The sequence below is a fragment of the Pristis pectinata genome, chromosome 2, assembly GCF_009764475.1.
Source record: "Pristis pectinata isolate sPriPec2 chromosome 2, sPriPec2.1.pri, whole genome shotgun sequence".
NCBI lineage: Eukaryota > Metazoa > Chordata > Chondrichthyes > Rhinopristiformes > Pristidae > Pristis > Pristis pectinata.
This window is the reverse complement of record NC_067406.1, coordinates 64876477-65162523: the sequence shown is the minus strand read 5'-3', so window position 1 is coordinate 65162523 and position 286047 is coordinate 64876477. Positions and strand designations below refer to the sequence as shown.

General features: G+C 40.5%; 1 protein-coding gene across 2 annotated transcripts; it reads right to left on the bottom strand.

Moving 5' to 3' along the window:
* Positions 1-74117: 74117 nt before the first annotated feature.
* Positions 74118-226195, bottom strand: gabra2a (gamma-aminobutyric acid type A receptor subunit alpha2a). 2 transcript variants are annotated; one of them, XM_052032074.1, is made up of 10 exons: positions 225962-226195; positions 225233-225322; positions 165049-165164; positions 135406-135473; positions 116909-117129; positions 114910-114992; positions 105700-105843; positions 101526-101678; positions 79965-80167; positions 74118-75587 (listed from the first exon to the last, which is right to left on the bottom strand). In XM_052032074.1, the coding sequence occupies exons 2-10, from the start codon at positions 225310-225312 to the stop codon at positions 75276-75278; spliced, it is 1380 nt and encodes a 459-aa protein (XP_051888034.1). In that variant the 5' UTR covers positions 225313-225322; positions 225962-226195; the 3' UTR covers positions 74118-75275. The 2 variants fall into 2 exon arrangements, with proteins under 2 accessions (XP_051888034.1, XP_051888041.1); XM_052032081.1 differs by lacking the exon at positions 225962-226195 and adding an exon at positions 225621-225875.
* Positions 226196-286047: the final 59852 nt, after the last annotated feature.

Sequence of the window (286047 nt, the reverse complement as noted above, 5' to 3'; positions counted from 1 at the left end):
TTTTGGATTGGTTATTAGTACCTAATGGAGTGCCACAGGAATTAGTAATGAGGCCTCACCTATTTACAACCTATGTTAACAATTTGGATGAAGCTGGATTTGCTGATGATACAAAGAAAGGTGGGTTAGTAAGTTATGAGGAGGACACAAAGTGCCTGCAAAGGGATATCCATATGTTAAATGAGTGGGTGAGAAGTTGCAGATGGAGAATAATGTGGAAAAAGGTGTGGTTATCCACTCTGGAAGGAAGAATGAAAAATATTAATTTAAATGGTGTGAGACTACATAATCTTTTAGTACAAAGGGATCTAAGGGTTGTTTTACATGAAACCATGATATGCTGGCATGCAGGTATGCAGGTACAGCAAGTAATTATAAAGGCAAATAGAATGCTGGCCTTTATAGGAATGAGTATGCAGTTTAAAAGTAAAGAGTTTCTGATGCATCTTTGCAGAGTGCTGCTGTGACCACACCTGGAGTATTGCATAAAATGTTCATTTGGTTGATTCCAAGGATGGCAGGCTTGACTTATGAAAATGCTGAGCAGATTGCGCCATACAACCTGAGGGCTTCTCGGTTCACCAGATGGACCGTATGGTGTCCTCGGGCAAAGTCAAAGGTGTAAGGGCCTGCTTCCTAATCAGCACCTCGTGGTGCTCAGACATGATGGTTCTGGCGAGTTCCTGCTCACCCAGCCTGGAATATCTAATGGTGAAGTGTTGCCCATAATATCTGCCACAGGAGTTCTCTTCAGCTATCCTGACAGCAGTCTACATCCCACCCCAGACAGATGTGAAGCCTGCACTCAATGAACTATACCATGTGATCAAAAGCCTTGAAATGGGATACCCTGAGGCCCTCTTCATCATTGCTGGTGACTTCAACCAGGCCAACTTCAAGAGTGTTTTACCAGAGTACTACCAGCATGTCTCCTGTCCAACTAGGGGCCCTAACACCCTTGACCATTTCTATACAACCATCAAAGGTGCCTTCCGAGCCACCCCTCCCCCTCTCTTTGGGAAATCAGACCACCAGGTTGTACTCCTTCCCCCTGCATACAAACAGAAGCTGAAACAGGAGGATCCAGTACAGAAAGTCATGCAGTGCTGGGCTGAGGAAATTGATGAGATTCCACAAAACTGCTTTGAACTAGTAGACTGGTTCATGTTCAAAGACTCAGCTGCCAGCCTAGATGAGTATGTCATCACCATCACGGACTTTGTCCACAAGTGTATTGAGGACTGTGTACTAAAGAGGACAATCAGGGTGTTCCCAAACCGGAAACCATGAATGAACTGGGAGATCCACTTCTGCTTGAAGTCTAGGACTGCAGCATTCCAATCAGGTGACCCTGACCTATGCAAGAGACTGTGATACAACCTCTGTAAAGCTATCAGAGATGCCAAGAGACAATCCCAGTCCAAAATCGAGTCCCAGACCAGCCACCAGTTGTGGCAGGGCTTACGTGTTATAACGGGCTACAAAACGAAGTCAGACAGCATCGCCAACAACAGTGCATCCCTTCCCAATGAGCTTAACACATTCTATGCACATTTTGAATAGAAGGGGATTGGAATGTTACCACCCACCACCACAGCCTCCAATGCACCTGAATCTAAGATCAGTCTTCCGGAGATGAACCCATGGAAAGCATCTGGCCCGGTGGTGTCCCTGTGCTTGTCCTCAGATCCTGCGCAGTTCACCTGGTGGAGGTATTTGTAGACATTTTTAACCTTTCTCTGAGGTTTAACCAACCTGAGGTTCCAACCTGCTTTAAGAAAACCACTATCATCCTGGTACCTAAGAAAAACAAAGTATCATGCCTTAATGACTACCGACCAGTAGCTCTGACATCCACCATCATGAAGTGCTTCGAGAGGCTGGTCATGACACGCATTAACTCCAGCCTGCCAGACAACCTCAACCCACTGCAATTGGCCTACTTCTGAAACAGGTCTACAGCAGATGCCATGGCATCTCCCTGGCCCTATACTCATCTCTCAAGTAGCTGGACGATAAAGACACCAATGTTAGACTATTGTTTATTGAGTAAAGCTCCACCTTCAATACTATAATTTCAAGCAAGCTCAACACCAAACTCTGGGAACAGGGACTCAACACCTCCCTTTGCAATGGATCCTTGACTTCCTGACCAACGGACCACAATCAGTAAGGATAGGCAGCTCTGACACGATTATTCTCAATACTGGTGCCTCACAAGACTGTATCCTCAGCCCCCTAATCTGCTCCCAATACACTCACAACTGTGTGGCCAGATTCTGCTCTAACTCCATCTACAAGTTTGCAGATGATACCACTATAGTGGGCTGAATCTCAGATAAAGATGGGTCAGAGTACAGGAAGCAGATAGAAAGCTGAGTGACATGGTGTCATGGCAACAACCTTTCTTTCAATGTCTGCAAAACAAAAGAGTTGGTCATTGACTTCAGGAAGGGAGGTGGTGCACATTCTTCTGTTTACATCAACGGTGCTGAGGTTGAGAGGGTTGAGAGCTTCAAGTTCCCAGGAGTGAACATCACAAATAGCCTGTCCTGGTCCAACCACGGGGACCACACCACAGCTAAGAAAGATCGCCAGCACCTCTACTTCTTCAGGAGGCTGAAGAAATTTAGCATGTTCCAATCAACCCTCACCAGTTTTTTTTGATGCATCATAGAAAGCATCCTATCCGGATGCATCATGGCTAGGTATGGCAACTGCTCAGCCCGTGACTGCAAGAAACTGCAGAGAGTTCTGGACACAGCTCAGCACATCAAGGAAACCAGCCTCCCCTCCATGGTCTATACTTCTCACTGCTTCAGTAAAGCAGCCAGCATAATCAAAGACCCCACTCACCCTGGACATTCTCTCTTCTCCCCCTCCAATCAGGCAGAAGATATAAAAGCCTGAAAGCACATACCTGCTGAAAGGACAGCTTCTATCCCTATCTCGTTGTTATAAGACTACTGAATGGTTCCCAAGTACGATAAGATGGACTCTTGACCTCACAATCTACCTCGTTATGACCTTGCACATTATTGTCTACCTGTACTGCACTTTCTCTGCAGCTATTTCACTTTATTCTGCATTCTGTTATTGTTTTACCTTGTACTACCCCGATGCACTGTGTAATGAATTGATCTGTTTGAAGGGTATACAAGATAAGTTTTTGACCGTACCTCGATAAATGTGACAATAACAAACCAACTACATTTCCAAGATTGGGCCTATAGTCATTGAAGTGTGGAAGAATAAGCAGTGATCTTATTGAAACATGTAATGTTCTGAGGTGGACTGACAGGGTGGATGCTGAGAGGTTGTTTCCCCCAGTATCCAGAATGAGGTGGCATTGTTTCAGAAGAATGGTCGCCCATTTAAGATGGAGATGAGAAGGAATTTCTTCTCTCAGAGGTCATGATTCTTTGGAATTTTCTATCTCAGAGGGTAAAGTCATTGAATACATCCAAGGTGCAGATTGACAGACATTTGAACTATAAGAGTTCAGTGGTGTGGGAAGAGAGAGGGAGAGTAGTGTTGAAGCCAGGATTGGATCAGCCTTGCTCCTACTGAATGGCAGAGCAGGACTGAGGAACTAATTGGTCCATTCCTCCTCCTGCTTCTTATGTTATGTCATAAACTAGAGAAATTAGTCCGAGATCGTCACCAGAAATTTAAAGAGCAAGGCTTGGAGATTTGTTTTTAAACACACAAACATTTTTTTGGAAAATGTGATGTTCTGAGTGAAGTAAGAGAAGGAGGATCTCTAAACAAATGGATAAATATTGGACAAAGAAATATTAAAGGGCTTTGGGTGAAGAACAGGGTATAGGCATAAATTTTCAAACAATTAGTACTGGGGGCTTGGCTGAATGACTTCTTTTTGTTCTATTAGATTTTGTGATTCCTTGTGCCATTTCTGTCAATGTTTCCTAAGCCTCAATGACCAGAATGAGCACATTTGTAGCTTATGCAGAGCAATATAGAATTTATGCCTGAATGCCATTGACTTGTCATACAGTATATTGTTGAGCATCTATTTGTTTTGTTGATTGTTGTGCCATTATGATTGGGCATGATAAATACATAACACATCAAAACTGCTCTCACTTTCACTCTTAGCTATTTGAATATCTTCAGTGGAATACTTTTATGGACAGGCTGCTTTCCTTCCCTGATGTACAGTACTTATAGTTGCCTGTGTTAATTTACTCCTGCCATTGTTCTGCCTGCAAAGCAATTTTATCCATTTCACCTTGTAATCTTCAAGTCATCTCTGTGAGCCATTTGTGTCTTGCAGTTTAGTACTTTCTGCAAATGAAGCCAATTTTCCACCAAGTTTGAACCAGCATTTTAAATTTGAAATAGACGTCTCTTGGGTACCCAATCCATTGCTCTTGACATAATTTCTCTTATACATTACTATTGGACTTCAGGAAATTTCTAATCCATTCATAGCTTTTAGCCAGACTTCTCACAGTTATGCACTATGCACCTAAATAGTGTCTTTCCCTTGTGAAGTAACCTTTAGAATTCCAGGTCATCTTGCCTAGAAATTGAATAGCACCTTACAAGCAGTAACTGTTGATGCACAGTTGGTCAACAGGCACGATGTTGGTCTTTAAGTATCAGTTCCTCATGTATTTCTTTCTTTCATTACTCTGGGATATCAGTGAATAGGAATGGGATCTTTCTGAAGTACTCATACTCGTCAAAGATGCCAACAAGTTTAATCATGAGAATCTGCCTACAATTATGCCAAGAATAAGAAGCGTAAGTGGCTGGAGTGGGGAATGCAAGAGCATTGACTGAAACCCAGAAAAGGAAAAGTGTCTGGACAAGCAATATTCAGGTTACAATCTGGCAAGAAAATTAATTGAGGATTCTGGTTCTGAATTCAAAGGCCAGCTAGATAGACTGAAATGCATTTGATCTTATAGATTGCCATGTCCTAATTGTCATTCTTCATAAAACTTTTCAAACTTGCTTCAAAATTTGATTTCTTATCAAGCTCTCTACTACATTGCCTGCTGTGATTTTGAATCAAGACACTGAGCTTAAGTTCCATATCGGGGATCTGATCTGAGTACAAAGATCCAGGCTGATACTCTAGTACAGGACTAAAGGATTGCTACACTGTCACAAGTGCTGTCTTTTGAATATTACATTAAACTGAGACCCAAGGTATTCTTTCAGGCAGACACTGGTATTTGTTAATGTGCATTTACTGCAGGTTTGTCAGTAAACCCACCCACTTTAGAAATATGTCAATTGTTTGATAATTGGAAATATATGAATCCATACAGCTTAGAGTAAATAGTGTATGACTTAAGCAAGCGGGCTTTGTGATCTAGGACAAAAAGAAATCAGTCTGGTTTATGGATAGATGAGGCTGTGGAAAAGATAAAACTGTGACTACAGGGAGAAGGTTTGATGAACTAATTCCTGGAGCTGAATTTGAATTCATAACATACACAGTTAAGTAAAAGAAGATTTAAGATTCTACCAGTTGGCAAAGACTACAGAGAAGCATGCTGGAAAGACCATTTAATCTAGTGTGTGCCAAAGGTTGCTTCAAGTCTCTTCCCACATAGCAATGCAAACTGAGCAAAACCAAACCAGAAATGATTTGTTTCCTTATTAATTCATTCTATTGCAAAGTTAAGTCAAGTATGACAAAGTTTATGTATTGTATGTATCATCTACAAGCATACGGGCAAGGAACAGCATCCACCCCACCCCTCTCCACCGTGAATGCAATCATAAGGTTTATTAGAACTTCATTTATCTTTTCTGTTATGCAAAAATACTGAGAGAAGAATTGCTCTCATGGTAACTGTGATATTCACAAGAAATTCAATGACTACATTGACAAGGCTATTTGATTTGCATCATTCATGAGTAATTCACTCTGATGTTTATTCTTCTACTGATGGGGCTCTCGTGCTTTATTTATTTCAGACTCCCCATTGGTAGATGGTGTAATTCACAGTCAGGTGTTTTCTAACCAGTTCTAGTGATTTAGAATCCTGATATACCTAATTATTATTTCGAGTGTGCCTATCTCTTTAAACTATATTTAAATATGGATAATACTAAAATATTGCAAAGCTGTATTTTGATATTGTGATGTTAGGTCTTCAGATACATGATAGAGTATTTGGTGTCTCATTTACATATGCAACGAGCCTACAGAAATAAGAAAAACAGTCCCACAGGAAGAAATTTTGGAACCTGAGTGAACCATATCACTGACTTCGGTTAGCGTAACGCTATTACAGCACCAGCAACCCAGGTTCAATTCCTGCCACTGTCCGTAAGGAGTTTATACGTTCTTGCTGTGTCTGCATGGGTGTCCTCCGGGGGCTCTGGTTTCCTCCCACATTCCAAAGGTGTACGAGTTAGGAAGTTGTAGGCATGCTATGTTGGTGGCAGAAGCGTGATGACACTTGTGGGCTGCTCCCAGAACACTCTATGCAAAAGATGCATTTCACTATGTGTTTCGATGTACATGTGACTAATAAAGAAATCTCATATCCTTGTATGTGTAGCCATCTGAGAAGCAGTTGCTAGAACGCATGTAAATCCTAATGATTATACTTTACAGCTGGCCTAAAGATCAATGCAAGATTCCTTTTGGTGAAAAATTCCTTAGACTTCATTAAGAGTGTCCACAGCTTCAACAAAGTTCATAGCGTGACTGGCAAATACAAAATAGGATATATGTAGTAAATACGCAGGCTAATCTCACATCTACTTCTTTACTTGACTGCCACCTGCCTCACAGAACATATCTGTTCAAAACTAGAGCCCAATACCAGTATTTAAGGAATTTGACCTCCAGGGAGTTTGTCTGCTCAGGATCAAGGATGAACTACTCCACGCTAGTTCTGTGGGTTCCAGGGCCAAGGTGTGTCCCCTGGACTCTGCTACATGTGGGACTGGATACACTTGATGAGACAGGCATGTAGGTAGTTTGAGACACAGGACATTCCTTTTATACAGGGTCTCCGTATGCTCCCAGCAAGTGGACTTGACGTTCTCAAGATCATCCTGAATGTTCCTCCTCCATATCAAACAGTCATTGGTCAAGGATCCTCATGAATCTGTGGGTATGCTGTGCATTTTCAGGAAGGCTCGGAGAACATCCTTCAATCTATTCCCCTATCCTTCTGGTTATGGCTCGTTGTAGTGGAGGTTGTGTCTAGAGTCTGAGGTTGAGCATGCAAATGATGTGGCCTGCCCAATGGAGCCAGCTGAGTGTAATCTGGCACTTAATGCTGGCAATGCTGGTTCACTTATCCACCCAGGGAATTGAAAGGATTTTGTGAGGACAACTTTGGTGATACCTTTCCAGTTTTTTTGGAATGCCTACAATAGGATTCCATATCCGAGAAGCATGCAGGAAGGCAGGGATCACTGCTGCCCAGGAGGCCATGAGCTTTGTGCTGGGTTTGAAGTCAGCGATTCAGGAACTCACACTCAGCGATTCAGGAACAGCTTCTTCCCCTATACCACCAGATTTCTGAACTGTCCATGAACTTGTTATTCCTTTTCTTTGCACTATTTACTTACTTTGTAATTTATAGTAATTTTATGCCTTTGAATTGTACTGCTGCTGCAAAACAACAAATTTCATGACATAAGTCAGTAATAAAAACCTGATTCTGATTCCAAAGTATTGGCGTTCAAACACTCTTTTCCTCAGACTGCCAGAAGTTAAACTGGTGCACTAAAAGCAAGGATGAATTTCATTATCAATATCTGCCTTTGCTGAGAGGTGGCTCCTAGGACATGGGAAATGATTTAACCAACAATCTGCTAGAGGAACTCATAGCAGGATCTGTGAGGGGAAAGGAATTGTCGACACTTCATGCTGAAACCTTACATCAGCTCCGAAACATCGACAATTCCTTTCACAGAATCATAGAACAGTACAGCACAATACAGGCCCTTTGGCCCACAATGTTGTGCCGAACTTTAAACCTCGCCTAAGACTATCTAACCCCTTCCTCCCACATATCCCTCTATTTTAAATTCCTCTATATGGCTTATCTAGCAATCTCTTGAATTTGACCAATGTACCTGCCTCCACCACCGCCTCAGGCAGTACATTCCATGCCCCAACAACTCTCTGGGTAGAAAACCTCCCTCTGATATCTCCCTTGAACTTCCCACCCATTACCTTAAAGCCATGCCCTCTTGTATTGAGCATTGATGCCCTGGGAAAGAGACGCTGGCTGTCTACTCTATCTATTCCTCTTAATATTTTGTAGGCCTCTGTCATGACTCCTCTCATCCTCCTTCTCTCCAAAGAGTAAAGCCCCAGCTCCCTTAGTCTCTCCTCTTAATGCATACTCTCTAATCCAGGCAGCATCCTGGTAAATCTCCTCTGCACCCTTTCCAACACTTCCTCATCCTTCCTATAATTAGGAGACCAGAACTGGACACAGTACTCTAAGTGTGGTCTAACCAGAGCTTTATAGAGCTGCAACAGATACTGCCTGACCCGCTGAGTTCCTCCAGCTGGTTGTTTATTGCTCCAAATTCCAGATTCTGCCATCTCTTGTGTCTCCATGGGAAATGATTCACCTTTTCTAGAGTTCTGTTGTGAATCTTTGTTGTCAAAAGAGCGGTGTTATATGGCAGGAGCAAATTGGGACAGGTCCTTTGTTTTGCAGCTGTTAATACAAGGCCCATCTTCCTGCAGGCTTCAGTGAACTAGTCAGCAATGGCTCGGAACCTGCGTCTGAATGTGTGCGTGAGCAACTGCACGGTAGGTTGATGACCGAAGTTGGGGTGGCCAAACTTCTGACATGAAGGCAAACTCAATTGAATTGGTTCTGTATATTAACTCTAGTCCAGCCAGAAGGTTGTTCAAAGCAAGGTGCTATATTGTGTGAAGAAAGATTGAAAGAAGTGTTCAGACGGTTGCTTGAATGATCACATAAAAGTCAGATTGACGGAAACAGACCTGATTATGCAAGGAAAGGTAAAACATACTGTTAGCAGCAGAGTAACTGGAACTATGGTTATAATTTTTTATACCTTCCCTTTATAAAAATGTGCAAGGATGATGCATTGTTGTCACTGATGGGAAATAGTTTAACAGAGCACGTTTGTGTAAATAAGAAGTACCAGCAATGTCTTCTTTGAGGACCGGCCTTGTTTACTCCAATCAGTGGTCTGTAGCTAGGAATGGGCCCACCAGGGGAATTCATGGTATCAGGAACACTGCAATATCAGATGGACTACCATTTCCCAGCAGAGGAAAAGAATCTCCTGGTGGTATGGGGCCTAATCTAGACTGGGGAGAGGAAATCTGATGAACAATACTGCAGAAAGATGAAGAATAATATCTTCAAGGTCTCCTTGGGCAGATCATCACTTGGTGCTGCTCAAAGAATGCAAGGCATGTGCTTCATCCAGATAAATCCGGAGGTGCCAATTGTGGGATGTACATTTATATTTATATTTTTATAGAAAGGGCCCCAATTAGCATCTTAATTGGTCCCACTGTCAATGCAGACAGATCACTTGATGACATGGGTTGGTCCCTTGAAAGCATTAGCCATGGCGACCACCACAGTTGGCAGTTGGTGGATACCCACAGATCTCAGTCTGCCATCACCTCACTTTCACCAGGCAGGAGTTCTGAAAGTTCTGTTAAATGTCTAGCGAAAGCAAATTGAGGACAAACTGTATCATCATTTGAACCAGACAAACTTATTTGTTCATTTGTCTTCCTCTTCTCCTTTCTGGTGCCAATAGTTTTTTTCAATTGGCTGTTAATTTTCCATTAACCTAACGAATTTTAATCTGCTTTAAAAGTTTCAAATGCATAAGTTTGCCAAAAGCCTTCTCAGAATTCAAGTAATGTCCACCACACGGTCACTGGATATATTCTTGATCAAGTTTTCCAATTCTGTGAGGATAATGTTCCTGACCTCTAAAGCAGTAATCAAGTACAATGAAGTACTTCAGTGCTATATCCCCCTTCCCCCCCTCCCTCCACAATTAGCTCATATCTCTTATATCTTTGCAGTGGTTTGGATTCCTATTGTGTTTTTACCCTCAGTTGGATGCCCACCACAGAACCACTTGAGTAAAGGATGCAACAAACAATCTGCTGGAGGAACTCAGCAGGTCAAGCAGCATCTGTGGGGTGGGGTGGAGTGGGGGTGAGGGGGAAGGAATTGTCAAATTGAAAGTTGAAACCCAACATCAAGAGTGAGGGGATGCTCCTGAAATAAACCAGCCATTTCACTGGGACCAAATATTAGAAGCGGTGTTCAGCACATATACTTTATTACACCAGTAACCAGAGTGTGAACTGGTACTCCAGGATATTTACCATACATTTGTGATGCTTAAACTATCAGAATAAAAAGAGTCCCACTCATCCAGAGCCATTCAGTCTCTTTGGAGAGATTTAAAATACTATACAAATAAAACACCAAACAAACAATGAAAAAAAATTTGAAAAATTCCTCTCTTCTGACCAAATAGATACTAATTTAATAAGATGACTCCCTACTCCAGACAGAAACAGGCCTGACTTTGTTTTAAGGAAATCATTGTTTAGCACAAGAGTCAGTATTCTGTTCCAAAGATCTGCTGCTTTTTGAGGGAGAGTGAGGGGGTGGGGGCCTTTAACATCCAGTCTATTTTTCTCTCTGCATAATTTGCAGTTATGACCAATGGTCTTCTCTTTACGAATCAGTGAAATGATTGGTCCATATATACACAGACAAATTCCTTCATTATTTTGTCTTCTTTGATGAAATCACCATTTTTACATGCTCTACTCTTCTAAGTGGGGGAGCTGGTTCTCTGGGCTGATCTGGATGCTTTAAACCAGGTATCAACCTTATTGTTGCTCCTTTGCACACTCTTTAATGCCCACAGTGTGAGCAGAGATTTTTTAAACTGAATCCAGACCAAGCTCTTGTCTGAGGACAAACCCAGATTTCTGCCCATCACCAAACCTGCCTACTTCCTCTTTAGCACTTCTCTGATATCCACCCTTAATTTGAATTCTTTGCCACTCAAACACTTCCAACTGTATATTTGATCATTCTCTCCAAACAATTCTTTGCTTTATCTAACCTTTCCTACATGAAACCTTTCACTGTTACGTGTCTGCATAAGCTCATTAACTTCTTATTGCACACCAGGCCAAAACCTTCTTACAACAAGAGGCTTTTCATTCCCACACTTTATTGGTATTGGTATATTATTGTCACTTGTACTGAGGTACAGTGAAAAACTTGTCTTGCATACCGATCGTACAGGTCAATTCATTACACAGTGCAGTTACATTGAGTTAGTACAGAGTGCATTGATGTAGTACAGGTAAGAACAATAACAGTACAGAGTAGTGTCACAGCTACAGAGTAAGTGCAGTGCACTAAGGTGCAAGGTCACAACAAGGTAGATCGTGAGGTCAGAGTCCATCTCATTGTATAAAGGAACCATTCAATAGTCTTATATCAGCGAGGTAGGAGCTATCCTTAAGCCTGGTGCTATGTGCCCTCAGGCTCCTGTATCTTCTGCCTGATGGGAGAGGGGAGAAGAGAGAATGTCCCAGATGGGTGGGATCTTTGATTATGCTGGCTGCTTCGCCAAGGCAGCAAGAGGTAAAGACAGAGTCCAAGGAGGGGAGGCTGGTTTCCATGACACGCTGGGCCATGTCTACAACTCTCTGCAGTTTCTTGCAGTCCTGGGCAGAGCAGTTGCTGTACCAAGCTGTGATGCATCCAGATAGGATGCTTTCTATGGTGCTCGATAAAAGTTGGTGAGTGTCAAAGGGGACATACTGAATTTCTTTAGCCTCCTGAGGGAGTAGAGGCACTAATTGTAGTGGGTCGAGATTGTCTGGGAGGCTGGAGTTGATGCGTTCCATGACCAGCCTCTCAAAGCACTTCATGATGGTGGATGTCAGAGCCACTGGTCGGTAGTCATTAAGGCACTTTAGCAGTGCAAACCAGTCAAAGGAAATTCAAGGAGTTGAGCCCAAGTATTTGCAGGGGACAAAGGACTGTGGGAGCATCAGAGGGGACTGGCTGTGAGCGCTGGGTCCTTCTAATCAGCATGGATGGAGCTGGCAATCACTGATCATGACTTGGGGTCTATGAGTGAGAGGCAGCCATCGCCTGTCAAGGTCAGGAAAGTGATGGGTTGCGAGGTGGGGTCAGATCATTCATGAACTTGGAGTCGAGTAGGGGATTGGGTTAGGCAGAATCAGGTTGGTGCATCAAAGGAACACAAGGTTGGTAATTAATTTAAAGGGGCCTCTCTGAGTTGGTTTCCCCCTAATCGGACTGGGTCCTGATACAGGAGCTTGTCGTTATGTCTTTCAGGCTCTTTGGATGTTTGCTTGTGCAGGACAGGCCTGAGACTGTCACCAGTTGCTCCAATCAAGTTGAAGTCCCAGCAGTGACATCCGGACTTGTATTACCCATCAGAGAAGTGCAAAAGAGGGAGCAGGAAGGTTTGGTAATAGGCAGAAATTTGAGTTTGTCCTCAGACAAGAACTTGGTCTGGATTCTATTAAAAAACTCTGCTCACATGCTAGGTGTGCATGTGAAGAGTGTGCAAAGGTTGAGAGCTGGTTTAAGCCATCCAGATCAGCTCAGAGAACCAGCTCTCTACTTCTTAGAAGAGTAGAGCATATAGAATGGTGATTTAATCAAAGCAGACAAAATAATGAAGGAATTAGCCTGCTTTTATGTGGACCAATCATTTCACTGGTGCTAAAGAGAGGACCATTGGTCATAACTAGGAATTATGCAGAAACAAAAGTAGACTGGATGTTAAGGGTTAATGTTTGGGCGCTACATGCATTACGTATAAAACATGGAAAACACTTGAAAAAAAACACAGACGCTGTGATCTACACAATAAATCCTTGCTTTTCATTAAGGGCTTACCTTTCACAGAAATGTTATCAATTAGCAGACAAAAATATAGTTGTATGAGACTGTGGGGTGGGGGGTTGTGTGGGAGGAAGATCGACAGGTTTGATGACAATGTCAGGGTTGGTGCAGAAGGAGTGGAGAGCAGGGTGTTCAGAAGGGGTACGGTTGGAGTGGGTGAGGGGAGCAGAAAAGTCAAGATGGCTGATGTTGTGCCGACAGTTGACTATGAATAGGTCTGGGGGAGGAGACCAGGTGGAAGAAGAGGGCTGGAGGTGGGACAACAGGTCATCAGAAGGGGGATACTTGAACGAGACAAAATTTCTAGACATAGCTATTTAAATACAAGGTGTGCAGCAACTTGTAATAGATTGTGGTCGAAAAAATGTACCACACCTGAAAACGTACAACTGCGCAAGGCCTGCCACAGCTTTTTGTGAATTCCCCTGGCAACCATTTAATTAATTTGCAATTAATTAATCCATCTTTCTCCCAATGACTCCAGTACAACTTTTGTCCAACATGTTCTTGTAATAATTCCTTCCTTCTCATTATTATTCAAAGTAACCAGCACATTTAAATTTAAATGTCAGCATCCTATCAACTACATTTCTGGTATCTTGCTGAGTCCAGTCTCCGTTTATCATATTATTGTGATTTAAACAAACCTTTCACATGGAGTTCTTACTAAGGGAAAAAAAACCCTATTGCACATAAAAACAATATTTTTCTTTTTTAAAGAATAAAAAAGGGACTATCAGCATTTTTATAGGTCATGTATTTCATTTGTATAGTTTAATCTGGACTGCTTTTGACAGAACCAGAATGGAAGAAATGGCCTCAACATCTTGTCACAGCAGATTGGAGTGACATGATCTGACAGCAAGTGTGTGGAAATCTGTTCATATGATTAGAGAGTTCAGATTTCGATTTGAAGTGGAAGGAATTGGTCTGTTTATAAGAACTAGTCTAAAGCTAAAATATTCATGGAGTTAGCATGGAACACTTCCAATTGGGAAATGCTTAAACTAGAAACAAAGTGAAGTGCAATAGTTTAACACTTGAAATAGATAGGGAAAGAACTCTGATGAATGAGGTTAAAAAATTAATTAAAATTATACGACAGGAACCAAATGTGATGGAGCCTCAGTTTGCTGCATTAGATGATATGTCCAATGCTGGATAATCAGAATTGACAGATGATGGACCTGCTGAGAATCCTGACCTGACCTTGAAGGATTCTGTGCAAAGTGTAGCTTTAGGAATACCATCACATGTGGTTATTGTACATTGGAATTCACAGGCATGCTCCCAGTGTCTTTCCGTTTATTGATTTTCCAGCATGTCCAAGTTGTGTGGGAGTCGACAGGGTGTCAGAGAATTCTTATGGCTAGTAAAAATGCTGATGGTCACCTTGTCATTGATATCAAAATTCAGAGCTCTCAAACCAGTGCTACTAGCTATTGCCAGCCTGATTTGCAGAATACTCAAATTGGAAGAGGCAGAGACTCAGAGTTCAGCGCCTGTAACCCCAAATAGAAACAATTATGACAGCATAAGCGTCAGAAATAATTTACTGGAAACTGGCTACGTTTGAGTTTGGGAAAAGGTACATACAAGTTTAAGGCCTCGGGATAGACATGAGTTTTATACAGCTGGCTTGAAATGTTTAAAATAGAATAAAGATTTGCAGTCATAAGACACTGCAGATGCTGGAATCTGGAGCAAAAAACAAGATGCTGGAGAAACTCAGTGGGTCAGGCAGCATTTGTGGGGGGTAAAAGGACAGTCCTGATGAAGGGTCTTGACCTGAAAGGTCATTGACTGTCTATTTCCCTCCACAGATGCTGCCTGACCTGTCAAGTTCCTCCAGCATTCGTTTTATTGCAAAAGATTTGCAGTGCTGTTGAAACAATCCATAAATTAAAAAGAAGATCCAAATTTCATCTCAAGTCTCACTGGAATCCTGTCATTCAGCAGTGGATTCTTGCAGAAACAGAATGAGACCAGATATACTGGGTTCCCACCAACTCCCAGTGAATCTAATTGGCTTTGTAAAAAGAAAAGCACACCCATTGCTATTACAAGACTAACAACACCAGAAGGTGGAGCCTGCACAGGGACTTGTCCTGCCAGGTTATGGAGGGGACTAGTGCAAAAGGAAGGCAGGTACACCAAGCAAGATGAATTATGTCAGCTGTTGCTTTGGCACAACTAAGAGTTGCTTGTGCATCTTAAATCAAGTAAATATCATATATCATTTTAATTCTGAATTAGCTCTCTCAAATAGAAGTCTGTACATAGATTCCAGGAGCCCTGCCCTTGGCTGCTGTAGGGTCTCAGTCCAAGGATTTGGGGGTCTTTGCAACTTGTTCATGGAAGTGACATTGTGATCAAACCACAGGTTCAAAAATATGAATGTTGGTAATAGTTCTTCTTGCTCCCTGGGCTGTTTTCGCTTGGCCTTCACATGTTCCTAGTGGAGAGGCTCGCAGAGCCCCGAGCCACGCCAGATGCTTCTCTGCCAATTGAGCAGTCACGGGCCAGGGATTCCCACGAGTTGGGGAGAATATTACAGTTTCTCAAGGAAGCTTTGAAGATCCCCTGAAGCATTTTCTCTGTCATGCTGGAAATCTCTTGCCTTGACTGAGTTTGGAGTAGAGAGCTTATTTTGTGATGTGTTTTATGAGTAAAATTTAAATATCCTACAGCCTCTATAAGTAATATCTTTGACCTATGATTGAAATATTGTTTACCTGGAAAGATGAAATGTAAAATTATTTTTTATCTTCATTTAATTACAGCTTTTTCGTGCATTTATGAAAACAAATTTATTATGTGCTCCCTCCTGTCCAATCCATTTTCTTCTATTTTGTTGTTTGACTCTTGAGTTATTCCGCTTGTGTCCCATTTCCTTTCCTCTGCCTCTCTCTGGGGTATGTATATGCAAAAGAAGGCTTTTGATTACAACGTGACAAGAGTTGATTCTCATGCAAGGACCACAAAGCTGAATTTAATTATGGAGCATCTCAGTGAAACACTCAAAACATTATTCATCGTGTTTCTTCATTAATTGCATGATTACCTCATCTATGAAATAATCGTGCTGATTTGTTTGTAAGATGTGGACCACATCTCTTAAATTTGATGCACGAGTCGGTTAATAAATTTAATGGATCATCACAGTGGTGAAAGCTGTAATATACATCCACAATTACTCTGATGATCTTGCAATTCAAACTTTATTTGTGACATTGCAATTCCTTTTCCCTTAATGGAGATATCACCATCCAGGTAAAGAGACAATTTGGAAGGGAATTGTGGAACTCTTGTTATAGGCAGTGTGTTACGAATAGATCAGGTTAAAAATACATAGGTTTCCTTCTGTTAGCTGCACTTCATATAAACATTTCATCTACTATAGTACATAAATAGAATTATGATTATCCCAGAACTGAAGAAACATTATTACAATTGTGTCATAATTGATTATTTTCCCCAAGTCTCTGTCACTGTTAAAGTCTTGTATCAATTTGATTGCAGAAAGATTGCCACCATCATCCATTTTGAACAGTGGTATGTAGATCTACTAAAACTAGTGCAAGTGCAGAAGATGAAAACGTAGCCCACAGTCCCAGGGTTATATGACTCACACCACTTCAACTGCCAGCTTTCTCGAGATGAGCTTATGAAATGGTTGTTGCCATGGAAACTGGCATTATTCAACAAGCAGTTTTATAGTGGTATTCATGGTGAATGAATTGTTATCCTGAATGAATAGAAAGAAGATACAGGCATGGAAATCTAGATATTTTAAATAAGACAGCAGGGGATGCAAATCACAACATTGTGGAATGAAAAGGCACTGAATAAACAGCAGCCTTACTTTGTTTATTGTCTATTTCCAGACTTTCCTGCTTCATATGCCAGGCATGATTCCCTGCCTAAGTCCAAGATGGCTTAGAAATAGTCAGTGCTCTGGTTTTCTGCAGCTGCAATGTAATAAATAACTGGATAAGTAGTCTCAACCTCCCACTTAACAAGGACACGGACAGTTGCAAACCATCAGCTCAATTGCCGTCATTGTCCCCTGTCCACTGTGGCATCACCTCCCCTGGCAGAATGACAAATGGCTGCACTTGAAAGCATTCAGCACAGAGCAGCTGCCCTCTTCAAGACAACATCTCATATAGTTTAATAAAGTAGATAGCAGAAAAGTTAAATATTTCATATCACCACATCAATAGTTCATATTAGTGCTGAATTCAGAATTAATTGTATTTCTAATCAAGAAAATATTGAAAAGGAAAGTTTCATTCAATGGCCTCAACATTTTCATAAGTTGGGGGCAGGAAGTCAGACATACAGACTATTGATGGACTGGAACTTTGAGAGATTGCCAAAATTCCAGGAGATCTGACTGATTTGTTCCACGTCTTCAAGGATGTTCTCACAGCCACCTTGAACATACCCCCAACTCATCAGAATTCCTTCCCTGTACCATCTCAAAGTGAAGAACCAACATACAGAATGGCATTGAGAACCCCAAGTACATTTGTCAGGAGCACACAGGTGCCCAGTGTATAACAGAGTTACCTGTCAAATACATCCTGTCCACATTGGCCTTATCAGCCACCTCAGCACTCACAGATGCAGAGTGGAAGAAAGTCATCTTCAACTTCAAAGAACTAATTAAAAAGAGAAGACATGATCAATTCTACTGGAAATATTGCCATAAAATACCTACCCCCTTATCATGGCAACCAACCCCCACTCCCTCTTTGGTAACTGCGCTCCTTCTCCCTGTGTACAAACAGAAACATGAGGATCCAGTACAGAAAGTCGTACAGTGCTGGTCTGAGGAAACAGATAAGCTTCTACGTGACTGCTTTGAGTCAGTAGCCTGGTCCATATTCAAAGACTCAGCAATCAACCTAGATGAGAATATCACCACCGACATCCCTCCCCACCATCAGTGGTATCTACAGGAGGCACTGCCTCATGCAGGCAACATCCATCAAAGATCCCACCATCTGGGCCATGCCATCTTTTCGCCGTTACCATCGGGCAGGAGATACCGAAGCCTGAAGTCCCTTGCTTGTGAGTTTCACTTGCAGGAATTTAAAAGGCAAGTCAGCTAATTGTTAGTTAATAGATGATTGGCTAATTAGCTAATTATCAGCAGCTAATAAAAAGTTAGGGTCAATTAGCATGGCTATTTTGAGAGGGGCTGCTGTTTAGTCAAAATGCTGCTGGTTGTCTGAGCATAGGCTTTGGTGAATACCAGGCTTCAGTGAGGAGGGTGAGCAACATTAAGGTAAAGGTAGGTTCTTATTTTTTTTCTTCTTCTGTCTCTTTATTTTCCCTCAAAGCTTTTTAGTCATGGCAAGTGATCTCAGACCAGTGTTATGCTCCTCCTGTGCAATGTAGGAACTTGAGGAGCTGCCCGTGCAAGAAGTGTGTCCAGCGGCAGCTCCTGAGAGACTACATGATGGCACTGAAGCTATGCATGGATTCACTTTAGAGCATCTGTGATGCTGAGAATGTTGTGGGTTGCATGTTCAGTGAGTTGGTCGCACTGCAGTTTAAAGGCCTAGGGAATGGGTGACCAACAGGCAGAGCAGTAGCAGGAAGGTAGTGCAGGAGTCCCCTGTGGTCATCTCCCTTCAAAACAAATATACTGCTTTGGATACTGTTGGGGGAGATGGCTCATCAGGGAAAGGCAGCAGTAGCCAGGATCATGGCACCATGAGTAACCCTCTGCTGCATAGGAGGGTAGGAAAAAGTGGCAGAGCTATAGTGGTAAGGGGAATAGATAAGAGCTTCTGTGGCTGCAAACAGGACTCCCAGTTGGTGTGTTGCCTACTGAGTGCAAGGGTCAAGGATGTCTTGGAGTGGTTGCAGGGCATCCTGGAAGAGGAGTATGAACAGCAAGTTGTTGTGGTGCATGTAGGTACCAATGACTTGGAAATAAAGTGGGATGAAGTCCTACAAACTGAATTTAGGGAGCTAGGAGATAAATTATAAAGTAGGACCTCAAAGGTAATCTCAGGATTACTACCTGTGCCACATGCTAGTCAATTGGAATAGCAGCAAAATTAGGATGAATGAGCCTTCCATGAAGAACCTTGTCAAACACCTTACTAAAATCCATGTACACCACATCCACTACTCTACCTTCAATGTGATTTGTCACATCCTCAAAGAATTCAATCAGGCTTGAGGTATGACCTGCACCTCTCAAAGCCATGCTGACTGTCTCTAATCAGCCTATGCTTCTCCAACTGCCCAAAAATCCTGTCTCTAAGAATCTTCTCCAGTAATTTGCCCATCACTGCAATAAGACTCTTGTCTGTAATTCCCAGATTTGTCACCACTCCCTTTCTTGAACAAAGGAACAACATGTGCCACCCTTCAATCATCTGGCACTACTCCTGTGGCCAGTGAGGACAAAGATCAAAGGTGCAGTAATCTCTTCCCTTGCTTCCCATAATAACCTTGGATATATCTTCTCCAGCCCTGGTGTCTTATCTATCCTAATGTTTTTCTAAAGTTCCAGCACATCCTCTTCCCTCATCAACATGCCCTAGTGTATCAGCCTGTTATACACCATCCTATCAAATGTCAAGTTCTCTCACTGCTGAATACTGAAGTAAAGTATTCATTAATGACCTCCCCTACCTCTTCCAACTCCAGGGACATGTTTCCTCTTATCTGATCAGTCCTACTCTCTCTAGTCATCCTCCTATTCTTCACATGTAGAATGCTTTGGTTTTCCTTAGTCCTACTAACCAAGGCCTTCTCATTGCCCCCTTGCTCTCCTAAGTCCATTCATAAGCTCCCTCCTGGCTACCTTGCAACTCTCCAGAGCCCTGTCTGATCCATGCTTTCTAAACTTTGGGTAAACTTCTTTCTTCCTCTTAACAAGATATTCTACATCTCTTGTCAACTACAGTTCCTTCACTCTACCATCCTTATCCTGCTTCAATGGGACAAACCTATCTAGAACCCCATGCAAGTACTCCCTAAACCTCCACATTTCTGTTGTGCACTTCCCCCGAGAACATCTGTTCCCAATTTATACTTCCAAGTTCCTGCCTAATAGCATCATAATTCCCCTCCCCCTCCCCCATATTAAATACTTTACCATAGCCTTGGAGACGGATAGGAGCAGATGATATGGGAAAGGTCAAGGAGTTATGGTCACTGTCTGCAAAATGCTCTCCCACTGAGATCTGAAACCTGATCAGGCTCATTGCCTAGTACCAGGTCCAGTATGGCCTCTCCTCTAGTCAGCCCGTCCACATTACTGTGTCAGGAATCTTTCCTGGACACTTAACGAACTCTGCCCCATCCATCCCACTTACACTAATGAGGTGCCAGTCAATATTAGGGAGGTTGAAATCACCCATGATGACAACCCTGTTATTTTTGGACCTCTCAAATCTGCCTCCTGATCTGCTCCTCAGCAACTCTGCTACTATTGGGGGGGGGTCTGTAGAATACTCCCAATAGAGTGATTGCTCCCTTCCTGTTTCTGACTTCCACCCACACTGACTCAGTGGATGATACCTCCAGTACACCCTCTTTCTACAACTGTGACAATGTCCCTGATCAGCAAAGCCACTCCCCCACCTCTTACCTCTGTCCCTTTTGAAACATCTAAACCCCAGAATATCCAGCAGCCATTCTTGTCCTTGTGACAGCCAAGTCTTTAATGGCCACAAATTCATAGTTCCATGTACTTACCCACACTCTAAGTTCATCACCCTTGTTCTTCATACTTCTCACATTAAAGTAGACACTTCAGCCCATCCAACTGACTGCAATTTTGCCCTTTCAACTGCCTATTCTTCTTCAGTCTTTCTACATGCTGTACCTACTTGTACACTAAATGCATCAACCTCTGACCTATCCCCCTGCCAAACTAGTTTAAACCTTCCTTAACAGGTCCAGCAAACCTGCCTACAAGAATATTAGTCCCCCTCCAGTTTGGGTGTAACCTGTCCCTTCTGTACAAGTTGTACCTTCCCCAGAAGAGATCCCAATGATCAACAAATCCTCAGCCACACATTCATCTGCCAAATCATCCTATTCTTGCCCTCACTGGCACCTGGGTAATGGATTCAGTGGTGAAAAGGTTTGAGTGCAAGGGTTGGATATTGTCTAGTTTACCAGGGGTCAACAATGCAGCCAATACATCTTGACTGCAGTGAGGTACCGGGTGGAAAGCATTGATTACAAAAGCACTTGCAGAGGCCACCTTCAGGCTGAGAAACAAACTGGCAAAACAAAGTAACCAACTGGCTAAAGAATTAGACCAGGGTGAGGTTTCCCAGAGAGAAAGACATTCAGGCAGCCCAAATGAAAGGGATCACTTGGGTAGTGGCTTTGCATTCTTATAACAATAGGACAATTCCCAAATGCCAATGGCAAACAGGTCTGAAGAAGTGCCTATAGTTTGTTTGAAAGTATGAGAACCAGTTTATAGGAGCTATGGGCCAACTACTGGGCTATTACAAGTGTGTATAAACAAGGTAAGAAGCAAAAGACACAACACAAGGTGGTGTAGAGAAATAATGTTGATTGAGTCTGATGTGCACAGTTGCTTGTTCCCAATGGCTCTATTTTCCTTTTCATGCATTTAGCCAATTTCCTTTAGAAAGGTAATACTGTGCCTGAATTCCACCAGCTCTTCAGGCATTCTGGATCATGAGAACTGTATAAAGAAGCATTTGCACATTTCATCACTAGTTTTACCAAACACTATTAGATTAACTTCTACATTCTGGTGTCTTGAGAATAACCCTTTCATCTACTGAAATATTAATGTCATCATAATTGCAAAAGTCTTAAAGTTGTCAGAAAGTGCCTTCTCCCCCCATGAAGTGCATCAGGTAGCTCACTGTTAGACTTAATAGTGGATAATCTGCTTAGTGTGAATTTGTTCACAGATAGGAAACTGAGTAGGAAAAAGATCTTTTACAGGGTGGTAGGCAGTAACTAGAGGAGCATTGCAGTGATCAGTGCATGGATCTCAGCTATTCATAACATGTCAAAGATTTGGATGAGGAAGCAAATGTTCCAAGTTTGCCAATGATGCTAAATTGGGTGGGATTATGAATTGAGGCTTCAAGGCAGCAGATATATTGACCAAATGGGGAAAACATAGACACAGCAGAACATGGATAAGTGCAAGCTTATCCACTTTGGTAAGCAAAGCAGAAAAAGGCCACATACTATTTAAATGTAGTACCTTGGAAGTGTTGATACAAAGACTTGACTGTTCTTGTACACCAGTCACTGAATGCAAAGTATAGGTGCAGCAAACCTTTAAGGTATGTGGTACGCTGACTGATTGCAAGTGGATTTGAGTACAGAAGCAAGAATATCTTGTTACACTTTATAGAGGCTTAGTCAGACCAGACCTGGGAAATAGTGTGCAGTTTTGTTCTCCTTACCCAAGACAGGATATACCTGCCATAGAGGGAATACAATGAAAATTCACCAGGCTGATTCTTGGAGTGGCGTACGAGGTGAGATCAAGTTGATTAAATTAGTATTCATTAGAGCTTAGAAGAAGAGTTTGAATTGAAACTTATAACACTCATGGGAGTAGACAAACTGAATGTAGGATGGATGGTTCCCCTGGCTGGGGTGTCTATAATGAGGGTCACAGAATCTGTGATGGGTTAAGAGATTTAGAACTGAGATGAGGAGAAATTTCTTCACTCAGAGACCATCGATCCTGTGGAAGTCAACCACAGCTGTAGAAGGCAACTCTGAGTATATATATTTTTTAAGGGATATGGGGAGTATATGGTATTGAGACAAACATCAGCCATGATCATATTGAATGGCAGAGCAGGCTCAAAGCAAAATAACCGGCTCCAGTTCCTGCTTTCTATGTTTCTACATTATCTGACCACACTTTGGCCTTAACCTTTGGAATTACTTTTAGTGCGCAATGAGTTCAGGTAATTAATGGTGGAATGTGATAATTATTGTCAAAAAATTGCTTTGGTCTTAAATATATTTTACAAATGGTGAATCTCACTTGCATGGAAGAATATTGAAAAAGAATTTAAATTAAAAAAAAAATCTTTCTCCAGATGGGATTAAGAGCAAGAGATAAAAGGACTGCAGATGCTAGAATCTAGATGAAGAAAAAAACAAGATGCTGGAGGAGGTCTGGTCAGGCAGCATCTGTGGAGAGAAGCAGACAATCAATGTGAAGGGTCAGGACTGAAGATAGGAAAAGGGGAAGCCCAATATATGGGGGGGGGGTGGAGAAAGGGAAGAGCAGTGATAGGTGAACAAAAGGGAGGTGGGGTGGGCACAAGGTGGTGATAGGTAGATGCAGGTAAAAGATGTAGGGGAGGAGGAGAGAGCAGATCCACTGGGGGATGGATCAAAAGGTATGGGGGCAGGAAAAATGAGTGAGAAGAGGTATGGGGAGGGGGGTGGTTTACTTAAAGTGGGAAAATTCAATGTTCATGCTGTTAGGCTGCAAGGTCCCAAGATGAAAAATGAGGTGCTGTTCCTCAAGTTTGCATTTCGATTTCTGGCAGTGGAGGAGGTAGAGGACTGACATAGCAGTGATGAGAGGGGGAGTTGAAGTGACTGGCAACAGGGAGATGCAGACTGTGGTTATGGACTGAGCATATAGGTGGTCTACAAAACAGTCACCTAGTGTGTTTGGTCTGGCTAATGTAGAGAAGGCCACACTTGGAACACAGTAGATGATATTAAGGGAGGTATAGGTAAATCTCTCACCTGAAAGGACTGTTTAGGTCCCTGGATAGAGGTGGTGTAGGGGCAAGTGTAACACCTATGGTGGGGGCAGTGGAAAGTCACTAGGGTGGGGGTGTGGGTGGGGAGGGAGGAGTGAACTAGTCAGTTTTCCCTGTGAAAGGCAGAAAGGGGGGTGGGGAGGGGAAGATATGCTTGGTGGAGTCCCATTGGAGATGGCAGAAGTGGTGGACAATGGACATGTAGGCTGATGGGATGAAATGTGAGGACAAAGGGGACCCTATCCCTGTTGGGTCTGGGAGGGGTGGGGTGAGCAGAGGAGTGTTTTAGCGCATCGTTTAGATAAAGTTCCCATTTCTTGCTTGTACTTCCTAGTTCACAAACTGCAATCTGTGAATATTTTAGTCTGAAAAGTTGCAGAGCCTTGCTGTCCTTGAGCAGCTCATAGCTGTCCCTGATTTCTCCTCTTTACCACCCACCCCCCCCCCCCCCCCCCCCCCCCCCCCATAGAGGGTATTACACAGGAAAATACACCAAATTCAAGAAAACAAACAAGTCCATGGAAATTTTGTGGGCATTGTCAGAGGCGAATAAGTCTTTACTGCAGCACATGTGGGGGGAAAATCAGCCAGTATTTCTTTCTCCTTCAATTCTTAGGGTTCTCTAATTGACCTGACAGCAACAATGACTGTTCCTATTTAGTGCTGATTAATGTTTTTTACTGTAGCTCTTACATGGATTGTATTCAGTGTTTAAATCCTTCATTTTTATCATTGTATTACTGTCAACAAGAACTGCCACTCCAAGGATGTACTAATTATTTTGTATTATTACTTGTCATTATCAGTTAATCAGAGCAAGAAAATAATACTTTCATTGAGGCTTTTCTTAAGATTTTCCATAAATATGAAATAGCTGCTCATCTTTCAACAGTTCATAACATTTTGCAACTTCTGAATGACACTTGTCATGAGTGCAACAATTTTACTTCCTCAGTTCACATGAGTATACATTGGTATTGGTTTATTATTGGTCATACAAAAGAAGTAAAACAGGCCTCATGTGAAAACGTTATCAAAGTTGATTTCATTCATTACCTAATTTCTCCAGTCATAGCAACCCTTTCTTAACATAGGCTTTGGAATTAAACCCTTATGCTCAGTTTTCAGTTAATTACTTCCTCTTATTTTTCATGTTCTAATGCCTAGGAGTTGGTAGGTTTATCTGAAGGAATGTTGCTCAGGCAGTCTGCTGCAGGCCAAATGTTTTATCTGAATGCCTGCTGTTGTAAAATGTGGTAGTCCAGTTCACAAGGCCCAAGGCTTGCTGAGCCACTGAACAGCACTTACACCCTGTGTGCAAAGTAAGTCCAAGGCTGGGCTAACTCTAACAGGCTATGAAAGTTAAAGGACCTGGGGCAGGTGAGTGGGCTTTTAGAATGGATCAGCAAGTAACAATGTTGGTAGTTCAGTGCAACTTAGTAGTTGGTGAGTTAGCACAGCTAGTTAGTTGGTATCTATATTAGTCAGAGACCATATAGGCTTGGCTGAGAGGGTGCTGGTAGAGCTCTAGTTGATGGATAGGATCACTAATTGGAGTGCAATTGATAGCTGCTAAACACCTGTGGTTGAAGTGATGATCAGGTTAGCAGACGGCAGTTTAGAAGTTCACAGGTTTGGGGCTGATGTCTCTCCAGAGATGGATGGTTGGGGGTTGGATGCCCAAAAGGAAAAGGCAGTGCACCAAGCTTGAAGGCTGTGATGTTCTGCCCAGGCAGGTTCCCTTCCAGTCACTCAGAAGCAGGTTTCTCAGGAGTAGTGCAAGTCTGCTTCTGCATGAGAGCTTGTGGACAGTACAGGCCACACACATTATGGAAGTGGCCTTCAGCCATACATTGCATGCCATTGGGTGCTACCATGTGCATTCAAGTCCTCCAGGCATTAATGTGCTGGATGGACCCCCAAACAAGATCAGGGACTTTGTGCAACTCGCATGGAGCCCACTAGTTTTAATGATGCTTCATTTTTTTTTAAGCTGGACTATCAACACAAATTGGAGTTACAAGATCTAATTTAAGGCTAATCTCTACCAATCCTAATGAAGCCTAAATGGCAACCAACATCTTCACTAAAACTTAACTCAGCCAAGCTACTCCCTACTCCATGATACTTGTGATCACAGGTGTGAGCAGCTGTCATCAAATATTCCATGTGATCTACCAGCAGTGGCTAACTCATTAGCAACAGCCATAGCATAATTTAGTTTAATAAAATAGACTTGAAAATGTTGAAGGTTAAATTGCTTATTCAGGGAGGATCTAATTGCAGTGATTAAATGAGAGCTAGCACAAGCTGATAGGGAAAGAACATTACAAGTGAAACTAATGTATTCAGAGCTGTGATAGTTCAGGTATAAACATTGAAGGGAAAAAGCAGAGCATCCAAAGCTAAACTTTATATCCATTTGAGGACAAAGGACAAGTGTTACAATGAAGCTGAAAATAGGTTTCTAATAAATAGCAAGGGCAAGAAAAAGTTTAAAGATTTCCTTCTGTACTCCCATAACCTTAAAGATTATGGGAAGTTCAGAAGGGAATTGAAAAGTTAAGAGACCCGAAGAAAGATGATTTTGGGGGGGTGGGGGGCAAAAGAAGTCCAGTGATCAACATTAAACTGCTTAAATTTTTTATGTACTGATAAACAAGATTCTGCAAATGCTAGCAATCTGGAGCAACAAAATGTTGGAGGAACTTAGCAGGTCAGGCAGTATCTGTGGAGGGAAATGAAGAGCTGACATTTTGAGCTGAGACCCTTCATCAGTATTGGAAAGGTAAAAAGGGCAGAAGTCAGAAAAAAGCATTATGCACTGTTGCTGTGTAAAGATAGTTAGGGAAAAGCATAGGCCTGATTAAGTATCTTGATTAAAGAAATCTTTGGAGACAGAATATGGCCAAAGTATTAGAGTGCACTTTGCATCTGTTTTTGCAAAGAAGTACTGTGAAAGTTACAATAAAGGGAAATTATGAACGAGTGAAATAGGGAAGTGCAAAGTCATGCATTTTGGGAAATTAAATCATGGCAGGACATGCAGTGAATGGCAGGGCCCTGGGGAGTTGTTGAATAGAGATTTTGGGATACAAGTACATTGTTCCCTAAAAGTGCAACACAGATGGACAGGATGATTGATGAAGGCAGTATATGGCATACTTGCCTTCATCAGCTGAGGCATGGAGTACAAGAGCTTGAAATGTTGAGTTACAGTTGTACAATCCTTTGGTTAGGCTGCATTTGGAGTGTGTGCAGTTCTAGTTGCTACAGTACAGAAAAGATGTGATCAAACTAGAGGGTGCAGAAAAGATTCACAAGGATGTTGTCTAGATTGGAGGCCTTGAGTTATAAAGAGATGCAGGAGGCTGAGATGACATGGTAAAGGTTTATAAAATTATAAAGAGACATAGATAAGATAGACACCCCTACCATGGGTTTCTGGCTAAAACTAGAGAGGTTTAAAGGGGATCTGAGGGGTTAATTTTTCAAATAGTAGTTGTTATCAAAGTGCCAGAGGAATTGTACCATCATATAAAGGGGCATCTGGGCAGATACTTGCAAGGCATAGAGGAATATAGAATTAATGCAGGCAGGTGGGATTAATATGGGTAGACATTATGGTCAGCATAGACATGGTGGGCCAAAGAGCCTGTTTCTATGCTGTACAGCTCTGTAACTGTATGTAGAAGACTAGTCTAGATTAAGTGAATCCTAACTGGATGTTGGATGCAAAAGTGGAAATATCAGACATTGGTCACTAATTTTAAACATTGTTGATATGTGAAACTCTTGGAGTGTTGACAAAAATTATACCAAAAGGAGAAGTTATTGGACAAAGTAATCTTTCAATCAGCACAAAATAAAAATAGAATACTGGAAATAGTCAGCTGGCCAGGCAGCATGTGGAGTGAAAGAGCTAATGTTTCAGATCAATGACCTGTCAGATGTGGGTTATTATTATTTTAATAGCACTGTCAACATTTCATTTGATCTAGAGTACTAAGTGACAAAATCTCTACCATATGGATTCAAGCAAGAAGCCAAATCAGCACTTTCTGAAGTACAATTACAGATGAGAATAAATGCAGTGCCTGCCAGTAATGTCCGCATCATCATGAATGATGAAAAATTGGAGAGGTTAATGGGGTTAGGCTGGTTTCCCCAACTGAAGAGGAATGATTCCACTGTCTTGGAAATGGTATAGTAAATTGACTTAAATGGTACTGAGACACATTTACACATTCTGCATACCACAACCTTGGATAAGTTTCCTACCTGAATGTCAAGAGTGGTGACCTGCAACATGAAGGCTTGTAATTTGCAAGTTGGGATATATAATGCACAGAACTCAGACTGCAACATTGAGATATAAATGGGTGGAAATGTGCTATGAATGCTGGCTCAATTGTATCACGTATTAAGCAGCCCAACCAAAGGTGATACTGGAGGCAATTAAAATCTTGGTGTTAACAGTCTTATTAGTTAGGAGGCTGCTGCCCATGTGTTAAAATACAAGGATCAGAATAGTAAAGTTTAAAAAAAAAACTACAGCTAGTAGAGCTGATGCCCTGTAGCTCAGTGACCTGGATTCAATTGTGAGCTCTAGCACAGTCTGTGTGAATACAGTCTGAATGTATGGGTTTCCTCCCACATCCTAAAGACATGCAGGTTGGTCTGTTAACTGATCACTGTAAATTGCTCCATGTAGGCAAGTTGTAGAATTGAAAGGAATGCAATAAATTGGGATTTGTGCAGGATTAGTGCAAATGGCTGCTTGATGGTCCATTTCCATGCTGTGAGTCAATGACTACATGATCTACCTTGGTGAAAACTTAACTCATCACTAAAAGCTCACATCAGACATACAAAGGGTGCATAACTTACCAGCTACAAGTTGTGGCTGAATTTCCACATGCTTCTGGCAGTGAAGGGTCCCTACTCCCAGAATGTAGTTGGAAAATTATGCCCCTCCTCCCAGTACCACCAACTATATAACAAACATTTATTTTGAAAACAGTGCTAAAATTTTTACTTCACTCTCCTGGCACTTGTACATCCAGAATTTTAGGAGTTTTCTTGTGGAACTATTTTTTTCAAATGATACACTATATAAAAAAGTGCCATCACTGACTAAAGTAATTTCTCAGTACAACAGTGCTGCAAGTGTATAGCTGTCTCAGAACTCCAGTGACCCAGATTCAATTCTAACCTCCAGTGCTGTTTTTTTGGAGCTTGCATGTTCTGTGCACCCATGCAAGTTTCCCCATTGCTCTGATTTCCTCCTGCAACCCAAGAAATGCTAGTTATTTGGTTACATTTGCTAATGTAAATTACTCCAACTACATGTGTGTGAGAGGACAAGTTATTGGGAAATGGGTGTGGGAATGGAATTGGTGAGATTTCTCAGAGCCACCATAGGTGAAGGAGGTATGGCCTCTATTTTGTTATGAAACATGGAAAATGAAAGAATGATTTGCCTAATGTTACTGGGAAATTACTGGAATCCAATTTTATGGAGGTAAGAGCAGGACATTGAGAAAATCAAAGACAAATAGTCCACAGGAAAGGGAAAGAAGGTTTGACAAATTTGCTGGCATTTGTTCAGGCTAATGATAAACAGGGTGGATAAAAGGGAACCAGTAGATGCAGGGTATTTGGATTCTCAAATGGTATTTGACAAGATACCAAAGTTATTGGGAAAGATCCATCTTATCATACTAGGAGACTGTTCAGTAGTCTTATAACTGGGATAAAGCTGTCCCTGAGCATGGTGGTACATACTCACAGGGTTTTGTATCTTCTGCCCCATGGGAGAAGGGAAAAGTGTGAAGAGAATGCCTGGGGTGGGTGGGGTCTTTGATTATGCTGGCTGCTTTAATGAGGCATTGAGAAGTGTAGACAGCCCATGGAAGGGAGGCTGGTTTCTGTGATGTGCTGAGTTGTCCACAACTCCCTGCAGTTTCTTGCAGTCACGGGCAGAGCAGTTGCCATACCAAGCTGTGGACATGCCAAATTTCTTCAGCACCATTGAGGTAAACAGGATCATGTGCACTGCCCAATTCCTGAAGTCAATGACCAGCTCTTTTGTATTTCTGACATTGAGGGAAAGGTGGTTGTCATGACACCATGTCACTAGGCTTTCTCTCCTTCCTGTACTCCTACACATTGAGGTGCAGCTCAGTACAGTGGCATCATCCGCAAATTTGTGGATGGAGTTAAAGGAGAATCTGGCCACAGTCATGAATATATGGGGAGTAGAGGGCTGGGGATGCAGCCTTGTGGGGCACCAGTGAGGATAATCATGGTGAAGGTGTTGCTGCCTATCCTCACTAATTGCAGTCTGTTGGTCAGGAAGTCAAGGATCCAATTGCAAAGAGAGGTGTTGAGTCCCAGGTCTGAGTTTGGAGGAGAGTTTGATTGGAATTATAACATTGAAGGTGGAACTGTAGTCAATAAACAATAGTCTAATATAGGTGTATTTATTGTCCAGGTGCTCCAGAGATGAGTGTAGGGCCAGGGAGATGGTGTATGCCATTGACCTGTTTGGGCAGTAGGCAAATTGCAGTTGGGAGAGTTTGTCTGGGAGGCTGGAGTTAATGTGTGCCATGACCAGCCTCAAAGCATTTCATGGTGGTGGATGTCAGAGTCACTGGGCAGGAATCATTAAGGCATGTTACCTTTTTTTCTTGGGTACTGGGATGATAGTGGTCTTCTTAAAGCAGGTGAGGACTTCAGACTGAAGCAGGGAGAGGTTAAAAATGACTAAATACCCCTACAGGCTGATCTGTGCAGGATCTAAGGCCACAAGCAGGCCAGCAAGTTGAGAAAGACAAGAGCCCACAAAAGAATATGGAGAGGCAAAGTGGTCAAGAATTTGACAGATGAAGCATAATGTAGGAAAATGTGAGGAAGAAAATTAAAAAGTAAGACTTAAGTGATTTCAGGGTCCCAGTGGATAAAACAAAAAAATGCAGGCTCAGCAAGCAATTAGAAAGGCTGATGGAACATTCTGGTACCAAAGAAAAGCAAGATAACATGTCTTAATGATGACTGACCAGTGGCTCTGACATCCATCATGAAGTGCTTTGAGAGGCTGGTCATGGCATGCATTAACTCCATCCTCCCAGACAAACTCGAACCACTGCAATTTGCCCATCACAAACAGGTCTACAGCAGATGCCATCTCCCTGGCCGTACACTCAGCTCTGGAGCACCTGGACAGTAAAGATACCCATGTTAGGCTTGTTTATTGACAACAGCTCCACCTTCAATACTATAATTCCAAGCAAACGTCACCAGACTGATACCTGGGACTCAACACCTCCCTCTGTAACTAGATCCTTGACTTACTGACCAACAATCAGTGAGGATAGGCAGCAACACCTCCAGTGCAATTCTCAACACTGGTGCCCCACAAGGCTGTGTCCTCAGCCCTCTACTCCCTATATACTCACGACTGTGTGGCCAGATTCTGCTCTAACTCCATCTACAAGTTTGCAGATGGTACCACTGTAGTGGGCTGTATCTCAAACAATAAGCTGGGGTACAGGAAGGAGAGAGCTTAGTGGCATGGTGTCATGACAACCTTTCCCTCAATGTCAACAAAAGAGCTGGTCATTGACTTCAGGAAAGGGGGTGGTGTACTTGCACCTGTCTATATCAATGGTGCTGAGGTTGAGGGTTGAGAGCTTCAAGTTCCTGGGAGTGGACATCAATAGCCTGTCCTGGTCAAATCACATTGATGCCACAGCCAAGAAAGCTCAAGTCCCTCTACTGCCTCAGGAGGCTAAAGAAATTCAGTATGTCCCCTTTGACACCCACCAACTTTTATTGATGCACCATAGAAAGCATCCTATTTGGATGCATCACAGCTTGGTATGGCAACCACTCTGATCAGGACCACAAGAAACTGCAGAGTTGTGGACACAGCCCAGTGCAACACAAACCTGCCTCCCCTCCTTGGACTCTTGAAGCAGCCAGCATAATCAGACCCCACCTACCTGGGTCATTCTCTCTTCCCTCCTCTTCTATCAGGTGGAAGATACAGGAGCCTGAGGGCATGTACCACCAGGGTTAAGGACAGCTATCCCACTGACAAGATTATTGAACGGTTCCCTTGTATGATGCAATTGACTCTGACATCATGATCCCTTGTTGTGATCTTGCACCTTATTGTCTACCTGCACTGCACTCTCTGTAGCTGTGACACTTCACTCTACTGTTATTGTTTTTGCCTGTACCACCTCAATGCATTCTGTATTAACTCAATGTAACTGCACTGTGTAATGAATTGACCTGTATGATCAGTATGCAAGACAAGTTTTTAACTGTACCTCTAAGTGACAATAATAAACCAATACATTGATCTTTATCGCAGAGTACAAAATGTGGAAGCCCTTACTGCTTCTCTACAGGGCACTGGTAAGACTACACTTGAAATGCTGCATATAGTTTGCTCTGCATACTTGTATTGGAGGCAGTGCAGAGAAGGTTCAGCAAGTTGATTTCTGGGATGGAAGAATTCACAAACTGATTAAGTGGGTTAGGTCTGTACATATTGAAGTTTAGAAGAATGAGAGAGGATCTTGTTAAAACATAATATTGAGGGGGATTAACAGGATGAATGTTGAGTGGATGTTTCCCCTAGTGGGGATATCTAGAACCAGGAGGCCCTTCTATTGGGCAGAAGATACAAAAGTTTAAACATGCACCACCAGGCTCAAGGACAGTTTCTACCCTGCTGTTATGAGTCTTGAATGGACCTCTTGAACTCTACCTCATCATGGCCCTTGCACCTTATTGCTTATCAGCACTGCACTCTGTGACACTATTCTGCATTCTGTTGTTGCTTTTCCCTGTTATACTCAATGTACTTATGATTTGAAATTATCTGCATGGATGGCATGCAAATCAAAGTTTCTCTCTCAGTACATGTAATAATAATAAACCAATTAAATTCATTTCAGAATATGGAGTCACCCATTTAAGATGGAGACGAGGAAGATTTTTTCCTCAGTGACTCTTTGGAACTCTCTACCCAAGAGGGCTCTGGAGGCAGGAACAACAAATATATTCAAAGTAGAGATTAACAGATATTTAAACTACAGAAAAGTCAAGGGGTACAAGGAGGTTCCAGTTTTGATGAAAGATCTTTCACCTGCAGTATTAATTTTGTTTCCTTTTGCATGGATGCTGCCTGATCTGAGTGTTTCCAGCATTTTCTGGTATTTTGGATTTCCAGGATCTTCAGGGTTTATATACTTTTCAGACACTAGGGATTTATTAGGATTCACATTGGCAATGAAGCACATGATGCATAGTAACAGTAAAATACTACTCACCCATTACACAAAATCTACAAAAAATAGGATAAAGACCCAAAATGTCGACTGTCCATTTCCTTCTACAGATGCTGCCTGACCTGCTGAGCTCTTACAGCAGTTTGTTTAATGCTCCAGATTCCAACATCTGCAGTCTCCTGTGTCTCCAAAAGTAATGTCCTGTTCCATCAAACAGGAAAAAAAATGCAGGTTGCTAAATACACAAATCCCAACTCCCATCTCTTATCAGTTCCCTTTTGTTTGATTTCTGGTACAGCTACTTACTATTTTGACAATGCATAATCTTAAAATTACCCCTCCATATATATACATTATGGAATGTTGGATCAACTGAGCAAATCAACTTAAAAGCCCATTCTAACACCAAACATGGTTGCAAATAGTATTTTTTGGATGTAGCTTCTCAGTTTCCAGCAAAGTTAGTGAGCTAGTATTTTATCTGCCCCACTGAATGGACTAACCAGATTGGAATTAGAATTGATTTATTGTCGTATGTATTGAGGTACAGTGTAAAACTTGTCTTGCATACCATTCATACAGATCAATTCATTACACAGTGCATTGAGGTAGTACAAAATTAAAACAATAGCAGAATGCTGAATAAAGTAACTGCTACAGAGAGTACAGAGCAGGTAGACAATAAGGTGCAAGGTCATAATGAGGTTGAGAGTCCATCTTATCGTACTAGGGAAATGTTCAATAGTCTCAATCAGTGGAATAGAAGCTGTCCTTGAGCCTCAATCACTTGAACTGGTTAGAAAAACACCTGACAATTACACTATCTACCAATGGAGAGTCTGAAATAAAGCACGAGAGCCCCATCAGTAGAAGAACAAATATTAGAGTGAATTGCTTGTGAATGATGCAAATCAAATAGCCTTGTCAATGTAGTCATCAAATTTCTTGTGACTACCACAATCACCATGAGAGCAATTCTTCTCTCTACTTTTGCATAACAAAAGATAAATGAAGTTCTAATAAACCTTATGATTGCATTCACGGCAGAGGGGTGAGGTGGATGTTGTTCCTTGCCTGTATGCTTGTAGATGATATGTACAATACAAACTTTGTCATACTTTGCAATAGAATGAATTAATAAGGAAACAAATCATTTCTGGTTTGGTTTTGCTCAGTTTGCATTGCTATGTGGGAAGAGACTTGAAGCAACCTTTGGCACATACTAGATTAAATGGTCTTTCCAGCATGCTTCTCTGTAGTCTTTGCCAACTGGTAGAATCTTAAATCTTCTTTTACTTAACTGTGTATGTTATGAATTCAAATTCAGCTCCAGGAATTAGTTCATCAAACCTTCTCCCTGTAGTCAGTTTTATCTTTTCCACAGCCTCAGCTATCCATAAACCAGACTGATTTTTGTCCTAGATCACAAAGCCCGCTTGCTTAAGTCATACACTATTTACTCTAAGCTGTATGGATTCATATTTCCAATTATCAAACAAGACATTTCTAAAGTGGGTGGGTTTACTGACAAACCTGCAGTAAATGCACATTAACAAATACCAGTGTTTGCCTGAAAGAATACCTTGGGTCTCAGTTTAATGTAATAGTCAAAAGACAGCACTTGTGACAGTGTAGCAATCCCTTAGTCCTGTACTAGAGTATCAGCCTGGATCCTTGTACTCAGATCAGATCCCTGATATGGAACTTAAATTCAGTCTCTTGATCCAAAACCACAACAAACAATGTAGTAGAGAGCTTGATAAGAAATAAAATTTTGAAGCAAGTTTGAAAAGTTCAACATAAGTTTTATGAAGAATGACAATTAGGACATGGCAATCTATAAGATCAAATGCATTTCAGTCTGTCTAGCTGACCTTTGAATTCAGAACCAGAATCCTCAATTGATCTTCTTGACAGATTGTAACCTGAATATTGTTTGTCCAGTCACTTTTCTGGGCTTCATTCAATGCTCTTGCATTCCCCACTCCAGCCACTTACACATCTTATACTTGGCATAATTGTAGGCAGATTCTCATGATTATACTTGTTCATATCTTTGAGTACGAGTACTTCAGAAGAAAAAAAAATCCCATTCCTATCCTCTGATGTATTGATACCAGTGTAATAAGAGAAAGTACGTGAGGAACTGATAGTTAGATACCAACATGGTGCCTTTAGCCTACTATGCATCAACAATTACTGCCTTTAAGAAATTGTTCAATTTCTGGGCAAGCAAACCCAGAATTCTAAAAGGTTATTTCACAAGGTAAAGATACTATTTAGGTGCATAGTGCATAACTGTGAGAAGTCTGGTTAAGACCTATTAATGGATTAGAAATTTCCTGAAGTCCAATAGTTATATACAAGAGAAATTATGTCAAGAAGAGCAATGGAATTGGGTACCCCAGAGATGCTTATTTCAAATTTACAATGCTGGTTCAAACTTGGTGGAAAATTGGTTTCATTTGCAGAAAGTACTAAACTGCAAGACACAAATCTCTCGCAGAGATGACTCGGATTGCAAAGTGAAATGGATAAAATTGCTTTGCAGGCAGAACAATGGCAGGAATAAATTAATGCAGGCAACTATAAGTACTGTACATCAGGGAAGGAAAGCAGCCTGTCCATAAAAGTATTCCACTGAAGATATTCAAATAGCTAAGAGTGAAAGTGAGAGTGGTTTTGATGTGTTATGTATTTATCATGCCCAATCATAGTGGCACAACAATCAACAAAACAAATAGATGCTCAGCAATATACTGTATGACAAGTCAGTGGCATTCAGGCATAAACTCTATATTGCTCTGTATAAACTACAAATGTGCTCATTCTGATCATTGAGGCATAAGGAACATTGACAGAAATGATGCAAGGAATCACTAAATCTAATAGAACAAAGTCATTCAGCTGAGCCCCCAACACTAATTGTTTGAAGATTTATTCCCTGTTCTTCACCCAAAGCCCTTTAATATTGCTTTGTCTGATATTTATCCATTTGTTTAGAGATCCTCCTCCTCCTACTTCACTCAGAACATCACATTTTCCAAAAAAATTGTGTTTTTAAAAAATCTCCAAGCCCTGTTCTTTAAGTTTCTAGTGATGATCCTGGACTAATTTCTCTAGTTTATGACATAACATAAGAAGCAGGAGGAGGAATGGACCAATTAGTTCCTCAGTCCTGCTCTGCCATTCAGTAGGAGCAAGGCTGATCCAATCCTGGCTTCAACACTACTCTCCCTCTCTCTTCCCACACCACTGAACTCTTATAGTTCAAATGTCTGTCAATCTGCACCTTGAATGTATTCAATGACTTTCCCTCAGATAGAAAATTCCGAAGAATCATGACCTCAGAAGAAATTCCTTCTCATCTCCATCTTAAATGGGCGACCATTCTTCTGAAACAATGCCACCTCATTCTGGATACTGGGGGAAAACAACCTCTCAGCATCCACCCTGTCAGTCCACCTCAGAACATTACATGTTTCAATAAGATCACTGCTTATTCTTCCATATTTCAATGACTGTAAGCCCAATCTTGGAATTGGTTTGTTATTGTCACATGTACCAAGATAGTCAGAAACTTGCCTTGCATACCATTCATACCGATCAATTCATTTCAGTGCATCAGGGTAGTACAAGGTAAAACAATAACAGAATGCAGAATAAAGTGAAATAGCTGCAGAGAAACTGCAGTGCAGGTAGACAATGTGCAAGGTCATAATGAGGTAGATTGTGAGGTCGAGTCCATCTTATAAAGGAACTGTTCAAATAGTCTCAACAGTAGGGTAGAAGCTGTCCTTGAGCTAGGTGGTACATGCTTTCAGGCTTTTGTATCTTCTGCCTGATTGGAGTGGGGAAAAGAGAATGTCTGGGGTAGGTGGGGTCTTTGATTATGTTGGCTGCTTTACTAAGGCAGCAAGTAGTAAGAACAGAGTCCATGGAGGGGAGGCTGGTGCCCGTGATGTGCTGAGCTGTGTCCACAACACTGCTGGTTGGACCACAAGATACTGGAGCAGAATCAGGCCATTTGACCCAGAGTCTGCTCTGCCATTCAATCATGGCTGATTTACAATTCCCCCTCAACACCTTTCTCCTGCCTTCTCGTAACTGCAAGTTTCTCCCCATAAGGTTCTTGCGATCACAGGCAGATTGCACAAAATTGTAGTAGAATGTTATTATGCATTTTTGTATTCACAGGCTGAAACATTTTTTGCTGTGCCTCAGTTAATTGAGTTCAGAAGGTGAACTTTATATGGGGTTTCTTGTTTGAGATGCATGGAAACATGAGACATCTCTCTCAGTGCAAGGAGAGAATGACCCAAGTATCAAATTCTATGTGCAAATTGTGCATTTACCAATAAATAAAAAAAGCTTTTATTGACATAGGCACAGCTCATTACAAATACTTCATCTCTAATCTTTAATCCTTGGAAGGCATTTCAAGTTAGTACCAGGAGATGGACAAAGCACACGACACAAGTAGCACACTCTTTTGCAGAACTGCCTAGGAAAGAAGAGTGTGTTGTTCTAAGGCATGATCATTGCTGGTTACTCTGAAGCAACTAAATCAATCTGGTGCTGCAGTGGACTTGGATTCCACTAAGTACTCTAGAGGACCTGATCTCTAATTTCTTTACACTATGTGAAATAAAATGAGGCAGGGCAAGTGGTTGATGTGATGGTGGAGAAGCACTTTGGGACCAATGATTGTAATTCTATTAGTCTCAAGATAATCATGGAGAAAGAGGACTGGTCCTCAAGTTAAAGTCCTAAATTTTGGGGCAGGGGTGTGGAGGGAGGGAGGAGGGGAGAAAGGCTAATAACAAATGGCATCAAAAGAGGATCATCAAAAGAGATTACAGGTGAAGGGAAAGTTTAAAAAAAAATACAACAAGAGCTCAGGGCCAGCTTGTTCCTGTTGGAGTGAAGGGCAAGGCTGGCAAGATTAAGGATTCTTGGCTGACCAGGGATATTGAGGGTCTGGTCAGGAAGAAGGAGGTGGCATGTGTCAGGTACGGGCAACTAAGAAATAAATGAGTCTTGTGAAGAATATAATGGATATAGGAGTACATAAGGTAATTAGGAGGGCAGAAAGGGGCTATGAGATATTCCTGGCAGGAAAAAAAAAATCCTAAACGGTTCTAAGTATATTAAGAGTAAAAGGGTAGCTAGGGAGAGAGTAGGTCGCATAAGGATCAACACGATAATCTGTGTGTGGAGCCATGGGAAATGGGCAAGGTCTTAAAATAATACTTTTCATCTGGACTCACCATGGAGAAGGACATGGAAGCTGGTGTTCAGGGGAGGGAACAGTGATAGCCCAGAACATATCAACATTATGAAGGAGGAGATGCTGGAGGTCCTGAAACACATAAATGTGGATATATCCCTAGGGCCTAACCAGGTCTATCCCAGAATGTTATGGGAAGCAAAGGAAGACATTGCTGGGGCCCTGGCAGAGGTTATTGTATCTTTGTTAGCCACAGGTGAGGTACCAGAAGACTGGAGGATAAATAATGTGCCTTTATTTAAGGAGGGCACCAGGGATAAGCCAGGGAACTACAGGCTAGAATGCCTTACATCAGTGATGGGAAAGTTATTGGAAATGATTCTGAGAGACAGGATTTATCTGCTTTTGGAAAGGCAAGGACTGATTAGGGATAGTCAGCATAGCTTTGTCTGTGGGAAAACAGGTCTCATGTTTGATTTTTTTTTTGAAGGGATAAAGAAGAGGATTAATGAGAGCAGAGTGATAGATGTTGCCTACATGGACTTCAGCAAGACCTTTGACAAACTCTTGCATGTAGACTGGTCCAGAAGGGTTAGAACACATGGGATCTGGGGTGGGGTGGGTCAGGGCTAGCAAATTGGATACAAGATTGGCTTGGTGGTTGAAGGGTTTTAAAAAAAGATTGGAAGCCTGTGACCAGTGGTGTGTCACAGGAATCTGTGCTGGGTCCACTGTTTGTCATCTATGTTAACAACTTAGATGAGAATGCAGGTGGCATGATTAGTCAGTTTGTAGAGGACAGTAAAAAAAAAAAAATGGTGTCTAATTCTCATGTTACAACAGGATATTGATCAACTGGGCAAAGGAATGGCAGATGGAGTTTAACTCAGACTAATATGAAGTGATGAATTTTGGGACGTTAAACCAAGGCAGGACAAACACAGTGAATGGCAGGGCCCTGGGGAGTGTTGTTGAACAGAGACCTTGGGATACAAGTGCATAATTCCTAAAAGTGACAATACAGGTAGATTAGGCGGTGAAGAAAGTGTATGGCACTCTTGCCTGGAATGAGCTGCTGGAGGTGGTGGAGGCAGGAGCAGTGACAATATTGAAGAGGCACCTGGACTGGTACTTGAATGAGCAGGGCATAGCAAGGTATGGAGTTAATGCAGGCAAATGGGACTAGTATAAGTAAAACATGATAGCATAGATGCAGTGTGCCATGGGGTCTGTTTCAATGTTGTACAACTCTTTGACTATATGTATGGTCTTGGTTGCTGGGTGCTTTAAGAATGTCATCATGGAGCCATGACCCAAGTGGTTGTTGGCTCTCCCTGCAAGGATTATATAGTGCACCTATTACAGAAAGAAGCAATTTTCCAGCCAGTATTCTTAACTGAGCAGAATCATTCTTTCTGTACAGTCACAAAAGATTTGTTTTGCTTTTAAGGCACCCGAGCTGGAATATTTAATATTGAGGTGGTGCAGGAGAAAGTGGAATGCAGGGAAATCAGTTGGCATCAGAATCAACTTGGCAAGTCACAGCAAAGGTAACTGGCAATAAAATGACAAAGGCAACTAATTCTAACTCAGATTCTGCTGTATAGACATCAGCAACATCTTCCAACTTGGGAAAGACATGGCCTGTGACTGTATCACATTTATAATGAGTGCAACATGACTTCTCAAAACCTCCGTAGTATCGTCCTTCCCTCTCACTTGTTACATTCATCACCCACTGTCAGGTTAATTTGAATGAATAGTCTCATGAGAAAATATTATGGTGGTGCTAAATGGTTATCTTATCTGTTTGGCATATCTCTGTGAGGGGCTATTGCTGGCAGTATGAATAGCAAAATACATCCTTAGCTGAAGTGGAAGCATAGGGAGTCAAAAAGTTAGTTCTCCAAAAGAGCTGGGCTCACAAGAACTGGCAGAATAGTGTGTACCTTAAGGAAAAGTGAATAATGGTTGATTCTGGATGGGAGACAAGGAATGAAACAAACCTGCACAGTCTTGGCACTTCTTGACTTGGGGGTCCTCCCAGTTCTTCTGCCACAGGTCAGCATAACCAAGATTGACAGGGCTGGAGGGTGTGGAGCACAGCAGGGAAGGGAAGTTAGAGCTCAAGCTCGGAGCTTTAGGGAGAGCTCTGTGATGCACCGAACAGTCTATGGCAATGCCATCCAACAAACCAGAATCTCAGCATTTCAGCTTGACAAGCTACCAAATAGAAAGTCAATATTCACAGCTCATGTTAAAGGAGTACAGGGTCATGTATAAGTCCACTGAGCCTGTTTCACCATTGGTTATGTACAATATAAATATTCCTGATACCCTTAATAAAAAGCTGTCAATCTCAGAATTTAGCTGTACATTCGGGAAACAGAATGGCAGACTATGTGAACACTACAGCAATAATTCTCACTGACCCTGGGGTTTAATCCATACTTACACCCCAAGACATTGTCATCTGCGCACAAATTATGCAGCTAAAACATCTCCAGAATTCTGACTGAAGTGAATGACGTGTGGAATTAAAATAAACAAGTTTCCTGTCTTTCACAGGCATACATCCACCCACAAAGCTGATAACATCCTTTATCTTAAACAACAGTCTCCAACTGCACTTACTCTGAAGTTCTTCACATTGACCCAGTGCGTTGGATGAGATATTATCCGCACTGAGACCTGCTCTGTCTTGATTATTATTAATACATTGTGCAGCATAACAATTGAAAAGCTTTTCCAATTCAACCCTACAGAAGAAATAAAGGGTGGGTTTTATGCCATCCATGGGATCTTTTTCTGCTAATTTCAGCAGTTTTCACCCATTTTCATTTAAGTGTATTAGAACTAAATTAGACAGATATCTGGCACAAGAAAATTCATGTGATTTAATTGGATTTTGAGACCAACTTTCAGGTTGTTTCTATTCTATTCCTTGAAATGTAGGAGAATGAGGGATGACCTTATGGAAGTGTTTAATTGAGAGGCATAGACAAGGTGGATGGTAAGTCTTTTCCCTAGGGGAGGGGAGTCCAAAACTAGGAGGCATAGTTTTAGGGCAAGAGGGGAAAGATTTAAAAGGGACCTGAGGGGCAACTTTTTCCCCCACACAGAGGGTGGTGAAAATATGGAACGAGCTGCCAGAGGAAGTGGTATCATTTGAGAAGCACTTGGATAGGTTTATGGAAGTGTGGGGCTTGGAGGAATAGGGGCCAATGCAGGAAATTGGGACTAGCTGGGATGCACTGCTCAGCATGGACTTGGGCTACAGGGCCTGCATCTGTGCTGTATTGCTCTATGAAGAAGCTCCAAGTCCCAGTGAGGATACCACCAACTGCTCATATCAGGAAATGGCCTGATGTTCCCTAGTAGTGCAATGAATTCAGAAAATTGGCTTTTAACTGTCATCTCTGGGACCTGGGATCAGACTGAAATGATTGATCATAAGCTCTCCTGGGTTTTTAGGTTAAAGCAGATGTCTGGGCAGTATGGAAAGATCTGCTTTTAACATACAACACCTAACTTGGAAATGTTTTGCACTTACATGGAACTTTTAAAAAAAAAAAACAACTACATTCCATTCACAGGATTCCCATCCATCTCCTGGACAAGCACGAGAAAATACCCTGCTTTTGTTCTGTAAATAACTCTTCTGCCTCTTCACCTTCTATAAATTGCTGTACCTCAAGTTTTTGATTGTGGCTGATAATAACTGCCCTAATACCCTTTTTTATATAAGCCTTGACCAGGAAAAAAAGCTGGTTAAGTCCCAAAGCATTGAGAATTTGTATTCCCCGATAGTTTAGTAAATGATCAGAAGAGAGGATTTAAATTAATATGGAAATCTGGGAGGCTCCCTTTTTAAAAATCTAATTTTGCTAAGATAGCAAAGTGGCATGCTGACATATCTTGTCATCACAGACTTCTGCTGTCAGGGATGTGGTTCAATTATTTTATTTTTCAAGTGCTGATTTGTGGGCTTTGCTCTGCCTGAGTTATTTGCTACAAATGCTTAGCATCAGAAGTTTAGATGCATCAACACAATGGAAACTACTGAAGACAGCAGTAACAGCTAACAATTACATAATCTTCAAGAAACACCGAGGTACTGACCTGTTTCTTCACTCAGTTAAGACAGTGATAGTTTCTAGAGATGCAAATCCACCAAAAAAGCCAGTGTTTGAAACATTTTATAGTGCATGTATTTACCATTATTCCATATTATAGTTGTTATTGTTAACAAAATCATTAAAATTAATTTGAGCTACTATCCACATGAAGGCTTTAGGCTAGCTATGTGTTCATCATTAATCAGACAGTAAGTTCTGGTAGTCACCCAAACATGGTTTAATGTTAAAATCAGGAAGCTTTGCCCAAGATGCCATGGAGAGTAGGCATCGAATTATGGGTTGGGCCAGATAGTATTCAATCCACTTGCCACCTTACTCTCGCACTTTCCCAAGAGCCTTGCTTCAAGGCTCTGCCATAGCAATTAACGTCAGGACCTGGCTGCCATCAGCTGTGAGCAGTGGCAGATCCTGAGGTCCTAAACCCTGGACTTTAAACACCTGATAATCAGAAGTATTTCAAAAATAGTTCAAATAGATGGAAACAATTTAAAATATCAAGAGGTATGAAAAATTAACAAATTTTCTTAAAATAGCTGAAACCACTGAAAATAAATTAAAAGCATAAAATAAAGAACAGTAAAAGAACTGATAATTGCTTCTTTGTAATCAAGGTAGTCAACCTCATTCAAGTAAATGGGGATGGGCTATTTACACCTTCCATCCCTGCTGTCATGCTGAGGCACCAGATGAGGCTGGTGATTCTTAAGGACAAGAGGGTAACTGGGAAAGTACAGGGCCCTTTGGGGACTGACCTACGAGGCAACCTGAGAGTGGAGTTGGAGGATCTAGGTCTCCTAACAAAACAAAATGTACATGTTTCTGGGATTCTTAACAACGATCATTTTATAATTAGATTTTCATTCCCCATAACACTTTTTTCTGGTGTAAAACTACCCCAAATGACATCAGCACTAGTACAACATGGAAAATATATCTGCAGTGGAATTTTCCATCTCACTAGTCTGAAAAACAGTTCTTAATCATTGATCGAGCAGGTTTCACTAAATCTGTTTCCCATGAAACTCTTATAACTAAAGAGCCAACACTCCAACTGTACTGATTTGTCTTCACTGAGTTCTGGGACCTCAAATGCAGCCTCACATCTGTGCCACAACTTCTTTGCTCTTGGAGGTCAAGATCATGAACTCTCCAACTCAGAGGATCATTCTCCATGGATCACACTGCTGAACTCTAATTCACTGGTGAGCAGCAAACTGTAATGTATCAGAGAGGCCACCCAACCACCATAAGGATGGAAAGGAGACTTCATTTGCTTTTCTTTCCATTCATAGGTGGATTGGGCCTAGTAGACTTCCCCAGAGTGTACATGTTCATATACTGCACTGATGTCATGGCTGAGACCCACCTGGAAACTTCCTGCCAGGAGCACTTGGCTGTAGCCCCAGAGAGTCTCCTTCAACAGAGGGTGTGCCTTCTTTGGGCAATATCCTTCAGCAGCCTCTCCAGATCTGACGACTCTCTCTCATTCCAGTCCAATCATTGAGTCATCCAATTACTCATTAGCAACAGTCTCCTGCAGCTGGTGGAGTGTTACTTGCATCATGATATGTTCCACTAACAGCTGACTGCTCCCTTCTGGGCTATGTGCTAACTATGAGAAGTGCAACACCTAAATAAGTTAGGTTAGTGTAATACTGCTTTATTGCGGGGAAAAAAAAAAGTATGGAGCAATTTCTAGGCCAACCTCTCTGATACTGAAAATTAACTTCTACAGTCATTAGGTATCTCATCCCTACAGATTTTACTTTATTGCAGGAGATTTAAAAAGTAATTGTTTAGATATTTGTCTCTCTTCTCTCGCTCTTAATTTCCCACTCTTTTGCCTTCTGTGCTTGATTTGACTTTGAATTAAATATTCTCATAGCCCCTTTCTCAGACTGACTATGTTGCTGGTTAACAGTTCTTCAATCTGATTGGCAAAAGAGATACATAGCTGCTGGTCCTATTGACTAGCATCCCTGAGGAGGGATGCCATGAGGTCTCTGGTTTTTATCTTCTCTCTGAAAACTCAACGTCATGAACAGCAGTGCTATTCTTTATTGCTGGTTGCAAAATTTGCATTTTCAGATATCCTTAACTTTTATTCCTTTTGGCTTGCAGGGGATTTGGTTTAAATTCTTTTGCAGCAATGCAGAGGAAAAGAAAGATGAGAAACAATATTACAGCTTAAGGATTTAACTGAAAACTTGGAATCCATTCCCAAAAATGTCTGGAAAGACAGCTTGAGTATCCCAATTACTTGTCACTGCAGATTTCAAGACAATGGGACGATCTACAAAAAGGGAAAGGGTCCTTTATTAAAAAACAGTATCAGAATTTAGATGAAGACATCTCATCAAAAGCAAGCAAACAGCATGTTTGAGAAAGATTTAAGTGAAGGGTGTTTTTGGGCTTGTGGTATATAACAAGGTGGGAGATTTACAAAAGGAAGGCCACAATTAGGTTTCTTACACTACAGACATTTTATAAAAAGTGGTAAGAAATATGGGGCAGCTCTCCCAACATTGGAACAAGTCCTCAGAGGCTTGCAAGGAGGACCTACAGGATTAAACTGAATGCTTTCACTGATGAATTTCATTCCACTTATTATTTGAAACTGTTTGATACAACGGAGTGTCATTCTAGGTCACGTACAAGGATATTTAAAAGTCTGCCTTATTTTGTAGACAATCACAACAAGATTAATGATAATGGGCATATGAGACATAATGGTTTAACATATTGTCAATGACTGAAAGAATAGATCAGGTATTACACTAACCCCAATCCTGTAAAATTCTTCCTTACCAGTAATTTGGAACTAGTGTCCAAGTTGGGAAAACTCCATCATAAGCTGGTCAAGAAACAGCAACGTAGTCATATGCAAAGTCATATTGATAAGATCCCAGACCCCTCCATGTCCAATTCCTCCAGCAGATTAAATGCACCAGAGTGGAAGATATTTTGTTGAGTTGCTTTGGCCATGGGGGATAAATACTGACTGTCTTTTGCTAACTTATCACATAACGCAATTGAAAAAAATATCCTCTGCTAGTGATCATCTGTCTTCCTCTTATAACAGATACATCAGCTCTCCTCCACGTTGAACACAGTGGCAAGCAATGTCATTGAATCCACACTGGGTGGAGGAGCTTCGATGTTCACCAGAAAGAATGCCCTGGTGATATTGCTACCAACTGAGATGAGTATATTCCTAAGAATTGTTTGACACATTTGTCCTGTGTCATTTGAAGAAACCAAAGCCTAAAAACATTCAACTTGTTTTTATCAGCTGGCCTACTGCAGCAGCTCTGGTAGGAGTCACCACGTTCTGTGCTTGTCAAGAGAAAGGTTTCACTTTCACAGCAAGGAAACCTTACATTATCTGGAGTTGCCATATCACAGGCCAACTGGGACATGTGTAAAAAGTGAGGAGCACTGAGCACACCTTGGGACATACTCATGAAGATGTAAAACCATCAAGTCAATAGCAAATTGAGCTAAGCTAGCAAATGTTGGTAATATGATCACAGCCACTACTAAATAAAGATGAGCTAGCAGTCAATTGACAGGAAGACTGTGAGAGGCCACATGAGTAAGGAGGAACGTTAAAGTGTTTCCAGACGCATTCAGTCAAGTGTCAAATGAGAAAACCACCATTGCCAGGTTATTTCACATCAGACTCAGCATTGCACTGGGCACTTCCAGGCATGAGTCACATTTGTAATCCCTTGCACAATTCCCCCATGAGCAGTATGTCATTTTTCCCACACAACAGTCCTTTTATAGCAATGGGGAAAGTTGGATGAACTAACATTAGGCATTCCTCACACAATCTAGTCTTCACAGTGCAGCTCCAGGCTGGAATGTTGCCAGGTCACCTCCTGCATCTGCCTATCTGACTCCCCCCTGCCCACACACCAACAGATAGTCATCACCAACCATACATTTACTACAGGCCAATATTTTGTGCTGTAGCCATTCCCCCCTCCAGACATCCAGTCTATCCTGGGTACAACTGTCCCTCCCACCACTGCCATGCCCCCACACTACCTCCCACTGATCCACAACCATTCATCTGTGCCAGGACACAATTTTTCCTGCACACTCAAACCCACCCGCTAGTGGCAGGATCTCATTTTTGTTCACTCCTAATCCTCTCCTGGCAGCAGCAGAGGACGATAGAACATTTGGCCAGTAGCCAACTTGACACCCTCCCTGCCCAACCCTACCCACACAGCCTTGGAACAGAGTACCAGGGTGTTGTGGTTGAGGTGTGAGCTGCAGGCGTGACTGAAGTTTGCAGTGGGAGTCAACAACAAATGGTCAGTGCTGTGTCTATCTATGAAGTGGTGACATGATTACAATGCCAATATGTTAAACTCTCAGTAGAGCTGGAGGAAAGGAATCTTATTATTCAACCATTCTTTCCTCACTCTTCCACCACCTCTGTCCTCAATATTCACAGAACTCACTGCTCTCCTTCACTCCACGTCCTCCACAGACTCACTCACTCTGCACCTCCTACTCAACTGTTCTTATTCACCCATGTCTCACATCTTCCATGCAGCATTTATTTTCTCAAAACACTGCCGACGCCTTTGCTAGTTTTCTTCTTACAGGAGGCAGCTGCTGGTTCCAAACAAGGGAGAAGGGCATCAAAGGAGCCAAAGGCCACCTGCACAACCATAGTGCACTCAATGAGGACACGTTTGCCAGAATGGATTTGGGCAAATCATGGCTGTGGCAGGTTTTTCCTCACCTTGCCCTGTTTCTTTTCTCATATGTGTTTCATCCAAGATTATGACAAAAGGTCATCAGCCTTAAACGTTAACTCTTCTCTCCATACATGCTGCCTGACCTGTTGTACTCCCAGCATTTAGTTAATTTCAGCTCTTCACTGTCTGGCCCTTTTTGGCTTTTGTCGGTTTCATCGTATATACTCTTACTGCTGTCAGCTCCCAAAAGTTAACCCTCACCCAACAGAAATGGATTGCCTGGTCATTTATTCATTGGTTGTTTGTGGCACTAACTCAGTGAGGAAATTCTTCCTGACCACTGTCCTAAATATCCAACAGCTTATCCTGAGGCTATTTCATCTTGCTCTAGACTCTCCACTCAAGACAGTCTCTCAGTATTCACCCTGACAAGTCCTTTCAGACTCTAATGTTCTAATGAAATGTCTCATTCTGCTAATCTCCAGAGGACACAGGCCACTCTACTCAATCTTTCATCATTGGATTGCACTCTTAGTCCAGAAATCAATCCAGCAAACCTTCACTGGAAAGCTTCCAAGGTTTGTCTATCCTTTGAGATAAGGAGACCAAAAGTGTACATTGCATTTCAAGTGTGATCTCACCTATACATTTGTACCAAGAATTTCTTACTCCAATGCTCTTGCAATAAAGTCCATTAAGATTGTAGATACTGTACCTGTGTTCCAAGCACTGATCCTCAAGGCACCCCACTAGTCAAGGTTTGTGTAATAATTGATTTTTCCCCTCACCACTCCAACCACCCAACCTCAATCTTTTATGAGGCACTTAGCAAATTTATTTTAAAAATATAAACATACCACATCTCCAGGTTCCTCTTCATTTTAATCTGATCACAACAGCTCAGAAATGCTCTCATAAATTTGTCATATAAACATGCTGACCTTGCCTAATAAGAATAATCTTTGCTTTGTGCCCTGTATCATTTCTTCAATAATGGATTCCAGCATTTCATTGACACTGATATCACACTAATGGGTCTATAGTTCCCTATTCCTCTGCATCTGCACATAGAGTTCCACCCCCCACCCCCCTTAAAATAGCAGTGTTACCTTTGCTGTTTTCTAATCCACTGGAACTGTTATAGAACATGGAGGATTTTGGTATCTCCAAGTTTCTTTCCAGTGATCACTTCGAACTCCAGGGTGCAGGCCATCAGGTCCAGGGATTTGTTGACAACTAGTCCTATTATTTTGGTGCTGGTTTCTCTTAATTAGTCTGAATTCCTCATTCTTATTTGCCACTTAGTTCCCAGCTTCTTTAATCCTCTTCTGTGAAGATGGATGTAAAATACATACTTAAGTTTCAGCAAATTTCATATTTCTTGTTGCATTTTTCTGTCTCTGTCTCTAAGGGGAGTACACTTCTCTTTATTCCTCCTTTCTTATAAATTTAGAGAAGTTCTTACAATCAGTGTTGCTATTTCTTGCTAAATTATTCATTCAATATTTCTTTGTCTTTATGTCATTCTTCAGTGTTTTTAAAATCCTCCTACTGTTTAAGCTCAAGTTTCTTTCCAATGATCATTTGTTTGTTTAGCCACAAATGGAATACTTATAGAGCATATACTTCTAAGTGGAATGCAACTTCATTAAGAATGTTCAGATATTTCAAATACAAATGTGTATGACTGCATATCCAGTCAGAAAATTTATGGCAAATTTCCAATCCATCTTCACCAGCTCACCACATTTACTGATGTAATCGGCTTTATACGAGTGTATGACTTCAGTTTCAGACTCAAGAATACTATCAAACTGAATGAGAAATTCTATCATATTATGAACACTCTTCCCCACTCAGCAGAGCTGATAGTAAATGTTTGCTTGTAATGAATGAGTTTGAATCCCTAGGAAACAGCAGAATATTGACCAGTATAAATGAATGATGGGTTGTGATAGTAATATATTCATTTTCTTGTCTTCTTTCTCCTTTTCTAGCCAAACACTACCAGAATTAGAAAGGGAACTACAAGAATTAATATGAGATTACCAATTAAATCATCTCTCATTACATTAAATGGGTTCTGAAATAGCCTGGCTTAACTTCATTGCATTTAATTGTTGCAAATGCGTTCTATGAACTCATCCTCTTATAAGAGAATTAAGCCCTTATTGTCATCATCATTGTGACAAGCTCTTATTTTGGATGATTAATCCTCTGTTCAATGGTATAGCTGTCATTAGAGTGCAAGCCTCCTCTGCCAATCAAGTTGATCACAATTAATCTGATATTATCCTCAGCTTTAATTTCCTAACTGATCCCCATTACTCTCTATTCCCCTGCAGCCCCAAAATATATCTATTTCCTCCTTGAATTTCCTTAATGACTTACAGCATCCATAGCTCTCTGTAGTAGAGAATTCCAAGGTTCAGAACTGAGGGAAGATTCTTCCTTGTTTCTGTATTAAATGTCTGACCCCTTAGCTTCTCACTAAACTCCCTGTTTCCTGTGATTTAGGGCATCGTTTTAATTTACTATTGACATTTTAGAATGTTCACTTTTAAATCTAATAGGTGAAATACTCAGTCACTTTATATTATATTTAGTTTAACAGGTGTCAATCTTCTCAGTAGAAGTGCTTGCAATGAATAAGTTTGAGTCCTGGGGAAAAAACAGATTATCAACCAGAATAAAAGAATCAATGGTTGCAGTGGATGATATATTCATTTTATTAATTTCTACCTCCTTTTCCTGCCAAATCTTCTATCAGAATTGTAAATGACAGTACAAGACTTCACCCTAGGACTCCATTTACTGATTATCATCTAATATCCCCCTTATTCAATGAATCAGTACAGTAAGACATTGTTATCTTGCAATTCAGAAATACTCATTGTCATCTGGCTTCCCAGATGATGTCTGCAGCTTTCCCATTCAAGTCAGCAGGACCCCAGTTCCTGAGCCCCCACACTCCCTTTCAAGTTACTAGGACTCCAGTTGCCACGCTCCCTCTGAATTCATTGGGCCCTGTTCCTGTCCTCCTTTTAAACTCACCAGGGTCCCAGTTCCCATGCTCATTTTAGACAGACCAGGGCCCCATTTCCTATGCTCCCTTGAAGCTTGCAGGATTCACTGGAAAATAACACTGTAACATCCTTAAACGTCCTCAGCCCTCTACTCCCTATACACTCATGACTGTGTGGCCAGATTCTGATTTAATTCCATCTATAAGTTTGCAGATGATACCACCGTTATAGGCTGTATCTCAAACAGCAATGAGGCAGAGTACAGGAAGGAGATAGAGAGCTTAGTGGAATGGTGTCATGACAACAACCTTTCCCTCAACATCAACAAAACAAAAGAGCTGGTCATTGACTTCAGGAAAGGGGGTGGTGTACATGCATCTGTCTACATCAATAGTGCTAGGGTTGAGAGCTTCAAGTTCCTGGGAGTGAACATCACCAACAGCCTGTCCTGGTCAAATCACGTAGATGCCACGGCCAAGAAAGCTCACCAGCGCCTCTACTTCCTCAGGGGGCTAAAGAAATTTGGTTTGTCCCCTCTGACTCTCTCCAACTTTTACCGATGCACCATAGAAAGCATCCTATCTGGATGTATCACAGCTTGGTACAGCAACTGCTCTGCCCAGGACTGCAAGAAACTGCAGAGTTGTGGACACAGCCCAGCACATCATGGACACCAGCCTCCCCTCCTTGGACTCTGATTATGCTGGCTGCTTCACCAAGACAATGAGAGGTAAAGACAAAGACCCCACACACCCAGGACATTCTCTCTTCTCTCCTCTTCCATCGGGTGGAAGATACAGGAGCCTGAGGGCATGTACCACCGGACTTAAGGACAGCTTCTACCCCACTGTGATAAGACTATTGAACAGTTCCCTTATACAATGAGATGGACTATGACCTCATGATCTACCTTGTTGTGACTTTGCACCTTATTGCACTGCACTCTGTATCTGTGACACTTTACTCTACTGTTATTGTTTTTACCTATACTATATCAATGCACTCTGTACTAACTCAATGTAACTGCACTGTGTGATGAATTGACCTGTACGATCGGTGTGCAAGACAAGTTTTTCACTGTACCTTGGTACAAGTGACAATAATAAACCAATACCAATAAAGAAAGTGAATTAAAAATTTGTTAGGGTATTAGTAAGAATAATATCCAATAATCTAATAAAATCTGCCACCTCAGCACCAGTTTGTGCTGAATGTGACAGATTATCAGAATTTTACTGTGTTACTTCATGTTAATCACTTGGAGGAGGCACTGAGGGCAGCAAAAAGGCACAAAATGTACTGTCCATGGATGACTCCAATATCTATCACCAAAATCAGCTGATAGTGCAACCACTGAGTGAGCTGCTCAAATCTTGGAGGGCATAGTTACTGGTCTAAGCTTGTGGTAGCTGGCCCAATGTGAAGGGATAGCTCACTTGAACAAAGTACTTGCCATTGATGCACATGTCCCTGCAGCATTGATAGGAATAACTACCACCCAGCTCTTGTGGAGACTAAGAGCTTCCTTGATCCACTATGGACCCATCTAATGTAAAATCTGAATGCAGGTTTACTGGTTAGAAGATCTGATTTGGTAATTCTCCATTTAAATACTTTTGAACTTTCATTATTTGTCTATATTCCTTAAAGTGAGAGACAAAGAACACTCAAGAATCTCATTGAGATTATTGGTTTATCTTACTCATTCTTGGCTGCTGTAATTTTTAATTTCAGATGCTATGCTAATATTTTTAAACCAGAAAATCCACTGTAGCTTAGGGCTAAGTTTTCTCCCTGGAGTTTCACTATTATCCCAAAGCTAGCCCATCAAAGTAGTTAAACTAGATTTTGCTTCCAGGATCTTGCTTTCCATAAAATGAGCATTGTGTTTGTCCAGCAGCTCCTCTCCAGAGTAAAATATTGAATATGAAGAGCTTTTGAATGTTCAGAGGATGTAACATATTCCATGCAAGTGCAATTCCTTTTTAACATGGCCCCTGTGGATTATATCCATTTAGCCTACAACCTCTCAAGTATTTAGACACTCTGGTCTAGATTAGATTAAAAATAAGAAAGCAATGGCGGCAATTCCTTTGATTTAACTTTGGTCAGTAATACATTTTACAGTCATGCATCCCAGAAAATAAAAATGTTTCCTTCCTTCAAAATTAGGTTTAACTTAATATGAAAAACTATAGTAATTCATGCTAATTTGAACAGAAGTAATAGAAGCTCAAAGAAAATCAGATTTTTATTTGATTTTGGGAGAATGGCAAGGCTTTTTACATAAGAAAACTGGAACAGGAGTAGGCTATTCAGCCTCCAACACCTGCCCTGCCATTTAACATGATCATGGCTGATCTCCCCCAGGCTTCATCTCCTCTTCTATGCCAGTTCCCCTTAGTCCTCAATTCCCTGATCTTTCATAAATGAATCTACTTTCTCTTTAAATATCCCCAGTAATCTAGCCTCCACAACTGTCTGGGATAGAGAATTCCAGAGATTCATGCTCTGCAAGGAAATCTTCCCACTCACTTTGGTTTTAAAGGACTGCCCCCTAACCTTTTAACCATGTCCCTTCATTCAAGATTCTCCCACTCGTGGAAACATATCTTCTATACGTTGTGTTCGGTTTAAAATTAAAAAGTAGTTACAATTAATTTTTTTTTAAAAATCACACACAAATACAAAATATTATTAAGATGGGTCCATGAAGCTTTATCAAATAGTTCAAAGTTTTTCTTTAGAATCTTATAATCATTTCAGCAAATGTTGGTGTTGAGAAGATTGCACATTTCCTAGTGCTGACAGTATTAAGTTCTCTTTCTTTCAGTATTCCACTGCAAAGAATAAACATCTCTCTTAGCCCAAAAGACATTGGTCACAATCCAGATGTCCCCGATTTCATTTTAATCCACATTGATAACAAATGAAATCATTTTAATTGTGTTGTGACACAAAGGCAATATTTCAAATGAAGCCAGCAAAATTTGCTTATATAGGTATTACTCAGAGGTTAGTTGGCCAGGATTATTTATGGAGTACAAATCTGTGCTTATTCCCTTACCTCTGTGAGAATGTATACCAGAGAAAAAGAAGTCTAGGAATACAGGCCTAATGCACTCTAATGGAATTAGTGTAGATAGGCATTATAGTTGGCATGCATGAGGTGGGCTGACGGGGCTCGTTTCTGTGCTGCGCACTTCTATGATTCTAAAAGAATTAAGTCCAGTGCAACTTTGAAATAAATAGTTTACATTTACACCATATCAGGAGGTGGGGGTGAGGCAATAAAAGCTTTGTGCCCACTGTGGAAAGCTTCAAGTAGAAATGCCACTTGTTTCACAGCTAATACCTTCTCAGTATCAGATCCTTTTAATTACAGCCAAAAGCTGAATGTTCTACTGCTGACCAAGAACAAACCTTCACATTGATAGTTCAGTAGGCATTTTCCACCCCCCCCCACCACATGTTCAAATGTCTCCAAGTGACATCTTATGTTAATGTTCCCTGCCCAAGGCATGTCATCTACCTGCTTGAGAAAGGCCCTCACTTTTCTTCCTTCCTGCAAATGCATCTATCACGTTGAATAAAGAAGGATGGATACTTACAACGGCTGCATCAGCCATGACCGGAGATTGCAAGTAATATTATTGTACTATACTGTAAGTAGTGTTCAATGTTCTCTGCATACTTTGCTAAATTTAATGTAATTGATTTACTACAATTCATTTGATATTTTTAACCCCACAAAGCCCTTGCTATCCCTTTTGTGGTATATATGCCTTTTACAAAATCCAATTTAAACCATTTAGCACAATGGAAGATGGGAAAATAAATGAAACAGTGGAAAATTTCCTGTCAGTGTAAATAGAGCAATTTCAGAACAGCAGCTTTCATTATAAAACAAACTACGTTTATTTTAAACACTACTCAGAAGTTATTTTTGTGTTGTGCACTTTATTGATTAGCCAATGATCTTTCACTGTTTTTCTATTTTAATTAAAACAATTTTTTAGGTTTCCTGCACAAAGACCACACTCAGAAATGGAGTATTTTTGGTTTTGGTAGAATTAAATGCACAAGCAAATATGGATTCAACCGAAGTTATATTTTAGTATCAGGCAAAGCATAAATAACCCATGTATCAACTGCAATATATGCACAATGTTCCTCATTAACAAAAGCACTTAGGAAAATATTGTTGCTATCTTCAATAAAGCAACAGATTTAAAGTACAATTAGTTGCTGAAGTACAAAGTAAAATAATTTTAATGCAGCACAGAATGTGTTCCAACTCTGCTTCATAACATTATTTTAAAATTTTGAAATTACATTACCTGACATATCTATTTCCTCGGCTTACAGAATTTTTTAAATCCATAGTGTAACAAGAGTACACACAGATGCAGGGCAATCTCTCATGGCAGAAAGGGTGAAACTGTGTTATGAGACAGGTCATCGCAAATGGGTATAGTTTGCATATTCACTATTCAGCTTGCTAAACAAAGACAAAATTTACTTGTTCTGAATTCCAGCTGTTATGTAGATTTCACCAAGCACATTATTCAGCCAAGGGCATAACTTACTTTGGCTGCATGCTGCGGAATGTATTCACATACAATTTTGTTGTGCATTACTTTATGACAGGCATTAAGCAATTTAAAATGAAAAAAAAATAAAGATTGTGTTAAATCATATGCTACCAGAGGAAAATTAAATCCCAAGATAACTTAAATATTTGCCTAAGGGACTTCTTTAAGGATAGCAGGTTATTTTTCAGTTGAAATTGCTTTATTTCCATACAGCTCCAGAACATAAACTACCATTTGAATTGTGCTACACTGCAGTTCAAAATGGTGTAATTTGATCTATGCTTCAAAATAAATGTTTTAAATTGTGTAACGTTATCATTCTCATCGTTTTATTAATTATGCAGCAAAGCCATTAAAAATGTTTAGTAGCTCAACATTATAGAAATAGTGGAAATGGAAACAAAAACTGGTTAGTGGTTCATGGGTGTCCCTCTAGAAGTGTTTCAACCATGAGCAAAGTAAAAGTTGAAATAATTTTGTAAATTCTCTTTTCTAGCTGAAATTAAAAGCTTTAGATGGAGCTTCAGATGGATTTCAATTCCACAATTGCTTCTCCAATCAAGTCATTTTATAGTTATTATCAACTATAGCTAGTGGATCAAAACTGAATTTTGTATATAAAAAATAACTTGTTGAATAATTCACTAATGTATATGTTCTGGCATTTTGTTTAGCTTTAATTTACTATGATGGGTTATTTAATAATATTTTCACAATGGCTTAAAAGAGCCTCAAATATTACTTCCTGCAAGCTTCAAAATGAATGGAGTTGGGTTCAATAAATCAGTAAACAGAAACAAAATATATAAAATGTTTTCCTTAAGCTGTAATGATTAGCAACATTTTTTGTGAAAGGAAACTGTTTAGTTTACGATTTTTTTTAAAATGGCATACAGATAACAAAATTTTGGAACCATTTCTCATTATTAGGCAAAGACTTAAGCTGGTGTATTTACAGTGCCATAATTGATGCATACACACAAAAAGCAAGTAAACAGCTACTGAATCAAAACCAACGGAAACCGTGCAACTGAGCTGAGGGGCCAAAGTATTCATGTTGTGTGAGCTGGTACATTTATTCCATTAGGTAAAAAATGACACAAATTCTGCTGCCTATGGCCAATGGTTTGAGTTGGAAGTGTTGGCATTTGGCCACTTTATCTGAGTAAGCCTTGGATATATGTGAACATGCTGCTAATCTGAGACTTGCTGACAAATTCAGGAGAAGGTGAGGTGGCATTGAATAGACTCATTGAACCATACAGCATAGAAAAAGGACCTTTGAACCACCAAGCTGTCATGAACTTGGTGGGAGGAATGGCCCAATTCCATGCAGACCATTAAGTATCTGCCTCCACTATTCCCATTTTATTTTCTTACTTAATATCAACTCTCCCCAGATTCTACCACTCACCTACTCTAGGGACAATTTACAGTGGCTAATAAACCTACCAACCTACACATAATTGGGCTGTAGGAGGAATCCAGAGTACTTGGAGGAAACTGATGCAGTCACCGACTGCACCAGTGGTCAGGAAAGCTCTGAGGTATCTACTAGCTGGTGGACTGCTCATGGAATCCAATGGTGGAGCCCAGACTTGGTCACATGTCAGGTCAAATCTGGCATAGAATCTGACTCCCCATTTCAATGGGGATTCTGGTCTCCAGATTAGAAGGCTAAGGCAAAGATATGTTATTTAATTGTTTTAATTTAGTGCCTTTATTTTTAGAACATTAAAACTATTTACTTCAAATGTAATTGGTTTTATACATCAGTGACAAATTTGATGCAAGTCAAAAGGTTTGCCCCCAGTTTTTGCCTTCTGATGATGCTTGCGAGTGGCATTTTTGAGATGGGGGCTTTCTATAGTTTGCTACCCCTTGGCCCAATCACTCTCTGGATCTTGCCACATGTCTCAAGGCTGTGGAGATCAACGCTCCACATCTAGCACAAGCAAGTGTGCACCTTGTCCAGCACAACTCAGCCTTCCATCCACAACTTTGACCAGATTTCTTGATTATATTATTGGCTGGAAAAGTCCTCAATGTGTAATAAGCAACCATATCATCAACATATTGCAGATTTGGGCAAAGATTTTATCTGCCCAACAATAGCAATCTGACACTGACTCATTTTCTTATCATTCACTAACAAGTGTCTTGCATACTTTGAGCAGCTCACTGATCAGTGAGGTCCTGAAATCCAATGGCTGCACCCTGATGCCCAGACTGCCTAAATAAGTTGTGAGGAAGGCAATCTATTGAGCTGTCTCTGCAGGACCAGGTGGTATCAGAGTCCATTTGGGAGAAAAGGAAATGCAGTAACATTTCTTAATGCTCTTGAAATATCATCTATAAGCCATTTTTGCAATGTGGTCTGCATCAGTTTAAGAACTGCTGGACAGGACAGATGGCAACAGGCAATTGTGATGCATTCCCAGTGAGTAGCCCTTCTTATGGGAGCAGATGCTTGTAAAATTAACTTATCATAACAATATATTATAACTGCAACTTGACTGTTGGCTAGTCTTTCACTGTTTCCCTTCCAATGGTTTAGAGTCTTTATATATGGAATTACTGAATAGTTAGGGCACACTGAGTACCTTGTAAACACCCACGTATAAATCACTAAAGTGCTGGTCCTAGTATTACTGACTGTTAATACCAAAAAAATCTCATCCATTTATTTCCAAAGGAATTTTAAAAAATAATTACATGACAAGGTAGGAAGATTGTCCCATTTCTTTGACAGTATAAAAGTGTCACCTTAAGTGACAGAAGCAAAAAATAAAAAGGGAGTGTTTCTGGGTTTGACATTTCATTTTACTTAAAGAGCTGGAAGATCTACAAGAGTTTTCCACCTACACAGATGATGCAATTATGATGATTCATGACATCAGAATTCATGCCGTACCTTAACGGTAATGAAACAGAAAAACAAAAAAGATCCCCTCTTCAAATCACTAAAATATAGAGTCATAAAGTTGTACTGTACAGAAATGGGCCCTTTGGCCCACCATATCAATGCTGCCCTTTTTGCCCCATCTTCACTAATCTCATTTGCCCGCATTAAAACCATATCCTTCTACATCTTGCATATTTATGTAACTGTTTAAATGTCTCATATCTGATTTCACTACCTCCTCTGGCGGTGCATTCCCAAATATCAGTCACTCCTTGTGCAAAATACTCACTCCTCAGATCCCCTTTAAAACTCCTATCTCTTACCTTAAACCTATGCTCTCTTGTTTTTGATATCCATACCATAGGAGAAAAGATTTTGACTATCTACCCTATCTATTGCTCTCATAATCTAATATACTTCTATCAGGTGATTCCTCAACCTCCTTCGCTCCAGGGAAAACAAGTCCGGCCTATACAATCTCTCTCCACAACTATGTCTCTCAGTCCAGATAACATCCTGGTGAATCTCCTATCCACACTCTCCAGTGCAATCTCATCCTTCCTATAGTGTGGCAACCAGAACTGCACACAATACTCCAAGTGCAGGCTAACCTGTATTTTTTTTTTCGTAAAGTTGCAACATAACATCCCAACTCTTGTATTCTATACTCAACCTATGAATGCAAGCATACCATATGGCTTCTTAACCTCCCTGTTGATCAGTGTTGCCACTTTCATTGAACCATGGGCTTGGACCCCAAGGCTTTGTCTGTTCATCAACATTCCTTAGTGCTGTACTATTTACTGTACATGTCCTACACCAATCTGACTTCACAAAATGCATCAACATCACACTTGACAGGATTAAATTCCACCTGTCAATGCTCTGCCCAGCTTTCCAAATCAAAAAGCAAAATAACAATTGAATAAGTGTTGCTGAAGGTTTTCATTTTTCTCATGCTAACTTTATCTGGTACCATTGGGCTTTCCTTGTGCTTATCTTGGTTTCTGGTTAAATGTGGCTTGAGTGGCAGACAAGCCTTCCAATTGCTCAGTTGGACATCCCCCAACTATCCAATGACTCGTGAGGCCAGTCTCTAGTTTGCTGCTGGGAGTGAGGACTCTGCTGACCTTTGCACTGCCAGGTGACACCCCTCCCCATTTGCTGATCCAGCTCCAATGAGATGTTTCAATCCAAATTGATTGTTGTGTGGTGGGATGCTTCTAACTGGTTGATATTTTTGGCCTCAGTCTGGGACTCCAGATGAGGCAAGATGGAGGGGGGAGAAAAAAAAAATTGTGTGAACAATGTGTGTGCCCAATAAATCATTTGGCCAAGCACACACAAGATAAAGCTCTTTTGGGCAAATAATTATTTGAAGACAGAAGGTAGTCCAAATACCTTATATATTATATTCAGATTTTTCCAGTTCCTACTTCCTCCCAGGATATTGATCACACAACCATCAGACCCAAGAAATGGGAACAAGAGTATGCCATTTTGCCTCGAGCCTGCACTGATCATGACCAATCCCAATTTCCTCAAATCCATGTTCCCACCCTCTCCTCTTAATTCTCAAATCCCATACTGATTAAAAATCTACCTAACTTGGCTTTGAATAAATTCAAAGATTCAGCCGCCATGGCTTTCAGTGGCAGGGAACTGCAAAGATTCATAATCCTTTGAAAGAACGTTTCTTCCTCATCTCAGTCTAAATGAGCATGCCCTCATTTTGAGACTAAATCCATGGTCCCAGACCCTTCCACGAGGGAGAACATCCTCCCTGCTTTTACATAGTCCAATCCTCTAAGGATCGGATGTTTCAATAAGATAGTATTTCATTTTTCTAAGCCTTATGAGTACAGTCCCAACTTGTCTAAGCTTTCCTTACAAGACTGCCCCTCCATACACAGGATCATCCTAATGAACATTTCTGAATTTCCTCCCATGATAAATTATCTTCTTTTAAATAAAGGAATCAAAACTGAACTAAGTAGTGTGATGTAGCCTCACAGTGCTTCATACAGGTGTGGTAAGACTTTCCCTTTTGTTATACTCCAACTCCCTTGAAGGAAAAGCCAGCCTTCCCTTAGATTTTACAATTACCTGCTGTGACTGTATGCTAGCTTTCTGTGTTTTATATACGAGGACCACTCAATCCCTTTATGCTGCAGCTTTCTGAAGACTGCCTCCAATTAGATAATAATCTGTTTTATCATTCTTCCCTTCAGAGTGAACACCTTCACATTTTCCCACAATATATGCAATTTGGCAACTTTTTACCCAGCTCATTAATCTATCAAATGTCTCTGCAAACTGTTTGCATCCTCCTCACAGCCAGCCTTCCCATTATGTATTATTTGCAGGCTCCAGGACATTTGCTCCCTTCCTTTAAATCAATAACCTATATTGCAAATGTCTGATGTCCCTGTACTGATCACCGTCAACCTGAAAATGACCCCCTTGTCCCAACTGACTTCTTCCTGCAAGCTAGTCAGTCCTCTGTCCATGCTAATATTACTTACAACATTATGTGCTCTTGTTCAGTAACCTTGTATGGCATTTTGTCAAAAGCCTTTTGAAAATCCAAATATATTATATCTATGAGTTTCCTTATATCCAATCTGACTGATAGTTTCTTCAAGAACTCTAATAAATTTTTTAGACACAATTTCCCTTTCATGAAGCCATGGCGACTCTGCTTGATCAGATTATGACTATCCAAATGTTCTGCTATTATCTCCAAATCAGTGATTCTAACATTTTTCTGATAATAGATATTAACCTAACCACCCTATAGTTACCTGCTTTTGCTTCCCACTCTTTTTGAATAAAGGTATCCAACTGGCAGATTTCCCGTCTTTTGGTATCTCTCCAGAAAGCAAGGACTTTTGGAAGATTACAACTATTGCATCCACCATTTCTTTTTGAATGCCAGGATACAGATCATCAGGTCCAGGAGACCGCCTTTAGCGCCACTGGTTTGCTTAAACCTAATTTTCCAGGTATACATAGAACAGACACTTTGGCCATGATGTCTGTGCCAACCATGATGTCATTCTAAACTAATCCCATCTGCCTGCACATGGTCCATATCCATCTATTCCCAAATGTTGTTGGTACTTAAATACTGAAGAATGCTGAGAAGGAATTACGGGATGCTCATTTTTATTCTATTGTAAAGACCGATCCAGAATATGTTTAATTCCTCGGCTATTTTCTCATTCCATATAATTATTTCCCTAGCCTCATGCTCTAAGAGGCTGATGTTCACCTCTCTTTCCTTTCATGCACTTAACAAAATGCATTGTTTTATATTTCTCACTAGTTTGCCCTCACAGGTTATTTTCTCCTTCCTGATTTGTTTTTAAATCTTCCTTTGCTGGATTCTGAATTTAATCCCAATTTTTGGGCCTACTACTTACTTCTGCCACTTTATAATGTTTTACCTTTCAACTCAATGCCCTCCTTAACTTCCTTGGTTAGCCACAATTGGCTTATTCCGCAACAGCACTGCCATCGCCCCACCACTCCACCCCAACCTTTTAAGAATCTTTCCTCCTCATGGGAAATATTTTTGCTGGGATTCATAGTTTTCCACCACTGCTCACCCATTGTCTTACCAAATAACCCATTTACGCAGTCTACTTTAACCAACTCTATCCTCATTCCTTCGTACTTCCTTTAATATTCCCCTTAAGCTTGATACCGTTATTTGAGACCCAAGTGTCTCACTCTCAAGCTGAATCCTAAATTCCCCCATGCTGTTATTTCTTCTTCTTAAGAGATCTTTTACTCAGTGATCATTTATTGAACCCACCTCATTATTTATTACTAGATTGAAAATAGCCAGCTCCCTGATTGGTTCCATGATTTATTGCTCCAGAAAACTATCCCAAATGCACTATTTTCTTGGCTATCATTTCCAATTTGATTAACCCAATCTACATGAAGATTGAAGTCACTCGTGATTAATATACTACTCATTTTACTCCATTATTTCTCAATTTACACTGTTTCCTACAGTGTGTCTATTACTTGGAGGCCTAAGCAATATTCTCCTGCTTTCTTCCTCTTGATATTTTACCTGCAACCAAATGCACCCTACATGGGACTGACATGGGAAACATTGGTGTCAATTCTCAGCTGTATCCTTTGAGATGGGAGTGGCGCGTATGAAGTCACACCCAACTTCAAAACAAGATTCAGATAGAAAATGTTACTGAGGCTTTCCGTGTCAATTATCTGTGAAGGAAAGGAAGTTATATCATCAGCCCATGCAAAGGCAAATCACATGACCTCCCCATACACTAATGATCAGCAAGTGGTGCAGAGTCCACCAAGGGGTCAGCCTATCAATTTGATTGGGAGTTTGGCCAGATTGTCAATGTTTCCCAAGTAGCACATATTGTAGTCACAACCACGAGATGAGTGGCAGGTGGATATCTGGTCAAATGATCAGGTCAATGTTTATTGGAATACTTTGAGATTTTAATGTAATTTATGAAGCCACAGAAAACAACAATGTTTTGGCTTAGATTGATCTCCTATTTGTCCAAAAATATTCACTTGAATATTATAAATATTGTCAGTACGTCTCCACCAATACCAGAAACCAATTAATCCTTGCACTGTTCTGTAATTGCATTACAACACTGTGGATGATATTTGACATATTGAATCTGCACTGGCTCTCTGCAGCAACAATCTAGCCAGTGTCACTCCTGACCCTTTCGCTACAGCCCTGTATTCTCTGTCTTAAGTTTCTATCCAATTCACTGTTGTAAACAAAGGTTGAATCTGTTTCCATCACCCAGTCAGGCAGAGAATTCCACATCACAACTACTCACAGTTTGCTCATGTCTGCCCTTGGGCTTTTAGCCAAATACCTCAAATCTGGGTTATGGTTGGGAGTGGGTTCCTCTTTATTCAATGTCCAGTCCCTTCATGATTTTGAACATTTCTATCAAATCATCTCTCAATCCTGTCAGCTCAAAGGAAAAGAATTTGAGTTTCTCCAACCTATTCTTGCAACTGAATTACCTCATTCATGAAATGATCCCACCATATCTCTCCTGCACCTCCAGGGCATTCGTATCCTTCCTATAACAGAATTGGATGTAGTACTTTATCACCTGTCCTTATCCTCCTGATGTCTATCACTACGCTCCTCACTGTTTATCATTGTTGCAAACTTTGTGCATCCTTGTACACCTAAATCCAAGTCATTGATCTCCTCATGGACTAGATTTTCCTGCACTGGCAGGGAATTTTATTTGGCATCAACTGTTACTTGGAAACTAATCTGAGTAGTAGACAGTGAAGACAGTGGTAAATCAAAGCAGCAAAGTCAATGGGCAATAAACAGATTAGGTTTTTGAGTAGATAAAATGATAAATGTCTCCTTTATTTTGAAGAAAAACAGGAATCTAAAGTTGATATTGGCAATTGAGGAACTGAGCACTGGGTTCATTGTTTTAGAGAAGCTAGCTAGGGCCATAACTTTATTATGCTGTTTCATTTTCTCATTTAGAGAGCACAATATATAAAATGGAATATTTAGTTTTTCTTGTACGGTAACTTGCGGTAAGTTTTTCATTGAGCAATTGCACACATCACTTCAGGAGTAAGGGATTCAGTCTGGTTGAATGGAACTACCAAACAAGGCAAAGTAATTAAGCCATCAAGGAAAGTGACACAGAATTAGAATGGGTTGAATAACACAAGGCATGCATGCAATGTGTAAAGGATATCAAAATAACAAGGACAATACTGAACAGCGTGGCAAAGAACATGAAGGAAAACAAATATTTTAAAGAAAAAATCCACAGGCCACTGAAAGTGGGTTGCATAAGGGTATGGCAACTGAATATTTCACACAATGAACATGTCCTAATTCAACTTTGACCAGAATTTAACTAAACAGTAGGTGAATAACTTATTAAGGGCCAGCTAAGATACACTTGAAGATTCTTAAGGGAATACACAAACTAACAGCAGGGACTCTCATGTGAATCTTCTGGAAGTTACAACATCCAGAAAAGAACAATTAATTAAACAGAAAGGAAACAAGACATATGGAGAATGAAAGAAATCTTGGGATCATGGCTGATAATAAATTGAAGCATTTCAACAATGTTCTGCAGTAGTGAGTAAAGTAAAACAGCTACTGGGATGGATTAAAAGAACTGAATAGTGAAGTATCATAAATCACCAGTGCGTCCACTCTTATAATTCTGTGTCAAGATCTGGTCACCAGCGTACACAATATTACAGGTGTTGAATGATTCCAGAAAAGAACAACCAAAATGATGGAGAGAATGGAGTTATTGGACTATGAGATATGATTAAGTGGGCATGTTCTTACAGAAAATAAATGATTAAGAAGTGCCAAAACACAAAATGCTGTCTGTAGTGGAAACCTGAAATAAAGACAGAAAATGCAGGAACTATTCAGAAAATCTGGCAGCTTCTGTAGAGGTAGAAACGGAGCTAACGTTTCAAATCAATGCCCCATTATCTGAAAGCCAGTTCTGATGAAAGTCATTGGTGTGAAATGTTAATACTGAGTATTTTCAGCAGTTTCTGTTTTTATTTCAGACTAAGAAGTGGCATAGTTACTTTATTAGCATCTAAATGGTACCGTTTGTTGGCCATAATTATCATTGTCCAACAAAGTGGAACCAAGTGACATGGCCAGTGCTTTAAAATATAAATATGTGGAGACATTGGTCTGGATCTCCTGACCATGTGTTTACTAGCTTTTCTCCTTGCAGTTTCACCTGCAGTGTGCTACGCAAAGAACCCTTGATAGTCTGGCCAAATTCCCCATGGAGCTTAGCAGTCCATTTTACTATCAAAGCCTGCATCATAGGAAACTACATGGCCAACTCTCTGTTAATGACATCAGAATCAGACTTATTATCACTGATGTTTGAAGTGATATTTATTGTTTTGCAGCAACAGTACAGTGCAAAGACAAAAAAAAATCAGTAAATTACAAAAATAAATAAATATTGCAAAAAAAGGAATAATGGGAGTGTTTATGGGTTCATGGATCGTTCAGAAATCTGAGGGTGGAGGGGAAGAAGACATTACCCTTAAAGGCACACACCTACTCACCCCTAGAGAATGAATTGGCATGATCATCACTGACTCACCTTACCTTGCTGCTGTCCTCTAACTTGATCCTGCTGCAGCACAAGCAAGTTTTATTACCACTTGCTTTCAGTTTTTAAACTTCAGGTCCCCGTACTTGCAATCTTTTACATCTTAAAACATGGGTTTCAGTAGAGAATGTATAAGGAACAGCAAGTGCTCATTGTGAGTCATGATTAATGAAGGAGAGGTGTGGAGGTAGGATCACACTGCCCACAACAGAAGGTGGTCAGGTCTGCAGCACTTATGAGGGCTACTTTGTCAGTAAACTTGTTGAATAATGGCACGAACATTCGCCCTGGTGAACATGCCAAAAGGGAGACCAGTAGCATTGGCAATTTTGTCTAGGTAGTCATGAAGTCCAACACACTACTGTGTGGACAACAGGTGGAAGAACTGAGCAGTAGGACAAGCAGTGCAGCCTGGTGAATGCAGAAGCATTCTTCCCACCTACCTGAGGGGCTTGGTTTGTTAAAATTCAATGCATAGTGTACAGGCAGTCCCCAGTGAGCACACAATCATCTCACATAGTATAACTGCGCACAAGGACTGCAGTGCCCAAACCTGACACTAAGTCCAAATCGGTGCTTGCAGTGTCTCCAGAGACCAACCAGTGATGGCTGTTGCCATGCATCCCAGAAAAAGGTGGAAGGCCAGAAGAGACTGAAGTGGCCCAAGCATGTTGACTACTACTTCTGAGGCTGTCCTGCACCTAGGTTGATGGGTTGCATGTGAATGCCTCATTGTTCAGAATGCATGGAGTGTGTACAGTTATGTGGACATGGACATTATATCAGTTCAGCAGTTTCTAAGAATGCAGTGCTGCACGGTACATCTTAATTGTTGGAAGTCTTTACTTATTCTTAGAATATAGAACAGTACAGAACAGAAACAAGACCTTCAGCCCATGATATCTGTGCCAAATTAAACTAAATTTCTTCTGCCTGCAGATGATCCATATCCCTCCATTCCCTGAATATTCATGTGTCTATCTAAAAGTCTCTTAAACACCACTATCATATCTGCTTCCAACACTGGCAGCCTGCTCCAGGCACCTAACACTCTCTGCCTTAAAAAAAAACTTACCCTGAACATCTCCTATAAATTTCCCCCTCTCACCTTACATGTATGTCCTCTAGTATTTGACATTTCTACCAGAGGAAAAATATTCTGACTATCTACCCTATCTATACCTCTCATAATCTTACAAACTTCTATCATGTCTCCCCTCAGCCTTCAGTGCTCGAGAGAAAACAACTCAAGTTTATCCAACTTCTCCTTATAGCTCATACCCTCTAATCCAGGCAGCATCCTGGTAAAGGGTAGACAAAAGATACACAAATCTGTCCACAGACTATTATCTCTTCCCAAATCAAAGTCAAGGTACTGTCAGACAGGGTGTGGGAGGGGACCGTGGTGGGCGGGGGGTGGAAATGATAGTGGAGTACATGGAAGGTACAATTGAAGGTACATTGCTGTCTCAACATGCAAGGGGGAGTGGGGTGGGGGGGCAGGTGGAGGAATGATGGTGGGTGGTAACACTAAAAGGAAAGTGGGGCTACGGAAGGTACATAGTCCCATGCCCACGAGCCAAGTCATAAGCACACAAACACTGGCTGCCAGTTGCGTGGGCTGTTGCCAACATCCTCTCAGCAGTAACCGACATATTTTCTATCAGATCTATGGGCAGAACAGGCATGACCAGCTGCCACGAGTCCACACTGGATCTTTCAACTCTCCACAAAATGTACATACAAGAAATGAAGGCCAAGCGGAAAGGATGGATGTGGCCATGGGGTGAACACTTACCTGCCCAGTACCATTTCCACTGTGATGCGGGTGATTTTGATGTCCTCTGCTTCCAGACTGTAATTCATAGCATGAGGCCCATGTTTAATGGAACATTGGTTTCTAGTAGTACCTCGGGCCAGGAAATTGTGGGCATGGTGTATGGGTGAGAATCCCTCTCTCACTGCAGTCAGCCAACACCAAGCTATCAGCAATTACTGGCAATGGCCTTGTGCTTAAATTTAGTGTTTTAAGCAAAACAAAAAAATAGGACTTATTTACTGCCTTCAACATCCATCCCCCATCCCATCCTTAGCCGCTGTTAGTTCCGACAAAGGGTCTTCGACTTGCAACATTTACTCGCTCTTGCCTACAGATGCTGGTTGACCTGCTGAGGTTTTTTTTTTAAGGGTTTTGCATTTTTATTCCAGAGTTTCAATATCTGCAGTATTTTAATTTCCACTCCAAACCACTCACTGCTTACAAAAAGATTTTCCTCATGTCAGTTTTGGTAGTTTTGCCAGTTCCCTTCATTCTATGTCCCCGGTTCCTGATTCTCCCACCATTGGGATCGGTTTCCCTCCAACTCTGCGACTACAGCGTCCCTGGCTTCAGACACTCCTATAAGATCAATGTCTGGATTACTTCTCCTTCCCTTCTGTTTGGTGAATATTAACACAGGAAAAAAAAAGTAAAAAAATTAAAAACACATTTGGAATGTAAAATAACACAATTAAGAACAGAGAATACCTGGATCAAATGCTTGCAGCCTCTAAAGTGATTGCATGCTTCACCAAAAGCTTGACCTTTGATTGGCAAGCTGAATAGCCATTAAATTTAGTTTAGCAGTGATTAGACCTAATCTCATGCCAGAATAATAGCCTTATTTTAACGGTCTTGTCTTGATAATGCATGTATTACCCAACATGCTAACACCATAGGAAATCTGTCATATGTACCTTATCTCTCTATAAATAGAATACAAGTTTATATTTAACCCATTTAACTCCAATGTCTGTCAAGCAGCAGATGTCAACAAGCTATGTGAAAAAAGTATGTGTCAAACTGAACTGAGTGGTTCATTCTCTATGTCCATAAAAGTTAATAACAATACAATAGGAAAGTATACCTATCTTTGAAAGCCAGAAGAAATTCAAAAATACAATGATTCAAAAGTAAGCAACGATCACTATTAAATGAGTCATGGACCCATAGAGAAAAGGTACACTAAATAATTCACTTTTGACAGCTTCATCCTCAAAAGGGTTTGTTTTTTTTTTTATGTTCAGTCTGTTAACTACAAACTATTGGACTTGAAAGGGCCTAAAATAAAATGTACAGTCTTTCTGGGAATTTCCTGAAATAACTCTTCTGTATATGGTAGAATTGTGACACAGTCACAGAATGGTTATAGTACAGGAGGAGGGCAAGGGCATTCAGCCCATCGAGTTTTTGCTGTATCTCTATTACAGCAATCCAACTAGTCCCATTCCCCTGCCCCCATAACCTCGCAAATTCTTTCCTTTCAAATAGTTTTTCAACTCCCTCTTCAAAACTACAATAGAATCTGCCTTGACTGGTGCAGTGATGGTACACCCCAGACCCTATATATTTGCTGTGTGAAAAAGATATTTCTTCAAGTCACTTTCCATGTGTCAATCATTTTCATTCTCATTCTTTTTCCCCTTGTTTTTGACCTGTCCGCCAGTGGGAATAGCTTCATTCTGTCTATAATACCTGTACCCATCATAATTTTAAATACATTTATCAGAACACGTCACAGCCTCCTCTGTTCCAGGGAGGAGGACCTCAGCTTCTCCAGTCTGTGCACATAACTAAAGTCTCCAGCCCTGGAATCATTTTGGTAAATCTCCTCTGCAACCTCTCTAAAGAATCCACATCCTTCCTAAAGTGTAGGCACCTTGAAAAGGACACAGTACTCCAGCTGTGGCCAAACCATTGTTTTATTAAGGTTCATTATGACTTGTCCTTGCACTCTATGCCTCTTAAAAAAAAAGCCAAGATCCCATATTTTAACTACTTTTGTAACCTGCCCTACTTTCAACAAACTAAGCACATACACCCTTGATTCTCTGCTCTTGTACCCCTTTCAGAATTGAGCCTTCCATTTTATTTTGCTCCTTCTCATTCTTCCAAACAAAATGTATGACTTCACATTTCTCACTTCAAATTTCATCTGCTTTCTACCCGTTCCACCAGCCTGTCCATATCTCCTTGTGGGCTGTCACTGTCCTCCTCACAGTTCATTGCACATCCACGCTTAGTGTTAGCTGCAACTTTAGAAATACTACCCTGTACACCCAAGTCCACCTCATTACTTTATATTAAGAAAGTTGTGTTGCCAGTACAAACCCTGGGAGACTCCACTGTACCATTCCCTCTGGTTCAAAACACAATCTTTCAATACTACTCCCTATTTTCCATTCCTGAACCATGCTTCCATCCACGGTGCCACACCTTTTATTCAATGGAATTCAATCTCGATGACAAGCTTATTATGTTGCACCTTTTCTAATTCCTTTTGGAAGTCCATACTTACTACATGAACTACATTTTTCTCATCAGCTCACTCTGTTACTTCAGTTAGTTAGGCAGGAATTAGCTTTAGCAAACCCATCCTAGTTTTCTCTAAATTCATTTATGTTTGTCAAAGTAACTGGTAATTCCATCCTTGATTATTGTTTCTGGAACTTTGCTATAACTGATTTTGAATAAAAGCATAACCTTTGCAATTTCCCAGTTGTCAGGCACTGCCCCAAAGCTATGGAAGATTATGGCTAGAGCCTCTGCAACCTTCTCTAATTACTTCCCTCAACAACCTTATATCCTCTCTAAACCAGGTGATTTAGAGTTCCAGAGAGTCCTTCAGCCCACCAAGTCCACGCCAACCATCAACCACCCATTTTAGGTACAAATAGCCTTCCTAGTAACTGCTCTTAACTAATTTTGGTCCATCCTAAGTCTCAGCTACATCTTTGTTTGCTGAAGCTCCTGCAGCATCTTCTTCTGATGGAAAGTACTCAATTGGTGCTTCAGTCATGCTCTCTGCCTCCATAACTAAACTTCAGGTTTGGTCTCTGTTGTCTCACTGCTTCTCCAACAACCTCTTTCCTATTCATGTATCTTTGGATGTCCTTTATGTTTGCTGCCTGTCTTTTCAAAGTTTCTCTTTGCCACTCTTATTTCTTTTTATTTCCTCTCTAACTTCGTTCAATCACCCTGGCATCTGTCATTTGCTTTTTTTTTCCCTGCTCTATTTTACTCCCTTTTTGGTCATATAAGGAAGTTTGATTTCTATTTCTTTATCCTCCTCACTCGTGGGAATGCATCTAAACTGTCACTGAAACATCTCCCAATTACAATTTTATCTGTCAAGCCATCACACCAATTAACCCAGGCCAAATCTCTTCCTTAATTGACTATTTTAACTTTGGGGGTCAGGGTGCTATATCCTTCTCCAAACCTTTTTATTACAATTACTGTTTCATAAATATAGTTCAGAAAGAAAGGCACTGTGGGTCTTAGTTGAGAATCATAGTCATAGAGGCTATGAATACATTCTTAATGAAGATGGAGTAAAACCACCCTCCTTAAATTCATTACAGATCACAATGTCTGGAAGGTGAAACGTTCCTGTTTCCTGATCAAATATTTCCTGAGATAGTAAGTGATTATTATTTTATTTCTCCAAGTCATTTTAAAACAAGCTACAGCATGAATTTCAGAAAGTTACTGAAGTAACCTTTGGTAAAAGAACCAATTTACAGATGCTTTCCCGCACCATCACCACATAGAGATAGAATAAAAAAGGACAGTGAAAGAATGGAGAAATAGATTAGTGAGAGTGATATCTTTATATATTATATTTTATGAATACCCGTTTTGTTATCATACTGAATTTGAAAATAATAATTGCTTGTAATATGGGGATAAATTTATTACATGATATTTTTCAACCCATGAGTAAGAGGCTAAAATAGTTACCATTCATTTTAGATCAAAATATTTGGCTTCATTATCTAGGGGCAAAATTCTGAGAATTTTTTTTGAAATTGTGTTACCTGAGTTCTACACCTATTGCCGACTTCCACATTGGAAGAATGCAAAACCGCTCCCGTACGAGCATCAAAACTAGACTCACAAAGCACAGCATAAAACCATATAGTAGCAATTGTTGCTCAGAGCCTAGTTCTCAGCCTAGAGGTTGAAAGATCTGCCCAGGTAATTAAGTACCTGAAAATTAGAATTATATTACTTCAAAAGGTAAAAGAGCAATGCAACAATTTTAATGGCCCAATATCTGGGACATACAATGTTGATGTCCCAACTAGTAAAATCTACAGGCAGGACAAAAAAGTAACTGGAAACCCTACCTTTAAGTGATGAGGAGGAACAGGAGTATTTCTCCAGGCTGGGAAGTCTAGGCTTAACTAAACTCTCCTACTAGCAGATCCCACTTTACAATTTGTGCCTGACTTGAATGTAAATGGGTCTTTGTCACCCATGCCTCTCAGTACCCATTCCAGGTTAATTTGATTGGCCATTAGAATGAGCTAAATGCTAATTTGATTTGGCCAATAGAATCAGCTAAATGTTAATTTGATTTGGCAATTAGAATCAGCTGGCATCCCACATATGTTGCAAACCCAGAGCAACTTCCTAGTTTTCTGTTTGGAAATTAAAATTGTCGAAATGAGGAACTTACATTAATAACTCTTACCTTATTAATTTTGAGATATTCAGTGTCTTACCTTGAAAATCTGTTTCAATATTTATACATGTGAACATAATTGTAAAATAATTGTAGTGAGTAGTATGTTTCTGTATTTTGTGTGAAGATTTTGCTCAATAAACAAAATCTGAAATAATCATGTAAAAATCAAGGATAGATTTTCCGTGGATGGTTGGGGGGAAACTTATTGAATCACAACCCCAGCAGAAACCTCGGGTATAAAGTTGCTTATGACATTTCTTCAGCATTTCTGCCACTTTTCCACACAAGTGATGGATGAACAGGAAACAACACCATGGAAATTTAGCTGCTTAATGTGCACTGTCAACCTTGAAGCACCAAAATCTCCTTCTCCACAATGGAAGTTCACCCTCAAGTTTGGGAATATTGAGGTTTCATTAAGATTCTGGTCAGGATTTAAGATGCAAATGTCATTTTCACAAACAGTAGGGTAAATGGTTTTACAGTCATGCCACATATGTGTAAAAACATTTTTTTTTGATTTGCTGAGATTTCAAATTCTATTAAAAGAGAAAAGCCATTTGAGACAGATATACATATCATTCGTGAACCTGAAAAAAGTCCAATTTATTTTAAGATTTGCATTACTGGAGCAGAGACGGGTTATTAAATTTCTTTTGATCAGACCAATACCAGAAGTAATTACGAAGTAATGTTGTACTTTTCATTCATTATTGCTTAGTGAGCATGCAATCTATAACATCGTTAATTGGAGCAATGCGGCCAATTCACATTCAATATTAGATACGATAGCAGGCTGTGATAAGTTCTTTGGCATTTATAGTTCATATAGGAAAAAATCTGCAATGTTTGTAAGGATTAGGTTATAGAACTTCTCCTAAGCTGTGAACTAAGGAGCTTGATTTAATCATTCAAATTACCCAAATGAAAACCTCTCCTTCATAATGGTACAATCCCAAAAGGAAAAATTTTTGAAAGGACACCACCATAATAATTGAGATATGCTGATTGTCCACTTTCCACTGCACATAGTTTTACTTTGCATAATTAAAGCTCAATTTATCTGTACTTACATGCATTATAATTAAGTAAACACTAGAAAAACATCATTTTCTCTATTTTTTTATAGATCTGTGTTCAAAGTTTTAATTTTCTTCACTTAGCATAACACCATTTTGGTCTAAAATCTCGAAGAATGACAGAGTCAGTCACTCCAACTAAATCCTCAGTAGCTTAAGTCCCCTTTCTAAATCTGATACTTTGACTGGGTGATGGGCATATGGAATTTAACTCGATGCTTTTGCAATTAAACTTCTGAAATTCTCTTAATGATTTCCCTGCACCAAAAGATCATTGCATTTCAATATTAGTTAGGTGTTCTGGGTGCATACCTAAAGTAGGCATCTTTAAAAATGCAACTCTGGATCCTGTTATCACAGCCAAATGGAAAATTGGGTTATAATAACTGTTCTTCTACTGTTAATGCTCCACCTGGTATTAACAAGCACTGAGTGGACTTACCAGTGATCTGAGTCTGCTGTAGGCACACAAAAATAGTTTGGAGAAATTTGCCAATTTATTGCAAAGACCAGTTCGAATCCTGTTGTGGAATACTAAGTTTGGAAGTTGAAGTTTCTTAGACCTCACACTCCAAGTGGCCAGACCGAGGAGGTTGCAAGGGCTTTGACAGAAACTTTCAATTCTCCTCTGGCCACGGGAGAAGTGCCAGATGACTGGAGCACAGCAAATGTGGTACTTCTATTCAAGAAAATCAGCAAGGAAAAGCCACGTAATTTCAAGCCAATGAGTCTAACATCAGTGATAAGGAAACTCTTATTGGAAAAACTTCTAAGGGTCTTACTTTGCACTTGAACAAGCAGGATTTGATCAAGGATAGTCAGCATAGGTTTATTAAAGGGAGATCCTGTCTACTGATTTTGGTGAATTTTTTGAGGCGTGTCAATGAGGATAGTACAATGATGCAGTCTAAGTTGACTTCAGTGAGACCTTTGATAAGGTTCTACATGGGGGACTAGTCCAAATGGTAAGATAGGAGGCTGGAGGTGATGTCAAGGGTTTGTTTTTGTGATTGGAATCCTGTGACCCGTAGGGTATTGCAGGGTTTGGTGCTGGGACCCTTTGTCTTTGTTAAATGCATTAACAATATGGATGTGATTGTAGGAGGAATGATTAATAAGTTTGCAGAAGACATTGAAGGTGTCTGATGGTGAGGAGAATTGTCTTTTGCTACAGAATGAAATCATTTAAACGGTAAGATGGGCAGAAAAATAGCAAATGGAAACAAATCCTGAAAAATGTGCAGTGATTAGTATTTAGGTAAGTATTTGATAATGCCATGGTATTTAAAGCTATGGGCCAATCCTGGGAAGTGGGATTAGTACAGATAGGTATTTGACGGCCAACATGGATACAGTGAGCTAAAGGGCCTGTTTCTGTGCGGTATAACTCTATGACTTTCTATGATGTGATAACATCACCTGTTTCAGCCTTGCTGTAACCGGTTCCCAGTCCCGAGTTAAAATTGGTCCATCAATCTTTCATCATCCTTAAAAGAATCCACCTCAATGATAAAGCCATCCTGTAAAAGCTGAAACCTGCCAACAATTTACTGTCATTGATCTACTTGTTAATTAATTAAAAAAAAAACACACAGAAGTAAATGGCACTCACTGTTCATACTTACAATTTGGTAGGTTGTTAACTTTTAAAAATTGCAGTCATCCCAGTGCATTTTAAAATGATTCCTGGAGAAAATTATTTTGTTACTTAAATTGCAATCCCTTGATTTTTAAAGTTTTTTTTACAAATATCTGTCACAATCTTGACTTTATGGAAGAAAATCTATCAAACACAGCTTTGGGTTCATTTTTCTTTATTGTATCCCTCAAGGTTCTGCATTGTTAAAGTTGGTTCAGAAGATAAAATGGATTTCAGATATGTTAATGTGTTTACTGAGGCAATTTTTTCTGTGCATTGTATGATGCCATTGTTGGGTTAGTCACAAAATCTGCTCTGTGACCTTGGCACCGGTATCATCATGCAAATCCCCAAATCACATGCGTCATATTCAACATTAAAACCAAAATGGTAGCACAAAACAAATGTGGAAGAAATACAATAAAGTAAACATTAAAGTTGTGTTATAAGATTCTTTTGTAGAGAAACCTAGCTTTTGTGTTTCTTTAAACGTAAAGCGTCTCTTGCACGATATAGAAACATTTTTTTTACAATTTAAAGTTTTGCACTGAAACCAATGTAAATTGTGTACTAGACACAGGAAATTAAAAACCACTAGATACTACTTTCAACCATCAACACTTTCATATAACATGTGGTATTACATTAAAAAAATCATAGGAGTGTAACCTAATTGTTTAATTCAACCAATAAGTGCTAACATATGAACTCCTTTGATTTTATGTATCTGCAATGCAAAACCTTGTAAACAGTTGTGTGGCTCAAAGCATTTTGAACTTATGATCCCAAGATTTCTCCATCACATACTATGGAAGCAGATTTCAATCTTGCATCTGGACAGTAACCTGGCAGAATGATGACACACCCAAAGTAAAAGCCTCCTGATTTGTAGTCCATTGATTACAATGGAATAAAAAACATACGCAGATTCTACAGCAAATGAGTGGTCTGCTCAGCCAGATTACTGCCCAGACCATCTATTAAAAATGATCTCTCTGTGTCTATTGTCATAACTAATCCTTAGTGTCCAATAGCTCATTCCAATTGTTCCTTCATTGACTTTGCAACTTGAATCTTTTTTATAAATTGACACATGGGTTGTATGGATTCTGCAAGTCTTCTCTGAATGAAACATGGCAAAGTAAAGGCTTATTTCTAAAAACATACCAAAGTACATAGATTAGCAATTACCGGTTGTATTTGGCATCATCATCCTTTAGAAATTCCACATGCCTTAAAATGCATCAATGATTATTTTGTGGCATCATTCCTTATCTCTTTAATAACAGGTTCTCTGTTTAAATATGTAGCCCAGTACACTAAATTGAAAGTTCCAAATAAAACTGGGAACATTATCCTGGACATTCTGTCAATTTTGCTTACGCTGTTAAATGTTTTCTTGGCCTCCTGTGGTTTGGTCTCTGGTTTAGCCTCTTTTGGCTCTGCAGTTGCACTCTTTGCAATCGTTGGCAATACTGAGTCCTTGGTGATATTAGGTGCATAATTGGCAACTGCCACTGCATACGCATTATTTTTCTTCATGATGGAAGCCTTTTTTTTCTTCTGCAAAAATAAGTGAAAGCCATTCATTAATTTCTTCATTGATTTATGGAAAATCATCAAACCATACAGCATAGAATTAGGTCATTTGGTCAATCTTGTCCATGCCAGCTCTTTCAAAGGTCTATCCCATTAGTAGACCGCAGAGTAGCATAGTGTCTATGGTAATGATAATCCTTAAATTTAGACACATTCAAATCCTATCAAAGCAGCTGAGGCTTTAAATCTAATTAATTAAATACATCTGGGATTTACAAATAAGGACTAACATCAGTAATAGTGACCAGAAACTCATGCATTGCTGCTTAAAAGCCCATTTAGTTCGCTGATGTCCTTCAGAAAAATCTGACTGAAATGTGACTCCTGTCCTCCAGCAATATGGTTGAACCTTGATGGCCTTCCATAATAGACAAAGAATCAGCTCGGTTCATGGGCAATTGGAGACAGGTAATAAATACTGGCTTGCCAGTAAAAAAAAAGAAAATCCATAGCATTGCAAATGTTTGTTAAGCAAAGGGAAAGGCCTTCCTGGATTTTCCTGCAACTTTAGTGATGAAAATACCTAAACAGGAATTAAATTATGTTAATCATTTCAAAATGCATTCATAAATTCAGAGATTTAAAGAAATAAATCTCTTGAAGAAATATTTTCTAAATCTCCCAAAGAAATATTTCTGAAACCAAAAGTCTGTTCTCAAAATTTGGCACTGTTTTCGGGAAATGTTATAGCTCTTTATCTGCACTCCAACATGCAAGATAGATGATTTATCTCAGCTGAAGTGTTACCAATCTACTTCCATGTTGGTACAAAGGTTTGACAAAGTTTGTATGATCGATAGGACTGGCAATCGTCTGTTACTTCCTTCATCAAGAGACCTTGTCTCTTCAGATAGACAATAATTTGCCTTGCAAGCATCATCAATTTGACATTAATTGGGTCAGTATTACAGAGATTTAATTTCAAGGAAATTAAGAACTGCATGTGAAGATAACTGCTACTACTCAAGATAGAAATATACTTCCATTTTTTCATAAATATGTAAGTTTGATTTAATTAAGCATTTCATTTTCATCTCCACCAAGTTCAATAAATAATGCAAAGTGCAATAAACATCAGTTTTGCGTTAACCCATCCACTCTCAAAAAGTTAAATGATGAATCATGTGTTAGCTTCCTGTGGGAGATTAGTGGAACCTCAAAGTGATATTATAAAGAATTCAACTTACTATTCATGATTTTTTTTTATCTCCTGATTTCATAGATACCGTATCAAAAATTACATCAGCAAATGAACAGAATCTTTGGGAAACTCATCTCATTAAGGAGGCGAACAGTGTTTGTTCAGGTACCTATGAAGCAAAATACAATACCTGATATAATGGGGCAGAAATTCTGCTTAGATTGTCTGCACCAAAGGGTAGGAGAATATTAGGCTATGGTTTTACTCAACTTCAAACATTTAGTCTCACTAAAGTTAATGGAACCAACATGCAGAGGGTGTTGCTAATGGGAAAATATTCTTATATACATGTGGCACCACTGACTAAAGGTGAATTTCTCCCACTCTGGTGTTCTGACTTTGGTTTGAGTCTGCATTTATCCATAGTTTAAAACCTTATTATGTTTCAAGCTATAAGAGAATTAAGAGTTCATAACTAATCTTGTCTCAGAACTTGTAAATAGTAATTATCTTCTGTTTGGGCTGCCCCCTCTAAGTTTATTTCATGAATATAATCAATTCCTGAAAAAGATGCACTTTACCGTATCAGAAGGTGCAAATATGTAATAAAATACCATATCATTATAGGATTTTGTATTTCAAGTGTATTATTGATAGTAAAGTTCCATTTTTAATAAGTAGCTTCATCTTTTTTTATCCCAGTAGGAAAATCCAACTGTACGACTAGTTGATGGCACTGAATTTACATGTTGACCAGGGGTTGGTGTGGGAGCAGACTTTACTAAAATTATATATCACTTGAAATGTTGCTTGAAAAGCTTCGATGTGAACTTTTATTTGTATGATATTTGTGCTCATCAAGATGAGGTCCATTAGTTCTAGATTGTTTTACTCAGCTTCATTAAACGAGGAATGACTGAACAGAGAACAAAATACCAATTATGTGTCTCAACCACAAACAAAAGAAGAATCCCTTGTATGTTACTGATTTCCAATAATGTTACTGAGATCCAGAAATTTTTATGCACTCGGCTACTGAATCAGATTGCAAAATTGATTGGATACTTCCTATTGCTCAGAGCACACACTGCCATGCACGTGAGCTGGAGACAGCTGGACACCCAGCAATGGCATCAATTGTGATGCAGTGTATGCTTGTTGTTGTCACTGCTGGAACATTGAAGCAAAATACACAAAATGATGAAACATTAGCTTCAATCAGGAAAACAGGACTGTGGTGTAAGATCTGATGCTTTAGGAAAGTCTATTCTTTTCAGGAGTTCTACAATGCTATTGGGAAGTCTTCCATGGAATATGAACATGGACTCTTTCCTAATGCACTGATGGATGAGCTTCTTGATGTTTTGCAAGTGAGGCCTTCTACTTTGAGGGGTTGGCGCAGGAGATGAAGGGGACCCTAACATCAACGATCATCACCCCATTGTCTAATTAAGTATTGGGAAACAGGAATGGTCAAAACCCTGAGTTTACACAAATTCTTATATCCAGCAGCAGTTCTGGTTAAGAACCACTGCATCCACAGCAACCATCTTGATGAGACATTATACAGGTAAGTCTGCACTTTGTGTGTAAGTCCTGAAATGAAAACAGGAGTCATGCTTCCAATGTATATGGTGCTTTGCAAATGGAGAGAGCATAATGGTCCCTTGCAGGATCAGATGAAGCTAGTGTGGGTCCCCTAAGTAGAGGACTATTTCTGAGCATGTTGGCATACTGATATTTCCATTATGATAAGTGACTGCTATGTATTGAAAAATTAATGAATTACTGCAAATGAGAAACACTATGATGCTAGAGCAACTCAGCAGGCCAGGCAGCATCCGTGGAGAAAAGCGGGGTCAGGACCTTTCTTCAGGACTGAAGATAGGAAAAGGGGAAGCCCAAAATATAGGAGGGAAAAATACCTATCACTGCTCTGCTTTTCCCTCCTATATATTGGGCTTCCTCTTTTCCTGAAGAAGGGTCCTGACACGAAACATTGACTGCCTGCTTTTCTCCACGGATGCTGCCTGGCCTGCTGAGCTCCTCCAGCATCATCGTGTTTCCAGCATCTGTAGTCCTTTGTTTCTCTATTGCCAATGAAAATTGGGTACAACGCAAAATCTTGGGAACAGTGTATAAGGTAGGGAGAGATGCATATCTTGATTTGCTCTCTGACATTTTACACCAATGAATTTTTGGAACATCTCTGTAATTACATTGTCTTTCATGTATAATGATCCTTGGTCTATCATTTGGGGGAGGGGCAAGAAAAAAATCTCAGTGTGACTAATGTTCAAATACATAGAACATTACAGCATACAATGTTGTGCCGACACTTTATCCTGCTCTAAGATCTATCTAATCACCCCCCCCACATAATCCTCCATTTTTCTATCTGCAAATATGCCTCCTATAACTAGCCAATACTTTTTGTATCAGATTACGATCTTCTGTAAACAATAGTAAGAAAATTAGATTGATAGCATTGTAAAATTGGGAATACTGACTTGCTGAGCCATTTGGTTTCATCATACAATGGAATGTAAATTCTTAATTATAATTCATGTTATTTGTATATATTTAGCACTAAAACGGATTAAAGAGTATGAAAATTGATCGGAGCACAAAATCGGTCTGAGTGAATTACCATTTCCGTAATGGAACAGAAAATGGGCTGTCAATTTGCATTCATCCATTTATATAGTACACTTCATACTTCAGAGGTGCCCAGACTTCACTTATTCACATTGTAATAGTGGAGGACAGATCATTCACCACTGACTATCCTCAAGCACCTCATTTGTACTCTGGTTCAGGTACCTGACATGATATAATAAACGCTAGTCAACAAAAATTGCTAAGGCCTCATAACCGAGGCTGATCTGGTGTCACCTTGTGTTCTGCTTTTCAACAAGATTCATTGGAAAATGATATAGAACCCATATCTAAGCCCTTCTTTTCACCCCCAGTACTACAATGCTAAAAATTATTATAGTTCTATTCCCCAGTGGTTTACATCAGCAAATGCAGCACTGTAAACCTGGCACCCTTCTAGCCTTTATTGCATTGTAGTGCATTATGTGCTGAATTTACCCATTAAGCTATGGAGGAGAGTATATTATGTAATATATATTACATATTATATTATTACTTTCCATATTATGATTCTATTAAAAGCAGATAAAAGAAATCCTTACCTTATCATTCACAACACTTTTGCCATCCCAAGCCCAGCCTCTTTTAGTAAAATAATTTACTGTGGCAAATTCTATTAGTGCAGAAAACACAAAGGCATAGCAGACAGCAATAAACCAGTCCATGGCAGTTGCATAAGCAACTTTAGGAAGAGAGTTTCGAGCACTGATACTCAGAGTTGTCATTGTCAGCACTGTTGTCACTCCTGGAAAAAAAACAAAAAATTAACAGAAGATTCCATCATTTTATACCCATCTGTAGAATGCAAAATATCCCCAAAAGCTCTTTTATGTTTATTTTCTTGTCCAACCAAAAAACAATGCAAAACTATTGCTAGCAACAAAGCATACACAATGGTTTTATTGACATTGTAGATGTGCTCTTCTACAGTATGTTATAACAAGCCATACCTCATTATGATTCACATTTGAATTAGCAATCTTCCCTAGTCCATTAAATATGTGGAGCTTTGATGACAAGAAGCTGGAGGTTGCTTCCACATGGTGCTTGAGGTGCGTTCCTACCATTTTAATAAATGTGAATTGCAATGACCTTTGCAAGACCAAATACTTTATTTAGATGCAAGTTGGTGCTAGTGGCACATAGCAGAACAAACGTTTTTCTCTTGCAAAGAACATATTACACACATGTGCTCTGATCAGTCCCAAAGTACCTGAATGTCCTTCCTTTTAATTAAAAATTGAATGGCTTCTTTTCTAACCGATTGGGAATGCCTTGTATATTTACCCTGTCCTGTAGTTGGCTTTCCCTTTTGACTGCTTGTTGAAATTCTAATGTACCAAAGCAAATGCACACAAGAAATATAATTAAAACAATCCCTATAAGCAACATGTTGATTTGGTGCCTTACTGAATAATGGACCTAATATCAACATGAAGGCCCCCTCTGAGCTTGGGGTGGAAGCCAAAAAGTGTCAATGTCTGCAACTGCAACAATAACTGCTAACTTCCAGATTCTAGAGAAGCAAGCTGCACATGGTACGATGACTATTCACGTGATACTATTCCGCTTAAAAAGGACAAGGTACAAATCAGAATTGGAAGAGCTGGGAGGTATTCATAATGCCAGCAGAGAAAGGGTTGCACTCAGATTTAGTAATGCATGACTGAAATTACCTTTGGGTTCAGGAGAGCTGCATTTTCCTCCAGCAGTGGGAGGGAGAAGCCTGAGGCTCTCAACGAGGTGTGTCACAGTCACAAAGAGATACTTTCATCAACAGCAAGGAAACAGGCCCTTCAGCCCATGCTGACCATCATGCACCCATTTTTATACTACTCTTACCCTAACCCATTCTGTTCTCCCCACATTCCCATCAATTCCTCTCAGTTTCTACCACTACCGATACACCAGGGGCAATTTAAAGTGGCCAATTAACCTATCAACCTACATGTTTTGGAATGTGCATAGAAACCCATGCTGCCAGAGAGAAACTGCACACTCCACACAGACAGAACCATAAATCAGGATCGAACCCAGTTTACTGGAGCTGTGAAGCAGCAACTCTATTAGCCGCGTCACTATGCCACATCGGTTGAGGATTCCTTTTGTGGCATGTAACATGTGTATTTCATCACACTTCAATCTTTCGCTCGGGGTCGAAATGTCTAATACTAGAGGGCATGCAATTAAGGTGAGAGGGGATAAGTTCCAAGGAGATGTGTGGGGCAAGTTTTTTTTTTACACAGAGCATAGCAGGTGCCTGGAATGTGCTGCCAGGGGTGGTACTGAAGGCAGATACGATAGTGGCGTTTAAGAGGGTCTTAGATAGGCACATGAATGTGCAGAGAATGGAAGGATATGGGCATTACGCAGGCAGAAGGGATTAGTTTAGTTAGGCATTTAATTACTAGTTTAAATTAGTTTGGCACAACATTGCAGGCCGAAGGGCCTGTTCCTGTGCAATACTCTTCTATGTTCTTGGTTATGATGCAGAAAGCACTTTGGTAATCCAAGTCAGGAAACCTGAGTACAGTTATTAATTTACTGAGCTGCCCCATGCTCTCACTCTGTCATGTCAAGAATTGTGCCTCAACACAATAAACTTTCAGCAACACCCAGCCTTTACTTCCTATGTATTTCATGATTCTGCCATTTATCCACTCCCATGCACTGTGATGTGCCTTTCTCACTCTCATTCAAAGCACCACGCTCATCAAGAGACTACTCACTCACAGGTTTGTTTCTTCTCTCGTTGTGGGATAACTAACAGCAAAAACACAGTGAAGGACTGGAGATGGTTTTACCGTTAATAGTCTCACTCTACGACCCAGAGGAAACAGGCCTGGTGATCTGCATCCTTCTTGGTCAAAAGACAGAGGCCTTGAAAATTCCATTGCACAGCTCAGAAAATAAAGTGCCATGCAATTGCAAATAGATTTAATATAGAGAGGAGTGATATTTTGTGCACTTCTGTGTGTCTTAGCACCCAATGTGAAAACCAAACCCTCAATTTTTTGAAGATTTTCCATTGGGATAGCACTTTCTTTTAGCAATAGGCTCCCCCAAATAATGTTAACAACTGTACAATAGATGAAATTCATCCCCAGCTTTATTTTTCAATCTCAATTGTCAGAAAATTGAGTGTTTTCATATACTCACAGAACAACTAGCTTTTATAACCCCAATAATAATAGATAATCAAGGGGTTACAGCAAGAGAACTTAAAACAATCTGCATCAATAAAAAGAAGTATCAGGCAAACTAAAGAGGCTGAAGGCTGACAAGTCCCTTGGACCTGATGGCCTGTGTCTCAGAGTCTTAAAGGAAGTTGCTGCAAAGATAGTGGATGCAGTAGATGTAATCTGCTAAAATTCCCTCGATTCTGCGGAGGTTCCAGGGGATAAGAAAACTGCATGCCTAATGCCAGTATTCAGGAAAGGTGGGAAACAGCAAGTTGTAAACTAGACGTCAGTTAACCCCGTCATTAGGAAGAAGCTGGGATCATCTCCTGTTAAAGAGATAATAATAGAATTGGGCCTATTCTCACTGCAACTTAGAGGAATCTGAGGTGATCTTATTGAAACATGTAGGTCTTTGGGGGCGGTGGGGGGGTGGGGGAAGGGATGGGATTCTGAGAATGCTGCTGATAGGATGTTTCCCCTCATGATGGTAACTTTGACTAGGGAGGATAGTTTCAGTACAAAGGGTACACCACATCAGGTGGAATTAAGGAGTGATTTCTTCTCTCAGAGGGTCATGGTTTTTTGTAATTCTGTAGTATAGAGAGCTGTGAAGATGAAATCATTTAATACCTTCAAGGCAGAGACTGACAGAAAATTGAACTACATGGGAAACTTCTTAAGACAGCTTTGTCACAAAGTCATATTATTTTATTTTATCTTCCAGGGACTTCACATAAATCAAGTGCTGTAGGATATGCATGAGAATTATTCCTCACAGGATTTAATTTCTTCTGAGGATGTACCATTACAGGTTACTTAATTGAAAGATACAAAACCCCTTAAGGGTCTTGACAGGGTGGACAAGGAAAGGATATTTTCTCTTGTGTACGAATCTAGAACTATAGGTCACTGGTTAAAAATAAGGGGTCACCCCTTTAAGACAGAAATGTGCAAAAAACATTCTCAGAGGATTATCAGTCTTTGGAACTCTCTTCCTCAAAGAGCAATGGAAGGAGATTTTTTGGAAGGATTTGAGGCACAGATATATAGATTCTAGATAAGCAAGTGGGTGAAAGATTATCAGGGTAGATGGGAATACAGAGCTAAGGTCACAATCAGATCAGTTGTGATCTCACTGAATGGAGGAGCAGGTTTGAGGGATCAAGTGGCCTACCCAAGCTCCTAATTCACATGTTTCTATATCCCCTCTCAGAGGTAAGTGATGAGCGTCTTTGTCTTCATCTGGTTACTATCATCTCTACTGTCCAGCTGATAGTCACATAGCTCCTGTTATATGTAAGGAATTGGCAGTTTAGGAGATTTTAATGAGGTCCTTCTCAAATTAATTTTATTTACCTTTAAATGTGATTCCAGTTCCTAGGAAATAAACTAGTACTACAAAAGTGTAAGTGAGCTGCAGGTCAGGTAAGTATTTAAACTTGTGATTACTCCATTTGAATAAAACCTCATTTATTACAGTTAGCTTCTCAATTCCTTCTGACAAGGTTGTGGAAGAGTGCTTTCTGGTTAGTTTCCCAGCCCAAGGAAACCTTTGCTGCACATGTTAAAATTGAAGCTAAATAAAATTTAATTGAAAATGAACTTCATTAATGCTTCCTTAGGACATTAATTGCTTGCAATCAGTATCTGCTTGACAGCTCTAATTAAGGTCCCAACTTCCTGGAGAATGGTACTTGCTGGCAGTTAAATGTGTGTCCCTAAATAGAAGAGACTAGAAATGGATATGGATTGTGGCTATCATCTCAAATTCATTTATTTTACTATCTACCCACCCTGAGAAGTTTAAATTTTCCCCAATCTGTTTGATATGGGCAATGCAATACTCAAAAACTGTGACAAATTAGTTCAGTGACATACAGGTCTAGTGACATCAGAACACTTTCCTTGCTATTATTATAGACATTTAAGTTTCACACTCAAAAATGAATGAAATAATCGATAAAATAGGATAAAAACAATACCCTGTTTACCTGGAACAATTACAAGACAATGTAGTTCAAATGTGACAGAACAACATCTTGCTCACAGAATCAGATAGGATGACAATAGAAACAGCTGTCCTTTTCTTCCCCACAACCCTCTCTGAAAACTGGTGCAACTTCTTATATTACAAGTACTTATCCAATTCTTTTTTGTCTAGAACTACTGAATCTTTATCCACTATCCTCTGGACAAGGCAATCCAGAAAACAATGAACTACATAAACAAAAGAAATCTCTGCATTTTCCCTCTCATTCTTTTGAAAATTACCTCTGATTGCCAGAATTCTGAAAATAGAAACAGTTTCTCCCTACCTAACCTTACCTAAAACACTCATAATATTGAATACCACTATTACGTCTCACCTTAATCTTCCCTGCACAGAAGAGCTCTTAATATTCCGGCAACAATTAGGTCAGCAGAATTATAAGAGGCATAATGGGCCCCATCATGCTGACAGCTGGCCAGCAGCTATGTGTAGAAGCACTAGCTGGTTGCAGTGCACATTCCAGACTTGTATACAGCATTGCAGGAGGTTGGTGCATTTGACCTGCTTGGCTGCTGAAATTATCACTGAGCCCAATGGATGTTTCATAAAGGACTGAGCTTCGAGATTGGATGCACTTCATACCTGACCTCTTAGCTTTAGGCCAGCCATGGCTGGCACATCTAGTGTGGCCCATTCACTTGAATGGAGCTGCTGACCTGCACTAAAAGGGTAAACAAAGTTAACAACTTTGATTATGTTTACTTTATTTTATTTGAAAGTAGTGTTTCAATTAATTTACATGCGTACATTGTAGTTTAAACAGATATGTTTTTTTTAATTACCTTGGGTATCAGGTTGAATGTGGGTAAGGAGCCTCCTCCTAATTCCCACCAGGTCTCTTCTTATCTCTGCTGATCAATTAGTGCTCCCTGTGTTGAAAAATACTTGAAGGAAGCACTGAAAGTAGCAAGGACACAGAATATACTGTGGTTGGTGATTTCAATGTCCACTATCAAGAGTGGTTTGGAAGCACCACCACTGACTAAGCTGGCCCAGTCCTGAAGGACATAGCTGCTGGATTATGCAGCAGATGGTGAATCATAAGCTTACTTCTCACCATTCTATGTGTGGCAGAGGTATCTCTTCATTATAACATTGATAGTTGTGATTACTGCTCTATCCTTGTGAAGAAAAAGTCCTGTCCTCACAGTCATTGTATTTGTAGCCCCTCTGTTGTATTTTGTGGCTCCACAATTGTGCTGAATGGGACAAACTTATAACAGATCTAGTAGCTCAAAACTGGGCATCCATGAGGATCACCAGCAACAGCAGAAATGTATAAAAATAATGTGCAGCCATATGACCCAGTATATCCTTCATACAATCATTATAATTAACCTTTGTTTAATGAGGAGTGAAGAACAGTGTGCCACTGGCAGCATCAAGCATACCAAAAAATGAAGTGCTAACATGGTTAAGTGGTAACAATGGATTACATGAGTGCTAAACAAGATAAACAATATGCAATTGACAAACATAAGCAATCTCACAACAAACAGATCAAATTGAAACTCCACAGTTCTGCCTCACCTAGTCATCCCCTTGAATATCCCCATCCTCAATGATGTCAAAGCTCAGTACATGAGTGCCAAAAGGTAAGGCTGAAGCATTTGCAACCATGATTGGCCAGAAGTACCACTGATGATCCATCTTGGCTTCTTCATGAAACTGTCACCATCAGATATTTCAATCTGCAATCAATTCAACTCACTCCACATGATATCAAGAAATTGCTCAGTATACTGGATAAAGCAAAGGCTGTGGGACCCAGTGACATGCTGGACTTCTGACTGAAAGTATGTCCTCCAGAACTAGCTATGCCTTAAGCCAATGTGGAAAATTGTCTAGGAATATCCAATATACCCAATATGTCACCCAACCACTCTCCCTTCAGTCTTCAGGAATGTGATGAAAGATGTCATCAACTGTGCTATTATGCGCCACTTACTCACCAATAACATGCTTATTGATGCCCAATTTGGGTTTCACTCGGACCATACCATTTCAGACCTCATTGTAGCCTTGTTCCAAGCATGGACCATACAAATGAATTCCAGAGATGAGATGAGGGTAACTGCACTGACATCAAGGTGGCATTTGTCCAAGTGTGACAACAAGGAGCTGTGGTAATACTGAAGTCAATGAGCATCAAGGGGAAAATATTCTAACAGCTGGCTCCAAACCTCACATAAGGAAAGATGGTTGTAGCTGTTGGAGACCAATCATCCCAGCCTCAGAACCTCACTGCAGGGATTCTGGAGGGTAGTCTCCTTGGCCCAATCATCTTCAGCTGCTTCATCAATAACCTTGCTTCCACCATAAGGTCAGACGTGGGAATGTCTATTAATGTTTGCACAACGTTCAATTCTATTCACAATTCCTCAGCTAAGAAGCAGTCCATACCTGTATGCAGCAAAACCGAGAAAACGCTCAATCATGGGTCGATAAGTGTTAGCTAAGGTATGACTCAGACTGTTAGAGAATGTTTCCCTTGGTGCCCATTGACTTCATGTTTATCACAGCTCCTTGATTTGGCATACGATCAAATGCTGCCTCAATGTAAAGTGGCAAGTAACATATGTGCCAAAAATGTGATCAATGATCTTTGACGTTCATTGATATTACCATCGCCAAACCCGTCTCCATCAACATCCTGGGGATCACCTTGAGAAAAAAATTCAGCGAAACCAACCAGATAAATACCACAGCTAAAAGAACAGATCAGAAACTGGGTGACTCACCTCCTGATACTCCAAAGGATTTCCACCATACATAAGGCATAAAGTCAGAGGAGTATGATGCTATACCCTCCACATGCCTTCATGAGTGCAGTTAAATCAAGACTCAAGATTCTCAAAACCATCCAGTACAAAGTAGTCAGCTTGACTGGTATTCCATCCACCAACTTAGGCATCCATTCCCTCCACCACTGGCACAGTGGCCACAGTGTGTACCTTCTACAAAATGCGCTGCAGTAACTTGGCTACGCCACTTCAACAGCACCTCCCAATGCTACAACCTCCACCACTCGGGCAAGCATTTCAGGTACATGGGAATACCACCAACTGCATGTTCCACTCCAAGCCCTGCACACTTCTGACTTCGAAACATATTATTGCTTCTTCTTTGAGGCTGGGTCTAAATCCTGAAGCTCCCTTCGAAAAGCATTGTGGGAGTACCTTGATGGGAAGGACTACACTGGTTCAAGGAGGTACCATGATCTACTCAGGGGAAATTAAGAATGGGCAATAAATTCTGGCTTTGCTAGCAGTAACCAAATCCCAAAATATGAATAAATAAAAAGGCAGTGCAGCCTATCTTACAAAGCTATCTCAGAAGTCCTCAACACAAGTTCCTAACTTCCAAGTCAATTACCACTGGACATACAGGCAGCTGATGGTGCAGCTGTATAATGTAAGGCTATGGAAAAGCTCCTCAGGAATTGCTGCAGCGATGTCCTGGTAGACTGATTTAAGGTGAGTTTCATTCAAGTCACACAATATCAAACAATCAGCATTGGTATTGGTTTATTATTGTTACTTGTACAGTGAAAAACTTGTCTTGCATACCGTTCATACAGATCAATTCATTACACAGTGCATTGAGGTAGTACAGGGTAAAAACAATAACAGAATACAGAGTAAAGTGTCACTGCTACAGGGAAGTGCATGCAGGTAGACAATAAGGTGCAAGGTCAAACACAGTAGATTGTGAGGTCAAGAGTCCATCTCATCATATAAGGGAACCGTTCAATAGTCTTATTACCATGGGATAGAAGCTGTCCTTTAGCCTGGTGGTATGTGCCCTCAGGCTCCTGTATATTCTGCCTGATGGGAGAGGAGAGAAGAGAAAATGACCCAGGTGGGTGGGGTCTTTGATTATGCTGGCTGCTACACCAAGGCAGCGAGAGGTATAAACAAAGTCCATGGAGGGGAGGGTGGTTTATGTTATTTGCTGGGCTGTGTCCACAACTCTCTGCAGTTTTTTGTGGTCCTGGGCAGAGCAGTTGCCATACCAAGCCATGACACATTTAGATAGGATGCTTTCTCTGGTTCATCGATAAAAGTTGATCAAAGGTGACATGCCAAATTTCTTTATCCTCCTGAGAAAGTAGAGGTCCTGATGAGCTTTCTTGGCTGTGTGTCTACGTAGTTGGACCAGGACAGGCTATTGGTGATGTTTACTCCTAGGAACTTGAAGCTCTGAACCCTCTCGACCTCAGCACCGTTGACGTAGACAGGTGCATGTACACTGCCCCCTTTACTGAAGTCAATGACCAGCTCTTTTATTTTGCTGACATTGAGGGAAAGGTTGTTGTCATGACACCATGTCACTAAGCTCTCTATCTCCTTCCTGTACTCCGACTCATCATTATTTGAGATACGGTCTACTACGGTGGTATCATCTGCAAACTTGTAGATGGAGTTAGAGCAGAATCTGGCCACACAGTCATGAGTATATAGGGAGTAGAGTAGAGGGCTGAGGAAGCAGCCTTGTGGGGCACCAGTGTTGAGAATAATCATGCTGGAGATGTTGTTGCCTATCCTCACTGATTGAGGTCTGTTGGTCAAAGTCAAGGATCCAGTTGCAGAGGGAGGTGTTGAGTCCCAGGTCTCGGAGTTTGGTGATGAGTTTGCTTGGGATTATAGTATTGAAGACGGAGCTGTAGTCAATATACAATAGTCTAACGTAGGTGTCTTTACTGTCCAGATGCTCCAGAGATGAGTGTAGTAATTGGCCAGCAATTTTATTGGGGCAGCAATATAAACATAGAGGCAATGAGTGAAGGTTAGAGATTTGGTATTCTACACCAAGTCCTCGATCTGTCTTCTCAGACTCATTCTACCAAAAACAAGGCATAAATCAGGAGCTCCTTACTTTCCTGGGTCAATGCATTGCCACTAACACTCAAGAAACAGGACAGCATCCAAACTAAGACAGAAGAGAGACTTCAGATGCTGGAAATCTGGAGCAACACACACAAAATGCTGATTGAACTCAGCAGGTCAAGCAGCATCCATGGAGGGAAATGAACAGTTGACATTTCAGGCCAAGTCTCGGCCCGAAACGTTGACTGTTCATTTACCTCCATAGATGCTGCCTGACCTGCTGAGTTCCTCCAGCATTTTTTGAGTAGAGCATCCAAAATAAGATAGTTTGGTTGATTGGCACCCTAAATACTCATTCCCTTCGGCACCTGTGCACTTTAGCTGGGATATGTGCCATCAACAAAGTGCACTCCAGCAATTCACAAAAAGTATCCATTTACAACTCCAAAATTCATGACATATAACACCCAGAAAAGCAAAGGCAACAACCACAGGGGTACATCACCACAGGCAGGTTCCCCTCCAAGTCGCGCACAATCCTGATGTGGACACATATCTTCCTTTCTACATTATTGCTGGAACAAAATCATGGAATTCCCAACCTTACAGCTCTGTGGAGTATCTTCTATACAACAATTGAACAGCAAATGCTAGCCTTGTTAGCAATGCCCAGATCATCTGACATCAGTTCTGCAAGCATCTTGAAGTTACATGGAGCAGTCATTTTCAATTTCATTTCAACTCTTTACCAAGTTGTCTTCAGTGATTTCATGTGGGATTTTGTCTAGCTGTGGTTAAATCAGCTGCTTAAAATGTTCCTACTGCTCAAAACTTTATTTCTTTTTCCTCTGTTTTCCTAATTTTATTTCCATGCTTAAAATATACTGGAATATGAGCCAAAGAGAAGTGTAAGCATGTGAATAGCATTCATAATTGTCATTTGAACATAATGGTAATAACTTGGAGCAGCTGTTCATTTCGGTATGCCCTTACAAAATCTTTATGCTCAATCTCATTTTTCCTACAAATACTCCATATGTTCCATCTAAAAGCCCACAGTACTAGTGTGGAGCATGAAACAAACTAAGCTTTTAAAGCGATGAAATGCTTTAATTATTAGAGACTTACAATTAATGCTATGTGATGAAAACTTCAGAAATTCCACTACCTCTTTGTACATTCAGAATCCAGAACATTCAGAACATTTCAAATTGGTGCAAAATGAAATACGCTAAAGTATGCACTAATACCATATTTCTGGTATCATCCTAAGCAAGGTGGATTATGATGATTATTCTACAATATTTGGTAAATGTTAACAAATGAACACAAATCATAATTGACCTCTGGAAGAACAAACTTCTCCGTATGAAGTACAGGATGCATTTTTGACTTGGTGACTCAGAAGACTGAGCTGCTGGAATCTAGAACAAGGAGCAATCTGCTAGAGAACCTCAGCGGGTCGAGCAGCATCTGTAGAGGGAAAGGAATTGTTGACAAATCCTTTCCTCCCACAGATGCTGCTCGGCCCGCTGAGTTCTTCCAGCAGATTGTTGTTTGCTCTACGTTTTTTACTTCATTGCCTTGGCAGGAATCTGGAATCCATCTGATTTTCTCTCCATGGAGTCTGGCAGATAACAATCCAAGTGGTGAATACAAAGATATTACTATCTTTCTAATTTAATGATGACTGGAACAATTATGATAATGTCCAATAAACTCTTTTACTATCTTTTTTTCTGTTCACAAGGGGGACTGGTATGGCATATTAAAGCACAATCTTAATGTTACTGCAGAAAGTATGACAGTAAGTAGGTTTCCCTTTGCAAACCATGCATTAATATTCACATTTGGGAAATAATTTATATTTATAACGCACCTTAGCACATCCACAGGACAACCTTAAGCATTTTACAGTTGATAGATTGCATTTGATGTGAAATTACCTGCCAAGGGATTCATTCCCAGTCAGTGGCACTAAATACACTATACAACATCATTATGTTGTACTCTGGCTCTGAAATCCATTCTACTGAAGTCAGAACATGGTGACACTTCTAAATAGTTTACTGACAATGGATGAATATCTAGATAACGGTTGTATGGTAGGGAAATATGACAGGCAATATGCATACTGCCATGTTCTAAGAACAGCAAATCAAAGATAAGACGATTTTCTTATGGTGATAATAAACATTAAAAATGCTGGAAAAACTCAGCAGGTCAAGCTACATCTGTGGAAAGAAAAACAATGTTAATGTTTCAGGCTGGAGACACCTTGTCAGAACAGGGGTTACTGGTTTGGGGATGAATCCTGACTGTGACAACTTCAAGCTCTTTGGAATGTTTATAGCCAAATTTATGCTGGAATTTGAATCTACAACTTTGTAGCCAGGCTGATGCTAGCAACTGAACAAAGTTTAGGTGGTAGAAATGACTTCAATTTCTGCTTTAGCAGAATTGTGAAAAAGGGCATTAGAGTTTCTTTACAACATAAAAGATTATAGCACAGATTAATTGGCTATGGTATGATTCCATAATCAGTCAAAATGTAGGTTGGCGATTGTACAGGTGTGCCAAATGACTAGTTGGTGAGCCATGTTTTTACATTACTCCCTGTGGGAGAAATGTCATCTCCAGTCACATTCATATTTCCACATGACATAGAAGGAGGCTATTTGGTCCATTGAATTTATGCTGGCTCTCAAAGCTAATTTCTCACCCCTATGCCCCTACTATTTCCTTGCAACTTATTATTTCTCACACATGCCCATTGTTGTTTGTCATCTATATCAACGATTTGAATGAGAACGTACAAGGCATGGTTATAATAAGTTTGCAGATGACACTAAACTAAGTGGTGCTGTAGACAGTGAAGATGGTTATAAAGAATTATAGCGGGATGTTGATCAGCTGGGTAAGTGGGCCAAGGAATGGCAAATAGAGTTTAATTCAGATAAGTGTGAGGTGTTGCATTCTGGGAAGACAAACGAGGGTACAACCTCCACAGTGAATGGTAGGGCCCTGGGAATAATTGTAACACAGAGGGACCTATCAGTACAAGTACATGGTTCCTGAGAGTGGTGTCACAGGTAGACAGGGTAGTGAAGAAGGCTTTTGGCATGCTGGCCTTCATCAGTTAGGGCACTGAATATGGAAGTCAGGATGTTATGTTGCAGTTGTACAAAATTTTGATGAGGCCACATTTGGAATATTGGTTACCCTGCTGACAGAAGGATGCCATTAAGCTGGAAAGTGTGCAGAGAAGGTTTATGAGAATGTTGCCAGGACTTGATGAATTGAGTTATGGAGAGAGGTTGAGCAAGCTAGGACTTTATTCATTGGAGTGTAGGAGAATGAGGAGTGATCTTATAGAGGTGTATAAAATTATGAGGGGCATAGATAGGGTGAATGCACACTGTCTTTTTCCCAGGGCTGGGGAATCAAGAATGAAAGGGCATAGGCCTAATATGAGAGGGGAAATTTTTAATAGGAACCTGAGGGGCAACATTTTCACCCAGAGGGTGGTCCATATTTGGAATGAGCTGCCAGAGGAAGTGGTTGAGACAGGTATTTTAACGAAATTCTAAAGACATTTGGATAGGTAGATGGATAGGAAAGGTTTAGAGGGATACAGGCCAAAGGCGGGCAAATGGGACAAGCTTAGATGAGCATCTTGGTCGGCATGGACCAATTGGGCCAAAGGGCCTGCTTTCATGTTGTATGACTCTATAACTCTATGGCCATTATAAGAAACCAGCCCACCTAGGGGAAATCAACACAGTCACAGATAGAACGTGCAAACTCCACGTAGACAGTACTCAAGGTCAGATGCAAATTTGGCGAGGCGATGGGCTGGAGAGGTTTCTGAATCTCTGAGACAGCTGTACTACCTGCAGCACCACTCTGCCACCACCTAATTTAATTCTTAGTTGTGTCCTGCAAAATCTGATGGAAAGTTTAGCTAATGTATATATTATATGAAAGAACATTAAGGAAACAGAAGGAAATAGTTATATATGAAATTACACTCTACAATTTGTGATCTGATATAATTTTGATGAACAATGTTATTATTTTTATGAATTAACAGATTTATAAAACAGATTCGGTCATGGAGAAAATAAGTACTAACTTGGGGAATCTGATATTTTAACTCAAAATACATCCAACAAACCTTTCAAATTTAGTAACGGGGCAATTCGAGCTCAGCATTTGTTGATTGTTCAGAATTTAAACATGCATGATACTACAAATATAATCTACTGTATATGTAGTAACAAGATTAAATTAATTTTCAATTAGATAATTTAAGTTTGGTCATGGTGAACTCAGAGATTGTATCATTAAAAAAGAAAAGAGATTAAGAAGTTGACTAAAGCAGCTGGCATATCATTGTGAGTTCTGATATGGTCCACATTAGCAATGTTTAATCTGTGTTTTTTAATTTATTCATATGCTTTTAGAGCATTGAATTTGTGATATCAGCAGACAAAGGTTTAATTTTTTAATCTCAAAGCAGTCAGCTGAATAAAATTCTATTCGTACATCTTTTATAATATCAGGGAGGAGGTACAGGAGCCTGAGGATCCACACTCAACGTTTCAGGAACAGCTTCTTCCTCTCCGCCATCAGATTTCTGAATGGTCGATGAACACTACCTCATTATTCCTCTTTTGCACTATTTATTTATTTTTGTAACTTATAGTAATTTTTATGCCTTTATGTCTTGCACTGTACTGCTGCCACAAAACAACAAATTTCACGACATATGTCAGTGAGAACAAACCTGATTCTGGTCTATTATACAGTAAAAAAATCCAAGGTAATTCACAATATTCCATTTCAAAATACATTTAATTACATCCGAGATGTCCAACTTCTTTTCTAACCAGGGCTTCCTCCTGACTGTGGTTGAGAGAGCTTGTACCCATAATGCTGCCATTTCCCACACCTCTGCTCTCACCTCCACCCCTCCAAGACCCAACAGGGTTCCACTTGTCCTCACCTTTCATCCTACCAGCCGACATGTCCAACACATCATTCTCCACCACTTCCGCCATCTCCAATGGGACCCCCATTGCCAAGCATATCTTACCGTCCCCACCCCCTTTCAGCCTTTCGCAGGGACCGCTCTCTCTGTGACTCCCAAGTTCACTCCTCCCTCCCCACCCATTCCACTCTCACCCTAGGAACTTTCCACTTGCCCTGGCATAGGTGCAACGCCTGCCCAGACACCAGTTCCATCATCTCCATCCAGGGACCCAAACAGTCCTTTCAGGTGAGACAGAGATTCATCTGCACCTCCCTTAATATCATCTACTGCATTCGGTGCTCCAAGTGTGGCCTCCTCTACATTGGCAAGACAAAACCCAAACTAGGTGACCAGTTTGCAGAACACCTGCGCTCTGTCTGTAACCGCGACCTGCATCTCCCCGTTGCCAGTCACTTCAACTCCCCCGCCCACACTGTCACAGATATATCAGTCCTCAGCATCCTCCACTGCCAGGAGAATTCCAAGCGCAATCTGGAGGAACAGCATCTCATTTTCCGGCTTGGAACCTTGCAGCCTAACGGCATGAACATTGAATTCTCCTGCTTTAGGTAATCCCCACCCCCTTCCCCATACATCCCCTCCAACCATGCTTCTTCTTTTCTTCCCTTTCCTAACCTCTCTCTCTTTTTTCTACCCTTTTTTTCCCAACCCAATTTTTTTCCACTTTCTCTCCTTACCTTTCACCCATCCCCCAGTGGATCTGCTCTCCCCTCCTCCCCCGCACCTGCCTATCACTATTTCTTACCTGCATCTACCTATCACCACCTTGTGTCCACCCCGCCTCCCCTCATTTGTCCACCTATCACTGCTCTGCTTTTCCCTCCAATGTATTGCATTCCCCTTTTCCAATCTTCAGTTCTGAGGAAGGGTCCTGACCCAAAACGTTGACCACCTGCTTTTCTCCACGGATGCTGCCTGGCCCACTGAGTTCCTCCAGCATCATAGTGTTTCTCATCTCGATTCCAGCATCTGCAGTCCTTTGTTATTCTACATTTAATGCAGTACTATTCATGTTTGTAAATGGCATCGAAAATGCCCATTTATTTCCATTAAACCTTTTACCATGTAGTTAGCAAGAACATGAGTGACAACTGTATTTAAAATGGGTTGGGAACAGTATGGGCTTTCATCCTTTCTGAGATCCTTCTGTTTTGATCCCTCCCTCCCCTCTTCCATCTTTTTTTTGCATTTTAAAACTTGTCCCTCTCTCCACCTTTTCCCAATTCTGATGAAAAATCTTCAACCAGAAACATTTCTTGTTTTTCTCTTTATAGTACTGCCCGATGAATTGAATAAATATTTCTAGAATTGTCTGTTTTTGTGTCAATGAGCATCCTTTCAGTGATGAAATGATACTCATGAAATGTACCCATCCAAACAGTTTTCTCTACAGAAAATGTTTCATTTTAAAATCTTTCTCAAAAATATATGGGAGAATAACGCAAGAGGCGGTATCCGTCTGCCTCAGACTACTATGCTGACCCCATCAGAATTTGAATATTCATGGTGAGATTCATTAACTTACAGACAAATGGAGAGATGCTCAGAACCACAGTGCTTGTTCAACTGCCTCCAGAAACGGGGAAATTAAATGAATTCTATTGGATCCAGAAGCTGCCTTTCCCAACCCTACCACTTCATCCTTGCATATTTCTTGCCACATCAGCTCTATTGTGAGGATAGTGAAAAAGCTCCAAGAGGGTCATTTACTTGCAGACTCCTGGTATGGACAGTTCCCTACCCTTCCCCCATTAATGGTCTCCACATGGGCTGGTGAGATCGTAAGTTTATTTTTCCATTCCCAGGTCAAGGCTACAGGAGCATTGTTGGAAATTTTTGTACTCGGCCTCATCTCATCCTCCATCAATGGCCTTTTTTGGGGTGAGCGCGGACTATGCAGAAATTCTTGTTACCATCTATGTCCCAGCATATTGAAGATCCAAACTAAATTCTGGTTCTCTTGGCACATGCCACACAGTTTCCAAGATAATATGCCAGAAAGGTTAAATAATTTTGCTCCATCAGGTTCCTAAACCTGAGCTTTCTCTAATTAAAAAAGATTTAGATTTATTATTTCAGCACCGAATTTAAACTGCTTATGCACAGCGTTTATAAACATTTCATTAAAAGGTGTAATGAAGCTTTGAATTAAACAAACAATATTTCATTGAAATGGAAACAGATAAATATAAATGGATAATGAGTAATTTAATAGTACCATGCATTATTTCATGACACTCATGGATAATAAAATGTCACCAGACTATACATCATAGTAAGACCAAGAGTTTGATATAAATAATTCCACTTTACTGCTGTGTTCACTTTACAAATTATATTTTACAATTTTAAAACTATTGTATTTAATTATATCAAATCAATAAACATAGCCTTTGCTTAGGCTTTTGGTATTTAGAGAAGTAACTCAATAATTTATTCAACTTCTGGTATTCATTCTTCACAGTTAGAACACTTCAATAGGTCGTGAACAAAGGAACTCACCTTCCCTCACTATTTTGGGGATGGAGCAAGCAAATTAAAACTAATTATTCCTCTTGTTGTCTCCATTTCAAATCCATCTTCTCATTACTCCCCAATTCAGATTAGAGATAAACATCTAGTACAAGTCCAAGGACTACCAAATCTACCTAGACTATACTCCCTCTCACACTGGCTCCTATCAGGATTCTATTCCATATGCCCTGTTCCTCCTCCTGTGTTATATTTGCTCTGATACAAAACCTTCCACACAGGTGCACCTTTCATGTCTTCTGACAGGACTTCGTCCTTAACCATGGCTTCCCCTCTACCACAGTGGACATAATCCTTGATTGCATCTCATCTATTTCCCACACCTCTATTCTCACCCCTTCTTATCATGGACAGAGCAAGGATAGAATTCCCTTGGTCCTCAGCTTCCACGAACAAGCCTCTGCATTCAAAAGTTGGCCTTTTAAAGTTTCTTCCATCTTCCACCTCCAGACACACCTTCTCCTCCCCTTTCAGCATTCTGAGGGACTGTTCTCTTTACTACTCACTTGTCCACTTTCCCATCTCCACCAGCCACTTTCTTTCTCATAACAAACCTCAGGAGATGACTCTTCTACTCTTACCTCATCCTTCCCACCATCTGGAGATCCACATAGTCCTTTTAAGGTGATTCACTTGCAGTTCTTTCATTTAGTTGAAGAAAATTCTTTTGAAAAATCTATATTCTGTAGTCATGTTTAATCTATGATTTGACTAATTGTAGAATCACATAATCAATAAAGTGTTAATAAATATAAACCAGTTCATTTTTTTTTTACATATTGTTACTTTTAATTTCAATATTCAACGTCTCCAACATCAACATTTGTTCCTTTTCAATTTTTGTACAACATGCCATTTTTAATAAAAATGTCTAAATTGTATGTCACTTCCTCTGCTGTGTGCAATGCAACATGTTTAGCTGCAATATGTTCGGAAAGATATTGATAAGGAAAGGGAATTGTGATTGAACCTGCACTGTAATGTTGATAGAGCCAAAGCCTTTAATCATCTGGGACAAGCTTTCAGTGTTAAGCAGGCTTAGGGTAAACCCATTCACTTCTTGCTCCTTAATTCGGATGCCCAGCCATCCATTCTTGATTTCCCATAGAAAAATGACATTACCAAATATCAATAATTATTGATGATTACCTATGACATAAGCCCCAGAATAAAACAGGAAGATGTTTTGTTTAAATCACTGCCCATTTTTCTAAAGACTAATTCACCAAGATCTTACTAAGATCATTACGCTGATGTGTGATAAAATGGACAGTTTTAATTAACTCCTGTAAATAGTCCTAAATTTCCAAAACAATAGCAGAACTTCTTTCCACTTTAATTAAAAAGAATAATATATTGAAATATATTTGACTTCAGGATTAATTGACTTCTGCTTTTGATTAGTGAAGAAGTTTCAATAGAATCCAGAAGAGTTTTCTTCAAACACACTGCTCCACATCGCATTTTTTTTCATCTCAGACATACCCATTTTGGATTCTATTCAACTTTTTAAATTTAGATTACTTCAATCCAATAACCAGACAATAAATGAAAGTAGTTGGAAAACCAAAATTGTTTTGTTCACTTTTGCAGAAATTCACTCACAGCTGAGCTACATTAGAGAGTACAACTTTAATTGAAAATTATATGGAATAAACGTGCACTAAACAATAACATCTTGCATTTATATGTCTTTATCTATTGTAAAACCATGTAAGGTGATGGACAGAAACATTACAGAACAAAATGATCGCATGTAGACTGTGATTTCTGGTGTTTCCTGCCATTTTTGTGCACGTACTGGAGAATTATTAAATTCTATCCCAACAGCTCCCGCAAAAAATCTTTCCTGTATATGTATTGAAACATTGCAAGGTGTTTTGTGCTAGTCAGTAGTCCCTGTGATGTACCAGCATTTAATGAACCATGCAAGTCACGAAGAGGTGGCACTCTCACCTTTCAGTCAGAACCTTGTGGGTTAAACATCACTTCACATATTGGGTACATGACCTGGGACAATTTCCCAAAGAGTTGTATCCTCTTTGTGTCCTCTCTAGCATTTATCCTTCAACTAACATCATTACAGCAGATGATCCACCCATACATCAGAACATCAAAGCATGCGTGGTGAAAATCATTATCATCACTGGGCTTTCCTCAAAAACTTCTATTATTTCTTTTTTCAGTAATCTGCCTAATAACGTTATCCATCACAAAATAATCACTGCAGTCATCACATTGCATTTCCTCTGAAATTCATATAAATTATAAGAATTATTAAGGAATCTTGGGCATTCTTTCTTGAGAGCACTCTGGACAAGAATTTCATACTCTTTAGTTAGATTACTGAAATTTCCACCTATTATTTCAGGTAAAATCCCAGAAGACAAGGCGAAGAAATTCAGTTAGATGGTGTTGCTTTTTTTTCTGCCTTGTGCACCTGAAGGTCACCTACTTCTGGAGTGGGATGTGACTGCCATTTCCAGGTTGAAATGCATCACTCCGGACATTTGACCAGCCGTTTCCAGCTAAGATCCACACTTGTGATAATGCCCTTGCACCACATCAGCCACGCATAAAATGATCAACAAACAATCTTCTGGAGGAATTCAGCGGATTGAGCAGCATCTCCGGGGGACAGGAATTGCCGACGTTTCGGGTTGAAACCCTGCATCAGGACTCAAGATGACGTCGGGGTGTTGCCTGGGAAATTAAGTCATTGTTCCAGGACCGAATGTGATCAATTACTGTTAGAATAACTGTTTTCAGAGTGTTGTTCCCTTTCTAGGAGTGCTATTTAAAGGAGACCACTCCCCAACCCAGTGCTAAGAACGTAACTTAGGTAAGTTCCCTATTATTTTTAACTTACTCGATCTCCTCGGGACAGCCCCCTCCACTTGGTTATCCACCCTCCCAAGTGTAACCGCCCTACCTGCCATTAGCCAAAGCTCTGTTCTCCAGGCACCACAAACACCTCTCACCCCATCTCCCCACACCAAGACCTCAATTTCTGGCTGCGGCCAGTCGCCTGTCTGGATCCAAGTTCTGTTTTGGTCCCTGTCTGTAAAACATCTCTCCCACCTGACTTCAACAGACCTAGCCCCAGTCCTGGACCCATATATTAATACCTGATGTCTTGGGCTTGGATGAGACTGAATTTTGCAGCATGGAGTTCACAAATGAAAATAGTTGGCATGCTGTGCAAATGATCCTTCAGCGCGCTTTTAATATCACAGATCAATCTCTGGGCCAGAATGTTTTGGAAATGACAGATTTGAATTAGATCTTGCTTTAGACAAACAACTGATGAGGTGACTGAGATAATTATGATTTAGCTGCTTCAGAATTATTGTTAAGGTGTCCTGATTGGTTGAAAATCATTCAATTCCCCCTTACAAAACTATTCAACAGCATTAGCTATGGCAAAATACTGCTTCCCTGCAATTTTCAGAGTCACTAAAATCTATGTATAAGAACAATAAAATTCTTTTAAAAAGAAAATATAGCTTTGATTAAAGTGAATTCATGAAATAAATCTAGAAGCCTTCTGTCACCCAATTCCAATCAAATAATGTGTTTCTGACAAAAAAAAGAGTCCCATGATTGAAAAACTGACTCATAGTTAGATCACAATCAGGCAGTTACACAATACTGCATGAAACCCAGTTTTGACATTAATAAATGGTATAAACACAGAATAAAGTAATTTGGCCCTTCCAGCTCAGCTGCAAGAACACTGCTGCTGGTCCACTCTCTGTGGATGAATTTGAGTTCTAAAATTTCAATGTTGACCTATTTTTTTCAATAAGATTACACAATATAACTACATCCCAAACAAATCCACACTTGGTGGTGGAGGCCGATACGATAGGGTCTTTTAAGAGACTTTTGGATAGGTACATGGAGTTTAGAAAAATAGAGGGCTATGGGTAAGCCTAGTAATTTCTAAGGTAGGGGCATGTTCGGCACAGCTTTGTAGGCCGAAGGGCCTGAATTGTGCTGTAGGTTTTCTGTTTCTAGGTTTCTACTAAACATTGTCAGGTTAGCTAATTTTCCACATGGATATTATTGCCCTCTTTATCGAAACAAAACTGGCTGGAAATGATTTTATTTTGTCCATGATGAACAAACCTTATCTCTCCTGTAGTCCACAAGCTAAATGTTGCATTTTAATGAACATTTGTCTGTTTGCCTTTGTATGAAACATTTTAAACATAGAAATGCAATATAGCAAATAATCTTCATCAATCTCAAACACATTTATGGATATAACTGTTCAAATTCAATGTGTTTAACCTCTGTATGTCACTGTCAGGGTTTAAAAGTAATGGATCAGTAACAAACATTTATCCTAATGTAAATAAAGTAACATTTATTGTAATTAGCTCAGTGATATCACCACAGGCATTTAATAGATTAGAAAAAGATTCCACTAACTGTAAAACCTTACTTACCAAAGACAGTCCTTGCAGGCACTGATTCTCTGTTCAACCAAAATGACACTTGTGAGAGTATGACAGTCATGATGCACGGCAGGTAGGTCTGGATCACAAAGTATCCAATTTTCCTTTTCAGGTGGAAATATGTTGTCATGACTTTATATTCGCCTGAAGTGAAAAGCAAATTAAGACTCCGATTGCAATAAAAGGTATAGACCAGTTCTGCTTGTTATGTTTTATTCCAATTATTTACAATATGAACAAATTATAAACATAACCTACCCCTTTTGGTTAACTTAAAATGACCAGTGAGAAAGGTTGAGTTTCATTATCAGTTGATATCCTTCTAGTTTTGTTTTTGCCTGAATTGCCATTCAGAGTAAAGAGATTCAAACTTCAGTAAATGTATCAAAAGCAAATATTAGAAAACAAGTGCCCTGTGAGATCTGTGAACATAAAGTCATTTAATTGGATCTATATGTTCCTGGTTTACAGCAGTGAAATCTAAATATTTTCCAAAGTCAACTGATTAAATTTGCTAACAATGGATAACAAGTTAAATCAATTTCATTAGAGACCTCCATAGATCTTTCCAAGCAATCTGATCAAAGCGCCTACAAAGATACTGCCCTAGACATTCAATCACATTGCACTTGCTTTTATATGCTGTGCAAATAGGGTGTAAAATCAATTGGTAAATGCAGTTGGGACATCACACCACCACAAGCCACACCTAACATTTGATTGTGAAGTTGTGTATGCCTGCATGAAACAAAGAGAATGCAAAGTGTCAATCCATTTGCTAAACCCAACTGACATCTCCTCTGCAAAACTAATTCAATACATGCAATTAGACAGGGCCACACATGGGAAAGCAAATCCATACAGCAGTTGCAATAGTTAACTGGAGGTTCATTGGAGAATTGTTTGGAGCTGAGCTCCAGTTTAGCCAATAAGACCTTTGAAGCAGGAGAAACAGTGCAAAAGAGAAGGCCATCCATTACTAACCCTGAAAAATGGAGATTTTATCATTACCCCAGTGGTCCTTCAGTATAACTAGATGGAAGAGAGAAGCCAGTGGTAAGGGTCTCCTTGCACTGAAGGTCACAGGAGAGGATGGGAAGGGCTCTGATCAGGAGGATCTCTTCCCTTGGAGTCTTCCAGGAGCCAAGCTCTTGACTCTAAACCTTATCCAGAGACTATGAATTTCAAAGCCAGTCATAACAAAGACACAGCACCTTCTAAAGGTAGTGCCTGGACTGCACTGTCTGTAGAGATGAATGTCATCGTCACTTTGATCTTCCCAGACTCAGACTATTCCAGAATATGATGGGATATTTGCCAAATTTCACATCAAAGCATATCAGAGATGTTCTCTGCAAAATGAGTAGGAAATTCATATCCTTCAGCAGGAAATGGGCTTCTTGAAGGTTCAGGGAGTAATGACTGCACCTAAATGGCACTCTGGGCTCCACTTGGAAAATAAATGCTATCACTTCCTGAACATCCAAATAGTGGTAATGCCATATGTGCATGAACCTCCTGTGCCAAGTTCATTCCGTGATAGTCCATTGTACTTTTAGATAGTGATGGGCAAATGACTCGAGGGCAAGCGCTATCCCTTCAATCCTTGGCTCCTCAGACTAGACTGGACTCTTATTCATAAGTTAGAACATAATTATATCTGCACCCAAGGGATCATGCGGAATGAAGTGGAGTGTTTCAATGGGGTACTCAGAATTGAACTGTTGTCCAGATGTCTTGCCCTGTAGTACTCTATAAAAATGACCTAACACTATGCTATCATCAGATGTATGCTGTGTAACGTAGACATCGTAAGGACACAAACCTTGTCACTTACACTGCAGCAAGACGTGGAAAAGGAGAAGGAAGTGAGAAAGGGGTTAATGGAGATGGTAATCCAGTAAGATCATATCTTAATGTCTTTAGATTCACTTGGGGACCTGAGCCTACTAATTCAGCCAATGAAGGAAGTTATTTATTTTAAGATCCCTTATATATTGAAATATTCATGAAATGGAATTAAATACATAATAAAACCTTGGGCCTTGTGCATAACAGAAAGGAACATCAAACACAAAAGTGCCATGTTTTCCCACCTGCATCCTATCTTCCTCCCACTGTCCAGTGGCATTTTAACATGCCTTATTATATAGTCCAACATGTGCAGAAATCCACAATTTTCAGTCAGTTTCACACAGTAATGACATCAAACTCCAGTGGTTTCAAAGTCATCACTGCTGCAAAAGTCAGGCCAATGACAATGTAGTTGTATAAATGTAGTTTTAAATAGATTTTAGTTGCTTTCAATCAGATCAAATTGAGGGTAGACACCCAACTGGATTCAGTCATTAATGTTAATTTAAACAAAGCTGCTGCATTACGCTTTTACATCAAATGAGCAAATAATTACTATCAGCATCACATTTCATTTTCAATTCCTGTAGTTTTTTTGAAATTGAATCTCTTTAAAAACTCCCTACACAGATCAGTTCCAGATGACATATCCTGTTATTCCAAAACTGCTAACAGTGACAAATGCCATAATAATACTAAATGCCTACTCACAATTATATACAAATTAAAAATCAGTGCCTTTCACATTACTGCCATTTGCTAATTATCAAGGAATCCTTTAAAATCTAAGTAATTATACTCCAATATGTAAATAAACAGAAATGAAGCAGTGAATCAGGTGCAAGGCCCATTTAAAAGAGTCCTTTAACATTCTTAAAATAGCATCTGCCAATTTAGGACTGTATGAGGCAGAGGTTATGGTAGATGTACTGTAATCCATACCTGCTGGTAGTCCAGGTAAAGAAGAGCTTTACTGTATATTTGGCAGCTGCAGAAACAGGGGTGTTATTCCAGATTCCGCAAAACCAAATAAATGCTGCCGACTGTCAGGTAGTGACTAGTATGCTCCACTGCTATTCAGAGTCCACTTGGAAGAGTAATCTGTCCCATCATTTATACTTCATCACTTTTTCCCCCTTCTTTGCTTAAGAAAACCAAGCTTTCTTGAGTCTGACAGTGGAACATGTAATGAACACCAAAGTATATGTAAAAACAATTGAAGTTCTCCCTAACAGAATGTGAAAGTTCATAGAAATCAATGTGTTCAAAAAATTGTATTCATTTTCCCCAATAATTATAATCATAAATAGGTATACAAATTCCTCTTATATTGTCATAGATGAAAGACAATGTAAGGCATTGGCAATGGCATTTTCCCTTGACACTGATCTGAAAAGTGCTCCTTTTTTTGCAATGAAATACAGTGTTCTTTTTTGTAAATAATCACACTCAGATAGTTGGCCATCTAATCAAGATAAAAGCAGTGTTAATATTTCACAAGTCAGGCAGCTTACTGGGAAGATTCTTTAAAAGATTAGTAGAAGTCTCGTGGTTGCAAGGGGCCTACTCTGTTATGGGAAGCACTGGGGAGAGAATTTCAAGATGTTCAAGTAATATGGTTAATAGAAGCTATGTATAACCTATAGTAATAATGTAGGTTAAATGTTAATAATTGTTGTTAACCTATATTGTTAATATAAGTGGTAGGTTCATTTGAGTAACGCATGTTGGGGCATCAGGTTTTCAGAACAATGCCATCCTATTCTGTGGGAAGTGGATGAGGTGGGGGCAGGTTGACCTTGCCTGCCTGACATGGCCAAACTTCTCACTTTACCTGAAGTGGTGGCTGTTCAATAAATAATAACTCTCCAAAAATATGGCACAATGTTGACTCTATTCGAGGAGGAGCTGGTGAGATGTCTGTGGAATTCTAGCATGGCATGACTTCTAAAGTAACCATTGAGAGATGGATTGATGTCCTGATGTGCCGTCACAATGAAGAGATGGGTGGGTGGAAGGTTTACATGTAATCTTCCATTAGAACTTAGAAACAAATCCAAAAGAGCTGGAATTCTGACAGAAACAGGCTCCACCATCAATCCCTGCCATTGTTGCCCAGACTATATTAATTACAAATTCAAAATAAGCTTCAATCTCCAGTAAGGGATGCATTGCCTGAATGATTACTGCAGGTAATGTAGATTACTGCATGTTCAGATTTTTAGTGTGATAATTTTCATGACATCTAATACACCCAAATAAAAAGATTCTGTAAATGTCAGCATTATTTTCTACAATGCTATTTACAAACCTGTACTGGACCTGATAAGCTCTTCCCCCACAGTTTGTCCTAGTAAATCATACTGGTTCAGGCGAGAGCCATCTTCTGCAACCACCACAGATTTTCCTGGTCCATCAGTCCAGTTGTAATTCACCTCTGTGCGGGTATATGCATCTGCAAACACAATGAAAGAGAGCTTGACTAGAGATTATTGCCTTTGGCTTAAATGCCACTCTGAACCTCTGCTTCTCATCCCTGGAGACCTATATGTAAATACTGTCCACCAGAAGAACCAAAAGCAGAAGGTAGATATTTTTCTTCCTTCAATAAAATTGCTGGCAATAAGTACCTGATTCTCATTAAATGTGAGTCAATACCTCAAAGCATTTATAAATAAACACATCTTTAACTTAAGAGGCATTATTACAATACTCAGATCCAAAACTGGAAACAGTGCACCAGTACTAGCTCTCACTGCAATTACATTAATAGACAGGTATAGTGGATTCATATGGTTACTTATGATTGATCTCTCCAGTCCCGGTATCTCCCAAGGATTCTCCAGGTCTCCTACCGTTCCACTTGCCTAAGAAATATGGTCTGGCGTCATCTAGACTGTAGGCCAGTCCCACTAGGACACTGCTTGCATTAAAATCATTAGAAAATACTTTGGCTGATACTTGTTCTGCAATTTTACAACAGCTTAGATTATATTGATTACTTAGATATAAAGATAACCCTCTTCCCTCTGAATGGTGTGATGTCAATATTAAGGAACGGGAGTGTATGAATATTTAGATAAAATTAGGCAAAAGGTATGAGGTATGTACTGTACAAAATTCTCAGGAATAAAGTCTCCAGTCCTGATATTCCTCAATGATTCTCTAGGTCTCCTGCACTTAACTTGCAGGAACAGATTCCCTGGAGTTTCACACACAAAATGCTGGAGGAACTCAGCAGGTCAGGCAGCATCTATGGAGGGAAATAAACAGTCGATGTTTCGGGCCAAGACCTGATGGTCTGGAAAGGAAGAGGGCAGAAGCCAGAATAAAAGGGTTGGGGGAGGGGGAGGAGCACAAGCTGGCAGGTGATAGGTGAGTCCAGGTGAGAGGATGAAGGTAGGTGGGTGGAAGACCATGGAATAAAGGGAAGGAGGTGGGTAGATTGTGAGGGTGGGGGAGGGGAAAGCGAAGGGGCCACAGGAATGAGAGAAAACAAGTTGGGGGGGGAGAGGAAAACGGAGGGGAGTGGTTACCGTAAGTTAGAGAAATCGATGTTGATGCTGTCAGGTTGGAGACTACCAAGATGGAATATGAGATGTTGCTCCTCTAACATGTGTCTGGCCTCAATATGGCAGCATGGCTGTGAACAGACATGTCAGCATGGGTATGGGAAATGGAATTAAAATGGCTGGCCACCGGGAGATCCTGGCTGTTGTGGCGCACAGAGTGAAGGTGCTCAACGAAGCAGTCCCCCAATATGCGTAGGGTCTCACCAATGTAGAGGAGGCTGCACCAGGAGCACCAGATGCAGTAAATGACACTGAGAGATTCGCAGGTGAATTGCTGCATCACCTGGAAGTACTGTCTAGGGCCCTGAATGGTGGTGAGGGTGGAGGTGTAGGGACAGGTGTAACACTTTGCACAGTTTCAGGGATAAGTGCCGGGAGGTCATCAGTGGGGAGGAACAAGCAGACATGAGAGTCGCAGAGAGAGCGATTCCTGCGGAAAGTGGAGAGGGGAGGGGAGGGGAAGATGCGCCTGGTGGTGAGATCCCATTGGAGATGGCAGAAGTTGTGGAGAATGATATGTTGGATGCGGAGGCTTGTGGGGTGGTAGGTGAGGACAAGAGGAACCCTATCCCTGTCGGGGGGGATGAGATGGCAGACGTATGGGAAATGGGGGAGATGTGGGTGAGGGCTGCATTGATAGTAGTAGAGGGGAAACTTCATTTTCTGAAAAAAACAGGACATCTCGGATGTCCTGGAATGGAAAGCTGAGAATAGATGTGGCAGAGGCAGAGGACCTGAGAGAAAGGAATAGCATCCATGCAAGTGACAGGGAGGGATAAGGTGTAGTCATGGTAACTGTGGGAGTCAATGGGTTTGTAAATGTCAGTAGATAACCTGTCTCCAGAGATGGAGACAGCGAGATCAAGAAAGGGGAGAGAGGCGTCAGAGACGGACCAAGTGAATTTGAGGGTGGGGTGGAAGTTGAAGGTGAAGTTGATGAAATTGACGAGCTCTACATGGGTGCAGGAAGTGGCACCTATGCAGTTGTCAATGTAGCAGAGAAACAGTTGGGGAGCATTAGCGGAGCATTAGCGGAGCATGGACTGTTCCACATACCGACAAAAAGGCAGCCATAGCTGGGGCCCATGCGTGCGCCCACGGCTACACCTTTGGTCTTGTGTTCCCTGGAGTTTCAACTGGTCTCTTGGAGTTACTGTAGGAGGTGGGAAAAACCCTATTATAACTTCTGACACTTTATCTTTCCACTTGTTTGTTGAACTCATTTAGTCATCCAGAATTTTTATTTATTTCATTTTGTCATTCTGCCTCAGCAATAAAGCATTTGAGGTTTGGTACAGCAAAGCAAAAGCAGAATAAAACTTCCTTTGATACATTTCACGTTAATTTCTTGGCATCATATCAAAAAAAACTGCAAAAATCTGCAGATGCTTGAAATGTTAAATAAAAACAGAAAATGCTGGAAATACTCAGCAGGTACAGTTTCAGAATGACCACAAATGTTAAATGTGTTTCTCTAAAAAAAACATCTGAACCAAGGCAATTGCTCACACCTGCCATTTTATGGCCTCCAAATTTCTATTATATTCTGGGCAGGTATGTGTTGTGGGCAGGATGTACTGAAGATTAGGGAATCAAATCTTAAGTAGAAGTGGAAAAACAAAGATAGTTCATGTACAATAATGATATGTTAACGAAGATTCAGCTTTCTTTTTTAATTTGTAAATCAGCTTGCTGGAAGTCTGGAAATTCGAGGGATTAAGAAAATCCGAAATGCGTTTTACATTGGGTAACTGGATGGCTGTTACCCTCTGGACAGTTGAGGAAATCGTAAAACATCTGGAGCATTAATATTAATGGAGAAAACACATACATCTGGACTGACTGCTGGAGGGAACGCACACGTCTGCATTGCCTGCATGCTAATGGATATGAACATACGTCAGTCAAACTCAGAGTTGGCAGTAGGCAATCACTCTTTCAAAAAAAAGTATACACAAAGGGATGCTCACATCTTCAGAATGATTGTAATACATATAGACATATATTGGAAAACTGGATACAGCCTAAAAAGTGGAAAATAGATGGACTGTCAGAAGTTTGCAGAGAAGGAATCTGACGGAATAATTTTCTAAAGTGGAAATATATTAACACAGCTATCTAGAGGAAAATGAAAAGTGACTACCATTTGTGTTCTGTTGAGCAGTAGAATGATTTATTCCCTTGTATACATCTGCTTGTCGTGCTTTTTATGCACACGAAGCACGTCTCGTAAATAACAAGCATTTTTGTGAACTGTAGTTTTATAATCAGATGGCTGCACACCACTTCTGGAAGCTGTAACATTGAGAATATTTATGAGCTTCTCTGCGTGATGGATCGTCAGTGACGACAGTAATTATAAAACTGCAAGATTCTAATACCGTTGCCGTCAAATATCTAAAAGCAACAGTTCTAAAAGGGACTTGCAAGAAAGATGGGTGAGGGGGAGGTAAATTGACAAACTCTTTCAAAATGATATGGGAAGCATAAATTATATTACAATAGTAACAGCTTAGTGATTTTCCAATACAGATTTAAAGCATTATGCCCTGCAAATATAGCTATCAAGCTCAATCTTCATTTCTACTTCAGACAACACAAAAAGTGTGCTTTTATTCTGTCTTTGTTGTGACTCATAGGATAAATCTAAAACAATAGACATTTGATTTACTGTAACATGAGGTTATGTCTTCAGACATTTTCAAGCAGCTTTCTCATACAGTGAATCCAAAAATCATTACATATGCAATAAAGTGGGAATTCTCTCTGCCACAGACCTCTATAACAAGACAGATCAGTATGTCCAGGATCACAGTGGGTTCGACCATTTAAAATGCTGCTGGCTGCAAGTTATACCGGCACAGGCACCATTTTGGCACCTGCAGTCAGTCTGGGAGACAATGCAACCAGTTACATAACATGCCGGAACCGGCTCTGTGTTCAAATCCTGCTGCAGTGTTGCAAATTCCTTCAAATTGGACAATGTCCAAGCATTTATTTCTGGGGTCTTTGCAGATGTGACCCCAGTTGCATTGGTATTGTTCCCTCTGTAGCTTCAACTCTTTTATAGCCTATGAAGTGCTGTTTATCTTAAGGGTGAATATTAGTCTGGTCCTGAATAGTATCACGTGATCTTTTACCTTCACATGAGGGAGCAGAAAAAGCATCAACTTAACACCTCACTTGTTCAAACAGAGACAGTTTACCCCTCCCTCTGTTTGCCTTGGAGTATCAGTTAGAATTTTATGCACAATTCTCTGTTCCTCTCTCTGCTCAACTCTTGCATACCTCCCCACAGAACGCGAGTTGCTACTCCTGATAACTGGGTAGCCAATAGTCCTGTTATGGTATTAGACTTCTTGCTCCAAAAGGAAAATTGGCTATGTAGAGTGACACTGATATAAGACAGCAAATGTGGGAAGAGAAACAAATAACATTTTAAGTTGAAAATCCTTCATCAAATGTAAGGTCATTAACCTGGAATGGTAACTCTATTTCTCTCTCCACTGCTGCTGCCTGACCTGCTGAGTGTCCCCAGCAGTTTCTGTTTTAATACATGGAATGCACATCTCAAAATAATTCTGTGCATCATAAAATTCAACCCAAAGTTCTATTAGAAATTAAAGAGAAGGTTCGTCAACTGTTAATCACATTGAGCTCATAAGTTCCAGTTTAACGAGTAGAGAGGCTTGTCACAAGCAATAAAAAGACATTGAACTTGGCAGTGTGAAGCCCATTCTTCTCATCTACCCAACCCTTGCCCAAAGTCAGCTTGAAGAAACACCTGATCAGCAGAGCAAAGGGGCAAATTAAGCACAGGGATCTGCTAACAGTCATGAAAGGAACAGTTCTTTGCACAAGTAAGACATGAATAGAAGGTTTTACAAGCATCTCAGGATCAAGAATGGGTGGGCGAACCTGGGGCAGAAAAGGTTTCAACTTTGTTTCGGGAGCCTGGGAAGGGAACACTGGGAGAACTATAAGGAGACTATAAAATGGGTGGCAATTTAGCACAGCTAGTGGAGCTGCTGCCTCACAATGCTAGACGTCTGGGTTCAATCCTGACCCGGGGCCCTATCTGTGTGAAGTTTGCAATGTTCTCTCTGTGACCGTGTGGGTTTCCTTTGGATGCTCCAGTTTCCTCCACATCCCAAAGATGTGGGTCAGGAAGTTAAATGGCCACTGTAAGTTGACCCTAGCGTGTAGGTAGTGGTAGAATCGGTGGGGTGAGGGAGGAGGCATTGACGGACTGGGCTGAAGGGCCTGTTTCCTTGCTGTATCTCTATGATTCTGTGAAAGTAAGAAAAAATTTGGAGGAAACCATCCACCTGGTTGTCTTCTGGCCCCAGCTGCTTTTCCTCCTAGATTCACCTGATGGAAAAGCCACATAAGCTCTTAGGACGTCTTGAAACCCAATCTGCATATTTAGAGAAAAAACTTGCCATTTTTGCATGAGTGCCTTTCTGGCATGCTCATAACAGCATGTCAAAATGAGACTGTGGGAAGACCTGTCATCTGGTAACTTTCCTGCCTTTCCAGCTATAGGAAGGGAAAATCAGATCCCTAAAAACAGACAACTGCTAACTATTAAATCACCAGCAGAGGTGAAGAACACATTTGAAAAGTAGGAAAAGTCTTCCAGTTCCTGTATCCTAACCTGTTCTTTTAAATATGGCAAGTGAAGACCAAACAGGGGTGAAAAAATCAGAAGGACAGTTACATTGGGCTACTCTCAGGTATCTCCATACTGGTGACCTTTCATAGGCAGGGGCATATCCAATTCTTAATGAGCTGAATTTTTGGCACAAAAAATAGTTGTGTTGGCAGCCTCATGTCTATCCTGTTTTACCAGTTTTACCTTGGTTGGATGAGCTTCCAAGGCCCCAGGAAATCCAGAAGCTGAAGGGCGACTTTGGAGTGAAGGAAGAGCTTTCTTACCTCCTCAACACTGCACTATCAGGTGTCTTCCATACATCCCTCTGTGTTCGAGATTGAACTCCCACAAGATGACACCACACCTACCACAGCATCAGCCAACTTATTTGTAGCTGAGGTTTCTTCTGGAATGCTCCTCACCCATATGGAAGCCAAGCTTGTCAATCAATTTGACTTCCAGGCCAGAAAGGTCTGGATCCACAAAGGGCACAACACTGGAGGAAAACACAAAATTCCAGGTTTCCCCAAAAATTCTGCAGCTTCTAAACGTGCAATCCACCCCTGTCGATATTCAGCCCAAGTGGTCAGACAAGGAGAATGCATGAGAGTGTAAAAGTGAGAGAGAAAAGGAGAGTATTAACGAGACAAAGAGAGAAACAAACAAATAGAAAAGAGAGAAAATATCAGAGTGTCTCTGTGTGTAAGTGACAGGAGGGAGTTCTCCAAAGCCTCAGCTTATTTTGTTATTACTACAATGTCAGGTTCATCAACTATTATCGAATTTAGTGCAATCAATAATTTCACTAAAACCTGTCCCATTATATAGACTACATAGAACAGTACAGCACAGGAACAGGCCCTTCAACCCACCTTGTCTATGTCAACCATGATGCCAAATTTAAACTAATCCCATCTGCCTGCACATGGCCTGTATTTGACTATTCCTTGCCTGGTTATATGCCTGTCTAAAGGGCTCTTATACATTGATCTCGTATCTGCTTCTACTACTTCCAGGCACCTACCACTCTCCGTGTTAAAAAACTTGCCTAGCAAATCTCCTTTGAACTTCCCCCCTCTCAGCTTAAACCTATGCCCTCCAGTATTTGACATTTCCACACTCGGAAAAAGACTCTGACTATCTACCCTTTCTATACCTCTCATAAATTTATATACTTCTATCATGTCGCTCATCAGCTTCCAACACTCCAGAGAAAATGAGTTAAATTTGTCCAACCTGTGCTTAATACACTCCAATCTGGGCAATGTCCTGGTGAACCTCTTCTGCATCCTCCATATCCCTCCTGTGTTGTGATGACCAGAAGTGAGACCTAACCAAAGTTTTATACAAACAACTCTCACGTTACAGAAAGATTGCGTTCCTAGAAAACGGTCCATATTGCAATTTTCCACAACTTGAAGCCATGTTATCTGCACATGCGTCAAGAAACATCAGTTGAAAGAAAATAAATTTGGTGTTTATTTATTTACTTTGTTCACATAGATTCCATGATAGTGAATTTTATTCCGTATTTTATGTTTCTGGGTGGTGATCTGTGAATTCTCTAAAAGTGAATTTCCATTGCCCAAATGGCTGTAACGCAGGGGGTCAACTGTACAGCTGCAACCTGATTTACTAAGTTTATATTCAACACCCTGAACAATGAAGGTAAGTATGCCATACACCTTCTTTACCACCCTATCCACTTGTGTTGCCACTTTCAGGGAGCTATGGACTTGCACCCCAAGATCCCTTTATACATCAATGCTTCCGAGGTCCTGCCATTTACTGTATACTTTCCTCTTGCATTTGACTACCCAAAATGCGACGCCTCACACTTGTCTGGATTAAACTCCATCGGCCATTTCTCTGTCCAAATATCCCAAATATAGATCCTGCTATATTCTTTGACAACCTTCCTCGCAATCCACAATGTCATTAATTTTTGTGTTATCTGCAATCTTCTTATCAGGCCACCTACATTTTCATCCAAATCATTTAATGATTTCCAAGACATAATTACATTTCAGGAATTGGTTGAATGTAGCTTGAACACTTTTTGCAAAATAGCATTTAACTATCAATAGTTATGATGAAAGGTCATCAACTGGTAATGATAATTCTGTTTTTTCTCTAACCACAGATACTGCCTGACCTGCTAGGTATCTCCAAATTTCTCTTTTATTTATGCTTTCAGCAATGCAGTCTTCTGTATGTCACAGTACCAACATTTTTTCCTCTCTTTCCACCTTCATTCGTCTCCTTCTATTTACACCTCCTCCAAATAGATCAGCTTCACCACTCTTTCTCAGCCAGCACTGACACCATTTGTGGTCACCACCCCAATACAGGCATTGACTTTGCTCTCTCCCTTCTTTGCAAATTAAAACAGTATTGATTTCTAACTTTTTCCAAATTCAAATGAAAGGTCATCAACCTGAGGCAATTACTCTTGTTCCTCTCTCTCCACTGATGCTGTTTGATCTGTTGAGTATTTCCATCAATTTCTGTTTTTATTTCAGAATTATAGCATCTGCAGCTTCCTTGCTTCTTGATTGATCTACATTATTTGTGGCATCAAAGATCAAAATAAGTTGCATCTGGAGCACAGTAAATGTTCTAGACATTATTACAGACAACAATAGGGATATAAAAGTGAATCTTATACTGAGAACACTATGACATGGACTCTGCTTTGTGAGATAATATAAAATAGATGATATGCATGTTCACAGTCCATTTTAGATCTTTCTCCATTTTTTACTTCACTTCAATTTATGTGGTCAAGAGGCTAAATTATCCAAAATGCTAAGTACTTAAAATTACATTGCAATACTTGCAGTATCCATATGACATTTTGTCTACCATTATAACAAGGATATTAACTTAGTTTAAATGGATTAACTTTTCTGTTGATACATTGGCAAGGTCCATCAATGTCTCAAGAAATTTGACATTCCCACTGGGAACTTTGGATAACACTGTCCACAGCCAGTACCCCAGAAACACCAAATCATAACTGGTGCAGCCATGGTGACAGTCACCAGAGTGCATCGGTTGCTACATCTGCTCCAACCTCCATCTGCTGAGTGTGGGTGTAGCCTCCGAGGGACAGTTCACTGCTCTTCTCCCAAGCCAGTATCAAGCACCACTAACTGATTGACTTTGTCATTTCTCCTTTTATCTGCTAAGATTTCAGATGGCCTTGAATTCATGGAATGCAATAAAATGTAACTGGTATAATAGGAGTGCTTAAATCAAGCAAACCAGATTATGTACTAATCTCAATACTTACAGCTTCCAAACTTCAAGGGACAAGCATGTGCATCCATTGGAAAATCCTCTAGATGCATTGGGCACTCTGCTTGGACAGTAAGCCTGTGAGAACATATAGTAATTGACATTTTAAGAAATCACCAATGGTATAAATTGTGTTTTGTCACCAGCACTTTTTTTCAAAATTACATTGCATCATTTATAAATCTTCAGGTTTACAGAAACTGTTCGAATCCACATTGGCAAAAGGAAAGTAAAGCTGAATTTTCTGCATGTTGTTCTATCTTTAATAAGTGAACAGCTGAATTATTGTCTTCAAATTGATATACTTTGTATCTAAAGTGATTTTAATTAAATTAAGATCATTAACCAATAAGCCACAGTATCATCATCACTGAAATTTAAATGTACACATCTGCTATTTCAAGTAGCATTTGGATCCCTTATTATTCATAATTTGATGTCTATATTTTTCAGATTGCAATATTCAAAAAAGGATTTTGTTAATCAAAATCCATTTGGAAAGATTGTTCAAAATTTGACGAGTCTAGATGGAATAAGTAAGAATGTTTCCCAGAGCAGAAGGGCCAGTACAGATTTAACGCAAATGGCAGAAGGCTCAGAGGCAACAAAATCAGCATTATGCTGTTTGATTAAGAATGCACGCTGACTGAAGGAGTGGTGAAAGCAGATTCCATAATAAGATCCATAAGATATTTGCATAAATGTCTGAAAAGGTAAAACAGGCTAGACTGTGGGGAAAAAAAATCAGGAGTGAGACTAATTGGATAGTTCTTTCAATGAGTCGAACTTGATGGGACTTCCAGCTTCCCTGTGCTGTGCAGATCTATGATTCTATGATTTGCATTTTATTCACAATTAACACTAACCGTACTGGCAAAAATATCTTCTGAAGCCATAGTTGGTGACAAAGTAACTGACAGAAAACAAACACACAGAACAAAAAATTTGAATGCATCCAACTTTGGAAGTTGCAGAGTTCATTCCCTGCCCCTGAATGCTGAGCTTCAATGCTTCCACTATTCTGAGCCTCCCTTCTCACTATATTGGAAATAGGTTCATAATCAAATGATTGCTTGCGTCACTGAGACTGAGGTCAGTGCGGGGCTCGCACCTGTGATTGGAGTCAGGAATCATGTCAGAGAGGGGAATCAGTGGTCAAGGCTTGAATTAGGCAGGTTTGGTGATATTGGGAGTTGGGATTGGGAATGGCGACAAAGGGGAGCATAACGGTAGTGATGGGAGAGGGAGCTATCATGATCATTTCTTTAAGTGCTCCTCGTAATCCCACATTTGGGTAAATTAACTTCTTTGTTGGCCCTAGTAAAGAATCCTAGGTCTACTTTCCCTTGATTCATAGTCTTTGTTGTGGCATCAAACAAGCCTATTTGCATATAAGAAGAGCCAGCCAACTGTTTCAGGATTGAGTAAACGGTGCATTTTTTATGATCTTACACAATATGATAGATGGGTGGTGCACTTCTGGCTGGAAATGCAGTCATGCTTCCTGTTCGCTAGTCTGGGAGTTCGATAGTCCACCTGTTTGGACCAATTTCTCAGCTACAAATTAAAAGGATGAACTAAACAAAAGGGTGTGTATAAATGTCAGCTGCAATGCCTTCTTTAGAACTGCAATATGAAACTTCCCTGCCCTGTTATTATTTAGGTCATGATATGAATCTAATTTGGACACAAATGTTTGATTCTTAAGCCAATTGATCGACTAGCTACCATCCCTATGACTCCCCTTGGCATGACAAAAGCCTTGGTAAACAAATATTAAAACAAAATTGTATTCTACCTCCATTATTTAGCTCCACGGTCACTGTGCAGGGACAGTGAGATAGTATAAACTTTTTACTTATTTTAAACAGATTTCTCTATTATATTTAGTTCTCAATATTAACATTAATTTCATGGTAGGGACACAGGGCCAGCCTACCAAATAGACAAGTTGCAGAGATAGTTACTGCTATCTATAATATTGAATCTTTTACCTCATGGTATAAAGAAGGGTTCCATCATCTTGGATTCGGAGCAGCTTGTTTGGCATGGTCATGTTATGTGCCACCGATTTCTTGCCATTATAAAAGAATGTGTCTGGTGTCCATATCTTACTGGCCATCAGGTTGTTCAGTCGAAGAATATTCATTGGACCCTTAAACTTAAGCCTTTCATCTTTCCATCTTTGTCGAAAGAACACATCAATTGTATATTCCTGTTAACAGCAATCAATTTATGGTCAAAACAGTAGCAACAAAAAAGTAAATCATATAGACTCAAAACATATTGTAAAGTCAAGATCAAATCCATCACATTCCATCTGCTTTTCCCATGGTATGGTTAGAAGCCAGTCTTCACGTCATATTGGAACAATTTTACAAAGAAACTGGCTTGGATCTCTTGGCTTGAGACCAAAAACCCGACATTATTGTCCCTGAGTTTGATTATAGAATGCCTCAATAGGGAAACAAAAGAAAGGAACATTTTCGTTTCCAGTTTGTGATTTCTTGGAACCCAGAAAATGCATATTTCTGATTGTGAAGTGATTCTGCTAATGTGAAAATTACACTGACAACATCAAATTTTCAAGTAAAACATCATCAGTAGTCATTATCAATACTTTGTTAAATTCCCATAAACAGGATAAAAATAAATGAATGGAACTCTCAGTTTGGAAGCTGAAATTTAATTTCAATTATTTTGATTTATTTACACTTGAAAATGTCACTTGAACCCTGACCCACCACAGTGACATGAGCATGCAAATCCATATCGCCTACATGAATGCATTTTACTTAAACAGCTGCAATTGAGGCATCAAATTGAAATTTAATGTGCAAATAGAGTACAAATATGTAGTGTTTGTGTAATTAATAAAGACCAGAATACTTAAGGATGTTTAAATCTTGTACAATGTATTCTTTACACTGACATTTTATCTGTATTTTGAGAACTAGATTTTATGACTATTAATAAGATCAGATATGAATTTGACAAAATTGAAGTAGTTTTCTGGTATGCCTGCAGTACCCTGCTCTGTTCCTTGAAAATTCCTGCAGGGGTTCGTGTATTGATCTCTTGTGATTTTAGCCATTTCTTTGGCAGACTGTTGGGTGAAATTTCCATGCAAATCTACTTTACTTTGAATTCTTGCCATTGTGGGAGGACAGTATGAGGTAGCATTATGAGAATCTGCTCAAGGTGTAGAGCTTTACTTCACAAGCATAAAATGAAGATACTGCATATAAAATTGTATGTGTCACTTGTGTTTACTAGTGCACCAAAATGAAGACTCAAAATTAACCAGTGTGTGTGCAGATATTAACTTATGCTGAATATACCTGAAATATAATGGTGACAATGCTTAGCAAGGATAGTCTCTGTTATGAAGTAAACTATTGACTGACAAAGAGAAATCCCAGGATGTTGTGTGACCTATGTGGCTGACTCTGAGGAAAGCATAGATGGTCTGAGGAAATTCCTTTATTTTTACAGCATCATTTACAGCACATGGCACATGTCCAGCCAGCAAGGAGGCTACATAATGTGGTGAAAATGTGGTCAGCCAGGGTGTGACCCCACACTTAAGCATCACAAAACCGAGATGCTGATTGCCTTTCGAGAATAACACAGTAAAATATTTGAAAATGCTACTTTGTTGAAATCTTATGAAGTTCATCCAGTGATTTTCAGCCTCAGTCCCACTTGGAGCCTAAAACTTGCATTGAATTTCTGGTACCGCTCAGCAGCCCTACAGCTACTGGTAATATGTTGAATTCCTCTAATCCCAGAGGCCGATTGTGTTGCGCACAACACATTGGGTTTCATGCACAATAGAACCATGGAGCAACAGGTTTACATTCCACATGTACATTCCACAGGTACAAAACCACATGTTTACATTCCTTGCCAAGTGACAAAGAATTTGTAAGGCAATAGCTTTTAGAGGATTCTACTTCATTTTAAAATGCCAAAACCTCTTTGTTGTTCACAAATGTTTTTCTGTTCTTAAATAAAATTTACATTTGCACTGCACACATAACATATTTGGTTATTTGTTTCCAATGATCATTCTGTTTACATGGAATAATTCATTCTTGGTACTGAAGAAAAGTACAATCAACAGTTATTTCTGGAGTTGCTAATTAGAAAAGGGCAAATGTATAATTCTGCTAATCAAGGATGACTGAATAAATTCCCTACTAGATGTGTGACAATAAATGTCACAGAATACCCAATATGGTGAATCAAATTACATCTTTCTCCAGTAGCCATAGCAGTTAACATAAAACACAGAATAGATTTTAGAAAAAGTAATTAAATCAGAAATATATTACAGTAATGAAGATGAGAATGTTTATGATGTTTCCACGTTACCTTCATAAAATTTGCTACCATTAAGACACAGGGATGAATACTTTGTGCCTTACAGAATTGAATTCTACTTTTCTGAACAATGAAATGATGGAATTAATAAGCCATAAGAAAACAACATATTTCCTGTTTACCTAAACCCTGAACAAACATTACAAAAGGGAGTGGTATGAATGAGAGAATTGTTCAACACTGGTGAAGCTTTGAAGGTGAAGTAAATATTGAAATATAAAACATTGATAAATGGCAAGACTTTCCAGTTACCAACCAGGCATAAAACTATAATTGCAGATAGGCCTACTGTTATGAAAATGATTCATTTTTCAGATTCAAGTGAAAATCTCCTCAACAGTTGGGATGAATGTGATAATCTGTCAGAATATGGTAAAATAGGAATGTTTCTGGAGTTCATTTCCTGGCAAAGGGTGATGTGGGGAAGGAGGGGAGGGGTGGGGATGTGCTGGACAGGGGGAAGTGAAGGGTGTGTAGGAATTCCGGACGGATTTGCAGGTAGCAATGGATTAGGCAGCAGAAGTCATGTCTTCCTTTGAGGAGCCTTGAAAAGCAATGCCACAGTGAATCCCTAAACTGCTACCAGATATTATAGATATCTTAGAAACCAATTGTTTGGTGGAGTTTTAAGGTTTATTACAATGACCATCATATTGCTTCAATGGAGTAATCAAAAAAAACAATTCAATATAACCACTGATGGAAAAAAATGTTGAGAATAAAAAGATTTTATCACTGGTAGATAGTAGAGTGGTTTAACATCTAAATGTGGACAGATATTCAGAATAACTGGCAGGGTAACATGCACTGAAGATATCTTAATAAAGCTAATGGATTCACCACAGGAATAAGTTAAATAATAAATTGTTGTTTTATGATTCCTACAATTTATTCATCTCAAGATTTTATTTGTAACAGAAACAAAAACAGGCAAAAAGGTATTATGTTGGAATTTGCTTGTACCTTCCACAAGAATGTTACTGACCAAACTGGGATTGTTATTTCGGTTGTTCTCTCTTGGTTCCCTTACTCAAAAGTATTGTGTTCCACTATCCCTGCAAGCTGAGCAAATTTTCAATATTTCATTTGTAGGTAGGCCAGATGTGGCAATAAAAGTCGAAGTAAAACAGATAATGCTGGATGATTGAAGGCACTGACTTTAAGTGATAACTCTGCTTCTTTCTGTGGCTGTGCAAATAAACTAAGTATTTTCACCATTTTGTTTTTATTTCAGATTCTTCAGTGCTTTGCTTTTGCATAAAAAAGTTTATTGGCAAACAGCAGCAATTTGTTCTGAGCAATCACAATGAATGTGCAACACCTACCAGTAAGATTGCCAACAAGGACAAAAGAAATGAAGCAAATAAGAATTAACCTGAAAGTGTTCTCAAATATTAAAAGCCAGATTTACTTCATTTCTTTTGTCCCCAAAATGAAATAGAATCTAGAACTTACTGCATAAGATTCATCACATTACAGTGCAGACTTTAATAGCTGTTATCAACTCTAATCACACTTCCTGACCACTTCCATGCACTCATTAATATTGTTCTTAAAATTATGTAAAGCTAAGCATGAACAAAGTGAACATAATACTGTTCTCTGGGATACATAATTTCTCCAAGCTGAGCAATAAATATTGAAACTAATTTTTTGCTGAATCAACATTTTACCCCTGTGCAAAAGGTGTAAGAGGTACAAATCCCCTTACACCTCTTGCCTAATTTGTCCTAACAAGCCTCTACTATGAAAGCCTTTCCTGGTAATTTACATAAATTCACATACATTGCTGCATTTACTTTGTCCCATCCACCCAGATCTGTCCCAAAAGTTAGGAAAACAGAAAAATTGTGGAAATTACAAATATTTTAGCAGGGAAGACAGGAAATTGGAAAAGAGTGAAGGATTTTAATAAGCTAATATTTGGGTCTTTCAACTATGTTCAGGGACTGGGTCTGTTTAACCCAAATTTATTGCTGACACCATATTTAAAGAGAATACAAGTTATACCAATAACAGAGAAGCAGGACGCTGACTGACTAAGTGAATGCTCAAATTAGTGGCAAACAGAGTCCAATGTAGGGAAACCAATGTGAGGCAAACTACCTTGGAATGAAGGAGGATAGATCTTATAAAAAGCAGGAAGTTAGGAACTGTACAGGAACAGGGAGATTAGGAATCCAAACAAAGGAAAAAAAAACATTATTACTGAGTGAAGAAAACAAACTGATATCTTTTATTTCAAGGGAACTGAAATACATGGGGATTGGAGTTCTACTACAGTTATTCAAAGTTTCAGTTTGATCCTTGTATGCAGTACTTCTTTCACTTCTGGGCACTGGACCTCATAGACCTTACTGCAGGTGTGGTGCAGATTCACCAGAATGCTGGCCAAACTGAAAGGGATAATTTGTGAAGAAAGGTTACAAAGACTGAGCTGCAAAACATCCAAACATCCATTTAATGCTGCCAAATTCCAAGTGCTACCAAACTCAGTGCAGCTCTTCCACATACTGCTAATTACCAGGAAGATGGTTCCAACTGATATATCACACATAATTACCCTATTACATGCCTTGGTCAGGATAAAAAGCTAGCAGCAAAAGAATATATATATAATTATTTAGTCACCTCAAGTCAGTGACATTATCATAGTATTTTACATACACAAAGATATCTAGTTATTATGAGCAATTTAATTCACAATTTGTTAGTGATATATTACAGATCTTACATATGGCACTCACTTCCATATAAAAGATTTGTTCTATCATACAGTTCTCCCATGCCTGTTCTATCCTGTCAATATTGTTTACCTATGCTGCACAATGCCATTCGCTTTTTATTGCCTGGCTCAATCCCCTCCTGCTCTTCAATGTCAGTCTGCATCCCTGGCCAAGTCCCCTTCATTCTTTAATGATGGCTTCTCCTCCAAACCAGAACGATCAGATCCCCTACAGCACAATCCTAAGGGTGCCCTGCAACCTGCACTACATCCCTCGCTACTTTGCGATTAAACATCCTCCACTTGCAGCCAAGCTTGAAATCAGATTTCTCCATTCACCTCTCATTCATCACCTCCATCCAATAGTAAGGAAGTAATAGTAGTAAAAACAAGAAAAACTGCAAAACTGGAAGAGGCAAAAAGCCAACAAATAGAATAGAAATGAGACAGAAGCAAGGAGGAGGAACAATGACTGACAAAATATGTGGAGACCAGGAGAATGCAGTTCAAATGAGGACAGATTAGAGAACATGCTGTGAATACCAGAAACCAGTATCTGCGTCACTTATGTCTGATAAGCCTTCAAAAATATGGCTGAAGCAGCACACAATGACGTTGATTTCCTGATTAAGAGCTCTGAGCAAACATGAAGAACTCAAGACAAACAAGAAATCAGGTGGAGTAGTAGGCCACCAGAGCCCTCAAACCTGCCCCTCCATTCAATATGCTCATGGCTGGTCTATGCTGGACTTAACACCAGAACCCATATTGAGCAATGATCAGGAAATCACATGCCAAGCTGCCCTATCTTCCATTAATTCATTAAATAGATAGAAAATTTAGTTGCACAGAGCTGTGATTTCTTGATTATTGCTCCCTCTAAATGGCACTGTTTGCTGGGAACATTTGAATCTGAAATCAGACCAAATTCTTGCCAGAACTAAAGTAAAAAAAAATAGCGTTGGAGTGATAAACCACAGAAACAGATGCATCAGCTCACAGATGGTGCTTGACCTACTGAATATTTCCAGCAGTTTCTACTTTTATTTCAGATTATCAGCACTGCAATATTTTGCTTTTCCTCTTACAACTTAATTGAGTATTAAAGTATGAAATGTCTTCACCCATTGTGTGGCAAACTTTTGGAATTCTCTGCCCAAGAGGGATTTAGGCACACTATCACTGGATATATTCACAGATTATAGGATATTACGGGAATCAAGAGATATAGGGGCAGTGTGGCAAAGTGTTGCTGAAGTAAATTATGAGCCGTGATTTTATTGAATGGTGCAGCAGGTGAGAGATTTCAATTGGCCTAATCCTCTTTCTATTCATATCTTCTTGAGAGTCACCACTTATAGCCCTAAATTCAGGCTTGTTGGGCAAGCTGTCTGTTGAGGCTCAGCAGCCACAACAAACAGCCTCAAGAAGGTAGGAGTAGCCCAAGGTCTAGTTTCAGAAAAGCATGCATTGCTTAATAAGTGGGAGTTAAGTCCTGAAGGCAGGTCCAGAGTAACATTTACTTCATTATTAAAAAAAGGACTCAACTGTTAATTAAACTTGTTATAATTTTGCAGCATAGACTGTGTATTAATTTTAAATCTTTTTTCTGTATTAGTAAGACCATTATTCTTAGCAGCACAAATACTTTTATTCTATTTGCTTTGGGGAACAAATTTTGTCTGCTTCTAATGAGGTAGTCCAATAAAAAGTTTGCCTTTTTCAACCATCAAAAATATACAAAAATTCCCATATGTAAAATCTAGACATTTTCCTTGTTTTAAGATATTTTTATTAGTCACATGTACATCAAAACACACAGTGAAATGCATCTTTTGCGTAGAGTGTTCTGGGGGCAGCCTGCAAGTGTCGCCACACTTCCGGCGCCAACATAGTATGCCCACAACTTCCTAACCCGTACATCTTTGGAATGTGGGAGGAAAGTGGAGCACCCGGAGGAAACCCACGCAGACACGGGGAGAACGTACAAACTCCTTACAGACAGTGGCCAGAATTGAACCCGGATCGCTGGCCCTGTAATAGTGTTACACTAACTGCTAAGTGTTACGGACTCAGTGAAAGTCCCTTTAAGATAGAGAGTGTGTGTGTATGTGTGTGTGGGGTGTGCTTACGTCAATAGAAGATAAAGGACGTAATGACGTTGTTGAAGAAGAAGAAGAAGAGAGAGAGAGAAGGGAGAGAGACACCAGCCTGCTTGTTTTTCTCTATCGATGGATGAGAAACAATAACTGTGTTTGCCACTGAAATCCATGTATGGAAGTTGGAAGTAATCCGGTGGAGTTCACTTTGTTGCTGACCTGTAGAAGGAAACAGGTATTTGTATGTGGACGACCACGGTTCGGATGCTTTTCGGGGTGAGGAAGTCACTACCGAGTAAACACTGAAGTGTCGTTTGGGTTCCATCGTGGAACATTTGGATTTCGTATGTACTCTCTCTATGTTTTTCTACATCTACATCTTATCTTCAGACAACGGTGGTTGTTGAAGAAGCCCTTGCTCATGTTTCACCTTATGGCTTGCGGAACTGAACTTTAAGAACCATTCAGGAACTGGGAGTTTTGGACTTTGTCACACACACACACGAAGAGTTTAGTTTTGGTGTTAACGTTCGAGGTTTAACATTCTTGAATTTTAACATACTAACATTTTTACTTTTATTTTACGTATTACCAATAGTAGTGATTAATAAAATAGTTTTTAACACTGAATCATGCTCAGTGTGTTTCTTTTGTTGCTGGTTCATGACAAAATTGGGGGCTCGTCCGGGATAGTTCCCAAGGTTAACGAGATTTGTATGGGATCCAATCCAAAGATTAACGAGTGTCGTCTGGAATCGTTCCCCAGATTGACAAGATTTGTTCGAGATTCAATCCAAAGATTTTTGAGGGAGGTCTGATAAATTCTTTTTAATTGGCTTGTGTGTGTGGAAACCAGCAGCAATGGATATTAAGGCATTTTTGGAGTCACCAACCCAAAAGGGATTGGAGGTGGCGAAAAAGGATGATCTGATAAAGATTGCTACAAGGCTAAACCTTACAGAAGTAAAGCAGTCTATGAGAAAGGCAGATATTCAGAGATTGATAGCTGGCCATTATGTGGAAAAGAAGGTGTTTGAGAAGGAAGTGTTAAAACAGTTTCCTGGCAGTGAAATAGCAATTTCTGAGGCACAGGTGCAGCTGGCAAAGATAGAAGCTGAACGCGAGCAAACCCAGTTAAAGATAGAAGCTGAACGCGAGCAAACCCAGTTAAAGATAGAAGCTGAACGAGAGGAAAAGAGATTAGAGGCTGAACAAAAGCTAACTCAGATGAAGATAGAGGCTGATCTAGCAATGAAGCAGATGGAATTGAAGAGGATGGAGCTGGATAGTGAGGAGAAGGAGAAACAGAGGCAGCATGAGTTACAAATGAAGCGTAGGAGTTCGGAATCTGATTCTGATGATGGTTTTTCAGCCAGCAGGGAGGTTCGATTAGTCCCTCCGTTTGAAGAAGATCAGGTTGATCAGTATTTCCAACATTTTGAAAAGGTTGCTGTGAGTTCAAACTGGCAAGGAAAGGATGGGCTCTTATGGTACAGAGTGTGATTAAAGGTAAAGCTCAAAAAGCTTATTCTGCTTTGTCTGCTGAGGATGCAGCTGATTATACCAAGGTAAAACAAGCTATTTTGAAGGCCTATGAATTGGTCCCTGAGGCTTATAGACAAAAATTCAGAGACTTGAGGAAATCTGCAGATCAGACTTATATGGAATTTGCCAATGGAAAGAGAATATGTTTTGAACGATGGTGCCTGGCTAAAAATGTAGATGGGGATTACGATAAATTGACAGAATTGATACTGGTGGAAGACTTTAAAAGATGTGTTCCAGCTGAATTAACAACATATTTAAATGAAAAGGCAGTGGAAACTTTACAAGAAACTGCTAGGTTGGCAGATGATTATGCTTTAACCCATAAATCCAAATGGGGACAACCTAAAACCTTTCAAAAGAGTTACAAAGACAATCCAGGTAAACCGGAGATTAAATTGGGAGGTAATCAAAAAGGAAAAGATGAAAAGAAGCCAGGGCTGGAGAAACCTGTTGAGCGTACTTGTTATTACTGTAGGAAACCTGGCCACGTGATATCTAATTGTGCCCTTTTGAAGAAAAAGAAGGAAGCTGGGCCCAATGCTTGCTTTCAGGCAATTAAAAATCAAAAAGGTTTAGGAGATGCTGTTAAAGACCAGTCCTTGCAAGAGGGAAAAGCGGAAAAGTTGGAGGAGGTGAGAAAAGAATTCCGTTCGTATGTATCAGAGGGTTTTGTTTCACTGAATGATGAGTCACCCCAGGTGCCAGTGAAAATTCTTAGAGATACTGGGGCTAGTCAATCTCTCTTGCTGGACAGTGTTTTAAATTTTGGTGAAGAAAGTGACACTGGTGAAGTAAATCTAGTACGAGGCGTTACAGGTGAGACCATGTCTGTCCCTTTTCACAGGGTGATTTTAAAGTCAAAGTTCGTAGAAGGACCAGTCGAGATAGGGATAAGACCTAGTTTGCCAGTGGAAGGAGTTTCTTTGTTATTGGGAAATGACCTTGCAAATGGAGAAAGTGATCCTGTGGTACGGTTAACAACCAAACCAAGGATTGATGAGTCTGAGGATGATTCAGATGTTTACCCATCATGTGCGGTGACTCGAGCTAGAGCTAAAGAATTAGCCAAGACAGACAGTCCGGTGCAGTCTGATGTGGTTCCTTGTGACAGTCCTAAACAGGAAGAAAATTTTGATGCCTTATCTGAGACTTTTCTGTCTTCACTGGAGGATCAACATCCTTACAGTGAGCCTGAATTTAAAGATTTGTCTTTGTCGAGGAAGGATTTTATGGTGGAACAGACAAAGGACCCTGAGTTGACAGAATTGAAAGAAAAAGCACTCTCATGTGAGGAGATTGAAAAGGTGCCAACTGGATACTATGTCAAAAATGGAGTGTTAATGAGGAAATGGAGACCTCCTCATGTTCCTGTTGCTGAGGAATGGGAAGTTATTCATCAGGTTGTTGTTCCAAAAGTTTATAGGGATGAGATGTTAAACCTGGCCCATAGTATGCCTTTGGGTGGTCATTTTGGTGTGAATAAAACTGTAGGGAAGATCTTGAAACAATTCTATTGGCCTGGTTTGAGAAAAGATGTGGTGATGTTTTGTCGAACCTGCCACACATGTCAGATGGTAGGTAAACCAAATCAAAAACCCCCTGTGGCTCCTTTGAAACCAATTCCTGCTTTTGGTGAACCCTTTTCGAAGGTGATTGTGGACTGTGTTGGCCCCTTACCAAAGTCTAAGACTGGAAATCAGTATTTGTTAACCATCATGTGTGCCACTTCTAGATTTCCAGAGGCAATACCCCTTAGAAATATTAAGGCCAAGACGGTGTCAAAGGCTCTTGTAAAATTTTTTACCTTGTTTGGTTTGCCAAAAGAAATCCAATCTGATCAAGGTAGTAATTTTATGTCAAAAATTTTTCAACAAATAGTCTATGAGCTGGGAGCAAAGCAGATTGTATCATCTGCATATCACCCAGAATCTCAAGGAGCTCTGGAGAGATTTCATTCTACTCTCAAAAATATGCTGAAGACTTATTGCTTTGAAAACACCAAGGATTGGGACGAAGGTATCCATTTACTTTTGTTTGCCGTTAGAGAATCGATCCAGGAGTCAATCGGATTTAGTCTGTTTGAGCTTGTGTTTGGACATAGGGTGAGAGGACCTTTGGAGTTGTTAAGAGAGCAATGGGTTAATGAGGAAGTTCACTTGAGTCTGTTGGACTATGTCCAAAAATTTAAAACTCGGTTGGAGAGAGTCTGCCAGCTAGCGAGAGAGAATTTGAAAACAAGCCAGATAAGAATGAAGACATATTTTGATAGACGTGCTCGGCCTAGGACATTCGCAGTGGGGCAAAAGGTATTGGTATTTTTCCCTAGCCAAAATAATCCCTTGCAAGCTCGTTTTTCTGGACCCTATGTTATTGAATCTCGAGTGACTGATCTAACATATATAATCAAAACACCAGATAGACGCAAGAAAACACAACTCTGTCATGTAAACATGCTAAAACCTTATTATGAGAGGGATTCAGTTGTGGCCTTGGTGGATGGTGTAAAGGTTGTTTCTAGAATGCCTGATGTTGATGTTGAGGAAGGCCAATTTAGACCAAATATTGTTCCATCGAAACTAAAAAACCAAAATATCCTGGAGAACCTTGAAACGAAGTTGGACCATTTACAAGTTTCACAAAAACAACAGATGAGAGAATTAATTTTAAAATTTAAAAATCTGTTCCCAGATGTTCCAAACAGAACATCGATAATTACCCATGATGTTGATGTTGGGGATGCAAAACCAATCAAACAACACCCATATCGAATGAATGTGGAAAAAAGTAAACTTGTTGATCAGGAAATAAAATACATGTTGGAAAATGATATTATTAGACATTCTACTTCAAATTGGAGTTCGCCCTGTGTTATTGTACCTAAACCTGATGGAACTGTTAGATTTTGCACAGATTACAGGAAAGTGAATGCTGTAACAAAGTCAGATGCTTACCCTATTCCTAGAGTGGATGATTGCATAGACAGAGTGGGAAAGGCAAAATTTCTTACAAAGATTGACCTATTAAAAGGGTACTGGTGTGTTCCATTAACAGATAGAGGAAGGGAGATTTCAGCCTTTGTAACCCCTTCTGGATTGTATGAATACAATGTTTTGCCATTTGGAATGAAAAATGCTCCGGCAACATTTCAAAGAATGATTAATTCAGTGATTCATGGGTTAAAACATACAGATGCCTACATTGACGACTTAGTGACTGGGAATGATACTTGGGAGGATCACATCTCTGCGTTAGAAAGGTTGTTTGAAAGACTTTCCAAGGCTAACCTTACAGTTAACTTGGCTAAAAATGAATTTGGCCATGCCACTGTGACGTATCTTGGTTATGTTGTAGGTCAAGGCAAGCAAGCTCCTGTTCAGGCAAAAGTTCAAGCAATATCTGAGTTCCCTATTCCCACAGGTACGAGGACTGTTAGAAGATTTTTGGGAATGGTTGGATATTATCGAAAATTTTGTAAAAATTTTGCTGATATTGCTCTTCCCCTAACTAATCTTCAGAAGAAGGGAGTAAAGTTTGTTTGGACAGATTCTTGTCAAGAAGCATTTGAGAAGCTGAAAGCCATTTTATGCTACCATCCTGTGCTCAGAACACCTGACTTTGAAAAGCCATTTTCATTAGCAGTAGATGCCAGTGATGAAGCTGCAGGAGCTGTGTTGTTGCAGAAGGGTGACCTTGATGATATTGACCATCCTGTAGCTTACTTTTCAAAGAAATTTAATGAGCATCAAAAGAATTATTCCACCATAGAGAAAGAATTACTGTCGCTTGTTTTAGCCTTGCAACATTTCCGTGTATATGTTTGCACCGCTCAGAAACCATTGACTGTGTATACAGATCATAACCCATTGGTGTTTCTGAGCCGAGTCAAAAACAAGAACAGAAGGCTGTTAAATTGGAGTTTAATTTTGCAAGAGTTTGATCTCATGATAACTCACATTAAAGGCAAAGATAATGTGATTGCTGATTGTCTTTCCCGATGTTAAATGGGAAACATGTATCTGTACTAATCTGATAGTCTGTAGTTGTGTAGCATGATAATTATTAACATTATTAACTATGCGCGGTTAAAATTTTCTTGGGAAAATTTTTTTTTTTGGTGGGAGGTGTTACGGACTCAGTGAAAGTCCCTTTAAGATAGAGAGTGTGTGTGTATGTGTGTGTGGGGCGTGCTTACGTCAATAGAAGATAAAGGACGTAATGACGTTGTTGAAGAAGAAGAAGAAGAGAGAGAGAGAAGGGAGAGAGACACCAGCCTGCTTGTTTTTCTCTATCGATGGATGAGAAACAATAACTGTGTTTGCCACTGAAATCCATGTATGGAAGTTGGAAGTAATCCGGTGGAGTTCACTTTGTTGCTGACCTGTAGAAGGAAACAGGTATTTGTATGTGGACGACCATGGTTCGGATGCTTTTCGGGGTGAGGAAGTCACTACCGAGTAAACACTGAAGTGTCGTTTGGGTTCCATCGTGGAACATTTGGATTTCGTATGTACTCTCTCTATGTTTTTCCACATCTACATCTTATCTTCAGACAACGGTGGTTGTTGAAGAAGCCCTTGCTCATGTTTCACCTTATGGCTTGCGGAACTGAACTTTAAGAACCATTCAGGAACTGGGAGTTTTGGACTTTGTCACACACACACACGAAGAGTTTAGTTTTGGGGTTAACGTTCGAGGTTTAACATTCTTGAATTTTAACATACTAACATTTTTACTTTTATTTTACGTATTATCAATAGTAGTGATTAATAAAATAGTTTTTAACACTGAATCATGCTCAGTGTGTTTCTTTTGTTGCTGGTTCATGACATAAGCAACTGTATTTGGGACTATTTCATTATGGTAATGGGTGTATTGTGGCTGTTAATCTGCAGAATACTTGACTGCATACTCTTCTGAAGACTAAAAGATCTTCCTGAGCTCAATGTAGATCACTAAAGTAATACTTCTAAGCTCCCCTCCACCTGTAGTTTAGTGGAAGGTGAAAAAAGGTTTAATTTAAATGAGAAATGATGAAAGAGTATGGGACCAAAGAGCCAGGTATCAGCTCAATGGAAGAACTTCCCATGTCCCCATTTTGAGAGGACTGGGGAATCCCAGAGCTACATGTTCCTGGTGTAGAACTAAGGAACCAGCTCTCAGTTGCCAGTTAAAATGCATCAGACTCTGTCTGATGAAAATATTTTTCGCAAGGTTCACAAGGAAACTTAAAAATATTGAAATAACTTACAGTATCCGTTAACAAAAATTAAAAGAAAACTGCAGATGCTGGAAGACTAAAATAAAGACAGGAAAAGCTGGAAGAACTTAGTAGGACAGGCAGGATATGTGGAAAAAGAAACAGATTAACATTTCAAGCATTTCAGTTCCAGTGAAGGATTTTCAACCTGAAACATTAATCTGTTTCTCTTTTCACAGATGCTGCCTGACCTGCTGAGTGTTTCCAGCATTTTCTGCTTTTATTACATTATCAGTCCGTTGTTGAGCCTGCTAACCTATATTCCCAAAATTTCCTTGGGAAGCTGGTGTAAACAAATCTGACCCAGGCTTAACTGACACAAGCCCAGAATTTTAAAAAATGCCTGAGCCCTTTAGCTACCAGCAGCAAGGATCTTCCATCCTTCGCAAAAAACAGGAAATTAGCATTTATTACCAAAGGTTTTTGCACAAACAGGATGTTAACTCTGTTTTAAGGCCTACATGCTCCATTCTCATAGGGTGCAATGATGGGAAAAGGAAATTAATAACCTGCCTTCAATAAAATTGGCACTGGTGCTCTGATTTAAATCATCCTCACAGCAAAAGAAAATCCCTTTGACAGAAATCAGGCTGTCGTTCCAAAGAAATTCCTTGTCACTGTTTGAAGGCAAAACAAAATAGTCAAGCAACCATTTTTAACATCAAAAGCTGGATTCTCATTTTGGATTCAGTGAATATCCCGCAGGACATGGTCAAACACCAGATGAAACCGAAAATCTAAAGTGAATCTGTGGTGTACATGTTGTGGGTTCAAAGCTATTGTGGTTATGACTTAAGAAGTCTCTCAAAAAATCCTGTGGTGTCAATCCAGATGTCTAATTTATTTGAGTAAAATAATCCAGAATGTAAGATCATAAGAAATAGAAGCAGCAGTAAGCTCTTTGGCCCCCAGTGCCTGATCTGCCACTCAATACAATCATGGCTGATCTTCTACCTCGGTGCCACTTCCCTGCACAAGCCCCATATCCCTTGATTCTCTAAATATCCAAAACCCTTAACATTTATTGATCCATATCAAGGAATATATAAATTGATTCATAATATATAAGTTTATGTGTGACTCTCTTTAAGTGTGTTTGTAGTCTTTTTAAAAAAAATTACTGCCAAGGAATTCTACTTCCGTGTGGAATTGTTAGTAAGAAGTAATGGCTGTGATATTGGGCTGAATCATACTAGTTTCCTCAGCATTCCAGGTGCCTATTGGCTCCTATTTCGCTGCACAAGACACCAGTGAATACTTCTAGTGCGAGTCATGCCACCTGGCAAATTGGGCATCACAACACCAGGGGGATTTGCACATAGAGCAAGCACAATGTGATGTCAACACTGATACAATGCTGATTTGATGTCATCAGTCCCAAATCAGGCTTTGACAATCAAGCTGACCCCATGTATTAATCATGTATGAAAAACCTGAACATTTAGTTGCAGGATGAACACCCCAGACTATTTAAATTGGATCCAGTGTGACTTGTTGGTGATTGATTGGGAGCTGAGCTGACTGGACAAAAGTGCAGACAGGGAGTGTCCTGAAATTATAGCCCGAATTACTCCTTACGCTGTCAGCATGCTGGTGTCTGTTTTGTTGGGCCTGCAACATGCTAGAGAGAAAAAGAGAGGGCCCACATAGCAGGGCAACCTATCAAAGATTTGTAAAGTACAGAACAGAAACAGGCTCTTTCCACCCACCTCGTTTATGCCAACTGTGATGTCTAACTATGCTAATCCCATTTGCCCACATTAGGCCTGTATTCCTCAACACCTTTCCTATCCAAGTATCTGTCCAAGTGCCTTTTAAATTGTATCTGCCTCCACTACCTCCTGTGGCAGTTCTTTCCAGATATTCATTACCCTCTGTGAAAAGCTTAGCTCTCAGATCTCCTCCAAATTTCTCCTCCCTCACGTTAGACCTGTGCCCTCTAGTTCTCGACTCCCTTTATGACAGAGCAGGAGCGTGAATGAGAAAGGAGATGAGAAGGGACTCCCCTTCTCCTCATTGATGCTCTACCAGCAGGCCTACAATTCCAGCACACATTTTCCTGTGCTTCTAACATAGCATCGAATGATTTGGAAATGTTTCAAAATTCAGTAACATTTGATATAATTTATTATTAAATCATGTCACTATTTCATCAATAATGTGACACATTTATTGATTAATTCACATTTTTTGTAACTATAAGTGAAGTTTTGTAATGCATTAGGCATGTTTCAGTTGCATGCAATATTTTGGTTACAATAACATGAATAAAACAAAATTGCATTACTATTGAGTGATGCTAAAATTAATCAGAATTGAGGGCAGCTGGACCATTTTTCAGAAATGTTACAACAGTACATAGAGCTAGAAAGCAATTATGAATTTTCTCTCCTTTATCCATTAACTATAACACTTGGAAATCCAGTCCATTTTCCCTATCATTGCTCTTGCTCACTGTTTGAACAGTTCTATTTGAAATCTATTATCTGACTAACGTTTTTGGATTTGTTTTATTGGTTATGAGCAATGCAAATAGAATATCCATTGGTATTCTCCACAGGTCATACTTCAGTTTCTTCATTGCTATGGAGGAAATGTTGCCTCACAGGATAACACTTGGAAAAATCATAATTTGTCAAAGGGCAGTCAGTATTGATTCAGGAAAAGAAGGTCATGTTCAATTATCTACTGGAATTTGTTTGAAAATATGGCTGAAATAGTGAACAAAGAAAATATAATTGATATTATGTAATTGTAAAATATGCCTGGAACTAAGATAGATGTTTTGGCTCATCAAAATATGGCAGTGCGTCTTCCAGCCAACAGCTGGAATTTTTATCCAAAAATTCCTCAGCCTTCATTCTTACAAGATGAGCAGCTTCAAAGAGAATTGAGCTGGGAGCTGAGAGCTCAGGAGCCCAGCCTGCATCAGATACACACACTGTGCTTGATGAGACTTGCCACTATAAATGAGAAATCAATCTCATCCACAATGGGTTGAACCGCATCACTGCTGGGAAGAGTGTGGCAGAGCCACATTGTGATTTCCACAGATCTATCTGGCAGCAATCAGTATGGAGCAATTAGTGTAGAAATTGCTAAAGGTATGGTGAGCCAGAACCAACAACTCAGAACCTTTATCAGTTCTTGGACCTGATTAAAATATAAATGCTCTTATGAATTATTGGCTGGAGCTCTGAGGGTAAAAAAGGCACAAGCATCATCAAAGGAACAGTTCACACCAAGTGGGAGAGCCAGGAGAATCTTCTTTTTACCAGCTATAAGGACAGAATTTTAGGATGGTGATCTGATGAAGAAGTAGGTGATAAAGAAAAGGAGAAGGATTAGGCCATTTGGCCCTTTGAGTCTGCCCTGCCATTCATCAAGATCATGGCTGATCTTCTGCCTCAGCACCACTCTCCTACACTATCCTTGTATCCCTTGATTCCGTTAACATCCCAAAACTTATGAAACTCTGCTTTGAATGAACCAGTGACTGCCCTCCACAGCTCTTCAAAGTAGGGAATTCCAAAGATTCACCATTTTCTGAGTCAAGTAATTTCTTGTCGTCTCAGTCCTAACCTTTGCTCCTGAAATGCTCCCAATCCTTAAGCCTACTGCTATTTCTGGAAACTTATAAGTCTCTTCCTTGGACTTAAAACGATTTATTTACTCCTATCAGCCACGTGTCAACCATGAATGCCAAAATTTTAAATTAACACGCTTGCAACAAATCTTATCAATAGACCTCACATTTGTTTGGTTCCAACACCTTCCAACCAGAATAGTTAGTGCTTGTGTGACGGAGCTGTGTCAGGTAGCACATGCAAGGACATAGTCATTAATGGTGGCAAGGAGAGTGATAACAGGGTTGACTCTGCAATTTAAACAAAAAATAGCTAAGTAGACAATGTGCCTACTAATTCTCGAGTGAAGTAGAATGACACAGAAGTAGGCCGCCAGCAAACGTTTAATCTCTGCCATATGAAATGAAAGCTGACAACTGGAAATGTGATGCCTGGAGGCCAGGAGCTCAAGGCAGAGTTTTGGGACCCAGCATTTAGTGGTGGAAGGGGAAAGGAGATGCAATGGTTGGGTCAGGAGAACAGGCAGTTACTATGTGGGCAGAAATTGGAAGAATACTCTCATGGATAAGGCAGTGTTGGAAGATCAGAAGGGAAAATCAAGCGACTGCTAATTGTTAGGAATTGGGAAGTCAGCATTGTTATGGGAGATGGAGGGAAGAAAAAATATCCGGCCCAGCAACAGTTGCAGGGGAATTGTGGTGCAGGGCGATCATAGAGTCTTGTTTAAGATCTGGGGTTGACAGAGAGGGTGAGAACTATATTGTCCCAGTAGTGCCTAATGAAAGTCATCCCTTGGAAAATATGGTCTTTATTTCTTTTATTGTTCTGTGTTACAGCCACTGAGTGAACAATTGACATGCCTAAATTTCAAAAATGTATTCCTCCTTACCATGTCGGTGTCTGAAACAGGTCCAAAGCTGGTTACGTAGATGTCTGTCTTCACTTCTGTTATTCTCTCTAATAAAAGAAAAGAAACACTTGATACTTTTCCAATAGATAAACAAATTCTGATCATTCTCCCCCAATCAAGCACAAAAAGTTTACAAACTAAAGTTATAGTATAAGTAATCTTTTCAGCTTATGTGCTACTCCTATTATCATGTTTTGTTACATTCTTCCAAATTCATATTTTATTCAAACACCAGATGCTGAGTTCAATGAAGTATTTTAAGTTTAAGTTTGCTTTTAATTTTCAGCATTTGAAAATATTGAGCAATTATTTTTTTTCCCACAGATATGTTGGAAGCATATATTTTACATTGTGCAAGACACAATGGGTTCTTGGAAATTAAAAAGAATGCAAGTGAAGGTACCGTTGATAATCTGAAGGCACCGGTAACAGATTGAGCATCTGGTCCATATTTCAGCCCATATTCATTACGAAGGATTGAATATTAATGCTCAGAAGTACATTGCTTTGAGACATCTGACGCCACAATAGATGATTCATCAAAGATTTCAACAACACATTTCCAAAAATATATAAGTAATTACTCCTGTGTGGAATACTGCATATTACTATGTCACGAGCAAGTAATGCACTGACATACAATCACACAAATATTCTCATTCTTAATTCCACATCTAACTTTTTGAATAAACAAAACATCGCCAAATAAATTACAATCTGTATACTAACTAAATTGTGAATCCATAGATCAAAGCTCCTAATCTCATAAGTAGAACACAACATGTCATCATTAAAGGAGCTGGTACCGGTTATTCAATATAGGAGTCAGACAGCTATATAAAGCTAGGTATCTTCAGAATGTACATCACTTATAAAATTGTCTCTCCATTACTCTGTCCTCCTTTTTATTGCAGCCTTCTCTAGCCCTACAAGCTTCTGATATTTCTGGACTTATTCTGGCCTCTTTATCTCCACTTCACTGTCCTCTTTAAGTCACTCCTTAAAAGCTACTTTTTTGATCAAGATTTTGATCACAAGTCATAATCATATCTTATTCAGTTTGTTGTCAAGATTTGTTTGTTAACACTCCTGTGAAGGAACTTAGTGCCTTTTGATACATTAAAGAAGATCTCTGAATGCAAACTTTATGTGATACCGACAGAGTAAAATGTAACCTGGTTTTGCATGTATATTTATTATTCTGGGCTCGGCAGAATCTAAGAATATTAATTAATGGAAATGATCCATTTTTTCCATCATGCTTTGCTGGAGTGGCATTTGGGAAACCTTTTCTGGGACCAGGGCCATCTAAACTATAATCTAATAGTTCTGACTTTGAGATGGATTCTTATCAAATGTTGTCATATGGTGGAATTAGAAAGACCTAGGGTGAAAAGTGCACACATTCCACTGAAGTTCATGCCTCCGGTGCACATATTCTGTCATCATGGCATCTACTTGTGTTTTGAAAAAGCCAAGTACTTTGGTCTTTATTTTCAAATGTAAAAGAAAACTTACTCTCAAATTTATGATCATTTTCTAGATTTATGTCTATTTTAGAATTCTGCTTTGAAATACTCTGGACCATAATGCCTTCTTAATTCATTGCTTTTGGACTTGAGATCAGCTTTGTCCCCCTTTTCTTCAATCTTGTAACTCAAACAAAACGTTTTCTTGGTCAGCACTGTAAATCTATTATACTATCCGATCTGTGAAACTTGTGTTCTTGCCAGATATTGTAAAATTTTCTGTATATTTCTAGTCATATATCCACTTTACTACTTTTAGAAAATGTGTTACAACACTTTTTGCCCTGAAGTGGTGAAAGTGACCTTGATCACCGTTTTCTCCCAAAAGCTTCTGGCCTCCTCCTACTAATTCAGTTCCATTTGTTATATACAGATATTTGATTACAACTTTTATGTAACCAAGTATAATATTTTGCAGTTATGTGCATTCAGAATGTCTGATTAATTTTCATGACAACCAGTCTAAAGTGTTGTTTTCCAAGAAATGGATGTTGGTTAAGTGCGATACCTACTGTGGTGGACATATGGACTACTTAAATGTTTTATTCTCACCTTCCACAGAAAAAAAAGGAAACCAATAGAAAATTAGATTTATATTCCTCCCATGTATTCTTTTTATTTGAATATTTCTGAATGAATATTTAAAACAACATGTCTAGTCAGTTAATGATTTAAAACCAAATACTGCAGGTGAAAATGTTAACTTTGTTTCTCTCTCCACTGATACTGCCTGATCTGCTAAATATTCCCAGCATTTTTCACTTCTAATTTTATTTGAAATGACAAGTCATCTGTCTAGTCAGATATTCTGCTTGAAACATTTTCATTTGTTATCAAGAGCCCAGCTGAGAATGTGCCATTCTGTTTTTGTGTAATCCAACACAGCAAGTAACTTTTGGAATGGAGCCAATACCATGTTGTCTATGCACCTCTTTGGTTTCTTTGAACCTCTCGGATATAATACATAGTATTACAAGTAAGTATCGGACGTCAGTATTGGTATTCTATTTATCTAGGATTTTCTTTCTCATGAGAACCTACTGGTCAATTATTGTACATATTAAAACTGCACAGGTCAATTCCCTTCTGTGCCTTCCAGGCATGTATTAATTACAAGAGATCTACTCTTATGCATCAGTAATACAAAATGATGAGTATTCATTGCATTAAAATAAGAATTTGACTTGTTATTGAAATGTTGTAACATAAATCCTTCTATTTTTGCTGTTTTACTGAAATGCATACTTTTCAAAAGCAGTCACCTTTTAATGAGCGGAGCACTAGAACTTGCAAAGATGGCACAGAACCAGTATATCATTTCAAATTCTAGAAATTCTAGTCCTAGAAAAAGATCATTTGCCTACAAAGCAAACGGGAAGGAAGGAAAGGAATAAATGCTCCTCAGAGTTTTTCCTGAGACAGTGAGCAGGAAAATTTCAGCAATAGATACTGTTGTCTTTTGGAGAAGCTCCTAAAATTTCAGAACATGAGAAAATCATATGCATGACTGAAACAAATGGGCAAATTCCTAAATTAATTTCCAGATTATTTTCCAAAGTGCTTGCTAAATGTTGGGTGTGAGGGTGGTGGAGGGGTGGGATGGATGTTTGTCAGCAGTGGGTAGTGTGCATTGGGAAGTACTGCAGCTGCCATTGCATTCCAACAGAATTCAAGTTGTGGCTGGGGCTTGTTGTAGACAGATTCAGCAAGGCTTGTGGACAGGACAATGAGACCCACTATAAACCGGAAGATTCCAGAAACAGCAATGGCTCATTGAGATGAACTGTCTCCTGTACTGTGGACATTGTATAAAATTACATTACATGGAACATTACAGCAGGTCCTTCAGCCCATGATGCTGTGCTGACATTAAGATCTATCTAACCCTTCCCTCCCACATACCCCTCCATTTTTCTATCATTCATGTGGATATCTAAGATTCTCTTAAATGTCCCTAAATGCCTCCACCACCTCTGCTGGCAGTGCATTCCACGCACCCACCACTCTCTGTGTAAAAACTTACCTCTGACATCCCCCCTACACCTTCCTCCAATCACCTTAAAATTATGCCCCCTCGTGTTAGCCATTTTTGCCCTGGGAAAATGACTATCCACTCGATGTATGCCTCTTATCATCTTGCACACCTCTATCAAGTCATCTCTCATCCTCCTTCGCTCCGAAGAGAAAAGCCCTAGCTCGATCAGCCTATCCTCGTAAGATGTGCTCTCCAATCCGGGCAACATCCTGGGAAATCTCCTCTGCACCCTCTCTCAAAGCTTCCACATCCTTCTTATAATGAGGCGACCAGAACTCCAAGTGTGGTCTGACCAGAGTTTTATGGAGCTGCAACGTTACCTCACAGCTCTTGAACTCAACACCCTGACTAATGAAGGCCAACACCCATACGCCTTCGTAACAACCCTATCAACCTGCACGGCAACCTTGAGGGATCTAAGGACGTGGAACCCAAGATGCCTCTATTCCTCCACAATGCTAAAAGTCCTGCCATTAACTTTGTATTCTGCCTTCAAATTCGATCTTCCAAAGTGTATCACTTCACACTTTTCTGGGTTGAATTCTGTCTGCCACTTCTCAGCCCAGCTCTGCATCCTATCAATATCCTGTGGTAATCTACAGCAACCTCTACACTATCCACAACATCTTTGTGTCATCTGCAAACTTACTAACCTACCCTTCCACATCCTCATCCAAGCCATTTATAAAAATCACAAAGAGCAGGGGTCCCAGAACAGATCCCTACAGAACATCAGTGGCTACCAACCTCCAGGCAGAACACACTCCATCTAAAACCACCCTCTATCTTCTATGGGTGAGCCAATTCTGAATCCACACAGCCAAGTTTCCCTGCATCCCATGCCTCCTGACTTCTGAATGAGCCTTCCATGAGGAACTTTATCAAACGCCTTACTAAAATCCATGCACACTGCATCCACTGCTCTACCTTCATCAATGTTCTTTGTCACATCCTCAAAGAATTCAATCAGGCTTGTGAGGCACGACCTGCTCCTCACAAAGCCATGCTGACTGTCGCTAATCAGCCGATGCTTCTCCAAATGCCCATAAATGCTGTCTCTAAGAATCTTCTCCAGTAATTTGCCCAGCACGGAAATAAGACTCACTGGCCTACAATTCCCAGGGTTATCCCTACTCCTTTTCTTGAACAAAGGAACAACGTTTGCCACCCTCCAATCATCTGGTACTACTCCTGTGGCCAATGAGGACACAAAGATCATCACCAAAGGTGCAGCGATCTCTTCCCCTGCTTCCTGTAATAACCTTGGATAAATGTGTGAAAGAGGGGAAAGAGAAAAATAACCATTTATCCGGGCTTCAAACAGTGGAACCACGTTTTAGTAGCAATGTAGTCCTCATATTGAATACTGTTACTTTTAGAGGTAAACTCTCAAAGCAACATTTCAAGAATATTCAGAAAATATTCATAAAAGCTTCGTATTTTTTTATATTAAAAAGCTAATTATTCACACATTCTTCTCAGAGGGCCAATATTTCCCATTGACCAAAGTCAGGAACTGGATGCACTTCCTCCTGTCTACTCTCAATAACACTGTACTTCACAGCAACTTCTCCATCTGGCAGTTCCTTCAGCTCTCACACACACACACCTGCCTTTTACAAGATTAAAATCTGTGACTGAGATTCTGGCAGACTTGGTAATACAAAGAATTTCACATCCCATTGTGTGCACCAACTGTGTAGAAAAGATCTTTGAATTGCAGTTAATGTCAGCAAGAAATGTGTATGCATCAGTTCTGTACTCCACCAGTGCTGTACCTTAGTGTCATACACTGACAGACATACACCCACTGGTACCATATTCCAAAGTTATAAAATGACAGATCTGTATTAACCAGTACTTTACCCGTTTTATCGTTAACAGACCGGTGGCCATCAAAACCACAGCTCTGAATCTAGGGCAGGACATGGACCTGGATCTGGACTCAGGTTACAAAAATCAGAGTCTATCTGGTCCTTGTTGCCCAGGTCCAACTTGGTCGCCTGAGCTCCTGTGTAGGCTGGCCTCAGGTGGGCACGAGGGACCAAAACAGAAGGAAGAGTCAAGTCCTGCTTCCCATCTGCAACCACAGCCTCCTGGTCAGAATGTGCTTCTAGCGGTGTGATAACATCACCAGCCATGTCCTGGGGCTGTCCTGGAAATTCTTGGCCACATCACCATTGCCTCCATTGGTTTATAGGAGAACTGTGATGTTGCATATTAAGCGAGAAAACAACATAAAGACAAGATCAACAGGTGGAAAGATACTGGACTTGTGTCCTGCAGCCGAGGCAAGGGAAAGAATAGCAAAAGTGCTAGCTCACTGGTATTAAAGATCATGCACAATTTCTGATGCATGGGATTCAGATGAGGGATAGTTTACAGAAGGCAACTGAGGACTACGTACAACAAAATGCATGCTGCATTAAGAACTCTTCAAAAAAACCTGCATATCGTGTCAAGATTCCCAGTGAATCATGCAGGCCAGTGTCCAATTCCTGGTTGCGGTCCGAAGCGTGGAATCCATCCCTTTGAGACCAGAAGCTCTGGCTCATTTCTTTCAGATACTGGTGGACGGAACGATGTCGCATGATCTAATGCTGAAGTTGCAGCTTCCAATACAGTCACTGTACGAGTGAGACTGGGTTGTGGTTCGTGGAATCACACTCAGATAACTTTAGAACAGCTTCCTTGTCCAAGTATACAAGCCTATGGTTCCTACATTGTGCATTATTGGACCATATAGTAAATTAATTTCAAATGAAATAAATGGAAGCACTGTGCAGTATTTTGATTGCATTTTTTTCACCATGCAGCAGGACATATTTCCTAACTCATTCCTGTCTTTACTTCCTCCTGCTCTTCAGCTATTCACTGTGACAAGGGCTGACCCCTCTATTGGGTTTGTGGAGAGTACAGCTAACCACACAAATGTGAACTCCCACTCTGCTGAGTTCTGTAGCATACCTCCAGGACAGCTCACTATAAGCATTGCTTATTGTGATTGAGCATTCCTTTGGACTCCTCATGTGCAGCAGTATGGCTTCCTTATGCTGCCTGCACATGCACTTCCGTACACCGCTCATGAGCCATGTTATCGGAAGACAACTCCTGTTTCCCAGTAGACAACCTTTGGTTTTCCATGGAGCTCAAATGCAGCTGGAGCAATGGGCTAGCACAGAATGAAAGAATTGTGACCACAGCCAGGATATTGGACACTGGCCTCTATGATTCACTACCAGAAGGTGCACACCAGATGGATTTTGGGAAGTTAAACCAGGCCAGAACATAAACAGTGAATGGTAGAGCCCTGGAAAGTGTTATTGAAGAATGATACATTGGGGTACAAGTACATAGCTTCCTGAAAGTGATGACAAAGTAGACAGAGTGATGAAGAATGCACATGATATGTTTGCCTTCGTTGGCTGAGGTAATGAATATGGGAGTTAGGACATCATGTTAGTTGTACAAATTGTTGGTTAGGCTGCACTTGGAGTATCATATGCAGTTCCGGTCACTATACTACAGGAAGAATGTGATTAAGCTACACAAGACAGCAGAAATGATTCACAGGAATGTTGCCTGAATTGGAGGTATTGAGTTTTAAGAAGAGATTGGATAAACTAGGTCTGTTTTCTCTAGAGTGAAGAAGGCAGAGGGGTGACCTTATAGAGATTTATAAAATTATGGGAGACACAGATAGTCACAGTCCTTTTTTCCAGGATAGGGGAGACTAAAACTAGAAAGCATAGGTTTAAGTTGAGAGGGGACAGATTTAAAGGGGATCTGAGGGGCAAGTTTTGACACAGAAAGTGGTAGGTATAAGGAATGAGCTGACAGAAGATCTGGTATAGGTAGGCACGATAATAGCATTTAAAAGATATTTGGACAGGTACATGGATAGGAAAGGGTTGGAGGGATATGGGCCAAACTCAGACAAATGGGATTAGTATCTTGGTTGGCATGGATGAAATGGGCCAAAGGCCCTGTTTACAAGCTGTATAACTCTATAAGACTCTATGAACCCAGCATTTTGAGAGTGGAAAGTGTTTCAATTTCAGCAAGTCAATTCTGGCCAATACTAATTTAATTTTTGTTTACTCATTAATCAGGATTTGATGTTTGTCATGTTTCTTTACAGTACTAAGGAAGCCACAGGCAGAAAGGTCATAGTGGGAGTGGGATGTTGAATTAAAGTGGCAGGAAGCTCAGAATCACTCCTGTGGACTGAGCTCAGGTGCTCTGCAAAGATATGTTTCAATAACCAACTCTTTGCCAGAGAACCATACACAGATGGAGCAAGTTGTTACTTCATGTGAGGTGGATTGAAAATGTGCTGCACATTTTCAAAATAAAACTGGACTAGTTCCATCGGGAGCACATATCATGTTGTGCAAAATGCAGATTCCAAGCTGTGCAAGTCATTTTCTTCCAGAAAATACTTAATTATTAAGGGGTGACTGAAAGATGTGGGCTGAGGAGGAATTTCTCATTTTCTTTACTAATTGGGTGTGGGCTTTAATATGATTTCCCTTAGGCCTGCGTGTACAGGGAACTTTTTATACAAGGCCTGCACTGCATCATTGTTTGTCTATAGATATTTATAGATGTTAACAATCAAATTATGCTTTTAAAAAATTACTCCATTCCTCTGGTACAAACACAAGGTATTAATTTTTCTCCCTCTATACTGCATCAATATTTCTTTTGTGGAATAACTCAGAAAATGTGAAATAGGAGACACAATTGGTTAAAATGGACAAATTAAGGTTATCTATCAGGTAGTCCACTGAGGAGAAAATGTAGCCCAACAGAAATTTCTATTATAACATACAGATTCTACAGAAATTAGACTTCAGAACTGAAAAAAAATTAATTAACTAGAAGTCCTGATCAGAATTATTAGCACTGACTTAGATATGTGGAATTTGTTGTTTTGCGGCAGCAGTACAGCACAAAGACATAAAATTAGAACATAGAACACTTCAGCACAGTACAGGCCTTTCGGTCCACAATGTTGTGCCAACATTTTATCCTGCTCTAAGATCCATCTAACCCTTCCCTCCCACATAGCCACATGGATGATAGAAAAATAGGGGGCTATCTAAGAGTCTCTTAAATGTCCCTAATGCATCTGCCCCCACAACCTCTGCCAGCAGTGTGTTCCATGCACCCACCATTACTATAAATTACAATAATAAATAAATAGTGCAAAAAAAAGGAATAACAAGGTTATGTTCATGGACCGTTCAGAAATCTGATGGCGGAGGGAAAGAAGCTATTTCTGAATCATTGAGTGTGGGTCTTGTTGATTGCCAATTGTATTTTCCCACAGAAAAGAGGAAGTGTTTATGTAATGAAGATTACATGGAAATGTTTTCTATAACCTCAGCCACAGTTAGGCGGATGTTCAAAGGCACCTATACATGTTAGTATGCATTTTATCATTTTCTTGTCAGGTTTATTTTTTGTGTCAGTCTGTGAAGCATGGTGCAGCTGACCAGCTGCTGTCTTATTATATCAGTGTATCATCCCAGACAAAGTTACAGTACCTACTTTTAAAAAGTATATGCAGTGGTTCTGAATTTTCTAAAATTCCTGTTGATCGTTTTTACACACACTTTCCCACAATTTAGATACATCCTTGGTTTTGTTTAGTCTTCTCCTCTGTTTCAGAAGACCATTGGGTTGGAGCTTCCAATTCAATTCTGCAGATTCTGAGATGGCTGAAGAGTTCTCTGTAGAATCTGCAACGTATGCCCAGTAAATTAACTCCACCCCTGTGAAGCATGCTGGAGGTGAGATACAATACTGCAGCTGGAAAGATTAAGAAAGTTGTAACAAATTACATAGCCTTGCTTGACCACATTCTGCACTGCATTGGATTCCTACAGGATCCATTATCAGAATCATAACTTACATGTCATCATGTAGAGATGCAGAATGGGGATGAATTTCTTGAGAAGATTCTTCACAGTCACTCTCAACTGAAAGTGTCAAATTTTTGTGATGTTGAAAAAGACCATGTTTACTCCTGGTTTTTAATCAAACAGTGAAAATCATGGCCACTGTACAGACTGATGGATAGAACTTGCTCTGAGAATCATGGAGCAACTCAGCCATTGCCAGGAGATGGTTGAGAAGGAGTCTTGAGATGACTTTCCCTGTGGCTGACAACAGGGGAGTTATCACAATCAAATTTGTATTTCTTGAACATTGCCATGATTATGCCATCTATCAGGCACATCTTCCTTTTGCCCGATAATGAGCATAGACTCCTGGAGATATACATGCAAAAATCAGGCCCTTTGGCCCACCACAGACATGGCCACCATCAAGTACCCATCTATATTAAGCCCACTTAAAAGCACTTGGTCCATCACATTTAATGCCTTGACAATTCAAGTGTTCATCCAGAAACTTTTTAAATGTTACACAGTACCTGCCTCCACCACTTTCTTTGGTGGTGCATTACAACCTTCTGGGTAAAACAATGCTTCCTCCAGTCCCCTCTGACCTTCTTACTCCTCACCTTAAACCTATTCCTTCCAGAGGGGAACAGGTTTCCATTATGGGAACAAGTGTCTCACTAGCCATCCTATTTATGCCCTTCATAATTTTGTTTACCTCTATCAGGTCCCCTCTCAGCTGCCTTCATTCCAAGGAAAACAAACCCAGCCTATCCAATCTCTCTTCATAACTGAAACACTCCATCCCAGACAACATCCTGGTAAATCTCCTCTACGTTCTCTTCAGAGCATTCACATCCTTCCTATAGCACAGCAACCAGAACTGCACACAATACTCTAACTATGGCTTAAGCAATTGTAAACTGGTTTATTATTGTCACATGTACTGAGGTACAGTGAAAAACTTGTCTTGCATACTGTTCATACGGAGCAATTCATTACAACAGTGCATTGAGATAGTCACAAGGTAAAACAATAACAGAGTGCAGAATAAAGTTTTACAGTTACAGAGAAAGTGCAATGCAGGTAGACAATAAGGAGCAAGGTCATACCAAGGCAGATTGTGAGGTCAAGATTCTGCCTTAACATACTAGGGAACCGTTCAATAGTCTTATAACAGCAGGATAGAAGTTGTCCTTGAGCCTGGTGGTACGTGCTTTCAATGTTTTATAAAATTGTACCATAACTACCATGCTCTTGTATTCTATGCCCTGGGTGATGTTTTCCAGCAACCATATGCCTTCTTCCATGCTTATCTACCTGTGCTGCCATCTTCAGTGATCCTTGGACTTGTATACCAAGGTCCTTCTATTCCTCAATACTCCCGAGGGACCTACCATTCATGGTTTATGTCCTACCCTTGTTACACTTCAAAAAATGCATCATCTTGCACTTATATGACATGACATTGTAAATATATGTCAGAAGTTACTCTGTGGCAAGTTTTAGAACTTCAGCAGGCATACTGAATGTGCCCGAGGCTTTGTTGTTTTAGGACATTCATAGGACAAAAAATGTATAGGACATTCATATCAAGGACAAAATCTCCAAGGAGGTGTTTTCCCAAAGTGCTTCTTCCAGCAGTCCCTGATTTCCTCACTGTCCTTGATAAGCTCAGCAGGGAAGGTATTTTTAGTCCAACACAGTCTTGACAGTGTTGAAGAACCCATGCGTATTATTGTTATCAGCTGGTTGCTGGATCTCCTGCCCTGGTTCCGCACATCACCTGTTCTTCAGGTCACAAGTTTTTTTTAGATCTTGGCTTCAGGTAACTTTAGAGTTTGTTTCCCCTTGAGACATAATAGAAATCCAAGTTCATGAATACCTTGCATTTTTAGTTAATTAGTTCCAAGATCTCCAGTTATTCACATCAAACTAAAGCTGGAGTAATCTGATCAAGAAGCCGAATCTCTTTACAGGTGCTAATTACAGTGGACTTCAGGACTGCTGACATTCTATGGCTGCTGTTTGCAAGTTCTCAGGGTGCTAATCGAGAAGAGCTTTCTTTGCAGAGTTTTTGAATCCTTTGACATCAGTTCTGTTGTGGTAACATTCCTTTTGCTGCTATTATCTTGGAACATGGCTGACGTAACTAAGAGCAGATTAGGTGGTGGTCGATCTAGCAAATATCAGTAGTTGTCACAGCACAGATGATATGGATATCCCTGCATCCTCTCACTCAGACACTGGTATAATCTAACAGGTGGATCGAGGGTGTTGGCACAAGGTTTTGTGCTTGTCTGTCTAGTCTTTGGTCATGACAGAAATGCCGTCAATCCCCAGATAAAATCTGTGTTAGGATTTCAATAATCTATCCACAGCACACTGGGAGACAGCATATCATCGGCATCAGGCAGGATCGGGTCAGCAGCTGCAACCCTCCCAAACTTTTGAAGGAGTCCTTGGAAGGATCCATGCCACAGCACAAGTCTCACAGAATGCAGGCACCAGGAGTGGGAGAAAAATCATTCTGTCAAATTCAGGTAGCATTGATCAACCTACTGAAACCTTTCCTGTTGTTTCAACCAACCACAGGGAGCACTGCACAAATAATAAACTTTTCCCTATTTAGAAATACTTTAGGTGGAAATAGGATAACAATTGGAAAGCAGTAGCCATAAGCTAATTAGCCCCACAGCTAAAATGAAGGAAGAATTAAAAATAAGTCCGCTGATGTGGAAAATGGAAACTTCAACAAGAGAGGAAGGTCTCTGGTAGAATTTATTTAAAAATGACAGATGCTGGATATCTGAAAGAAAAATGGAAAATACTAGAAACACTCAGCATTTCAGGCACCATTTGCAGACAGAGAAACAGAGTTAATGCTTCAAGCTGAGATCCTTCATCAGAACAAAGGGTCCAAATTGTTTGGGCCACAAAGTTGCCAAATGGGACAAGTTGCCAGTGGAAGGGGGCTTTCAAATAAGAATTAAATTTAAAAGTAACTGAGTTTCTACCATTTTATTGTCAGATTTTATAAATGATAGAGGGTACGAGAGAGTAGAATAATGTTTACATGGAAGTATCATAACAAAAATTGCCAACAGAATTTGGGCTTTATAAACAGGGCCATTGGGTTTAGAAACTAAAGTCTAGGCCATTTTCAATGAAACCCATTACTGAAAGGATGTAAAAGCCTGAGATAGCAAACAGCATAGATGTGGCTGGAAAATGCTGGGAATAGGAAACCGGATACAAGGAGACACTTAAGAAACTTGGACTAAAACCACTGGGCCAGAGAATGCTGCAAAAGTTTAACAGTGATTATTTTAATTAACTTAGAGGAAATTTTGATAGAGTGACAAGGGAAAAATTAATTCCCATGGTTGGGGAGTCAGTAATTAAAAACTGTAACAGAGTGTGAGGGGAAAAATTAGGAGAAATTTCTCATAGCAAGAAATGTGTAGGTATGGAATGTTTCTCATGAGTACTTAAGCAAGGAATCTTTAAGAAAAGAGGAGAATCAGATCTTGTCTGAAAAAGAGAAATACTGAAGAGTATCTGGGAGGCAAACAGAGTGAAATTAGATGGAATGATCCACTAAGATTCAATGATCTCAATTAAATGTTAGTCCTCAAACTTCCCCAGTTTTATCAGTGACAGAGAGAATATTCATTAGAAATGCCTCTATCATCTCTGAAATGACAGTTAAAAAAATCTTGGTGTGAATATTTATATGCATTAAGCAAGACTTTTTCAAAATGTACTATAGATGCTCTTTTGCATGCAATCCTAACAATAACATTACAGTGCATCATGTGCCACTTATAACATTGAATCACACATTACTTGCATAATCCCAATGTATACAGTGATGATGTCAATACTTGTTTACTTTGCTGTCTTGTTGGCCTCTACCTATGCACACGTGAGCTACTCACAGTAAATATGCTCTGAGGATTAAGAACAAACATTATAATTGTATTATTTAAAGGAATACTTAATTGCTTATAAGATTGTGCTCAGCTGGGAAGCACTATGGTGCTGCCTGAGTCACAATTATCTTCTCTGCCTATTGGCACAAAGATTCCAATAATAGCAGGATACCACAGGGTTTCCTGCATGACCAAGAATAGATGAGAACTCAATGGTTTCTATGCCACTGGGGTGACAGAAGAAGCAGGAAGAGAAGGCCCCTGCACCAAAAGGCCAACCTCCAAGCAGCACAACTACCTCCACATGTTTGAGGGCAAAATAATGGGATGTTAACAATTTTCAAAGCACCAATCACTGTGATCTACCATCTAATATAAATGCAAAGGCCCAGCTACTCATCTGCTAATGGATGTCAAGATCATGGTCAGTATAAACTTTTAGCCTCCAGATGATTGTGCAGCTTTTACTCTTCACATCTCACAGTCTTCAGCCTACCACTTCATCTGCAATGTGACAGAGGCTCTCTTCTCACACCAAACTCATCTCCTCCTCTATTAGCAGTAGCAGGCAGAGGGGGCACACATATTTGTCCAGATTATGGACTTCTGCAAGGCTCAGGAGGTGACCGGTTACATACAAGCAAATCCCAAAGTCATCTTCAATGGGTAAATGCACAATAGAATGGGTCCATATCCAAAGGACCCTCATGATTCATCCATGCACCACAGAGTTCATGTCTCTTTCATTCTGAGGCAGCCCACTGTGCCCACCATATTTCTCGAGGCTCTTGAGACCAAACAGGAGTCTTCAAAATCATGGTTCCTCAGTTCAGGAGCTCCTGAAATTGAGGGTCAAGATAGATACAAGAAAAGGCACAAGAAAATTCATGGTATGCTCATTTAGATATTGTGTCACCTAGGCTGGGCAGAGGCACACAGCAGGATTCTCCAGAGAGGGGCTCTCACTTCATTGGTCTCAACTGCAGCTTCCATAATCTCAAGGGTGGTAATTTCAGGATTACTATCTGTGCCACGTGCCAATGGTAGAAAGAATAGACAGCTCTGGCAGATGAATGCGTGGCTGAGTGACTGGTGCAGGGGGCAGGGCTTCAGATTTCTGGATCATTGGGACCTTTTTTGGGGGAGGCATGACCTATTTGCTAAGGATGGGTTGCACCTAAACTCCAAAGGGTCCAATATCCTGGCGGGATTGTTTAATTTAGCTGTTGGGGAGGGTTTAAACTAATCTGGTAGGGGGGTGGAAACCAGGATGTTAGGATACAAGATGTTAGGGTAAGGGAGGAAGTTTATAGAAACAAGTCCAAGACAGTGTGCAGTGAGGATGGCAAGAAGGACAGGCAGGTGAGAAGTCAGGATAATTTGCTGAACAACAGAAGTACAACAAATCAGGATGTTAGGATACAGGATGTTAGGATAGAGGATGAGGTATATAGAAACATGTCTAAGATAGTGTGTAGTGAGGATGGTAAGGAGGACAGGCAGGTGAAAAGTCAGGATAATTTGCTGAACAATAGAAGTACAACAAGATCAATAGCAGATACTGGACTAAATGTACTGTGGCGACTCACCGTCTAGTCGGGCGAACCGGCTCGGCAGTCGGGTCGCGCGGCGTTGGAGCAACGAGCCCCAAGATGGCGGCGGGCCTCGTCTTTCCGAGCGACGGGGAGAACCCGCGCGTGGGAAAGTCCTGATGACGTAGGACTTACGTCACTGCCGGATTTTTTTGGGCGGGAGTTTTCTCGCTTAAAGGGCCCGCGCAAGGCGGGAAAATAAACCAGTTCTGTTTGGCAATCCTCCGAGTAGAGTCTTGTTTTATTCCGCGGTAGCAACCGCTACATTGGTGACCCCGACGGTCCAAACGGCTATTGGACCCGCGAAATGAACAACAGCGCAGCAGCCAACGCAGTGGCCCTCAAGCTGCCCACCTTTTGGACACTTCGGCCCAGCGTCTGGTTTGACCAGGCCGAAGCGCAATTCCACCTTCGGCATATCACCTCCGACTCCACGAAGTACTACCATGTGGTTAGCTCTCTGGACCAGGAGACAGCCGCCCAGGTTGGAGACTTCATCCAGTCGCCTCCGGAGGAAGATAAGTACCCGGCTTTCAAAGACCTTTTGATCCGGACCTTCGGCCTCTCCCGTCGTGAGCGCGCCGCCCGCCTGCTTCATCTGGATGGCCTGGGGGACAGATCCCCATCCGCCCTAATGAATGAGATGCTGGCATTGGCAGAGGGACACAAGCCATGCCTGATGTTCGAACAGGCCTTCCTCGAACAGCTCCCCGATGACATCCACTTGTTGTTAGCTGACGCCGACTTCAGCAACCCCCGTGAGGTGGCCACCCGGGCAGATGTCCTGTGGAGGGCCAAGCGCGAGAGCGGTTCGTCCGTCAGTCAAATCACCAGGCCGCGAGCCCAACGCCCGCCTCGCCCGGCCCCAGCAACCGAGCAGCCACGCCCCAGGAACGCAGACGACGACATGGGTGACCAGCTGTGCTTCTACCGTCAGAGGTGGGGTGCGGAGGCCCGTTGATGCCGCCCACCCTGCAAGTTTCAGGGAAACGCCAGGGCCAGCCACCGCTGATGGCTACGGCGGCTGGCCGCCGACAGAGCCTCCTCTTCGTTCAGGACAAGAAATCTGGACGGCGTTTCCTCGTTGATACTGGAGCGGAGGTCAGTATTTTGCCCCCGACAGGCCGCGACACTCGTGACAGGCCACCAGGTCCTCTACTCAATGCCGCCAACGGTACAACCATACGGTCTTTCGGCACCCGTACGCTTCAATTACACTTTGGTGGCAGCCGTTTTACCTGGACCTTTACCCTTGCCACCATCGCCCGACCACTCCTAGGAGCCGATTTCCTTCGGGCCCACAACCTGTTAGTCGGCCTGCGAAGGAAGCGGTTAGTTCACTCTAGCACTCTCCGGACCTATCCCCTGGGAGAAATCAGCCCACCAGCCCCGCGCCTGGACTCCATTTCCCTTTCTGGCGACGATTTCGCCAAGCTCCTAGCCGAATTCCCATCGATTTTGGCACCTTCGTTTACAAATTCTAGGCCCACACATGGGGTACGACACCACATCATTACCACAGGGCCACCCCTTCATGCCCGAGCACGGCGGTTACCTCCAGACAAGCTCCGCCTGGCAAAGGAAGAGTTCCGTCACATGGAGGAGCTGGGGATTGTTCGCAGGTCAGACAGCCCCTGGGCCTCCCCCCTGCACATGGTCCCCAAAGCCACCGGAGGGTGGAGGCCCTGCGGCGACTACCGCAGGCTGAATGACGCCACCACCCTGGACCGCTATCCCATCCCTCACATCCAGGACTTCGCAGCGAACTTACACGGGGCCCGCATCTTTTCCAAAGTGGACCTCGTTAGGGGATACCACCAAATCCCGGTCCATCCAGATGACGTCCCCAAAGCTGCGATTATCACCCCATTCGGCTTGTTCGAATTCCTTCGGATGCCGTTCGGCCTTAAGAACGCCGCGCAGACCTTCCAGCGGCTGATGGACGCGGTAGGCCGAGACCTGGACTTCGTGTTCATTTACTTGGACGACATACTGATCGCCAGCCGTAACCGCCAGGAACACCTTTCCCACCTCCGCCAGCTGTATTCCCGCCTCCGCGATTTCGGCCTCACGATCAACCCGTCCAAGTGCCAATTCGGACTTGACTCTATCGATTTCCTCGGCCACAAAATCACCAGCAACGGGGCAACACCCCTACCCGCCAAGGTGGATGCTATCCGCCATTTTGCCCGCCCCGACACAGTCAAAGGCCTACAGGAATTCCTTGGGATGGTCAACTTTTACCATCGTTTCATCCCTGCAGCAGCCCGTATCATGCGCCCTCTGTTCTCGCTGCTGGCTGGTAAGGGCAAGGACATCACCTGGACTGACGAGGCTGCGGCTGCTTTCGTTAAGGCCAAAGACGCCCTGGCAGACACCACGATGCTGGTACACCCCAGGACTGACGTCCCGACTGCCCTCACGGTAGACGCGTCCAACACCGCGGTGGGTGGGGTACCGGAACAGCTACTCGAAGGCCGCTGGCAACCCTTGGCATTTTTCAGCAAACACCTTAGACCACCCGAACTGAAGTACAGCGCTTTTGATTGGGAACTTCTAGCGCTGTATCTGGCGGTCCGGCATTTCCGATACTTTCTAGAAGGCAGGCCTTTCACTGCTTTCACCGATCATAAGCCTCTGTCCTTTGCCTTCTCCAAAGTCTCCGATCCCTGGTCAGCTCGTCAGCAGAGACAATTATCCTACATTTCCGAGTTCACAACTGACATCCAACATGTCTCCGGAAAGGATAATGTTGTGGCTGATGCACTTTCCAGACCAACCATCCACAACCTATCCTTGGGTGTCGACTACACGGCCCTGGCTGACGCACAGCAAGCCGACGACGAACTGCCCAGCTACAGAACCGCAGTCTCGGGTCTGCAGCTCCGAGATTTCTTGGTTGGTCCAGGTCAGCGGACCCTACTTTGCGACGTTGCGACTGGTCAGCCCCACCCTATAGTCCCTGCAGCCTGGCGGAGACGCGTTTTTGACTCGGTACATGGGTTGGCGCACCCGTCCATCAGATCTACTGTCCGACTGGTCGCCAGCAAGTTTGTCTGGCATGGCCTGCACAAACAGGTCAGTGAGTGGGCCAGGACTTGTCCGCACTGCCAGACGTCAAAAATCCAGCGACACACCAAGGTCCCACCACAGCAGTTCGAGCCTACCCGTAGAAGGTTCGACCACATACATGTCGACCTCGTGGGCCCTCTGCCGGTTTCAAGAGGAGCCCGGTACCTCCTTACCATCGTGGATCGGTTCACGAGGTGGCCTGAGGCAACCCCCCTGACTGACATCATAACTGATTCCTGCGCCCGAGCGCTGCTCACAACTTAGGTCTCACGTTTTGGCGTTCCGGCCCACATCACTTCAGACAGAGGCACCCAATTCACTTCCAGTCTCTGGGCTGCATTAGCGAACCTGCTAGGGACGCAGCTGCACACCACCACGGCCTACCATCCTCAATCAAACGGGTTGGTGGAACGTTTTCACCGCCATCTAAAATCGGCCTTGATGGCCCGCCTGAAGGGTCCTAACTGGGTTAACGAGCTGCCTTGGGTCCTGCTCGGCATACGCACTGCCCCCAAAGAAGACTTCCGCACTTCGTCAGCTGAGCTTGTATACGGGGCGCCACTAGTTGTCCCCGGGGATTTCATACCTGCCCTTCGGGACCAAGGGGAACAACCCCCAGCAGTCCTACAAAGACTGCGCGAGAAGCTTGGCGCCTTGGCCCCGATTCCCACCTCACGGCACGGTCAAGCCCCATCCTGCCAACCCAAGGAACTACAGGACTGTAAGTTTGTTTTCGTTCGCAGGGGCACACCTCGGGCGCCATTGCAACGACCATATGAGGGACCGTTCCGAGTCATACGGAATAACGGATCCACTTTTATTTTGGACATTGGAGGCAGGGAACAGGTTTTCACGGTGGACCGCCTCAAACCGGCCCATTTGGATCTGCAACAGCCTGTCGAGGTTGCCACGCCGCAACGCAGAGGCCGCCCCCCAAGCGGCAGCTGGCACAGCCCACGGACCTTGGGGACTGTCTCGCCGGTTCTGGGGGGGGTTGTGTGGCGACTCACAGTCTAGTCGGGCGAACCGGCTCGGCAGTCGGGTCGCGTGGCGTCGGAGCGACGAGGCTCAAGATGGCGGCGGGCCTCGTCTTTCCGAGCGAAGGGGAGAACCCGCGCACGGGAAAGTCCTGATGACGTAGGACTTACGTCATTGCCGGTTTTTCTTGGGCGGGAGTTTTCTCCCTTAAAGGGCCCGCGCAAGGCGGGAAAATAAACCAGTTCTGTTTGGCAATCCTCCGAGTAGTCTTGTTTTATTCCGCGGTAGCAACCGCTACAGTACTATATTTAAATGCACGTAGCATTAGGAATAAAGTAGATGACCTAGTGGCACAACTGCAGGTTAATAAATACGACATTGTGGCAATCACCGAGACATGGCTTTATGATGGGAACTGAATGTCCAGGGGTACACAGTGTATAGGAAGGATAGGCGGGTAGGCAGAGGAGGAGGTGTGGCCATGATGGTTAGTAGTGATATAAAATCAATAGAAAGGAAGGACACTGGGTGAGAAGAGGCGGAATCCTTATGGGTGGAGCTAAGCAATAGCAAGGGTAAAAGGACAATAGTAGCAGTTATATATAGGCCCCCTAATAGCAGTCAGGAAGTGGACGATAAATTGCAGTTTGAAATAGAAAAAGTGTGCCAGAGTGACAATGTGAAGATAATTATGGGGGATTTTAACATGAAGGTGGACTGGGAAATCCAGCAAGGCAGTAGAACTCAGGAGAGTGAGTTTGTGGAATGTCTACGGGATTGTTTTTTGGAGCAACTTGTTGATGAACCCACCAGGGGATCGGTTGTTTTGGATTGGGTGCTGTGTAATGAACCAGAGGTGATTAGGGAACTAAAGGTAAAGGAACCATTGGGAACTAGTGATCACAATATGATTGAGTTCAGTTTCAAATTTGAGAAGGAGAAGCTGATAACTGGTGTATCGATATTTCAGTGGAACAAAGGAAATTACAGTGGTATGAGAGAGGAGTTGGCCCAAATTGATTGGAAAAGTAAGCTAGCTGGAGGGACGGCAGAGCAGAAATGGAAGGAATTTCTACAAGTAATAAGGAAAATGCAGGAAAGATATATTCCAAGAAGAAAAAAAGGTTTTGAATGGAAAAAAGGCACAAATGTGGATAATGAAAGAGGTGAAGGCTAAAATAAAAGCAAAAGGGAGGGGATCCAAGGAAGCAAAAATTAGTGGGAAAACAGAAGACTGGGAAACTTTTAAAAACCTGCAGAAAGAAACTAAGAAGGTTAGGAAAGAAAAGATGAATTATGAAAGGAAGTTGGCAGATGACATTCGAAAGGATACTAAGAGTTTTTTTTAAATATAAGGAGTAAAAGAGAGACACAGGTTGATACAGGACCAACTGATAACAGTGCGGGAGAGATTATAATGGATGATAAAGAGATGGCAGAGGAACTAAATGAGTATTTTGCATCAGTCTTCACTGTGGAGGACATCAGCAATATACCGGTTAGTCAGCGGTCTCATGGAATGGAACTGAGTTCAGTTAAGATTACTAGAGAGAAGGTGCTAGGAAAACTAAATGCGCTAAAGACTGATAAGTCTCCCGGACCGGATGAGGTGCATCCCCGGGTTCTGAAGGAAGTGGCTTTAGAGATAGCGGAGGCATTGGTGATAATTTTCCAGGAATCGATAGACTCCGGCATGGTTCCTGAGGACTGGAGGGTCGCAAATGTAGTTCCGCTGTATAAGGAGGATGGGAGGCAGCATAAAGGAAATTACAGATCTATTAGTCTGACGTCAGTGGTGGGAAAGTTATTGGAATCGATCCTCAAGTATGGGGTTATGGAATACCTAGAGGTGCAAGGCAAGATAGGTCCTAGCCAACATGGTTTTGTGAAGGGAAGATCCTGCTTGACCAACCTATTGGAGTTTTTTGAAGAAATCACAGGTAGGGTGGATAAGGGGCGGTAGATGTTGTGTATTTAGACTTTCAAAAGGCCTTCGACAAGGTGCCGCATAAGAGACCGATTAATAAGATGAGAGGTCATGGAATTACAGGTAGGATAACAGAATGGGTGGAGCATTGGCTGGTTGGCAGAAAGCAAAGGGTGGGAATAAAAGGATCCTGTTCCGGTTGGCTACTGGTTACTAGTGGTGTTCCACAGGAGCCGGTGTTGGGGCCACTTCTTTTTACCTTGTACATTAACGATTTGGATGATGGTGTAAATGGTTTTGTGCCTAAGTTTGCGGATGACACCAAGATAGGTGGAGGAGTAGAGAGTATTGAGGAGACAGGAAGGTTGCAGAGAGACCTAGATAGTTTAGGAGAATGGGCAAGGAAATGCCAGGTGAGATTCAATGTTGAGAAATGTGCAGTTGTACACTTTGGAAACAGAAATAAACGGGCAGATTATTATCTAGAAGTAGAGAAAATTCAAAGTACAGAAGTACAAAGGGACTTGGGGGTACTCGTGCAGTTTACCTTAAAGGTTAACCACCAGGTCGGATCGGTGGTAAAGAAAGCGAATGCCATGTTGGCATTCATTTTGAGAGGTATAGTGTATAAAAGTAAGGAAGTGTTGATGAGGCTCTACGGGGCACCAGTGAGGCCTCATTTGGAATACTGTGCAGAGTTTTGGGCCCTATATCTTAGGAAAGATGTGCTGACATCGGAGATGGTTCAGAGGAGATTTAAGAGGATGATTCCCAGAATGAAAGGGCTTACGTATGATGAGCTTTTGTTGGCTCTTGGACTGTACTCACTGGAGTATAGAAGAATGAGAGGGGACCTCACAGAGACATTTAAAATGTTGAAAGGACTGGACAGAGTAGATGTGGCTAGGCTGTTTCCCTTGGTGGGTAAGTCCAGGACCAGAGAGCAGAATCTTAAAATTAGAGGGTACAGGTTTAAAACAGAGATAAGGAGAAATTTCTTTAGCCAGAGGGTGGTGAATTTGTGGAATTCCTTGCCAGGTACAGCAGTGGAGGCCAGATCATTGGAGGAGTTTAAGGAAGAGATAGATATATATCTAAATAGTCAGGGTATCAAGGGATATGGGGATAAGGCCGGAAATTGGGGTTAGAATAGTGTTTTTGTTTCACCTGCCCCCCACCCCCCAAAAATTTCTCATTTCTTTTTCTTTTTTCCCTTTTCCTTGGAGCACTCGATGGGCTGAATAGCCTACTTCTGCTCCCTTGTCTTGTGATCTTGTGATGATCTAATCTTGTCATTATATGAACGAAGCTCTTGCTCACTGCATAGCAAAGGAAGAAGGAAGAATGAAGCAGATAGTAATGAAAAGAGATCCTTCCTAGAAGTCCAGTTAGGGCACGCCAAATTGTTCTCTGGCTCAGCTGAGGACTTCAGTCTACAAAATAAGAGAAAGTCCACATCCAGATACAGTAAACCCTCACCAACAATTGGAGTTACCTGTCAACATACTATAGCACCATTGAAGTGCCTTGCAATGACCATCTACAAAAAGAGTCTGACCATGACCTTTTGTTTTCAGTGCAAGTCACACACCGTACCACCCTGATATTATATATTCCAGTTCCTATTCACATGAACAACCACATTCAAATAGAGCAGTCCACCTATCACTGACACGGGGGTTCCTTCATTAAGAGCGCTGCAGTGAGGCAGAAATGTAGGTTACCATTTTTGAAGTCCATTAGGAATGTGACCTTACTAGCAATACCCACCTCCCTCAGACAGAACCACATAATTAAATAAATGTATATCATTTCAGTCTTCTTTAATAGGCTGCTCTACTACAGACAGAAAAACCTAATTTCTAATGTGACACTTCCCTATATGAATATTTCTCCTTTGCTGATCATTTCAGTTTCTGCTTGAGCACAAACCAACAGGACAAACCATACTGTACAACTAAACAAAGCAAAACTATAAAACAGTTGCCCTGTCACACGTGTGCATCTTTGTGCCTATCTTACCACTTCTATGCATTACTCCCTCAGTGAAGGCAATCTTGCTGGAAGATGGTTGCCCATCTGCAGATGACCATGAGGATAACCAGAAAGTGGCATGGCTTTTAACAAAACTGCTTTGTCTTTAGTGGAAGCACTCTACTCTACCTGGCTTATGAACAACAATGAGAGCATTGTCAGAGTGATATTGCTTAAAGTATGACTACTGTCATCCCGAGAGGACAGATGTATATTCCAAAAGGGTAACCATCAACTCTAATAATGCAGCACAGATGCTGGCATGCCATCACACTCAAAACACCAGACAACAATGGAATTCAAAGCCATGATGGCCGCAGCCTTCACGTGTTGGATGGCTTCTTCCCATAGTTCAATGGAAGATGTCGTCACCCATCAATCATGTCATCAAGGCTTGGTTCTACAAACATGGAGTTGGTCATCACTTCCATTTTGGTAAGATTGGACTCCAAGCTCCAAGCAAAGCAATGCTTGAGTAAGATTCCTCATACTCCCTTTGAATTCCATTTTTGCATTTGGCTTTCGGGCTGACACCAAACATTTCAATGTACATCATATCAATCTTCATCAATAGGCTGTTCTAGTGAAGTCCTCATTGGAGTCTTCCAGAGGCTGGTAGATATGAGAGTCAAATGCTAACAGTATCTTATTCAGTTTTTGTGTAGGTGGTTGTTCTTCAATATCTAGAATGAGGAGGTTACAAAGGTATGGTCATAGTGAGAAGAGGAATGTAAGAGTGGGAATTTTAAGTTATCTGAATCTTATAAACCAGAAAAGACTTTAGAAGAGTTGGGGGGGGGGGGAAGGTGTTAGTGAAGGGGAGAGGGTATATGAGCCCAGCATCATGATCACTGATCCACAGCTGACAGAGGATCTCACAATTGCCAGCACCTTCTCCTCAATCCTACTTAGTATGAGGATACAACAGAGCTTCCTGCCAGTCTGCGGCCGTGGTCAGTTGCACAAAAAAAACAGGAAATGTGTTAGTGAGGATATTGCAATGAGCACAACATGCCTGCCAAGGATGAATTGCTGTTGTATGTGTGCAACCTGTAAAATCTTTTCATAGTAAATGTGTTTGACTTCTGTTAGGCAGGATCATTGGTTGATAGAGGTTGTTATTGGGTGACTAATGGAGGTGTGATACACGGAGAAGAGTGTAGATGTGATTATGCAGTTATAATGTAGAGGGATGTTTTTGATGCATTGTTCATTGTTCTTGACCACCTGCACAAGCTTTAAACTATTGCACTAGAAGTACTGCTCTAGGCATTTACCTACTTCCACTATTGCTTCACCTGAGCCCAAGAGGGCTTACTACCCATCCACCCCCTCCCCCCATGTGTACAAGATCTCTCTTCTGGTATCAAACTCTTCCTGGAGGACTTCAAGGGGAGCATCTAACATAGAGTCTACTGATTGCATTTTCATTGCTTTAATGAGTGGTTCCTGGTCATTCCAACATACTTAGCTTTGTTTAAGATGCTGCCAGACCTGCTGAGTATTTCCAAGATTTTCTGTATATTTCAGCAGTAGTTGCAAGCAGAAAGAAGTTCCCCTTTAAGAAAGGCAGACATGATGTAAATCAGTGCACACTAAATTCAACCAGTGCTCAGAACTCCAAAATTACTTCCTGTTATTGTGCGCTAATGTAAAAAAACAATGTAATTGTTGCTGGTACAAACAGGCGTGGGTTCTCTGAACACCATCAGTTTTATGTACTTTTTCCAGTGCAATCAATCCTTCAGATCATCAGATCTAAGATCTGTTAAGTACTTGACCGTACCAGGGACTGCACCAGACCATTATAGAGCAAGGCATTACTGGACTGTATGTGGCAGGGTTGGGGACAGAGGATGCTGAGTATTCGGTCCTCAGTGCCCTCGTATTATATCCAGCCATTTAGCACAACAAAGTCCTATTTTCGGATGCACTGTCCTGTGTCTTGCTGACACCCAGGATGTAAGACGTTCACACAGGTGAAGCTGGATTTCCCAAGGACCTGCAGCATTTACTCGGAATAAAAGGGTGAGGTAATGAACATATACAAATTCAACATCAGAAATGCAGCAGTAAGGAAACCCTGAAGGCCATCATCATGTGTCATGCTCCTTTTCAGTCAACTGCTCCAAACAGAATCGTGACTAACACCATCACATGGATCTAGAGTGTACTTTGAGTTCCACACCTGCACATTACAACATGGAAATAAAGGCCACATGCTGACACATTTGACCTCCTGCTCCACCGCTGGACTCAGCCATGCTGAGCTGGGGACTGGATTTGAAGCATATCCCAGCTGTAGATTTTTCATTTGAATACAATCATGTACCTGGATTGCAAACATAAGTGGCTATTATCTTATTATTTTAATCAATGGAGCTATGTCAGCAAAATATGATTTTACACAGATTTAAATCATTTTTAAAAAATGCATTACGTACTATTTTTAATTGTCTCCGATTATCAGCAAAGGCCATCATGGGCCGACAAAGGATCTACCACCCAAGGACCAGTCACTATTACTAGACTGCTGGGCTTTGCGGGACATATGCAAAAACCAGGACTGGAGCTCAATTTGTCCCACGGGGCTGCAAAAGGTTAGTACAACAACAAGGACAGCCCAATAGACATGTGCAAGGCATGAGCCATGTGGTGCATGATCCAGACCATGTTATATTCACCTTACTGTGGAATATCTCATATCCTGAGATTTAGGCAGAAGCAATACTGTGGACTTCTATCTAGTGACCACTACTAAATAATACACCTATTGATGGAGCCACAATAACAGCAGACTACAACACCATAAATAGTTCAATTGTTGATGACCCTCACTGTTTCAGCCCATCCATTAGGATGGCTATTTTGACAACTGGCATTCATGGCACTTCATGTTTTCAGAAACCAGAATATTTATGCATATATTTAAAACACACTCATAATGCTTACCCAGCTGATTCATGGGATGTGGGTCCACCGTAGGAGGAAAGATTAGGTCAACCAGGTTTATATTCACTGGAGTTCGGAAAGAAATCTCTGTGTCAGGGCTAGACAGATTGGATGCCGGAAGGATTTTTCCCCAGGCTGGGGTATCTTGAACAAAGGGTCAAAGTTTCCAGTTACAGACAACAGATTTTAGAGTGAGCTGAGAATATTTTTCACTTAGAGGACATTGAACCTGTGGAATTCACTGCACAGAGGGCTGTGGAAATCAAGTCACAGAACATACATTTCCAGACACAAAAGGCATCAAGTGATATAGGAAGAGAGTGGAACTGCGGTACTGAGATGGAGGATCAGCCACATTCATATTAAAAGGCAGAACTGGCTCAAAGATCCAAATGGTCCACACCTGCTCCTATTTTCCGTTTCTATGAAAGCTACACTTCTTGACTCAGTACCTTCAACACCTTCTGCCTTGTATGTACATAAATTTTGCACAGATCACGACACCAATCCAGCAGATTCCAAAATCTGGAATTTGGATCAGCTGAAGTTAAAATGTGAAAACCGGTATAAAACACAGTGGCGTCAGCAGGAACAATCCAGACTGTAGTAGAACAAGAAATGCAGATCTCCTGTCCACCTGTATCGTTTTGCTAAGATGAAAATTAAACATACTGCTTTATCATTCATGCATATAAAGCATACCACATTGAAGCTTGCAAAGATTTTCCAACATTACAAATTCTGTTGCCATAAGAATGGAATTAATGAATACAGTGCAGGTCTTAAACTAAACCACTTCAAAAATCCAGAATCAGGTTCTTTGGGTTTGGTTGCACTTGAAACTTATGGTGTAAATTGAGGTCCATTCTGAATGGACATAAATGAAGTCTTCTCTTGTTCTCTGATATAGTTCTATGTCATATCAAACACCAATGGACCAGGTGGGGGAACAGTAAAAGTAACTTGGAAGCACTGTAAATAACCAAAGGAAATATTCACAGTATTATTTCAGTTCAAGTCTGTTGCTCAAAATCTCCTCAAGGTAAAGGGGTAAAACTCCACACTTGTAACACAGTAACAAATTTTCCAGAGTATTTTGGATCTACATTTTTTAATTCAGGTAAAATCATTAATCATTAACTGATGAGATATCTTTTACAATTTCAAGCTGGTTTAAAGGTACATGTGCACATTACAACACGTTATTTAATTCTATTATGGTCACATCAAATCATAACTCAAAATGCATGTGGAAACATTTAACAAGTATTTATTTAAAAAATTTTATGTAACCTTAAAAGCCAACACTTCAACCACTTATATTTCAAACAATACTATTCTTGTTTTACAAAGCTGTTAAGAATTACTTGTGGTCCCTGGTAGCCATATAATTTTTAAATTGTTTTCTGCATTGTATAGGTCTACAAACCAGCCATTTTCATCTCAGTGATAAAATGTTAATGAGAGTAATGCAAATGTCTTCTTAAGTTTCAGAATCTGCAGGTGCCACTTATCGATGACATTTTTGATCTTGATTCTAAAATCCATCCATTTCTTTAGGAAACATATGTCACATTTTCTCTCCCAAACTTTTAATTGTAATTGGAAATTTTCATAGGTGACTGAAGATGAAGGGAACCAGATGTTAATCAGGAGGGCTTTCTTCAGCTCTTCTTCTGGTCCCATTTGCAATGATATTGTTAGCAGCAAGCAGCCATTTTGAACTCTCTGGGATAATATAATGGGCTTGTCAATCTTTATTATACGACAGCAGAAAAAACAGCTAATGTCACTGAAGGAAATTTTCCATTTCTCACAATGAAAGTTCGCCTTTTTACTTTCCTGCCAGTATCACAGATTAATCCTTGGTAGTTAAACTCACTGTTGCCTTTTTGCTTCTCTTGATCTTCTCCAGAGGGTTCACCGAAGAACAGACTGCTACATCCATACTGGCAGACTCAACTGCTCCATCCTTCTCTCGGTAATTTGAATACCAAGCATCCTCAAAGGGAACCCCAGTAACTCCTTCCTATTCAACTCACCACACCCAGCACTGGTCTCTTGAACAGTCCAGGAAAATCAGTGCTCCTCTGCATTTGCTGTCAGAACATTTACATAGTCACAAACAAGGCGTTTGCTATCCACAACATCATTGTGAATAATTGCCATGATATCCTGATCATGACTGAAAGTAAGCTGGAAGCCACCTTTCTTCTTACCAAAGTTACTGTTTTTTTCTCCCCCCATGACCAAACTCATCCAAATCACTGGGGCAGTGGTCACCTTGGTCTCTGGTTTGATTCCTTGTCCTCCACCGTCAGACACCTCACCTTTTTTTGAAAAAAATTCTAGCCCATTAACCGGCTTTCATTATGATAACCTGTCTCCTTTTGCCTCAGCACTGTGCTACCTCTTGTGCCATTGTCAAACTTTTGCTCGGATCCCTTTGTCTTCTGCCTTTCTCTACAATTTCCTCCTTTCTCCTGCTCCCTCAATTCTATTCCCAGTAAAGTGCTTATAATCTAACTCCCAAATAGCTGACAGTGTAAACAATTCCCTCTCCTTCACTCTTATATCAAAAATCCTCATCATCAATTTTTCCTTAAAGAATAAATCCACCCTCAGCTTCGGTGTTTTGGAAAAACTATCACTTTTCATCCAACTTCACTTACTCTGTAAGTTCCCTAATTGAACAACTTCCAAGTCAGTTCTCACCTATTCCACATCTCCATGCTTGACTCTCACTAGGAAGATTTCCATCCAACTCATGGTGCACAGAAACACTGACAAAACTAAAAAGTATGGGCATTATGCATCATTTCTCTATTGCTTCTACTCTTTCTGCAGTTTTTATCCTGGTTGACCAAAGCGATCTCCTCCAAAACCTCTTCTCTAGTATCCAACTATGTGGTATGGCCTCCACTTGATTACACTTTTACCTGTCTGATTGTAGCCACAGTACCCCTATCTTTGTAATCTCAAACTGCCCTACAAATACTCTCCACATGAATCTCAGATCTTCTGTTTCCGGACTATTCTGCATCACAATCCAGCTTGTACAGCCCATCAAAAATCTTTGAAATTCTCTCTTTTCATCTCTCCAACTCCTCTCCATTTCTAAGACCTTCAAAAGCAAATCATTTGACACAGCTTTTGTTCATCTTCCTAGTCTCCTTCGTACCCAGCACATTCTAAATACACTGTGCTTTTCTGTGTTAAGAAATTGCACATTGTTATTGTTGATGTCGTTTTCTTTCTTCCTTCATTCATGGTATAATTTTTATATGAATTGCTCCACTTCAGATATCTTGAATTTTGATGAGGTTTTTCAGTTTATAAAGTAAATCTGCACTTACCAATACTGGTTTGTTCTCAGACCGGGATAGTGGAATCAAAGTTTGTGGTTTCCTGGTAATCAAGTAATAAATGCACTGCTCTGAACCATTCCCTAATCTATGAGGATTGCGGATAAAAAAATTCCATATTAAATCAGGCACTCGATAATGTTTACCTATTTTACTGTAACACCACACCAGTGACAACTGGATCTTTAAACTTGTACCGGCCTTTTTCAGGAAGGTACAAGTACTTTGTTCATAATAAACTTAGTTTTCTAAATAGAACAAATCCAAATTTTAAAATACTTTTCCTTTACTGACCTCCTAATCCTGGTCTTAGTCGGTTGTCGTAGCCATCCAATAACCGGTCAAGAATTCTGGTAAAGACGGTGATTTTGTCCCTTGCTTCATCTTCTACTGAGCTAGGCTGCCCTGTTCTGAATTTAAAATTGTACATATTAAAATGCATAGTATGGCCAGCAATTCCTGCAGTCAAACTATTTAAGTCAATACAATGTAAATATTCAAAGCAATTCTGACAATTCTTCAGATCACTGTAATGAAATTGTGAAGATACACTTCTAGAAATGTTTCTGAATTTTCTACGAACATTACAGAGGACATCTTTCACCTTGATTGTTTCTCTTAACCACATCAGCACGACAATCAATTAGATCAATGTATATAAGGTTACTGTTTCACAACATTGCAATAATTGATTAAAGTAAGGATGCCAAGTGCTGCAAATCAATTTCAGAAGCGTTAATCCAATGTGCTATCAGAAAACTCTGAGAATACCAGAAGATATATTGTGATGTTAAGACCAACAGTTCCACTGAATTAAAATCATTGGGAACACAGCAGCTTCATTGTGTTTGTTCTGGAAATGAGGGATCCATTTTCAAACAATGGTCTCAGTTGATATGTAGAAGGAAATCCACATGCAAGTCCGAAAAAAGAGCATTTAAATGTTGGAAACAATTTAAAACCTTTAGGGATTTAAATCCCCTAGCACACTACCAGCAATATGAAAACAAAATGTTCCAGTAATACCATTTATGCAGAAAAGTCCTATAAACAGTGCTTATCTTACATAAATGTTGAGTGTAAACTTATTACAATGAAAAGCTACATGAAAAGTTTCTAAGCCAATATCACAGTATCACAATTGAACTACAGAAGTTTCTTTGCCTTGCAGGTCATCATAAGCGAGGTCTTATCAGGATAACTGAATTTATTAACAGGAAAACCAGATACATGCTCTGCAATATAATAAAAACATAAAATGAATCTGAGCAACCTCTGGGTGAGCAAAAGATGGTTTTCATTTATACAGAGTTTTTCATGACCTCAGGACATCTCAAAGTGCTTTACACCCTGAGTAGTTTCAAGGTATTATAACAACAGTGGATTTTGTATGCAGAGCCAAAGACCAATTTTTTTTTAAACGAAGTGTTCACGAGAACAAAAACAGAAGGGAGTTTATCAAGAGGATCCCCTTCTTTTCTTTAAAGAGGGTGCCATGGAGACTTTTACAACCTACTGACAGGTGGCAACTTCAAATACAGTGGCACACTTTTGGTACACTATTAGTGTCATTTTAGATTGTGTACTAAAGTGGGGTCTGCATTGAATATGTTACAGCAGTTTACTGAGTAAACTAGTCAGGCAAATGATCTCCAACGACAACATTTAGGAGGATTTAAATTTGAACTTGGGGCAGAAAGTGGAGACAGCAGCAGCAGTGAAATACCATTCAAGGAAACAATTTATCAAACAGCTGAATTTCAATGGACATTCTCTACATTGCAATATGCAGGTAATACATTAACTACATGAGGCAGATGCTGGTCCTTCAGTATCCTAAGTACCATCCAATAACCTACTTCATCAAGACATTGAAAATTTTCATGTTGGGAGGCAGGCAGATGCCCACTTGGCATAACTATCCTGCAAAACATTGTGCAATTGCATTGGGCACATTTGACAAAATGTAGATTCTCTCATCAAATTGGTAAGAAACTGTATTCTCTGCTGCGCTTTGAACTTCACACTATCATGGGGTCCATACACTATTTTCCACAGCTTCTGTGACCTGCATCTTGTCCTGTGACTGAGGTGCCCTCTGATTTGATGCCATCCTGAGGCAAATTCTTCAGATGATAAGTGCCATTGATGTATTGCAATTCTGGAAAAATGAGAAGAGAACAAGTTCAGATTCTATTAGAATATGCTTCATTCTAAATTATTACATGTTAGTTATGTAGTATGTTAACCTGTTATTGTCTTATATTTGCACAGAATTTTACGCAACAAATTTGGCTTGAAAAATTAGCAATTGCACTGGAAGTAATTACACTGATAGATGTATCAATTTAACAATAAAATAATTCTATAGTTAATACTTATCTGTCCATGAAATAAAGAGCTTATTTCTTACCTCCATCTCCATTGTGGTTTTGTGCCAGATTATCAGACCAAGCAGATTTGGAGCCTTCCATGTACTTGCTCTTCACTGTTCTGGAGAAAATCATTAAAGTTTCTGGATGCTTAAATCATTTTACAATCATTTATCCTTTATGGGTTTCACCAATTTTAGTGCATTCAAGGAGAAGCTGACATTTCCCATGCCATTTACACAGAAAATAAATAAATAAATCAGTGAGCATACAGTTAGAAATATATCATGTCCAATATGGGCATTCACAGTGATGCAGTAATCTCATGGTGTTTCAGAGCTTCACTGCACGGAATGTTTCAAATGACGTTTACCAGGGAGAATAAATCTAGTTTGAGCATTGATAAGCTGTGTTTTATTTTAAAGACCCAGGACTATAAATTCCTTTAGATTATAGTGGTGCTGAGCAGTTGACAAAAATAGTGTTAACCTGGAGTAGAAAATTATGCACAAATTTCTGGGGGCCTAAGGAAACTTCTCACTTCATTTCTCAACAGGATATTTACTGTCCTTAGCACTTTTCTCAGGTGTAAAACTTCCACAAATAACATCAACACTAGTACAATGCACAAAAATCACATCTCCAGTGAATTTTCAACCTCACTGGTTTAAAAAAATCACAGCTATTATTTACTCACAAAACAATCAGCTTTTACTAGCCCATTTCCATGCTATTTCGAGGGAATTTTCTGCCCTCAAAAGATCTGTGACTGCTTTGACCTCAAATGAGTGTCTTGACCACTTTGCTCATGGAGATCTTGCTCATGGTCACTCATGACTTCCTTGCCTCAGAATTATTTCAGCCTGCTGCTGGTGAACTCTGCCTGATCTCACTGTTTACTGCTCACTGCTGCATTTGGGAGGTCACCCAAATTCCACACTCAACAAGAGGAGCCATCCATATTTCCATTAGTCCACAGGAGCAGGCAGGGTGGGCACGAGTTTTTGCCTATAATGTAGACTTCTCCAAGGTGCAAGCAAAGTGCACCTGCAGGATCTAGATAGTCATCTGCATTTGCTTCCTGTGGGCACAGTTCCTCATCATCCCATCCAGGTTCCTCTGAACCCCTAGGAGCATTCTCCCACACTCCTCCCTTTCATCCAGCTGTCATTCATTCAGTAGCAACTCTACTATGTACCTTGAAGAGTGTTGCTTGCATTGTGGTACAGAGCTACCAGCAAAGATCATAGTTGCTGTGTTACCTTGTCACAATTGTGAGAACTTGCAACACATCAATAGGGAACACTGCACTGAAACTCATAACTGAAGTTCTTGTTCTTTATATAAATTTCCAAATAGCTTTAATGCCAAATAAGAAGCATGGAGCAACTTCCAGACCAGAGAATGCAATCCTGTATCCAAATAATTGGCAATCCCATGTCCTAATAAATGGCTAAAATGGCACTATTTCAGCATCAGCACTAAACATTTATTTCTGAATTAAATTTACAAAATAAAATGAAACTTCAATAATACCACCCAATGTGGCTGTGCTACCCAAGTTGTCAAACATGGTAAATCATTGCAAAAACAAACACTGCCTAGCAAATGTATCCAGTCGCCTTCTTTTTCATGTGCAAAATGCATTGATCTGCACATGTTTTAACTTGTTTGCACCCATTTCTGATGGAAGTCCTTGCCCATCAGGAAATTGGACCAGGCACTTCCAGGCGCAATTCACATTAGTGCAGGTGTCATGGGCTTCGTCCTTGCGTCATCAACATGTGCAATGCTAGTCTCTTAATTAATATTTTAAAATAGAACCAGATTGTACAATAAATACTTGAAAAGGATTGGACTTCAGCGACAGCTGAAAATAAAAGTATGAACAGTACAAATAACAGGAATAAACTTATCCACTCAACAAAATATTAATCTTTGATCACTGATTCTACAGGCGTGGTTCAGGGAGATTTCCAGGGTCTCAAATGTCTACACAAAAAGAACATAAACTCAAAGTCAAAGTCGAGTTTATTGTCATATGCACAAGTACACGTATGCACAGGTGCAATGAAAAACTTACTTGCAGCAGCATCACAGGCACATAGCATTATATAAGCAGCATTCACAAGAAAAACGTAAATTATACACAATTTTTACAAGAAGGAACACAATTAGAACAAAAAAAAGTCTATTTTAGTGCAAAGTGATCAAAGTGGTTATAGTGTTGCTAAACCGTAGTGATTAGGGTTTTGCCGGTTGGTTCAAAAACCGAGTGGTTGAAGGGAAGTAGCTGTTCTTGAACCTGGTGGTGTGGGACTTCAGCCTTCTGCACCTCCTGCCCGATGGTAGCTTCGAAAAGATGGCATAGCCTGGATGGCAGGGTCACGTTAGAGTGTTCGGTGACAAGCCAAACCTCCTTAATCTCCTAAGAAAGTAAAGACGCTGGCGCGCTTTCCTTATGATAAGCTGAAAGTTGAGTTTATTGATAACCATGTCAAAGATTTCCAAACTGAAGATCTAAAATCTCCACAGTGGCACTAATTTCTAACTGTACAAGAAATGCTGGATCTGAACATTGCTAAGATAATTGAGGATCACAGCTGACAGGACTAGGGCAGAGTAAGGCTTCTACCAGCACACTGACAAATGCAAGGAGGATAGAAACGGTGCACAATCTTATGCATTATAATAAATGACCAATTACCTCGAAATCAGAGGGATCCATTAGCCTGTGGCATAAACAAGACCACTAATATCTTCAAAGGTGGTGCCAGACCTTTTGTTTGGATACACTATGAGGTGAATCCCGCACCCAAAAATGTAATGTTTCCTCAAATACATTGTAATCTGATCTGAATATCCTGAGCTGAGATACCCAACTATTTGCATGAGAATGAGCCTCGTCTCTTTTACTAATGGAGAAGGTTACCATAAAACTTTCATTTCAAATGAACACCATCATTGAGCAAACAACTGAAAACTTTTTAACACTTGTCTTACGAGCTCCAAATGGCCATTAAACCATCTGTGTGTGTCATGGATCATTGCCTTGTGCTACTTTCAGTAACAATGTGCATTTCCAACCTTACAAGGACTCTTCCCTTACAACCACCATCTGCAGACCATTTTGCTAATCACAACAAACTGGACGGAACTTCAATAAAACATTCTTTTAAACTCTGGTAAAAACATTCCAGAACATGTATTAAAAGCAGAACATGACTTATTCATAACAGTTAAATTGCATCATTGTCATAACGTGTTTTCCTTCGGAGATCTGATATGCTCACCATCCATCTAAAAAGAGCAAGGGAAACCCCGGGAGGTAACTACTGCCTGACCTGATTTGATTGAATGGTTGTTGAGAATTGACAGCTACTTGGGGGCTTGAAAATTGGGAAGGTTCCCTCCCATACGAGATCTGAGTTCCAATTCTTAAAAAAGGAATTAAAGGATTGTCATCTGAGTTCCTGCAGTCTGGAAGAGCCATTTATTTAATAGTTGGCTGTCTCGGAGTTGACAAATATCATGAGTTTTGCAATATGTTGTGATGTTTGCTCATGTAAATTAACATGTAGTATATCTAATGGGGACTGAATTCTATCTTTGCAGCTTGAAGCGTGAGTACTGGAGTATTCAACACACAGTAGCTGATTTAAAGAACTGCTCTGCATTGGAAAGAAGTGTTGAGTCTCATGGTGCAAATTATAAGGAAAGTTAAAACTTTTGATTTGAAGGATATGTCCAAAGGCATTGACAGGGCCTAGGATTAAGTAAGGAATGGTCTCTTTTCTTGAATTTTATGCTGAAGGGAGATGAGCCAAGAAGGGTTACTACTTCTGGATACAAGTGGCATCCTCCTTTTAGGTCTGGTGTCTGAACTCTCTAGGAAAAGGTGACCAAGTATTATTTTAATAGTGGAGATAAGAACATTTTTAACATTTTCAGGAACTTCACCTTGCTTCATATATAATGGAATGAGACATTGTTCCACTTGCACTTTTTCACATCAACTCCTTTTAAATATTGGATGCTTCGTGATTCTTTGAACTCCTTAGCTTTTGCTATGTAATCTCAAGGCAACCTATGCATGAGACACTATTCAGCTTCCATGAAAATATCCAAATCATATATTCCACATCAGGAAACATTGGACTAAATTTAAAGCTCAGCTTTAAGGCAGGATACCTTTGAGGCAGGATAGACATTTTTCTGACAACTCCCCAAATTTGCATCACTTCATGAACCACTTTACAGCTCCATAAAAAAAAACTCTTAACTGAAGAAACAGTAAAATATTCAGGGTGCCCCAATATGAAATTCTTAATCCACCTTCATAAAGATAGGAACAGAATATTTACCTCAATTCCATTTACCTAATTTTGTCTCATACTTTCTTAACAAAAATTTATCAATCTCAGTCATGAAAGCTTACAAACACAGATCTTGGGAGGGACAGAATTCCAGATTTCTTTTCCAGATTTTATGAACACTTGCATTCAGACATTATTCTAAATAGCCTAGTTTTAATGTTAAGATTGCATCCCATCATTCTAGAATTTCCAACGAGAAGAAATTGATTATCTGCATCTGCTCTAATGGATTCTTTACCCCTATTTATTAGCTCACTCTTCAGCCTTCCAAAATCAAGGAAATACAAGTCTATGGAGTGTGACCTTGTAATTTAACACTTTAAGACATGGAGTGGTTCTGGTGAACCTGAACTGTGCGCCTTCCAAGGCCTGTGTATTACTCTTAAAGACTGCAACCCAAACTGACACCAGCATTCCTAATGTGGTTTGCCATGCCTCTGTTCAACTAAAACATTAGATATCCAGTGTACAATTACAATGCCCTATTTTTAGCCTTTTTAATTACTTTTATTACTAATGCAATAGCTTTTATTAACATTGGACAGAGATACTCAAGTTCCTCTGCTCCTCCATAGCTATTGGAGGAAATTCTAAGGGACAGGATTAATCTGTGCCTGGAGAAGGAGAGATTAATCAAGGATAGTCAGCGTGGGAGGCCCTGTCCTACTTTTTGAAGAGACATCAAAGTGCGTTGATGAGGATAGTATGGATGATGTGGTCTATATGATGAGGTCCCACATGGGAAAATGATCCAAAAGGTAAGAGCAATTTGGCAAATTGGATCCAAAAATAGCTTGGTGATGGAGTTAGAGGGTGATAGTGAAGGGCTGTTTTTTGTGACTGGAGGCCTTAAGTGGTGGTGTACCACAGGGATCAGTGCTGAGACCTTTGTTGTTTGTCATATACATTACTAATCTGGATGTATTATTACCTCCTACGTTGTTGGAATGTAGGAGGTATGTTCATCAATGATATGAAAATTAGCTGTGTTGTTGATAGTAGTCCTCAGCTACCAAACAACATTAGTGAGTTGGTAAGATGGGCAGAGCAATGGCAGATGGAAAACGTAAGGTGATGCATTTTGGGAAGACTAATATGGCTAGGATATACACAATGAATGGTAGGACCATGAAAAGTATTGAGAATCAGAGGGACCTTGGTGTACTTATCCAAAGATCCCTAAAGGTGGCAGCACAGGGAGATAAAGTACTGAAGGCGGCACCTGACTTACTTGCCTTCAATAGCTGGGGTATAAAATGCAAGATGGTACAACCATATAAAGCATTAGTTTGGCCACATCTGGGGTACCGCATGAGAGTTCTGGTCACCATATTATAAGAAGAGTGTGATTTGCACTGGAGAGGGTGCAGTGGAGATTTAACAGGATTGAGATGGTGCAATTCAGCTTTCTGGAAAGACTATGCAGGCTGGGTTTGTTTCCTTTGAAACAGATGAAGTTGAGGTGGGATCCAAAGTTATGGAGGTCATTGGTAGGATAGATAATGAAGAAACTTTTTCCCAAAGCAGAGCTGTCAATAACCAGAAGGCAAGGGGTAGGAGATTTAAAGGGGATTTCATGAAGAATTTTTTCACCAAGAGGGTGGTTGAAATCTGCAATTCACTGCTTGAGGGGGCTGTGGAAACAGGTAATCTCATAACAATTAATAAGTATTTTGACGAGCACGTGAAACCTCATGGCATAGAAGGCTATGGTCCAAGTGCTGGTGAAAGAAATAGGACAGATAGGTACTTGATAGCCAGCATGGATGGTGGGCTGAAGGGCCTGTTTCCATGTGGTATGACTCTAAAACTCTGAGTTTCTACTGTCCCCATTAAATTCATATTCCATTTGCCGATCTCAAATCCAAAGTGGATGACCTCATGCTTGCCCAGACTGAATGGTATCTTCCATAGATTTGCCCACTCACTTGGCCTATCTATGCTCTTTATAACTTCCAGCTCCCATTCACACAGCCTGCTGTTCCTGTTTGAGTATTCATCTTTTCCTTCATCCAAATCTTTAATAACACCAATATAAACCAAAGCTCACGTACTGATTCCCGGGAACATCACTTGCCATACTCTGTCAATCAAAAAATTAATACTCGTCTCCAAACTCCTAACTATAGCTGCAAAGCATCCACAGATGGGGACTAAATATTCCAGGATGCTTGTAGAAGAGAACAGAAAAATGGGTAGGGAGATGGGACAGCCATGATATTAAAACATGGGATGAAGACTGTAGAGTGAAAGGATATTGGCTTAAAAGAAAATCAAGTAGAATCAATTTGATGGTGCAAAGAAACAGCAGGGGGAAGGAAATATCAATGGGAGTTGCATTTAGGCCCCCCAAACAGTCATGGTAATGGAGGACATGGTATAAATCAGGAAATTAAAGGGACATTTAATGAAGGTAATACAATCAACAAAAAGACTGGACAAACCAAATCTGCAGCAAAAGTGTAAAGAATCAATTAATGGAATTTATGGGATGTTTGTTCAGATCACAATATTGAGGAACAATCAAGGGAACTAGATGTGTAATGAGATTACGTTAATTGATGATCTTGTAGTTAGGGAGCCTTTGGAGAACATTGAGCAAAATATGATTGAATTTTGTAGAAAGATTGAAAGTGATTTAGTTTAATCTGAGATCGGGGTCTTAAATTAATAAATCAAACTCTGAAGGTATGAGTCGTGTATTGGCTATTGTGGATATTATAAGGTATAGCAGCAGATGCTACTTTTAAAGAAACTAACATATAATTTACATTTAATATATATTTTAATCAAAGAAATCTCAAAAGGAATAGTGCAGCCATAACTATCAAGAGAAGTTAAAGATAGCTTTATATCAAAGGAAAAGGCTTATAAAATTGCAAAAATAAGCTGCAAACCTGAGGGTTGGGAAAATTTCAGAATTCAACAGTAGGACCAAGGCATTAATCAGAAGAAAGGAAAACAGAATACAAGAGGAGACTATGAAGAAACATATAAAGCAGATTGAGAGAACGTCTATAGATAAACAAAAAGAGAAAGATTAATTCAAGTTAATGTGGTTCCCTATGTACCAGTTATCCTAATAACAAGCATTTATGAAAGGGAAATCTGTTGGAATTCTTTTGTTTGTTATCATTGGAAGAATAGATAGATAAAGGTAAGCCAGTTAATGTGGCAAGGTTGAATTTTCATAAGACCTTCAAAAGGTGCCTTGCAAGAGGTTGTTGAACAAAATTAGAGTATATGGTATGAGGTGGTAATATGTTGGCATGGATTGAATTTTGATTTTTGGTATTGGTTTATTATTGTCACTTGTACCGAGGTACAGTGAAAAACTTGTCTTGCATACCAATTGTACAGGTCAATTCATTATACAGTGCAGTTACATTGGGTTAGTACAGAGTACATTGATGTAGTCCAGGTAAAAACAATAACAGTACAGAGTAAAGTGAGTAAAATGGATAGAAAAAAGAGTAAGAATAAACAGGACAGTTTCAGATTGGGAAACATGACCAGTAGAAGGGCTGAAGGGATCAGTCCTAGGCTGCAGCTGCTCACAATCTAAATGAATGATTTGTAATAAAGGATCTATTGAAATATATCCAGTTTGCTGATGGCACGAAGCTTGGTGGCAGAGTCGGCTGTGAGGAGGATGCAGAGAGGCTTCAGGGAGATATAGACAAGCTAATTGCATGGCCAAGGACCTGGCAGATAGAAATGTGAGGTGATCCACATAAGAGTATTTTTTAAATAATGAGAGAATGAAGGTACCACCATTTAGAGGAATGAAGATGTCCTTTTACATAATCACTGAACTGTAGGGGTAGCAAGCAATTAGGAAAGACAAATTAACCATTGACCCTTAGTGCAGGAGGATTTGAGTACAAGTGACATCTTGCTCCAAATCTATAGAGCCCTGGTGAGATTGCATCTGGAGTACTGTACAGTCTGGGTTCCCTAGACAAGAAAGGAAATACTTGCAATATAGGGAGTGCCATAAAGATTCACCAGATTAATCTCTGGGATGATGGATTTGGATCTGAATAGAGATTAAATAAACTAGCCCTGTATCACCAATGTCATTTAAACATACAAAATTCTGAAGGGTCTTGATAGGGTAGATGTGGTGTTGATGTTACAGCTGGCCATGGTGTTTAGAAGTGGAGGTTACAGTTTCAAAATAAGGGACTGGCAACTCAGGACAGAGATGAGCAGAAAGAGGGTAGTGAATCTTTGGAATTCTCTACATGAGGGCTGCGGCGGCTCAACCACTGAGTATATTCAAGTAAGAGAATGATAGTTTGTTAGGTATTGAGGAAATCAAGGAATATGGAGTTGGTGCAGGAAAATGGTCCTGAGGTAAAAGATCAGCCACAATCTTACTGAATGGTGAAGCAGGGACGAGGGGGTGAAAGGTCTAGTTCTAGAACTGCTTATGGTCATAAGTTATGCAACCATAACCCCACTTCCAATCCCTACCCCCTCCCCTGCTAGTCTAGAAACAGTCCTGTTTACACACAGGACTCCCATTCCCACCCCGACCCCATCCCCTGCTGGTCTAGGAACAGTCCTGTTTACACACAGGACACCTTGCAGATCACCTGCTTAATAAGTCACTTCCTCCATAGCCCCAGAAAACAAAACACTCACAGGGTCCTCCTCCTAATGTCACATTAGCACACATTTCCACATGTTGACCAAGTTCTGGCTTTGAACGTCCAATGCCAATAAATGAGTTTCTATACAAACTGGATCTTGAACAAAGATATCACAATTCCGCTAAAAACTGCCAAATAAAAAGTTGGATCCCTAATGAACTTCCAGCAATATGGTCCTCTGGATGACTAAATGCAGCCTGAAAAGGCAAAGAAAAAACACATGGGACCAATTCTAACCTCACCCACCTGAAAGGAATGAGACATCCAGTCGATTAGAAAAGCAGATGGATGTTTAAGACTGTGTTCCAGATATATTTGCGCCATCTTCACTTATACTTCAGGGATTTTGGGCAGCACTGGAGTTCTGCATCAGAAGCAAGTTGTGCCATCAAATACTTAAATATCAAGTATTCTGCTTGCAGGTGAATGTCAAAATATTCTTCTCATGAAAGGGTAACTAAAATAACTGTTTCTGCTGCTTTCAAGGTAAAGTTAGCAAAATAGCAGCATATATAATTTGTTCCTCTGCTTGAGTTGATCCACAATGAATGACACTAATAAGTCTGAATATCTCCCTTGCTGGAACTAATTATTAGTGACTGCAATTATGTAACTTTGAGGTGAATAAAACCTAACCCATGTACCTAGGCCAAGCCACATAGATTTGGAGAGAATTTTATGTGTTAAGTCAATGCATATTATCCACCTAGCATGGCTCGTACAGGTGTGACATTATATGCCTCCTCTGTAAAAGTTACCACATGCTGGAAGAGGCAATAATAATCACAATCTAAACCAATTAGTTGGAAAAAAATCCTGAATTTTTCTTCTCCAAAATTATTTGCAATTCAAACAAAATTGGGTGACTGCTGAGTTTATTAACATTGCTAGTTTCCTCTTGTATAAGCAGATCCCAGTTCAGCCAAATCAGTCTGATATTGGGGCTGGGGCAGAGAGCACGAGCCCTCATGAGCACTTCAATGAAAAGTTCAAATGTCTCCGACACGTTTTTCACATTGCAATTCACTTTGTCAGTAAAAGTTCTTCTGATGAAAGCCTTTCTCTTGCACTTCTACCTTCTGGCAGCCTGTCCTGCCCTGACTAGCCTCTTCTCATTCGCCCAGACATGCTGTATTCCAAGAAGAATGCACACTGTGACTGGGAGAATCTCATCTGTGCAGAAGACTTGAATTCTTTACAGTTCTTAAGCAACAGTCACATCACTCCATGTAGCAACTTCAAACAACTCGAGAAAACATCAAACGTTTGTAGAATCATAGCAACAACTTCTCAGCAACTAACCTGAAAGATCTTGATGATCCCTTTAAGCGGTACTGATGGTCATTCCATCCTGCTGCCGAACATGTGCTGTGAGATGGGGTAGCTGAAACATGGGCTCCAAAATGATAATGCTGCTGCCAGATTAATGTTGCACACTGAATGACATCACAATTTGCCCACTTTAGATATTTCTGACAGAATTGGATGCTCATACACTATAGCCTTCAGCTGCATGGCATCAGGCATGACCCACCCCACACTCATGAATGCCATCACACATCATTTTGGAACCAAAACAGCAACTCTAATAACTATAAAATATATATTATGCAACAAAGTTTTAGGCCCAATGATTGGAGCATTTTTATGAATGTCCAGTCAGGACAACTTTAGCTGGATTCCCCTCATCAGCCATCCTGGTGATTAAAAAAAAACACACATTGATAATTTCAGACAGTCTATTTTGGAACCAATGTTAGACATCTCTAATATGTACTTCCTTACCCAAGTAGTCAGGGTTCATTCTTTATTATTCCCTCTAGCATCTTCCCCACTGCCAACATCAAGAAAATTGACCTATCATTCCTAAGATATAACTTATCGATTTAAAGTTTCTAACTAATGAAAGTATAAGTTGTGAGCAAAATGTGTCAGAACTTAGTAAAGAGCAGGAAATTTTGTTTCCCAGACTTCATCTTCATGCCACAATTCAATACAATAATGATACTCACTAGAAGATCCTTCTTAGACGCCACTGATGACTTATGCCAAAGCAGAAGGCCATAACTTCAACATAAAATGACAAACACCTTACTGAAAATGATTAATAGGTTCATTGCTTGCCTTGAGGAAAGGAGCACTGGTTTAAAGGGAACAGGATGAAATTCCATTGCGAAAGTGGCTCAAATTACTGAGTATCAAAAAGGGCAATGTGTAGAAAATATACTCCAATCACCATTTTCTGATGGACTAGAATCCTCTGATAAATGGACATTTGAATACTAAACAGGGATCTTTCGTCATATTCCCAAAAAAGCAATTAAATTTATTGTGCCAACTATACAGCAAGTCTGGTATTTTCAGTCTGCCATCTCTTAATTAAAGGCCTTTCTTCATGCCTCCACCTTCCCCTTCATTTTGATTGTAGTTTTTTTACATTTTCCTGCAGCTTGGGCTCTAAATCCTAATTATTTCCATTGTGATTGAAACAGGTAAAGCTAGAAACACTCAGCAAGTCAGGCAGCATCTGTGCAAAGAGAAAAAGAAGTAACATTTCTGATTCAAGACACTTTATCATAACTGACAATGGTTTTCGAACTGAAACATTAACTCTGTTTCTCTTTCTGCAGCTGCTGGCTAACCTGTTGAATGTTTTCAGCATTAGCTGTTTTAATTACAGATTTCCAGTATCTGCTTTTTTTTCCCTTCTTCTATCCCACTGTGAATATGGCACAGCAGGAATCCGACCCTCTTGATCACTTGGGTTGGGGGAGAGCAGGAGAGGGGGCAGAATGGGGGCCTTCCCTTCAATAAAATGACAAAGCTAGAACAGGTGACTTTAAATAAATTATCCTGTTTGAATTAAACTCCCCCTCTTAAGATTGATTGTTTTACTGAGAAGAAATTTGTCTTGCAAAGTGCTTCAGATTACAAACTCAAGCAAACAGTGATGTACACCAATATCTTGCCAGCATCCAATTCTTTTGAAATAGGAAGTCACTAATTTTGAAATATTACTTTATTTTGCTGGTATGCCATACTTTTAAAATGCTTCATCTACATTCTATGAGCAGTTCACTGGTGTCTATTCTGATTTTAATGCAACAGAAAAATTAAGATTTAACTGAAATTTCTTAAGGCAAATAAACCTCAAAATAAATTTTTTAATGAGACATGGATAAAGTTCAAAATTGTTTAATTAACTGCCAATTAAGATGAGATAAACCCACTAACAATGTATCCAATGCATTAACCATCAATATGTGTTTAGCAGCAAACTGCAATTCTAACAGTGGACTGTCCAGATTACATTTTGTAGGCATCTTTAATGAATCAGATCTACTGTTTTGCTCTTCAGTTGTCAAATCAATGAAAGTCAGGTAGCAGGCAGAAAAATTAACAGCTTGGAAAGCTTCTAAATCAGTGGCAATATAATAAAGCAGTTGATGCACATTACCACAGCACAGGAAAATCCCGATATCCCACTATCGAACCATTCAGAAATCCAGATGGTTCAGCATCTGGCTCACCGGGTAAAATTTGCCACGGTCCCTTCCAACCAGGGCCCCAATTCCCAAGCTTTCTTCCAACACAATGTCAGCTGGGTTCCCATGCTCCCTTCCCACTCACCAGGGCCCCAGTTCCCACATTCTCATTCAACTCTCCAAGGCTCTGGTCCCCACACTCCCTTTCAAATGACCAGGGTCCCACTTCTCATATTTCTAGTAAATTCACCTGATTAATTGGGAAATTTATTATAATACTGTATAACATCTAAGAGAAGTGAATTCAAAAGGGTATTAATATGAATGACATCTAACTGTTTGAAAAATTTGCTAATCCAGCAAGCCCTGAGCATGGCAGATTATTGAAGCTTTACTGTTAGTTATCTTCAGTTTTCTCCAAGTACCATCATCAACATCTTTGACTACTTTGCCACTGTGAATACATTCTGTGCATTGTTAAGCTGATTCTCCTTTTGCAGAACAAGTAATGTAACCAGGTACCTACAGGATGATGTGTAGTTAACCAACAGCGATTAGCATTGACTTATGCTCTAAACAGTTGCTATGACAAACCATTGGACCTTTATAAAGCAACATTTAAAAAAAAGTACAGGCTACAAGTTGAAGAAAGCTGTAAGGAAAGTCATTTTCTTCACATACAAGAATAACCCATGGACGTAATTTACATGATCTGATTCTCCATAGTCTGTGGGATTTCAGCAGAGTAGGAACTTTTCAAGGTGCGGATAAATTCAGAACTCTTCCCCATCGTAACAATCTTCCTGTGAAAAATGATGAGAGGGACCAAATGGATAAAGGTGCATGGCCTGTCAAGGAATAAAGTGGGCATAAAAAGGACACTCAAAGGGAGGTCTTTTCATTTTTATTTGTTATAGGTGTAATTCTATTGCATTATAAAAATAAAAGAGAGTTTGGGGGCAAATTTTGGCAACAGATCTAATAAACTAGGAGAGATGTGGGAGGCCAAATATATGTTAATTACTGGAGTTCAGCTCTATTAAGAATAAAAGTTATGCCTAATCACATAAGAGTTGAAGTTACAGTTAGCTAATTACGATTTCTAAGACTGTTAGTTTGCAAAAGCAGTGCATGGTACTTTTTCATAGTTACAGCAGTTATTATAAATTAATATGATGTTATTAGTTTGTAGTTCTAACACCACTTGTTGTAGTTGCTCATTAGTTTTAATAAACTTTTCAAAAAGAATTCTGAGTTTTGCTGCTCCAAGTCTTGGCTAGCTTTACCCAGATGAATTCCAGACCAAGCACAGGTAATAGGTACCAGTAAGATTTAGCCACAATAATGACCACATTGCCTCTTTAAAGTAAGTTTTCTGTGACAAACAATGATAGATGAAATGATATCAGTTAATGATGCAGCCCATCTTCCTTCCCAAAATATAACACTGACAACAACAGAATGACAATTTATTACAATCCATTTTCAGGCTACTACTGCTCTATTTCCTGTGGGTTGGAATGCTGAAGATGGAAAGCTGTACTTTGAAATAATTCACAATCAGAGAATTTATGTGTCATAGCAAACATCCAAAGGGGATTAAAAGTGCAGGGGAATTATGCTCTTACAAGAACTCATGGGTTTTGACACTACTGTAAGTTATTAAATCCCTTTTGATTTGCAATAATTTTACAGCATAGTTAAAGACTTCAGAAGGCTGTAAAAGAGACCAGTATTTATGGTGATTCATGTGTTGGACTTTTGAAGCAATTTTACACCATCAAGGAGTAAAGTTCTAATATTCTACATGCCACCAAACTTCCATAGCAGTTCAAAAACTGTGGATGTGTTCAGTGAATATAACACCGCACCCTGTTCAAACTGGCAAGAGACAAGAGATCCCCCTTCAGCCAAAACTGGTATCTGTCCTTATCAATCATACCCTCAATGCCAGTGCTGGCATTGTAGCTTTCTCCACCATTCTGTCAGTATTAAACTATTGCCTAGGATGGGGTAGATATGTTCTGTCTAATGGGTACAATGTCAAGCTTGAAAACTGCATTTTGTACTGATTGTACATTTGGTACCATAGAACCATACAGCACAAAACAGGCCCTTCGGCCCACCGTGTTGTGCTGTCCATCAGACCACCCTCACACTACCTAACCCCTTCCTCCCGCATATCCCTCTATCTCACGTTCCTCCATATGCCTATCCAACAAGCTCTTGAACCTGTTCAATGTATCTGCCTCCACCACCACCCCGAGCAGTGCATTCCACGCACCAACCACTCTTTGGGTGAAAAACCTCCCTCTGACATCTCCCCTCAACCTCCCACCCATAACCTTAAAGCCATGACCTCTCGTCTTGAGCATTGGTGCCCTGGGAAGGAGGCGCTGACTGTCTACTCTATCTATTCCTCTCAATATTTTATATACCTCTATCATGTCTCCTCTCATCCTCCTCCTTTCCAGTGAATAAAGCCCTAGCACCTTAAGCCTCTCCTCATATTCAATACCCTCCAATCCAGGCAGCATCCTGGTAAATCTCCTCTGCACCCTCTCCAATGCCTCCACATCCTTCCTATAATGAGGCGAACAGAACTGAACACAGTACTCTAAATGTGGCCTAACTAGAGTTTTGTAAAGCTGCATCATAACCTCGCGGCTCTTAAACTCAATCCCGCGATTTATGAAAGCCAACATCCCATTGGCCTTCTTAACTGCTCTTTCCACCTGTGAGGCAACTTTCAACGAACTGTGAATATGAACCCCCAGATCCTTCTGCTCCTCCACACTGCCAAGTACCTTGCCGTTTACCCTGTACTCTGCCCTGGAGTTTGTCCTTCCAAAGTGTACCACCTCACACTTCTCCGGATTGAACTCCATCTGCCACTTGTCAGCCCAGCTCTGCATCCTATCAATATCCCTCTGTAAGCTCCGACAGCCCTCCACACTATCCACAACACCGCCAATCTTAGTGTCGTCCGCAAACTTACTAACCCAGCCCTCCACCCCCTCATCTAAGTCATCTATAAATATCACAAAAAGTAGAGGTCCCAGAACCGATCCCTGCGGGACACCACTAGTCACTGCCTTCCAATCCGAGGGCACTCCTTCCACCACAACCCTCTGCTTTCTACATGCAAGCCAATTCCTAATCCACACAGCCAAGCTTCCTTGGATCCCTTGGCCTCTGACCTTCTGAAGAAGCCTACCATGAGGAACCTTATCAAATGCCTTACTAAAATCCATGTAAACCACATCCACCACACTGCCCTCATCAATCTTCCTGGTCACCACCTCAAAGAACTCTATCAGGCTTGTGAGGCAAGATCTTCCCTTCACAAAGCCATGCTGGCTGTCCCTAATCAGTCCATGATTCTCTAGGTGTTCATAAATCCTATCCCTTAGAATCCTTTCTAACAGCTTACCCACCACAGACGTGAGACTCACCGGTCTATAATTCCCTGGCCTATCCCTATTACCTTTTTTGAACAAGGGGACCACATTCACAAACCTCCAATCCTCCGGCACCACCCCCGTAGACAACGAGGACTCAAAGATCCTTACCAGCGGTTCAGCAATCTCCTCCCTCGCCTCTCGAAGCAGCCTGGGGAAAATCCCATCAGGCCCCGGGGATTTATCTGTCTTAATATTATTTAACAACTTCAACACATCCTCTCTCTTGATATCAACAACCTCGAGAACATTACCCCTACCAGCACTCCCTTCCGCATCATCAAGACCCCTCTCCCTGGTGAATACCGAAGAGAAGTACTCATTCAGAACTTCTCCCACTTCTGCCGCCTCCAGGCAAATTCTCCCACCTTTGTCCTTAATCGGACCTACCTTTACCCTAGCCATCCTCCTACCCTTCACGTACTTGAAAAAGGCCTTGGGATTTTCCTTAACCCTACTAGCCAAAGCCTTTTCATGTCCCCTTCTAGCTCTCCTCAGCCCTTTCTTAACTTCCTTCCTCGCTACCCTATAATCCTCGGGCCCTGTCTGAACCTTGCTGCTTATACCTCACGTATGTTACCTTCTTCTCCCTAACAAGTCGTTCCACCTCTCTCGTCACCCACGGTTCCTTCACCCTGCCATTCCTTCTCTGCCTCACCGGGACATATTTATCCCTAACATCCTGCATAAGATCCCTGAACATCGACCACATCTCCATGGTACATTTTCCTTCAAAAAGGACATCCCAATTTACACTCCCATTCTCTCCTTATAGCCTCGTAGTTAGCCCTTCCCCAATTGAAAAACCTCTTGTCCTCTCTGCACCTCTCCCTGTCCATGACAATTTTAAAGGTTATGGAGCAATGGTCACTGTCCCCCAAATGCTCACCCACCAATAGATCCTTCACCTGTCCCGGTTCATTTCCTAAAACTAGATCTAACATGGCATTCCCTCTAGTCGGCCCGTCAACATACTGTGTCAGGAATCCCTCCTGGACACATTTAACAAATTCTGTCCCATCTAAACCTTTGGCACTAAGCAGGTTCCAGTCTATATTTGGGAAGTTGAAGTCTTCCATTATAACAACCCTGTTATTTCTGCTTCTCTCCAAACACTGCCTGCCAATCTGCTCCTCTATATCTCTACTGCTACCGGGGGGCCTATAGAATACTCCTAGTAGAGTAACTGCTCCTTTCTTGTTCCTTAACTCCACCCATACGGACTCTAGAGATGATCCTTCTACAACATCCATCTTTTCCACAGCCGTAACAGTGTCCCTGACCAGTATCGCCACCCCTCCACCTCTTCTCCCCCCTTCCCTATCCTTCTTAAAACACCGAAAACCAGGAATATTCAATATCCACTCCTCTCCTGACATCAGCCACGTCTCAGTAATAGCCACAATATCGGAGTCCCCCATACTTACCCAAGTCCTCAGTTCATCCCCCTTATTCCTGACACTTCTTGCATTTAAGTAAACACACTTCAGTCCATCTACCTTACTACTTTTACAGCCTGTATTCTGCTTCTCCTTCCCCAAAGCCTCTCTACCTGTTTGATCTAACTTTTCCCCATTCCCTTCTTCCTCTGACCTACTCCTCCGGTTCCCTTCCCCCTCACAAACTAGTTTAAACCCTCCTGTACCACCCTAGCAAATCTCGCCGCAAGGATATTGGCCCCCTTCTGGTTCGGGTGTAACCCGATGAAGGTCAGATTGTTCCAAACACCTGTAAAGGATTTAAGATTGTGTAATCCAATTAATTTGATCTCAAAGTGTACCACCTGACCAAGACCAGAAGGATAATGTGTTTGACCTTATTTGAAGGAGATCAAAACACCAAGGCCTCTGATCAATCATAACACCCCCACACTTTTGGAGGTAACAATTTAATCTGCTCAGGGACCTGATCTGATATAATCTTTTCCATTGGGCAGCGAGCAATTTGTGTGCCTTGCTACCTTATGCTTGCTTATCGACACACCAGCTACTGCATCAAGAAAATGAATTTCCTCAATTCTTAGGGCTGCTTTATTGCAACTACTCTAGAAAAAAAATTCCATTACAGAATTGAAATTGCCAGCAAGAAAGATCTTGGATTGTTAGATGAGAATTGCATTTAATTGTTCTGATATGTAATGGCCATTTTTTTTAAACTTACGAGGCCAGTAGGTGAAATATGTGCTCCATTTGTGTTCACACCAAAAAACAAATTGTCAAGTCCTTCCACCCTATCCAAATGTATACAAGCTGACTACATTTGCAAATAATACCAGATGGAAGAATAAGAGCACTTCCTTCACAGAAAGCAGGGAAAACCATCTGGATAAGTCAGCAAAATTGACAAATAGGTAGCACCTTGTGGACAAATGCAAGGCACTGAAACCAGGAATGTGAAATAAACATTATTATAGCGTGAACACTTGCAGGCTACAGGAGATACAAGAAGAGAGTATAAAAGATAGAGAGGTCACATACCTCTAAACAAGAGGAATACAGCTAATATTTAAAAAGTGGTACAAACAAGTTACAAGGCACCAGCAGGAGACAACTAAATCTTTAGTTGTTACATATATACAGATCCAATACATGCAAGTCAACTTACAGGAAATGTATTTCCAAGTCGAAAGTGATCAATCCCACTCTTGGGACACTAACCATTTAGATATTTATGACACACCAAAAACTTCTTAGTCATTTTTACTGTTATCAGACTTTTATAAACTGAACAAATATTCAAAAATGCCATTCTAAATCTCTAGATTATTATTGTAGGTTTTTCAATTACTGGTCCGGTAACATAACAACAATAATCCTGGAGTAAGTTTGATTGTAAGACTGCTACTTTGCTTATAGAGTTTGTCTATGTCCTTCACTACATTAAAATGATGTTGCGTTTGACCAGGAATGATAAAAATAAATCATCATTATGAGGGACTTAAGGTCAAGAAAATACAAAAGATTTTCTTCCTAGTTATTCATGTTGTGATCTTGAACAGTCATGTAATATCATGTGGAAATCAAAAAGCTGCAGTTGCTGGAAATCTAAAACAAAAACAAAAAATGCTGGAATTACTCAGCAGTTCAAGCTGCATCTGTGGGGAGAGAAGAGAGTTAACATTTCAGATTGGAGACTCTTCTTCAGCATTTCTGTTCATGTAACATCATAAAATGTATTACCAAAGAAACAAGCTATCAGTTTTTTTAAAATGTACACAACAAACCAAAATCAACCAAAGTTAGGTACAGCAGAGGTTTTCAACCTGTGGTCCGGTCCGCGGCAGGTTGCCAGGGGGTCCGCGAGCAAGCCAAGAAAAAAATGGAAAAGCGACCTGTTACGAAGACGTAGCTTACTTGTTTGCTCCAGTTTTCCACTATTCAGAAAAGCGGCCATATCTATTCTATCTGTTATAGGCGACAATCTTAGAGACTTAGACAGTGTTCCCTTCCTATAAGCTGCGCTTAATATTGTAGTCAGAGTAGTCAGTAGTGTTCACTACTCACTACTATTCTGTTGTGCACTGTAGTGCTAGCGAGACTGAGTGATGTTGTTGGTGTGCCTTAATAATATTGCTTACTTACCATGCATTTACGCCACAGTGACGTCACTGTTAAATGAAAAGTGCGCAAGTGTGTAAATTTTAGATTAGTTTTGATAAGTTTGTTTATCAGTAATAGTAATTAAACTGTCCAACGTGTATTGCTGAGTATGGAGAAATTTCTGAAAAGAAAGGCTGACCAGAAACCAGAAGATTCTGATGACGAAGGGGATAAGGGTGACCGAAAGAGAAAACAACGCAAGTATGATCCAGAATACATTTCATATGGCTTCATCACAGTAGGGACAAATGCAGACCAACCTCTCAGTGTTGTGTGTTTGCAAACACTGTCCAACGATGCAATGAAACCAGCGAAATTGAAGCGCCATTTAACAACAGTGCATCCAGATATTGCCAGTAAGCCGAAGGAATATTTTGAGCGGCAAAAGGAGCTGTACCTCAAGCAGAAAGGCAAAATGACAGCCTGCGCCACTGTAAATGAGAAGGCTCTTCGCGCATCATATTTGGTAGCATGTTCCAGAAAGCCTCACACAATTAGAGAAAAGCTTATACTGCCTGCAGCAGTAGACATGTGCGAAGTTGTACTGGGAAAAGAATCCAGTCAAAAACTGAAAGCCATTCCACTGTCTGATAACACAGTAAGCAGAAGAATTGGCGATATGGCAGAAGATATACAGAGCCAGCTGATAGCATGTCTTCAGCAGGTCAGATTTGCGATTCAGCTCGATGAAAGTACTGATGTTGCCAGTGCTGCGCAGTTGTTGGTTTATGTTCGATATTGCTGGGAAGGAGAGGCTTTGGAAGACTTTTTGTTTTTCAAGGTGCTCCCAGGGCATACAAACGGTGAAGAACTTTTCCGTGTGCTTGACACTTTTTTTGTACAATCAGCATTGGCGTGGACACAGTGTATTGGAGTATGCATGGATGGTGCTGCCGCAATGACGGGACAGAAGTCGGGTCTAGTCGCATGAGTGAAAGAAGTAGCTCCACATGTAGCAGCAACCCACTGCATGATTCACCGTGAGGCTTTGGCTGCAAAGGATATGGATGAAAATCTTGCGGATGTGTTTTCCACGTTGTCACGAACCAGCAACAAAAGAAACACACTGAGCATGATTCAGTGTTAAAAACTATTTTATTAATCACTACTTATGATAAATAAAAGTAAAAATGTTAGTATGTTAGAATTCAAAAATGTTAAACCTTGAACGTTAACCCCAAAACTAAACTCTTCGTGTGTGTGTGTGACAAAGTCCAAAACTCTCAGTTCCTGAATGGTTCTTAAAGTTCAGTTCCGCAAGCCATAAGGTAAAACATGAGCAAGGGCTTCTTCAACAACCACCGTTGTCTGAAGATAAGATGTAGATGTAGAAAAACATAGAGAGAGTACATACGAAATCCAAATGTTCCACGATGGAACCCAAACGACACTTCAGTGTTTACTCGGTAGTGACTTCCTCACCCCGAAAAGCATCCGAACCGTGGTCGTCCACATACAAATACCTGTTTCCTTCTACAGGTCAGCAACAAAGTGAACTCCACCGGATTACTTCCAACTTCCATACATGGATTTCAGTGGCAAACACAGTTATTGTTTCTCATCCATCGATAGAGAAAACAAGCAGGCTGGTGTCTCTCTCCCTTCTCTCTCTCTCTCCTCTTCTTCTTACTTCTTCAACAACGTCATTACGTCCTTTATCTTCTATTGACGTAAGCACGCCCCACACACACATACACACACACTCTCTATCTTAAAGGGACTTTCACTGAGTCCGTAACAACGTGCATTAAAATCATTAACTTTATCAAAGCCAGGCCGCTCAATCATCGTTTGTTTGAAAACATATGCCGTGAAATGGAAGCCGAGCATAAGCATTTGTTGCTACATACAGAAGTCAGATGGCTGTCACGAGGCCGCGTTGTGCAGTATGTATATGAATTGCGAGATGAACTGCTCATTTTTCTAAATGAGCATAACAGATCATTGGCACAGTTCTTGACAGATGAGATGTGGGTTGCCAGATTAGCTTATCTTGCAGATATTTTCAACATTTTGAACAGCTTAAATCTATCATTGCAAGGACCTGGCTCAAATGTTCTGAAAACACATGACAAAATCAATGCCTTCCAGAAAAAACTCCGTATCTGGAAGGGAAGATGCGAGCAAGGTGTCTATATGTTTCCGTTGCTGGCTGACTTTCTGACAGTGAATGAGACTAAGACAGAGGCCATTGCAAGCACCGTTTTGAACCATATTCAACAGCTGTCACATTATTTCCATGAGTATTTCAGCGACAATGACACGAGCATGTTTGATTGGATTCGAAATCTGTTTGAATGCATGCTTACTGATTTAACTGGACATGAACAAGAAGAATTGGCTGAACTGTCATCTGACAGGACTTTGCGCTTGCAGTTCAATCGAATGTCACTGTTGTCATTCTGGATAGCATGTTCCTAGGAGTATCCACTGCTGTCCGGCAAAGCCGTTAATGTTCTGTTACCATTTGCAACCACTTACTTGTGTGAAATAGCATTTTCTGCAGTCACTGCCATGAAAATCAAATACAGATCAAGACTGAATATTGAGGGTAACATACGTGTATGTTTGTCACACATACCACCACACTTGGACAAACTCTGCAGTGCAAAACAGGCACAACCTTCACAATGAACTGAACACTGAAAGACACCGCTGGTAATTATCGGCGATTGAAGTAGTCACTATTTCAATGGGGCTTATGTGCAGTAATTTAAGTTTTGTATGCATGAATTATTGATTGTTTGATTTTGTGGGCTTTGGGGGTCCACCATCTGACAAAGACATGTTCTGGGGGGCCACAGCATGAAAAAGGTTGAAAACCACAGAGGTACAGGATATCAACATTAATGACAAATGCAAATAACAAACATTACAATAAATCAAGATTTACTGAATTAAAATGAGTGATTTCAAACTTTGAAGATTGCATGAGTAGGATTAAAAGACTTTACACAGAATGAGTTAAAGAATGAAGCCATACCAAGAAACTTGATTTTATCACAGTGGTAACTGGAAGTAGGAAGGACTTATGCTGTAGTACTGTTGAAGCTTAAAAGCATCACACAAGAAAGTTACTGAGGAGCATTGACTGAGGGAGGATCAAGAAAAATACAAAAGAAAAGGTTGCTATGGAAAGAGGATAATTGAATGCTAGAGGTAAGAGGGAGTTCAAATGAGATATGACAAGCTATTCCTTCTGTTCAGTTCAGGAGTTCATGAGGTCCTGAAATGGCGTCCAAATATAGAAGCAGTAATCAAACCTGGAGCAGCCCTGGTTCATCAGAAGCCAGTGGAGAAGATTGCATTTTGTTGCAAATATGCATGTCTGTTATATAATCTTCACAAAGGTAGACTGAATGATCAAGAAGTCACCAGAATTCAGTCAAACCAATCTACAAAATAAATTCTGAATATACAAAAAAAAATTGATCCAACATGGAGAATATATTGTTAATTGACCAGAGGTCTCCTCTACCACTCTTAGTATATAAAGTTCACAATTTAGTTAATTCCAGAAACTTCAGCTTCCAAAATGTCAACAATTCTTAAATAAAGGTAATGAGCCAAGTTATGCTAATACAGTGCCCCATGGCCAGAACTCCATTCCCTGAACCAACCTGAGCCCAGTGTGAAAGGCCATGTGGCTCTCTGAATCCTAGAGTCTGCACTGTAACAGAGTCGCTGGCAGTGCAATGTATATGTCCCACCACTGGAATACTCTGACTGAAGGCAAACCTTTTTTCACAAAAAAAAATAACATTTAAAAGTTATTAAGACTGAAGGAGATCATTCAAAAAATCGTTCTCTTTCCAGAAAAAAAATAAACTGAAAACTAATAAATACTTAGTGAATTATTAAAAATATTAAAGTAAAATAACTTCAAAAAAGTAACTTGCTTATTCCATTGTCTCCAAAACTAAACCCTATTGAAATCAATAGGATATCTGATCTAAAGGATCCAACTGGCTATTCCCCAGCATAGTGCTGAGGAATCCCAGCAAGACTCCCTGATGAATCTGTCAATAAGGCCCAGATTTCTACGTTTCACAGTATCAATGGCAAGTCTGGAATTTGCTTCAGTCTGAACAGCTTAAGCCCAATTCAGACATCCACTAATCTTCCTGAGCACAGAGGTGAAGTACAAAGGCAAAAGGATTTAGAATCAATGGTAGAAAGATTGGATGGTGGTTGTAGGGGGAGGGATTTGAAAGTCCTTGCTTGACAGGTGGTTACCCTCATCCCCTTTAAAATGCACTTGGATGAGTATTCAATGTGCAGTGTCCGGAGAGGATATAGGTGAAGAGTTGGGAAGTGAGGTTATGCTTCTGGCATCATTTCATTGAGCTAGGTAGCCTCCTTCTGTACTTTGATTTGATGATGTCATGGGTTTTGTTTTCTCAAAAATAGCAAGTTAGGATTTTCTTTGAAAGCATATATTTCTTCCTGAAATATCTGTCATCATTGATAGATTGTACGTGGCATACTTCTACAAAAATCAATACCAAAGATCTATGAAATGTCACAAAAAAAAACACAGTCCAACTTTAACTTGCTGGCAGCAAAATTCAGCATCAGAGCACCCATGGTTCAGGCACTCTGGGTGCTGATTCAGTTCTAATTATGGCAGATGGTGCAAGTACACACATACATAGCACACAGGGAAGGATGCCAGCATGTATGACAATTGGGCACATCGGGAACATGCAAAGAGGGGAGGACATGTTGTCGTTAGTACCCTACTCTACCCACATATCAGCATTAGTGACACTTACAAAGTTGGTCTCCATAGTCTGGACTGCCTGGACATCAAAATCATGATAAAGAATTGTAACAGTTTGTAAAGCATGGGCAGCAATGAACAAGCACAGGGTGACACTGTGGTGCAGCTACTGGTGTTGCTGCCTCACACCTCCACCAATCCAGATTCAACCCTGATCTTCAATGCCATCCCTGTGGAGTTTGCATGTTCTCCTGTGACCTCGTGTGTTTCTTCTGCACGGTCTGGTTCCTTCCCACATTCCAAAGACGTGCCAGTTGGTAGATTAATTGACCACTGTAAATTGTCACTCGTGTAGGTGGGTGGTGGAATTTTTGTGCGGTGGGGTGAGGGAGGGGAGGTTTGATGGGAATAGGTTACAGGGAAAATTAGTAGAGAATAGGATTGCTCTGTGAAGCGAGATAGACCTGATAGATTAAATGGCCCACTTTTATGGCCTCTGGAAATATCAAAACATATTTCAAGCCAAATGAAAAACACTATGATGCTGGAGGAACTCAGCAGACCAGGCAGCATCCATGGAGAAAAGCAGCCGGTCGACGTTTCGGGCCAGGACCCTTCTTCAAGACTGAAGATTGGAAATGGGGAGGGAAAGACAGAGCAGTAATAGGTGGACAAAAGAGGGGAGGTGGGGTGGGCACAGGGAGGTGATAGGTAGATGCAGGTAAGAGATAGTGATAGACAGGTGCAAGGATATTTCAAGCCCACCAATTAGCTCTCTCTCTCTCTCTCAGTGTTTTCTCTTGTTGCTTCTGTAAGTCGGATTGCATCAAGCTATTTATCAAGCTGTTTTGCATTTCTGACACATACTTAACTTCATTCAATCCTACATCTGTGCTTTGCTTTGGCAGCACTCTGAAGATTGTCTTTAAGTCACTGGAGCCTTTCAGGCACCTAACATTTAAAGTTAAAATTTTAGGGGGAAATGTGTAATTTAGATTGTGATCCTTTATGCTTGTAATAATTTATTTTATATTCATAGCATGAGGTGAAGTTCTTGTACTTGTGCAGGCTTCCCTGCAGTTTATCCACTGTCCTGCAGTTTTTCTTTGCCTTTTCAATTAGATATCTAATTTCCTTTCAGAAGTTACCAACAAACCTGCATCCACTACCCATATAAGAAATGCAGTCCAAATAACTGACAGCATTAAAACACTTCTGCTCCTTTCCCCTCAGTTCTTTGTCAATTAACTTCTGGTAGAGTGGAAATGATATCTGCTGACCTACTCCATAAAACCCTTTAGAATTTTCAGCACCTACATTAAATCTCTCCTTAACCTTCTAGACTCTCAGAAAATTAATCCCCAATTTGCTACTTTTTCCAAGTAACTTATGCCCCTTATCCTAGGTGCAGTTCCAGTAAATCCCCTCCGCACCTTCTCCAAGGTATTCACAACAGCTTATAATATGCTATCCATAATGCAATATTAGGCTCTAGCTAAGGCTTAACCAGTGATCTATAAAGGTCTGGCATGTCTTCTTTGCTTCAGTACTCTGTGGCTTTATTTATAAAACACAAAATCCTGTACTTTTTTTTGTAATCTGTCCTATCAGCTTTGTCTGCCACCTTCAACAAACTGCAAATGTGAACCCCACATGTTCTTCCATTCCTGCATCTTAGTTGTACCAATATCAATATTAGTTCCTTTAATACCAGTAACCTTGTACAAGATTACAGACCAAGGCTTAAAATGAAAACGAAAAGGCAATTTCAATAAACTCAGAAGAAAGTACATAAGGACCTTAACACTGGTAGCCATGTGTAAATCTGTATTCCTATTATTGGTTACTGCCAGATATGAATCAAGTGCCCAGTCTTGGCTCAGTGGTAGTCCTCTCTATTCTGCGTCAGAAGGTTGTAGTTTCAATCCTCCTTCTGGAATGAAAGGATTATAATCTTGGTTGTCATTTGAATATAGCACTATCACAAAAGAACAAGTCTTGGGAAATAAATATTAATTAAGTTTAACATGGTGGGAAGAAAGATAATGAAACTTTTACTCAATGACGCAAAACATCTAAAAACAGAAAATAAAGCATGCAGAAGAAGTAAACTCAAAAAAGATCTTGCTTGAAAACCATTGAGTTCTTTGGAGGAGTAACAGGAAGAGAGGATAGGGATAATGCAATTTTAAAAGCCTTTGATAATTCATAATCACACAGCACGGAATCAGGGCATTCAGCTCACCAGTCCATGATACCCAACAAGCGCCTGTCCAAGTTTATCCCATGTTCCCATCAACTCCCCCCTCCCCACCCCCTGAGATTCAACCACTCAGCTGCACACTGGGGGCCAATTTTCAGTAGTCAATTGACCTACCTACCCACGTCTCTGGAATGTGGGAGGAAACCAGGGCACGTGGAGGAAAGCCACATGGTCACAGGGAGAACATGCAAACTCCAAACAGACAGCGCTAGAGATCAGGATTTAATTCTGGTCACTGGAGCTGTGAGGCAGCAGCTCTACTAGCTGCGCCTCTGAGTCGCCCTGTATTTACCACATTAAAGACTTATCGGGGTACTGATAAAAAGAGCTTCAATCTGTCGATTGGAGATGTGGGGAAAGGAATTTTTTTTATACACCTGTACCCTATGTAAGGAGAAAAGATGAACATTGGGAAACTTATTCCCAGCCATTAACACCAGACACATCACATAGTAGTAGCTTTACTTCTGAAAAACAGTTCCATTGATTTCAGGTCTACTAACGAAACACTGAACACAGTTTCAGTCACTCAACTAATAGGAAAAACGAAAGAAGGAATGGATAAAAGAGTAGCCTATCTGCCAGCAAGATTAATGGAAGATGCTGTGCCCAGCAAGGACAACTTGCTCATCCCACAAAGGGGTCAGAATTCCAGGATAGCCATCAATAGCTAAAGAAGTCCACCAGTAGGAAAAGTGTGGCAGATGTTTATGATTAACCTTGTTCTTAAAGAAAGTTCAATTTCATTTGATGCAAGCCAAGATCTGATTTATCTATTACTTTGTCTGTCCACTTGCCAGCTACAAAATTAGCCAACTTAATGGTGAAGGGTATTCCACTTAACTGAGCAAAAGCTCGGAACCCCTGAGAGCATGTTAAAGTCCAGTCTTCCACATAACTTAGTGCAGCTCTGGATCGCTACACTCCTCTTGGTCTGCCTAGACTTCCCAGCACTTGGGTGTGAAACCTGCCCACAGAGCCTGGCACAAATCCATTGATTCCAACACGTGAAGAAGCAGCTTCATTTTTCATTTGATTTAATTGATTTGATTTAAATGTACATAATTGCTTTTAATTGCATGCTAGCTATTTTTAAAATATTGTTATTTTCTTTTAAATAGCAGTATCTTTTCGAGTTTCTGAGCATTAAAACAACAGGTTTCACAGCAATTGGTGGGGAGTCCTCATCATCCAATCAGCTGGGAGGCTATTTCATCCCGGAAGACTATGTGAGGCCCCCTACTGGAAAGGATGTACTCCAAGAGCAGGCAACCAGCAAGTTTAGGCAGCACAGCAGTCAGTGGAAAGTTCGCTCCCTGCCCCACCCCAAAGATCCACATCCAGCTCTCTCATTGGAATATTTCAGCTGCTTTTGGAAAGAATGAGGCATCTGAGGACAAGTATAAATTACGCTTGCCTAAAACTGAACTAAAAAACGAGGAGCCATTAGTAAACCTGTGGCTTAGGCTTGTAATTAGCAAATTGAATTTCAATTTAGATAAATGTAAGTTGATGAAAAAAATTAAAGCAGTCAGACACTATTTAGAAAAATTTTCTATGGCAAAGAGAAACAAAGGGACCCATGTATACAGACCCACAAGTCAATGAAAGTTGCACAACAGATTAATTAAACTGTAGAAATGAGAATCAATTATAGAGGGATAGAATTAAAAAGCAGAATATAAACTTAACTGTTCTGCTTTTTAATTCCAGCCCTGTGTAATTGAACTTCAGGTTACACTTGCACATTGCGCATAGTTCTGGTCTCCATACATCAGCTCCTGGTCTATCAATGCCTTAATTTAAAATCCGCATCCTTGTCTGTGTATCTCATGACCTCAACACTCCCCACCTCTGTAACCTCCTCCAGCCCTGTAACACTCAGATCTCCATGTCCTCCAGTTCTGGCAGCTTATGCTTTCCCATTTACACCTCCCCAGCTTATGAATGCCTGATTTATGTACATCCTGTACGTACAATTGGCAGACCAGCAGGATGTATTTGCCTGCTCCTGCAGAACTTACAGGCATCTTCTGCCGTGTGGGAATTCAGTTCACAGTTGCATCTCCAATTTGCAAACTATTTGGGTTATGAAGAGTTCTCGGGAATGTAACCCTGTCGTAACCCGGGGACGATCTCCAAATTGCTTTATCACTCGTGCCCATCCCTTCAGTTACTTGTGCCCCAGGCTCTGGAATTCCCTCCCTAAATCTCTCTTTCCTTCTTTAAAATGCTCCTCAAAACCTCTGTCCTTGAATAAGTGTTGGCCATCTGGCATAAAATCCCCTTATGTAGCCCAGTGTAAAAGTCTAATGAGACTTTGTAGCTTTAAGGGGACGACAGAATTGTCAGCACACAGAATTAAACAAGCCAAATGCCAGAGGACAGTTACTTGCTTCCTGCACAATTAAAACACTAAATAATTAGCAATGGCTCGTAGGTCTCCTCTCAATCTTCCCTTCAGTCTTCTTCAACTGCTCTACATAATTGAAATCCCTCAACCCTGGTTTGAACAATGTGGAAAATTATGGTGGAATTATCTCCACTTGCCTGAATGAGCACAGCTCTAAAAACACTTTGGTCCAATTTGGTCCAAAGAGCTAAATTCTAGAGGAGAGGTGAGACTGATTGTCTTGGCATCAAGGTAGCATTTGACTGTGGTATCAAGAAACCCTGGGACAACTTAAGTCAATGGACGTGAAAGTAAAATCGCTCCAATGATTGGAGTCATAACTCCTGCAAAGGAAGATCAATCTGGCTGTTTGAGACATTCATATCAGACCCAGGACATCAATGCATTTGACCTATCTTCCTTCATAAGGTCTGAAGTAGAGATGCTCACAGAATTCCACAATGTTTCCACAAATGAAGTAGTCCACACCTCTGTTGACCAAGACAACATTCAAGCTGGGACTGACACGTGGCATGAATATTACTTGCCACTTAAGTGCTAGGCAATGTCCATCTCCAACAATCTAACCTTGATATTCAATGGCATTACTGAATCCCCCATGATCCATATGCTGGTCACACTGATCAGAAACTCAACATAAATACTATAGCTACAAGAGCAGCTCAGAAGGTGGGCATCCTGTGGAGTGTAACTCACCTCCTGATACCCCAAAGACACCTACCATCTACAAGGTACAAGTAAGGAGGGTGGTGGAATGCTCTCCATTTACCTGGATGAGTGCAACTCCAACAACATTCAAGTTGTTGGACACCACCCAGGACAAAATGACCCACTTGAATGGCATCCCATCAACCACCCTGAACATTCATTCACTCCACCATCAGCGCACCAAGGCTGCAGTATATATATCTCATCCCAGGTTACTCCACTAGCATCTCCCAAACCCTCAACCACCAAGAAGGGCAAGGGCTTGAGGCATGTGGGAACAGCATGACCTGCACATTTCCTTCCAAGTCATACACCATCCACTCCTGGAAAATATTGCCATATCCTCATCATCAATGAGACCAAATCCTGGAACTCCCTACCCAACAGTACTGAAAGAGTTTAGCAGTTCAAGAAGGTAGATTACCACCACCATCTTTTGGGTAATCCAGGATGGGGAATAAATGCTGGCTTTGAGAGTAATCCCCAGATCTAAAAAATAAATTATAACATCCAGCTAATTATGTAGCAGTTTAACATGACTTTTATGTTTACATATTAAGTGGTTCTATTTACAAAGCCAAAATATCCCACATCCTTAAACTACCTTATCGACCAGCCCAGTCACCTTCTTTGATTTGTACATAGGTATCTATTTGCTCCTGTTTTTCCTGATAATGTTGGCCTTTAAACCATAATGCCTCTCTATGTTGTTTCTTCCAAAGTGCACTACTTCACATTCACCTGCATTGTTGCCTAGGCGATACTTCTGCCCGTAGCAGCATCTATGTTTTCCTGAAGTCTGCAACTATCCTATATTAGATTAGATTAGCTTGTTATATACACCAAGGTGAAATGAAATTCCTTGTTTGCATGAAGCTCACAGAGTAAACAGTATGCATGGTAATAATAAATACAATAATATTAATATTGGTATTGGTTTATTATTGTCACATGCACTGAGATCACAAGACAAGGGAGCAGAAGTAGGCCATTTGGCCCATTGACTCTGCTCGAAAGAAAAAGGGAAAAAGAAAAAAGAAAAAAGAAATGAGAAATGGTGGGGGGCTGTGCTCCATGAGCAAAAAAAAACTATTCTAAGCCCAATTTTCAGCCTTATCCCCATATCCCTTGATAGCTTGATGAATTAGATATCTATCTATCTCCTCCTTAAACGCCTCCAATGATCTGACCTCCACTGCTGCATGTGGCAAGGAATTCCATAAATTCACCACCCTCTGGCTAAAGAAATTTCTCCTCATCTCTGTTTTAAACTGGTACCCTCTAATTCTAAGATTGTGCCCTCTGGTCCTGGACCCACCCACCAAGGGAAACAGCCTAGCCACATCTACTCTGTCCAGTCCTTTCAACATTTTAAATATTTCTATGAGGTCCCCTCTCATTCTTCTGTACTCCAGTGAGTACAATCCAAGAGCCGACAAATGCTCATCATACGTAAGCCCTTTCATTCCCAGAATCATCCTCGTAAATTTCCTCTGAACCCTCTCCAACATCAGCACATCCTTCCTAAGATATGGGGCCCAAAACTGTACACAGTATTCCAAATGAGACCTCACTAGTGCCCCATAGAGCCTCATCAACACTTCCTTACTTTTATACACTATACCTCTCAAAATGAATGCCAATATGGCATTCGCTTTCCTTACCACCGATCCGACCTTGTGGTTAACCTTTAGGGTATCCCGCACGAGTACCCCCAAGTCCCTTTGTACTTCTGTACTTTGAATTTTATCCCCTTCTAGATAATAATCTGCCCGTTTATTTCTGTTTCCAAAGTGTACAACTGCACATTTCTCAACATTGAATTTCATCTGCCATTTCCTTGCCCATTCTCCTAAACTATCTAGGTCCCTCTGCAACCTTCCTGTCTCCTCAATACTCTCTACTCCTCCACCTATCTTGGTGTCATCCACAAACTTAGGCACAAAACCATTTACACCATCATCCAAATCGTTAATGTACAGGGTAAAAAGAAGCAGCCCCAACACCAACCCCTGCGGAACACCACTAGTAACCGGTAGCCAACCGGAACAGGATCCTTTTATTCCCACCCTTTGCTTTCTGCCAACCAGCCAATGCTCCACCCATTCTGTTATCCTACCTGTAATTCCATGACCTCTCATCTTATTAATCAGTCTGTTGTGCGGCACCTTGTCGAAAGCCTTTTGAAAGTCTAAATACACAACATCTACCGCCTCTCCCTTATCCACTCTACATGAGATTTCTTCAAAAAACTCCAATAGGTTGGTCAGGCAGGATCTTCCCTTCACGAAACCACGTTAGCTTGGACCTATCTTGCCTTGCCCCTCTAGGTATTCCATAACCTCATCCTTGAGGATCGATTCTAATAACTTTCCCACCACTGATGTCAGACTAATAGGTCTGTAATTTCCCTTATGCTGCCTCCCACCTTTCTTATACAGCAGAACTACATTTGCGACCCTCCAGTCCTCCGGAACCATGCCGGAGTCTATCGATTCCTGGAAAATTATCACCAATGCCTCCGCTATCTCTAAAGCCACCTCCTTCAGAACCCAGGGATGCACCTCATCCAGTCCGGGAGACTTATCAGTCTTTAGTCCATTTAGCTTTCCTAGCAGCTTCTCTCTCGTAATCTTAACTGAACTCAGTTCCATTCCTTGAGACCCCTGACTATCCAGTATATTGCTGATGTCCTCCACAGTGAAGACCGATGCAAAATACTCATTTAGTTCCTCTGCCATCTCTTTATCATCCATTATAATCTCTCCCGCACCGTTATCGATTGGTCCTATATCAACCTGTGTCTCTCTTTTACTCCTTATATATTTGAAAAAACTCTTAGTATCCTTTCGAATGTTATCTGCCAACTTCCTTTCATAATTCATCTTTTCTTTCCTAATGACCTTCTTAGTTTCTTTCTGCAAGTTTTTAAAAGTTTCCCAGTCTTCTGTTTTCCCACTAATTTTTTGTTTCCTTGTATGCCCTCCCTTTTGCTTTTATTTTAGCCTTCACCTCTCTCGTTATCCACATTTGTGCCTTTTTTCCATTCAAAACCTTTTTTTTCCTTAGAATATATCTATCCTGCATTTTCCTTATTTCTTGTAGAAATTCCATCCATTTCTGCTCCGCCGTCCCTCCAGCTAGCTTACTCTTCCAATCAATTTGGGCCAGCTCCTCTCTCATGCCACTGTAATTTCCTTTGTTCCACTGAAAAATCGACACACTAGTTATCAGCTTCTCCTTCTCAAATTTGAAACTGAACTCAATCATATTGTGATCATTAGTTCCTAATGGTTCCTTTACCTTTAGTTCCCTAATAACCTCCGGTTCGTTACACAGCACCCAATCCAAAACAGCCGATCCCCTGTGATACAGTGAAAAGCTTTTGTTTGCATGCCATACAACAATACAGCAAGGTAGTAAAAATAAAAGCAGAATACAGAACATAGTGTTGCCTTTACAGAGAAAGTGCAGGTAGACAAATAAAGTGCAAGGGCCACAAATGATTGGAAGATCTAAAGTTCAAGAATTCACCTTTTAGCGTATGAGAGGTCCAACGACAAGCACAAAACAGCAGAGTGGTGCAAAGAATGTAGTGCAATCTGAAGTAGTGCAAAAGAAAACTAAAGCAACAATAGCACAATAACTGAGAAAGATAGAGTTAAGGGTACAAGAACCTATCAACACCACCAGGAAGGGGGTGTGAAAGTGGTGATTGGTTCAGAAGTCTGATAAAAATGGAGGAAGAAGCTGTGATTAAGCCTAGACGTCCAGACTTTCAAGCTGCTATATCTTCTCCCAGAAGGTTGAAGAGAGAAAAGGGAATGGCCAAGGTGACAGACATCCTTAACATCTTTGACGACCAGCCTTCTTGATGTAACACACTAGGAAAATGGACTGAATAAAAGGAAGAGACGAGCCTGTGATGGACTGGGCTGCATTTACCACTCTCTGCAGGTTCAGTCGGTGAACAGCAGAGCAGTTGCCATACCAAGCTGAGATGCAACCTGTCAAAATATTCTCTGTAGTGCATCTGTAGATGTTCGAGAGAATCCTTGTGGACAAGCTGAATCTTCTCAGATGCCTAAGGAAGTGAATACGCTGATGTGCTTTCTTGATCACTGTATCGGTGTGAAGGGATCAGGTGAAGTTGCTGGTGATATGGATGACAAGGAACTTGAAGCTGTCAACCAACTCTACAGCAGCTCTGTTGATGAAGACAGGGTTGTGTTCACCCCTCCCCCTCCTCCCACTTCCTTAGATCAACAACCAACACTCTCGTCAGGGTGGATGAAATGTTATGACTAATTCTGCCCAAGTGACGTCTGCCAGTCAGGAAGTCTAGAAGCCAGTTGCAGATGAGGGCCCCCCAATGCCAAGGTCCAGAAGTTTGACAAGTTTTGCATTATTTGCTTACTTTGACATTGAACACCATAGACAAATTCAGGTCATGTACATCCAACAAAAATCTGGCCCTTCCACCCAATACATTTAAAGATCCCATTCTCTGCTTCCAGCTAGAGAATCACTTCATCTTCATTCTCTGCCTCTTATCCTTCAACTAATTTTGCATCCATACCATTATTTCTTCAATATCATGTGCTTCTATTTTCCAATTAAATTTTTGCTATAGTTGTCTCTGTATTTTCTTCAAAGGCCATAACAACTCATAAGAAAAGGATGAGCAAATTACAACTAGGAAATCCTACTGCAGTTTCAATAAGCACATCCTCAGAAGAATATGTCATAGTTACATGGAATCATGGCATTAGCTCAAGAATAATGATTTAAATATCATTTAATCTTCATTGTGTATTAATCATGGTATTTTTGTCCTAAATGAGTGTGGCTGGCAACTTTCTGACTGTATTATACTCATGTGTATTAACTGAATAGAACTACTTCCCTATTTTTCCTGCAGCATCCTCAGTGGGACCTCTTTGACCATGTGCTCTTGGCCTCCAGAATGATGAGTGTCTCTTGTTGCTGTTTATTTCCAATGTAAAAGTAAACAGACCCTTTCTCTTAACACGCAATAAGCAGTGGATTAATATAAATTGATGTTTGCCACCTAAGAAACCTCGAAAAAGTACTCCATACAATATAAAGGCAATGACTTCCACTATCACAACTGCCAATGAAGTTACAAGAGTCAACAGCAGGATGCAGCAAGGTGGAATATCAGGAGGGAAAATAAAGAGTATCTCATAAGCTCAAAATATTTCAGCCAAAAAATACACCCTTCCTCCTAGGAAAGAATTGATCAGAGTTGACTCTCTCTCTCGCTGCTCCTCCTGTGGAGCTCCTTTCCCACATTCCCAGAGGAATGTCCAGCATTCCTGTGGGGTCTGTTAGAATGAACACCCCTGAATGTGAAAGAATACAATGAAGAAGTACAAAAAAATTGACAGATGTCAAGTTAAACTTACAAATAGGAATGAAAAAATTGTGCACCAGCAGCAAACAAAAAAAACTGTCTTTCACTGTGAGTGGATATATTTGTCAATGCACACCTCTGAGTTTTTGTTCTAGGGCTTTGTAATAAGTGTTGGGCTTAAACAAATCACAGAAATATCCAAAGGAAGTAAACCCTGCCTGCATTTACATAATGTAAGAGGCTTTTAATGAGACCCATTCAACCGACATCTTAAGTTTCACAGGCACCCCACAATGTCCAATTAGAAAATGCACGCAGTACACTATCAAGGAAACCACTCAGCACAAGTCCAGCAGGTCACTCAACTCCAGGACAAGACAATGAAAGATCTTATTTCCTGTTCACACTTAAAGGAAATATATTCCTTGCATCTGTTGCTAGTTTGTCTCATATGTTTGATCTGAAACTTACCTGACAGAGATATCAGTTGAGGACTGTGTTTGGGAAGACCAGATTGTCCAAAGAGTGCCCAAAAATGGTTACTCCCAGGACAATGTCCAAGTATTACCAGAATGCTCAAAGTGCAGATTTATACAGGGAATTACATCATTCCATTTGCCCCACACATGGATATTGCATTGGGAGGCAAGAGTAATTCAATTCAATTTTATTGCCAAATTTATTGTCATAGGCATACATACAGAGTATACATGCCATGAAAATTAGCTTTTTGCAGCAGTAACAGTGCATTACATGCATGACAAACACATACAGAGTGTACTGTTAAATTTCTGTGGTAATTACTGAAATTGTCTTTACAGTGTTTCACTCAATAAATACACGATCAATTTTCAATCAGATAATGATAGAAAAGTGTTGTGCAATTTAATTTCTAGGCAAAGCTATTCCAATTTACAATATTGTAAAGTGAATGATAAGATATCTTTATTAGTCACATGTACATCAAAATACACAGCGAAATGCATCTTTTTGCGTCAAGTGTTCTGGGGACAACCCGCAAGTGTTGCCACGCTTCCGGCGCTATCATAGCATGCCCGCAACTTCCTAACCCATACATCTTTGGAATGTGGGAGGAAACCAGAGCACCCAGAAGAAACCCATGCAGACACGGGGAGAACGTACAAACTCCTTACAGACAATGGCGGGAATTGAACCTGGGTCACTGGCGCTGTTATAGCGTTATGCTAACCACTACACTACCGTGCCTGTCCCATGGTAAATGTCACGGTAAATGACTTTGCAGCTTCAAGTAAACATTTCAGAGGTTCAGCACTTCAGTCTCTATTGTCCTTGCTTTGAGTTACTTTCATTTATCTATCTCAATTAATACAGATTTTGAAACATGAAACTTGTATAAATTTACTGAATTTCAAGATATATTTACTGCCTATAAAATTAAAAATTAATTTTATTGTATAATAATAAATTGTCAGCAGTTTTTGTATCTGAGGAAATCCCCATCATCTCCAAAAATTATTTGCTCAGTCCGCCTACAAATTCATTAAAAAAAATTTGAAACTTACCTACAAAATGCACCTCAGGTCTAAGTTTATAACTCATTGCAGCATTTGGGAGGTTACTGAAACTTTGTATTCAGAAACAGTTCATATGCTTTTCCTTCAGCCTGCACAAATGTCAAGGGCAGGCATAGGGAATTGCTACCATAGCAGGCTTCCCCAAAATGTACTCATATACCTCACTGCCCACCTCCTGCCAGGAGGACCTGGCTCTAAACTTGAAGAGTTTCTGTGGACTCTCAAAGAAAACATGACCTGATGGATAATATTTTCCACCAGCCTTTCTAGGTTCCACTCTAAGACTCTGGAAGTGCTCTACTTCCCCTCTTCTGGCATTGCAGCAGGCATTTTTGAAGCAGCAACACTCTCCAGTAATTGGAAGAGTGATGCTTGTTCTATGCATGTAAGCCTTTAGAAATGGCTCCAGAAATCACAACTGTACGGTTAAGTGTTAGCAGCTGAAGTTACCTTGCAATAAATCTACACAACAGCATGAGCTTAAACTGACAGACAGCTCCAAAACATCTGGGAACCTGACAAATCTGCATTGTAAACCTCACAATGCAAGATTAAGGTCTTTATGGCACTGCTTTTTCATACCAGTGAGATTGAAATCTCCCAACAATCCAAAATTGAGCTTTGCGATTTTGCTATGTTACTCTATTTTAGTGCAAATAGTGAATCAGAAAGTGAATCATTTTTCAACTTGTTTCTCTGTCTACAGACACTTCCTGACCTGTTCAGTACTCCCAGCACTTTCTATATTTGTTTCAGATTTCCAACCACTACGGCATTTTGTATAGTTGTCAGATCCCACTATTAGCCTGACACCAGCTGTTGCACATCACTAAGTCTAGTTCTGGCCTGACCTTACTCCAGTCAGTCACCAAACCCAACTTCCATCCCTGTCCCTAATTCAAATTCCATTGGGAGACCTGATCCAATTCTAGAATCTACTCAAAATGATTATTGCACTTCCAGGTCTCAGGACATTTTTCTGGGATTTACAACTGTAATCACACAGATGCTTCCTACCTAATTTCCATACTCACTGTGCAGATGCAACAGCCATTGCCTGGTACCTCACAGTGCAACAGAAAATTAAGGTATCTGTAGCTGCCTACTATGATGCATAGATGCTCATGCAATAGGTTAATCAGATCAACACAGTGAAAATTCAGGAATATTAACCTTTGCATGATATGTCTGACTTTTGGAGGAACAACAGTACTATTTTCTTCACAATAAAGGAACTGACGCATTGCAATATATTCAAAATAACAGTTTTATTTAACTGCATGAGCAAGTCTTCCATGCCTTCTACATATTTTCAATTTCCCCTTAAGACTCCTGGATTTTGGGACAATGCTTTGTGACTTGTGACATTCCCTGGTGATTCATTAACAGAGTGAGTGGGCATGATGACTGGCTATTGACCAAAGAAACAATTTGGATTCAGCAAACCACCTATCTGAAACCAGTTCAACTTGCCACAGCTCAAGAACTTCCCTGCATTATACTCAACAGAATTCACTTCACCACCGTTAGAGATGGACCCCACAATTATGAAGGGTTGTGCAGTGGTCTCAAACTGACAGTAAAATTGCCAGCAGTTATCTTTCCTGAGGTTCTCCACACAGGCCCTAGATTTCCCCGTAATGCAAATGCTCTATCTGAACAAAGGGGAAAGGGTTTCTATAGGAACCCTATTGATATTTACCAACAAACATTGTCCAAGTAAACTGAAGCTGATCTCACCTGATTTTTGAGGTTATACAACTACAAGACATTAGAAAGAGCTATTTGAGAAATACATACATAGAACATAGAACAGTGCAGTACAGAACATGGTTCTTCAACCCACAATGTCTATGCCAACCATGGCGCCAATTTAAATTGCATATCTGCCTGCACGTGGTCTATATCCCTCATTTCCCTGTCTGTTCATGAAGCTGTCTAAATGCCTCTTAAACATCGCTATGATGTCTGCTTCCACCACCTCCCCTGGCAGCATGTTCCAGCACTTACTACTCTCTGTGTAAAAAAAACACTTGCCATGTATATCTCCTTTAAACTTTCCCCCCTCACCTTAAAGCTATGCCCTCTAGTATTTGACATTTCTATCCTGGGAAAAAGACAATCTACTTCTGTCTATACCTTTCATAATTTTATACACTTCTATCAGGTTGCCCCTCAGCCTCCAACTCCCCCAAGAAAACAATCCAAGTTTGTCCAGCCTCTCCTTATAGCTATGCACTTACTTCTGTACCTACAAATTCTGTAAAAGTGCTTGCTACTACAGTTGGCACTCGTGCAATGTTTTGTCCACTTCAGCCTGGAGCATGGACATCGAGTTCTCCATATCTCACACTGTGGCAAGCATGGAGAAACATCTGCCCAAACACATCCATGAATTGTTATATGCCTGTTGGAAAGCTAGTCCCTTAACATTCTGCATCTCAGACATTTATGGGTAGCAGTCCATATATTAGTTCAGCTGTCTAATCCTGCAGTCCCATTGTTAGCCAACAGCAGTATTAACCTTCACTACCCATTCTTACAAGTCCATTTGTCATTTGCCCTCTATTACTTCTCAGTTTATATGAAATTTCTGTGTTCTGGCTATTAACTGATGCAAGTGTTGGTGATGATAGCTTGTGAACATTCTTCCTGCTCGCCGTTGGTTTCTTCATACTCTATAAAAAGAGCAGATGAGCTATTATTAGTGACGAAACATACTTATCATCTGAGAATGATATTTTCATTACATGAACTATGAAGTACTACAGCACAATTTATGTACGTACACTGATGTAACAAATGGAACACAACACAGAATATATGATTAATGCATACATACCAGTCATCTGTGTTCATCTCAAACCTTCTGAAGAATATCCCTATAATCTTTATTTCTCCTGCTCATGAGCTAGAGACTTTTCAAAACAAGATCCACCAGCTATTTGTGCAATTGGCTTTCTATTCACAGCAATCTTTGCTTTAAGCTGAGCAGTGCTAAATAATACCATAGGCTAATTTAATACTTAGCAATACGTTTTATTTATCTTTATTAAGGCATCAATTATAATGTAATCTTTCATAAGTTCATTCTCTCCATTTAGGGAAGGCTGAAATGTCAGCTAGAAATTCATGTTTTTTAAACATCTAGGTAATGAATTCACTCAGTTCATTCAAACATACAGATATTAAAGGCAGGTAAGGACCATGTGGTCCCTCAAGCTTCCCATAAAGTCATGGTGCACAAAATATTATGATCAGAAAACTACCAAACAGCAGTCATGTAATCTCTAGAGTGAGGTTAAAAAACAGTTTAAAACAGACAAATTAGAGGGGAAAATGCTGGAAAATTCTATTCCTACCCATTCAAGCATGCAAAAACCAGTTAAGCACAGCATATTGCCAATGCTCAGAGCCTGGTATTTCACCTACAATTTAATGGATGTCATCTCTGCTTGAGTCCAGCTCTCTATAGAAAATGTGCAGAGTCAGCTAATAGCGCAAGATGGCATATTGTTCCAAAGGTTTCCTCTGATCTGGGGAAAGTACCAGTTAATTTCTAATGCAGTTCTCCCTCAAGTGACTTGCATCTATGACCCTTTGTCACCAATCTGTCCAATTGAAATAAACTATCAATAGAAACACAATCAAGTCCTTTACTCATGTATTTTATCAAATCTCTCTTAGTCCTTGCATCATAATAAGTATTTTAAGTAACTCATTCTTACAGACTTCCAATGAACACATTGCAAAACTTCCATGCAAAGGACCAAACTGTCCATAATGTGGTCAGCCAGGTTTTGTGTAAGGAAAGATAGTGCACATGATTCTATTTTGAATAATATAATTAACATGCAATAAAAAAAAGTTTGCCTTTCTTTTATGGTGTTTTTATGAAATCCAAGTGAATTGCAAAATGTAACTCCAAAGGTCCTTTTCTTTCATAACCAATTTTAACTCTGATCTGTCCAGTCTGTGAATATACTTTGTGTTGCTCCAACCCAAAAACATGAAACTGCATTTGCCCAAGATGACAGTTTGGCTTATTTCACTCATGGAATCCAAGTCTGCTTCCAGAGATTGGCTCTCCACCAATCCTAGAATCATCCACAAATTTCTTATTACATCCAAATGTGCTAACCATTTCCCCCACACCATCATTTATGAAAATCAACTTCACCTTCCCTGGTAACCGGCCCCTGAGCAGCTTCGCTCATAAAAAGCTGACTATGGAAATGTAGCCAGTTCTTAATCTACTGCAGCAAATTTGCACCAATTCAACAAGATTGTGTGAAATGCGCAGGGGCTTATCAAACACTTTCTGAATATCCAACCAGGCAATGACTGCTGGGATATCCTAACCCTGGTAAATTCCTCAAAATAACCCAATAAGTTAGAACAAGACTAATTCTTACCCAAGAGTGACACATATTACTTTGATTTTTATGTACCTTCTTCCAAGCCTTAAGTTGATTTAATGAAATAAAAACAAAATTGCTGGAAATACTCAACAGGTCAGGCCACATCTGTGGAAAGAGATATATGGTTAATGTTTCAGTTCAAAGACTGAGATTTTCCAGCACTTTGTTTTTATTTCAGAAATGCAACATTTGCATTTTTTTTATTTTCAGGCTGACTATTGCTTGTGAATTAACTCTGTGTTCTTTTAGCTTTGGACCATGAGTTGACATGATTTGCTTCTAATCTCTCTGAATAACCATCGATTGATTCTTCATCCTAAAAAGGTTCACTGTGCACCCTGACAGCAACCAGGACATTTTGTGTTAGCCTTTACTGAACAGTTGAGTCATATGGATAAGCATAATATCTAGGTTGACACTTGCTTCCTTCTTTTCTGTTTTGTCAAGCCCAGATCTAAACTGAGGTTCGTGAAATCTTACTGAATAATTTGTTTGCAGTTTATAAACTCAAGTATGCACCATTTCTGTGCTAAACAAATACTTATGAGTACAAAAGCAGCCCCATTGTATGAAATTCTGATAATAATGAATTTAATTGCATGAAATGGTGCATGCCTGTCATCTTGATTTCGATCTATGAGAGTGTACAAATTAAAAATCATTCTTAAAAAGAGGAATAATTGGATACCAAGCCCCTGTATCCCTTAGAATTCCTTCATTGGCTTACCGGTAAAGATCACATCACCTTGCAAGACTGAAGGGAAAAAAGACAACATTAAAAATATAAGAAAGTATCTGGAAAGGAAAATGTTATCACAGATCCTGGAGAGATCCAAAAGAATAAAGCGGAACATTTAGAGCCCAAAAGCTGATATAAAATTGGCAATTATGCTGGTAAAAAGTAGGGTCTTGAAAATGGTAATGATAATAGTGTGAGAGAAAATAAACCAGCACATACATTGCATGATTACTTTGCATCAGTTTCAAAATACTAGATGTCCCAGAAGACAAATACTAAATTAAGGACAGGGATTCTCAGAAAGGAATGCAAGCCAAACAATAGTAATGAAGGAAACAAAAAGGCTTTAAGAATGACAAGCTCCCAGAACAGTATGGCTTCCATTCCAGGATTTCAAGGAAAGTAGGCAAGGACAATGCAGATGTCCTAACTATAATCTCCAGAAGAGTTCATTTGGAAACCATTTCTTTAGGTTGGAAAATACAAGTCTTTCTGAAATCTAAAAAAAAGTTGAGTAGGAAAACCAGAGGATTATAACTCTTGTCATCCATTTTTGGGATATTACTGAAATCTTATCATCAGGTGAATAGACAATTTGAACAGCTTCAGGTGATTAGGGACAACCAGCATGTATTTATAAAAGGTATGTGATACTAGATAAATCTAACTGAATGTTTTGAAGATGTAACTAAAGTAGGGCATTGAAGAATGTCTATAGTTTTTACTCAGACTATCAAGTTGTCACAAACATGTATATAATCAAAAAAAAGCTTATAAAATACTGGCCTCTGTATCTAAAGGACATTGAGTTATTTTACAGATGTACAGATATTCCACATCTGGAATATTCTGATTTGAGCACCACACATTAGGAAGGATATATTGGTCAGGAGAGTAAATGCATGGATTTACCAGATGGATACCTAGATTCCAAGGGTGTTACACTGTGGTGAGAGATTGCACAAATTGGGTTGTGTTTGCCAGAATTTAGAAAGTTAAGACATGATCAAGATATTAAGGGAAAAACATAAACATCGATGGAGAAAAATTATTCCCGCTAGTTAGGCTGCTAGGACAGCCTTTTCAGAAGTAAAGTTAGAAAATATTTCTATGTACAAAGAATGGTATAAGCCTTAAACTCCCTTCCATAGTGAACAACTAATGCAAGGTTTTTATTAGCTTTAAATCTGAGAATTATGGAGCTTTGTTGACAAAAGATAGTCAGGGATATGAAGCCAAAGAATGTATACAACCACAGATTAGCCATGATTTCATAGTAGAGGAACAGGCTCAAGGGGATAAATGTCCTACTCCTGGTGTCTGTCCAAAATTAAATGATACAGTTTGAAACAAGTACAAGTCACCTGGGGGTTCATATACACAATTTTTTTTGAGGGATTCAGGATTATTGCTGAGGCTTTTAAATAAAGCATACTTGACCCCCATGTTTTATAAATAGATGCTTACAGTGCAAAAACACAAATGTTATAGTAAACCTTTATAGATCACTGGTTAATATAACGACATAAGGAAAAGGAGGAATACCTTAACATCAAATTCTTGCACTATCCCCCTATTCCTTAATTTCCTTACAATCTGGAAATCTATCAATTTCTCTCCTGAACAAGCTCAATGACTGAACCTCCACAACTCTCTGGGGTAGCAAAGTCCAAAGATGCATCGCTCTGAGTGAAGAAATTTCTCCTGTACCAAGTCCTAAATGCCTACCCTTCATTCTGAGCCTATGACCCTGATTCTAGACTTCTCAGCCAAGGAAGGCATCCTCTCTGCATCCAGCCTGTCAAGCCCTGTAGGAATTTTGCAAGCTTCAATGATATCACCTCTCATTCTTTAAAACTCTACAAAATATGGGTTTAGCTGACTGAATTTCTTTTTATACGGGAAACCGTCATCCATGAAACCAGGTTAGTGAATCTTCAAGGCCTTCCTCTATGGCAAGTCTATTACTTTTTAGGTAAGGAGACCAAGACTACATCAAGTGTAGTCTCGCCAAGACACTATATAATTGTAGTAAGACATCATTATGGCTGTATTCAAATCTTCTCATAATGAAGGCCAATAGGTCATTTGCTTTCCTAATACACCTGTACATTGGCCTTCAGTGATTAGTGTAAAAGATACCAGGTTCCTCTGAATATCAAAATTACCTAATCTCTCACCAGTTTTCAGTCTTCTGTACCAAAGCAGATAATTTCACATTTTTCCTTACTATATTCCATCTGTTATGTTCTCACCCAAGCACTCAGTTTGAGTACACCCCCTTGAAGTTAAAGCTCCAATTAAAATGTTATTTCTAATGTTGGGCTCCATACTTAAGCACAGAACTTAAGGCTTTGGAGAGATGCCAGACATTACCAGAATGGTGTCAGAGATGAGGGATTTCAGTTTAGTAGAGATACTAGAGAATCACTCCATAGAGCAGAGCAGACTAAGTGCAGCTTTAATAGAGGTGTTCAGAATTATGAGGGTTTTTGAAAGAGTAGGCAGGGAGAACTGGGTCTACTGCCAAGTAAGTTAGTAATCAAAGGATATCGATTCAATACAACTAACAGAACTAAGGAGAAACAAAGCATGTTTAAAAAAATGTGAGTTCTTATCGTCTGGAATTAACTTCCTAATTGGGTGGTAGAACAGATTCAATAGTTAGTTTCAAAATCAAATTGGATACATGATTAAAAAATAATTATGAAGAGCTATTAAGGAAATAGGAAGAACATAGGATTTATTGGGTAATTCTTTCAAAAATTATTACAGACACTATCAACTGAATGACTGCCTTCTGAACCAGTTGATGTGGTGCATTTAGGCCTTCAATAAGGTGCAACGTAAGAGATTATTAAACAAAATTAGAGTGCAAAATGTTGGCATGAATCGAGGATTGGCTGACAGACTGTAGGAATAAACAGGTCATTTTGTGGCTGGAGGCTGGTGGGATAACCCAGCAGCTGATTTTAGGGCCCCAGATTTTTGCAACCTATAATCACTGATGTGGATAAAGAGATCAAGTGTAATATATTTAAAACTTGCTGATAATACAGAACTAGGTGATAATGTAGGCTGGTAGGCTGCAAAAGTCTCCAGTGGCATAAAGACAAGTTAAATGAAAAGGCAAACATGGCAGATGGTAATAAATTAGAAAAATGTATGGTCATCCACTTTGGTAGATGAGAAAGCAAAGCGGAGTGCTTTTCACAAAATGGTGAAAGATTAAAAGGCTTTGGCATTCAGAGGAATCTGGGTGTCCTTGCATACAAATCACTGATAATTAATGTGCAGCCTCTGCAAACAATCAGGAAGACAAACATTATACTGGACAGAGACATTCAGTTCCAATTATACAGTGCCCTGGATTCATGTGGAATCTTGTGTACTGGTCTGGTCTCTTAACCTAAGGAAGGATACTGTATCGACGACTGCATTGATGCCACCTCTTGTACCCGTGCGGAACTCGACAGATTCATAAATTTTCACCTGGTTCTCCAATTCACTTGGACTATCTCTGACACCTCTCTCTCCTTCCTCGATCTTTCCATCTCCATCTCAGGAGATTCCTTATCCACTGACATCTTCTACAAGCCCACTGACGCCCACAGCTACATCGATTACAGCTCCTCCCACTCTGTCTCTTGCAAGGATGCTATCCGTTTTTCTCAACTTCTCCACCTCTGCCGCATCTGCTCCCATGATGAGGCTTTCCACTCCAGGAGATGTTCAACTTCTTTTCTAACCGGGGCTTCCCCCGACTGTGATCAAGAGAGCTCGCAGACATATCTCTGCCTTTTTCCACACATGTGCTCTCACCCCCACCCCTCCCAGACCCAACAGGGATAGGGCCCCCCTTGTCCTCACATTTCATCCCACCAGCCTACGCATCCAATACATCATTTTCCACCACTTCCGCCATCTCCAACGGGATCCACTACCAAGCATATCTTCCCTTCCCCACCCCATTCTGCCTTTCACAGGGACCACTTTCTCTGTGACTCCCTAGTTCACTCCTTGCCCCCACCCCCACCCATCCCACTCCCAGCCCGGCAACTTTCCACTGACCCCACCATTGGTGCAACACCTGCCCCTACACCACCTCCATCACCTCCATCCAGGGACCCAAACAGTCCTTTCAGGTGAGACAGAGATTCATCTGCACCTCCCTTAATATCATCTACTGCATTAGATGCTCCAAGTGTGGCCTCCTCTATATTGGTAAGAACAAATGCAGACTAGGTGACCTTTTCGCAAAGCACCTGCACTCTGTCCGTAACCGCGATCTGCATCTCCCCTTTGCCAGTCACTTCAACTCCCCCTCCCACACTGTCACTGACATGTCAGTCCTCAGCCTCCTCCATTGCCAGAAGAATTCCAAACACAAACTGGAGGAACAGCACCTCACTTTCCGTCTTGAAACCTTGCAGCCTAACGTCATGAACACTGAATTCTCCCACTTTAAGTAATCCCTACCCCCCTTCCCCACAACACCCCCCCCACTATACATCTTTTCTTCCCTTTCCCAGCCTCTCTTTTCTCTACCCCTTTTTTTCCTCTCTCTTTACCTTTGACCCATCCCCCAGTGATCTGCTCTCCCCTCCTCCCTCGCACCTGCCTATCACTATCTCTTACCTGCATCTACCTATCACCACCTTGTGCCCACCCCGCCTGCCCTCTTTTGTCCTATCGCTGCTCTGCTTTTCCCTCCTATATATTGGGCTTCCCCTTTCCTATCTCCAGTCCTGAAGAAGGGTCCTGACCCGAAACATTGGCCACCTGCTTTTCTCCATGGATGCTGCCTGGCCTGCTGAGTTCCTCCAGCATCATAGTGTTTTTCATCTAGATTCCAGCATCTGCAGTCCTTTGTTTCCCTAAAGAAGGATATACTTGCAACAGAGAAAGTGCAGGGATTCATTGCATGAGCAGATTAGGCAAACTGGGCTATGCCGTCTTGAGTTTAGTAAAATGAGGTGATCTAAATGAAACATCGAAAATTCTTACGTGGCATGGTAGGGAAGATTCAGGGATTGTATTTTCCACAGCCCAGGCGTCTAGATTAGATGGAAGCCATTCAGAATGGAGCTAAAAAGAAATTTCTTCATCCGAAGGGTGGTGAAACTTTGAAAAACTCGGGCCAAGGACTGTGGAGGAGTCACTGAATATATTCAAGATGGTGATGAATAGAGTTTTGGATTTTGAGGGAATCAAAGGGTTGGTGCAAGGAAGTGGTGCTAAGGTAATAGATTATACACAACCTTACTGAAGAGCAAAGCAAGCAGGAGGAGCCAAATGATCTTCTCTTTCTTCTACTTCTTATGTTCCTGACTTTATCAATCTAGAATCCTAGAAGATCACAAAACTCCTATTCTTAGTGTACAATTCATACTGCTAATTTCAACCAGGATATCAAAGGGAGTGATATAACTAACTCTAATAGCCATTAGATAAAGATTGCAGGGCAGAGTGAGGGAGGGGGAGGAAGGGGGAACATGGTGGAGAGGAAATAAAAAAAACTGGTTAGTGTGCCTGTTCCTACTAACTGTTTAGATGTCTAAAGGGAACCATGTGTGTATATACTGGTTAAGGACAAACAGGACACGTACACATCAGTCTTACAACCAATTTTGTTTCAGTTAAAAGGACAATTTCCAAATCAAGGATTTTGGAAGATTGTGGCTGAAGCATCAATAATTTCGTCATTCTTTGGTAACCTGGGCCAGAAATCATTGGGTCCTGGAGATATTCTTTACTTCTGCATTTTTACTTGAATTGAATCCAGTTAGCTCCTCATCTTGGAACTATTTTTAGCTTTACTTGTAGCTCCGGTATATTATCCTCAGGCTATAGTATGAAGACCAACGTAAAGAACCTATTGATAAAGCTCTGCCATCTCCTGATTTCCTGACAAATAGAAAGTGACACACAAACCACTATGACTAGTAGACAGTGGAAAATCACTCTGCATTATCAACATCAAGGTCAAGCTGGGAAAAAGAAAGTTCTTACAAAACTGGCAGTCTCAGCAAGTGTTTGCATTAAATTAAATGTGTTAGAACATAAGAAATAGGAATAGGACATATGGCCTTTCAAGCCTGTTCCCTGCTCAATAAAGTCATGGCTTATCTGATCTTGGCCTCAGCCCCATTTTCATTCAAGTTCTCCATAACGCTTGATTCCCATATGGGCCAATAATCTGCTTTCTCGGCCTTGAATAAATTCAATAAATTAACCTCCACCACTTTCTGGACTAGAGAATTTCAAAAATTCACAATTCTCAAAGAGATTCCATGTCGCACAGCACTTCCTTATTCTGAGACTGTACAACTCCATAAATTCTATAACTTAACTAATTCAGAAAATATAAATTCATCTGGCTGAGCCTGTATGAAGTCTGTACATTCATCCTGTGATCACGTGGGCTTCCCCAGGTGCTCTGGTTTCCTCCCACATCCCAAATAACTGCTGGTAGGTTAGTTGGCTAATGTAAGTTACTCCTAGTGCAGGTAGGTAGTGGGATACTCAGGGTGGATTTATTGGGCAAATGAAGCAGAATAGGTTGTAGGGAAATGAGTGTAGTGGATAGGATTGATGGGATTCCTCTATGAGCTGTCATAGACTTAATGAGCCACATGGCCTCCTTCTGAGAAAAATATAAGAAATTATGAGAATATAAAATATGGCAATAATATAATCCTTGTTCCTCATAGCTTCTCCTTCTCACTGAAGCAAATGGACTTGCTCCTTCTGTCCCAGTTCTAAGTGGGTGTAGCTTCCATTCCTGCATCAGATTCAACCAGTGAAAGCACTAGGAAAGTGCGACTGGGCTTCATATTCATGTGGGACTCCCCAGCTAACTTCTGGCACTGAAATAGAAACTATCAGCAGATTGGTGGAGAACTGTGGCCACCTCCCAACAAGATCCAGCCCCTCATTTATTTTAGTGTGGCTCAGAGGAATGGAACTCCTCCTACCTACATAAAAATAAGCTTGAATTACAGATCCATTGCAACCTATGAGACAGGATGCCCTGATACCATCTGTGCCTCTCCTAGGGATACCCATTCTCATCTATAATTTGGCTGGCCAAAATCAACAGCCTATTGCTTCTTCAAATGGTTTGAGATTCCCTAAGCATCAGGCTAATTACTTCAACAATTTGGGCCTTCCAAGCATCCAAGATACAAATGTAATTACTAAATGAACCCCAATTTTCATTTGCATTGCAAAATTCTAAAGTTAATATTAAATTCATAATCCATGTGGGTTAATTTGCTAGATGCATTTGTCAGCAATGAACTACTGAACATGCATTATTTATCTTGTTGAAGGACAAACACTTCAGGAAGTCAGTCATATACCTCCAAGAGACTACTGACATTTACAATTCACTCCTCCCTGCTTGCCCATAAAAATATCTGATCTAACTGTACGGTCATGACCTATTATACATAATAGAAGGCAATTACCAGTAGTGACCTATACATTGTGTGTCATACAGACAAAAAAATTGTATTTATTGATATGCAAGAGATGCTTTGAATCAGGATGATTCAACAAGCCTAGACAGTTGGATCATGTACTGCCCATCACCTCTGAAGAATTAATTATTAATTCATTGTAGAAAAGATAATGAAATACATCAAGCTTCTTTCCTTCTGCTGCTCTAAGCAGCCCTGGACTCTTTTTCTATCCCAACTTGTCTGTGATTCAAGTTTGACTAAAAATCAGCAAATGGATATTGTAACAAAGAGGCTGATCCACACAAAATCCTTGATAATTATGTCATGAGCTATATAAGGCATTGTTACTCCCTGAAAACAATCACTAATTATTGATAAAAATGTATGAATGCAGTCCATAGCAATACTTCATGCATTATCTAAAACCTGAGGCTGGACCACTGACAACAAATGCATGGCTCCAAATGCGTGGAAATAATTGCCATAGAAAAGACAAAAATTTTTAAAAATGCTTATGTACTTTGAACATGATAACTGAGCAGTGTTAAAATGGTCAGATTATTAATTGGTGTGTCAGGATTCAGCCTCACCAGTAAGCACTCAAATGTACCAGTCAGTGTTTGTCCCAGAATCATGCAAAATAGACAAGTAAACTCCACCAAAATATGCTGAAATCACCCCATGTTTAAATCTGACTCATTAGAAATTAAAATGTCACTTGGAATAAGTATGCTGCTATAAATATTCTGAAAGACCACAGAAAATAGACTTGGCCTCCAATTATGAATACACATTCAACAACTTCAACTACTTCAAAGCTCCAGCTCATTCTAAAATGGCTCTGTTTTCTTCTAGTTTTCTTTAACCTTACCAAGAAATTTCTAAAACACTGTACGTCTTGTATTCATTTGGTCATTTGTCAACTGTGTCACGTTTTTCAAGGTTATTTTGAACAAAGCACCAATTTTTCAGAAGTATAACACAACCTTGTGTAATAATTTCTTTTAAAAGCACTCAGCAAAATAAATCCTTAAAACTAAAGAACCAATTACAGATATTTATGCAGTAATACTGTATTAATTTCTTAAAGATATCAATCATTTAAGTAGATGCTCTATGAAGGCTTAAACTTTCATGCAGTTTGAAGCAACTATCAATTTCACAGCCTGCTTTTTAAAAGAACTTTGATTGTAAGTAGATACTAGTAGCCAAACAAACGTGCTGTCTGATTTGACCAGTTATAACAAATGTCAATGAAAGGTACTGCCAAGCATTACCAACTAAAGTATTTTAGATGCTTTGTCATGGGATTGGAACAGAAGAATACAAATGTGAGGACTGATCCTTCTGTTTCAAGAATTACTTTCTGGACAAATGACTTTAACCACTGTTTTCTGATACAAATCTTGCTAATGTAAAAGGGGCTTTAATTCAACCAAAAGGTTATCAGGAGAAAATGCCATTGCTTAAAATTGTATTTTGTAAGAGTGTGGTATTCTTTAAACTTAATGAGTTTGTAAAGTGATCATTCAATGCAAACACATTTAGAAGTATAAATTTGTTTTGCAAATAAACCACTGCCTAAAGAAAATATGCACTGGTCTAGGCATCTTACACAGATTTCCAAACAGATTTGTAAAGTAAATGTGAATGACTGAAAGAAATAAAAGAAAATTAAGTAAAATATTATTTGGAGAATGCCAGCAACTATTTTGAAAAATAAAAAAATAATGAGTAAGAAACATATGCAAACAATAGAAAGCCTTGAATTCTGCAGTTAACAGTGAAGCAAGGATACTGTCCAACAACAGAGGAAAGCTCTGCACAAAGATCCAGTGATCCCTGTGGAGTAGACTTCCATCTTCGAATGTCAGTTGACAGCTTTGGGGTATCTAATGCATCAAACAACAGTGAGCAGCCGGATCAAAGAGTTCTCACAGACAACAAACCGCACAATTTTGTGCACAAAAAGGCACAATTTTTAAGTAAGTTTTTAAACATCTTACAAAGCACAAAATAATGACTAGAACCTACAAGACTAAGGTAGAAGCTGAAATATAAAAAAAAACTTTAAAAGTATTTTTATTCTTCTATAGAAGCATGAAGACTTGAAATGTTTACCTAGCAGAATGAAAATCCACCAAAAAAAACCTAATTGTTAAGTATGATCCATCTTGCCTTACTTCGCAGTTCCCTGCTATCATAGAAGTCGGTCTTCACTTCACAAAACATGCAGAAATAGCTGAGTCTATTGGATACACAAAAGCCAACCAGACAAAACCACAACAGTGATGTGGAAAACACACCTCGGAAATAGTCACATCTCTAGCCAAGCTATTCCAATTGTTACAACACAGGTTTCTACCTAATAAAATTAAGATTTACCAAAGTATAACCTGTCACACAAAGAGCAGGACAAATCCAATCCAACTAACTACTGTCCAATCTACTCCCAAACACCAGCAAGCTGATAGAAGGTGTGAGGTGTGATCAAGAGTGCTATCTAGTTTCACTTAACCACTAAAAAGCTACTCCAATGTGCTCAGTTTGAGTTTCATCAGCACCATACAGCTCCAGGCCTCGTTACGACTGTGAACTAAAAACAGACAAAAGAACTGAATACCAGAAGTGAAATGACAGTGATTGCCCATGACATCAAAGAAGCAGCTAACTAAGTGTAGCACCAAGGAACCTTAGTAAAACTTCAGTCAATAGATATAAAGGAGAAAGCATTCCAATGGAACAACTCAAACCATGTACAAAGAAAAATGGTTGTAGTTGATGGAGATCAATCATTCCAGTCCCTGGGTGATGTTCTAGGCCCAATCATTTTTGCAATGACCTACTTTTCATCATAAGGTCAAAAGGTGGAGATGGTAATTGACAATTACACCATGTTCAATTCCATTCACAACTCCTCAGAAAATAAGGTAGCACATGAATGTTTCAGCAAGACCTGGGCAACATCTTTGCATGGGTCGATAAGTGACAAGTAATATTTGCAACATGTAGGAGCTAGTCAATGACCATCTTGGGACAGTCTCAACACTTACTCTTGATATTCAAGGGTATTACTATCGCCAAGTTCCGTATAATCAACAACCTGGCACTTGCCTAGAAACTTAACTGAACCAGCCACATAAATATTGTGGCTACAGGAGGATCTCAGAATTTAGGTCACCTTGCAACAAGTGAATCCCCTCCTGACATTTCCATCACCTACCAAGCATAAGTCAGAAATGCAGTAGAAAACTCTCTGCTTGATGAGCACAGTTCCAAAACTCCCAATGTTGTCCAAGACAAAACTACCCCATCCATCAATGTAAACATTCACTCCCTCTACCATCAGCACACACCTGATACAGTGTGTACCTTCTACAAAATGCAGTGCTGTTACTTATCAAGCTTTTTTGAAAGCATTTCCTAAAGTGACACTCACTACCACATAAGACATTGACAGGAAGTACACACATTGCCTTCACATTCCCTTTCAAACCTCCCACCAGCATGGCTTGGATATATATTACCATTCCTTCATGGTTTCTAAATCTTGGAACATCCAACCCAGGAACATTGTGGGAGTAACTTCACTAGAAAGAGGCTCACTCCTACTTCTCTCAGTAAATACTGGCCTTACCACTTGAGCCCACATGCAATAAAAGAAAAAATATGATGGTGATACAGCATTACAAACTCAGTTAAATCAGTGCAACAATTTCTTCATATGTTTACAGCAAGACTAGTTTGTAATTAAACAAGTTAGTCAGTTCATTGATTCTACAAAATATGTTGAAGACTACAGCAGTGCACCCTGTGAAGAAATGGAATCAATGACAGCAATTTCTGGATTTCCACATTTGATATTTCTGGAAATTAATTTCAAATATCCTCCAGGTTTGTGCTCAGTGCTAATAGCGTTGCCACTATTTCTCCCCACAAATTCCAGGCCATTTAGTAAGTTGTTTTGCATTAATTGCAATTAACAGCTGCTGTCCACCATTAATATCTATTATTTGTCCCCAGTGCCCCCTTGTTCTAACACCAACTGATTTCAAAGGAATAAGAAATGGATGGGTTCTACTAAGAGCAGATATTCCATTCGATCAGATTATCATCCAAATGTTGGACAAATATTTCCCCAAAGCTTTCGGAAATGCCTGGAAATGCATGCTTGAAGTATCTATATGCTACAGGAAACAAAGACAGTAAAAAAAGCACCAGACAAGGCAATCTTAGCACAGTCATAGGCATAGCATTGTGTGTGATCAAAATGTACAGCTCAAAAAAACAAACTGAAACCTTCAAAAGCAGATGCTTTACCAACTTGCAAAGGTGCTGTAAGTGAAGTCAATCACAATTACAACTAAAATACTTATTTCTAAACAAACCCTGAAAGAACTAATGTAAAATAATATCAGCAATTAAACAGTGAACTAGTCGATAATGCAATTCCAAGTCAAATGCATAAGTTATCTCTTAATGCTGGCTGCAGTGCAGAGTCAATTAATGCTCCTTCAGTTATACCTTAAATTTAGAGAGAGAAAAAAAAGTCTGCTCAACCCATAAAGAATCATTCCTGTCAAACAAAAGCTCATGAATCAAGATATTTAGTGAAGCACTGAAACAACCCATGTAACCATTAAGGTCTCAAGACCATAACTGTGCTTAAAACAGTACCATTTCTCAAAGGATTCTGGTTCTTTTTAAATAACGATGACACAGGCTGGTGTGCCACACCATCTCCCTCAAATAGAACAGGCCTCAAATACTTGATGCTACATCAACAATTGGTCATGATGTCTTGCGCTTCATCACATTGAAAGATTCTGAGAATTGGGGAAATGACTGTAGTCTACCACAATATTTTCTTGAGAACAGTATCATACACATTTTCTAGCTTTATTTGAATGTTTATTTTTACAGCTCTGAACGATTTTCACATTTTCACAGCTAAATGCAGGAAGTGTTGACCAGAGAAATATGAATGGAAAATAGACTGTAATATTACTTCATACAGTTATACATGTGCACTTTGTTTATCCTTACAATTGCAGATATATGAAAGGTTCAAAAACTGGTTCAATTTTTGTTTCGCAATGCATGGATTTAAGATTCAAGATTCATATGCTCAATCTGGATATTATTTCAGGTCACATCCATTAGAAATATTTAGCGAGGAATTCCAGGAAACTGTTAGCAAATTGTGCGAAAGCAATCTAACCAAAAAGTTTAAATATCCTATTCCGTGAATGTGAAATTCAAGTGGGTTATCTTCAATACAGATTAAAGTAATTCACTGATGGGCATCCAATATTTATTACTGGACAACGGTGAGGGATATTATTCTCGGATAACTGAATAACTCAAATTCTGGCTTCATTTTATGCCATTTGGAGTTTCTCCACATACTGACTGAAAAAGTCCAATCATATTTAAGTTGAAGGACTTTTTAGGACATTCACCCATTTCATAACTCTAACCATTCTTTTAATAAAAATGATAACCCCGCATGACCCTGAACAACTTTCACTGAAAGAAAAATACACTTGGGATGCAATACCTTTCTCTCAATTTTAAAGCTATATTTTCAGAGCTGGTGGAAATATTTTATATACATGTAGAAAGAATGTTGTCCAACTGCAATCCTCTTATATGCATCCACTACAAATGCAAAGTGTGATTCATAAGACTTATACTGCATCCTTGTAACATCCACTCTGAGTTGCATTTGATATACAAATGTTCCTAAAAATGACAGGCACTTGTTTCTTTTAAAAGAAGAGTTCAAAATAACCCATTTGCATTCATTGATGACAACTTATTTAATCACCTTAACAAACAAGGACTTGATTTGACTTTCAATACATGTGGTTTGCCATTTATCAATTCATCACAAGAAAATTATATCTTTCAAAGCCAGATAGAAAGGAGAGCACCAGATGTCAAACAAACTTAATGGCGATACTCTTTACTCATTGCTCAGTGACATTCAGTAGTGAGCTTATGACTTTGAGAAAATACAATCAATTAACAAGTGTCTTTTATACACATTAAGTTAAACTGTAAATTATCAATAAATTATTTGTTTTAAAACTAATTTTAAATGGATACGTAGGATGGTTTTTGTGTTTTTTTGTACAGCATTTGTTAATCTTACTTCCTCACATTCTATGAATGTACACTGCTGCATACGCCAATATTACATTGACAGGTTAATGAATCTGGAAAAGTATAACAATGATGCTTATGGATATTTGGAAATCTTGTCATATTAATAATGTTGAATATCTCTTTTCAAGCTGCATATTAAAAAGATTGAAAGGGATAAAGAATATAGATTGCTGCTTGGCAAAACATTAATGTATGCCAAGACATAAGCTTGCTTCACCTACAAATTTGGTGCAAGGATGCCCTATGTCAGGCATAAAAAAACAGCAGCACTGTTCCATATGATAACAATTTTAATTCCTAACATCATGCATTTTGATTATGCTAGTCATTTTTAAACCTTAGAAGTACCATTCTGGTACTTCTAATAATTTTTAAACTGATTGTGCATTGATTACATTGCATATATGTTGGAAAATGTATAGTAAAGCTACATTGAGTTTTTATCATGAACTAAGACCAGAATAATTCCCTAAGCTTTAGAACTGGGTTGTAATGCAGATCTTTTTTCCATTCAGCAGCAATGTGAATAAAAAACTTATAACAGAGAAATCCTTTTGCACACTTAACATATTTATACACCACTAGCAATTCAACCTGCTAACTAATTTGACATCAAAAATCCTGCCACCGCAAAAAATCTAACATGATTCCACTTCTGTAATTCTGAAAAAATATGCCAAGCAAAACATTAACATGACTTTTTAACTTCATATGCCAACAAAACTTCATTGTTTTAATTTTTATTTCACAATTCCATTTTAGGTGTTGAAACTATATAAAGTTACTGGGAAAACACATCTGTGATTATGATACATAGATAAATTTCATTCTGGATATATACACGAACTGAAAGAGTTTCAAAGTCTGATAACTACAAATATTATCAACCAGCTGAAAGTTTTAAATATGATAACCTCTGCATAGGCTTATTTAATTAAACATAGTATGTAGTAACATTGCATTTATCATGACATCCAAGTTTATTTTATTCTCTTATTCCTAACAGGTGATTTCTAAAAAGATCTATATTTACCTAAATTTACAAATACCTCAAATACCATACACTAGCAGATTTCAGGTATCTGATTTAGGAGTTATCTATCAATAAAACAATAACAGCAAGAACAGCTCTTTCTAAACTTCCAAGTCTAAAAATTAAAAAAAGACAAATTAAGGATAATAAATGTCAGTGCAGGTAAAACAGATATCAAGCGGCCTACAAACCGTAGCTGCAATATTCCAGCATTACTATTGTTCAAAAAAAAGGTCAGTCATACCACTGCTGCCATTATTAAAAGAAAAAAACTCAATGATATTCTTGCTTGAACCTTACAGTAAGATTGCCTTTTACTTTAATTTCTAAAGGAACACAAGAAATACCAAAAATACTTGAAGAAATATTTCCACTAGAAATACAATCCCTAACCCGGTATTTTTAACTCACTACTTTGTAAAACAGTGGTCTTACTGCAGTTCCAGGTACATGGTTAAATTTAATGACATTTTAGCATGGGTTCAGAACAATTTATGACACATAAATAAATGTCATTCTGGATATATACACCAACTGAAAAACCTACGATGTTTATATGAAAGAATAAACTTAGCTGAATGACTGACTACCTCCACATGTAGGATCAGTGCTGCTCGGCCTCTGTTAAAACATCGACACTGGCTCAAGTGCAAAATGTAATTCTAATAGGCTCTTGAAAGAATATGAATAAACATCACAAGATATCTTCTGGAACAGTTTTGAATATTCTACTGATATATGTGACCAATCAAATTATTTTTCCTTAACCGTTCATTTTTTTAAACAAGCAGTCATACTATTAAACTGTAAATGCCTTGCTCACTCAGACAACTGAAAGTGCTGTTATTTTGGCTGAAGTTGTCTGCTGACTCCACCTAGAGGTTTTAAATCTGTTGCAACTCTTTCTCAAAGTGATCAAAGTGAAATATCACCTGATTTTTCTAAAAAACTACAGTTAACATCTGAGTATTTAGTCATTAGCTTGATTAAGTTTACTTTTCCCCTACTGCCTTTAAAAAGCCCTAAGGTTTACATCCCTAGCCATATTGCAATGAAAATTTTCAAAATGGCAGCGATAAGTATACCTCTTTGCCTTAAATCCAAAATGTTCTCATATTGAAACATAAACAACAGTCTGCTGTCATTCATATATTCTAATTAATTGTCCTCCTGGAAGCCAATATAAAATGTTGATAATTCTTACTTTTTCATACCAGATACATTTGACATTAAATGTTGATTTTGCACAGAAGCACAATCCAAGTTCTCATAGTATATCTACTTTCCAAATTTCAGCATCCTTTCTGATTAGCAATATACATCAATAGCTTTTACCTCAAGCATATAACGTACAATGGAGAAAATCAGCTCCTTTGTTGACATTATGGCCTTATGCCCACAATCACATCAACATTTTCAATAAGCATATTGAAGATTGAAAAAGCAAACAGTTCCAGTGAACGAGAATGCATTTAAAACAAGGATTTATTTCAGATTTTCAGAGTAGAAAGAAAGACTACACACGTACTCTACATAGTTCTGATAATTGCTTAAAACCGGAACTGGGCACGATCTTTCCTGCCTGACACAAGTTTATAGAAGGTTAACAGAAAGCCATGGGTGAAAACAGTTTAATATTCATCACTCCTCTACTCACCCTGCTAGCCAAGAGATCACCAACGCCAGACTAATAAGGGCTGAAGGCAGAAATTTGTTCATGGTCAGATTTCTCCTCATGACTGGTCCTCTAGAAAAAAGTTAAAACACAACACAGCTAAAGCAGAAGGTAAACATTAGGACTGCATAAGCCTCCACAAGTGTCGGAATCGTGCTCCTCAGCTTTCCCTGACTTCAGCACCAAACGGCAATTGATATGTCAAAACCAATTTTACCATTATTAAGCCTGTAGGGTCCACAAAGTACAGGTGTGTTGTTATACATCTCGATACATTCAGAATAATTAGAAAGCGTGCATTTTAAATCAGATGTGTGCAAACCATATTTCCATATGCGGAGATAGATATTCCCCCCTCCAAGTAGCTCACACTGTTTTGGGTCACAGCCGTTTCCAGTATCAAAGTGAAGAGGCCAGTGACAGCAGCGGCCAGACTTTAGGACATTTTGCAAGCTTCACTTCACGGTTGGTGCTATCGCAATGCAATTCATTTGCAAATCATAAAACGGGGCGAGATGCAGAAACAGAAAGAAGAGCTGGACCGTTGCAGTTGGGGGTTGCAGCGAAGCCCAGGTTGCAAGGGGCGAGCATGCGGCGGGCGGGAAGCATTTCGTCGGAGCTGAGAGTTTGCTCCCCTTTCGGGATTGCTCGTGTGAGGAGCGGGTAGCCGGCTCCACGTCAAGAACACGGTGGGGCGCTCGGACCTCTTACCTGGGGGTGTCCGAGGGCTGGGGGGGGGGGGTGGGAGGGGGGAGGGGAGGGGGGGGACAGAGAAAGAGAGAGAGAGAGCGGGACGGGGAGGGGTGGGGAGGAGGTTGTCTCCCCCTGAAGTGATCGGCACCCGGAATCCGCGCCAACCCAACAGCCAGCCCTGAGACGCCAAAGTTGCTTTTGCTCCGAGTGAGCTGCTGCTGCAGCTGGGCGACAGCGCTGAGCGAGCCCGCGCCCGCGCGCGCTCCCCCCGCCAGCCGGGAACGCGCCGCAGCGCGCGCAGGCAAAGCGCGCCTCTCCACTGACACAACCTCCGGGGTACCCGAGTGACGGCCGGACACTTATCTTGGAGGCTGCGTCAAATTGCCGATGGATCGGCGCTCTGAGGCCCGAGTGCAAAAAAGAAATTACCCGCCCTGGCGCATTGCAACATTAAATACCCTTCCTCCTCAACCCATCCTGGCACGTTGCAGAATAAAACCCACCCCATTCTCGGCCCAGTGCAAAGGCAAATACCTCCAGTTCAAAATACACTCTTCCCCCCCCCCGGCTTATTACAAATAAAATGCCCCCAAAAGTGAAAGCGCTGCAACAAAATGCCCCCAATCCCCGCCCTTCTGCAAAACAAACCATTCCAAATTCGGGCCCACTAGAAAAAAGAGTACCCCTCCAGCCCATTGTAAGCAAGAATAACATCATGCCCATTGCAAAAGGAAATACCCCCAGCCCATAAAATCACCAGGTCTATTTGCAAACGGATACCTCCATCTACCCCTGTCCCTTTACGAAAAAGAAATTTCTCTTCTGCCCCTAAACACAAATGGGCTATCATCCAGCTGACACCAATATACAGCCCCACACTGCCCAGTTCCACATTTGTACACCTTCAGCCTTCTCACCCCGCTCAGCATCACACACAGCCTTCTACCCTGCACAGCTGTATACCCCACCAGCTCCACATCTGTACACACCCAACCTCCCATCCAGCCCAGTTCCACATCTGTACACGCCCAGCCTTCCCACTCTGTTCTCTCCACATCCACACCCACTGCCTTCTCACCATACCCAGCTCCACAACTGTACACCCCCAGCATCCTCACCCTGCCCAGTTCCACATCCACACACCCAACCTCCCCACCCTGCCCAGCTTCACACCTACACATCTCACCGTCCCATTCTGCCCAGTTCCACACACTTCTCAGTTCTACACCTGTACACCCCCAGCCTTCCCTCCCTGCCCAGCTCCACACCACTGCACACCCAGCCTTCTAACCCTACCCAGCTCCACACCCATTCTATCTACGTGGACGGTGATAGAATTCAATCCATTTACGGCTGTTTGTCTCAGTTGTATTTTAGCTTCTGCCTTGCCGTTTTGCAGCGGTCCGCTGCTCTATGCAAGGTCGCACTTCAACCAGCCTGCTGTGTTTTGTTTTTAATTGAAATGCACTGTGTGTATTTAGCATGAAACGTGTTGATGTGCTTGTCCTAGCTCTGATCTTTACATGCGTCGCTCCTCATCCGCAAACACGCGACAGGTACCCGTATCTCAGTATAATTTCCGAACTAATAGACTGGGGGACCTAGAATCGTTGCTATTGCAACAACTGCCACTTCGTTTACTTAGAATTTGTATTATCACGTTTAAATAGACTGATAGGCAATTATGTTTCTCTTAATTTTGGGGTTGTTTACAAATTGAAGGGGCATTATTGCGACTAATTTATTATTGTTCACCTGTTTATGTACCTTTTGGCAGTTTATAATTCGAATTTAAAATGTCTGTATTTTTGGTCCCAGTAGCGACCCTACATACCGTATTTATTCTCTGTTTCCTTTTATCTTGTGTGGAAAGCAGGAATGACAGTAAAGTAACTCAACAACTAAAAGCAGTAAAAATGAGTAACCTGATAGACAAAACGTATTAGTCAATAAAGCGGTTTTAACCCACCTTTTACCTCTGATTTACAGCACTTAACGCTGGTATAAAGCACTTCAAGTTATACAGATCAGTCATTTATATTCTGCCTATGTACACTATCCATGAATAATTAAATGCCTGTTTTTTCACAGCCTCCCTTGACAAGACAGATAGAGAAACTGCGGGAGAAAAGGAGCACAGAAATGTTGAATGCGTTGACTGTTGTTACAGCACTTACACACTCTGCGCGTCTATTTCTTGCTCTTTATTCCTGGGATGGTTTCCATTGCTGCCTGGATATTAGATGAATGCATTATGAGTATTTTCAGTTCATTGAATACTAATTATCTTTTATACTAGGAATTTGATATGTTGTTGCAATAGGTCTGAATTGCAGAGAGGGAGCACAGATTGGTTACATTTTATGAAATGGAATTACAGTTGATACGCATTTTAAAACTGAAGTAAAATTTGACATTTGATACATTCCTATAAATTCCGTTTAACTAATTTACTCCAGTAAACAAAAATAAAATCATGTCATTATGAATCATCCCTCTACCACAATTTCCTGAAACTTTTCATTTAAAATTTAAAGATGTTGGAAATGAACTTTTATGCAGTGTTAGGGTCTGTTTGCTTTGCTACATTTTGGTGACAAGACAAACATCTTGCAGCAGCCTTGCAGAGCATGGTGTCCATGGCAACTATGGAAAATCTGAGCTTTAAACATGACAAACGTCACAATCAATAGGCAAATATCCATTCACTGAAGTACAGTGCATGTATATTTACTTTTTTGTTGAATATTTTCCTCTTACGTAGAAAGCCTTTGAGAATGGTATGCTCCAGTGTAATACGTTTCAGTGTTCACAGATTCAGATTTCAATGTAAATAATCACACGTTCTCTAGTTTCCAATTTCTTTTAGGAAAAGCGTTCTCTTTTTGAATCAGTTTTTAGACTTTCAAGATTTCTGGTAGCTCACTATAAATTATTATTCATTAACAATTTGTATGTACACATATAATCTCAAGCCAAATTAAATAGCATAATAATTTCAAAATTGCTGTTTGTCTTCGCAGCTTTTGGAGCCAAGTTTCTACGTTCTTTATCTGAAAGTGTTGATTCCCAGCTAAAGTGTTAATTCCTTACAAAGTTTTTTGTGTGTCACTTTTTTCACTAGCTATTTATTTTCTGCAGCCAAGAGAAAACCTGTAGAATCTGTTCACGCCAACATGGCCTGGGATCTGTGTTGAGATTAATGGGAATGATACCATTAAACCTGATATGAATCCCTGGAGTACTGATGTGCTCAATGTCAAATATGGAAATCCAAAAATTTATATCGAACACCCTTCTCCACCTTTTGAGTCCTTTTTGATAGATTTGGGTTCCAATACTGTAAACTTAGGGTTATTTATTATGTTGCCTGACCTTGTATAGCTTAAAAATATAAATATGTTATTTTAACAGCCACAAATCAATATGGGACATTTCTTAAAATTCAACTACAATCATATGGGCAGGCGCAGTTGTGTAGCAGTTCGCATAAGACTATTACAGTGCCAGTGACCCGGGTTCAATTCTAGCCACTGTCTGTAAGGAGTTTGTAAGTTCTCCCCGTGTCTGCGTGGGTTTCCTCCGGGTGGTCCAGTTTCCTCCCACATTCCAAAGATGTACGGGTTAGGAAGTTGTGGGCATGCTATGTTGGCGCCGGAAGCATGGTGACTCTTGCAGGCTGCCCTCCCGAATACTTGACACAAAAAGATGCATTTCACTGTGTATTTCGATGTACATGTGACCAATAAAGATATCTTATTATTCCAATTTATTGTGATCTACCATCAATCTGCTTTCAGATTTTAAACTAATAGTTCTTAAATTCCATGGTTTCTCTCATCTTCAACAATTCTACTTGATAGTAATTTAAAAGTCAAATATCTTATTTATTTTCCTAACAAACGGCTGAATCCTTTGATAAGATAACAAACATCAAATGTTATTGGTTGTTGTTTTTCCTATGCAAGGTTTAAAAAGTTTGATTCTGCAGGTGGATAAGTCACCTGGACCAGATGGACTACACCCCAGGGTCTGAAAGAGGTAGCTAAAGAGATTGTGGAGGCATTAGGAGTGATCTTTCAAGAATCACTAGATTCAGGAATGGTTCCAGAGGACTAGAAAATCACAAATATCACTCCACTCTTTAATAAGGGAGGGAGGCCAAAGACAGGAAATTACAGACTTCAGTGGTTGGTAAGATGTTAGAGTCCACTATTAAGGATGAGGTTTCGGGGTACTTGGAAGCACATGATAAAATAGGCTGAAGTCAGCGTGGTTTCCTTAAGGGGAGATCTTGCCTGACAAATCTGTTGGAATTCTTTGAGGAACTAACATGCAGGATAGACAAAGGAGTTGTTGTGGATGTTGGTTACTTGGATTTTCAGAAGGCCTTTGACAAGGTGCCGCTCGTGAGGCTGCTACACGAGATAGGAGCCCATGGTATTACAGGAAAGGTACTAACATGGATAGAAGATTGGATGACTGGCAGAAGGCAAAGAGTGGGAATGAAGAGGACTTTTACTGGTTGGCTGCTGATGACTAGTGGTGTTCGCCAGGGGTCAGTGTTGAGTCCACTACGTTTCATGTTATATGTTAATGATCTGGATGACAGAGTTGATGGCTTTCTGGCCAAGTCTGCAGATGATGCAAAGATAGATGGAGGGACAGATAGTGTTGAGGAAGCTGGGAATTTACAGAAGGACTTGGACAGGTTGGGAGAATGGGCAAAGAAGTGGCAGATGGAATACAGCATAGGGAAGTGTATGGCCATGCACTTTGGTAGAAGGAATAAAGGCATAGACTATTTTATAAATGAAGTGTGAATTCAGAAATTAGAGGTGCAAAGGGACTTGGGAGTCCTAGTCCAGCATTCCCTAAAGGTTAACTTGCAGGTTGAGTTGGTAGTAGGCAAGGCAAATACAATGTTAGCATTCATTCTGAGAGGACTAGAATATAAAAGCAAGGATGTAATGCTGAGGCTTTGCAAGGTGTTGGTCAGACCACATTTGGAGTATTGTGAGCAGTTTTGGGCCCCATATCTAAGGAAGGATGTGCCGGTGTTGGAGATGGTCCAGAGGAGGTTTACGAGAATGATCCCTGATATGAAAGGGTTAACATATGAGGAGCATTTGATGACTCTGGGCCTATACTCACTGGAGTTTAAAAGGATGAGGGGGGATCTCATTGAAACCTACCGAATATTGAAAGGTCTGAATAGAGTGGACATGGAGAGGATGTTTCCAGTAATGGAAGAGTCCAGGACCAGAGGACACAACCTCATAATAGAAGGACATCACTTTAGAACTGAGATGAGGAGTAATTTCTTTAGCCAGAGGGTGGTGAATCATTGGAATTCAGTGCCACAGACAGCTGTGGAGGCCAAGTCATTGGGTATATTTTATGCGGAGGTTGATAGGTTCTTGATTAGTAAGAGCATCAAAGGTTATGGAGAGAAGGCAGAAGAATGGGGTTGAGAGGGAGAAATAAATCAGCCATGATCGAATGGCAGAGCAGACTCACTGGCCCGAATGGCCTATTTCTGCTCTTATGTCTTATGGGCTTATGGCTTATGGTTCAATTTTATTCATAGGTAGTAATGGTATGTTGCCAGTGAAGTGCAACACTCTTATCCACTCATTCATGTAACTTGTACTTTCAATGGATAATACTATCTTCTAAGTGTCCTACAAATTAAAAAAAATACAACTGCCTATACCACTCATATCACTCTCATTTCAGATTTTGCAAGTTTAAGATCATTTACATGCTATGAAGGCTGTTGACCTTGAGTAAAAGGGAAATAATTTTTTTGGCTCCAGAATCAGAACTAAAGCTCTTGAGAGTCTAATATATGATGAACCCAAAATAATACTTGGACTACTAATTATATTTTACTGCCTCCTATGGTAAGCCAATAATGGCATGAATCAATATCAAATTGCATGGAATTGTTCAAAAACAAGTTTCCAAAGTAGGATCCTATATATCTGAGACACAAGAGATTCTGCAAGAATTGGAATCTGAAGTAACACACACAAAAAGTGCTGGAGGAACTCAGCGGGTCAGGCAGCATCTATGGAGGGAAATAAACAGTCAACGCTTCGGTTCAGGTCCTGATGAAGGCACCCGAAACGTCGACTGTTTATTTCCCTCCATAGATGCTGCCTGACCTGCAGAGTTCCTCCAGCACTTTTTTTGAGTGTATATATCTGATAATCAAAACCAAATATAAATAGTGATCTACTGTAATTATTGATTGTGTCTTTTAATTGCTGCAGGCATTTCAATTGCAGTTTGAAAGATACAGCATAGTAGTTCTAAGTAGCAAGAATTCAACTTCATGTGATTAGATATGGCTTACAGGGTCAACATTTTAACTATTTATGAAACATAATTGGTGCTTTATACTGCTATTTGGTATTGCAAGTGAATGTACCTGCTGTTCCATTCACTAAGATCAAAATTGTTACTTTACCTTTTTTTATTTCCTGTTCAGTTCACATAGTCCATGATTCAAATCTGCCGATCTCAAGGCGTAGATATATTATCTGAAAAATAAAATTTTGTATCTTTCACCTCATGTCAAAAGGCAATAAACTGCAGATGCTGGATATCTGAAATAATGTCAGAATATGCCAAAGATACCCGACAGATCAGGCAGCATCTGTGGAGGAAGAAACAGGGTTAATGCTTAAGTCAAATGATTTTTCATGATTCTCATGAAAGGTCATTCACCTGAAACATTAACTCTGTGTAACTCTCTCACAACAGACGTTTCATAACCTGCTGAGTATCTCCGGTAATGTTTGTTTTTATTTCACTTATCCCAATCCTGAATGGCCAGCACCTTATCCTGAGATGTTGCTTCCCCATCCAGATTCAAAGAGCTTATTTTACTCAGCCATTAAGTATCATATGATCTTCTTTATTATCAAGAATTTCTTGGACAATTCGGTAACAGCCTACACACCATTCTCACTAGAAGACTAGAAATTGGCTTCATGATCAGAAATCTGGTATTGCCATTGTGACAGATATATAGTTCATGAGTTTTGAACTTGAACAAACAAAAAAAATCAAGAATTTTTCTCGCACCAAATGCAATCTTGAACTCTTGCGTCTGCCCTTTACTACAGTGGGAAAACTTAAGTTGGATACAAATTATAAGTGCTCAAGAGCCAAATTCATTCGTTTCCAAACTGCCATAGGACTGATAAAACCCTTATCAAAGTCAGAAATAATATCCTTTATGACAGTGAATCTACAATATGATCCCTCTGAATCCTGTTCAGCCATGCTGCATTTTTGACATGGTTAGCCTCATCACTCTGCTCTTGTGCCCAAATGAGTAGGAATGCCTTTGGCTAATGAAATTTCCTATCAAACAGACTGAATCAGCCGTTCTGCTCTTACATCATTCTCTCAGTAGTTGCACAAGGATCTTACCTTGATTGCATCTTATGCCACCCTCAGCTTCTTGTCTGAAAATACAATGACAGGTTGCACATACGTGCTGATGACACCGAGCTCTGTGTCAACATCAGCTCTCTCAAGTCTTCCACTGCTTCTGATGCATCATGCAGCTTCTTGACCATATAACATCAGATGACAAAAATCCGGCCAATTATTAAACCAGCAACCACCCTACTCTACACTGTGATATGAAACTGCAACCAACTATGGACCTTTATTTCCTTTTGCAAATTCCCCTCTCAGATATTGAGTCCATCTCTCTCCTTGTTTCAGTATGTCTGAGCCAAACTGTTCACAACCTTGACATCCAATGTGATCTGAGCTGAGCTTTCATTGCTATATCCTCTCAATCACCAAGACCACTATTTCTTCCCTGCCTTAGCTCACCACACTTTGTTACCACTTGATGTCACAATTCCAATGTCCTCCTGATGTGTGCTGCACATTCTACTTTCCATAAACTTCAGTTAATTCAAAACGTTGTCACCCATGTGTCATAGAATCTGATAGAGTCATACAGCATGGCAACAGGCTTTCTGACCACTATGCCGACCATCAAAGACCCATCTACTCTAATCCAACACTAATCCCATTCTATCCTCCACACATTTCCATGAATTCCTCCCAGGTTCTACTCCTCACCTACACAGTAGTGGCAATTTACAGTGGCCAATTAATCTACCAATTGGCACATATTTGGGATGTGGGAGGAAATCAGAGCACCCTGAGGAAACCCATGTTCAATTAAGTCACAGCAACTCCCTTTCAGCCTTCATTCCTTTACTAGCTGACCACAATAGCTCCCAGTCTAGTGACATCTCAAGTTCAAAATTCTCTTTCTTGTTTCCAACTCATTCCATAACTTTGAACTTTCCATCCTCTGCAACTCATCCAGCCCAAATTTGAGCTTTCTCCCAAATTTCTGGCTCTTCGATCTCTGGCCTCACGATGTTCCTCATTTTCTTTGCTCAACCACAGATGGCTGTCATAACATAAATTCTGGAAATACTTCCCAAGCTCCATCAGCTCTTCTTCTCCCTCTCCTCCAAAATTAGAGCTCCACTCGTACTCCTTTTTGTGGTTTGGTGTCAAATTTTGTTTGATAATTGATTCCATAATGCATCTTCAAACATTGGCCATGTTGAAAGTGCGTTTATGATGTGAACATTGTTGTATAAATGTGTAATGCCATTTCAAATGGGCTTCTGATTATAAACTCAAACATAATTGAACCAATAAAGAAATTATAATAAAATTAGCAGTGCCAGTTTGAGGTTATTTTTAGTTTAGGTAGAATTTAAATCATACAGTTCGTAATAAATTCTGTGGCACAGTGCTTATTCATACGTGCATGGGTTAAATGCCATCACACTAATAGACAGACAACATAGAAAACTTTAAATGTAAGCAAATATCTCAAAGATAGAATAACGTTGAGTTTAATATCAGTGAAGATTTACAATATAACACAGACTAACAATGGTTTACAATTTAGCAACTCTGATTTAGTTTTGATTATGCTAGGAGTACTGCTCCTTAATGTTGAAAGAACTTCAAGTTCTGTAACAGCATAGTTATTATTATTACTTATTATTCCATTAGTTTAGAAAACAAAACTTAGGAACGGCATTAGTATAAGCATTTCCACAATATATGGTCCTGGCAGCTGCCAGTGAGTGAGAAAAGAAAATCAAGAAAACTGCAAGGCCAGAACTGGAGGAGCACAGAGGTCTGGAGAAGGATATTGCTGGGGGAGGTACAGATTTTAGAAAATTCAAAGCTATGGAATGAGTTGGAAACAAAGACAAGAATTTTAACTGCAGCAACAAACAATCTGCAGGAGGAACTCAGCGGGTTCCTCCAGGAGATTGTTTGTTGCTCCAGATTCCAGTGTCTGCAGTCTGCAGTCTCTTGTGTTTCGACAAGGATTTTAACATTGAGATGTTGCTGGACTAGGAGCTATTAAAGTTCAGCTGGACAGGAGTAAAGGCTGAAAGAGAGTTGTAAATTAGGATGTGGTGGCAGCATATTTATCATTTACTTTTGTTCAACTTATTTAATAAATCTTAGAAATGGGGTCAATGTAGGATTAGTGTTAATGAGTGCTTGATGGTCAGATGCAGAGGCTGAAAGGCCTGTTTCCTTGCTGTCTAACTCTATGACTTTAAGATGCATTAGAACCGAAGGTCTCCACAACATAACAACTTGCACAACAAAGGACATTGACCTTTGTAGGTTGATTGTCCAGTAATATAAGGATCTGTGTAAAAATACTATTATTGCAAACAGAAAACTTTTTAACCTGAGACACGAAAACATCAGAATAGGAAAGAAACTGTGGGTAGATTTTGCAAATATTATGTAAAATATAACTCAGATAATTTGTTCTAGGATGCTAAAGCAGAATGCAAATGATTGATCAGTTGTTTGAACATCAGCTTGTAGTTACTCTTCATGGAAAGGAGAACGTGTGGTTTCTTTTGGATAAACTTTGTTCTAAAGTAGTGATAGAAAAGTTGAGGCAAGTCAATCCACTGTGGTCTGATAATCTGCTATCTAAGCCTAGTATATGAACAACTACCCTGCTAATGGTGCTTATCCATCTAGCAGGCTTCATTTGTAATGTTGCAAGGAATAGACTGGAGGTTGGATTTGCTCCAACTTACCTCCAGGTAACCATGAAATCCAATGCCCTAATGAATATTCTTGCTAAACAAACAGTGGGACGTTTCTCTGTTTTTTTCTGATAAAATCCATAGTTTTGGCTGATTAAATTCCAGGAGAATCTCCACGCATTTTTGGGAAGCCCAAGCTTTTGTCTATACTAGGTCCCTTGGACATTATGAAATGAAGTACTTTCTCATAGGAAAAAATGTGCATTTAATTGAAGGTAAAGTAACTTGATTTGAACACAATTAAACATTATAATGGTTCCTGTACACATCAAATATTCAGTTGCTACAAGGGAATAATGCCCAGAATCATTTCATAATTACCACCAAAGTACAATTGCTTAACTCCACATTTTAAATATTGCATTGAATGCATATTTTTAGTTGATGGTATTGTCATAAAGGAGCTCCATGCCAAGCTTGTATTTGGAGGATGCTGCTCACAAGAAAAAACTTCTCAGTGTTCATCAAAGTAGAAATATGAACATATGTTGAAAGGAAGAGAAAAAATGCAGAGATCAGAGGAGATAAAAAAGAATGCACAAATGAAAATAGTTTTTGAGAAGCATTTGGTTCTAGAAAGGTGACAAATCCTGGTGCAAATTCACTGAAAGATCAGTCTCCAAAGTAACATAGCAATCTGGTGTCAGGAGAGTAGAGGATGCATAAAGAAACATACAGATTGAGACTATTACTCATTTACACAGAGCAAAGCTGTGAAAGGAATTAAAAATAAGGAGGAAGGTCTTGAAGTGAATTTTCACACAGAAACAGTGAAACTTGTCAAGTTTTTGGGTAATAGACATACAAGAATTAATGTGGGGCGGAGGCACAGGCTGTGGAATTTTGAAGTAAAAACAGAAAAGGCTGGAAATACTCAGCAGGCCAGGCAGCATCCATGCTGAGAGAGAATGTTACAGGTTGATAAACTTTCATTCAAAATGGCCAGTTCTGGTGAAAGTCCATCCACCTGCAACATCTGGCCAGTCCTGATATCTAACTTCCTAGTTCTGATGAAAGGACATTGATGTGGAATGTTGACTCTGTTCTTTTCCCTCCACAGATGATACCTGACCTGCTGAGCACTGCTGGCATCTTCTAGTGTTATATCAGTTTTCTGGCATTTGAACGAATTTGGAATGCTAATCATTGAAGTGGAGCAAGCTGATGAGAGGTTTCTGTAGCTATGAAGGATGTGGTAGGAGTATAAACATCCAGTGCTTCAAAACTGAAAGGAAGCAAGCCTTGATAAAAGCATGGAAGTTAAGTTCAGACTCAACTTGGAAATGAACAGAATACTGAAGTTGCTTTCCTCTATTTAACCCTGTCAAAGATACCAGGGAGGTTGATGGATAAAGCACTGGCTAGTGGCAGGTGGTTTAAGTTTTGTCAATACTGACCCAAAGGAAATTTTGATATACACAGAGCTCAACATCAGAAGTGGAATCAGGAAGTATAATAATCCGTTTGCCATAGATAGTGGAGACACAAAGCCACGGCTATGGAGATTAAACCAATGCTTACAGATGAAGATATAAAATGAGAATAAACTATTGGAGTTGATATAGTCACCTGTTAATAAATGAATGTATTTTTCAGATAATGTCAGAACCAACCTTGTGAATAACTTTCTAGGCTTGGAGACACAAGGGATTGTCTTTTCTGTTTTTTACCGCTTCCTCCCTTTATTCAGGCTACTCTTAGTGTTAATGCTTTGTGGATCTTTTTTTTTTGGAAACTCAAGCATATTGCACTTTCTTATTTTGCATTTACTCGTGTAGCAATTAAGTTTCATTGCACAACTTCCAAGTCTAACTGATCCCTATACAAATACTTCTGTCATTTGAATTCTCTATGACACAGAATTTTGAAACCTGGGCAGTTAAAATTGCTACATTTACTGACCTTGTCCAATCCCACCAAATGCAAATGTTATACCCACTCAAAGCCAAGAGGATACTCCTTAAAACATGTAGCTGAAGGTCTGACAACATCTTTGGACCTGGAGTGCAAGTGTAATTCAAACAAGAACAGGAAAGTCACTAAGACTGTCCCACCACACTGAGACAGACCTAATGTTTATCGATTACAGCTCAGCGTTCAACACCATCATTCCCTCAGTACTAATAACCAATCTTCAAAACCTGGACCTCTGTACTTCCTTCTGCAACTGGATCCTCAACTTCCTTATCAGCAGATCACAGTCAGTGCGGATCCGTAATAACATCTCCTCCTCGCTGACTATCAACACAGGCACACCTCAAGGATGTGTGCTTAGCCCACTGCTCTACTCTCTCTACACTCAGGACTGTGGCTAAGCCCAATTCAAACACCATCTATAAATTCACTGATGTTCACTGTTGTTGGTAGAATCTCAGATGGTGATGAGGAGGCGTACAAGAGTGAGATAGATCAGCTGGTTGAGTGGTGTCACAACAACAACTTTGCACTCAACATCAGCAAGACCAAGGAACTGATTGTGGACTTCAGGCAGGGGAAGTCAGGAGAACACACATTAGTCCTCATTGAGGGGTCAGCGGTGGAAAGGGTGAGCAGCTTTAAGTTTCTGGGTGTCAACATCTCCAAGGATAGGTCCTGGGCCCAAAACATTGATGCAATCATGAAGAAGGCACACCAGTGGCTCTACTTCATCAGGAATTTGAGGAGATTTGGTATGTCACCAAAGACTCTTGCAAATTTCTATAAATATACAGTGGAGAGCATTCTGACTGGTTGCATCACAGCCTGGCATGGAGCCTCCAATGCACAGGATCACAAGAGACTGCAGAGGGTTGTAGACTGAGCCAGCTCCATCATGAGAACAACCCTCCCACCATCAAGGACATCTTCAAGAAGCGGTACCTCAAGAAGGCTGCATCCATCATTAAGGACCCTCACCATCCGGGACACGCCCTCTTCTCGTTACTACCATCGGGGAGGAGGTACAGGAGCCTGAAGACCCATATTCAATGATTCAGGAACAGTTTATTCCCCTCCACCATCAGATTTCTGAACGATCCATGAACACTACCTCATTATTCCTTTTTTTTGCACTATTTATTTATTTTTGTAATTTATGAATTTTTGTGTCTTTGCTCTATACTGCTGCTGCAAAACAACAAATTTCACATTATGCATCAGTGATAATAAATCTGATTCTGATTCACCAGTTTTCATTTCCTTTGAGAAGCTGAGGTCATCATAGGGAAAGGTGACTTGATAGAGGTGTACAAGATGATAAGAGGCATAGATCGAGTGGACAGTCAGAGACTTTTTCCCAGTGTGACAATAGCTAACATGAGGGGACATAATCTTGAGGTGATTGGAGGAAGGTATAAGGGGGATGTCAGGGGTAAGTTTTTCACACAGAGAGTGGTGGGTGCATGGAATGCACTGCCTGCAGAGGTTGTGGGGCAGATACATTAAGGACATTAAAGAGACTCTTAGATAGACATATGAATGATAGAAATATAGGGGGCTATGTGGGAGGGAAGGGTTAGATAGATATTAGAGCAGGATAAAATGTCAGCACAACATTGTGGGCCGAAGGGCCTGTACCGTGCTGTAGTGTTCTGTGTTCTATGTTCTATGAAAGTCAAGCTCTCCCCTGCACTGGAAACCCCTCCCTTTTTGCAACACAATCTGGGAATTCCAGACCAGCAGCATATGATATTTAGACATGTCACACTAGACTTTCTCGAGTCTGGTTGTTGCTTTCCACACCTTCCTGCCACAATACAAGCGCAATCTGGATTAGCAGCATGTTAATGAAGCGAAGAGTTACAGCAGCTCAGATCTCTGCAGCACCTGCTAAATTCACAACTCAATGTGCTACCCACCTGCATAAAACCTGCTTGGAGCTGCAATTTGTGGGAAATGGAATTTTTATCACAAAAAATTGAATATCTGAAATAGAATCTTGTTTCCTGAAATTCTAATCTGAACCATAGCTGAGAGCAAGTGGCTGGTAATGCAGTTTCACTGAGGGTTCCACTGACCTCCCACCAAAGGTGAAGCAAGAAACGGAGAAAGTCCTCATGGGAGTTTTGGCCCTGTGGTACTGATGTCAAAATACAATCAGCATCACCCATATCTGACCAGCGATTCAACTTTAATGGTAAAAGTCAGAATGCATTCAGAATATGTTTAGTTTGTAAATAGTGGGTGATTTGATACAATGGCTCTAATTATTATTTTTCTGTGTCAATAAACTGGCGCATGCAGGTTAAATGGAGGGAATAAAGGGATAAAATCTGTTCTGTCAATAAATGTGCTATTTGCACATTGTATACACTTTCAGCAGCATTCCACGGTGAAACAGACATGGCCTTAATTAAAAAACGAAAATTAAGCAGACCACAACATTTCCTGCTGGCTGCTATTTTTCAGTAGCCAAGTATAAGTATGCCAGATGCGAAAACACTTACAAATAATGACCATCCGTGGTTACAGGGGAAATCCGCCAAAAACGTAAATTAATTGAAAGGGCACAATGAAAGCATTCAGTTAGCAGTTTTAAAGCCATTTTTATAGGAAGAAAATCTGCTGCTACGTAGACCTTGATGATGATACTTGGTGATAATTATTCTGATGCATTATTGCCTCACAATGCTTTAGGAGGAGTCACTGAATGTCCCAAATAGAAAATGAGAGCCAATGGAAGGACTCAAGTCAAGTCAGGCAAGTTTGCGCTTTCAGTGTTCTGGTGGCGTCCCTCCAAACACACATCCACAGATTATGGTGCAAAGATATCACTTGGGTAATGGATTAGTGTATACTCCAAATACCAAAGGTAAAGGTAAACACAGCACTGAGAGTAAAAAGATGACTTCTTTTGACGGGAAAAGTGTGAAAATTAGACATTTATTGATAGGACAGAATTTATCCCTTTATTTTTTCCATTTAGCCTGCATGCACCAGTTTATTGACACAGGAATATAATAATTAGATCAATTGTATCAGATTAGGGTTTGGAAGCACTTTATTGTAGTATGATGTGCCTACATTGGTCTTGTATGAAAGAATATGAAGGGAATTTGAACCCCAGTGACCAAGTGGATTTGGGAACAAATGGTGGACTGACACTAAAATGACAGTGTCTCAGAAACTTAAAACCAACCCACTGACTTTCACGTTTGGATTAGTGTGAAGGTCACTTTGGAGAAATAGGTTGAACATTTCAACATGATCATCACTCAATAAGAGTGACATTCGCAGGCGTTTAGAGTTTCAACTTAGTGCCCATAAGCGTCCTGGAAACTGCCAGTGAAATCAAGGTGAGAGCACAGCAGAAATGGATGGAGACTGAAGGGTCGACAGATAAAACTGTTAATAAATAATACAACCACATAGCTGCTTTTTTTGTAACTCTGTGAAAGTCAACCCTTATAATAACTGAACTTGGAGGCTGTTCCATAAACCTTGGAGAACATTTTCTTTGACCTTGAACTCAGTTTGTGAACTTTGTTGTTCACTTTTCAAATGTGAGAGGTCCCAACCTTTTAAATTGCACTTTGCAGCTTACCATGGCCACTGCCTCAGGTACTTGTTTATACTGCAGCAAGAATGGGACACAGTGGAGGACCATGATGAGCAACAGCAAGTGCCTCAGAGAAAGCAGCTGCAGAGGAGGGAGGGGATCATTAGAGAAATCCAGCTGACAAGAGGTTGCATGGGGGACTCTGTCTACCTCACAGAATATACAGTCTGATGCTGAATTTCATTGACATTTCTGAACACTGGTGGCTCAGGATATCACAGATATTTATAGCCAATTGGAACAAGTCCTGTACCTGTTGGATTTAGCTCCCACTCTTTATCAGCCAGTCATAAAGTGAGTGTTGTTTTTGAATACTTTTCCTTAATATCCTTCTATATCTCCCCCACAGACATTTGCAGGATCTTAAAGTTGAACACACAAGAGGCAGACCAAATGGATGAGGTAAGTGATTGTGAAGGCTTGTGTGTCAGAACATGCAATTATAAATCTGTTGATGAAGGCAGTCCAAATTAATGAGTCTTCAGTTTTCTGACTCCGACTAGCTTCCCCAGGTGCAGCATGTCATTGACTGTGTGCATGTAGCATCCAAGATACCTCTGATGTGTTCATTAACTGAGAGGGCTTGCCTCTTTTCAATGTGTAGCCAGAGTACAGGCATCAGAAGGTATCTCTACAAGCATGCAAAATTACTCAGACATCTGCTATGATGTTTCATCTTGCAAACCTCCACCCTTCTTGGTCATTTACCCTCCAAGCAGACTTACCAGTTTGTTGCTCGGAGACAAGGGATATATCCTTAAAAATCAGCTTCTGGCACTCACTCATCTGATGAGGCCCAGAAATAAACAACCAAAGCCACCTAACAAAAAAAATCTCACTGAGCAAGACAATGGAATGCCCAAGGTATGCTTTAAGTACCAAGACACAATTACAGGTGCCCTGCAAAATTCACCATTCAGGATATTCTGTACACTGCATAACACAGGCATTTGAACCACAAGCATAAAATACTCATGCATTTCCACTAATCCAAATGGACATCTCTGCTCTTCTTCTTCCCGGAAACTTCCATAATGCAACACTTTAGTTTCAGCAGAGATAGTGACAGACTGCTCTGGTCCTACTCTGGTCCTGGTCAAGGTGCTTTTCCTGAAGCCTGTGTGCCTTGGTGTTGTGTGAACTCTGCCATCAATTGTTCAGCCTGCAATAGACTCGGGCATCAGTACTCAAAGTAGTCCATGGAGATAGGTGAAACATATGGTGACAGTTGGGTACTCAGCCAAAGAACCATTGACAAATACAAATCTAAAGGTTCTATATCTCTATAGAGACATAGAAAATTTATTTGACAGGGCTGAGGCAAGGGTGGATACAAGTAATGTTAAGAGACAGATTAGGTAATGTTTGTTGTGTGCAAAGCAGTTTAGCTTTGGGCTGAAAGTTCAATTTGAGATTAAGTAGATTAATGACATTGATAGTAATCCGTTTCAGAATGAGGAAATAGTGGGAAATGGCAAGAGTGTGGTGGAGGTTCAATACAGTGACTTTAGCATTCACAGTATTTAGTTGGATGAAATTGTGGCTAATTGGTCAGGCAGCCTCACAACAAAGAGCCAGTGGATCAGTGGAGAGAGCTAGAACCTCTGATGGGGTAGTCTATTTAAATGTGTGACCCATTTCCATGTCTGCAGGTTATATTGACGAGGTATAGCATGTGAGGTTAGGAAGAGCAGTGGGCTAGGGATAGGTTCCCAGGACAGTTTTGGGGTAACAAAAAAGGCTATAATGAGCTGACTACAATCATATCCCTACAAATCCACTTAGATTAGCCAAACATGACAATAGAGAAGAATGCTGCAGGTGGTTGTCTCAATGGCTAGTGACATGATGAGAATAGATAATGCACCTATCATCACAGTCATGGAGCATATTGTTCATGGTTTTGGATAGGGATTTTTTGGTGCATGGAAAATGAAACTTGGTTGGAGAAATTCAAATGGGGAAATGCAGGAGGATTGATTTGAGTCAAGAGATGAGGAGATGGCTCTCTTAAATATCTTGTGGCCAGAGCAGGTCTGGGAAAGATGAGAGAGAAGGGTAAAAATCCTTAAGATACACAATGTAGGTTAGAGCAGCGTATTTGTTATGTGGTTTGGGTTAGATGCATTAAGAGAAACAAGGAAATGGCTGATAGGGATGGGCAGAAAAAGCTGTTAATGAATTGTATCTTTTTCTGATAAAGCAGTGATTTAATCTGGATTAGCTCACCAATACAGTATAAAAATGCCAGGAATAGTTCTTAAAGCAAGGAAGAATGGCATAGTCTTACTGTTAACATAAGTAGCTATAAGATAATGAAATTTAAAGCTCTTAATTGGTGAATAGGAAATATTTTTTAGATTGTGCTGGTAGAATTTGACAGGCGAATTCTGATAAATAAGCAATATGTAATTTAACATCTCGTACATTCCTGGTTAAAATTCAGGGGTTAGCTGCTCTAACCTGTCTCCCCATCCTACTGCCCAGAGACAGTCAGAATATATATATATTGCACCCCAATGGTCAACTCAGTAACAAAATGGATTGCCTGCTAGCTACATCTGTCACAACATGAATGATTAATATTGATTTGTTAGATTTAAACCCTGCTCAACTACAGATGATATGCAAAGCTGGCTAGTTTACTTATCTTGTTGGCGATGTGACTCCAACTGCAAAGATTGCTAACCTTCCATATACATCTTTTGTTCATTGAAAACTGCCTGGAAATCTACCCAAAACTGGGAGCTAAGAAGGAGCATAAGACTTTGAGGCTGCCACTCAAATAATGACCAATGATATGAATTGCAACTCTTGCTTTCAACTTCGGATCTGCACTGCATCATGACAACTATTAACTGAATTTTGTTGAAAGCTGTAATCAGTCCATCTTTTTAAAACCCAGTCTCACTTTTATTTTTAGCCTTAAGTTTATTTGTTGCTGTTGCCAGCATTTAGATTGGAAAATGCTAAGAAGAGAGTGTTGATGGACTTGGCCCCAGGCAAATATAGCAAATTACAGCAGTGGAACTGCACAGCTTGGGAGAGAAGCACAGAAAGAATGTCTAAGGCAGATGTTGACCTGGGAATTCCCTACATAATGGAGAGGCTCTGTGAGCTCATTCAACATAATGAGATCCTTGGGCTCACAAAGCCTGTTAGTGTTTCATTTATAAAGGTAGTTTGATGACTGGACATTATTCTGATTCAATATTGGCAAAATTTCAACTATTACAGAGTAAACATTAGCTGTCTTTGAGTAAACAATTGTGGATGCAGTGACAAATAAATATTTTACCTTAAGTTTGCATCATCAGTTAATAGCTTCTATTCTTGCCTGATGATGTTGTATACTGAAGATGTGTTTAAAATTAGACCCAGTTCAATGAGAAACAGTGAACAGGGGTACAATAGCATAGTGACTGGACTAATATTCAGAGGCCTTGATTACTGATCCAGAGTCATGAGTTTGAATCCTGCCTTGGCAACTTGGGAATTAAATAGAAGAAATTAAACAAATCTGGAATAAAAAAACTAGTGTCAGTAATGGAAATCCTGAAACTACCAGAATGTCATGAAGACCCATCTATTTCATAAACATCCTTTGGGGAAGGATATCTGCCTAATCTGGACTGTATGTAATTCCAGATCCACCAGTAGTTTTGACTCAAAAGTACGGTTTGAAATGATCTGTGGGGGCAATCAAGGATTGACATTAAATGCCAGCATTTACAAAGTTGTTCAATGTTGTTTCCAATGCTGCTTTAGTCTCCTCTCCACTGATTTTGTCTACACTTCCTGCTGCCTCAAGAAATTAGCCAACATAATCAAAGACCCCTCCCAGCTTGGTCATTCTCTCTTTCCCCCCCTTCCATCGGGCAGAAGATACAAAAGTTTGAAAACATGCACCACCAGGCTCAAGGACAGCTTCTACTCCACTGTTATAAAACTCTTGAATGGACCTCTTGTATGATAAAGATGAACTCTTGATTTCTCAATCTACCTTGTCATGGCCCTTGTATCTTATTGGTCTATCTGCACTGTACTTTCTCTGTAACTGGAACACTATGTGCTGCATTCTGCTATTATTTTTCCCTTTGTACTACCTTGATGTATTTATATTTGGAATGATATGTATGAATGGCATGCAAAACAAGTTTTTCACTGTATCTTGGTACATATGACAATAATAAACCAATTACCAATTATTCAGTGGAAAGCTGAGCCATATAAATCAGCTTTTTCACTTCACAGCCTGTGCTGAGTCTTTGATTTCATACTATTCTCTATGTTTACTCAATTAGATCTGGATGAGATGTAACAATCTGAGTTTTCTTGAAACACCATTACCAATTTTAGAGGTAATCTCAATGCTTCTGGGTTATCTTGTCCCACATAGCATTTACATCACTTAATCAAACTGTTCCACTATTCAGGTGTTGGTGAAGTTTCTACTTCTTGTGGATCCTATCTCCCCCACAGACTTCCTCATCAAATATCATCAACATACTGCATTCTTCTCTCCCTCATGTACTTACAGGTCTTCTTCCAAAATCCATCTCTGCTGGTCAGATCAACTATTCCTCATTGGACAAGATTGTAAAGAGGTCTCCCACAAATTTCCTATTTATGTTACTGTAGTTATCTTGTAATAATTGCTCCTAATTCTGGATATCTCCAATGTGACTACTAAGGACCCCAATCAAATCAACCCTCAATCATCTCTTTTCTAGAGGAATAAACTACAGCCTGTTCAATCTTTTCAGACAGGTACATTGACTCAGATCTGGCATTACTGTAATAAATATTTTTTGCATCTTCTTCAGTGCTTCTGTTTCCTTATATAATATGGAGACCTAAATTGTCCCCAATTCAGGTTAAGGAGAATAAAGTTAACCAGGTACCAGCAACTCCTGGGAAGTGCATATTTAGCATTAATAAGTAGGGACAAGTTTGGATCAACTGTTCATTATTCTGTGGTGGAACAGTCTACCAATATTCAGTCTCGTGTGAAATATAAGAGCCTTGGTGTAATACCAGATAACACCCAGCATTTACTCAATGATATCTCAGTATTAATGTCTTCATGTGAACAGGGAAGAAAAAAATTATGGAAAGAATGGAAAGAGGAAGTAATAATATAAGATGTAAACAATAGATGTGTTTATTTTTTCATTCTTATGGATTTGAAACATCTTTATGTGACTTCTCAGTGTTCATCTTTTACTAAATAAAGCAATGCTTAATATGACAACAATACATTAAGGTATCCAAAAGCACAAGAAAACTTTCTGTAAAAAAAAGGCAATGCATTTCAATGATTTCTACATTTCCAACAAACACTATTGATCTCAATGATTTGTAGGCACCAAAACATCTCCAGATGACCACAGTATTTAATGACTCAGAATTCATTATGTCCTTGAACCTGCAGCTTGCAATCAGTCACAGTGGCTGAATTAGCAAACATTCAGCTTCTCAAGATTTATTTTGGTTTTCCTTAGTGAATTTATTTTTCTTTGAAATTAATACGTTTGGGAAGAGCTGAGATCTTATAACATAATGTAAGGAAAGGGAAACATAAAACTCTCCAAGTAAAGGACACTTCTGAATCTTAATTTGAGAGAGCATCAACCATACAGGCAATGGGGTACATTTTGTACTTACATTAAGAATAGGACCATTTCAACAAAGGAATGTTATCCAATTGTCATTATCTTTGTTGAACCAACTTTTTATGGTATAATACAGCAATTTTATATGTGGAAATAGATTACTGTTATTTTGTTTCACATACAGTTACTTTTTTCAACCAAATGGAATTATCATTTCATACCTTAGCAACTATGTCGTGTTCATTTTCCGAAAGATTTTGGTATACGTACACACAGAAAGGTTTCCACCACCATGTTTATTAAAAAAAGAATGCAAATAATAACATTAAACTAATTGTACAATAGTGTACAGGTAGGCATTATAGATCATAAGTGGCCAATCAGATGTGAAAATTATTTTCCGTAAAAGCACAGAGATCCACCTTCCTCGACCAAACTGGAAAATCTAAAATAATTAAAGTTAAAATAACTTCAGCATTTCTTCAAGTTCCAACTGAAGTCTAAGCAATTAAACTGAAGTAACTAAACTTTAAAAAATACTAATTTCTAAGAGAAATTTTAGTTCAACCATGGGATCTTGGATCATTGGATGATTCAATTTATGATGACTCCTCGTTGATGTTACCTACTGAGACCCATAGAATTCCAAGGTGGATTTTTTGTCTAACAAATTAAAATGTTATCACCAACAACAGTAATAATAATTGTTCATAAAGTGCCAACAATGTGGTAACATTGTCCTTATACATTTCACACAAGTGTTACCATATAAAATTAGTATGATGCTAATCCAAATAAACAGATATTAGGGCACATATCAAATGATTTAGTCAAGGCAGTAGGTTCACAGGGGTGCTTTGAGGTAGGAAAGAATGGTAATGAGGCAGCGTGAGTTTGGGAAGGAATGACTTGAGACAAGGCTGATGTGGAAAGTAAAAATAAGCAGCATTGGAGTTGGCATGGGCATGAAGTTTGAAACTCTACCTAGAGCCAAAGATGACACCAACATTGAGAGCACTCTGATTGATTCAGATTCAGACAGATGTCAGGCAGAAGAATGGAATCAATGGTTTGGGATCAAAGTTTGTGATGGTGCCTAAAGAACTCTGTCTTCACAATATTCAATTGCAGGACATTTCTACTCAACTGATCATGAATGTCTTGGAAATAATTTGGAGCAATAGAGGAGGTAATGGTAAGGTAAGGTTGGGTGTTTTCAGTATGTATTAAGAAACAGAAGCTATGTTTTTGGTTGATGCAACTAAGGTGAAAACAGATATGAGAAATGGCAAGTGATCAAGGGACACCAGCAGTAAGATTGAGAACACAGGAAGAGGAGGTATTTCTGGTGATTCATTGGTGATGACTAGATAGATCAGAGCAGAAGTAGCCTTGTGAAGCACCATCTTGATAGTAAATGGTAGAGAACTGTTGGCAGAGGGTTGTCTGATCAACCTATGTCAAAGACTGCAGATAGTATGAGTGGGCCAAGTGGGATAGATTTTTTTTGTCCAGTTATGTAAAACATTTCTTGACATTATGACAGTGGCAGGAACCTGATTGAAAGGATTTAAGCAACAACTTACAGGTAATATGTCACATACTTGGGAGGTCTTTTAGGACTCATTGCAGGAAAGGAGTCATAACTTTAAACTTATTTATGCCACAGAGGGATGGTTAAGGAGAAGAGTCCAACTACTTCAAATACCAAGGAGTAAAGATGTTAGCAGGCAATTTAAATTTGTTACTAATACAAAAGAAAAAAATTGAAGATGCTGTAAATCTGAAATAACATCAGAAAATGTTGGAAATATTCAGCAGATCAGGCAATATGAGTGGAGAAAGAAACAGATTTAAATTTTTAAGTTGATGACCTTTTATTAGAATCAGGAGGAAGTTTTGAATTACTTGAGCTGCTGTATTTGAACCGACTATGTGAATCTCTACAAGGAATTATTGGCATCCACTTAGCCTTTGTCTAACATCCAGAATTATCACTTTATCTTTTTTTTCATGTAATAGAATTTGGCATGCTCCACTGTGATTTAATATTAACTGATTCATAAACAGATTTAATGTAAGAGTTTGAATAAGTTTCAGCAAAAGTGGTGGTACTGCAAACAGAAGATGTATTGCGATGTTGTTACACTTATTTCTCATACTTACTGCTGATATGTTGCACTGTAAACACAAGAATATTTACCTGACACTACAACAGACTCAATGAATTGATATATTATGTGACTAACATGAGGTTACATATTACTGAGATTTAAAGATCAAGATCTGAGATGTACTTGCAATATATTTTACCTGCCAGTTTACAAAATTTGTGAGCTTATTCGTAATATGGCCCTTGGAAAATTAATTTCAGTTCTTCACAAATTATATATATACTTTTGTCTGCTCTCCTCAATGGATTTATGCTTATTTAAGATAGGATTAATTTAATAATACCTAAATGGCCACATCCAAAGTCACAAGTTCATATGTAAGATTTTGCGATTAGGATGCAGCGAAGTTTTCCAGAAACTTCCCCATGCTCTAAAGATACTTGCTAAGTTTGCGGCTTTCAATCATGTAACTGCACATATTATTTATAATTCATATTCATCTAATTAATATACTGCCAGTCTCCTTATTCTGCCTGTAATAATCAGTGGAATTCTGATGATGTGTTTAGACTTATTCTGAAATATAATTGGCAATAGACAACTTAAATACTTGATAATGTCAAATATCAATTTCATAAAGATCTAATAGCTTCGTACTCTCCATGGTACCCTAACTAATATATAGAGTCATTCCTGCCATACCCCGCCACCCCCAACCCCCCTCCCCCCCCCACACACACACACACACACACACACACACACACACACACACACACACACACACACACACACACACACACACGCACACACCTCGGCCCAGCTTTTATCAAAACAGAAAAGAGGTTAATTTTGCAAATTTGTTCCCCAGTGCATTAAAAACAATATGGAAGTTCGATGTAGCATTGAGTACTTTAAATTTATATTCATAGGTGCCACTGATGTGAGGCTAGAATAATGCAAATGAGGCATTGGTTCTGTTCATTATTTTAACAGAGGCACTGAGTTTCTTAATGTATAGATTAGAGGGATATTCCAGAAAAGCATAAAACATCATTCTGCTTGTAACACTTATAATAATTGTTATTCTAAATTGTTGACTTAATTAGTTAGAAAACTTTTTTATCTATTTCAATAAGTTGTTTAGATATTTAATTGTGGAAAGATTGACCATTTAATCACCACTCTGAAGCATTTGCATTCATGTCACTTTATTTTTCAATAACTCATTTATTTCTGAAGAATTAAATCTAGCAACTAGGTAATGAATAAGGAGTACCAGATGGTGGTTATGACAGTTTCAAGTATTTTCTAGATTAAGTTCTAACAACAGATGCTCCAGTGTTCTTATGTAAACTCAAATCCAAACTTAATGGGAATTTGAAAATAAAGAGCCAGATATTGTTAAACAATAAGTATTGAAATGCCAAAGTTCATGCCATATGGAAGTGTCATTGATAATGAAGTTTATACTTGATTTGTTGTTCAATATTTGTTTCATAGCAAAGCTCTCCTCTCATAACAAAGTGACATTTTATGATTTATTACTCATTGCTTCAATAAAATCATTGTGTGCTTCATGTATAGTGCCAGCAATATCTTTTCCTAACTAAAGCAACATCATCGTGATAACTTATAAAATTGAAAATCATCTTCTTTATCAGGACAGATTTCCAATTATTGTAAATTGGCAATTGACTTTTCCTGTTGATATATTACTGCTGAGACCTCAAATACTGGCACTTTTATCAGCAACATTAATTTGTTAGAATTCTCAAAGAACCAATGGGGAATTTTTAATCTTTATCACCAAGTGAAGAAGAGACAAGTAGTTCCTTAATTCATTACCTCCCTCACCTCTGGAACTGGCAGGGTAATGATGGATATGATTTTAACCTGCTCCACTGAACGGGCAGCAAAGTTACCCACCAAAGCCGCTGGAATTGTTTTTTCTATTCCAATAACCTCAATATGACCCAGATGCAGTTTTCCACTGAATCTCACTGCCTTTCTGCTTGTACCAGCCAGAAATGTTGGCAGTGAGCTCTAAATATTATCCACAATAAATAGTTAAGTCTTATTCTGCAGCTAGGAATCTTATTCACCAGGCAGTTAATTTCTGAGTTTAAACTTGTAGGAACCCAGAATTCTTACAGTAACCAACACAAATTACGAATCTTATAAATGTGTTGATCTCATTGATTAATTATTACTTGAATTTTCTGATTGACATTGTTACAATTTGATCAAACCTGTGCTGAAGAATAATACATGCATTATGCAATAGATTTTTAATTCAGACTGTGGAGATCAGCAAAAGCTAAAAGAAAATTTGAAATAAGGAAAGCAAGAATTAACAATTGTTTTCTATACGGTTCTGAGAACATAAGAATTTGGAGCAGAAGGCAATCTGTTTATTCAAGCCTGTTCCACCATTTATCAAGTTCATGCCTGACCTATCGTTGTTACATTTTCCTGCCCTTTTCCTATATCTCTTGATTCCCTTAACACCCAGACATCTAACAATCTCTTTTTAAAATGATTGAGCCTCCACAGCCCTCCAAGATAGAGAATTCCAAGGATTCACCAATTTCACTTCATTTCAGTCCTAAAGAGTCTACCCCTTGTTCTGAGACTGTGGGCCCTTGTTCTAGGCTACTGAGCTGAGGAAGCATCTTCCTTGCATCCACTTTGTTGAGCACTGTAAGAATCTTGTAAATTTCAATGTTGAACATTGCATTAGGAAATTTCAATGTTGAACAAGCATTAGGAAATTATGCCACAGGAGGAGGAGTGGGAGGAAAATGATAACAACTAATAAAGTAATACAAATGTAGAAGGCTTTGATTGAAGAGTTCTTTTCCTTGGGTTATTACAATGAGAATCAGGAGAAGCTGAAGTTCGAAATAACCATGTTTTACTTTACGAGTCATTAAAATAATGTTGGCTTCTGCAACAACAAGAATGTACATTTTGTGTCTTTCTTCTAATACAAAAACAAATGTTGAAGAATACTACTAGGGGTGTAGCTGAAGGCACCCATAAAAAAGCCTCTGAATATGAGTAAAAGGCAGTAAGGTGAAGGCATTTTGAGAGAGATCCAAGTTGACTCCACTTGCTCTGTTGATGGAGTCCAAGGGTATTAAGGGAGCTCTGAAATGATTGCTCTTTGGACCACTGCTCATCTGCACCTTAATTAATGGTCTGGGTAAAGTTGGGAAAAGTTATCAACAACTTTTTTGATAAAACAAAATTAAACTTGAGGACCTCAGGCAACAGACAGATACAGTTTTATGATGAAGGAAGACCCCACACATATAGAGATAAATGTAGTATTACACACTTGGGAATGATCAGTGTCAAGGATGTATAACATGCAGGCATATGTGCCAAAGGCTGCTAATTGGAGAATGGACTTTGTTGTATGTAAATCTTGAAGATCCATGACTGATGAATGCAATGAGACTATTGCAAAAAGCAAATAAAGTTTCTTGCTGGTCCAATTAAATACTAAACAAGAAAAACAATTACAAGGAAAAGAATTAACATATAACTATAACATATCTATAGAAGGCCCAAATCTAGAGTACAGTGTTCAACTTTGGGTAATAGGAAAGCATTGAAAAGGATTCTGAAATGAGTCGCAAACCAATAACCAACATAAGAGCACTCATATAATTAAGTAGTAGAGAGCTGAAGCTATTTGGAACAAATAGGTTAAAGAGTACCAGGTGACATGTACTTCATCAGGAGGGAGCTTAAGAAGGGACTTAGCAGAGTGAGAAAGGGACATGAGAAGGCCTTGGCAAAGGCCTCCTTTTTATCAGGAGGTATTTCTTTTTGCTGAGAGTAGAACAACTTACTGAGACCTGAAGTGAGTGCGGATTCAGAATGAGAATTCAGTAGAGAAATGGACAAGTTCCTGAAGGTGGCCAACGGTGTATAGAAGTCAGGTGGGTGTTGAGGAATATCTTTTCCACTCACCACAAGCTGCTGGAATTTGTGAGGTCAGAGATAAATTTGCAAGATTTTTGCCTGGATATGATTTTTTTTTGAGGGGATTTGAGAGAAAATAATTTGTTGAGCTATGGAGAAAGTGCAAGTGAATGGGACTGGTGGGATTGTTCCACTAGGATTAGAGATAAACTAAATGGGTTGAATTAAAATTCTTCTGGAGCATAACAATTGTATGGCATGGTTCTACGAAATTATTGCCAAGAAAATGAACGAGTATATGTTATGAAGTACCTTGGCATAGAACATAGAACTTAGAACAGTACAGCACAGTACAGGACCTTCGGCCCACGATGTTGTGCCGACTGATATAAACACCTTCTCCCTGATCAATCTAACCTTTCCCTCCCATACAGCCCATAACCCTACATTTTTCAAACTTCCATGTGCCTATATAAGAGTCTTCTAAATGTCCCTATTGTATCAGCCACTACCACCACCCCCGCAGTGCATTCCAGGCACTCACCACTCTCTGTGTAAAAAACCTACCTCTGACATCTCCCCTAAACTTTCCTCCTCTGACCTTAAACTGATGTCCTCTGGTATTGGCCATTGCCACCCTGGGGAAAAGGTGCTGGCTGTCCACTCATAATCTTAAACACCTCTATCAAGTTGCCTTTCATTCTGCGTCACTCAAAAGAGAAAAGCCCCAGCTCGCTCAACCTTTCCTCATTAGATGTGTTCTCTAATCCAGGCAGCATCCTGGTAAATCTCCTTTGCACCATCTCTAAAGCTTCCACATCCTTCTTATAATGAGGTAACCAGAACTGAACACAATACTCTAAGTGTGGTCGGACCAGAGTTCTATAGACCTGCAACATTACCTCGTGGCTCTTGAACTCAATCCCTTGACTAATGAAGGCCAGCACACCATATGCCTTCTTAACCACCCTATCAACTTGCGCAGCAACTTTGAGGGATCTATGAACTTGGACCCCAAGATCCCTCTGTTCCTCCATACTGCTAAGAATCCTGCCATTAACCTTGTAATCTGCCTTCAAGTTCATTCTTCCAAAGTGTATCACTTCACACCTTTCCTGATTGAACTCTATCTGCCACTTCTATGCCCAACTCTGCATCCTGTTCCTCACATATGTGTAGAATGCCTTGGGCTTTTCCTTAATTCTACTCGCCAAGGCCTTCTCATGTCCCTTTCTCGCTCTGCTAAGTCCCTTCTTAAGCTCCTTCCTGGTTACCTTATAATCCTCAAGAGCTCTGCCTGATTTTTGCTTCCTAAATCTGAAGTATGCTTTCTTCTTCCTCTTGACTAAAATCCACCTCCCTTGTCAACCATGGTTCCTTCACCCTACCATTCTTTCCCTGTCTCAGTGGGACATATCTATCCAGAACCCCATGCAGGTGTTCCCAAAACAGCCTCCACATTTCTTCTGTGAACTTCCCTGAGAACATCTGTTCCCAATTTACACTCCCAAGTTCCTGCATAATACTGTGGTAATTAGCCCTCCCCCAATTAAAAACTTTCCGATATCGTCTGCTGTTATCCCTGTCCAAGGCTATGCTAAAGGTCAGGGAGTTGTGGTCACTAGCTCCAAAATGCTCACCCACCAAGAGGTCTGACAACTGACCAGCTTCATTGCCAAATACTAGATCTAGTAGGGCCTCTCCTCTACGCGGCCTGTCCACATACTGTGTCAGGAATCCTTCCTGGACACACCTAACAAATTCTGCCCCATCTAAACCTTTCACACTAAGGAGGTGCCAATCAATATTAAGGAAGTTGAAGTCTCCCATGACAACAAGCCTGTTATTTTTGCACCTTTCCAAAATCCTCAGTGACCCGGCTGCTATTGGGGGAGTCTATAAAATACTCCCAATAGAGTGATTGCTCCCTTCCTGTTTCTAACATCCACCCACACTGACTCAGTAGACCATCCCTCCATGATGTCCTCCCTTTCTGCAGCTGTGATACTATCCCTGATTAGCAATGCCACTCCCCCACCTTTTTTACCTCCGTCCCTATCCCTTTCGAAACATCTGAACCCCGGTACATCAAGCAACCAATCCTGCCCTTGCAACAGCCAAGTATGTAATGGCCACAACATTATAATTCCATATACAAGTTTATTCTTAAAACTTTTCACATTAAAGTAAACACATTTCAACCCATCCAACTAACTGTATTTATGACCTATCCACTGTCAATCCTTCCTCACAGTCTCTCTGCACAATGCATCTTCCTTTACACCAACTGTTCCATCATCTGACCGAACACTCTGGTTCCCATCCCCCTGCCAACCTAGTTTAAACCCTCCCCAACAGCTCTAGCAAACCTTGCGCAAGGGCATTGGTCCCTCTCAAATTCAGGTGTAACCCATCCCTTTTGTATAGGTCATACTTTCCCCAGAAGAGATCCCAGTGATCCACAGATCTGAAACCCTGCTCCCTGCACCAACTCTTCAGCCATGCATTCACCTGCTACATCTTCCTATTCTTACCCTCACTGGCGCATGGCACAGGCAGCAATCCAGAGAATACTACCTATAAATTCATGCTTTTCAGCTTCCTTCCTAACTCCCTATATTCCCTCTTCAGGACCTCATCCCTTTTCCTATCTATGTCGTTGGTACCAATGTGTAGCATGACTTCTGGCTGCTCACCTTCCTCCTTAAGAATGCTGTGGACTCGATCCGAGATGTCTCTGACCCCTGGCACCTAGGAGGCAACACACCATCCAGGAGTCTCGTTCTCATCCACAGAATCTCCTGTCTGTTCCCCTAACCAATGAATCCTCTGTCACTACTGCACTTCTCTTCTCCCCCCTTCCCTTCTGAGCCACAGAGTCTGAGCCACAGAGTCAGAGACCTGGCTGCTGTGGCTTTCCCCTAACAGTATCCAAAACAATATATTTGTTATTGAGGGGAACGACCACAGAGGTATCCTGCACTGAGTGCCTATTCACTTTCCCTCTCCTGATGGTCAGCCAGTTACCTGCATCCTTCAACCTAGGTGTAACTGCCCCTTGGTAACTCCTGTCTATCATCTCCTCAATTTTCCGGGAATGATCCGGAGTTCATCCAGCTCCAGTTGCCTACCATGGTCTGTATGGAGCTACAGCCAGATGTACTTCCCGCAGGTGTAGTCATCAGGGACACTGAAGGTCTCCCTGACTTCTCACATCCTGCAAGAAGAGCAAACTACTGCCCTGACTGCCAATCCCCACTGCTCTAACTGTGCAATAGCAAAGGAAGAAAGAGAACTTACTGTTATGTTTGTTCTTCATCACAAGACAAATTCGGCGTGGGTTTAACATCTGAACATTTATTAAAACAACAACAACAGACTGCACAGACTTACAACAGACAAGCTGGCTGCTTTTCCCGCTCTTTCCAGCCACTTCCTGTTTCCCCATGTGACCCCTTGCATTGCCTACTGGGAACTGTAGTTCTTTATTATAACTACATAACAACATATAATAACACATCTTCCCCCTTTAAAGAAAAAAAACAAACACAATACTTTGTCCTTCTAAACCTACCAGGAACCCTTGTCCACTCAGCAGCTTTCAATCAGTCTCTGAGGTGGTTTTATGGTCCTTTTTGGTCTGGTACTTGTTTCTGCAGGTGTGTTGCTTTCGTTTGCTGCATTGGTGTTTTCCCTGGAACTCTGGTCCACATGTTCATTTTCTCCATATGCTGGCCCCTTTGGTGTACTGACAGGAGACGGGTCACAGCCATGGGTTGGAGCTTGTGGTTGTAGATCCACGTGGTTCCTACTCAGAGGTGTTTCTCGCTCCATCTGGATCTGGTATGAATGTGGATTTACTTCCTCTTGCACAACTCCTTGCATGGACCATGTGCCAGAATCATGATCTCGGATTCGCACTTGATCCCCAGGCTTCAAGACTGGTAGGCTTTTCGCTGTCTTGTCGTGATTCCATTTCTGTTTTTCTTTACCCTCCTCTTTAGCCTGTTTGACCTTGTGTGCTCCTTCAGGTGTCAACAGGTTTTCATGTATTGGAAGGTTAGTGTGTATGCATCGACCCATCAGCATTTGGGCTGGTGAAAGGCCGGTCTGCAGTGGCGCACTTCTGTAAATCATTAGACTTCTATGGAAATCCTCTTGTCTATCTTGCGCTTCCTTCATGAGACCCTTCACCACCTTAACTGAACTCTCTGCTAGGCCATTAGATTTTGGGTGATGTGGGCTTGAGGTTATATGTCGAAACTCCCAAATATTGGCAAAGGATTCAAATTCACCGCTCGAAAATTGTGGATGATTGTCTGATACTACTTCACATGGAGCTCCATGCCTCACACATACAGCTTTCAGGAACATGATAACTGCTTTGCTGGATGTTGATTGCAGTGTCGCAACCTCTGGGTAATTGGAAAAGTAGTCTGTTACAACAATATGGCTCTTCCCATTACAGTCAAACAAATCCACTCCAACTTTGAAATACGGCCTGTTTGGTACAGGGTGTGGAGTAAGTGGTTCTGCTTGCTGTTTTGGTCTGTAGGTAAGGCATATTTCACATGAAGCAGTTGTCCGGCTGATGTCTTGGTTCATTCTTGGCCAGTACATCAATTCACGTGCTCTACGTTTACATTTTTCCTCCCCAAGACGCCCTTCATGTATCTTCTGGAGCATCTCCTTGCGTAGTGACACTGGAATCACAAACCTGTTCCCTTTAAAAACCAGATCTTTCACTATTGACAGTTCAGCTCTGCATGCCCAATAATCCCGATTGACACATTGGACAGTCATCCTTTGCTGCTGGCCATCCTTTCCATATTGTATCCTTGTGTACTTTCATTGTTTCATCTGCTTCTGCTGCTTTCCTAATCTGCTCTGTTCTGTCCGGAGGTACTGGAAGAGAGGTGACTATCATGTCAACGTAGGCCTGTATATCTGCATTAACCTGTTGGTCACGTTTTTCTGTCTTGTCGACTGCTCGAGACAGAGCATCAGCAGCAAACATATATTTTCCCGGTGTGTAGATCATCTTCACATCATATTTCTGCAGCCTCATCAGCATGCGCTGTATCCTCATGGGACAGTCATTCAGTGGTTTGGACATAATTGAGACCAATGGTTTATGGTCTATCTCCACCAATAGCTTGCCCATAGATGTACTGATGGAACCTTTCACATGCATATGTAGTGGCGAGAAGCTCTTTCTCTATTTGTGCATAGTTGACTTCTGCACTTGTTAAAGCCCTTGATGCATAGGCTACAGGTTGCCATTTGCCATCATGCTGCTGCAATAGTACTGATCCAAGGCCGTGCTGGGACGCATCAGCTGATATCCTGATACACCTTTCTGGATCATAAAACTTCAGCATGGGCTTTTCAGTTAGGACCCTTTTCAACATCTGGAAACACTCTTCTTGCTCATGAGACCAAATCCATTCATTTTGTTGATCAAGGATGACCTAAGTGGTGCTGACACTGTTGACAGTCGAGGGATGAACTTAGCCAGGTAAGTCACCATCCCTAAGAAACGTCTCACCTCCTCTTTGTTTTGAGGCCTCTCCATGTTTTTAATGGCTGACGTCTTTCTTGGGTCAGGCTTCACTCCCTCTTCAGATAGGACATCTCCTATAAAGGTCAGTGTCTTCACACCAAACTCACATTTCGCTTTATTTAATTTCAAATTGACATTCCTTTTCATGTCAAGCACTTGTCTCAGTCGAGTATCGTGTTCCTCCTTGATGGACCCCCTGACGATGATGTCATCCATCATGGTTTCGACACCAGGTATGCTCTCGAAAATCATGTGAATGGTTTTATGGTAGACTTCTGGTGCAGACAGGATCCCATATGGCAGCTGAAGATAGCGATATCTTCCATGTGGTGTGTTAAAAGTGCACAGTCTCGAACTTGCTTCATCAAGCTTCATCTGCCAAAATCCAGATGATGCGTCGACCTTGCTAAACCATTTGGCACCTGAAAACCAGGACATGATCTCCTCCCGTGTTGGCAATTTAAAATGCTCTCGCTTGATGGCTTTATTGAGATCTCTTGGGTGTAGACATATCCGCAATGCTCCATTTTTTCTTTTGCACAATGATCAGTGAACTCACCCAATCTATTGGTTCTTCAATTTTCTGTATGACATTCATCCATTCCATGCGTGCTAGTTCTTGTTTAAGTTTATCTCTAAGTTGAAATGGAACTTTCCTGCATGCATGGACAACAGGAGCCACTGCCTCATCTATGTGAGTTTTGTGTACACCAGGTAAGCATCTGAGCCCCTCAAAGACATCTGCATACTCTTCCATGAGTGTTGTGTGGTCATCTTTGGTATGTGAAGCTAATAGGAAAACTCTTTTCAGTAGGTTGAGCTTTTCACATGTACTCAGACCTAATATTGGCTGTACTCTCTTTTCTACAATCAGTAGCTGTGATTTTAAGTGCTGCCCTTTGTGCTTAAAGGTCACCATACAGCGCCCTTTTACTGGAACGTTCTCTCCAGTGTAACCTGTCACTTTTAACTTCACAGGGTAAATCTTACTCTTTACTGTGAGAGTCTTATAATCATCCATGGATAACAGATTCACCTGAGCTCCGGTGTCAAGCTTGAATGGAATTACTGTCTCATTCACAGTTACTGGAACAATCCATTCTGTTTTACCAGCAGCCACAGTCTGTACAGAATCCACAAAGAATTCCTCCATTTTCTCATCAACAGTGTGAACCTTTCTCTTGTTAGCCCCAGCTTTGCAGCACCTTGCAAAGTGATTCTTCTTCCCACAGCTATTGCAGGACTTCCCATAATCAGGGCACAACTTTGGAATGTGTTTACCTCCACATCTGCTGCATTTGCTGTTTGAGCCTTCCTCCTTGATTTGCTGTTGCTTTCAGAAACGCCTTGGGAGCTGCTCCTCTGTTTTCACAGCATGTACTGTTGTGTCTACTCTGTACAGCTCCTTAGCTTGTGCTCGTGTGGTTTCTGCTGACCTACACATATTCACTGCCTTTTCCAGGGTCAAATCTTTTTCACGCAACAGTCTTTCTCTGAGTCCATTATCTGGAATTCCACAAACTATTCTGTCTTTAACTAGTGAGTTCCTCAAATCTCCAAATTCACAAGACTTACTCAGTGTGTGAAGCTCAGCTAAGTATTGGTGGAAGCTAACACCTTGTTTCTGATCACAGGAAAAGAATTTATATCTCTCAAATGTGATGTTTTTACTTGGGATAAATACTCCTCAAATTCTTCCATCAGGGTGCCCAACTCAAAAACTGTCTCATCAATTTGAAAGCTGTTATAGATGTCCAAAGCATCTTCGCCAATCACGTGCAGAAAAATAGACACTTTCAATTTTTCATCGTTCCTTCCCACTCCACTAGCATCTATGTTGAATCGCTGTTTGAAGCGTTTCCAATTATCAGCTAGATTGCCAGTAAACTGCATAGGCTTGGGAGGACTTAGTTTATCCATAACGGGAACTCTCAGCCTCTCACCTGAATCTCTCTTGGCAAATCTGGTGACTGCTGAACTTCAGGAAAAATGTGCTTCTTCGCCACGCCGGCCGGCTTTTTCTCTGTCTTTTTACAGCTTTTCTTTCATACTCATTGAGTCTCTTTCTCAATTGCTCACAGTATTCATTTACTTTCCTTGTTCAGACCTCACACCAACTTCTGACACCATGTTATGTTTGTTCTTCATCAAGAGACAAATTTGGCGTGGGTTTAACATCTAAACATTTATTAAAACAACAACAACAGACTGCACAGACTTACAATAGACAGGCTGGCTGCTTTTCCCGCTCTTTCCAGCCACCTCCTGTTTCCCCATGTGACCCCTTGCATTGCCTACTGGGAACTGTAGTTCTTTATTATAACTACATAGTAACACATAATAACGCACTTACCAGAGCCTCACCTTCGCCTCCGCTCGCTTCGTCCACCTCTTCACGTCGAAGCCTCTTGAGCCAAAGCCTCAAGGTCCCACTCTTACATTGAGCGACTCCTACATTGGCCGCTCCACAATGGCTGCTCCGCTTGAGCTTACCTTCTCAGATACTTGAATTCATTTGTTTATTTATTCATTTTTTGGGAACAGACCATTGCTGGAAAGGCAGCATTTATTTCCTATCCCTGACTTTGAGAAGATAGTGATAAGCTGCTTTCTTGAAATACTGCTGTCCTTCTGGTGAAGGTGCTCCCACAGTGCTGTTGGGAAGGGAGTTCCAGAATTCAGGCCCAGTGATGATGAAGGACTAGCAATACAAATTAGGATGTTGTGTAATTGAAGGGCAAGCTGGAGGGGGTGGTCTTCCCATAGACCTGCTGCCCTTCTCTTTCTTGTTGGGAGAGGCTGAGATTTGGAGAGTGTTTTCAGTGTAACCTAGGTGAGTAACTGCAGTGAATTTTTACAAGTGGTTCACACTGCAGCCACTGTGCACCAGTGGTGGAGGGAATGAACATTTAGATCATGGATCAGGTACCAATCCAACAGGATGCTTTGTGCTAGATGGCACTGAGTTTCTTAAGAGCTGTTGCAGCTACACTCATCCAGGCAAGTGAAGGGTGTACAATCACGCTCCTGACTTCTGCCCTGTAGAAGGTGGAAAATCTTTGGAGTATCAGGAGAGGAGGCACTCACTGGAGGATACACAGCCACTGAGTTGCTGTTGCAGTCACAGTGTTTATGCAACCTGTTCTGTTGAGTTCCTAGTTAATGTTGATGGTGGGGGATTTGGCCATGCTAATGCCTTTTAATATCAAGGATGAGTTCTTAGATTCCTTCTTGTATGAGATCATTAGTGCTCGGCACTTCTGTGGTGCAAACCTTACTTGCTACTTATCACCCCGTGCCTCAATGTTGTCAAGGTCTTGTTGCATGTAGGCATGGGCTTCTTCATTTTTCTGAGGAGCTGTAACTGGAATTGAATATAGTGCAATCATCAGTGAAAATGTCCCTCTCTGGCCTCATGATGGAAGGGAAGTAATTGATGAAGCAACAGAAAATGATTGGGTCTGGGTTACTATCCCGAGGAACTCATGCAGTGATGTCCTGTGTATGGGATAATTGAAAGCCACAACCATCTTCCTTTGTGTGAGATGTGACTCCAACCATTGAAGCGTGTAGCGCTTGATGTCCATTGACTTCAGTTTTATCAAAGTTTTTATATCCCTTGGTCAATTGCTGTCTTGATGTCAAGTCAAGTCAAGTAGAGTTTATTGTCATGTGCACAAGTACGGTGAGGTACAGGTACAATGAAAAACTTGCATGCTGCTGCATCACAGGCACCAAGGTACAAACACACAGAATATAATTTATACACAATTCATACATAAATCATACAAGACAGTGAAGAGAGAGAGAGAAAAAAAGACTGCAAAAACAAGACCTTAATGCAAAAAAACAGACACAATCAGAGACAAGTCCATGGTAGTGCAAGAGGTGGTCCATAGTTCTTCATTGCTGAGGTAGGGTTAGGGGTTTTGCAGGTCGGTTTAGGAACCCGATGATTGTAGAAAAGTAGCTGTTCCTCAACCTGGTGGTGTGGGACTTCACCTCTGGAATTTAGCTCTTTGATCCTTGTTTAGACCATGACCACGATGAGGTCGGTATCTGAGGGGTCCTATCAAAACCCATACTGAGCATTACTGAGAAGGTTATTGGTGAATAAATGTTGCATTAACAATGACACCTTCCATCACTTTGCTGATGATTGAGAGTCTACTGTTTGGGCATCAATTCAACAGAATGGAATTGTCCTAGTGTTTGTAAAGAGGATATACCTGGGCACTTGTCAACATTGTTGGGAAGATGTCATTGTTATAACTATACTAAAACAGTTTGGGTAGAGGTATACTAGTTCTGATGCACAGGGTACAGCTGGAATATTGTCTGGTCCCATAGTCTTTGCTGCAACCAGTGTTCCCAGCCATTTTAGGATATCACGTGAAGCGTATCAAATTGTCTGTAGACTGGCCTTTATAATGGTGGGGATCTCAGGAGGAAGCTGAGATGTAAACCAAGAATAAAATTAAGGACACTGAATAATAATAAAAAGGAACGCATTTAGACAACAAGGTAATGGAATTTCAACTAAATAAGTGTATACTCCAGCAATACAACAATAAAAAGATAATGGAATTATCTGATGGGGATATATAAAAATAATTCTCTTGTTAAATCCAATTGCAAAGCAAAGATCTCTTCATAACTGATAGAGAATGGCAATATTAACTATCAAATTTTAAACAGACTTTTTATGCTAGCCACACAAATTATTGGTGGATTCTTATTATAACTCTCTCATTAAAAGAAGATATTTTCAGTATATTTTGAGAGGAAGTTGAATTCAACTGTTTTCCTTCTTCCTCCCTTCTCCACAAACGGCTCCACATTGTCACTGCAGATCAAAGAACTGACACATGAAGTTGAAATCAAGCATTCCCAACTGGGTGTTCTACAACAAGCTGCAGACTAAATTTTCCACTACTTATTTCCAAAAATATGTATCAGCGTGACCTTAAAAGGAACAATCCCTACTGTGCAACATTTCTGCTTTGCAGTGGATGCAACATTAGATTGTCACTAAGGTACTCAGTCATGTCATCCATATACTTAGGGCATTACATAACAGAAAAGAAAATGACACCCTCTGTTTAAAAGATTATCTGGGCTGCAAACTAAGTGCTAAAATGGTGATGCCTGAGGATCTATGTCAATTTGTTGCACTGTCATCCACATAAAATATTCATCTGCGCACATTGTGCAATGATTTGTGCAGTTAGGTGGTGCCAATCACACAATTGTTAGCATTATTGGAAGCTAATGGAATGATTTCGGGAATCTCGTGCACCAGGAAGCACACAATCTGGGCTTATCCATGAGCCAGCACTACCTGCTGCACTCCACCCAAGGAGGAGATGAACTCCCCTATCCTTGAATAGAGAGCCTGCAACAGCATTGGGCTGCAAGCGTTCAGGTGTGGTACAGAGGCTAAGAAGGTCAGAAGCACTCTGACTTTACCCTCATCCGGCAGAAATGTCGAGACATGGGTCTGCAGCTGGATCTCTGTCAGCAGAAGGTGTTCGATAACCACTTGTTTTGAGAATCTGAGCTTATTGGGGATAGCTCCTCCTAACCAAAGACCTTCTCACTTTCCTCTTCTGGTCTTCATCTGGAAAGCTGGTCTTCTATTGTTCGCTATGCTGAAGGACCAAACCACCACTACAAATGCAATTACTTTTAGCCAAGTGTACAGCAGACCACCATATTAATGAAACTAAAATTCTGCAGTCCTTCAGTTCAGCACTATCTGACATAGAGCACCGCCCCAAACACGAAGGTCAACATATAATCAGAAATTTCCAGCATCTGCAGTCTCTCTTGTGTCTGCATATAATTGGGAATTTCTTTAAATAACCAGTGTAGTTAATTTACCTGGAGTTCAAATTTGGTTTCCTATGTTTGGTCCATGTGGTTCAATATTCTGAATAAGCATTGCATGTCACCACTGCTCTTCCACAAACTTTGACCCTATCTGATGCATAACGCATAAGAGTATCAAATAATTCATTATTAGTAACTGAATGTTATCATCACAATTATCAATCAAAATTGTGAATGTCTTGAGAACATGTATCATCAAACTTGAAGACTACCTGTTTGATTTTCCAGGTCTATCTGTGCCCATCATGTGAACTTTAGCAAATGTCCTGTCTAGAGAAACAAAGGACTGCAGTTGCTGGAATCTAGATGAAAAACATGATGATTTTGCAGGAACTCAGCAGGCCAGGCAGCATCCATTGACAGGTGGTCAATGTTTCAGGTCAGGATCCTTCTTCAGGACTAGTCAACAATTCAGGTCAGGACCCTCCTTCAGGAGTGCAGAAAAGTCCTGACCTGAAATGTTGACCTCCTGCTTTCCTCCACAGGTGCTGCCTGGCCTGCTGAGTTCCTCCAGCATCATCAAATGTCTTGTCTACCTTGCACTTCAAATTTTCAGTCCTGTTACTATCAATGTAGGTGGTCTGAGTTAGATAGTAGACATTTGTCATTAGAATATTTGAGCTGTACATCCTGTTTACTTCAGGAGGTAAGCAAGTACAGCTTGTGGTGCCTCTGCAGAAGTTCTGTGGGTGTCAGTGATAGCCCTTGTGTGATCAGTAGCCTAGTACTGTGCACCAGTAATAGGCCGTATTAAGGTACAACCATTTGCCAATGTCCAACTCAATGCAATCCATCACTGGAGTATTTAAGTCCACTCCAACATGTTGGCTGCTTATAATGCAACAGCCCTCCAATGATATCCAGTAAATTGAAGAAAATAAGTACTTCCCCAATCTCCAATGATCCCATCAGCATTTGGATTCCTCCAAGTAATTTTGGCTCCATGCATCAATCCCCAACAATATAATTTCAACCTCAGAATCTTCAAAAGTTGAGTGGGACTCACAAGCGGCCACAAGTAAGCACATTGTGAAAGGCACAATACAGAGTGTCTCTGGATTTGATCTCCTACATAGGTTACAGTCATTTCTAAAATTCATCCACTCAAATCATGGCAGATAGAGACAGCTGGTTCACAAATGGAAATGAAAAACTTCTGCAACATATCAGGATCAGACTCTGGCAGACATTGCAGCCTAGTGTGAAATCCATGAACATGAAAGTGGTATCAGAGTGAGACATCCTGCATACTACATCTAATCTTCTGGCTTCAAAGTCTAGATGTTAAACTATAGTTGTTGATCCACACTGACAGCAAATAGGCAAAGAGTGACAGACTTCAGAAGGAACTAAAAAGGCAATGGGAGCAAAAAACAAGCTACTGGAGCAACTCAGCAGGACAGACAGCACCTGTGGAGGCAAAGAGAAAGTCGACATTTCAAGTCGAGACCCTGCATCAGGACTGAGAGTGTAGTGGGGAGACAGCCAGTATAAAGAGGTGAGGGTGAGTTAGGAGCTGGCAAGTGATAGATGGATCTAGGTGAGGAGGGGTTGATGGGCAGATGAAGCCAGGTGGGGGAGGGAGGGGTGGAGATAGTGACAGAGGCTAGGAGGTGATTAGTGGAGACAACAAAGGGCTGCAGATGATTGAATCTGATAGGAAGGTGATGAGTGGAGCTAGATAAGTGAGGGGGGAAGGGGGAGGTGGTAATACTGGGCAGATGAGAACATTGGGGGATAGGTGATAGAGGACTGAGTTGATTGAGTGTTTGGGTGACAGGCAGATGGAACCAGGTGTGGGAAGGGAGAGAAACGAGGTAACAGGGGGGCTGGCCTTTATCTGGATTTTGCTCCAGTCCCCAGCATCAACAGTCTCTTGTGTCTCCAAATACACACAGCCCTCAGTGCAATAAAAATGGAGTCATAATGCTGTGTCATTCACTACCACTATCATCAATCCAGGATACCAACTCAGGTTCAACAAGGAGTGCAGGGGCACCTTCCAGGAGCAGTAGAAGACTTTCCTAAAAATGTATCTGGTTAGTCTACAAAACAGGAACACTGTGTGCTAAAGTGCTGATTGGATGATCAATTCTAGCCTCCCCTTGTGATCTACAACATCACAGTAACTCGTCTTCAGCCAATTCAGGTCACCACATGTGATGTCAAGATATAACCATAGAACCATAGAACCATACAGCACAAAACAGGCCTTTCGGCCCACCATGTTGTGCCATCCATCAAACCACCCTCACACTATCTAAACCTTTCTTCCCGCATATCCCTCTATCTCACATTCCTCCATATGCCTATCCAACAAACTCTTGAACCTGTCCAATGTATCTGCCTCCACCACCACTCCAGGCAGTGCATTCCATGCACCAACCACTCCCTGGGTGAAAAACCTCCCCCTGACATCTCCCCTAAACCTCCCACCCATAACCTTAAGGCTATGCCCTCTTGTCTTGAGCATTGGTGCCCTGGGAAGGAAGCGCTGGCTGTCTACTCTATCTATTCCTCTCAATATTTTATATACCTCTATCACGTCTCCCCTCATCCTCCTCCTTTCCAGTGAATAAAGCCCTAGCACCTTAAGCCTCTCCTCATATTCCATACACTCTAATCTAGGCAGCATCCTGGTAAATCTCCTCTGCACCCTCTCCAACACCTCCACTTCCTTCCTATAATGCGGCGACCAAAACTGAACACAGTACTCTAAATGTGGTCTAACTAGAGTTTTGTAAAGCTGCATCATCACTTTGCGGCTCTTAAACTCAATCCCACGATTTATGAAAGCTAACATCCCATAGGCCTTGTTAACTGCTCTATCCACCTGTGAGGCAACTTTCAGTGAACTATGAATATGAACCCCCAGATCCCTCTGCTCCTCTACACTACCAAGTACCTTGCCATTTACCCTGTACTCTGCCCTGGAGTTTGTCCTTCCAAAGTGTACCACCTCACACTTCTCTGGATTGAACTCCATCTGCCACTTGTCAGCCCAGCTCTGCATCCTATCAATATCGCTCTGTAAGTTCCGACAGCCCTCCACACTATCCACAACACCACCGATCTTAGTGTCGTCCGCAAACTTACTAACCCAGCCTTCCACCCCCTCATCTAAGTCATCTATAAATATCACAAAAAGTAGAGGTCCCAAAACTGATCCCTGCGGGACACCACTAGTCACTGCCCTCCAATCCGAGGGCACTCCTTCCACCACAACCTTCTGCTTTCTACAGGCAAGCCAATTCCTAATCCACACAGCCAAGCTTCCCTGGATCCCTTGGCCTCTGACCTTCTGAAGAAGCCTACCATGAGGTACCTTATCAAACGCCTTACTAAAATCCATATAGACCACATCCACCGCACTACCCTCATCAATCTTCCTCATCACCTCTTCAAAGAGCTCTATCAGGCTTGTGAGGCAAGATATTCCCTTCACAAATCCATGCTAGCTGTCCCTAATCAGTCCATTATTCTCCAGGTGTTCATAGATCCTATCCCTTAGAATCCTTTCTAACAGGTTACCCACCACAGACGTAAGGCTCACCGGTCTGTAATTCCCTGGACTATCCCTACTACCTTTTTTGAATAAGGGGACAACATTCACCACCCTCCAATCCTCTGGCACCATCCCCGTGGACAACGAGGACTCAAAGATCCTTACCAGCGGTTCAGCAATCTCCTCCCTCGCCTCTCGAAGCAGCCTGGGGAAAATCCCGTCAGGCCCCAGAGATTTATCCGTCTTGATATTATTTAACAACTTCAACACATCCTCTCTCTTGATATCTACAACCTCGAGAACATTACCCTTACCAGCACTCCCTCCACGTCATCAAGACCCCTCTCCTTGGTGAATACCGAAGAGAAGTATTCATTGAGAACTTCTCCCACTTCCGCCGCCTCCAGGCACATTCTCCCACCTTTGTCTTTAATCGACCTACCTTTACCCTAGTCATCCTCCTACCCTTCACGTACATGAAAAAGGCCTTGGGATTTTCCTTAACCCTACTAGCCAATGCCTTTTCATGTCCCCTTCTAGCTCTCCTCAGCCCTTTCTTAAGCTCCTTCCTCGCTACTCTATATTCCTCACAGGCTCTGTCTGAACTTTGCTGCTTATACCTTATGTACGCTACCTTCTTCTCCCTAACAAGTCGTTCCACCTCTCTCATCACCCACGGTTCCTTCACCCTGCCATTCCTTCTCTGCCTCACCGGGACATATTTATCCCTAACATCCTGCATAAGATCCCTGAACATTGACCACATCTCCATGGTACATTTCCCTTCAAAAAGGACATCTCACTTTACACTCCCAAGTTCTCTCCTTGTAGCCTCATAGTTCGCCCTTCCCCAATTAAATATCTCCTTGTCCTCTCTGCACCTGTCCCTGTCCATGACAATTTTAAAGGTTATGGAGCAATGGTCACTGTCCCCCAAATGCTCACCCACCAATAGATCCTTCACCTGTCCCGGTTCATTTCCTAAAACTAGATCTAGCATGGCATTCCCTCTAGTCGGCCTGTCAACATACTGCGTCAGGAATCCCTCCTGGACATATTTAACAAATTCTGTCCCATCTAAACCTTTGGCATAAGCAGGTTCCAGTCTATATTTGGGAAGTTGAAGTCTCCCAATATAACAAACCTGTTATTTTTGCTTCTCTCCAAACACTGCCTGCCAATCTACTCCTTTATATCTCTACCGCTACCGGGGGGCCTATAGAATACTCCTAGTAGAGTAACTGCTCCTTTCTTGTTCCTTACTTCCACCCATACGGACTCTAGAGATGATCCTTCTACAACATCCATCCTTTCCACAGCCGTAACAGTGTCCCTGACCAGTATCGCCATCCCTCCTCCTCTTCTTCCCCCCTTCCCTATCCCTCCTAAAACACCGAAAACCAGGAATATTCAATATCCACTCCTCTCCTGACGTCAGCCACGTCTCAGTAATAGCCACGATATCATAGTCCCCCATACTTATCCAAGCCCTCAGTTCATCTCCCTTATTCCTGACACTTCTTGCATTTAAGTAAACACACTTCAGTCCATCTACCTTCCTACTTTTATAACCTGTATTCTGCTTCTCCTTCCCCAAAGCCGCTCTACCTGTTTGATCTAACATTTCCCCATCCCCTTCTTCCTCTGACCTACTCCTCCGGTTCCCTTCCCCCTCACAAACTAGTTTAAACCCTCCTGTACCACCCTAGCAAACCTAGCCACAAGGATATTGGCTCCCTTCTGGTTCGGGTGTAACCTGTCCTCTCTGTACAGGTCCCACCTTCCAGAGAAGAGATCCCAATGATCCAGAAATCTAAAACCCTCCCTCCTGCACCAACCTCTCAGCCACGCATTTATCTGCCACCTCTTCCTATTCCTGCCTTCACTATCGCATGGCACCGGCAGCAATCCCAAGATTGCTACCCTTGAGGTCCTGTTCCTCAGTCTTCTGCCTAGCTCCCTGAACACACTCTTCAGGACCTCATCCCCCTTCCTACCTATGTCATTGGTGCCAACATGGACCACAACTTCTGGCTGCTCTCCCTCCCGCTCAAGAATCCTGTGGACCCGATCAGTGACATCCAGGACCCTGGCACCTGGGAGGCAACATACCATCCGGGATTCATGCTCACTGCCACGGAACCTCCTATCTGTTTCCCTGACTATTGAGTCCCCTATCACTACTGCATGTCTCTTTCCCGCCCTTCCTTTCTGAGCAGCAGTACCAGTCCCAGTGCCAGAGACCTGGTTACTGCAGCTAGGCCCCTGCAGGTCATCCCCCTCAACAGCCTCCAAGGCGGAAAACCTGTTTCTGAGGGGAACAGCCTCCAGGGTTCCCTGCTCTGTCTGCCTGCCTGACTTCTTCTTCCTCTTCCCTCCCCTGACAGTCACCATTCTATCTGCATCCTGAACCTCAGATGTACCTGCTCTAAGGGGGGTGACTGTCACCTGATGGACTGTGTCTACATAACTCTCTCCCTCCCTTATGCTGCGCAGTGTTTGTAGCTGTGACTCCAGCTCATCCACTCTGAGCCGAAGTTCGTCCAGCCTCAAGCACTTACTGCAGATGTGGCCATCCTGGACCGTAGCAAGGTCCACGAGTTCCCACATCAAACAGCTGCAGCATTTGACCATGTCCTCCATCTGACTACCTTGTTTTTCTTTCCCCCTAGTTAATCCCACCTACAAATCTATAATAAACAGGTAAACCTTACCTTTACCTACTTACCAGCTACTTACCCTCCTTGCCCCTTCATGCCAAAGCCCCTTGAGCCAAAGCCCAGAACACTCTGCTCCCACTCACTCCGCTGCCTGCTCCGACGTTGCCCGCTCTATAAAGAAGGTTATAAAAGTCTAACCCTTATACTTAAAACCCTAACAAAAACTAACCCTTACACTTAAAACCCTAATAAAAGTGATAAACAGAAAAAACTTAGCTGCTCCGGAGTCCTCCGAACTGAAGCCCTTGAGTCCTGAGAACATTTGTTCCAGCAAAAGCTGTGGACTCTGACAACATCTCAGATGTAATAGTGAAGATTTAAGCTGATCAAGCAAATGGAGTACTGCAGCAACACTGGCTTCTAGCTGGCAATGTTGGAAACTGCCTGGCAAGTATACACTGACCTCAAAAAGGAAGGCATATCTAATCCAGCCAAATACCACCTCATCAGCATACTCTCAATTTTAACATAAGGATGTAATAAATAAAAGCCGGAGTGAGTCTTCTTTGTATTGCAATAAGATTGTGCTGATAAATACAAACTTCATATCCCTTAATTCCCACAATATTTAAAAAATCTATTGATTTTGGTTTTGAATACATCCAGTGACTGAGCCTCTACAGGCTTCTTGGGTAGAGATTTGCAAAGAATCACAACCATTCAGGTGAAGACATTTCTTCTCATTTCAGCTCTGAATGGCTGACTCCTTAGTTTGAGAGTGACCTCTGGTTTTGGACATCCCAACCAGGGGACACATCATCCTTGCATCTACTCTGTCAGATACTGTAAGAATTGTGTTTGTTTCAGTGAGATCACCTCTCATTCTTTACAACTGTAACACATATAGGCCAGGTCTGCCTAATGGCTCCTCATAAGAAAATCTGCACCCCCACCCCCACCCCCATCCCACAAATCAATCTGATGAATCTTCATTGCACTCTGTCTATTGCAAGTAGATCCTTCTTTAAACAAAGAGAGCAGAACTGGAGACAATTTACCAGATACAGCATTCCCAATTCCCTCTATGTTCAAATCCTCTTGCAATAAAGGCCAGCATACCATTGCCTACTGTACCTGCATGTTACTTTAGTGATCCATACACACGGATACGCAGGTCCCTCTGAGCTCCATCTCACCATTAAAAACAAATGTTTTATTCTTTTCCTCTACTGAAATAGATGACCTCAAAACTTTCTATCTGCCAGATCTACTTTTGCAGTTTAGCACCCTGTAACTGAAGTGAATTGCTGCTGGGATCATTTCTCGTGTCCGGCTATCTATATCAATAACTTGGATGAGGGGACCAATTGCGCCATATCCAAATCTGCAGATGGGTAACGATGTGGCCTATGAGAATGATTCAAGGAGACAGAGTCAGGCTAAGTCACTTCATTTTTACCCAGGCTCCATGATCTCACATATGATCAAATGCTGCCTCTTGGGCAATCACTCTTATCATCCTTATGGCATTCTGCTCTTTGGTCCACATTTTACAATGGCTGTGATGAGATCTGGAGTGGACTGTGCTGGTAGAACCAAAAATAGCCATCACTGAACTGGCTTTTGGTGAGTAAACATCACTTAAAAGTTCTTTCGGTGATAGTTTCCTTTACTTTGCTGATGATTGAGAGTATGGAAATTAGGCAGTAATCAGACAGATTGAATGAGTCCTGCTTTTTATTGAAAGGGCACGGCTGGGCAACCTTTCACATTGTCGAGTAGATGCTTGTGTTGGAGCTGTACTGGAACAGCTTTGCGAGAGGCACAGCTGTTCTGGAGCATTGGTGTTCAGTGCTGCAGCTGTTGTCTGATCCCACAGACTCCGCTTTATCCAGAGCTCTCAGCCATTTCTCCATATTGTTCAGTGTGAACTGAAATGACTGGAAACTGGCTACTGTGATGGTGGGCATCTCAGGAGGAAGTCAAGGAGGATTATTCACTTGGCACTCCTGGCTGAATGTGGTTTCAAGTGCTTCAGCCTTATCTTTAGTACTCACATTGTGGGCCTTGCCATTGTTGGGGATGGATTTGTTTTTCATGTCTCCTCCTCTCTTTAACCGTTTAATTGTCCACCATCATTTGCAGCTAGATGTGGCAGGACTACAGAGCTTTGATTTGATCTGCTGATTTAGCACTAACTCTTTCATGCTGCTTGGCACACATATAACTCTGTACTAACTCAATGTAACTGCACTGTGTAATGAATTGACCTGTACGATCAGTATGCAAGACGGGTTTTTCGCTGTACTTCGATATAAGTGACAATAATAAAGCAGTACCAATATCAATACCAATAACTCTGTGCTGCAGCTAGATTGGTAGCTTATTTTCAGGTTAGCCGATGTTGTTCCCAGTCTACCATCCTGCACACCTCATTGAAACATGGTTGACGTCCTGGAGTAACTGTAACATTAGAGTAAGGGATATACTAGGATATGAGTTTCCAGATTGTGGTGGTCTACATTTGTGGTGGTCCACAGAGCTTCATGGGTCCCCAGTTTTGAGCTTTCCATTTAACACATTTGTAGGGACAGACAGATGGTGTCCTTGGTATGAAGATGAGATTTTATCTCCACTAGGGACTGTGCATTTGTCACTCCTGCCAGTTCTATCATGGACAAATGCAACTGGCAGAGGTAGATCGGTGAGGACATAATGTTTGGTTCACTCTCCGCTTGGTGTAGACCCAGTCTGGCAGTTGTGTTCTTCATTCTGTGTCATTGCTACTTCCAGTACTACTTCCAAGTATTGTTCAACATGGGGGAATACTGATTCATCAGCTGAGGAAGGGCAGAAGAAGGTTCCCTTGTGCATGTTTTTCCTGATACCATGAGGTTTCATGGGGTCTGGACTTAATGCTGAGGTCTCCTGGGGTTGCTCCCTCTGACTGTATACCACTCTACCGACAGCTGTCCTTCCAGTGGGATAAGACATATCCAGAGACTGCAGTAGGGAAGTCTGGCATGTACCCATAAGGAATGATTCTGTAAGTATGACTGACAGGCTATTGTTTGTCTAATCAGTGCAACAGCTCTGCCAATTTAGACATCAACTACTAGATGTTTTTGAGGAGGGCTTTGCAGAGTTGACTTGACTGAGAGTGACTTTTCATGACCACTCGATTGTCATTCGGTGATCTGTCTGGTTTTATCCTTTTACCATTTCCATATAATTGTTATGATGCTACGGAGTGACTTGCTAGACAACTTTAGTGGGCAATGAAGACCCAACAACATTGGTGGTGATCTGGAGACATAAATATAGGTCAATCTGTAAGTCTGGAAGTTTTCCTCCACTGTGGAAGGTTAGTCATCATCAACAAAGGTATGGACATTGCAATTTAATATCACTGACTCAGCAATAAATGCTTCCTTTTTGTGTTTCACCAGGAAGACTCAGTTCAAGACTTAATTACTACCTTGGCCCACACATGGACAAAAAAACTGAAGACCAGATACAAGGTTTGAATGATTCCCATTGATATCCAATCAACATCAACTGTGCCAAAATAAACCCTTCATAAAACGAAATTTAGGTAGGATCAAAAGGAAAGCTCACTGTTGGCTGGTGTCATGAATACCACACGGTAGATGGCTGTGTTTGTTGGAGCCCAATATTAAGCACTGGACATCATTGCAGACATTCTTCAGGACATTCTGGGCTTGGAATTCTATGGCCTTTCCTTTATCGTCATGGCTTCAAGATCCTGGGATTCTTTGACTAACATCTCACTGTGGGAATATTTTCATCCCAAGGACTACAGAGGTTAAAGAAGCTTACTCACCACCACTTTCAAGGACAATTAGTGACTTAGAGAATTAATTAAAGTAGGAACATTTTCATTACCTCAACAAAGCTCCTTCCAATATGTGCCCTATTGTATTTTATCCATCCAGTTCACTGTGCCTTGTGTGCTAGTGTATTTCTTCTTTTATTTTTAATCCAGCTGCACTTCCATTACACTTGATTGATGTATTAATGCAGGACTCATGCACTGCTTTGAATCCTCAATGGTTTGCTGAGGAAAATAAAGCAACTATTCCGTGTAACATGTCAGACTGACGGCTGTAGTGCTTTCAGACTGCAATGCATTAATGCTTTGGAAAAGACTGCAAGAAAATATGGGATCACTGATATTTAAAATGTATTTGAACTGTAATTGTGCAAATGAATTTTGTAATTTTAAGTAGTTTTCACATATCACTGTTGGATCCATATTACAGCATTTGTTGGTGTCAACATTAAGCTTTCCATTGTGTGTTGTGTTCTGTGTTTTGAATTCTTTGTGTATGTTAAGGTCTTAAATTACTTCAGTTAAACTTCTGTTTGCGTTGTTCATCTAAAACTGTGCACAAATCTTAATTCCGACTCAAAGAGGCATTTAAGGGTTGACTTCAATTGATGGTGACCAGAGCACTTGGATAGCAGTGAACCTTCCTGTTCCCTGTCTGTTCATGTCTGGCAGTTGTATAGCTGTATTCTTTTTGCCAGTGTCTTGTCCATCCACCACAGCTCAGTGACAGAAGGCTCATGAATATTTAAATATCAATCTCTTCCAATGGCATCCAGTTTTTGACACTCCTGTAAAATCTGGTGATAGGCAGCATTGTGGCCTGTAGTGGTACTGGTAAGTTTAAATATCCTCTCTTTTTTTTCATGTTTTCTTGTGGAGAAAGCAGGAGTGCTCTTCCTGGCCCAAAATCTAACGTTGGGCCTCCCGTCTTTACCATCTCTGGCTGAACTCAACATAGAAACTCTCCTCTATATTTTTTCCTTATTCCATGAGACACCCATCAGCAACTTACTGTCACCTGAAACCCGACTCCTGTCTGCCTTCCAAGAAGCAGTTCAAGCAATCTTCAGGCAGGAAGCTCATTTGAACTATTGCTCCATTTCTCTCGACTGGACATAATTGGATGCTCATTCCACTAAAATAACAAGATATTTACTTCTTAGTCACATGTACATCGAAACACAGTGAAATGCATCTTTTTGCATTACTGAGAATGCTCTGGGGGCAGTCTGGAAGTGTCACCACTCTTCCAGCACCAACATAGCATGCTCACAGCTCCTAACCTGTACATCTTTGGAATGTGGGAGGAAACCAGAGCACCTGGAGGAAACCCACGCAGAACGTACAAACTCCTCACAGACAGCGGCGGGAATTGAATGTAGATAACTGGCACCGTGATAGTGTTATGCTGACCGCTACACTAACATGCAGGGGAGTCTTATCCAGTTTAACAGCCTTGTATAAAAGAGTATGTTTCTCTGTTAGGATAGCTGTTAAGTTAGAGGTAATTATGAGAATTTAACAAAATAAATCTTTTTCAGCAATGGAGGTTCAATTTATTAACCTCAAACTCAAAAGTAAATGTTCCTTCTTTGAGTTGCTTTGAATTCAAGGCTTAAACAGCTAAGCTTGTATATCAACATCGTTGATTTAAAAATGGACAAATTGCAAAAATGTTTGGAGAAGGAAAAAGACTGGCCTTAGTGGTATCTATGTTTTTGATTTTTTGCCAACTTACATTGCCAACATAGGTTTCAACTTATATGATTCAGCTTGTCAAAAAGCAGCCATATCCCAGACCCTCAGTGTTCCCAACCGCGAATCCAACCCTGGCCCCAGCCGCACACAGGCTATTGGTATTTTACTACTGTCAGCACAAGACAACAAATGCAACCCATCTTTTGGCAAACAAGATTCACTGGACACCAAAGGGGTGAGGACTTGGTGTACTCCTCATCCCTAGATGTCTCTGAACTAAGGGTTAATCACATTAAGAGACCAACAAAGGCCAGACTGGTGGAGAATGTCAGGCTTTTCTCCCTGATGGGCATTAGTGAATCAGATGAGTTTTTACAACAACCCAGTGGTTTTCTGTTTACAAATAATGAGACTAGCCTTTTGTTCCAGATTTATTTAATTGCTTGAATTTAAATTCCTGAACTGCCGTGGTGGGATTCAAACTCATTTATTTGGAAAACCTGTCCATTTGAAGGAGATTAACCATTATGTCACCATCCCTGAGAGTAGTGGAGTGATTTAAAGCACCCAGCAGTGTGTGGTGGTTCAAAGTTTACAGGTTATCTGTTCCTCATTGAGCTGTAATGGTGGTGCGTGTAATTGTGACACCCAAAGGATCTGGCTGATCTTCTCTACAAATCGAAACCCTTTCATAATTTTAAAGACTTCTAGAAAACAACCCAGTCTGATTAGCTTTTTCTTACATTTGGGTTTCACTACTTACAAGCACACTTGAAGGGAGAGTCAGCACTAGGAAATCTGGAAACACAGGAAAGACAGAGACCATGCTCAGTTTAACAGCAGGACTCACCTGCACGTTTGCACTCACTTTCTCAGCGGGTCAAATTGCAGAGCTGGGGGGCTGCCACTCAGGAAACACACTAGGCCACAACAAGGTGTAGAGGGGGGAGAAAGGGGGGAATAGATCTCAGGAGCCTTAGGAAATTGGATGTGTAATACTGAAGATTCACTTGCAGGAGCCCAGGGTGATATGGATATGGCCGGAGGAGGTTGGATGAAGAATGAGAAGAGAGATCACGGGGATCTGAAGATCAAAGGGGCCGGCGATTAGATTGAATGGATGAGGAGAAAGGACTATGGGGGCATTTGAACATCAGTCTGCAAGGGACTGAAAGTTAACCACAAAGGCTTGGAGATCTGACAGCAGGAGCCTGGTTGAAGCTCAGATGTTGTTGGGATACTGAAGATTGAATGGGGCTGAAGCTGGGATGGAGGGTGTGGACAATCAGATTGTCAGGGATGAAAATTGGACCACTGAGTTGATGGAGATGGGGGGGTGACCTGAAACATCAGAGCAAAGAGGCTGAAGATCAGATCACTGGGGGCAGAGACTGGATTACGAGGCTGAAGAGATGATCTGAGGGGCCAGAAAGTCTGATCTGAGGGACTTGTTTCCTGGGGATAGATTTTGGAGGCTAAAGATCAAATTTCACAGGAGTTGTCGATGAATTTTTAAGTGCTGATGGTAAGATTACAGGAGAGACTGGTTTATGTGGGGCCGATAGATCACAAGGAGGGAGCCAGACGATCATAAACCCAGGTGTAACCTAATAGCCAGGAGGGAGGTATTACAGAACTTAGAGAAAGGTGGGGGATAGGCAGAAACACTCTGGCTTTCTCTGGCTCACACGTGATGCTAGAGAAACACCTATGTATTGGATCCGTAAATGCTCACCTTGCCTCAGATGTTGCATTTCAGAAACTAAGGAAAATCCAGCTGCAGCATTTTTGGTATTGGTATTGGTTTATTATTGTCACTTGTACCAAGGTACAGTGAAAAACATCTGCAAGGGACTGAAAAACTTGTCCTGCCATACTGATTGTACAGGTCAATTCATTACACAGTGCAGTTACATTGAGTTAGTACAGAGTGTATTGAAGTAGTACAGGGAAAAACAATAACAGTACAGAGTAAAGTGTCACAGCTACAGAGAAAGTGCAGTGTAATAAGGTGCAAGGTCACAACAAGGTAGATCATGAGGTCAGAGTCCATCTATTCATATAAGGGAACCGTTCAATAGTCTTATCACAGTGGGGTAGAAGCTGTCCTTAAGTCTGGTGGTACGTGCCCTCAGGCTCCTGTATCTTCTACCTGATGGAAGAGGAGAGTAGAGAGAATGACCCGGGTGGGTGGGGTCTTTGATTATGCTGGCTGCTTTGCCAAGGCAGCGAGAGGTAAAGACAGAGTCCAAGGAGGGGAGGCTGGTTTCCGTGATGCGCTGGGCTGTGTCCACAATTCTCTGCAGTTTCTTGCGGTCCTGGATACCCAATTGATTGCTAAAATATGACATATGACAAATTAACATCATACAACTGTCCCACCTCCTGAGGCATGGCTACCTGCTCGACCCTCAAACTCTATGAGTTAAACCACATTGGCCAAAATGACAGTGGTTTAGTTTTCCATTTTTAATCTAAGTTCTCCGCCCCACATCAGTAGTCCTGGAATTCAACTCGTCTTTCCATCAGATCTTGTCAATTTAAGCAGCACTGCTCCAGGGTCTGAGCCTATTACCTAGATACCAGTTTAATGAGGAGCTAGTGTATATTCCTTTATTCCATATTAAGATGAAGTGTTATCTCCCCACTCTGAAAAATATCAAAGATCCCTCTATTCCCTTGATGGAATGCACCAGCTGGCCTGGTCAACATTCTTCTATCTTTCACCTAACCAGTCATTTACCTCGTTGTTATTCTTGGGAATTGCTGCATGCAAATTGGCTAGTTGCCAAATAAACAACAATGAGTACACTTCATGACTATGGATTTGGCTGTAAATGGCTCTGGGATAGCCTGAGGACAATAAGAGGCACTGCATAATTCCAAGTCTACCTTTCTTGATGTCAAAGATGAGAGAGCTACTGTTGAGATGAATCTAGCCCCATACCTCAATTATTTTGAGTAATAAGCATTTTGATTCTCGGGCTTGATTTAAACTAAGTTAAACAAAGGAGAAGTTTTCTTATGTATGTTCAGGGTAGAAAATCATGAACCACACATTAAGAATAACCAGGTCACTATATTACTTCACCAAATATACAGAAGGTATCACCACCCCTTCCACTCCCAACCATGCCCTGCCCCACCCTCCAGATTTGGTCTTCTGAGCAGCCTTAGTTCTCTTGCCTGTGTAAATGACTTCATTCACTATCTGAAATTAGGTGGAATTTCCTTTCTAATTTCAGCTGAGTTAGAAAAGTGTGAGCACAACCAACATTGGCACAGAGAAAAGAAATAACTATTTACTTCTGATAGAATAGTTGGATGTGATTTGAATAAAATGAAAACAAAAAGAAAGCAGAACGTTGTTTGAGAGAGCTTCGTGACATGGTGTCATGACAACAACCTTTCCCTCAATGTCAGCAAAACATAAGAGCTGGTCATTGACCTCAGGAAATGGGGTAGTGTATGTGCACCTGTCTACATCAATGGTGCTGACATGGAGAGAGTTGAAAGCTTCAAGTTCCTTGGAGTGAACATCACCAATAGCCTATCCTGGGCCAACCACATAGATGCCATGGCCAAGAAAGCTCACCAGTGTCTCTACTTCCTCAGGAGACTAAAGAAATTTGGCATGTCCCCTTTGATACTCACCAACTTTTATCGATGCACCATAGAAAGCATCCTATCTGGATGCATCACGGCTTGGTATGGCAACTGCTCTGTCCAGGACCGCAAGAAACTGCAGAGAGTTGTGGACACAGCTCAGCGCATCACGGAAACCAGCCTCCCCTCCATGGACTCTGTCTATATCTCTCGCTGCCTTGGTGAAGCAGCCAGCATAATCAAAGACCCCACCCACCGGGGTCATTCTCTCTTCTCTCCTCTCCCATCAGGCACATGATACAGGAGCCTGAGGGCACATACCACCAGGCTCAAGGACAGCTTCTATCCCACTGTGATAAGACTATTGAACAGTTCCCTCATACGATGAGATGGACTCTTGACCTCACGTTCTACCTTGTTTGACCTTGCACCTTATTGTCTACCTGCAATGCACTTCTCTGTAGCTGTGACACTTCACTCTGCATTCTGTTATTGTTTTTACCCCGTACTACCTCAATGCACTGTGTAATGAATTGATCTGTACAAACGGTATGCAAGACAAGTTTTTCACCGCACCTCGGTACAAGTGATAATAATAAATCAATACCAATACCAATATCAAGACCAACTTAAAGGGTACAAGATACAAGGGGTAAAAGAAGTAGAAAGAAGTATAAGTCTGAGCTCATCTCCACTAGATGGTGCTTGATTAAATTTGCATTGAGACAACTTGTTTGGGTGTGGTGCTCTTTGTTAAATATTTATTCCTTGTTCCATGTTTCAAATGACAACAAAAGTCAACAGTGTTCTATTGCCAGCTGCCTATATTTATTTTACATAAGCATTCATTGATGTGTTATAGTTAGGTACTAGAAATATTACATGCAAATTATGAAAATAATTAAATTAGTTGGAAATACAAGAGGATAAAGTGGGTGCATAATAAACAATTTCCTCCTGTTGTTGCCAGCTGACAAGTCTTTTTTACTCATGTTGCTATTCTATTACCTAGTACGTTTTAATTAAAATGCAGGACTATTTTACCATTTGGACCTCTCAATACATAACTATTGTAATTATATTTAAGTGGATAATTAGTGATATAGGAAGGTATTTTTTCGTACGGCATTGAATCGCAAATAATGAGGTAAAAATTCAATCATGCATGAAAATATGTGCTAAAGTGGCAAATCATGTGTGTCAGTTTGTCCGAGGCCATGTGCACACCTCATGCAAAAATTTAAGCACTTAACTGGTGGTGAATGCATTGGTTTTTCCCTCAGCTTATAATAAATATTAGTAATTTTAAGAGTCCTGAGTGCCAGCTGAAACTAGTTAATAAATGTTCTGTTTTCACTTTTAAGGACACTTTTAGAAGCTCTACATTTTCTTCTTTCCAGCATTTTCCAGAGCATGCACAGGTTTGAGAAAGCATGGATAGAATGGATCACCCTTTCTCCCAAGAGCCATCTGTCCTCCTGTTGAAATGAGGCATGCATAGTAGTGTCATGTGATTATCCCAGTAATATTGTGTTGGCCATAAGGATCTCTTTTCACTGTGGTCAGATGCGATTTGCATGTACAAAGAATGATTGATTTTTCTGTTGAAGAGCAGTTCCAGGTTAACCTGTGGTACCTTTGGGGTGCAGTCTATCACCCCCAGAATCTGTGAACTCAGCAAGCATGCATGCACATGCTGCCTGATGTCCTGTACTCAAGGAAAATAAAATGTGTTCCTTTTTAGAATAGAGAACCTCTGTCTCACTATAAATTCAATGGTGTGCTGCAAACTGCAAGATATGGCAGATATTGGCTGTTGGCTCCTGGAAATGATCAAAAGACTAAGAAATTACCATTTTGTCAGCTTTGCCTTAGAAGATCTTCACCAGTGGTTCCTTTCTCTCTCAGTTCATTGGTCCTGGAAGTCTCTTGGGTTATACCTTTAAGAATTGTATCAGGCACTGTCATTAGTTGAGTGTTATTCACGTTTAACAAAACTGTGTTTGCTTAGGAGCATTAGTCTTGTCACTTGTCTTAATGAAGAATACAGAGGAGCATATGGACACCACAATCATGACGAACTCTCTTCCAAATCAACTTACAATGATCAGGCATGCAAATGACCATCTCTTTAAATATTGGGTTTCTCCTTTCCTCTCATCCTTAAGTTACCATAAATGGCTTACATTGTATGTTAGTTATTTATCTGTGAACTTATTTTACAGGACAGGTTTCAAACGTGTGCTGCATAATGACTGATATCATCTCTATGTTCTCTCTGTATGTTGGACACATGGGTATAATGCTTGTGGAACCGTGAAAATGAAGCTTTCAATATACGCTATGTGCACTATAATCCAGCAAATGCAAGTCATGATTGATTTTGTACACATTTTGGCAACTCCAGCACATGGAAATCATCCAGGCCAATGTTCCAAATAATACACACCATGATTCACAACAACTTTTAAAAAATGATTCTTTAAACCAAATTGAGGAATGTGTGTATTTGAAATTGGATTACTTCTGTACTTCATGAACCCAATGCTAGGTTTATTATAAATTAGATATGGAATTTTTCACTCTCAGAGAATGCTTTATCCCCTATTTACCTTCACTCACATCACAGAAATTCACCCTTTCTGATCCTGGCTGACACTTCTTTTCTCATATCTAGCTTTGTGATTGGTTTTGTACTGGTAACTCATGCTTATTAAGGAGGATTAGGTTTGCACAAATTTATTTCATTTGGAAGCCCCTGCAACATCAGTGAAAGAATTTAATATAAAATCAATGGTCTGGATTTAACCCCAGGTCCCACAAAGAAAGCAACAATGTTCTAATCCTGACCAATTAGGCTTTTTGAAGCATTTGGAAACAAAGTACACATGCTATGATTGCCAGGAGACTGAAAGCAGAGAATAAAGATACAAATAACTTGCTGTGGAGTGGTCAGAGGGGTTTAAAATAATATGACAGATGGCTTGACCATCTAGTAAAAAATAATAATGAATAACACTTTTTACACTATATAATACCTTATGTGTGAATACATCTTGAACTATTTTTCAGTTTCATTAATTATTCTGAGGCAGCACTTATTCCATGCTAGTAGTATCCACAAAAATATTACTTCTGGTGGTGTACAGTAAGGAAGAAATGGGTACCAGCCAACAGGTAAAATTGCTTTTTTCTGAATATTGCCATGCAATCTTTAGTATTCTCCTGAACCGGTATAAGAAGTTCTAAGTTTTCTCTCAGGAAAAAATACAATTCCTTCCATTCCTCCTTAAAATTTCAGCCTATTTTATGAATTACCAAGAAACAGAGTGATCTAATGACTGGGTACTGGAGGTTTGACCTTCACACAATAAAACGCTAAGGTTGATAACTAATCCAATGATTAGAATAAAAAAGCACAGGTGCTGCCTGACCTGCTGAGTTATTCCAGCATTCTCTGTTTTTATTTCAGATTTCCACTTTTTTTTTGCTTTTCCCTAATTAGAATCATTATTTACTGTCACATTAAAGACAATAAAGGTCTAATTTGTCTCTCTGTTGCTCGCAATAATATCCAAAGTTAACGTAATGTGCAGAATGCTGGGGTCTATTCCTTTGTTCACTTGTGCTCTTCCATAACACTGATCATCCTCAGTGGTTTTTCTAGTGCAATGTTGACTCTGGCTGACAAGGTGCAGCAATGTAAATTACATGAAAATGACTGTCAGAAAGTTTTAGGCCCAAATTATTTCAGATCAATGCCAAGGCTGGGAAGCTTCATGACAAGACCCTGGTTGCTAATTAGGTAGAGTGGTGGTTTGAGGGCACCTTTAATTTGGCATTGGGTCCCAACCTGTAAATGTGCTATCTTGGGTCATAATTCCTGTTCATCTGTGTAACAAAGGGAGTCAATATCAAGGGAACAGGATATATAACCCAAGATGGAAAATTTACAAGTTGGGACCTAATACCAAATTGAAGCTACCCACAAATCACCACCCTACTTCATTAGCAAAGGGTAAGATGGTGAAGCTTAAGTCAGTGTCATTGTTTTAACTCACTCCCAAACTCATTTTCCATCAGGCAGTGGGAGAACATCTACGATAGACATCCCAAGCCAAAGTTGTCACCTTGACAGTAATTTGCCAACTTCAGAACAATGGGACATCTGAGGCAGAGAGCTCCAAGGAAGAATCCACTATCTACTAGAATAGTAAGACAGTTCATAAAGTACCCTAGAATTCGATTGTCTCAATGCAGGATTTTACAGACAAGATACAAAACCGCAAGCTCAGCACAAGGTGCTGTAGTCAGGTTATAATAACTGGATCCAGTAAGGGTGATACAACTAAAGAGGAGGAAACAGCACAAAGTCCACGGAAGAACTTGAAAAGCAAAATAAAAGCTGCAGATGGTGGAAAACTGAAATAAAAATATAAAACACTGGACACCCTCAACTTGTCACGCTATGAAAAGAGAAGTTAAGGCTTCAGGTTAATGACTTATCAACAGAATTAGGAATTACTTAAACAAATTTGATTTACAACTATACCTGGATTTGCTGCATTAAATGCAGCACCGCAAATGCTACCTGACCTGCTGAGTATTTCCAGATTTTTCTGTTTTTATTCCATGGAAGAGCTTGCTATCTACAAGGCTTTTGTTACTTACAGAATTTCTGAATGGACTGAATTAACACAGATAGAACTTGAAGAGCTTCAGGAGGATTGCATTGCACCTTGGAGACTGTTTAGGAGTTCAAAGCCCTCAACAGGCGAATCAGTGCTCCTCCATGATGAATCACACTTGGAAGAAGCATGGAATGCAGCAGCGACACAATGGGGGATTTCAATGTCCATCACCAAGAGTAGCATGGTAGTGCCACCACAAACTGAACTGGCTGAGTAGTGAAGGATGTAGCTGCCAGACTGGCCCTGCAGTATGTCGTGAATAAAACAACACAGGGGATAAACCTACTTGACCTCATTCTCAGCAATCTACATGTGGCAGATGCATCTGTCCATGATAGCATTGGTAGAAGAGACCAGTGTACAGTCTTTGTGGAGACCAACTCCTTTTTTCACACTGAGGGCATCCTCCATCATGTTGAGCGACACTACAATTGTGCTAAATGGGATGATTCAGAACAGATCTGGTAGCTCAAAACTGAGCATCCATGAGGCTCTGTGGACCATCGACAACTGCTGATATATACATCATCACAAGCTGCAGCATCATGTCCTGACATAACCCTCACTTTACTGTGGCCAGCCCTTCAGCAAGAATACATAACTCATGGGGAACCAAAATTGTACCCAAAAAAAACTGCTTGAAATTGATATCCCAAATTGATTCCTATCTCAGTGCCAGTGCTGAGTTTTTCAAACAGGCTGAAAGTTGGAAAGGAAATACTGAAGTATTTGTTAATTCAAACACAAGTTGTTTTCTCTGGACCCTGACCATGTGATAATGTCACTAATGTCACAAGTCATCACCAAGATAACAAGATAATTCCATGGCTCAGTTGGTCCTCAGCAGACAATTGAAAGTGTATATAACGGGAAAATGTTAGATCAACTCAAACTTCCTCCATCAAAGCATCTTTGTTATGCTAATGACTAGACATGAAACATTCCTATATCTAACAAGTTGTGGTCTTGTAGCAAGCAAACAGAATGGAGATGGTACCATCAAAGGGGAAGGTTGTGTCATTCAAACTGTAACATTTGTCGTCCTTGGATTATCAAAAAACTACACAGAGGGAGATTTGCAAGAAACAATAGACAGTCATCCTGAGTTGTCACCATAGTGAGCTCTGCCTAAAATGATCTAGAGTTAAAGAGAAAGCAACGAATAACTTGCAAAGCAAATGCAAACAGAATCAGAATCAGGTTTATTATCACTGACATATGTCGTGGAATTTGTTGTCTTGCAGCAGCAGTACAGTGCAAGACATAAAGAGAGAGAATTTCATGCAATAT

Excerpts from the sequence above, each read along its gene's own strand:
- gabra2a (XM_052032074.1), bottom strand. The coding sequence starts at position 225,312 with ATGAGGAGAAATCTGACCATGAACAAATTTCTGCCTTCAGCCCTTATT. Across the intron at positions 135,474-165,048 it reads ACTAAGACCAGGATTAGGAG|AGAGAATAACAGAAGTGAAG; the intron begins GTCAGTAAAGGA and ends TTCTTTTATTAG. Across the intron at positions 105,844-114,909 it reads TCCCTTGAAGTTTGGAAGCT|ATGCATATACCCGCACAGAG; the intron begins GTAAGTATTGAG and ends TTGTGTTTGCAG.